The sequence below is a fragment of the Neovison vison genome, chromosome X, assembly GCF_020171115.1.
Source record: "Neovison vison isolate M4711 chromosome X, ASM_NN_V1, whole genome shotgun sequence".
NCBI classification, from domain to species: Eukaryota; Metazoa; Chordata; class Mammalia; order Carnivora; family Mustelidae; genus Neogale; species Neogale vison.
This window is the reverse complement of record NC_058105.1, coordinates 92,823,140-93,111,497: the sequence shown is the minus strand read 5'-3', so window position 1 is coordinate 93,111,497 and position 288,358 is coordinate 92,823,140. Positions and strand designations below refer to the sequence as shown.

Genomic DNA, 288,358 nt, shown 5'->3' with positions numbered 1-288,358 from the left:
TCATTATTTAGCTATCTTAGCATTTCCATGAGGGCTTTATAATACGGCTTCTGATGGAGACTTCCTGGTGCCAAGTCTTTTCCTCAGTTTACAAGCTCTGTAACTTTGAGACCAGCTCTGTACTTTCTCTGTGCCTTAATTTCCTTTTTTGCAAAATGGGGGAGAATCATAGTATATAGCTCATACAGTGTTCTTGTTGTCGGTATTTTCTGTCAATCGATTTGTTTGACTGGGGCAGGTGGGGGTGGGAAGAAGTCTTCCTGGAGCCATAAACACCTAACTCAAGAATGCCCCATACACATGAACAGCCACTGACTTGTTCCTTACCTGTCACTTTGCCTGCTCTCCCAGTGACTGCACCAGTGAAAGGCACCAGGGCCAGTGGTGCTGGGCCACCAGCTCCTTCCTTGCCTTCTGGATTGTGTCCATCTTAGTTCACTCCAGATAGGGCAGTCCTGCCCCTCTTCTTTTTTCCTTTTAGCTTCATCGTTTTCTGCTACATCACATGCTCTCTGTTGATTCACCCATCCCTCCCCTACATTTTCTCCCTCTCATCCGTGAGCTTCAAATACCCGCTACGCGCTGGCTATGCATTGACTGGAAGGAGACAGAAAGTGCAATGAAGCAAAATAGAAAACGATCATAATTAACCCCTAGAGACCTTTAAACAAACCTGAAAGACCCTTCAATCACCATTTACCTTTCCAAATGCTTCCAAGCACACTTCTCTCCCAAACTCCAGCATTCTAAATCACTCAAAACAGAACGCGTGTTTAAAAAATGTACACTATTTGTGTTAGTAATATTCTAACTAAAAATCGTGTGCTAAAAATATCCTAACATGATTCTGGCTAATGTGAGCATTATTGTTAGCATTGTTTTTCTTGGGGTGATGCAGAACAAGTTCGAAACCCAAGTACCCCAGTAGCATCGCTTCTAGGGGAGAATACTGTAGAACGCAAACTGCTGGTAAAGTTAGATCTCCTGGGCTATGCGGTCGATCAGGTAGTTTAAATTATGGGTTTCTCTTGTCATTTGGTGTCTTTTTAGACCCAGGGAAGCCTGTGTGAAGAGAGATGATGCCAAGCATCACATATAAACTGAAACTCAGGGCACAATCCCTTCAAGGGGCATATGATTTTCTCCAAGGAAACAATCCTTTGCTTTTGTTAGATAATCTGTTCAAAACGTGTGGACAGGGAGTACAGTGGGACCCAGCAGGATGTGTGTTTTGCTTAATATCAGCGTGTTGATCCTAGACACAAAGCTTATCTTCTTTGCTCCAAAAAACATATTTCTGAGCTTTTATGAAATTGGATGGCAATCAACAGGGGTGGGAGGGTGGGGGGGGGTTGGGCTCCATGCTGGCTCACCATGAACGCTGTTGAGCTAGAGAGCTAGTTTATTGAAGGGGACCTGCCTTTTAGAAGTCCAAACTAAGCTCAACTATTTCTTTCCCAGGAACCTTTAAACTTGTTTTTTTCTTAAAAATCTTCTTAGTGCAGGAATAACCCCTTTATGACTCCAAATATAGAGTTACTGCGTAAATGACATAGTCGTGACATTAAATTGAGACATATTGGTTGGCTGGTCAGAAAGTCTAATGTAAGTCTATATAAGGAGTGGAATCCTGGGTGTCATTCTAATGACAGTTACCTGGAGAAGAAGCATTTCTTTAGATTGGAAGGCAGACCTGAAAGCTAAGGTCCCAGGTGGAAGAAGAAACTTGGTATATGCATTTAAGTTATGTTGAAAAGTCCTGGGTACAGTTGGGCAGGTTGTTCACCAAACAAGGGAGCCTGCTTGAAGGAGTAAGTAGAGGTTGAAATCCACCCTGCCCTCTGCTCTGCAAGTTAAGAGCCTGCAAAGTTGCACCTGGCCAGAGAAGGCGACTTTGTCAAAGTCACAACAAGTGCCTTACAGGCTAGCTAAGGTCCTCGGTGGCAGGCTTCACGATGGCACTGGCCACAGGGCAACAGTAGTGGAAATATAACAGGGTAATGCAGGGGCTTGACAACTTGGGTTTCAGGACACAAATTCCACCAACGCCACCCATGAAGGGAACTCTGGAAATGTACTGCACAAACCAAAGTAAAAAAACCTCCTTTGTGAACATTGAACAACTATCTGTGTTTTTTCCTTAGAATTGTATAAAACTTGTACAAAAGTTCCAGTCAGTCCACACTGTGTTTAGGGTAATCATGGGAACAGTTTTGTTTGACATTTGGGTCACACTTCCATAGGGTCATCTGGCCCAAGGGCCCAGACGCGTGGTAATGGAAGTAATTAGAAGTGCCCCTCTTTACCCCCACCGCTCCTAGGGGGTCTTATAGACTTCAGCCTGTTTGGGAATACTTTGCTTTGATTTTCTTTTTAACTAAGGGAAGTTAGGAGCATTTCTTTAGGTGTTTTGTGGCAGTGGGGGTTGGGAGGGATGCTGAAGACCTTCAAGCCAACCCCGTAGATGATTCTCTTTGGGGGGAACAAGAGAAAGGGTCCCTAAAGAGAGTTACAAAATACTACTTTCTGCTTTCTGTGTATATCTTCAAGACACCACATCATGCTGTGACATTCATCTCAGCCTCTCCTTGGGAGACTTGGGAACTCACTCTACCAACCATCTGAGTAAGAAGCCACTTGCTTGGGTGTCTTCCACTCATAAAGTTGTCGGAAAGAATCTGTCCCTTTTAGCACTGTGGAGGCTTCCAGTGGGGCCTTGAATCATCACATAGTTGTCCAGCACGTGAAAGGAGGCAACCAGGAGAGGGAGGACTTGCCTTTTCTCTTTCGCATGAGGACAGGCTATCTCTGAGTAATCTTACAATGGTACCTAAGAATGTTCTGGAATTTTAGAGATGAAGGTGGATAGCCTGTCTTGTCAAAAACACTTCCTGTGGCCCATGTATAGATTTCCTGGGATCGGTGAGAGCTGCCTTTAACTTTCAGTATGTTGCTCTAAGTCCATAGGAAGAACAATACTTTTGGTTTTACTAGCCCCTACATTTGATGTGCACTATGGCCTCGAGGAGGCCCAAAGCTTCCCAGTATTACTTGCCATTTCTTTTTTTAATTAAAAAAACTTTTAAATTTAATTCAATTAAAAATTTTTAATTTAATTTTTGAAAACTTAATTTTTTAATTAATTAAACTGAAGACAGTTTTAAAAATTATAGTGGAACACACATAGCATGGAATATGCCATCTTGACCATTTTTAAGCATGTAGTCCACATCGTTGTGAAACCGTCACTGCCACCCATCTCCTGAATTTTCGTTCTTCCTAAACTAAAACTCTGGACCTATTAAACAATAACACCCCTTTCCTCCCTCTCTCCGAGTTCCTGGAAAAGACTGCTCCTCTTTCTGTCCCTCTGAGTCTGAGTAGGTGCCTCATATACGTGGAATCCTACAGTATTTGTCCTTTAGGGACTGGCTTATTTTACTTAGCAAAATGTCCTCAAGTTCATTCATGAGGGAGAACGTGTCAGTACTTCATTCCTTTTTATAGCTTAATATTACTCCATATATATTTACCCGGCCACATCTTGCTTACTCACTGTACCCTCCATGGACATTTAGGTTGCTTATATCTCTTAGCTACTGTGAATAATGGTGTTACAAACATGGGCACACAAATATTCCATCAAGACCCTGCTTTCAATTCTTCTGGGTACCTACCAAGGAATGGGATTGCTGGATCATATGGTAATTCTATTTTTAATTTCTTGGGGGAAATGTCCTGTTATGCATGGTGGTTATACAAACCCTAATCTCCATTTAGACCCACGTATCTTCTGGGGACCTCTTAGGAGTTTCTACCCATGAACATGAAAATGAACATCTTGGTCATTTGCAACTGTCTTTGTCCCCCGTTCATTCTCCACCAAAAGCAGGCCATCAAGGCAGAAGAATGACAGTTCTGTTTTTTGAACTGGGCAAAAGATCTTCAAGTTCCCCTAGTGGTATAGGTCAACCCACGTTCTCTCTCTCCTTGGGGCTGTTCTGACCAAGACCGTTGTCTCAAGTCTTGGGAACAATCCCTTGGCTTTGTACTTACAATGACTCCTCCCATTTCAGGATCAAAAAGACTTCTCTCTCAAGCAACTTGCGAAGGTTATCCTTTTATGTTAGTGGAGGAACTGAAGGGTAGAACATTTAAATGACTTGCCCAGGATGAGTCAGGGATGTGACGGCTGAGCCAAGAAGGAAAGCCAAGAGTCTGTGGCCCCTGTCTGAATCTGCAGCCTGCACTTGTTCCGAGGAGCACGGGTGGAACCAGAGAGGGCCGTGGTTTCCAGAAGCTTCCCTTGGAGGGACTAACAGGTTGGCCAGATCCAGCTGAAGAGAACAAGCAGCATTGGATGCTGGGCCTCGCCTACCAAGGACAAGAGAGTCTGGCCTTGGACAAAGAAAAGTAGCTCTAGGGAGGTTAGTTTCTAGGGGGAGGAGTAAGGGAGAACTCTCTTGAGACTATTATAAACAAATAGGAAAGCAAGCCAAAGGCAGTTTGGCAAAAGGATGTTCCTTAAACTGCTTCCTTAAAATGCATGTCTGAAGGTTTGGGGAAGAGTACCAACTAATGAAAAGTTACGGGTGCATCTTGGCTTACCGGGAGCATTCCAGTCCGGTAAAAGTAAACACGGGGGATACGGATCGGCAAGGCAGCCAGACATCTCTGGGCCCCCCTGAGCACAGACTCTGGTTCTAATAAAAGACTCTCTTCATCCTGTTGTTCGAGAGGGGATACACAACTCCCTGAGGGATTCTGTACAATTCCTTCGACTTGCCTACACCATCCCTATATTCAAGCATTTCGCATTTTCCAGATTGCATAACAACAATAACAACAAAATGCACCCAACCACCGTAACGTTTGCTCATTTGCTGTGACGTGACGGTCATTGTGCATCATTTGCAGTGAGAGAGAGGAGGGAACACTCCTTCTACACAGAAATGCTGTATAAACAGAGTGGTAAATCTTCCAAACAAACATATCGTTCCTTCTATTGTATGTCTCTGGAAAATGTTCCACCCCGTTGGGGTCATGTGGGCACTGTAAAAGTTACAGATGGGTTAGACGTCGTCCTTGCAGCGGCCACGCAGAAGTTAGAGGTGGAGGAAAAACAGATCGGCTCTTCCAGACTTTTCCTGTTGTATAGTCCCCATGCATGCAAAACAACAGGAGAATGTTTTAAGTGATTGATTTTGATAAGGGTGTTGGGGCCACCTGAGTCTCTTTCTGGTCCATAAATACCCCCATAAAATAAAGACTCCAGTGGGAGAGATTTTAGGAGATATTTCTCTCCCCACCAGAGAAGCTGGAACAGAGCCGGTCGCGGGGGCGAAGGAGACAGCGGGCTGAGGGCCCCTCACGCTGGAGAGACTCATGGGGCGACAGGAGATGTCTCTATCAACAGGCACAAAAAACAGTTTGGAGGCATGGGCAACTGGGCTTGCTCTCATCTCCAAGGCCAGGTGCGTGGTACTGAGCCTTCTAATTCCGGAAACATCCCTTCTAGCTACAGGCCTTTCTGTGGTTTTAATCTCCCTCAAGGCTGTCTGAGGTTTGTTTTAACCTCTTCCTAAGTTAATAAAAATGCTATGTTTGGAAGATAAAGAAAGAAGGGAGGGAAGGGAGTGTTTGTTTGGTCCCAGGGTTTAAGCGCCTTGCCCCTGAGACACCTTGATTTTTTTTTTTTTTAGGTCCTATTCTAGCCTGTGTTGCAAATCCCATTCAAGCCGAGGGGTGGGAGGTTGGGGTACCAGGTGGTGGGTATTATAGAAGGCACAGCTTGCATGGAGCACTGGGTGTGGTGAAAAAATAATGAATACTGTTTTTCTGAAAATAAATAAATTGGAAAAAAAAAAAAAGAGCTCATGGTGGGGGGGTGGGAGGTTGGGGTACCCGGTGGTGGGTATTATAGAGGGCACGGATTGCATGGAGCACTGGGTGTGGTGAAAAAATAATGAATACTGTTTTTCTAAAAATAAATAAATTGAAAAAAAAAAAAAAAGAAGACTAACCAATGGGCTTCACAATGGGTTGTTTGTGAACAATGTGCACTGGCAGTTACCGAACTGACCACAGAATGGGAAATCTCCAGCAGTAAGTTGGTTACATTAGAATGCCTCCCTCTTCCAAAGCCTTCAGCAGAACCTACAGCCAGATGAATGATGGTGGCCTTGTCAAGAGGCCAGAATGGGTCACGATGCTGCCATGCATTATGAATAGCTTCCCAGTTTGGGGTAAACCGGGCTTCCCGTGTTTATCCTGTACTTGTTACCAGAGCCGAGGGAGCAACGCAAAATGCATCCCGTGTTAACATTCAGGGTGGGGCTTCCAGATCACGAAAGCCCGAGAAAAGGCTGATATGTCACTCCCTGCCCCTGAGCCTTTCCCTTTCCCTGCTTGCTTCAGAGAAGTTCCCCAACCTTGTGGCAACCGCATTTGATTTATGCTCCCCAAGCTCAAGGAGAAAAACATCCGTTTTCTCCAGATTATTTTTATACTTTCCCCTCCCGAAGAAAGCCTGTAACACGGCTTTGGCTCCGCAGACCCCTTGGAATTCTAAGGAGGACAAGAATCAGTTCTGACTCAGCTTGGCAGGTAGGCTGGGGGTGTTGGGGGGGGTGGCTCTCCCAGCAGGAGACCTCTACCTGCTCTGCAGCAGGAATTGTCCTCTCCCTGGAATAAGCAGACCCAGACTGACGCGTGGGATCTCCATACCAGAGCTTTCCAGCTCGGGCCTCAAGTTCATTTCTCTTCTCAGCAACTCTGTCCTCCTTACGGGCCTGGGATGTCCAAGGAGAGCCAGGCTAACTTTCCAGGAGCCAGCCAAGACCACTTTCCAAGAAGAAAATCACATGAAAGATAGCCCCAACAAGCAGGGTGCCTTCTCCCTCCCTCGATTTCATTAGGACACTGAGAAGCTATTAGTGACCCGAGCTGTCCCCAAATGGGAATCCAAATAACTAACTTGTCAGAGAAGGGAGCCTGACTGGGGTCAACGGGCTCCTTATATTTTCGTTCCTAAGAGCTCTGCATGTCTTTGTTTTCTGTGCCAATTAGTCCATCGTGGTATGTATCTCATGTACAGAACACACTCATAAATCTAACTGGAAGCCAGAATATGGCACGACCATTTGATTATGGGAAAAATCTATTTGATTTATGAGGTATTATGACCCAACGGGCCGTATTGTGCTTTCTTCTCCACTGCCTCGCTTAACTGGGTTGGCAATCTGGGCTCTCCCTTGGCCTGACAATCATAGGATTCAGGGCCTGCCTCGAGCAGCAGCGCGGGTCAGGGAGAGGAGGGTGGAGAGCCAGAGGAAGAATTGGTCTTTAATTACTGCTTATTTGAATATTAAATTATTTCCCCATGAAAACAGCTAGATTCAGCAGTCTGGGGCTCGGGCCACATTTTTCCGTTAATGTGGCCGGGAGTTGTGCTGGGGAAGAACTCTGAGAAAACCCACACTCGAGTAAATGTCCTGGGAAGTCTTGTGAATCAGAGGCAGGAGGCCATTTCCAAAGGGGACATCATTACAGAGGCCTCACAGTTCAGCTCCCTGAAGGGGGCATTTGGTCTAGCGAGCACGTCAAGTAAATTAGGATTCCTCTGAGAAGCTGTACCTCCCTGTATATGTTTCTGGCACTCCTGAGTGGCATTTCAGGGGAGGCTAGTGATTTCTTTTGCTGGGGTTTCGGGAGCAGAAGGGGACTTTGCTTGGGTCTGGATGGCTTCTGTGGGTTAACCCAAAGTCTGGGGAAACTTCTCCTCCCATTCAGGTGCAAAGCGGCCCAGGGAGGAATGCTGCTTTCAAAGGAAGTTCAAGGAAATGATCTGTGCTTCTGCGCTCTGTGCAGGGGGCCCAGCCCCAGGGCATGCTGGGAACTTCCAGTCCAAGAAAGGCACAAGCCAACAAGGGCTAGGGTGGGAAACAAGGAGGAAACCTGGGGCCAGCAAACGTGTATGTGTGTGTGTCTGTGTGTGTGTCTGTGTGTGTGTGTGTGTGTGTGTGTATAGGGGGTGTGTGTCAGAGCAAATCTCAAAGTCTAAAAAGGCAGAGCAAAGTCAAGTCTGGCCAAATGTGGGGCAGGGAGTTGATGAGGCTCCCAGGCAACCGTGTTAACTGAGTTACTGGTGTTTATCAAAGTGGATGCAAATGAGCCTGAAAGATGGGACCAGGTTTGGAGAAAGGAGCTGGCAGAAACTCTGCTACACTGGAAGACCCATGAGAGCAGTGGTCCCATCTGATTTTGTTCACACGCTCCCTTGTGCCCAGCAGGGCCGGGCACATAATAGGTGTTCAATAATAATGAGTAGAATGAATAAGATGATTGCTGCTGCCCAGCTGGTTGAGCTAGAGCGCTAATGTGTATAATGATAGTTGGGCCCATCTCAAAGGGTAGCTGTTAACAGGTAGGGTGACATTAGTTCAGTTAATGCATGTGAATGGCCCATAATGACTCCCCCTGGCATGTCTACTAAGAGAACAAGAGGCTAGATCCAGTCCTTCAAACTACTGGTGGGGCAGATCCCCCATCAAGCCAAGCCTCCATGGATTCCAGGGTGTAGTGGGGCCCAGCCCCCAGATGGGTGGGCGTAAGACTGGCAGGGACCAACAGATGGGTCCAGCCCCCCAGATGGGTGGGCGTAAGACTGGCAGGGACCAACAGACATGCACATTCAGGTCTCAGCAAGGTCCAACATGGCCGTGCTTCCTCACATCTCTGTGGCCACGTAGTTAGAGTTGAGGCTTTTGAGTCAGAAAGTCAGGTTCAAATCCCTGCTCTTCTGCTTCCATTCTTTTTGACCCCAGGCAAGTTCCAAAATTATCTGACCTTCGGATCCCTTATCTGTAAAAACAATGATGATAACAACACTTACTGAAGGGTTGTTGTAAGGACTAAATGAGAAAGTGTTAACTTTCCAGCCCTGCACCTGGCCCATGGGAAGCACTCATGGGAAGCACCATATATAGAGTGTTTAATAACTGCACATGCTTGGATCACCGTGGGTGGTGCCATCAGTTAAGCTTCTGACACTTGGTCTCGGCTCCAGTTGTGATCTCAGGGTCCTAAGATTGAGTCCCATGTTGGGCTCCATGCTCTTTCTCCCTCCCCCCCAAAATAAGTAAATAAATCTTTATTTGTTTAAAAGATTTAATTTATTTATTGACAGAGAGAGAGAGAGAGAGAGAGAGAGAAAGGGGGAGAAAGAGAGAGATACAGTGAGAGAGGGAATACAAGCTGGGGGAGTGGGAGAAGGAGGAGCAGACGTCCCGCCAAGCAGGGAGCCCAATGTAGAGCTCAATCCCAGGACCCTGGGATCATGACCTGAGCTGAAGGCAGACACAACCAAATGAGCCATCCAGGGGCCCAGTAAATGAATCTTTAAATAATTGCATATGCTTACCTGTTCCTCCTTTCTTTACCTCCTCTGCTGAGCTGGCAGTCAGCTACAGAGCCAAGCTCCACTTTCAGCTTCAGGTCCAGCTGGCTCGAGGAAGCTCCAAGTATGTCTCATTTTCTTTCTGGGATCAGTGACTAGTGAAGGCATGTCTTTCTCCTGGGGTCTGAAGCCCAAGCATGTAAGCCAAATCATACAGGCACATTTTCAATTGCCTGCTCAAGTCACATTTGTCATTGTCACTTTGGTGAAGCATGTCACATGGCCAAATCTAAAGTCAGAGTGTGAGGAAATACAGTCCATGGGAAGAACCACAGAACCACACAGCAAAGGTCATAGTTATAGGGAGATATGAAGAATGAGGATCAATAATCAGAAAGCTTCCCCTGATGACACCCTAAGATACTAATCCCACTTCTAGATATTAAATCTCAACCCATAATCATAACTTTTAGCCAGCCTGGGTCATTTATCCACAACTCTTTTTAGGGCTTCAGAAGTTACCCTTATCTTTCCACCATCAAGAAGTGTGAAGCAAGTTTTTGGAGGACAGGTCCAGAGAGTATTTGAGTGATGACCCAAAAATATCTTAAATCTGGGGTCCCGGAGTGGCTCAGTCAGTTAGGCATCTGACTCTTGGTTTTGGCTCAGGTCATGATCTCATGGATCATGAAATCGGCAGCATGGCTCTCTGCTCAGCAAGGTGTCTACTTGAGATTCTCTCCCTCTCTGCCCTTCCCTCTCTTCTCTCTCTCTCTCAAATAAAGAAATCTTTAAAAAAATATATCTGAGAGGTGCCTGGGTGGCTCAGAAGGTTAAACATCTGCTTTCAGCTCAGGTCATGATCCCAGGATCCTGGGATAGAGCCCACGATCCCACATTGGGCTCCCAACTCAGTGGGGAGTCTGCTTCTTCCTCTGCCTCTGTTGGCTGCTCCCCCAGCTTGCACTCTCTTTCTCTCTCTCCCAAAATGAATAAACAAAATCCATTATATGTGTGTGTGTGTGTGTGTGTGTGTGTGTGTGTGTGTGTATTTCTGAAGGTCACATCACTTTCAGCCCTGTCTCTCTCCAGAATGGGTTCCCGGTAACAACTTCTCTCTGTACACAATCCAAAGAGATTTACACAGTTTTCTTCCCTTTTTGTCTTAATCCTTAATCCCCAAGAGCCCAGATATCTGAAGGTAGATAGCAGATCAGGCCCCTTGCATGACTGCATTTGATACGCGCTATAAACGGATCCACCAAGGAAGTGAAGAGTTGTTGACTCTATTATAAAAAAGAGTTGGAGGGCTCAGTTTACTTTTTATTCATTATTGGATTTCATAATAGCGGACAGTTCTATGCTCTGTCATAGATTATTTGCTTTTCTAAATACACTTTTTACAGTAAATTAAGAACCATTTTACTCAATAGGACACTTTCTGAATTTCCAGTGGGAGTATTCTTAACCAAAGGGGAACAAGTATTGTCAAAGTTGTCTTCATGAATTGCACTTGAGGTCAAATTAAAAACAGCCTTTGGAGCTCAATTACAGAATCATAGAAATCATAGGCCTTGAAGGAAAAATAGCTCTTTTACTTCCTAGAAAAACAGTCAAACTTGAACTTCTAAAGGTTGAGCTAGAGTGAGAATGATGAAAAAACTATTTCCTCTTTTATTCCTGGGCTGGATTCAACTAAAAAAAATGGACGAATATTGCAACAGAAGTGGCCCTAAGAGGGGCAGTTAAGAGCTGTGGGGAGAGAAAAGAATTAAAAAACATGGTGACTGCTCTTCAGAATCCATAATTACATACTGGAAGCTACGACAAAAAATACCAGACTGTATACTGAGTCCAGAATTTCTTAAACTTGAACATGCATAAAAATCACCTCTCATTCCAAAGTTCTGGGGGTGGGGCCCAAGATTTTGCATTTCTGGCAAGCTCCTAGGTAATGCTAGTGTTCCTAGTCTGTGACCCATACTTTGATTAGCAAAGTTTTAGTTGTGGAACATACTGGAATCTTGTGTAAGAACATGAAGGTGAGAGATAATGAAGGTAAAAGTGGTGAGGAGTTCTTCACAGGGGAAGTAGGCACAGAGGAAGATTCTGGAACAATGTACGTGTAGCAGAGTCCAAATTTCACAAAAGATTCTCACTTACAAAGGTCTTGTGAGGAGACTAAAAAAATCCTAGAGTTAATTATAAACATGGTACCCCTTAACCCAGGTTTGTTCATTCAAATTCTTACTAACTAGGTAAACTATAAAATTGATTCTGTTCCCATCCAAGAAGATAGAGTCTTAATATGAAATATATCTATATCAATATCGATATCTATACATATATACCTATATGTATATAATATATATAATGTCCATATGATATGCATATATGAGATATATAGAAAGCTATACATATCTATATTATACATAGATATCATACATATTTATTATATATAACACATACTTAATATAGATATATTATCTTTATTCCTTGCTGATCTGTTTACATGGACTGTTGCATAAGCTACAACTGCCATGGGCCTTGCTACCCACCTAAGACCCATTACCATCAAATAAACTATTTTTTAAAATTTTTATTTATTTTTTAAGTTTCTTTTCAGTGTTCCAGAATTCATTGTTTATGCACCACACCCAGTGCTCCATGCAATACATGCCCTCCCTAATACCTACCACCAGGGTCCCCCAACCTCCCACCTCCCACCCCTCCAAAACCCTCAGATTGCTTTTCAGAGTCCACAGTCTCTCACGGTTCGTCTACCCCTCCAACTTCCCCCAACTCCCTTCTCCTCTCCATCTCCCCATGTCCTCCATGTTATTCCTTATGCTCCACAAATAAGCAAAACCATATGATATTTGACTCTCTCTGCTTGACTTATTTCACTCAGTATAATCTCTTCCAGTCCCGTCCATGTTGCTACAAAAGTTGGGTATTCATCCTTTCTGATGGAGGCATAATACTCCATAGTGTATATGGACCACATCTTCCTTATCCATCCGTCCGTTGAAGGGCATCTTGGTTCTTTCCATAGTTTGGCGACCGTGGCCATTGCTGCTATGAACATTGGGGTACAGATGGCCCTTCTTTTCACGACATCTGTGTCTTTGGGGTAAATACCCAGTAGTGCAATTGCAGGGTCATAGGGAAGCTCTATTTTTAATTTCTTAAGGCATCTCCACACTGTTTTCCAAAGAGGCTGCACCAACTTGCATTCCCACCAACAGTGTAAGAGGGTTCCCCTTTCTCCACATCCTCTCCAACACATGTTGTTTCCTGTCTCATTAATTTTGGCCATCCAACATGAATGGTCAAATAAACTTCTGAATTTGAATGGTGTTTGGCGGGTACTGTCTATTAAGAAAGAGTGATAGATTTCATAAGCTGTGTTTCAAACTTCATAATGTGCTTCCCCAAAAGTTATATGACTTGGGAAATTACAAAAGAAAACTGGAGAGAACAGAAACGATTTAAAAATACACAAAGGTTTTGTTGATTTTTATTTTTTTTTCTAGAACATTGACTCTGTTTAGCCCTTGGAAGGGAATTAGAAAGTGAATCTGTTTCTTTATATTATTTGTATTAGTAAAAACACCAGCTTTTCCCTCCATCACACACACTAAAAACATAGAGTAAATATTTAAAGAATATCAGTGTGAAGAAGCCCTAATTTATTACCCAGTCGTCTTTCCTAAAGAAGAAGGATTTAGCTTGGTTGAAGGGAAGAGCTTTTTAGGCAGGAGGAGAGTTCAGACAGCGTTGGTAATACTGTTTGCTTAGAGCTGGAAAGGGGCTGTGGAAAGTAATATTGCCAAGGCAGGTTGGGGCCAGATGGTAGGGAACCAGCTGAGGGCCTCGCTAAACGGTCTGGCCACTCTTCTTTAGGTAAGCACATTTTTGACCCAGAGATGAAATAAAATATGAAAAGTGCCATATTGAAGTACTTCATAGTTGGCACTTGGCAGTGCTTTCTCTGGGCCATTCACCCACCTGACAGCTCCTCAGGGAGTTCTAAGCAAGGTTCTCTAGGGAGAGATGTCCAAGTTCAAGGTAAATGCAATTGCAGCCGGCTGAGAGACAGGCTAATCCCCAGGGCCTTGGGATGAAACTCAACCCAGAGACTTCTCAGGGAGCCCCAAAGCCTTGGAGAGTAACTGGTCCTCAGGGAGGCAAAATGCCCAATGGGTCCCTGAGACACTGGGGGAGGGCTTCATATTTTTCTCATTAACTTATTCATGACATGAAGTATTATGTCTTGCTGAGGATGGTGGAAAATATTTCACTGAAGCCTTAAGTTGGAAAAAAAAGTTAAGAGGGTTTTTTTTTCCTCTTTATGACCCCAGGCCAAAGAAAAAGTTTGTCACTGAATGTTTATGAGAGGAGTAAAGCCAGAAGAGCAGACACGGCCAAGTCCCTCTGACTCATTACTGCGCGGTAGGAGTAGCACGCTCAATTAGTAGGCAATATAATTTACCTAGCCCCCAGGGTCAGAGGTGGCAGGGTGTGGCAGGCAGTAGTGGGGTGGGGAGGGGGGCGGAATGTGGAAGCTGGGTGGCAATTAGAATTTTCAAAGTTGTAAGTTTACCCAAGAGAGTGAGATAGTAAGGTGACCCCTCTGAGTGAAGCCAGGTCTCCATGGCCACCCATCCCTTCTGAGCTCCAACGGGCCACTTGTCAGACCCTGCTGTCTCTATAGCTCAAACGAGTGAGGTATGAGAAATATGAGAATCCTCAGATCATAAAAAAGGGGAATAAATCAGCTAAGAGTGTCAGCACACGGCAGAGGTAGACATTTAGTGCTGGGACTCCACCGGCCGGGGCCATGCTCTGCTCATTCTTGAAGGCACCAGCTTCTTCCCACCCCCCACTTCCTTCCCACTGGGCGCTGCCCAGTATGAACACCAGCTCTGGACTGAATATGCTTCTGCTTCTGCCCCAGGAGGGCTGTCGGTGATGAACAGCATTCTTACAGAGATCATCTTGATTGTTGTGGTTTTGCGTGCGCCATTGGTGTTTTACTCTGACATGCCCATTCATTCTTTTCTCCATGTATTCCCTCATTTGGCTAAGACTGTGTACACCCTTGTTGTGTGCCAAGTGCTGTAAAGGCATGGAGGAATACAATGTCAGGAAAGACCCAGGCCTGCCTTCAATGGGCTTTCAGTAGAGAGGGTCCAGGGATAGTCTGAAAGTGTTGAGTTCTAGATTATTCCAGAATGGCCCAAGCAAGAGTCCACTCAGGACCACACGGAAACAAAATGTCCTCCTCAGGCCAGACTGAATTTCCCTTCTGGCTTGGACTGCCCAAGAAGTCCCTGACTGCTCTGTGGTATGAGAGGAGGAGGTTTGGTGGAAATTAGTCCAGAACTTTCTTTGTGTCATCCTGTATGAGTAATGAGATGTTTGTCTTTCTACATGAACACTCAGAATTAAACCTGGACCGAGGTCTATGAAGCTTCACTTCCTCTTCTGACCAAGCCTGAGCATTATACACCCCAAACCTTGTGCCATACTGACACTCAAAGCTGCTTTGTCCTGTATTGGCAGTCCTGTCAGAAGTGAGCACAGGCTCCTCACGGTAGATATTGTGATTGCTTGATGGTGAAACTGGGAAATTCCAAGAGTGATGGACTGATTTTTGTACTTAAAAAATAACAATAGCCCATTTATTACAACATCCCTGAATAGGGATAGGTGTTTCAGAAAAACTGTTCAAATTCCTTCTTAATGTGACAAGATCATTTCTGAGGTACTAATTTATATCCTCCCTCTCCTCATATGTCTTTTCCCTTCTCCCTTTCCTGTTCCCAGCTGGGAACTGCTCCTACCTGGGCTTCTTCACCTCAGGGGCAGTTGGCAGTGGAGACAACTGAGGTTGACAATGTGGCATGGCATGGGGGTCACAGAAGAAGAGGGGGGTGTGCCTTAAGGCAGTGACCTGGAGAAAAAAGAGCCAGAGAAACCCAAAAGGGGCCACATTTTGTGGTTTCTGAGAACAGAGGAGACCTGGAGATTAAGCCAAACAAACCTCAGGAGAGGACTGTGGGGTGCTGCAAGGAGGCTTCCTCTGGCCGTGGGGGCTCCCATTCTCAAGAAGATTGCTGTGCTCCAAGCACCCCAGGGAGGAAATGGGAGCATGGAGGCTGTGAGGAGGGTCTTCCCAAATGTAACAAGTGCAGAGAGTTCACCTGACGACTTAAAGGTGTGCACATGCGTGTCTGTTCATGTGTGATCCCAGATGTCTTGTCACGTGTACCACCACAGGACCTTTGCGTCACCCTAGGAATAATGGTAGCTTCTAAAGATTTTGATTTCCTATCAAGCCAGTATGATGGGATTATAGTAGAAATTAAACTGATTTAAGTAAAATTAAGATTTACAATATTTCTACAGCCCTGAGGATATCTACTGAGCCATATCTGCTCTTCTCCCTAGATCCTTCTCTCCTTACCTATTTTGGTTGGGGCGGGGGGTGGGTGGGTATCAGGCCTGGCATGCAGACCTATCTAGCATAAAGCCTGCTCCTATAAGGTAGAAAGCCTCTCCTGAATAAAAGCTTTTCTGGAATAGAACCCTCCAGAATGTACATGTACATTCTATGCTCCATGACTCCTTTATCGTCATCGTCCTCCTCCTCCTCCACTTCCTCCACTTCCTCCTTCCCCTCCTTCTCTTCTTCCTCCTCCTCCTCTTCTTCTCCTCTTCCTCTTCCTCCTCCTCCTCCTCCTCCTCCTCCTCCTCCTTCTTCTTCTTCTCTCTCAAGCTCTTGCTCTCTCTCTCTCTTCTCCACCTTTTCCCTCTCCTTCCTTCTTTCCCTCCTGCTCTCCCTGCCTTTGGCTTCAGGGTTTATGCTCTTAACCATTATGCTATTCTTCTTGTTGTCATTTTGAAATACCAAGAAAAGGATCATCTGGGCTACCGTGGAAATATCTCTAAGACTCAAGGTGCAGAAGAGTATGTATGGAATGATTCTTTGTGTGTAAACAAGGATAGAAATCTGAATAGAAAGATAGATAGATATTGACTGACTGACTGATTGATTGATTGATTTCTTGGTATATACCTAAATAATTTGGGGGGTGGGGAGGGAGAGACAAAAACATATTAACAGTAGTTGCCTTTGGGGAGAGACACTGGAGGCAAAATGGGAGAAATGCTCATCTTTAATTGTGTTCATCTCTGGGCTGCTTAAATTTGTGAACCTTGTATATACTTTACTTTTTCAAACTATCTACCAAGATTATATAAAAAGGGAGATTTATATGAAGCCTCTTTTTTTTAACTTTCTTTTCTAAACACTGTTGTGTACAAATAACTAATAAATATAGTCCCCTCCCCAAGAAAAATCTTGTACTATGCTTGTCAATTAATTGTAACATTGTGATTTCACTCCCCGCCATAGGGCCCGGGAATTCTGAGATGATCCTGAAGACACCCCCAGTGTCACAGTTGCCTCTGGCAGGGGGCTGGGTCCCGGCATGTTCTGGATGTGAAGAGGCTGGTGTAACAGATGGAGAAGACATCCTGTGACTTACGTAGCCTTCTCCCCCTAACCCCCAAAGTGCTCAAAGGTCCCTGGGAGGGATCTAGAAACTGCTGTGGGGTCTCAACCTCCCTGTGGACATGAAGCTGACATTGCTAAAAGCATTTTCAAATCAAAAAGGAAAACAACAATATTGACTGTGAAGCTGAATCAAGGTTAGGATTGGCGGTGTCTGAGAAATTCATATGCAATCTTGATGATATTTGGCCAGGAAGTCAGGAAGGCCCAGATCCTATTTATAACTGCCCCAGGCTCCTCCAAGGAGGACTCACCCCCAGGAACAGAGTGGGCAGACAGGGAAATGCAGCAGACCAGATAGCTGGAGCTTTGGACCCACACCCCCAAGGCAGAGGTTCTGATAAGGGCATCCAACAAAGATACAGATGCCCAGGTAGACGGAGGGAACCACCTGTCTTGGTTTGCCCCAGACTGTCCCAGTGCCCCAGGAAAACCCCTCCGTTCCAGGTACACAGCAGTAGATGTACACCCTACCAGTGGGTGTCCTCATGGAATTCTAGACCTAGAAGGGAACGTGGTGACTAATGCAATTCTCAGTCTACCTGAAATTTAAGTAACAAGTTCATATTAGCTCCAATTTGTTTTATACGTAAAAGGAAAAGGGGTGTGTGTGTGTGTGTGTGTGTGTGTGTGTTCAAGAAAGAGAGAGACAAAGAGAAAGATTTAAAATGAAGAAGGAAATTGCTTTGTTCATCCAACAATGAGTTGCAGAACACCTACAGCATTCTGGGAACTGTGCTCAGTTAAAGGCTTGTTGCAGTCTTCAGAAAGAAATCATTAGAATTTCTCTCATTTTTCATTTTTATGTTTACTTTTTAAAAATATTTTATTATTTATTTGAGAGAGAATGGAAGCACAAGTAGGGCAAGGGGCAGAGGGAGAGGGAGAGGCAGACTCCCCTCTGAGCAAAGAGCCCAATGCAGGGCTTGGTCCCAGGACCCCAAGATCACAATCGGAGATAAAGTCAGAAGCTTAACTGACTGAGTCACCCAGATGACCCATAGTTTTCATTTTTCAAGAGGAAGAGGGGCGCCGGGGTGGTTCAGTTGGTTAAACCTCTGCCTTTAGCTCAGGTGGTGATTCCAGGGTCCTGGGATCGAGCCTCGCATTGAGCTCCCTGCCCAGCAAGGGGTCTGCTTCTCTCTCTCTCTCTCTGCCTGCCACTCCCCCGCTTGTGCACCCTCTCTTTCTGACAAATAAATAAATAAAATCTTTAAAAAAGTGAAGAGGAAATTAAATAGGCTTTGATGATAGTTAATATGCTGGCTAAATTGGCTTGTTCACACAGTAGGAACTGTATTCTGAGGGAAAAGAAAGAGCTTCAAAATACAATGGGGATAGAAAACAGCTGGGTGGTTGCCAATGGAGGGGCAGAGGGCAGACTGGGGAATGACTCTTTGGTGGGTACAAGGCTGCTTTTGGAGGGTTCTAGAATTGTTGGTGATGGTTGCACACCATTATGAATATGCTACGAGCTGGTGAACTGTACGCTGGAAAATGGTTAAAATGGTCAATTTTGCGATATTTGAATTTCATCTCAATTAAAAGGAAATGTAAAAATACAGTGGCATCTTCCCTTACTGACTTGCCATCTGTGCATTGTAAGGATTTACAGTTTGGATACTTGCCTAGGTGGTATTGTGTATTATATGATCTTAAACAGCAGAATGTGTATAAAACTGCCTGATGGGATCAGCAAAACCATGAAAATGGCTTCCACAGTAGATGGAAGACTTATGGAAAAGCAATTTTAAAAGGAGTGAAACTAAACGATGAATTCTGAATTTTTCTTTTACTTTCGATAACAGTTCCAAATTTGCTGACTTTTCCTAGGATGACCGGTAAACATAATGTTTATTGTTTAGGAGAAAGTTTTTATAAATGCACATAATCTAGCTCCTTGAGATTTAAAAATGGATATATTTTTCAATGAGGGAGAGATTATTTTTTGAAACAAATCTATGTCATGGAGAGAGCAGAGATGTTTGGAAATTTCCTCTATTGTGCTTTTATTTTTATTAACATAGAATGTATTATTTGCTTCAGGGGTACAGGTCTGTCATAGAAAACAGTGTGTTTGGGTGACACTTATAAAAGCTTTCTTACGTGCATACTTGTCAAAAACACAGAGATGAGATTTTTCAGTCTTGTTTACACTATCTTCCAAATAAAGAGATTTCTCAAACACACATCTTCTAGTTACTTTATTAGAACAATTCGATATTAAAAGATAGAAATTCACTAGCTAGTTTTCAACAAAAACCTTTGCATGACTGACATAGGGCTAGAAAAATAAAACAATTGTTGTAATTAGTCAATGCAACCAATGATCTTCTTTTCGTTTCTTTTCTTTTTAAAAAAAGATTCATTTATTTATTTGAGAGTGAGAGAGAGAACATTAGCATGGGGAGGGGAGGGAGAGCAAGAGAGAGAATCCTCAAGCAGGCTCCCCATTGAACATGGAGCTGGACACGGGGCTCGATCCCAGGACCCTGAGATCATGACCTGAGCCAAAACCAAGAGCCTGAGGGCTTAACAGAGTGAGCCACTCAGGCGCCCCTACTTCTTCCTTTTCCATGTATATATCCTTGCCAATGTCTTTCCCACCCATGTCAAACCGTTAAAGCCAAAGTTTATCAAAACAAACTAAACACCAGACCAAAGTGGTAAACTAAGATTTTCAAGAAGTACAAAGCATGTTCAATTGCATTGCTCTCGCCTATAAAGTAAGTTTCGTATGATCAAAGAGGGGTTTTGTTCATGTTTAATAATACAAATGAATAATAATGGGACATAATAAAAAGTCAACAATAATAAAAATTATTTTTTACCAAGTGGGATTTATTCCAGGTATGCAAGGCTGAGTCATTATTCAAAAATCAGTTAATGTAATCAATCCATCACATCAACAAGCCAAAGCAGAGAAAACATAATTATATCAGTATATGCAGAAAAAACATTTGATAAAATTCAACACCCATTTATAATTTATTTTTTTTAAAATATTTTATTTATTTATTTGACAGACAGAGATCACAAGTAGGCAGAGAGGCAGGCAGAGAGAGAGGAGGAAGCACGCTCCCCGCTGAGCAGAGAGCCCGATGCGGGGCTCGATCCCAGGACCCTGGGACCATGACCCGAGCCGAAAGCAGAGGCTTTAACCCACTGAGCCACCCAGGCGCCCCACCCATTTATAATTTAAAAGTCTTGGTAAACCAGGAGTAGAAACCTGATAAAGAATATCTACAAAAAAACCTACAGGGACGCCTGGGTGGCTCAGTTGGTTAAGCCGCTGCTGTCGGCTCCGGTCATGATCCCAGGGTCCTGGGATCAAGTCCTGCATTAACGAATGAGTTAACATATGGTGTTATATTAGTCTTGGGTGTACAACAGAGTGATTCGCTAATTCTATACACTACTCAGTGCTCATCATAAGTGTATTCTTGAATTCCTATCACATATGTCACTCATGTCCCCACCCATCTCCCCTCCAATAACCATCAGTTTGTTCTCTATAGTTAGGCGCCTGGGTGGCTCAGTGGGTTAAGCATCTGCCTTTGGCTCAGGTCATGATCCCGGGGTCCTGGGATCGAGTACCATGTCTGGCTCCTTGCTCAGCAGGGATCCTGCTTCTCCCTTTGCCTGCCTCTCCCCCTGCTTGTGTTCTCTCTCTCTCTCTCTCTGCCAAATAAATAATCTAAAAATAATAATAATAAAGCAAATAGAATAAAATTCTTTTGGTGTAAAAAGAAAACCACCAAACACAACACCACTTACATTAGCACCTTCAAAAACATAACACTTAAATATAAATCTAACAATATATGTCCTAGATCTATATGAGGAAAGCTATAGAATTCTGAGGAAAGAAATCAAAGAACTAAATTAATTGAAGAGATGTTTTATGTTCATGGATAAGAGCATTCAATCTTGCCAAGATGTCAGCTCTTCTCAACTTGGTCTATAGATTCAACACAATCCCAATCCCAATCACAGAAAGTTATTTTGTGAAAACCAACAAAATGATTCTAAAGTTTATATGGAGACACAAAAGACTCAGAATAGCCAAAACAGTATTGAAGGAGAAAGACAAATTTGGAAGACTGACACTATCCTGTTCCAAAACTTAACTATAAAGCTACAATAAGACTTCACAACAAGACTATGTGGTATTGGTGGAAGAACAGATAAAAAGACCAATGGAACAGAATAGAGAACCCAGAAATAAACTTACACAAATATAGTCAACTGATCTTTGACAAAGGAACATGGGCAATATTATGGAGAAAATTTCGTCTTTTCAACAAACAGTCCTGAGACAACTGAATATCCATATACCAAAAAAAAAAAAAGAACCTAGACACAGACATTATACCCTTTACAGAAACTAACTCAAAATGGGCCACAGACCTAGGCGTAAAATGCAAAGTTAAAAAACTCCCAGGAGATAACATAGGAGAAAATCCAGATGATCTCGAGTTTGGTGATGACTTAGGAACAACATCAAAGGTACAATCCATGAAAGAAATCATTGATAAGCTAGATTTCATTCATTCATTTCATTCACTAAAACATCTCACTCTGTGAAAGACACGGTCAAGAGAGTAAGACAAACCTCAGGCTGAGGGAGAATAACTGTAAAAGACATACCTGATAGAGGACTGTTATCCAATATATGCAAAGAACTCTTAAAATTAAACAATGAGAAAACAAACACCCCGATCCAAAATGGGCAAAATATTATTTTGTTTTGTTTTGTTTTATAGTAGCATTGGTGAAAATGGGTAAAGGAAACATGATACTTCTCTTTAGAATTTCTTATAAACGCATGTGAAAGTATTCTTACCTTAAAATTTTAAAATGTTTAATTTTAAGAAGTCTAAATAAGTAAATAAATAGGCAAAATATCTGAACAGACACCTCATCAAAGACATACAGATGACACATAAGCATATGAAAAGATTCTCAATATCACATGTCATTAGGAAACTGCAAAGTAAAACAACACTGAGATGCAATGACACAACTAGTAGAATGGGAAAAACCCAAAACACTGACAGTACCATAACACCAAATGCCGGTGAGGATGTGGAGTAACAGGAACTCTCGTTCGTTGCTGGTGGGAATGCAAGATGGTGCAGCCACGTTGCAAGACAGTTTGGCAGTTTCTTACTAACGTGAACAATTGTGCTCCTTATTATTTACCCCAAAGTGTTGAAAACTCATGGCCATACAAAGCACATACAGATGTTAACAGCAGCTTATTCATAATAGCCAAAACTTGTAAGCACCCAAGATATTCTTCAATAGGTTAATGGATAGATTGTGGCCCATCCAGACAATGGAATATTATCCAGCACTAAAAAGAAAAGAGCAATCAAGCTATAGAAAGATATGGAGGAAATGTAAATGCATATTTCTAAGTGAAAGAAGCCAATCTGAAAAGACTACACACTGTATACTTCCAACTATATGACATTCTGGAAAAGGCCAAATGATAGAGACAGTAAAAAGGTCAGTGGTTGCCAAGGGTTAGGGGAGAAAGAAGGACGAACAGATCGGGAACAGGGGTTGCTTTAGGGCCGTGAAACTAGTCTATATGGTGCTATATTGGTGGACACCTGTCATTTTATATTTGCCTGAACCTATAAAATGTACCCAAGAGTAAACCCTAATGTAAACTGTGAACTTGATGGCGATGGTGTGTCAAGGTCAGGTCATTGATTGTAAGAAATGTACCACTCTGGTGTGGGATGTTGATAGTGGGGAGGTTGTACATGTGTGGGAGCAGGGGGTATATGAGAATTCTCTGACTTTTCTGCTCAAATTTTTTTAAAGATTTTTTTTTTTTTTAAATTTATTTGACAGACAGATCACAAGTAGGCAGAGAGGCAGGCAGAGAGAGAGGGAGGAGGAAGAAGCAGGCTCCCTGCTGAGCAGAGAGCCCGATGCAGGACTCGTTCCCAGGACCCTGAGATCATGACCTGAGCCAAAGGCAGAGGCTTTAACCACTGAGCCACCCAGGTGCCTCTTCTGCTCAATTTTGTTGTGAGCCTCAAGTTTCTCAAAAAAGCAAGTCTATTTTAAAAAAATGGAATGGCCAAAGCCAGTCTAGAGCAGTGATGTCTCAATTTCTTAATGTGCAACCGATCAGTAGAATATTTAGAGGGCAAAACAAAAGAATATTTAGAGTACACATCCTCAATAAATGCCTATTTATCTTTTATAAATTTTGTAAGTAGTGAAAATAATATTACCACATTGTGTAAACTATAACAAATAAACTAAAAACAGAAATTTTTCAAAATTATTTTTAAAATATTGCCTATTTTATGTTTATATCACCCTTTCAGAATCTTAGTGTATGCTCATGGTATATATCATGAGGTAATCATGAATATAATTTATAAATGAACAAACACACATACGTTAGGAGTGGTCTCAGAATTTCTTTATTGAGAAAGGAAGGTTTAAGTTCCATCAGAAGTAGAGCTGAGACAGGAAGCTGGGTGTAGGGATTTCATCTGGCAGGTGATCATGGAAGCGAGCACGAAGGAACAGGGAATGCGAGACGGAGTGAAAAGATAACATGTTGTTGAGCTGCTTACCTCTGTGGCCAACACAGACCTTCTGAAGAATGGCCAACCGTGTCTCAGCGCTGGAATTGTTTCTTCAAAAGATGGAAACCTGAGCGTTTCTCTTCTGACTCCCATCTCCCAGTGGGGGAGGGTCTTGCCCCACCCCACCTTCCCATACCCCACCCCAGAGTGTTAACTTCACACACACACACACACACACACACACACTCTCTCTCTCTCTCTCTCTCTCACACACACACACACACACACACAAACTCCTATAATTCCGCGCTGTCCTGGGTGGGCTGAGTTCCTGAAAGCGGACCCAAGTGGCTGACACTGGGGGTGTCACTTTGCCAAGGCGGAGCACCAAAAGCTCTTGCTGCAAAAACCTATGTTAAAACACAAGTTTGGAGCTCCCTAGTTTGTGGAAGGAACGAAGGTGGGATCCTCTCCCATCCTTTGAAGGCAGTACACTCATGCAGACGTCATGTTATCACACAACTGACTATGTCCTGTTTGCACATATATTTGTCATTGTCCTGGGAGTGGCTCCAGGATGTGCTGACATCGGACTGAACCCAGTGAATACTCTCGATCCTTTACTTAGGGGCTATGGGACTCTCTGAGAAAGTTCTTTTCTTTTTCTCGTCCTCCATGTCACCTTCTGTACACTTGAGTTCATAAAGGCCTACCCAGAGGTTTAAAGTTGGGATTAAAATGAGATAATAAGTGTGTCAAGTGCCTGGTACAAAGACACCAATCAATAAATAAGGTGGGGTTTTTTTTCTCCTCTTTATCTGACTCTTCTACACCTGTACGCAGCAGACAGATAGCTTGGGAGTTAGAAGTACGAGTCGTAAGGCTCAAGGACTTGGGTTCAGAGCCAGGCCCTGCTGAACTTTGGGCGAGAACCTTTGAGTCTTGCTGAAACTCTAGTTTCTAGTGCATTAATCCACCTCTCTGTGTAAGCATATGTAAAGTGTTGAGCCTAATTTAATCTATCAGTACCTAGCTTGATTTCACTTTCACTTTTGTGATTCAGGATCTCACAATGCGTTGGTTTACCTTCCTTATTATGAAAAACTTAAAAGGAATATAAAAGTAAAGAGAATAATACAATGAGCTCCTGTTACCCAACCTCAGCCAGTACCTATCTTCTTTCATCTCTCACTCCCTTTACTTACTTCTTCCTCTCCTCTATAACTTTGCAGCAAATCAGACATAAGATCGTCTTATCTGTAAATATTCCAATATTGCATCTTCAAATGATAAGACTACTTCAAAAAAACATAAGCACAGTGAAATTATCATGCCTTAAAATTAATAATTCCTTAAGATCATGATATACTTAGTCAGTGCTCAAATTTCCATTTATTTCATAAATCTTTTCTTAACCATTTATTTGTTTGAACTAATATCTACATAGAGTCATACTGTGATTGAATAATTTGTCTCTTAAATCTCTTTATTCCTTTAGGTACCTCCACTCTCTCTTTTTTCTTGTTCTGCAGACGTCCCACAGTCTGGATTTTGTTGATGACATCTTCATGGTGTCATTTCATATGTTTTCTGTCTTCATTGTTCCTGTTTGTTCTTTTTGACAAGATAACTTCATATGTGGTGGTGTGTCTTCTTCTATTAAGTACATCATATCTTATTGTGTCTTTGTGATGTTACCAGCCATTAATGATCAATGCCTAGATCCATGAATATTCTAGGTATTGCAAACTGATACTCTAGGTCACAAAAATAAAATGGTAAATCAAGATTCATCCGAAAGCAACTCCCCTTCCACACACAGCTTTGTTAGAAGTCTCTTTTACACACACACACACACACACACACACACTTATATTTAAAGATTTTATTTGTCAGAGAGAGACAGAAAGAGAACACAAGCTCAGGGAAAGGCAAGCAGAGAGGGGAGCAGGCTCCCTGCTGAGCAAGGAGCTTGATGTGGGACTCTATCCCAGGACCCTGGGATCATGACCTGAGCTGAAGGCAGATGCTTAACCCACTGAGCCACCCAGGCATTCCAGAAGTCTCTTTTATAAAATGGAAAGCCACGGAAGGGTAAACTTAAGGAGGACATTTTGTGTTATCCCTATATACCCTTTGTTCATGATTTTTCAATGTGCTTGAATCCATTGAACAACATTCAAGCCCAGATTCAAACCAGATTTAGCGTCCTGGGTACAAACATTTCTTCAGTCTCTGGAACAGACTCATCATTAAACATCAAACATGTGACATGTTCCACACTCCCTGGACCTACCATTTTTATAATTCATGGAAAGAGTGTAGTTCATTGTGTTACCATAAAGAATGGCCCTTTTCATCATTTCAGAGCTTTCCAAACAAGCCAACTCCGGAGAGGGGGTTCTGGCCATCAGTATGTCTTTATTTTACATCTTTACTAATGACCTAGCGTAGATCAAACTACCCATGAATGAGTGGCCACTGAAATGGAAACAAGGACAGGTCATGTCTGAGATGGGGAGCATGACAGCAATGTGTTGCGGTATTGTGCACAGGCAAGGTCATTTTATAATGCTCTGGTTAGGCTGAGTCAGCCTGGGTGGCTCAGTCAGTTAAGCATCAGCCTTCAGCTCAGATCATGATCCTAGTGTCCTGGGATTGAAGCCTAGCTCAGCAGGCAGCCTGCTTCTCCTTCTGCCTGCCCTTCCCCTGCTTCTGCTCTCTCACTCTCTCTTTGACAAATAAATAAATAAAATCTTTAAAAAAAGAATTTATCTCACGAAACAAACTGTGGGTTGCTGGGGGGAGGGGGGTTGGGAGAAGGGGGGAAGGTTATGGACATTGGGGAGGGTATGTGCTTTTGGGTAAATTGGAAGGGGAGATGAACCATGAGAGACTATGGACTCTGAAAAACAGTCTGAGGGGTTTGAAGTGGCGGGGGGGTGGGAGGTTGGGGTACCAGGTGGTGGGTATTATAGAGGGCACAGCTTGCATGGAGCACTGGGTGTGGTGAAAAAATAATGAATACTGTTTTTCTGAAAATAAATAAATTGGAAAAAAAATTTAAAAAAAAAAAAAAGAATTTATAATGGTCTGGTTACACAGGAAAGGACCAGACCTGTTGCCTCATTCCAGGTTACATAGAAGTGACAGTGACTGGCCCACCATCTGGAAGGAGGTCTTACTAATAAAGTTGTGTAGGAATAATAAAGTTGTGTGGGAATAATAAAAGGTGCCAGTGCAAATCTTTCATAACAAAATGGGAAAAGGAATGGCCCCAGAAATTACAGAACGACACATGTCATTTCTTGTTTTCGGAAAAGATAGGAATAAAATTGGAGAAGGATAAGCGGTTAAGTCCTAAGAAGAAAATGGATATAGGAAAATAATCTTCATAATTGTTAAAAAGATTTCATTTATTTATTTATTTACCTATTTAAGAGAGACAGTGAGAGAGTGAGCATGAGTGGGGAAAGGAGCAGAGGGAGAGGGAGAAGCAGACTCCTCTCTGAGCAGAGAGCCCAATGCAGGGCTCAATCCCAGGACCCTGAGATCATGACCTGAGCCGAAGGCAGACACTTAACCGACTGAGACACCCAGGCTCCCCAATCTTCATAGTTTTGTAAGGAGTTAACTCAACAGAATTTCTCATCTTAAAACTGCTGGATAATATATATAATTGCTCTTGACTTTAAGAGACTTTGACTTTGGAGCGTCTGGGTGGCTATGTCGGTTTAGTGTCCCACTTTTGATTTTGGCTTAGGTCGTGATCTCAGGGTCATGAGATGAAGCCCTTCATTGGGCTCCACCCTGGGCATGGAGCATGTTAGGGATTCTCTCTCTCTCCGTTTCCCTCTGCTCCTCTCCTGCTCTTTTCCTCTCTCTCTCTCTCAAATAAATAAATAAATAAATAGGCTTTGATTTTATTTGGAACAGCAGACTCATTAGCAACATGGAAAAATCTTTGTGGTCCAAACCATACAGTTTTGTGGGGAGGGCACAAGGTTAAACTCATACTCAAAGAGGCTCATTATGAATGGAGTGGCCATCAAATAGCAGTCTCTTGGATATGCCAAGCACCTGAAAAACACCATTAATCCTGACAACTTTGTGAAGTTGCTATTATTATCTCCATCTCGTTGATGAGAAAACTGAGGCTCAGAGAAGCTGAGTGCCTTGCCCAAGGTCCCTCAGCTTGTAAGTGGCAGATTCTGCTTTTAAATCTTGGATCTGTCCATCTAAGCCTTTATACTACTCTTCCTAGTAACATTCTGGAAATGGCACAAGGATGTAACATTTATGGAGTATCTTCATCTAAATTGCCCATCAAGAGCCACCATATAGCTTGCCCAAAGCTGGACAGAAAAACACAATGCTCTAAATAACTTTACTGTCAGTAGGATGGTAGTATGAACCTCACACTTGAACGAGGGCCCTGAAGGCCAGTTGGAGCTTTTATTTTTTATTTTTTTTTAAAGATTTTATTTATTTATTTGAGAGAGAGACAGTGAGAGAGAGCATGAGCGAGGAGAAAGTCAGAAGGGGAAGCAGACTCCCCGTGGAGCCGGGAGCCCGATGCGGGACTCGATCCCAGGACTCCGGGATCATGACCTGAGCCGAAGGCAGTCGTCCAACCAACTGAGCCACCCAGGCGTCCCCCAGTCTTGGAGCTTTTAGATTTTAGCCTTCCCATTAACGATCTGGGGGACAGAGCAGTAAGTCTGTTAAACATGTTCATGTTTATATGTAATGGCATTCTGGGTATGGTGAATTCTATGAGCTTGAGCCCCATATTGGGCTCCGTGCTTAGGGCTGAGTTCACTTGGGACTCTCTTTTTCCCTCTCTCTCTGCCCCTCCCCCTTGCACGTCGGCGCTCTTGCCCGTGCTTTCTCTCTCAGATAAATAAATCAATATTTAAAAATAAACAAATAGGGGGTGTCCGGGTGGCTCAGTCAGTTAAGCATCTGCCTTCAGCTGGGGTCATGATCTCAGGGTCCCGGGAGGGAGCCCCGTGTCAGGCTCTCTGTTCAGTAGGGAGTCTGCGTCTCCCTCTCCTGCCTGCTCTCCCTGCTTTTGATCCTGCTCTCTCTGTCAAATAAATACATAAGATCTTTAATAAATAAACACATAAATAAAATAAATTTCAGAAAGTCTTCATGGAAAGCTGTGGGAATGACCGAACAATCTAACGATAAAAGCTATGGAGGAAAGTGAAAGAAAACCAGGTGTTCTAAAATAGCCAAAAAATAGTAATAATTTAATAATGGTGTCTAAGGCAATTACAGGTTTACTCTTACTGGGCATGATCAACTACAGTAAATTGAAAAAAAATTGCCAAGCATGTTCCTAGTAGTAATCCATTCTGATTAAATAATTAACTCTATCAGAAAATTTTTTCTTACACTTACCCTAAATTCCAGATAATCATTCTTATTCTTTTCTTTCCCTGGAATGGTGTAGGAAAGCAACCCTTATGTATAACCAATTCTTTATTAATTATTTTAATATATTTCTACCCTTTCCATTTTAAATGTTTAAAGAAAAACTGAAACAAATTGATTAGCTAAGTTACGCAAGGGGTGGGGAAAGTCCTATAAGAGTAAAAGGCAATAAAATATAGATACTTCTATTCATATCAGAAAGGCATAAGAGTGGGAAAAAAAATCGCACAGCACCAGCATTGCAGTCAAATCATTCTTTCCAGATGATGGTAGTTTCACCTTGAAGCAACTCAGAACCTAAGCGTGAAGATGATGCCACATGAGGTTTTAAGTCAGACTGAGCTGGATTTTAATAGCAGCTCTGGCCCTTCTTATAAGACCAATCTTCCAATCTTTCATCTACACTCAGGTAACATGGGGATTAAAATATCTCACCAGGAGCTGCTGGTCCACACAACAATATGGCTGCCGCTCACAGACTTCACGTGGAGTGGAAAAAGCCAGACACAGAAGAGTACCATGCCTCAGGATTCCATCGACAGGAACTTCTAGAATAGCCAAAATGAATCTCTGGGGTTAGAAGTCGAGTAATAGTGGCATCTGGAGTGGTGAGAATTAACTGAGAAGGAGCAGAGGGGAACTGTCTGTGGTGAGGAAAATGGTCTGTATCTTAACTGTGGTATGGGCTACACAGGTGTGTGCATGCATCAAAATTCATCTAACTGTATAACAAAGATCTGTACATTTTACTATACAATGTGTTTAAATAAAACTTCAAAAATGTGGGACACCTGGGTGACTCAGTCAGTTAAGTGTCTGCCTTCGGCTCAGGTCATGATCTCAGGGTCCTGGGATCGAGCCCCACATCAGGCTCTCTGCTCAGCAGCAAGTCTGCTTCTCCAACTTGTGATTTCTCTCTCTTTCTCAAATAAATAAAATCTTCTCTCTGCTTCTCTCAACGTGCTTTCTCTCTCTCTCTCTCTCTCTCTCTCTCAAATAAATGAATAAATAAATAAAATCTCTCTCTCTCTGCTTCTCCCAACTTGTAATTTTTCTCTCTCTCAAATAAACAAAATCTTTCTCGTTAGGCTGTTGTGAGAAATGAATGAGACAATATAAGGAAATGACTTCTGGTGGAGTACTTCAACATATAGTAGGTGCTCAAGAAATGATGGCTAAAAGACCTCACTTTAAAGTAACTGACTTTAGAAATCTCAGGGAGTCTGCAGCATCCAGAAATCGAAGAGGATTCCAGAGCAGGGACAGATGTTAGAGGTTCTGTGCTTCCCCCTTCAGTAGTCTACCTGTGGGCTCCCGGCCACCGTAGCACCTTGGCCTCACTGAGCATGCTGGTGGGTACCGTCTTCGGAAGCTGGCAGGAGGCAAGGACCCATGGGTGCCAGGGACCAAGACATCCCCGGGCAAGGCTGCAGTTTCCTGGAAGATAAGAAGAGGCCTGGGATCTTCAGTCCACCGGAAAAGAGCCCCAAACAGTATGGAGCCCCTGAGAGAGAGACTGAACTGAGGAGTAGGAGAGAGGGAGTGGGGCAGGACAAGGACCTGGCTTCTGGAGCTCAGCATCAATTCAGGATCGGCAGGAGGCAGAGTCTGACTCCTAGGGGGAGATAGGAGGGAAAAGAAAGGTCTAAGTACATAGGCTTGAGCATTAGGCCTATCCCAGAGCCTGGGGTGAAATCAATTCTGAATAAATCCCGTTGGCTCTACTATCGCTCAAGTTACCTAGACTCATCCTGGATTGAACACAATGGCAAGACTTCTCAAAGGTGAATGTGCACAAGAATTGTCTGGGAATCCTCTTAAAATGAGGCTCTGAGGTGAGACCTGAAATTCTGCATTTCTAACAAGGTCTTGAGTGATGTCCATGCTATTCTGGTCCACAGATCACACTGAGGTTAGCAAGAACGTTCTAGAAGATGTATTTTGTGTCAATAGTCAGATGACTGGGTGACTCCTGGATGTCTTTAAATATCTGTTTCCTCTGACTATGGGCTCAATGAAGAAGAGGGAAATAAGGACTACCCCCACCCCTCCATGCACATGCGCTCAACATTAAAACCATGGAAGTCAATATTCTATGAGGTATTCAAAAAACCCCACTCCTATTTATTCTGGGTTTAAAACATAGCCATAGATGGTGCTGCAAAGAGATTTACAGCTTTTAATCTTCTCATATAGCACAACTGCTAAATACAGTGTAATATATGTGACAGGAATGAGTCCAGAATTTATTTAAGACTTTATCCTCTCAGTTCATATGTCAAAAGATTGCCATTTCCAATTATTTATTAGGAATGTGATATTTTTCAAGGTGGATGCATTACTCTTGTTATCTGCTTTCAATTAGCTGAGAATTTACTATGCTCAGCCAAATGTCCATTCATCAGCGAATTCCAGATTCCTGGCAGTCTGATTAACTTCCCAGGGCTCTTCCTTTATAGTTTAAATAAATGAGGCTGTCTATAGCTCAGGCTGGCTTGCTTATGGAAGGAAACAGAATAGGTTTTGGAATTGACGAAGAGGAGGAGGAGGAGAGAAGTAAAAGCCTCAAGCAATCAGGAGATGTTATAGATAAATTACCTACCCTCAGACCAAAGGCTATGCCACACTTGAGTGTTTTCAGCCATATCAAAGCCAGCAGCTCTGAAATGCAGTGCCTTCAGCAAAGGGTTGAAGCCTTGAACTTGGCATATCATTCCTTCTGTGGAACCCGGTATAATGGGAGAAGCATGAGCATTGGAACCAACGAGGCCTGGCTCTGAATCCCAGCTCAGCCACTTAAAAGTGCGTAAGTCTTCTGACCTCCATATTAACCTCTCTACATGTCCTCTTCTGTAAAATCACGACAGTAAGGACTAACTCTCAGATTTGTCATGAATTTAAATGAAATCATGTTTATGTAACAATGATGTCACCTAAGGTAACCCTGTCCTTGAGTTTCAAACAATGTTTGGTCAAACGGCATCCAATGTGTGCAGAAGGTCCCAGATCACTCCCCATCTCTCTGGCGGACTTGAAGGGTTGGGGATAATGGGGTGGGGTGGTTAATGTTTGTCCCAGCCATGGCTGGCTGCCAGCTCTTCCTTCTCCTGAGTCAGTCCTGTTCCAGATTCCCCACTGCGTGTTCCACACAGAATGTCCCTATTTGTCACAGTGTATTCCCACACATTTAAAAATCAACCCGGTCACACAAGGTCTTGTGAGGAGCAGATTTTATCACTGAAGGTCTGGGGGAGAAAGAGGAGGCTAGCCTTGCAACCATTTGCACTCTTAAAATTGACTATTCACCAACTTACACACTTACAAAGTTCCATAGCTATTTTTGTTCAGTATAACTCCAGCTATCAAATATGTGACTTAGCCCTTTTTGGCCTTCCTCTCTACCTCTATCTCTGTCTCTCTGTCCCCTTCCTTCTTCCCAGGTGGGTGGGAGGGGACAATGAGGTGAAAGCTAAATTCCCTCACATTCCCTTACTCAGATCAGTTGAGTCCTCCCTTGGCGCTGATCTCGCTGTCCGGAGCCATCTTGGACCTGAGTCTTGACATCCCTTTGACTCTTCACTATGCCATTTGAGGGAAACACAAGTCCTCACTCTTGGGGATTTCTGTCTGAGTGGTTCAGATCTCCGAATTAGAGCCCTACATCAGTCAAACACACACGGTATTGAGCTTGACACATGGCACACACACAAGTACTCGACAAAGGTAGGTCTCCCCCAGGCTGGACTTGGCTGGGGGGTCGGGGGGAGTGGTGAGGCTGGTGAAATGTCTTCCATCTGATTTTCTGATTCCCCTCTCCCCCAGCTTGTATTTCTTACTCTTTCCTGTTCTATTTCCTAAGATATATATATTTTTAAATGTAGGCTCCACACCTAACGTGGGGCTCGGACTCATGACCCCAAGATCAAGAGTAACACGTTCTACCAACTCAGCCAGCCAGGTGCGCCTATTTTCAACTTTATCTTGCAACCCTTTATTAAACGTTTTAAGGGCCCTATTTTAATTTCCAAGAACTTGGACTTCACCCCCATGTGTTCTATTTGATCATGTCACATTCTTGTTTCATGAATCCAGTGTCTTACCTCTTAATTATTATTGAACTTTTTCATCATAGTCCTTGTTATTGTTGAAGCTTCCTGTTATCCCAACAATTTCCTCTAGGGCCCTTCATTTCATGGGTTGACTTGTTTGATCGAACTGCCTTTCTGCACCTCACCTGTAAGGTGAAGATCATAACCCTACCTACCTTTTAGCCTCACCGGAGGATCGGGCACATGGGCATGTCATGTGCTTAGCACACCATTTAACCTTGAGTGAGCACTCAGTGGCTGCTGCTTATGATTACTGCCATTTCCACTGGCTGTTATTACAAGACACTTCCTCTGAGAACCCAACTGCATATTCCTCCTTCTCATAAAAGCAGCCCCAAAAGGATGCTCCTGGCGGCGAGCCGGCTTCTGCCAGCGCCCATGGCAATTCTCTCCACTTAGCTGCTTTTATTTGTTGGCCTTAGTTACAAGGGGACTTGTTGAGATTGCTACTCGCCACACATCTGCACGTATCGGGCAATGGCACTGGGGACTTGTAAAATCTGTTGTTTTTAACACAACAAATCTTGGGTGCACTGAATCACCAGGGAAGTTTGCCTCAAATGGAGATGTTAAGACGTTGCTTTAGCCAGTCTGGAGGAGGGCCCAGAAACCTGCTCTTTTAATAAGCCTTTCCAGGTAGTCCCAGTGCAAACCTGCACGGAAGCTCTGGGCCAGCAGATCGTCTCCTGAAAACCAGTGCCACCCAAACCTTAAGACACCGCTCAGATGAGAGATTGGTTTCTTTCCCCATCCCCTGCCCCCGAATTCTTTAACACAGACTATCTTCCAAAATGAAGAACCTACAGGAGAAATGTTAGTTTCTATTTCAAATAAGAGGCTCACTATGTTTTTCTTCAAATGCCAGAAATCCTTTAAGGTGAAATACCCTTAAATTTAAAGCAATGGGTTCAAGAGTTAATCTGAAAAGAAGTGATACATGTAACATTATATATAATATAATATATGAAAATAGCTATATTACAGAATGCCTGAAGAGCCTAAAAATACAGGGAAAAGAAAGGATTTGTAAATTTATAAATAAATACATAAATACATATACTCCAGGGCATCCAGGAAGTCTAGAAATATTTGAAAATGTAGCTAATGGACTGCTTATCGATAAATTTATCCTGTGTTTCCCGGATGATCAGACACCTTGTAGGATGTCATTACTTTAGTATAATTAGATGAACCAAATATATCAGGGCTCACATCAAGTCTCTTTTGTCCTTTCCTTCCCTCTTTTTTTCCTTCACTCCCTCCTTCTGTCTCTCTCCTTCCTTTCTTCCTCCCCTCCTTCATTTCTTTCTTCTTCTTTTTAAAATCATTTTCTTTTTCTTTTTTTTTGAGGGGAGTGGGGGAGGCAGAGAGAGAGGAAGAGAGAGGATCTTAAGCAGGCTCCATGCCCAGTGCGGAGTCTGATGTAGGACTCTGTCTCACCACCCTGCGATCGTGACCTGAGCTGAAATCAAGAGTCAGACCGTTAACCGACTGAGCCACCCAGGCACCCCTATAATCATTTTCTGAGTTTTTAAAGCATACATAGCACTCTGGTAGACCTGGTTGTAATGGATGTATTTGTGTTTGGGGTGGGTGTTATAAAAATATAAAATATAGAGTCTGTACTCTCAAGAGCAATCTCTTTGGAGTATAAAATATAAACAGGTGATACATTTAAATGTTATTAAGCCAGTATCTCAATTAAGTGAGTGGTTCAGAAAATGTGTGCCAGAAAATTCTGGGGCAGAGATGTCAAGCTGTACAGAATGGTCCAGACCATTTTCAAGGAATTTCGTTATGCTACATGAAGGCATTCTCTAATCTCTCCATCTAAGATATAATCACCCAAAACTCCAACAGCAGGCCGTCAACAAGCCTTACAGTATGGTAAGAAAAAAAAATTCCAATTTTTCACATCTCATATGACAAAGGAAATTCTACACGCTGTGGGACCTGGCCCAAACTCAGCAATGAGGACAATGGTACGTTAACCCAGTTGCTATTCTAAGGCCCTGACATGCTGAACGTTGCCACAGGTAGGAAAGTAAATTTGCCGTATCATTTCTTCTGGTTCTTTTCATGCAGGTTACTTCATTGGGGAGGTGAAGAGAAAAAGATGTCATCTTTCCCTTCTAGAAGGCAGGAGACAGGATAAATTGCCTACCTCAAAATTATAACTTGTCATCCAATTATCCTGATCAAGGGAATCCACGGAGACAAAGCCTCAGACTTTTAAAAAGATCATGCTGGGTCCCACTCTTCATGAGAATTTGTCTTGCACACGGCTTTTCTATCAGTCTGATTGCCATTTGGGGCGAGGTGGGGGCTGTGCTGGGCTGTAGGGTGTTTGGCAGCACCCCCGGCTTCAACCCACTAGATGCCTGTAGCGCTTGCCTCCAGTTGCGACAGCTGGAAAATGTCTCCAGACATGGCCAAATTGCCTCCAGGGGTCAAAATGTACCGTGTGGAGAAAAATTACCTCCTGGTTGCACCCTGGAACTCCTGGCAATGGGTGGGGTAGGGGGGCTTTAGAAAGCACTGGTTCTTGGGGCTCATCCCCAGTGTCTGATTTGCTCAGTCTGGGCATGGCCTGCATGTCAGGATTTTTTAAAACACTTCCCAAGGGGTTCCAAAGTGTGTCAAGGTTGATCTCTGATCTGTCCACAAATCCTGACTCTGACAGGGACCCCCGCTCAGACTGGAGGCCCAGAACAACGATGGCTTGGTAATTGCCCCAGCCTACATCCATCTGGCTTAAATGGCTCAGCTTTGGTGCCTAGCCTGGGCTCCCAGAACCTGACCTCAGACTGGCCTGCGCTGGTCTTTCAAGTTAGAACATTATCTTTTCCACAACCATTTGTCATTCATTTATCGTGTCTGGCAGAGGAAATTGTGACATCAACATCAGGCCAGTGCGGGGCATATTTGGGGGCAAGGGGTCTTTATGACAGTTCCTCAGAATACCTCAAGAAGGAGCCTTCTCCTTGCAGCCCATGTTATGAGGAGAGCGAAGGCCAGGCAGTGAATGCCTGGGTGTGTGTGTGCGTGCGTGAGAAAGCACCAGAAAATAAAGCGAAGTGGGGATGCTATACCTTCTTTTCCTCTTCTCTTGGAATTTCTTCGGACTAGTCGTGGGATGGCAACACACCAAAACAATGAACATCCATGCTTCTACTCCTTTCAACCATGTCTCCCAAATGGATTAGAGCAGCCACAACCTACCTCCTCATCCCCCTGATCCAGCAAGTGTGCCCCTAACCCTCCATCTGACAGAAATGTCTACTTACATTACCCAAAGATAAGGACCGGAATGTTCATAGCAGGACTCTCCATAATGGTCAAAAGTACCCAAGTGCCTACCAACAGTGGGAAAAAGTGGGAGGTAGGCACACGAAGGAATACTATATATCCAGGAGAATGAATGGTCTACAATGTCACACAACATCTCGATGAACTTTACAGAGAAAATGTCAAGCAGTAGAAACCAGACCCAAAAAAGGGTGTCTGTTGATGACTGGATTATACAATGTCCCCAAACAGACAAAATTTTATCCATACTCTTAGATGTCCAGATAGAAGTCACCCTTGGGAACAGGAATAGTGAATGGGGGAGGGGGCAATATGAGGGGGCTTCCGGGATGCTGCAGGTCACGCTTTGTTTCGTGATCTGGGTGTGTTACATAAGTGTTTTCAATTTGAGAAAACTTATCAAGCTGTACATTTATAATTTATGTACTTTCCTATTTGTCTATTATACCCCAATAAAATATTTAAAACATAAAAATTAGCTCCTCTTTCTTGGCTGCCACCTCCTCTCTCTCTTGAGCTGGGAGACTGGAGTTCTTGGTGTGCAAGTCCCATAAAGCTGTTCTTGTCCTTGTCACTGTCCCACCCCAGCACTGTTGCCCTCTGCTCAGGCAGTCGTGCAAACAGAAGTGAGAGGACTCGGTGTCCCACAGCCTGTCTGCTTATCAACTGATTATCAACATGCTGAGACTGCAGAGGCCAGCTCCAAACTGGGCAGAGAGCCGTGGGACTTTTTTTCCCCTTTAATCTCAGTTGTTTATCCCGAAATCAACAATCTTGTAGTGATGACAGAATCAGGCTGTGGCTCAAGGGTGGGATCCACTGGTGTGGCCTTCACCACGCCGCATGTCTCATCTCCGTCAAGGGCCTCGGCCCATGGCAGCGGCTCACGTGCTTTTCCCACCGATGATACCATTGCACTCAGTCCCCACATCTGGGTAATATTCTGGGTCACGCACACTTGTGAGTCATGTGTTTATTTCATGAGCGGCGTACACCTGCACCCTAACTAGTGTAGGCCAATCAGCTGTTGGTGACTCTGAGTTGAGACTTGGGTGAGGAGTGGTAAACCCAGGAGGTTTGTCCTTAGCAAGAAAGATCCCAGACTTTCAAATTCAATAAATCTGGACACTATTGAGAGGAGAGAGACGTCATTACAGACAGATAATGGTCTCAAATCCCAGCCAGTCATGACTGGGGAAGCAGATGTAAGCCAGGATGATTTTTATGTGTTCCGATAGCCCCTGCCGGGTGGGAGATGAAATAAGCAAGAGGTCTGATTAGGCCACTGAGCAATTGCAGAAATAGAAGGAATTGCATTGTTTGCGCTTGCCAGGAGGAAAAGGATGGGGTTAAACTGTTACAGTCAATTGTTTTGTCACACAGCTTTATGTACTCAGACATTCTAAAACCCAATTATATAATTCACCCAAGATGCTGCCCATTTGGGACAGTTACTGTCCCCCACCACAATGTACTCAGTTGTACTGCTAGTCATTCTGACTTTGGGGCGAGGGAGAGGGGGGAGGATATTTACATATGAAGTTCTGGGAATGTAATAATGAAAGATAAACACCTGGCCCTCAAGAACTCCAGCGTCATGTTGGGCTTGGTCAGCGGCTACTGCATAAGAAACCACCCCAGAAATTTAAGGCTTCAATATAAGAACCACCAAGCTAACTGTCTTGTCTGCTCAGGCTGCCATAATGAATATCATAGACTGGGCAGCTTAAACAACAGAAAGTTCTTTCTCACAGTTCTGGAAGTTCAAGTCCAAGATCAAAGTGCGGGCAGATTTGGTTCCTGGTAAGAGCCTTCTTCCTGGCTTGCACTATGCCGTCACATGGCTTTTCCACTGTGTGTGCCCAGAAGAGAGATCTCTCGCTCCTGCTCTTCTTGTAAGGGGACTAATCCCATCATAAAAACTTCAGCTAAACCTAATGACCTCCCAAAGGCCCAGTCTCCAAATACCATCACAGTAGGGGTGAGGGCTTTGACATACGAATTGGGCATACGGGGGGTCGGGAGGGGCAAACATTTATTCTAAAACAGTGACCAACAGTATTAGTCTGCTAGAGTTACCAAAACCAATACCACAGACCAGGTGGCTTAAACAACAGAAATTTCTTCTCTTTTTTTCTTTTTAAAAATATTTTGATTTTTTTTTTTCATGAGAGACAGAGAGAGAGAGAGAGAGTGTGTGTCAGAAGGAGAAGCAGGCTCCCCACTGAGCAGGGAGCCTGAAACAGGACTCAGTCCCTGGACCCCGGGGATCACGACCTAAGCTGAAGGCAGATGCTTAACCCACTCACCCAGGCGCCCCAGAAATTTATTTTCTTGCAGTCCTAGAGACTGGAGGTCTGAGATCAAGGTGTCAGTAACACTGGCTTCTTCTGAGCTGTCTTCCTAGCTTGCAGATGGCCATATTCTCACTGTGTCCTTACATGGTCACCCCTCAGTCTGTGTTGTCTGTGTCCAAATCTCCTCTTCTTACAAAGACACCAGGCAGATTGGGTTAGCACCCACCCTCTGACCCCATTTTAACTTCATCACCTCCTTAGAAGTCCAATCTGCAAATCCAGTGACATTTCTGAGGTTTTGGGCAGGGGTAGGGCTTCAACCTATGAATTTGGGACAATACAACCCAGCCATAACATGAGCTGGCCTGGTTTGCCCAGGACTGAAGGGATTCCTGGGATATGGCCCTTTCCATACTAAGACCGGGACAGACCCAGGCAAGCTGGAACAAAATGGTCACCCCCCCGCCCCCCACGCCCAAAGTTTATTTTGCTCACACTTTGGTAACATGGGTAGGGCTCAGAAGAGACAACTCATATGTGCTCTACTCTTTGGGTGGGGGCACTTGGAAGGTGGGAGGGAGGGCAGCTAGAACCGTCCAAGGTGGTTTATGTCTGGGGGTTGATGCTGGGAAGGCTCAAACAGCTGGGGGCCAGGACAGCTGTTGCTCCTCAGGCATCTCTATCTCTAGGTGGTCTCTCCTTGTGGCTTCTCTAACACAGTGACCTCTAAGTATCTGGAGTTCTCACATCATAGCTCTGGGATTCCAACGCCCATTTCCCAGGCAGAAGCTATGTTAGCTGTTAAGACCCAGTCTCAGAAAGTCATAGAGCAGCACTTCTCCTGCCTACTATTTATCAAGGCGGTCACAGTGGTTTTCCTCGGCTCACGGGGAATAGAAATAGACTCCGCCATTTGATGGTGCATTGAACAGAACATGTGGGCATGCAACATATTGTTGTAGCCTTAAAAATTTTTTTTAAAGATTTTATTTATTTATTTATTTGACAGACAGAGATCACAAGCAGGCAGAGAGACAGGCAGAGAGAGAGGTGGAAGCAGGCTCCCAGCTGAGCAGAGAGACTGATTTGGGGCTCGATCCCAGGACCCTGGGATCATGACTTGGGCCAAAGGCAGAGGCTTTAACCCACTGAGCCACCCAGGCACCCTAAAAAAAATTTTTTTAAAGATGTATTTATTTGAGAGACAGCATATGTGTGAGTGGGGGCAAGGGCAGAGGGAGAGGGAGAGAGAATCTCAAGCAGATGCCCTGCTGAGCACGGAGCCCCCCGTGGGGCTTGATCTCACAACCCCGAGATCATGACCCAAGCCAAAACCAAGAGTCAGAGGCTTAACCAACTGCACCACCCAGGCGTCCCTTAAACGAAAAATTTTTTTTAAGTGTGTTAAAATACACATAACAGAATTTACTATCGTAACCATTTGTAAATGTTTGGTTCAGTGGCTCTCATTACATTCACACTATTGCACTACCAATTTCCCAAACTCTTCATCTTGCAAAACTGACATTCTGTGCCAGTGAAACACTATCTTCCCATTCTTCCTCCCCCAACCCCGGCAACCACCATTCTACTTTCTGTCTCTATTAACTGGATTATCCTAAAGATCTCCTACAAGTGGAATCGTACAATAGATAACTTTTCATATCTGGCTTATTTCACTTAGCATAATGTCCTCGAGGTTCATCCATGTTGTAGCATGTGTCCAAATTTCCTTCCTTTATAGGTCTGAATACTATTCCACTGTATGGATGGACCACCTGATGCGGCCACACTGGAGGAGGACAGAGACCATCCAACCCAGTTATAGCATATTGGGATGAGTACTGTAATCAGAACACTACAGGATGCTACAAGGGCACAGAGGAGAGGGAAATGTTTCCTGGAAGACACGATAGTTTTTAGGTCCGCTGACACTGTGAATTCTGCCTTTTAGGCAGAGCAAACAGGAAACACAGGGGCCCTGGGGGCAAGAGTGAGCAGGGTGTTTCGGAAATCTGTAGACAGAGGGCAGGGCAGGGCTACCTGAAGGGGTTGAGCTGAAGGGGATGCTCTTCACAAAGATGACAATGGCGCCTTCTAGAATGGTACTGTGTACCACATACTCATCCATCCTCGGCAGTCCTGTGAAAGAACAAGCAGGGAAGAAAGCAGGGAGATGAAGGTCCCAGCAACTCGGTTGCCAGAGCTCAGATCAAGGAGAATCTTCTACAGTCTTCTACAACCCGAGGGTTGGAGGACTTATTCTGGAAATAATGAGCAACCATCAACAGATTTTTAATGGGGACGAAGAGGAACCAAAATCAGAATTTACTATTACTAGTGGAAGTAAAGGTGCCATCACACTCTGGGGGATGGGCCTCTTCTGATTCTCTCTTTTTCTCTCTATTGATTATATCTGAGTCACCAACAATTGCCTGGAAGCTTCAGAAAGCTTGGCCCTCGGGTCAGATAAGAACAGGTCCATTTTCCTCCTGAGCCTGGCATTCAGAACTTCCACCCACCAGCTCTAAGCCTCCATGGTATTTACATTCTAGTCATGGGAGAAGGACTACATGTAAGCAAAGGAATGACTGGGGTGATCACAGATGGAGATAAGTGCTATGGGGGAAATAAAACCAGATGATCTGGTGGAGACTGCCTGGGTGGGAATAGGTGATCAGGGAAGGGCTTTCAAAGGAGGGGCTTTGGGGGTGTGTGACCTCTATGACAAGTAGACAGCAGCTATGTGAATCTGAGGGGGGAAATTTTGCAGGGAGGGAAACCAGTAGATGTGAAGCCCCTAGAATGAAAACAAGGGTGGTATTTTAAAAAAAATATCAAGGTCAGTGTGGCTGAAGTAGATGTCTGAAAAAGGGTAAGTAGGGGATGAGTTGGGGAATTAGCAGGAGCCTTGTAGGCTAGGCATATTAGACAGAATGACTAGGAAGCCATTGGAGCATGTGAGGTTGGGAAGTGACATTATACCCAATGCTTCTCAGACATCACTTAAAATGTTCTCAGACACCCCTGTCCACTGGACCCTTGGCTAGTTTGTCTGCCTTGACTACAGTGGTGACCGGCTCTGTATGAGCTCTGTGATTAACATCACATAGACATGGTCCACCATCACCTCCCCTCATGCCTCCTTCATGTGCCTCTCACCTCCCCTGGGAATTTCACCCTCCTTGACAAGGGGGCATGTATATAGCTTATACACGTGCAACCCCAAAGGGCAGGGAGTTCATATCTTTTTTTTTTTTTAAAGATTTTACTTTATTTATTTATTTGACAGAGAGAGATCACAGTAGACAGAGAGGCAGGCAGAGAGAGAGGAGGAAGCAGGCTCCCTGCTGAGATGGGAGCCCGATGTGGGACTCGATCCCAGGACCCTGAGATCATGACCTGAGCCGAAGGCAGCGGCTTAACCCACTGAGCCACCCAGGTGCCCCAGGGAGTTGATATCTTACGGGGAGTTAATGTCTCCTGACCCACAGAAGACAGGAGTTGGTAGATTCCTGCCTGTACCTTCCCTTGGAGAGGTGGTCTTGGGGTATAGTCCTTACAGAGCTTCTTGGAAGCCAGCCCATTAGCTTAAGCAATCAGTGTCACTTGATTCAAAAAAGTGGCTAGGTCAACACCACACCCTCCATTGGCTTGCCATCCTTCCCTGCCTCACTTCCTCCATCCCTCACTCCAGTTCCCAGGGATTGGATATCCTAATATTCCCCATAAACTTTACCACTTAAGTTTTACCACCAACTCTTTTTACTAGGGAGCTAAGACAGACATATGCAGATTTGCCCTTTAGAAAGGTCACTCTGGCTTCTGTGTGGGTGGTTGGTTATGCAGGGACAAGGGCAGAAATTATGAGAGACATGTTAAGAAGCTCTTGTAGTTGTCCAGGCAGAAGATGATGGCTCCTGAGAGGAGTGGATGGTAGTGGAGATGGAGTGGATAGACTCATGGTGTATCTTGGAGGCAGAGCTGACAAGAACAGCTAATGGATGAGATGGGGCACAAGAGAGAAATCAAGACCGACTCCTAGGTTTTGGCTTGGGCAACTAACCAATGATGGTGCTTTTTACCAAACACTGGAAAAGGAACAGGTTTGGAATACTTTCTTTGTTCACCGATATTTTAATTAAAGATTTTTATTTATTTAAGAGAGAGAACAAGCAGGGGGGAGGGGCAGACGGAGAGGGAGAAACAGACTCCCCGTGGAGCAGGGAGCCTGATGCAGGGCTCAGTCCCAGGACCCTAGGATCATGACCTGAGCTGAAAGCAGACGCTTAACAGACTGAGTCAGCCAGGTGGCCCAGTTCACCAAATGTTTTGAAAGCCTCCACTATGTGCTAGTGAAGAGGTCTAGAATATGCCACAGTGTCAAAGGATTACTTTGAGTTAAAGATATTTGAAAGTACACAGCTGCACTAGAAGACTTTTTCTAAACTGCCCCCTTCCTAAAAGCAATACCTCCCAAAATAATTCAACTGCCATAAATTCCCTCCTGGGAATTTCACAACCAGGAAAGATTGACTCTTATCACTGAAGAGAGAAGTCAGCACATGTCAGCATCTGGATAAGAAATCACTTCAATAGGGATTGTCATAGAACTATTATATTTCCCATCTATTTTTCTATGTTCCCATTTGTTTTTCCTAAAAGTCATTTGTTCTCCCAGAAGTACCCTTCTGCCTCTCTCCATCTTCTATTAAGGTGGTATATAAAAATTCTAACCATGTGAAGTCATGTTTCTTTGTAAACTCCTGAGCATAGCTTTCTATTTAAATCTGGTTTTCTCCTCTTGCTAATCTGTTTCTTTTTGTCAGTTTAATTTGCAGGCCCCTAATGACAAAACCTAAGAGGGTAGAGGAAAATGCCCGCTCCCCTCCCCCAACAATAGGCAGTTTTAGGTACTGTGGACACGGAGTTGAGAGGTTCAATCTCTGTCACAAGGGTCTCACCAATGACAATACCGTAAAGGGGCCATGAAAATACCATGATTTATGTCAAATGTTGTCTCTGGGGAGGAGAGGAATCAGGGAGGGAATCCTGGAAAAACCTAGGAGGGGTTCTAAAGATGAGATGAAGTTAACCAGAAAAAGGAGCAGGAAAAATGTGATTAAGGTAGCAAATGCAAATATGCAGCAATGCGAGAAGTGTTAGCCCATGGAGTTAAGAATGTGTGGGGAGAAAAGAAAGGAAGGGGGGAAAAATGAAAGAATAATCTCAGAGGCAGAGAGGCCAGCCACTGAAGGGATTCGCCAAACCATTTGCATATTTCATTGTTTTGTGCTTTTGCACATGGGATGGTCTCGTCCTGGAACATTCTCCCCCATCTCTGCTCCCACCTTCTGACAAAGCTCTACTCTTCTTTCAAGGTCTTTTTTTTTTTTTTTTTTAAAGATTTATTTATTTATTTATTTGACAGAGAGAGAGAGAGAGAGAGAGACATCACAAGTAGATGGAGAGGCAGCAGGAAGAGAGAGAGAGAGAGGGAAGCAGACTCCCTGCTGAGCAGAGAGCCTGATGCGGGACTAGATCCCAGGACCCTGAGATCATGGCCTGAGCCGAAGGCAGGGGCTTAACTCACTGAGCCACTCAGGCGCCCCTTCTTTCAAGGTCTTAATACCTGGCTCTCCCCTCTTTGCTGGGTCCCTTCCCCACCTCCCCCCAACTCCTGCCCAAGAGTTCACTGCACCTCACTGCTGCTCAGCTCCAGGATGCCATGAGTTGGGCATGTCTTTGACCTTCCTTTTCCCTGCCAGGCTGTGAGCTCCTTAAAGCGTGGATTCCCTCTTTCAGCTCAGAGCCCAGCCTGAGGCTTGGAGAGTGCAGAATCTGCTCAATAATTGTCGGAAACGCCCTTGAAATGTGACATAAGTTTGAAACCATTGAGGAGACACCACCCCATACTGCCCCGGAAGAAAACCAGTGTATGCAGTCAGAGTCATCAAAGATGGTCTCAAAATGCTTCCCATCAGCCTTGGCCCAGAAACATGAGAAATTCTCTCCACTGGGTCCAACTGCTCCTTAGGTTTTGCGTCATGGAGTCGGTGCCAACTGTTGGGTTCAGGCCAGTGATGTAGGCAGTTACCCACACAGACCCACCAGACCAAGACCACCAACCTTTTTTACACAGCACAAGAAATGGTATTCATTGAAAGGCTTGATACGTTCTGCCAACGCAGACCAGGGCTGGCCCTGGACCAATGGCTGCAGGGAGAAGGCAAAAGTTTCCATGTCTCTTTCTCTGCTGTTAGTCCCTCTTGCACATATGGGATTTATTCTCTACAGGTTTCAATGTTACATTGAAACTAAACTCAAATGGCCAAAATGTTTCATTGAACAATATACAACAAAGATAAAAGCCACCTGCACTGGGGGAGGCACTGACAGCCAGCTCTGAATTGCTCTAGTGTTTGGAACTTCCTGAATGGAATTCTCAAGTGCTTTCTGAACAATTTAAAGAGCTCATCTGTCCAGGGTTGATTAGGACTGTCCAAAACTGGGGTCACCATACTTCAATCAAACAAAAAATGGAGGAAAACAAGACTTCCTGGAAAGACAAAAACAAAACAAAGTTATAACTGCACCCAGTGGATTCAAATAACATGGAATTTCCTTAGTCTTGTACAGAATCCAGTAGATAAACATATATGTGTGTGTATGTGTATATATATGCACATACACATGTGCATATATATACACACATATTCATATATATATACATGCACACATGTATACACACAAACACATATAATTTCCCACTTATTCCACTATAGAATCCCAGCGTAAGATCATGACTCCTCTAAAAAAAAAAATAGTAATGTAATAGAGAGACTTTTATGGTCATCCATACTTTTATGGTCATCCTTACGACTGACCTCATAAAATAATGTGAGTTATATACATGCATGTACACACATAGGCCAGATTCTCAACTTACGTAATTCTGTGGGAATTCACAGAGTTATATTGGTTGAGAATTTGGCTTCAGCTACCCTTATTATAGAAATTCCCATCAACTAGCCAGAGATGAGGCTCCACACACGTTGCTACAAAGCTTCACAGGCTGAGAATCTGGCCAACAGAGCACAGAATAATGTCCATCCAAACATCGGCTTGGATTTTATCTGGTCTTGCTTTCCAGAGAAGCTTGCATGATGGAATGAGCAAATGCCTTTGGCCTCTGGAGTTCTATGAATCAGTGTGACCCAGGATGGGAAGCCGCAGGCTGTCTGTCCATTGTGCAGGGGTGCAGTCTCTTCCCACCTCAGTCTCAGGGCCTGTGAACTGGATGGGACCGCCACCGGCCTCTCCCCCTCCTTCTGGGCATCCTCTGCTATTTATGAAAGTACAGTTTGCAAACTACAACTCCCCAAGAAATAGGCATTAAGAGCTCAGTCTGGCGTTGGTTGTCAGAGAAAATGCATTTATTTGCTAGGTTAGCAAGTGCCAACACCACTAATTGAATTTGTGCCAAAACATGCATTTTTAAAAATGTTGTTCTGTTCCATTCATTATTTAGAGAACATCACCTAAGGGCAGTGCACGCTACAAGCCAAAAATCTCATCCTGCGTTTTGTCAGAAACCCATTGCAGGGAAGAGGAGAAGGGAGAGGGAGGGGAAACAATAAAATGAGATTTTTGGAAAAAGCTAAAAAAAACTTGTCTGTTGTGTTTTGTCTGGACCAGCAATGCCCACAGGGTGACTTGATAATAATCTCCAAATGCAAGGGGACTGGAGACCAGCTGCTCTCTCTCTTGCCAATCAGGGCAGAAGAAGAACCAAACCTCCACGGCAGCATAAAAGATTTAGGCTAGTTGGAAGGGAAAATTTCTTTAATGGAGAATGTTGCCCAGGAAAAGCAAGAGCAGGACAAAACCTTGAGATGACAGAAGTGTATCACACATCCCAGAAAGTCTAAGGGTAAGAAGTCAGTTCAATGTTTTCTCAACCCTGAGACAGCAGACATCCCTAGAAGTCATTGTCACCCCAGGGAATTGTCTTGGTCCGGAACTGTTTGTCATTACAATTAGGAGCATGAGTTCTGGTATGAGAAACCTTGTTTTGAATGCCACACTTGGGCAAATTACTTGACCTCACCATGCCTGCTGAAGCATTCATAAAATGGAGCTAATCATTCATTCGACACTGGTACCACACCAGGCATTGTTCTAGAAGATGGAGATATGGCAGTGAATACAATAGACAAAACCCGTGCTGGTTCTAATGGGGGAGGTGGATTGATTATAATAATAAAGAATAAAGCAATAAAATATACAGCCTGTCAGATGGCAGTTAACTGCTGTGGACAAAAATTAGGCAGGGGAGGGCATGGGGAAGGGAGTAGGGAAGCTTCGATTTTAAGTAGGGTGGTGGGGAAAGGTCACATACTGAAATGGCATCTTCTGGAGAAAGATTTGAAAGAAATGAAGGACTGAGCTAAGAGGATGTGATGGCTTCAGTGGTAGTCTACCCACTCCACCCCCCCCCAACAGGTTATGCCCATTTCCTAATTCCTGGGACCTGTGAATGTGACATTACTTAGGGGGAATAAAGGTCTTTGTGGATGTGATTAAGTTAAAGATCTTGAGATGAGGTCATACTGGATTATCCAGGTGAGGCCTAAATCCAATGGCAGTTGTCCTTATAACAGAGATACAAGGAGATCACAAACATAGACTCAGAGAAGAAGGCCACATTAAGGTGGAAGCAGAGATTGGAAGCCAAGAAAGGTCTGGAGCCCCCAGAATCCGGAAGAAGAAAGGAAGGGTTCTCTCCTAGAGACTTCAGAAGGAGCACGGCCCTAGCGAAACCTGGGATTTCAGATTTCTGGCTTCCAGAACTATGAGAGAATGTATTTCTTTTGTTTTAAGCCACCAAGCTTGCAGTGTTTTCATGGCAGCCCCAAGAGACTAAGATGGAGGGTATCTAAGGGAAGAGTGGTTAAGCAGAGGGAACAGCAGGTGCAAAGGCTCTGAGGCAGGTCTCTTGCCTGTCTGCTTGGGAAAGAGCAAGGAGGCTTGCATCTATGTGCTAGAGGGAGTGATGGGGCTCTGAGCAGCTGAAGCGGACTTTGAAGGCGTTAACAACTGAAGGCTCTCTGCGGAGCCCAAGTCCTTCCTGGAAAAGACAGTGGGTGGTACATCTCCAGGACCTACAGAAGCCATGAGTCTGGCAAGAATGTCATTGCAAAACACTGATGGCTTGGACCGGGTTGGTGGGAATGGAAGTAATGAGATTTTGAATTTGTTCTCTATGGACATTGGATGTGGGCTATAAGAGAAAGAGGGAAGTCAAGAATGGCTCTAAGCATTTTAGCCTGAACAACTAGAAAAATGGAGCTGCCATCAGCTGACACGGGCAAGCCTGTGTGTGGGACAGGTTTGGGGGGACTGTCAGGAGTTTGGTTTAGGACAGGTTAGGTTTAACATACTTAGTAAACACCCAAGTGCAGATATCAGATAGATATATGACTGACAGGGACAGATCTGATCTAGAGAAGTATTCGGAAGAATTTTTAAATGTATTTTTTTAACTTACAGCAAAACCCTTCCTTTTTGTTGTCCAATTTTATGAGTTTTGAAAAAATGCATAGTCACATCGCCACAGTCACAATCAAGATAGGGAACTATTCTATCATCTTAAAAAATTCCCTCATGCCACGCCTTCGTAATTGAACCCTCCATCATCTCCAGCCCCTTGGCAACCTGTTCTCTGTCCCTAGAGCTTTGCCTCTTCCAGAAAATCATATAAATGAAATCCTATAGTATGTAGCATTTTGGATCTGGTTTCTTTGGCTTAGCATAATGCGTTTGAATTCATCCATGTTTTGTTTACCCACAGTTCATTCCTTTCATTGCTGAATAGTATTCTACTATATAGATGTACCATTGTTTGTTCACCCAGTGACCCACTGAAGACATCTGGGTTGAGTGAGCAATTACAATAAAGCTGATATACACATGAACCTTTTTTGGTGTGAACAAAACTTTTCAGTTTTCTTGCGCATATTATGAGGAACAGGACTCCCGGATCATAAAGTGTGTGTTTAACTTGATAAGAAACTGACCGACTGTTTTTCAAAGCAGCTCCACCATTTTGTGTTTCTACCAGCAGTATCAGATTTGAAATGTTTTTAAAATTTATATTTAACCATTCTAGTAGGTGTGCAGTAGTGTCTCATTGTGGTTTTCATTGGCCTTTCCCTGATGATTAATGATGAATTTCTTTTCATGTACTTATCTTCTACCCAAACATCTTCTTTAGTGAGATGTCTACTAAAATCTTGGCCCATTCTTAATTGGGCTGTTTGTTTTCATATTGTTGAGCATGGCAAATTCTTTATATAGTCTGCTTACAAGTCCTTCATCAGATGCGTGATTCATAAATGTGTTTTCCAAGTCTGTGGTATCTTTTTATTCTCTTAAAAGTGTTTTTGGCAAAGCAAATTTTTAAATTTTTGATTAAGTCCAGTTCATCCCTTTTTTCTTTTATAGATCATGATTTTGGTTTCATATCCAAGAACCTACTGCCCAAGTCAAGGTCTCAAAAATATTCTCCTTTATCTTCTTTTTAGTCTTATGAGTTTATGTTTTACATTAGGTCTGAACCATTTGCAGTTAATTTTTGCATAAAACTTGAGGCATAGTCACGGTACTTTTTTTTTGTACATTGAGTATCCAATTGTTCTAGCACCATTTGTTTGTGTTTTTTTTAAGACTTTATTTATTTATTTGAGACAGAGAGATAGCATGCACATGAAGGGTGTGGGGGCAAAGGGAGAGGGAGAAGCAGACTCCCCGCTGAGCAAGGAGCCCAAAGTGGGGCTTGATCCCAGGACCCTAGGACCCAGGACACCCAGGTGTCCCATCTAGCACCATTGATTGAAGCTCTGTTCATTTAGCACCATTTGTTGAAGCTATGTTCATTTTTTTCAATCTCTAACTTTTTCCATTTTAATGTTTTCCCCTGGTTCTTAAGACTACATAATTTCTAATTATCTATTCAAACTCACTCTCTCATTTCCATTCTGCTGTCAAACTTTCATCCAGTGATTTTTAAATTTTTTTAATTTAAGATACCATATTTTTCAGTCCTAAAACTTCAATTTGGTTCTTTTTTTTTTTAAGTTCTTGTTTTTCTCTTGAGCATTTCTATCTTTCCATTCATTACAAGAATGTTCATCTTCAGTTTATGGAACATGGTTATGATAGCTGCTTTCAAGTCTTTGTTAATTCCAACATCTGGATCATTGCAGTATCAGCATCTGTTTATTGTCCTTTCCCTTGAGAACTGGTCAGATTTTCCTGGTTCTTTGTAGGTTGAATAACTTTTGATCACATTCTAGGCATATTGATATTATGTTATGAGACTAGGTTCTGTTAAAATCCTCCTGAAAGTGGAATGTCAGTAAATTTTGTTGTTGTTGTTGTCTTAAGCAGGAAATCAATCCAGTTAGGTTAAGACCATAAGTTTTGTCCCACTTTCTGTGGGCACTGGTTCCAATATCATTCTAGGATTCGATGCCATTGTCTTTATAAACTGTGTATCAGCTCACACACAGAACTAGAGGGATTCCCTTTTTCCAACTTCCTTCTCTCTAGGATTTTCTCTGGCTCCCAACTCCCCCTATTCCCAATTCCTTTGACCAGAAAATTGGATTCTTCTCAGACTTTTAGCCCTCCCTTCCCCCATTACACTGTCACTGTCACACAGTTCTATATCACTGGAACCACCCTCAGAGTGAAGAGCAAGAAAAAAAAACAATGGGAATTCCTCCCACATTCTTTACACACAGTGATCATTCTTCCTGGTTCCAGTAGTCATGGAGATAAGGTTCAGGTGCCTGAAACACCACCAACATAGTCACAACAACAGTGAAGATCTGCAACTGGGGCTGACCTCAGGACAAAGCCAGGAGAGAAAAAAGAATTAAAAATGAGGATTCCCCCATAGTCTCTGACTCTCAGTTGTCCCTTTTCCCAGTTCTCTGACCAGAAAGAGTAGGATTTTTACTGGAGCTTTGGGAACCTACTCCCAATTCAATGTTCTGTGACTCAAGCCCCCATGCCATCTTTACATCAAGTCGGAGGTGCAAGAGAAAAAAAGAATCAGGAATTTCACTGATATTGTTGCTCTCCAAGTTTTGACTAACCTCTCCTGCCTGCCAGCTACTATTTAGTTTTTAGACTCTTCAGGTAGTTTCTTTCCGTATTTCATCCAGAATTTTCAGTTGTAATTAACGGGAGAGATGGACTAACTGAGCTTACTCCATCTTGGCTGGCTCTGGAAGTTCTGGGAATTTTATTCATGTGTACATGCATGTGTGTGTGAATGCATGATATTTATGATATTGAAACAATTATTCAGATTAAATGGGGTCACCAAAGGAATGGGTTTAGATAGAAAAGATAGAAAAGAACTGAGGCCTGGGCACTCCAATCAAAGGTCAGGGAAATGAGGAAGAATGAGAAGGAATAACCAGAAAGAAGATGAAAACTCAAAAAGCCAAGTGTCCTAGATCCCAAGAAGAGACTTGCAAGGAGGGAGTGATCCACTAGGTCAAATGTTGCTAATAAGTAATATGAAGACTGAGAATTTGCCTTTGGATAGTTCTGATGGTTGTGAGGGGAATTAAGTGAGATGCTGAGTTGAACAGCTAAGTGAGTGTCCAAGAAGTAGAAAACATTCTGAGTGTCCTGCATCCCTGCCTTTGCCATTTTGTTTCTTTACCTGGTATTGTCTCCTCTGCTTATCCATGTTGGGAACCAACTTGCCTCCCACCTGCTCTCTGAAACCTTTCCTGGATATAGTACTCTAAATCTCAGGGAGCTCCCTCTACTCCAGAGCCCTGACTCCCCTGGCCTGTGCTGCAAAGCTACAGAAGGCAATGTGGTATGGTGATGCTTGCCTAGATTCCAGAGTGAAACAGGCTACACTTCAATTCCAGCTCTACCATTTGCTAGCTGGGTGAACTTAGGGAAGTGCCGGAGAGAGAAAAACTTACCTACCTTTCAAGATTCTTTTGGTTGATCAAAGACATGAGACAGACTAACAGGAGAAAATAAAATTTAAATTATATAACATTCAAATTACATAAAAACAAAATTACACGGACGCCTAGGTGGCTCAGTGGGTTAAAGCCTCTGCCTTCAGCTCAGGTCATGATCTCAGGGTCCTGGGATTGAGCCCGGCAGGGAGCCCGCTTCCCCCCACCCCCGCCTACTTGTGATCTCTGTCAAATAAATAAAATCTTTTAAAAATAAATAAATAAAATTACATACAAGGGCTCCATAAGAATATGATGCTCACAGGCAGTCAGGCAATTAAGGCTTATATGTCATCTGGACCTAAGGAGGAAGAAGTAGGGGTCTAAGACAAGGAAGGAGGGAAGGAGGGAAAGAAGGAAGGAAGGGATGAAAACATTTCACAGGAAAATGAAAAAGAGTAAATGTTTGGTAAGCAAATGCTTGCTGAGCTGTCCAGAAAAAACAGAACACAGAGAGGAATTTTAACAAACCACACCTAATTCATATTATACTATAGTTATCTGTGGTGATAGCTCTCTCTCTGGAACAGGAAAGGCAAAAAAGAAAAACTTCTTGAGTCTTTGGTTTCTTTGTTTTAAGATTTTATTTATTTGACAGAGAGAGAGAGATCACAAGTAGGCAGAGAGGCAGGCGGTGGGGGCGGGAAGCAGGCTCCCCACTGAGCAGAGAGCCCATACGAGGCTCGATCCCAGGACCCTGAGATCATGACCTGACCCAAAGGCAGAGGCTTAACCCACTGAGCCACCCAGGCGCCCTGAGTCTTTGGTTTTAAAAAAAAAAAAAAAAATCAGCCTAAGTAGAGGAAAGGTGGGGTGGGAAAGAGGTGACAGGGAGGGCACTTGTGATGAGCACAGGGTGACGTATGGAAGTGTCGAATCACTCTACTGTACACCTGAAACTAATCTAGCACTGTATATTAACTATACTGGAATTAAAATTTAAAAAATAATAATCATTCTAAAGTAATCCACATGCCAAAGAGACCTATTTTGGGGTGGTCAATTTGGCTTCACTGCAGAAGCTACTTCACTTCTCCAAGCCTCCATTTCCTCATCTTTGAAACCAGAATAACACAACTACCTCGTCCACATTGCTATGAGGAATAACTAGATCATATATATCATATATATATGATATGTATATAACATGTTTGGGTTAAGCAGACCGTGGCTTTTTTGTCCCCTTTCCTGCTGCACAGCTTAGCATCATATCACAGTTGCAAGTGTTGACTTACCCATCACTTTACACGCCTGTTGAGGGTAGGGGTTATGCCTCAGTGTGCCTTTCTATTCCCTAAGGCATTGAACTGGTTAATGGGTTCCGTAATCACTCAATTATCATTGAAGTACCTTCCAACCCAGAGTGTGAATTATAACCTGTCATAAAGAAACAATGAATTTAAAGGACAAAATTCCTTCTTACTTAATCTTCCTTTCACTTAGAGAAAACCACACTCCATGTTAAATTATCCCTTAAAGACACCACCCTGTGTTTCTTGGGATCACAAATGATGACTTGCTAGTTTACTCCTGTCTTGATCCCATTTTCTGAAAGCTGTGCCACAGTAGTTCCAATAACAGGGAGATTCCTTCAGGGAGACGTTGACCTTTTTTAGGGAAAAAAAATAATTTATAGCAAACCAATTGTACATTTTGGCTCTGTCCTATGTCAGCCTCACCTGAGGACTGGGTCAAGTTTGGGTATATTGGTAATTTGCCATGATTTATCATGAGCCGGTTATTGGGTCAATTGTTCCTTAACTGAAATAAAGTGAAAAAAAAATCAAACTAACTTTCCATTCAATGGAAGGTATTCTAAATGGCATTCCCTTCATGCTCAGAGACCCTGGGCGTGATCCCCCAGTGTGAGGTGATACCCACAGCTACAACATTGCTCTCCAAGGGCCCATCTACCTCCAGTCATTTAGTGCTTCACTTTGGCTGTGAGTGTGTGTGTGTGTGTGAGAGAGAGAGAGAGAGAGAGAGAGAGGATTGACAGGGGTTGTGGGGGAAGGAGAGCAGGCAGCTGTGATTGTTTAGAAGCCCAGAGCTGCTGTGATAAATCAAAATCCCTAACACCCAGATGCACATTCATCCTCCTGCATTAATTTATTGCAGGGTTTTATTATTATTATTATTATTATCATTACTATTATTATTATATTTATTATTATTCATATAATAGTAATAGGCTACGTAGTAGTAATAGGCTACGTTTGCTTTCCTGGGTCAGAAAAGGCTGGACTGGACATTTAAGTCTCCTGAACAAAAGCACTAGCTAAGCGTGAAGCCACACTGGGGATGGAATGAAGGGGTTAGGGATAGGGTCTTCAAAATCAACAGCTCGCCCAGGTATGGCTCGCCTAGAAAGTGTATCAGTTCGTAGGAAATAGCACACATCTTCAATCTTCAGATGTACCGCCTTGCGTCTCTGACTCTATAAGGCCACCGTAAGTCTAAGAGTTGGCCTTGGTTTTCCAGTTTCAAAGTGACTACATTTCTAACCAGGAGTCTGTAGGGGCATAAGGTTTGCATTTTTATCTCAAACCTTCCCCAGTGAGTTGCTAAATTCCTTCAGACCTCTCTCAGAAAACTTGTAGGATGGTAGGGGCGGTGGGGAAGCTTCTGATATATATATATTCCCCCCCATCCTCATTTTTCTGGAAGCTTCTTCGATTTTATGTTGTTGCACTGGGAATTAGAATGATACTGAGGTTTTCTTATATTTCTGAAAGGGGAACTTTTGGATATGTTGATAATAGCTCACCAGCCTGCAAATATGTTAGCTTTTCTTCTCATTAGCACATCATCTGAGCTGTGAATTTGACTTCCCAAGAGGGAATAGCCAAGTGTCAACATAGAGCATTCACTTGGGTTGGCTTAAGATGGGCCCATAGAGCCCCTTGATACAGAGCCCCAAACTATTCTGTGCAGAGTAACATGGGAATGTGCTTATAGAGGAAAACAATTTAAAAGGAAAAAAAAGCAACTGGGCTTATTTATTAGAAATTAATATGCCTCTGCAGGGACTAGTTTTGTGACAAGTTGTATCCTTTGTAGGACTGGCTGGGGGTCTGTACACCACAGCTGTTCATTTTCTCAGGTGCTGAGTATTCCCCATGAGATAGTCTTCCTCCACCATTAGCCTCATCCCTAATGGCCTATATTAATTTATAACTGTGGGGAATTGCGAAAATGCACTATGTTTCACAGAAGCAAGGCAAGCTCTTGCAACCCTTTTAAAGTCATAATAAATTAAGCTGCAAAGAATGCCCATATTTATCTTGCATCATTTTTATAGTTATTGCTGCTATTTTTCTTATGCTACCTTAATTAAGATATGTCCTTGGGGGATTAACTTCTGTTGAGGAAAAAGCAGAATTAAAAAAAAAAAGAGCCTTGTTTTATTTCTGCGAATGAAATGTAGGTGCTGCGGGTTGATGAGATGGTAGGAAGAAATGGGGCACTCTGCTCTGGGAGTCTCGTTCTAGTTCTAGCCCATACTACGCAGAGGACTTGGGTGTTCCTTTCCCCTTCTGGGCCTCACTTCTGGGAAAAGAAGTTGGACCAGCCCATCTCCAGGTCCCTTCCCTGGTTCTTTGACCACCCGCAGGTTGATAACTGAGCAATCAAGACAATCACTGCCAGACTTGTACACACTGACCAGGAGACTCACCAAAGTAGTTAAAACCTATGTTTTTAATGACTGAACTGAGTAGGCCTCAGCTGGTTGTTATGACAACCAGAGATACTATTGCAAAAACCAAGAAGTCAGTGGAGAGAAATGGGCAGAACCCATGGCCCCTCTGCTATGGGGGCTTTAAAGTGGCTAAGCTGGCCCCATTATTCTTCCTATCTGATAAGAGGTTTTGTGCTTACTCATTTTATAACAACTTTATATTTAATCTATAAAGCAACTCCAGTTGACTTGAGAAGTCCACCAGCATACCCAACCATAACTTGCTCTTCAAGCGAATTATTTCTCTTTGTTTATGAAAAATATCCACATACCTAGTAAATTCTTGTCCATGTACATCCTTATTTTCATTAATTTTATGCAACATAGCTCAAGCGAGAATTCAATCTGTCTGGGTAAGAAGGGCATATGATGCCCTTCTAAGGTTTTGCAATCATAAAAGATTTCCCCTCTTCAGTTCCTGTTGAAAAGGCATACTTTTGTTCCCTAAATCAAAGATAAATAACGTAGAAATCATTCCATCCAGGCTCTCCTTCAACAGGCCACACTCCACCAAGCAGGACCCTGGCCGTCACCACTTACTAGATGGTGAAGCCATCTTTGCCAGTCAGAAATATTTCCTCACCACATTGGTTCTGTTTGATTGGTCATGGGTTTATGCAGTTCCTGGCACAGGGAGGGCCTTTTCCTCCTCTGCCAGGTTTCTTTCAGACTTGCTACAGCCTAATTTCAACTCTGGCTTGGAAGCCAACCCACAAAACTACCTTTCCAACTGCTCCTTTTGGCCCAGAGAATATCATCCAGTTTCCAGTGAAGGCCTCAGTCAAAGGCCTTGTTGTTCTGGGAGCTGGTACCCCAGTGGGATGGGCCATTGCCAACCAAGTCTCCCTCACCCATCCCAGCCCTGGGGACTGTTGGGGGACTCTGAGTTCCCACAGGCCTATAAGCAGGCGTTGAAAGTCTGGGATGCCATTGGACAAGGTTACGGGGCATAATTATGGGGTTCTGAAATTCATGACTTAAAAAGACCCTGGTCAAACTGACTCTGAAAATAAAAAAGAAAAGGTTTTCAAGCAACAGCAAATAATAATAATAATAATAATAATAATACAGATTAGGTCCCAAATTAACACAAACTAATTTGGGATTTTAGGCCATTTAGCAGGAGACCTCCTATCCATCTTCCCAGACCCTATCCCTCCCCCTTGTCCACACAGAATGTTCCCTTTCTCAGGAAGTAATTTCTGCTAAAAAGCTTTTATTACCCAGTTTATGGGGATTTCATTCTCAGATTTACAATACTTCTCAGGCTCCACACACATAAGCCATGGGATCTTGATTTCTGAAGGGGGAGTAGCTATTGCTGTCTCCTGAAGAAGACATCAGATTTGGCCGATGCCCTGATTTCTTTGGGGGGAAGACTTTGTCCCTGGAACTGCAAAAGGGATAATGCTCAAAATGCCACGTGGTCCATGGTGGTTGAACCTCATATGAACTAAGTCACCTGACCCGGCCTCTTTCCATCCCTGCCCCTCCTATTACCACTCCCTCTTCCTAGATAATGGGATGGGAGACATCAAGCCAAAAATATTTATTAAGCACACGGCACGCAGAACACAGGGCCAAAGCAAAAAAAGCAAGGAAAAGGGAATCAAAACTGGTGGCTCAGGCCTTTATAGTTTCTCACCAGGCTTGCACTGTAGCCTCATAACTGGTCTCCATGCTACCAATTTCTCATTCCCCTGTATGCCAGTAGTTCTCAAAGATTAGGGGCACCAGATTCATCTAGAGGGCTTATGAAAACACGGGCTTCTGGGCCCCAACCCCAGATTGTCTGATATGTAGCTGGTCTGGGGTAGAGGCAAGAAGTTTTGCACTATTCTAAAGTTGTCAGTTGATTCTTATGTTCATGGTCTAGGGACCATGCTTTAAGAACCATTGCTCCAATCCACTCTTCTATTTCCAGAATGATCCTCTAGCACTGGTGTCCAATGAAATACTCAGTACCCAGTCACCATGGAATAAAGTCTCACCTCAACATGACATCTGGGTTCTCATCATGGTCCCAGTTGCCCAAGCCAGAATCTTGCCCATCCCATGTTCTAGCTCTTCAATTGCTAACTGAATCAGAATCAAAGCCCAAGACATGGATGTGAAGGGTAATGCAAGGAAGCAATAGTGCAAGAGGCAGTTAGCGAGATGGGGAAAGAAAGGAAACCAACACAGGCTGAGTTAGTGAGAAGTTGACTGCTATGGGCAACTGGTATTCAGTCTCACAGGGGGCCTCTGGAGGACTGCCTAGAGCACACCTTGGAGTCACCCTGCCTGAAGGGTGAGGGGGTCTCAGGTATTATCCACTATATTCTGTTCGTCACTGGTTGAGGGCTGCTTCTAGACCCATTAACTGCCCATCACTTCCAACACACCCCCTTAAAAGTCTAGCTCACTCAAGGCCAGAGAAAGCCCTCAGACAGAGGCTGAGGTACTTGAAGAAGGAAGCCATCATGTCAGGGCACAGGGGAATGGCGAAGACTGAGGGTTCTTTGATGGGGCACCGTCAGCTTCTGCTCCACAAACCCAAGCCTTCTCTTAAAGCCCAGTTCTCCCACACATTTGCTCTTCCACACAGAAGGGCCCAAGCTTGCCTTCTTCTGCTCTGGCTCTCTGGAAAATAGGACTTTGGACTGGGCTTTGGAGTGGACTTTGGGGTTTGGGTGGGCAGCAGCCTGCGTGAACCTTGGCTCAACACCCGGAAGTCTGTGTGACCGGAGCCTGGGTGCAAGGTAGTGAGTAAAAACCAGAGCACCAGGAGGGCCACGAGCATTAGGGAAAGATGCTGCACTATGGGGTAGTGACTTGGGGTGCTGACAAAGCAGCTGAGGAGGTCACTGCAAGCACAATCTTTTGAAGTCACCTTTTGAGACAAATTTTGAGCCCTTTTGCCTTCTTTGGGCCAGTGGTGGCTACCTGCCCTGAAGTGATCATGAAATAAAATAGAATATAAAAGAAAATAAGAGGATTAGATCATTCTGTTGCCCAAATGGGAAGTCTTTTTTTTTAATTGAATATATTTGACCTACTACATAAATTTAAGGTGTACGATGTGTCACTTTGATACACTTATATATTGTCATATGGAGGCCATTGTATCAATATTTGTCACTTTAAGTAATTAGAGTACAACACTGTTATCCACATTCATTATACTGTGCGTTAGATCACTATGGCTTATTGATGACTCATTGAAAGTCTGTACCCTTAAACAGCATCAATTTTATCCTGCTACCCCCAACCCCTGGTAACCGCCATTTTTTCCCTTGAATTTTTATGAGGTTGACTTTCTTAGATTTCATATATGAGATCATACTCTACTTGTCTTTCTCTGACTTTTCTCACCCAACACAATGTGCTCAAGGTCCACCTGTGTTGTCACAAATGACGGGATATCCTCCTTTCTCATGGTGGAATACTACTCCAGAGCCAAACAGGAAGTCTTCAAGAGTGTAGACTGGAGCAGAATGACCTGTGCATCACTCGTGTGGTCATGGAGACTCTACCTGACAACTTGGGTCAAGTGCTGCCCGTCCAAGTTTGGAACCCCTTCCTTTTCAGTCTTTGTCTCAGGCATTGAGCCTCAGAAGTTATTCATTCCTTGAGAACCCAAATCCAAAGTATTCTTGCCCTTGTTTTTCAGACATACTTCTTTTTTTGTTTTGTTTTAAAGATTTTATTTATTTATTTGAGAGAGAGACAGTGAGAGAGAGCATGAGCTAGGAGAAGGTCAGAGGGAGAAGCAGACTCCCCATGGAGCTGGGAGCCTGATGCAGGACTCGATCCCAGGACTCCAGGATCATGACCTGAGCCGAACGCAGTCGTCCAACCAACTGAGCAACCCAGGCGTCCCCAGACATACTTCTTTTTCTACTGTTGGGGTCCTGAGAATACAGATTTATGGGCAGCTTAAAGTGACTCAGAGCAACAAATGTGTGTAACACTGATGTATGTGGGTGGACAAGAAAGAATAATAAACAACAAAAAATTTCCATTTAACTATATACAGTTATTATACAGTAACTTCATATTCACTACATAAAAATCTTCAGTCTTCTCTTTATAAAAAATAATTTTTTTTTCCTAAGGACATCTTCTGATGGAGAGTTTATGTTCATAAAATGTGAGTGAGTGGCTGGTTCGTATCCTTGTTTTTTTAATCCTCTTATCCTTTTTAATCACAATTGAAGCGATATATGCATGAACTTTGCAAGGCATAAGAAAATATAATTTACTTGACATGATTTGGGGAGAGAAAAACTGAAATATATGAAACATCACTCAACCACATTATTTAGAAAGAAAAAAATCAGAGACACTAATTGCCCATGATGGCTATTTATACAATGCACCACGAGAGTGAAGGGATACTGGCTGCTCTTGAAATAGGCAGTTTAAATTTGATCCAGAAGGCAACCAGTGGAGCCAGTAAAGACACATAATCTGGGAGGTGACATGTTTTCTCTGTTAAAGTTCAGCTATTGAGAGGGTAAAGAAACAGGAATAGGCCCAAAGTCTTATTTAGAAACCTCAAATGAGACTGTAGAGTGGGAAAACTTTGTCCTCTTTCCTATGTCATTCTCTGCTTCATTTCCTTCCCTCATTTGCCCACTGCCCAGAGGATGACCCTTAAGTGTCCCAAACTCAACTGGGCCATGACTTCTGCAAGAGAACGTTCCTCTCTTTCCTCCACATCAACCAAAATGTACTTGTTTTCTGTCTTGATCTTCAAAGGTTGGCTCAGTGATTAATTAGCTATCATCTATAATCTAATAAACAAATTCCCATAATGATTCATGGACTAACGGTAGTACAAGGAGAACCTATCCATTTTGCATTTCTATCTGGGTATCACATAGGAAGGTCCTATTTGTCTCGATGGATCCCATTAGCGTGGACACTAAAACTGAAGTCAATAAACGCAATGAAATAAAAACACCTGTGTTTTAAGGATTCTTAGCAGTTCCCAAAAATGTTGTGATGGGATGAAGAGGTTTCGCTGCCAAAACATTTTGTTCATGGTGTTGAAATTAGAGGATGCCTATTAGACATTCTTCCAAATATATGCGCTTGCTTGAAATTCTCAAAAAAAAAAAAAAAAAGCCTAAAGGAGTCACCTTTGAATTTTAAGTTCTAAAATAAAGATAGATTTTTATCTTTCCCTGATGGAATGTAAGCTCTAGTTTCTATTTCTCATGTCATTCCTTTAGGGCGTATGCTTGAAATGCCACTGGTCTCTAAGCCACAAGGTATCTTTGTTTTGACCCACTGCCAAGCAATATTAATTGTCATCAGAGTTAAAGATGGCCGACACAGCCACACAAAACAGCTGAACCCATTTGTGTCAATGGATGGAAGGCTCATGGCAATGGTATGGAAGGCTCACCGCCAGGTTCTCCAAAAAAAATCCTATACCCACCCCCAAGTGACCTTCACACCAAGAACACCAACATCAAGAACGGTGGCTAGCCTTGACATGTGAGATTATTCTGGGGAAGGCAATGAAAACTAAGTTCAACTAGTAGTACTTGCTCTGTACCAGGCAGTGTACTAACATGCTTTCCCAGACCTTTGTCTCCTTTACTCGTCACAAACACTGGTGTGGTGGATATTAGAATTCTCCAGTTCTCAAAAAGAACCCTCAAAATAGGGGTGCCTGTGTGACTCAGTCTGTGAAGCCGCTGTCTTCACCTCAGGTCATGATCTCGGGGTCCTGGGATCGAGCCCCGCATTGGGCTCCTGGAACAGTGGAGAGTCGGCTTCTCCCTCTACCTCTGCCCCTTCTCCTGATCGTGATCTCTCTCTGTCTCTCTCAAACAAATAAATAAAATCTTTTTAAAAAGAAACCTCAAAAAAGAAAAAAATGACTTGCCACCTAAATTAGGAAGCGGTTGAACCAAAACGGGCTCCAAGACCCATGCTATTTCTTCTAAATGAGTGTGGTTCCACAGACTAGCAACATTAGTATCACCTAAGACCTAGTTAGAAATGCACATTCTTGGGCCTTGCTCCAGATCTATGGGATGAGAAACTCAAGACAATTTCAGAAGCTCAGCAATTCGTGTCTTAATAAGCCTTCCCAGTCACGCTGATGCTCCTTAGTGTTTGGAGACTCCCCATCCAGACCGCAAATCCACCATGACTATGTCCAGGGATGAGCTCACCACAGCCTGGCCTCTTCCATGGGGCATTTAATCATTATAGGCCCAGATCCAAGCTCACTCCTCTGTAACCACTCAGTTCACAGACCATCTCTTCCTCTTCTCAGTCTCAATAGTCATCGTTGTCTCAATCATCCTTTTGTCAATTTATTACTTGCGTCTTAGGACAACTCTCCCACGGGGAACTAAAGCTCTTAGATCTTTGCGGTGATTTAATTTTTCACATTTGTCTTCCATTTAACAGTGTCTGGCAACATGGCTTGCATAAAGCACCAAGCTTCATAACTCTTTTTTTCTGTGATGAATAGATAAAACAGAAGCACTAACAATCACTTTGTACACCACAAGAATAGTGGGATATTCTCAGTCTCCAGAGCGCCTATTAAATGAACTGCTGACAAATGAGAATGTGTCCTCCTTGAGGCCAGGGCTTCTTAAACTCTACTGTGCACACAAACCACCTGAGGATCTTGTTAAAATGCTAATTCCACCAAGGATGCTGAATTCCTATAAGCGCCTAGGTGATGGCCATACCACTGGTCTGCAGACCACACTTTGAGTAGCACCGGTAGGGTGCCCATGATCTTGAAGGGTCTGAATGCCGTGGCACAGGAAGAACAGTTGAGGTTGGGCCCTAGGTGAGTGGTTTTGGATATCTGGAGGCGAGGGTAATACATGCACCTTTGGCTGGCCCGAGGGCAGTGAAGGGAAGCTGTAACACATGCCAGAAATGTCAGCTATAGCTCAATGGTCAGGAGCTTCCAAACAGTCAGAATCATGTATGCTGTAAATGGGTAGTCCCAAAATAGCTGCACATGTCCCACCTCCTCCAGCCCTGCTAGTGTTGCTACAGACAAGGGAACCGCTGGGCAGAGGCACCACAGGGCAGAATCTTGAATGGGACCAGTTGGACGAGGTGGTTCCAGGACCCATCCAGCCATGCTGAAGTACAGTCCTTCCTTCCCCAATGAGGAGCAGAGAGACAACATCTCTTTCTTTTTAACAATGCTGTCCATGTTCCAAATATAGGTAAGACATATATTCTGAAGAAAATAGGAACTTATAAAAGTGTAAAGGAAAAGTGAAAGTTGATGAATTCTTGATATAAAATTTTGAACTCTGATTTTTTCCCTTTAGCATTTATATCTTAAGTAACTTCCTCAGATCATGAAAAATGCTTCATAATGCTTCTTGGGGAGCCTGGGTGGTTCAGTCGGTTAAGCATCTGCCTTCAGTTCAGTTCACGATCTCAGGGTCATGGGATCGAGCCCCGTGTTGGGCTCCCTGCTCAGTGGGGAGCCTGCTTCTCCCTCTCCTTCCTGCTCCTGCTCTCTCAGTGTCTCTGTCTCTCTCTCCCTCTCTCCAATAAAAAAATGAAATCTTTTTAAAAAATTATGCTTAATAACTGCATCGTATTGTTTCTGTGTACATACTGAAAAGGATTTAGTCAACCCCTAACTGTGGGCCATTCTTGCTATTCCCACATCTTCCCTATTTTACATAATGTTACAAAGATTTACTTAGTGAATAAATCTTGATCTGCACCTCTGATTATTTCCTAAAAATGCCTTACTGGTGTATGGATACTTTAAGGCTCTACATAGATATTCCCCAATTGCTTTTCAGAAAAGTTGCACCACAGAAATGAGGGAAAGCCCCAATTCCCTATTTTCCTCAGCAATAGGGCAAATACCCCTTTTTAAAAATTTATCGCATTGATTTCATAGAAAGAAAACCTTATTATAGTATTTTATTTCTTTAATTACATTTAAGGTTAAATATAATTTTAAATTTGTCAACCATTTTAATTTCTCTGTTTTATGATTGAGTTCTTCACTTATTTTCCATTAGTTCTGGAACATTCCTTATCATATTGAAGATAAAGCTGATAAGCCATTATGTGTTGTAGCTGCTTAAAATATTTCCTGTCTAATTTTATGTTTTTGACATTCCAAACTTTTAATTTCATTATCAAATCTATTAATCTTTTCCTGTTGCTTTCAATTTTTCTTATTTTTGGAAAGTTCTCCATTCAGAGTATACTTAGTAAATGTTCAATTTTTATGGTTTGGATTTTGACAGTGAACTTTAATCCACTTATAATTAATGTTCAGGTGGGCTATTCGGGTTTCTTTTCTGAAGAGCTGTTTTTCTACTCAATGTATTAAATATAATGGAATGTTATTCAGCCTGAAAAAAGAAAAAAGTCTTGTCATATGCTACAACAATGATGAACCTTGAGAACATTATGCTAAGTGCAAAAGGCAGCCCCCAAAATACACATTACATGATTCCACTGATCTGAGGAATTTAAAGTAGCCAAATTCATAGAAACAGAAAGTAGAATATGGTTCCCAGGGGCTGAGGGGAAAAGGGAAGGGGGAGATGTGGCTGGGGAAAAGGGAAGGGGGAGATGTGGCTCAGTAGTTTTAGAGCTCCAATTTTGCAAGATGAGAAAGTTCTAGAGACCTGTTCAACAACAATATGTCAACACTGGTGTACTGAAGAGTTAAAAATAATTAAGATAGTACATTTTTATGCTGTATTTTTTTAAATAATTAAAACAAACAAACAAACAACAACAACAACAACAACAAAAACCTATGGCCCTTCCATGATGTAAAAAAGAAAACAAGACCAAATTTCTTGGAAAATTATTTATTTCCAGCAGAAAGGAAATGTGGCACTCTGACTCGTCCAAGTTCCACAGATTATAAATATGTTTCCACTTACCATTGTATTTTATAAAGACTTTTTAAATGCCATTATTATTCTGTAAGTAACAACCTTTATTTGAAAGCTTAGAGCAAGAAATCAAAATTCAAAAGATTTTGCTCAATGGCAAACACATCTAAATAAATTAGAAGCCAATTAATATTTCATATAAAAATTCCAGAATAAAATTGTCTTTTTAAAAGAAAAATAAAAGAATTACCTTATCCTATATAGTAGTACTACTTGTCATTTCTGTTCTGTATTTTATGATCTTTGCTACATAGTCCTGTAAATAATATCAAATAAAAATAGTGACACTGGTCACCCCTGCTTCATTTAAGATTTAACATGAATACTTTTCATTTCTCACCATTAAGAAAGTGGTTGACTATTAATTTTTTTTAAATTTTAAACAGTTTTTTAAAAGATTTTATTTATTTATTTGACAGACAGAGATCACAGGTAGGCAGAGAGGCAGGCAGAGAGAGAGGGAGAAGCAGGCTCCCTGCTGAGCAAAGAGCCTGAGCTCAATCTCAGGACCCTGGGATCATGACCTGAGCCGAAGGCAGAGGCTTTAACCCAGGCGCCCCAAGTTGACTATTAATTTGAAATGGAGTTCTCTATTCTACTAAGTGTTCATATACATTGCTAACTTTTGAAATAATTTCATAAAAAATGAGTGGAGTTATCTAGGGTATTGATAGCATTCAATGTGCAGATCACACACCTAATGCTGAAGAGTGGATTATGTCCAAAATCCTTATGCTGAAGCCCTAACTCTGAATGCTGACTGTCTTTAAAGATGGGACAATTAGGAGGTAGTTAAGGTTAAGGAAGTCGTGAGGGTGGGACCCAATCTGCTAGGATTCGAGTCCTTGCAAGAAGAGACACCAGAGAGCACACTCTCTGTATCTCTCTCCCCACCATGTGTGGACACAGTGAGGAGACGGCCTTCTTTTTTTTTAATTTAAAAAAAATTTTTTAAGGTTTTATTTATTCATTTGAGAGAAAAAGAGACAGCATAAGCAGGGGGAGAGGAAGAGGGAGAAGCAGACTCCCCACTGAGCTGGGAGCCTGACGTGGGGCTCAGTCGCAGAACCTGGAGATCATGACCTGAGCTCAAGGCAGACACTTAACAGACTGAGCCACCCAGGTGCCCCAGAAGATGGCCTTCTGAAGCCTGAAAGCCAGACTTCAGCAGAAACTGAGCTGCTTGACCTTGATCTGCGACTTCCAGCCTCCAGAACTGTGAGAAGACATATTCCCACTGCTTCCGCCGCCCAGTCTGTGGTATTTCTTTATAGTACCCCAAACCAACTACGCAATCTAAAGATAACAATATGTTAACTGACTTCAAAAAATCCACTGGTTTTTATTCCTATCATGTAGCCTGCTTGATTAGAACAGGTGACTCATTTACTATACTGTGAGATTTGGGTTTGTGATTATTTACTTAAGACATTTTCCTGTATATTTCTACGTGATACTGAATATTAAGTTCCCTTTCACGCAATTTTTTTTTTTTTTACCAATTATGGAATGAATGTTACACAGTTTTTCCAAACAAAACAAAAGCAGGATGCTATTTTTGTGTGGTGGTGAAAGGGCACACACTCTAGAACCAGATTGCCTAGGTCTGAATCTGGTTAACCTCCCTATGCCTTTTTTTCCCCCAACATAACATGATAAAAACTGTAACTATCTGAAAAGTGTATTAGAGGATTAAATGACCTAATATATATCAGGGGCTTAAGAACAATGTTTGCCTGATACAGAATTCATAAGGGACTAAGTTTTGCTTCATTTTTTTCCTCTTTTTTAAATCTCCAGTTATGACATTTTTAAAACAGTAAAAATTATCTTTTTTAAAAATTTGAAAAAACTCGATAAAACTGTCTCCATTTGCCTATATTATTTAATATTAACACAACTTCTGTTTTCTTCCTCAAATATGGAACTACCCAGTTTCTTTTTAAAAAAGATTTTTCCAATTTCTTACTATATATGTGTACATAACATTCTCCTATAATTTTATAAAGCTCCTGCCTATATCCTTTATTGCAAGTATGATTCTCCCTTTAGGTTATTTTAATATAAAAATTATAATATATGTAATTTTTATATATTGTAATTTTTTAGGACTGGCTTATGGATTTTACTACAAAATATTTATTGATTGCTCTTTGTGATTTCTGATTTTAAATTCATGGTTTTCTTCCTCCAGGTTTCGATCACTTTTGGTTTTTAATTTGTTTATATGAATACTTACTACGTTAATTTACACAGACTGACTTCTTTATAAATCTAAGGCTATGAATTTACCTCTTGTGGTATCATAAAAAGATACTTGGTCTTTGGCCCAATCCCTGACACAGAGCCCCTAAATTCACTGTAACTTCCTAAATGATAGGAGCATCTTTTATTCTAATGAAGCAATTCTTTGTAGGTTCCTAGATAGTTTCAGGAAGGAGGCTGGTCACCAGAAAGATGAAGCCTTGATTAGAAACCTAGAACTTTCCGCTCCATCTCCTGTAAACTCCCAAAGGTAGAGGGAGGGAGCCAGAGATTGAGTTAAAACTTGATCATGCCTGTGTGATGAAACCTCCAGACAAAACCCTAAATGACAGCATTCAGAGAGCTTCCTAATTGAATACATTCATGTACCAAGAGGGTAGTGCATCCCTACTCTGTGGAGAGTTGGGACCCTTCAAGACCTCACCCTAAATTACCTCTTTATCTAGCTGTTCATTTGTGTACTTCCTAATATCTTTTATTATAAGCTGGAAAATGTAAGTGAATTGTGTTCCTGAGTTCAGTGAGACCTTGTAGCAAATTCTTAAACCTGAGAAGAGGATCATAGGAAGCGCCGATTTACAGCTGGCTGGGTCAGAAGGATAGGAGGCCCAGGACTTGTGACCAGCATCGGAAGTGGGGGCAGTCTTGTAGGACAGAGCCTTTAACTTGTGTGGTTTATGATAACTCTGGGTAGTTAGTATCAGAATTGAATTGAATTGTTGAACACACTGGTTGTGACCAGAGATCCAGGGAACTGGTTTGCTGGTACTGGAAAACACTGAAGACCTCTAAAAACAAGTATGTTCAAATCCTGTAAGTTTCATAGTTCATTTTGGTTTGTTTTTTTTTACAGTATGTACATGCTCTCCTCTCTAAAATAAATAATCTTTAAATATCATACAATTTATTTCTTAATCATACCTCAATAAAGCTAAAAAAAATAATGCATTTCTTTTTGGTGATACTACAGTTTACATATTCATTTACCTGTAGGTTGAAATTCAGGTTGTTTCCAGTTTGGGGCTGCTATAAATAAAACTTCTATGACATTTGTGTGCAAACCCTTGTGCGGACACAGGCCTTCACTTCTCTTGGATAAATACCCAGGAATAGCATGGCCGTGAGGATGGATGTTTAACTTTTTTTTTTTTTTTTAAGAGAGAGAGAATGAGAGATAAAACACAAGAGAGGATAGAGTCAGAGGGAGAAGCAGACTCTGCGCTGAGCAGGGAGCCCAATGCTGGACTCGATCCTGGGACTCCAGGATCACAACCTGAGCTGAAGACAGATGCTTAACCAACTGAGCCACCCAGGTGCCCCACATGTTTAACTTTTTAAGAAACTACCAAACTATTTTCCAAAATGATAGCGCCAGTTTACATTCACACAAGCAGTGTTCAGTCCCTCCACATCCTTGCTAATACTTGTTATGATGTAATTTTTGATGCTCTATTAGGTATGTATAGTTATCTCATTATACTTTTATATTTTTTAAAGATTTTTAAAAAAAAATTTATTCGGGAGAGAGAGCGCAGATGGAGAGGGAGACACAAATTCTCTGCTGAGTGAGGAGTCCAACATGGGGCTCCATCCCAGGACCCTGGGATCATGACCTGAGCTGAAGGCAGAAGCTTAACTGACTGAGCCACCCAGTCACCCCTTGTTATGGTTTTAATTTACATTTCCCTAAACTATTCATGTGCTTACTTGTCATCTGTATACCTTGCAGTGTGATGTTGAACAAAAGTGTTGATGATGGAGGACAGCTGGAAGAAAGGCAGACAGGGACAAGGGGAAACCACCCTTGAAAGGATTTTACACCGCCCTGGTGTGTGAGGGCACTGTGGAAGGAGCTTGAGATTTTCTCTCTCCCTCTCTCCCTCCCCCCACAGTCTGTCTCTCTCTCTAATAAATAAATCTTTTTAATAACCTAGTTTTCAAATTAAACCCTTAATTCTTATTAAAAAAAAGTTTTAAATACATTTGTAAGAAACAATACAAAGAAATCCCATGTATCCTTTATTCAGTTCCACTGATGGTAACGCCCTGAGAAACTATGGTACTGTGTCACTCCCAGGATACTGACATTGATAAAATCAAGATACGCAACATTTTCACCACCACAAGGATTCCTCAAGGTGTCCTGTTGTAGCCACGCCCATTTGTCCGCCTCTCACCCTCCCCACTACCCCCTTTATATCCTGGCAACCTCTGATCTGTTCTTCATTTCTATAATATTTTTCATTTCAAGAACGTTATATAAATGGAATATTACAGTCTATAACCTTCTGGGATTGGTTTCTTTCACACCGTATAATTCTCTATAGACCCATCCAAGTTGTTGCATTGTATCAATTATTCGCTTATTTTTATTGCTGGGCAGTATTCCATAGTACTGAGGTATTGTGGCTTGTTTAACCATTAGCTCACTGAAAGACCATAGGTTCTTTCCAGTTTGGGACTATTATGAAGGAAGCTGCTATAAATATCCACATATAGCATTTAAAAAAAATTTTTATGTATTTATTTGAGAGACACAGAGAGAGTACAGACAGGAACAGAGGGAGTGAGAAAGAATCTCCAGCAGACTCCCCATCAAGCACGGAGCCCAATGTGGGGCTCAATGCCACAACCCTGAGATCATGACCTGAGTCAAAACCAAGAGTCAGACACTCAACTGACTGAGCCACCCAGGTACCATCCCCCTCCTTCTTAAGATTTATTTATTATAGGGAGAGAGAGAGAGATTGCATAATGGTTTTCATGTGAACATATGTTTTTGTTTCTTTGGAATAAATGCCCAGGAGTGGGATTTCTGGGTCATGTTGTAGTTACATATTTAGTTTTTAAGAAACAGCCAAACTGTCTTACAGAGGGGCCACACCATTTTACATTCATCCAGCAATGTGTGAGTGATCCAGGTTCTCCACATCCAGCCTGGATTTGCTGCTGTCACTATTTCTTTTTAGACACTCTGATAGATGTGTGGTAACAGTGCACTGCAACTTTGTTTGCATTTTCCCCAGTGGCTAAATGATGTCAAGTGTCTTTGGAGGTGTAGATGTTTCATCTCTATATCCGCATTGGTGAAATCTCTGTCCCTGTGTCTTCTCCATTTTGTTGTGGATTGTTGGTCTACTGTTGTGACTGCTTTATATATTCTAGATACTAGCACTTTTTTTTAAACATTTATTTATTTTATTTATTTATTTTTAAGATTCTTTATTTATTTGACAGATCACAAGTAGGCAGAGAGAGAGAGAGAGAGAAAGAGAGAAAGAGGAAGAGGCAGGCTCCCTGCTGAGCAGAGAGCCCGATACGGGGCTCAATCCCAGGACCCTGGGATCATGACCTGAGCCGAAGGCAGAGTCTTTAACCACTGAGCCACCCAGGCTCCCCTAATATTTATTTATTTTGGAAAGAGCAAAAGAGAGAGAGAATCCCAAGCAGGCTCCAACCAATAAGGGACTCAGTCTCACAACCCTGAGATCATAACCTGGGCCGAAACCAAGAGTCAGGTGCTTAACTGACGAACCCCCTGGGACCCTCCAGATATTAGTACTTTGTTGTCTATATGGTTCGCAAAGATTTTCTCTTGGTCTGTAGTTTGTCTTTCCAACCTCTTAACATCCTCTTAGTCTTTTGCAGCACAAATGTTCAAATTTGATGAAGTCCAATTTATCTTTCTTTTTTTTTTTTTAATGACTCACACTTTTGGTGTCAAGCTGAAGAACTCTTCACTTACCCTTTATTCCTTTAATCTGAATATCTCCTCCTGTTTTTGTTTTTTTCTAAAAGTTTTATGGCTTTACATTTTACATTCAAGTCCATGGCCCATTTTGAGGTGATATTTGTATAAAATGTGCAGTTGAAGTCAAAGCTTTTTTGATTTTTATTTTTTGGGTTGCTTGTTGTTTCTGTTTTGTTTTTTGTTTTTTTTTTGGCATATGGATGTTCAATTGCTTCAGCACCATTCTGTGAGAGGCTCTCCTTCCTCTGCTAAATTGCTTCAGCACCTTTGTCCAAAGATCAGTTGGTTATAATTGTATGGGTCTGTTTTGGGGTTCTCTATTCTTTTTCATTGATCTGTGGGTCTATTCTTCCACCAGTGCCAAACATTCCACCAGCAGCTATGTACTAAATATTTAAATCAGATTGATTCTTCCTACTTTGTTTTTTTTTTCAAAATTTTTATACCTATTCTAGTTCCTTTCCTATTCCTATTTCCTATTCCTATATAGGCTTTAGAATAATCTTGTCTATATCTACAAAAATTCTTGCTGAAATTTTGATAGAAATTGCATTAAATATGTATATCAATTTGTGGGAATTCACACCTTTCCTATATTGAGTTTTCCTATAGGAAAACGGTCAAGTGATCGTTTGGTCAAGTGATATATATTTTTTTATTTTTTTAAGATTTTATTTATTTAATTTGACAGAGATCACAAGTAGGCAGAGAGGCAGGCAGAGAGAGAGGAGGAAGCAGGCTCCCTGCTGAGCAGAGAGCCCAATGCGGGGCTCGATCCCAGGACCCTGGGACCATGACCTGAGCTGAAGGCAGATGCTTTAACCCACTGAACCACCCAGGTGCCCCGTGATATATATTTTATTGAGGTGAAATTCACATACCATAATATTAATAATTTTAAAGTGCAAAATTCAGTGGCATTTAGCACGTTCACATTTTTGCACAGTTTCCATCTCTACCTAGTTCCAGAATTTTTCATCACCCTAGAAGAAAACCCTGTATCCATTAAGCAACTACTCCCCATACCTCCCTCCTTCCAGTCTACTCAGCTTTCTGTCACTATAGATTAACCTATTCTAGATGTTTCATATAAATAACATCATATAACATGTGACCTGTTGTCTTTGCCTTCTTTCACTTAGCAATATGTGTTTGAGGTTCATCCACATTGTAGCAGGTACCAGTACTTCATTCCTTTTTTTTTTTTTTTTTTAATTTTTACTTCATTCCTTTTTATGGCCAAATAATATTCTCCAACATGTTTATACTACAGTTTCTTTATCCATCCATCCGTTAACAGATATTTGGGTTATTTTCACTTCTTGGCTGTTGTGAATCATGCTGCTATAAACATTTGTGCATAAGTATTTTTTGAGTACTTTTTCTGCGTTCAGTTTTAGAAGATATTTTCATTGGGTATAGAATTCTACAGGGTCACTTTTACCATTTCAGTACTTTAAATGTATCAGTCCATTATGTTCTTGTTTCTGATGAAGAATCTGATGAAATCATTATTTTTGTTCCTCTGTGCAAAATGTGACATTTCTCTGGGGCTTTTTTAGGACTTTTGCTCTATATATAGTTTTGAGATATTAATAGTGTTCCTTGGTATAGTTTTCTTCATATCTATTGTGGATAGGGATTTTTTTTTAAGATTCTTATATCCATTTGTTTCCATAAAACTTGGAATCCTTAGGCCATTATTTCCCTACCTTTCTTCTGCTCTGCTACTATAATCACACATTAGAGTGCTTCAAGTTGTCCCATAGCTCACCAATGTCCTGTTAATTTTTCCCAATCTTTTTATTTTCTGTATTTCAGATAAATCCTATTGCTATCTCCTTAAGTTCGCTAATCTTTTCTTCTGCAAAGCCTATTTTGTCATTAATCCCTTTCATTATATTTTTCATCTCACCTCACACATTGTAGTCTTTATCAATGGAAGTTTCAGTTTCATCCTCCATGTCTATCCTTAACTTTTTGATCATATGGAAAATATTTATAATAGCTGTTTTATTGTTCTTGTTGGCTAATTATAATATCTATGTCAGTCTGAATCAGTTTCTATTAATTGCTTTGTTCTTTCATTGTGAGTCAAAGTTCCCTTTTCTTTGCATGCCTGCTAATTTTTTATTGGCTGCAAGACCTTGTGAATTTTACCTTTATGGGTGCTGAATGTATTCTTATAAATATTCTTAAGCTTTTTTTCCTGGGATGTAGCTACATTACTTGGAAACAGTTTGATTCTTTAGGTCTTTTATAATAAATTATAAAATTTATTATATGAAATAAGAAGCATGTATTAACTAGAGTTAATTATCCCTCATTACTGAGGCAAGAACCTTCTGAATACAATATTTTATGAACTGTGAGACCTTGCAGTCAGGTCATTGAACACAGGTACTATTATCAGCTCTATGTGAACACTAGGTACTGTTTCTTCTAATCCTTTCAAATGGTTCTTTCCCCAGACTTAGGTAGTTTCCTTGGACATAAGCACTGCTCAGTTCTCAGCTGAATACTCAAGGGGCATTTCGAACATCTTTGAAGTTCTAAATCTGTAGAGTTCTCTTCTCTCATATAATCTGCCCTGTGAACTCTAGCTCCACCGGTATTCCTGGACACTCAGCCTCATCCTCCAGCCAGGAAGTCCACCATATTCTACTTGGTTTACTTCTTTCTGTGCCATAGCCTCAAAACTCTCTTAAGGCAATAATCTGGGGCAATAATGGGGTTCTCCATATTTGTTTCCTGTCTCTCATGTATCACTCTTCTTCGTTGCCTAAAATCCAGTGTCTTAAAAAGCTCTGTTTCATATATTTTGCCCGTTTTTCTGTTGTTTTAGGCAGGAAGGTAAATCTGGCCAAAAACAGAACTCTAACAGTAATGATTTTTAAAATTATTACTCTAAAATGAAAACAGGATATCAAAGAGATATCTGTACTCTCATGTTTATTACAGCATTATTCACAACAACCAAGATATAGAAATAACCTCAGTGTCTATCAATGGGATGCATGGATATATGTGTGTGTGTGTGTGTGTGTGTGTATAAATAATACATATGATACGTATGGGATATCATTTGCCAGGAAAAAGAAGGAAATCCTGCTATTTGTGATAATATGTATAAAACTTGAGGGCATGATGCTAAGTGAAATAAGTGAAACAGAGAAAGATAAATACCATATGATCTCATTTTTTAAAAGACGAACTCATAGAAGTGGTTACCAGCGGCTAGGGGATGGGAGAAAGAAGAGATGTTGGTCAAAGGATACAGATGTACAGTTCTAAGATGAATAAGTTCTAAGGATCTAAAGTACAACATGGTGATTATAGTTAACCATAACATATCATATACTTGAAATGTGCCAGGAGAGTAGATCTTAAATGTTCTAACTACAAAAAGGAAACAGTAATTATTAGATGTGATGGAGGTGTTAGCTAATGCTACAGTGGTAATCATTTTGCAATATACAAATGTATCAAATTAATACTTTAAACTTCTATAATGTTATATGTCAATTATAAATTCAATAGAGCTGGAAAAAATACTATTCCAAGGATATTATTGCCAATTTGAGTGCATTATCTTCAATGGCTCCTTCTTATCACTTCCTGGGGGTCTTAGTGTTCTTACAGCTTGAAGCTACTCAACATTGCGTGGATGTCAATCTCAGACTGTTAGAAACTAGTAATAAATTATATCACTAAATAACATCCAGAATTTTGTGTGTATTGGACAAGCCCTCCCTATCATTCCAAAATCCTCCTGGCCTCTCCTCTTACTGCAGTCACCACTGAAATGACCAGTTGCTTTCAGAATTGGACTGGTTTTATATTGACGCAGTTGGACACTGTTTCTCCTTGGCTAGTGTCATACATGTTCTATTTCCCTCCCCGAGGCTTTTCTTCCTCTCACAGTAGGAATTCCTTCTGCATTCCCACATGGACAACTAGAAAATGTGAGGGAGTTTAATACTCGTAGGGTCACTCTTGATCACTGGAGAACAGGAGACAATAGGTACATGATTCTGCCTTTGATCCCTAAACAGTTCTGAGACTCATTTTTTCACACTTTACAAAAGATCCCAGTTGGATGGATTAAACACCAGTTTTCTACAATGGTGGCCAACTCTATTTGTATGTGGATTGGTTCTTGTCCTCCTTCTCTGTTCCACTTCCTTTTTAGGCACATCAGCTTCCTGAAACCGTATTTCTAAATAAATTACCTGTTCACAAACCTTAATCTAAGAAGCTGCTCTTAGGGAAGCCAGACTAAGGCAGTAGAGCATATATTTACATTTACATGCATATATCAATATATTATAATAACCAGCTTCAGTGTGGTTATGCAATGATACTTGTGACAACTAATGTGAAATCAGTAATGGCATCCATGAGATCTCTGAAAGGTTACTGCAAATGAATGGTGAGTTTTTGGAAGTCAAATTTAAAAACCAAGTCAAGCATTTATTGAGTGCTTACCACATGTAAGGCATCATGTCAAACACTGAAAAATAGTTAAGAAGTATGTTGTATACAGAACCAAAGAGGAAAATGTTTAGCAGAATGCTTACTTTTAAAATACAAATTAGAACATTACCAACTAATATAACTATATAACACTGCTAAAAAAAAAAGTTACATCTTTTTTTGTCTCAAAACAACAAAATAAAACAGATGACATATATGACGCTATAGTTTTGGAGACACAAGACATCAACTAACAAAGGGCAGTGATCTCTGAGAGATAGAAAACAAATGAGACCAAGCACCGGGCTGGCTCAGTCAGTAGAGCATGAGACTCTTGATCTCAGGGTCATGAATTCAAGCCCCATGTTAGCTGCAGAGTCTGGTTAAAACTAAACAACAACAGCAACAAATGAGACAAATTCTATTGTTTCCCAGTTTATAGCCTGGAGAGAATTTCAAAAATGCAAAAAAGAAGGATCTCAAGCAGACCCTAGCAGCCTGCCCGAATTAAGCAGACAGAACTTGGGAGTTCAGAAAGGTCAAGGAGACTAGAGTTCTCAAGGCAGAGTATGAGTAAGGAGAAAACACAAAACAGAACTCCAAAGATGTGTAGAAGGTCCCACTTCAGTCTTCCACCAAGGACTGATCAGGGTATGCACAGAAAAGAAATATTTGAGACCAACCAAAAGAGGTAACATAAAACCCATTCTCAGAGGTCACACAAGGCCAAGAATGGTTCCTTATATTAATTTTCAACTGCTGTGGAACAAATTACCACATACTTAGTGGATTAAAATAAAACCCATTTATAAGTTCACAGTTCTGTAAGTCTGAAGTCTGAATGTAGGCTACCTGGGTCCTCTGCTCAGGGACTCACTGGCTGATGCCAGGACACTGGATGGGCTGGGTCCTTTCTGGAGGCTCTGAGGTTGAATCCACTTCCAGACTCACTTGTTGTTGTAAGAATTTAGATCCTTGTCGTTGTTAGGACTGAGACACCATTTTTTCATTGGCTGTCAGAAGGGGCTGCTCTGATCCTAGAGATTAATTTCAGTTCTTTACCATGTGACCCTGTCTACTTTCAAAACCAGCAAGGGATAATTTCCTTCACGTTGAATCCCTCCCTCTTGCACATCAAATTTCTTTTGTCGGGAAGAACCTAGTCCTCTTTCAGGACTCACCTGATTAGATGAGTCTCACCTGGGGGAATCAACCTTTCTTGACATCAATTGTGCAGTATTTTAAAAAAAGACTTCATTCGGGGAGGGACTATACTCATTGAAGAGGGGATTATATAAAGGTGTGGGTCACGAGGAGTCATCTTAGAATTCCACCTACCACATTCCTGTTCCCACCAGTCAGAGTAGAAAACTTCATTAATGGTGCAGAATTGGGTAGAGTACTCAGTTTTTGCCTCCGTATTGTGAAAAAATTAGCCCTAGGGGCACCTGGGTGGGTCAGTGGGTTGAGCCCCTGCCTTCTGCTCAGGTCATGATCTCAGAGTCCTGGGATCCAGCCCCATATCAGGCTCTGTTTCACAGGGAAACTGCTTCCCTCTCTCTCTCTCTCTGCTCTGCCTTTCTGCCTACTTATAATCTTTCTCTCTGTCAAACAAATAAATAAAATCTTGAAAAAAAAAAAGAAATTCTACTGTGTTCAGTGCGTTGATTTAAAAAACTAGCCCTAGACCAAATGTTGCTTTTGTCCTAACAAAGCTTAAAGGAGTAATTTGAAAGGATAAAATGTTTCCTGGTAAATTAATCAGCCTCAGAACAAAGCTCAGGAGTGTTTATAAGATCACAAACATAGGCCTTTCTGCATCACTCATGGCAAGCAACAGGTGGGAGCAGGGGATTCCGCTCTGAGGGTTCACAGCCTACTGCTTTGTCACCTGGATCCCAATGCCACTGAGCTCACTCCTGCTTCTTGGTCAAGAGAGCATGGCGGGGCAGAACCATAACAGTAGGTGTCTGCAGGGGTCTTTTCATCAGGTACCATATTTACTTCCACCACAAGAGACGGAGTGATCCCAGCTTCGAGAACAGGCCTCAAGAACCAAGAAAGAAACAAAAGCTTGCCAAGGAGAGAACTGGACTTCTCAAGTTACTAGACTTTAAAGATGGTGAAGCTATTCAGAAGTTCTTCCCTGAAGAAAAGTTGCCAGCTTGAGGTAAATACGAGAAGGGTGTAGACGATCTGACAAATGCAACTGTTGTGTGTGGATGGCCACAGCACTTATTGCAAGTGTTACAGCAAATTCTTCTGCTGCCAATGTTCCAGATGCTTCTGACCAAGCTTCCAACAATTAGTCAGGGAAATTATAAGTGCTCAGAGCTTGGCTGAAGAGGATGTGGAATGAGAAACAAATGTCAACATAATAATCTCAATGAAAAATATTTTTTAAAATCTTAACTCAGGAGATGAGCCGCTCTGGGGGATAAAGGCAAATAAGCTTGTGAAGGACTGTCCTGCACTGAAACCTACCAAAGTTAATTTTTTTTAATTTAATTTTTACTTTGTAAAAATTACTTTAAAATTTACTTAAAATTACTTAAAAATTTACTTTAAGTTAATATTTACTTTGTATAGATTGATTTGTCTGTTTTAGTTCTTTTTCCCAGTGAAAAGTATATTTTGATAGAAAGCTTTTCATTTTATAAATATGCTATGAATTACCAAAATATGGAGTTATTTTATTACTAATATGTGCAATTAAAATGTATATATAGGGGCGCCTGGATGGCTCAGTGGGTTAAAGCCTCTGCCTTTGGCTCGGGTCATGATCCCAGCATTCTGGGATCAAGCCCCACATGGGGCTCTCTGCTCAGCGGGGAGCCTGCTTCCCCCACCCCCCCAGCCCCCAGCTCTCTCTGCCTGCCTCTCTGTCTACTTGTGATCTCTGTCTGTCAAATAAATAAATAAAATATTTTAAAAAATAATAAAATGTATATATAACATCACATTACTATGTTAAAAATATTCAATATTCAGTTTTGAAAGATAGGCAAAAAAAAAGTACAGGAGAAAGCTAAAGAATGTACACTTTTCAAAAACTACTACATTCTGCTCTATGTAAAAGAAGTAGGTGGAGATTTACTTTGTTTATCAAAACTAGGCATTAAAATCATTGAGAGATTTTTAAAAAGGAATGCAATATATTCAGCACCCACAAGCTGAGAGCCAAAATGTTTGGCATTTAATAAAAAATTAGCAAGCAGGAAGACATTATCCATAATGGAGATAAAAATGTATCAGTTGAAACGACATAGAAATTGCACAGATGATAGAATTAGATGAAAAGGATATTAAAACCACTATTATAACTATATACGTTAAACACAGGAAGCTAGAGGAAAAAATTTAACATGTTAAGTAGAGATGTGGAAGATATAAAAAGACCCAAATCCAACGTCACCTATAATACATGAGATGAAAAATACAATGGTTATGATTAATGGCAAATTAGGTATCACAAATAAAAATGATTAGTGAACTTGAAGACATTTCAAAAGATAGTATCTAAAATGAATAATACACAGGGAATAAAGAATAAAAAAGATAAACAGATTATCAGTGAGCTGTGGGACAACTTTAAAAAGCTTAATATACATGTAATGAGAGCTGCCAATGGAGAAAAGAGAGAGATGGGAACTAGAAAAAATTTGAAGAAAACATGACCAAACATTTTCAAAATTGGTATGGAAACTGTAAGTCTATAGATCCAAGAAACTCAATGAACCCTAAGCAAAACAGAACTAACCCACATCTCATAAACAAATTTCTTAAAACCAGTGGTAAATAGAAAATGTTAAAATTAGTCAAAGAAGAAAGACATATTACATAAAAAGGAAAAAAATGTAATTGACCATTTCTCATGTGAACAGCATAATACAGAAGTGAGGGGAATAATGTATTTAAAATACAAGAAAAAACTTTCAATTTAAACATTTATACCCTATGAAAATAACTTTCAAACATAAAGTCCAAAAAAAAGACATTTTGAGACATTTTTTTAAAGCAAAATAATTCATCACTAGCTGACCCACAGTACAAGTCCTGTTAAAGGAAGTCTTTCAGGCAGAAGAAAAAATGATTCCAGATGGAAATAAGGATCTGCACAGAAGAATGAAAAGCAAAGGAAATGGTAACTGTGTATATAAATATATGGTTTTTTCCCTTGTCATTTTAATCTCTTTAAAAGATAATTGGCTGTTAAAAATAGCAATAGAGTGTGGAGTTTATCATATATGTAAAAGTAAAGTATACAACAATAGCACAAAGCTTAGTCGGGGAGAAATGGAAGTATACTATTTTAAGATTCTTATACTATCTGATACAGTATGATATGTACCATACCGTCACTGGAAGGTAGCTGTACCAAGTTTTAGTTGTATTCTGTACACCCTAAACCAACCAACAAAATAAGAAAGAGTTACAGCAAAGCAGTCTAGACTAAGCCACTGTAGCATAAATAATTCCTTTGAGTTGAGGGCATCTGAGTTTCTGAAATCCTTTATTTTCCTAAAAACAAAACCTCCAAAAGAACTCAATTGTCATAAATCCCCTCCCAGGGAACAACTCAAATCTTCTCTTTTTAGAGTGAAGTCAGCACCACACCCAAGCAGACATTGTAACAAAACTATCATATCTCCTATCTATTCTCCTAAGGGCCCATTTAGCTTTCCAGAAAGTCATTTGTTTTTCAACAAGTGTTCTTTCTCCCCACCCCCACTTCTAAGAAGTCATTTGTTGTTCCTAAAGTGCCTTTGTGCCCCTCCCCATCCACTATTAAGGTGGTAAATGAGCCCCAAATTCTAATCAACAACTTGAGTCACATTTCTTTGTGTGAGCCTATAATTAAATCAGTTTTTTTTCTTACTAATCTGTTTTTTTTTTTTATTTTAACTTGTAGGCCTCCAAGCCTTAAACATAAGAGGGTAAAAGAAACATTTTTCCTTCCTGACAATGGCTACTAATCCAACAAATGAGATAAGATGGAATCAACATTTTTCATTTAAACCAAAAGAAGGAAGAAAAAGGAAACAGAAAAATAGGCAAACATAAACAAATAGTAAAACAATAGATTTAAATTTGATCTTATCACTAATAAATGATAAATAATACTAAATACTAAATAATACTAAATAATCTAAATGCATCAGTTAAAAAGATGTAATTATCAAGTCAAATAAAAAAAAAAAGAAAACAAGACCCAACTAAATGTTGGCTGTAAGAAAAATACTAGGAGTATAAAAACACATATAGGTTAAAAATTTTTAAAGACAGAAGAAAATATACCATGGTAACTAACACCAATGAAAAGAAAGCTGGAATGGTTTTATTTTATTTTATTTTATTTTATTTTATTTTTATTTGACACACAGAGAGAGCACAAGCAGGGGAGCAGCAAAGGGAGAGGGAGAAGCAGTTCTCCACTGAGCAGGGAGCCCCCCAATACCGGGCTCAATCCCAGGACCCTGAGATCATGACCTGAGCTGAAGGCAGATGCTTAACCAACTGAGCCACCCAGATGCTCCTGGAATAGCTTTATTATCAGACAATGTAGATTTCAGAGCAAAGAATATTACCAAGGATAAAGAAATTCACTGCATAATGATAAAGGGTTCAATTCATCAAGAGAACATGACGGTCTTAAATGTTTATATAGCTGCAGAGTTTCAAAATACATGAAGCAAAAACTGATAGAACTCTAAGGAGAAATAAACAAAATCACAATTATAGGCAGAAATTTCAATATCTTCCTCTTAATAGTTTCCAGAACCAGTAGACAGAAAATCAGTAAGGATATAGATTTTAACAACTTGACCTAATTGACATTTATAGAATACTCCATGAAAGAAGTATAGAATGCACATTATTTCCAAGTGCACATGATGTATTTACCAAGATAGACCATATTCTGAGTCATAAAACTAGTCTCAATTAATTTATAAGGATACAAGTCATACATACATATATCCTCTAACTACAGGGAATTAAATTAGATTGTCAGAGAGATCTTTGGAAAATCCCTAAATATTGAAACTAAGTAAGACACTTCTAAATAACCTGCAGAACAAAGAAGAAATCAAAGAGAAATAAGAGAGTAACTGAATGAAAATGGAATAACATATCCAAATTCGTGGGATGCCATTAAAGGGGTATTTAGGAGGATTTTGGAGGACTAAAAGCCTATGTTAGAAAAGAAAAAGGGCTTCAAATCAATGACTTCAGCCTTCAAACTAAAAAATTAGAAAAGGAGAGCCCACTAAATCCAAAGCAAGTAGAAGAAAGGAAATAATAATCAGAGTAGAAAAAACAGAAAACACAGAAATACAACAGAAAATTAATGAAATGACAAGCTGCTTCTTTGAGATCAATAAAATTGATTAATCTCTAGCCAGGCTGATCAGGAGGAAAAAAAAAAGAATCTGCCTTTCTTTCTTCCTGATACTGTATCAGTATCGGGAATGAGAAAGCTGACATGACTAAAGCTAATTCAGGTACTGAAAGGATAAGAACTGAGTATCATGAACAACTTTAAGCCAATAAATTCAACAAGGTAAAATGGACAAATTCCATTCCAAAGGCTCACTAGAGAAGAAATATATAACCTGAATAGCCCTATATCTACTAAAGAAATTGAGACTAGTTTTTTTAAAAATATTTTATTTATCTATTTGACAGAGAGAGAGCGAGATCACAAGTAGGCAGAGAGGCTAGCAGAGAAAGAGGGGGAAGCAGGCTCCCGGCTGAGCAGAGAGCGCAATGTGGGGGTCAATCCCAGGACCCTGAGATCATGACCTGAGCCGAAGGCAGAGGCTTAACCCACTGAGCCACCCAGATGCCCCAAGATTATAGTTTTTAAGACTCCCATGGGGCGGCTGGGTGGCTCAGTCAGTTAGGCATCTATTGATTTCAGCTCAGGTCACGATCTCAGGGTCATGAAATCAAGCCCTGAGTCAGACTTTACACACAGTGTGGAGTCTGCTTGAAGAGTCTCTCCCACTGCCCCTCCCAACATGCTCACTCGCTCTCTCTCTCTGTTGCTAAAATAAATAAATAAATCTCAAAAAAAAAAAAAAAAAAAAAGACTACCTTCCCATAAAACAAACTAAAGGCAGCCCTGGTTAAATATATCAAACATTTAAAGAAGGAACAATAGTAATTCTATACAAACTCTTCTACAAATGAAAAGGAAGAAATATTCCCAACTCATTCTATGAGGCCAGTATTACCATGAAATCAAAACCAGACCAAAACATGAGAAAAGTACAGATAAATATCCTCATGAACATAGGAGAAAAACCTCAAACAAAATTTTAACAAACTGAATGTAGCAATATATAAAGATAACACATCACAACCTAATAAAGTATATTCCAATAATGCAAAGTTTAACATTCAAAAATCAATGTCATTTCCAATTTTAAAATGGGCAAAGGATTTGATCAGACATTTCTCTAAAGACATAAAAATGGCCAATAAGTACAAGAAAAGATGCTAAATATCATTAGTCGCTAAAGAAATACAAATAAAAACCACAATGAGGTACCAGTTCACACCAACTAGGGTGGCTATAATTAAAAAAGAAAAAAAGAATATCGCAAGTGTTAGCAAGGATGTAAAAAAAACTGTAAACCTCATACATTGCTGGTGGGAATATAAAATGGTTCAGCTGCTGTAGAGAACAGTTTTGTAGTTCTCCAAGAAATTAAGCATAGAATTACCATATGATCTAGCAATTCTACTCTTAGGTATATACATGAAAGAACTGAAAAGTGGGGGCGCCTGGATGGCTCAGTGGGTTGAGAATACAACTCTTGATTTCCACTCAGGTCATGATTTTAGGGCTGTGAGATCGAGCCCTGCATGGGCTCAAGCTTGGCCTGGAAGCTGCCTGAGATTCTCTCCCTCGCCCTCTGCCCCTCCCTCCACTCTGTCTCAAAAAAACAAAACAAAACGAAACAAAAAACGGAAAACTGGTTCTCAAACAAATACATGTCTATGTATGTTTGCAGTAGTACTACTCACAATAGCCAAAACATGGAAACAACACAAGTGTCCAACAAATGATGAATGGCTAAACACACTGTGGTAGATCTATACAATGGGCTCTTACTCAGCCATAAAAAGGAACAAAAAATACCTGCTACAACACAGGTGAACATCAAAAACATTGTACTAAGTGAAAGACGTCAGACACAAAAGGTCACATATTGTATGATTCCATTTATAGGAAGTATTTAGAATAGGTAAATTCACGGAGACAGAAAGCAGACTGGTGGTTTCCAGGGCCTTAATCAGAAGTGACTGCTTAACGGATATGGTGTTTCCCTTGGGAGTGATGAAATGTTTTGGAGCTAAACAGAGGTGGTGGTTCTACACTATTGTGAACATGATAAATGTCACAGAATTTATACTTAAAGACAGTTTGTTTGATGTTCTATGAACTTAATTTTAATGAACTTATAAACGAAAAATTATATAATCACCTCAATAGATGCAGTGAAAGGATATGACAAAATCCAATATCCACTCCTGATAAAATCTCTCAGCATAGTGGAAAGAAAATGGAACTTTGAAAACCTGATGAAGGGTGTCTACCAAAACCCTATAGCTAACATCATACTTAAGAGTGAAAGACCGTGCACTTTCCCTCTACATTCAGTAACAAGAAAAGGATATCCAACCTTACCACTTCTATTCAACACTGTACTAGTCAGTGCAGTAAAATAAGAAAAAAGAAATAAAAGAATCCAGATTGGAAATGAAACAGTAAGACTTTATTCATAGATAAATACTATTTGTGTGAAAATTCTAATCATCTATGTGGCTATGTAAAAAATCTGACGATGCCCATAAAAAAGCCACAAGACTAATAAATGTGTTTATTAAGTTTGAAAGATCCAAGGATCAATGTACAGAAAATAGCTGTATTTTTATCCTCTAGCAACCAGGGATCAGAAAATGAAGTTACCATTTACATTAGCATCAAGAAACCTGAAATAGAGGGAGAAATTTGTCTAATATGTGCACAGCCCATACACTAAAAACTACAAAACACTGCTGGGGTTAAACTGAAGCCTTGGGGCGCCTGGGTGGCTCAGTGGGTTAAGCCTCTGCGTTCGGCTCAGGTCATGATTCCGGGGTGCTGGGATCAAGCCCCGCATCAAGCTCTCTGCTCAGCAGGGAGCCTGCTTCTCCTCTCTCTGCCTACTTGTGATCTCTCTGTCCAATAAATAAATAAAAATCTTTAAAAAAAAAACTCTTTAAAAAAACTGAAGCCTTAAATGAATGGGATAATACTGTGTTCATGGGTCGGAAGACTCCATATTATTAAGATGTCAAACTGATCTGTAGATTCAGTGCAATACCAATCAAAACACCTAGCAGGATTTTAGAATTGCAAGTTTATTCTTTTTTTTTTTTTAAATATTTTATTTATGGGAGAAAGAGAGAGAACAAGTACAAGCAGGGGAGCAGCAGAGGTAGAGGGAGAAGCAGACTCCCCGCTGAGCAAGGAACCTGATGTCAAACTCAATTTCAGGACCCTGGGATCATGACCTGAGCCAGAGGCAGACGTTTAACTGACTGAGCCACCCAAGTGCCCAGAATTGCAAGCTTATTCTAAAATTGATTATGAATATACAAAAGATGTAGAACACCCAAAACCATTATGCAAAAAAGAGTGAAATCAGAGAATTAACACTACTGATATCAAGGCTTACTAGAAAGCTACAATGAGCAAGACTGTGCTATATCAGTGTAAAGAGACACAAAAATCAATAGAACAGAATAGAAAGTCCAGAAAGAAACCTACATATGTATCAACAATTGACTTTCAGCAGAGGTACAAGGGCAATTCAGTGAAAAAAGATAGCCTTTTCAACAAATGATACTGTAACGACTGGGTATCCATATGCAAAAAAATAAACATGTAGCCATAACTCACACCATAATAAAAATTAACTAGAAATGAATTCTTTTTTTTTGAAGATTTTATTTATTTATTTGACAGAGAGATCACAAATAGGCAGAGAGGCAGGCAGAGAGAGAGAGAGGGAAGCAGGCTCCCTGCTGAGCAGAGAGCCCAATGTGGGACTCGATCCCAGGACCCTGAGATCATGACCTGAGCCGGAGGCAGCGGCTTAACCCACTGAGCCACCCAGGTGCCCTAGAAATGAATTCTTGATCTAAATTAAACACCTAAAACTATACAACTTCTAGAAGAAAACCTTTATGATCTTGGTTTAGGCAAACATTTATTAGATACAATACCAACAGGGCACATGGGTGGCTCATCAGTTAAGCGTCTGCCTTCGGCTCAGGTCACAATCCTGGAATCTTGGGATCAAGCCTGCATCAAGCTCCCTGCTCAGTGGTCAGTTTGCTTCTCCCTCTGCCCTTCACCCTGCTCATGCTCTCCCTCTCTCTCAAATAAGTAAACAAAATCTTTTTAAAAAAAAGATATAACACCAACAGAGTAATCCATACAAGAACAAATTGATAAAATAGACAAGCGGAATTTAAAACTTTTACCCTCCAAAGTTCCTGTTAAGAGAATGAAAGACCACCACAGTTTGGAAGAAAATATTTGGAAATCACATATCTGATAAAGCACTTGTATATGGAGCAGATGAAGTACTCTCAAACCTCAAAAATAAGAAAATAAACAACTGGGTGCCTGGGTGGCTCAGTGGGTTAAAGCCTCTGCCCTCGGCTTGGGTCATGATCCCAGGGTCCTGGGATCGAGTCCCGCATCGGGCTTTCTGCTCAGTGGGGAGCTTGCTTCCTCCTCTCTCTCTCTGCCTGCCTCTCTGCCTACCTGTGATCTCTGTCTGTCAAATAAATAAACAAAATCTTAAAAAAAAAGAAAAAAGAAAATAAACAACCATGACAAATTCCTACACATCTATTAGAATGGCTAAAATTTAAAAGATCCACCATACCAAGTATTGGCAAAATGCGGAGGAACCAGGACTTTACGGGATACTGGAAGAGAAGTAAAATGGCATAGCAACTTTGGAAAACAGACAACGACAGAAAGCAGAATTATCACCCCCAAATACGTCTTTTTGGCACACTGATTATTTTAAGCTGTTTATTTTTAAGAAACAGCAGACACAGGTGAAGCTGTGAACCCTAAGTAGAAGTAACCCTTTCGTAAGAAACGTTTATACGTGTAAGGGAAATCTGTATTTGTGTGTCTTCCTCTGTCCCGAAGAGAAGCATGACTCCAAATTTCTAGAAACCCTTGCCAGTGAATAAGGCAAGAACTTAAATTTGCATAAGCCTTACCCTTGTTTCCTATGCTTTTCCTGGTAACGTCCCCAAACTGCTCCCCCACCCCCCACCAGTACCTTTTGTCTTTATCTAGAGATAGTATCTAAGGTAGAGTCTTGGGCCATTTCAGGGAATGACTCAGTTGTTCTGAGTCTCTCCCACGTATACAGAAGGTACACAGACATTATTAAACATGTTTTTCTCCTATTAATCTGCTTGGTTTTTTTTTCACAGTGGGCGTAGGGAGGTGGGGAGGGGAGTCTTAGCCAAGAATCTAGAAGGATAGAGGGAAAATTATTTTTCCTCCCCACAGCAGTTACTCAAAAAATTAAATAAACATCAACCATAGGATTCAGCTGCTCCACTCCTGGACATTTACTTAAGAGAAATGAAAGCCATATATGCATACAAAGACTTATACATGAATGTTCGTAGCAGCTTTATTTGTAATATGTTAATAACTAGAAACAATCCAAATGTCCACCAACATGAGAATGCATTAAACTATGATATAGCCATAACATGGAATGCTACTCAGAAATTAAATTATTTGTGCAATATGTGCAATAACATAGGTGAATCTCAAAATAATTATGCTGAATGAAAGATACCCAAAAAAGTACATGCTGTATAATTCCATTTATATAAAATTCTAGAGAATGTCAACTTTTCTATAGTGACAGAAAACCACTCATTTGTTGCCTGGGCATAGGAAATGGTGAATGGAACAAAATATACCACCCACAAAATATGCCTATTTGGTATAAGGATTATTTTTGAGCTGATAAATTGGAGAAACAGCAGACTCCTGAGAAGCTCTGCAAACACAGCAGAGATTACCTTTTTGTAAGGAACATTCATATTTACAAGGGAAATCTCCATTAGATTTCTGGTACCAGAAAGAGCATGACTAAATGTCTAGAAATTTATTGACGGGGAAGGCACTGATCTAAATCCACAGTACCGAACTTACCCTCAAGTTTATGTTGCTTTTCCTGGTCACCTGCCGTAATGGCTCCCCTCCCTCCCACACACATATCCATCCTTCGTCTTTAGCTAAAGATGGTACTTAAGGTGGTGACTTAGTTCACCTTGGAGAATTACACAGTTACCTGTGTATCTCTCATGTATATATGAGGTACTCATATGAATCAACTTCTGTTTGTTCTTCTCTAAGCTTTTATTACAGGGGGGTCTCAGCCAAGAACTCAGAAGGGTAGAGAGAAAAATATTTTTCCTCCCCTAAAATGGGGATGTGTGGAAGGGAGGGATTTCCAAGGACCTCAAGGAAATTTGGGGGAAATATATTATCTTGATTGGGGTGGTATTTCACAGGTATACACATATGTGCTCTTATCAAATTGTACACTTTGATATATACAACAGTTTGTTGTATGTCAGTAAAAGCTGTGTCCTAAAAATTAGTCAGTTAGATGCCAGGCATTACGTGCTCAGACAACGTGCTCCCTCTGGGCAATCTTAATCTAAATTCACATTTACTATCCATACTCCGATGACTCTCAAACATGCCTTTCCAGCCCAGACCAATTTTACTGAGATTCAGACCTGGTAATCCAATTGCCTTATCTCCATCTCCATGTATCTGTTTCACAGACTCCCTAAGTGAGCATGCCCAAGGCAGAGCTGTGGATACACCCTCTGAAATCGGATTTTTCCCCTGGTGTCTCCTGGCACAAAGAATGACACCACCATTTACCCAGCTGTCAAAACGACCCAGCCTAATTCTGATTTCTTCTCTTTCATCTCCGACATCCTTAATGTGCCATGAGTCTAGCCACTTCTCACCAACCTCACCACCTCACTGACATTAATCCAAACCATCCATCACTTCTCTGGCAACAGCCTCCAGTCAGCCTTCCGGCTGCCAAACTCACTCTTGCACACACACACACACACACAGACACAGCAGCCAGAGATTTTGAAATACAGACACGATCTTTCCATCCGACCAATTAAAATCTTCCAGTAACTTCTCATGCCCTTTGTATGAACAAGCTGTTTATAATGTGCATTACACACACAAGGTGGTCCCTATTCTTGTCCGGAGTCCCCTCCGCAGTTGTCACCTCTTGCCACTTCCCTTGTCACTCTCCATGCTCCAGTCACAGTGAAAACGGACCCGGGCTTGGTGGGGGGTGGGGGTGGGGGGGAAGGCCGATATCGGCAGCAGTCTGAAATGGCTTTTCAGCTCCTGTTCTGTATTCAGTGAGAGGCCTCACAGCAATAATGAACAGCAGTGCTAGCAAGTTGGGGGGGGGGAGAAAAAGAAAAAAAAGCAGGCAAAAGTAATTTTACCAAGTTCCTACTGCAGTCAGATGTTCTTGTACAGACAGAGTACGAAAAGGAAACAAAGATGATTTTGGTGGAACTTTCCTAAAGGAGGTTGCATTTTGTGTTTTTCACAAGCTACCCGCCCCTCTGGATTTTAATATTATTGTGGGGTCATAACAAGCGTTTCCTCTATTGTTGGCTTTACACAGATGCGAAGCGGAGCCCAGGAAGCTGGGAGATTGATGAATAGTCGGTTTGATGTATTTGAACCATTCACCACTTTGAGTTAAATGTGCATATTCTGTTCAGAATAGACAATGGGGAGGGGCGGTCCCCTTTTTCCTGTCTAACTTGCATAACATCAGGCCTCACTGCTTAAACTAATGAGTATTTAGAAGTAAAGGCTCCTACTGATTCCAGCCAGTCATTAATTCTCTCCTTGCTGAGCCACCGTGGAGTTTTTCATTGGCCACATTTTTCAGCCCTTACCACTTGCTTCTGAGCAGCAGCGCTGACCCCTGATGTCCTGTGCCCCCACACCAGACACATAATGGGCTCGGAAGTCCCCTTGGACAGAATTTCACTGGGCACCAGGAACAAATGCAAAGAAGATGTACATTCTGGTCTCAGAACCCGCAATTGTGAGGAACTTAATTGACCTTGAACGCAAAGGTTTATTTTGCATAACCTGGTAGAAGAAGAAGAGTGGGGGCGACTTCCGATTTCTCTGCAGCTAATTATCCAGTCAGCGCTACGTCTGTAATCATGATGTTTGCTTCATTATCACCACAGGTTTGTTTTGTGAAATAGCTTCATTGATCTTGCCTCTCTGTGGGTTTTCCATTTTTACACATTATGTTCTCTTGGGAACTGGAAAGCACTGTGTCTCTTCAGATGCTCGGTCAACTTGAAAAGCCTCATTTTTGAAAAGGTCTTAACCTGCCTTCGACTTGAAGCAATTCAAACTTTCCCCAAACACATATTAGGACAGAGACCCAGCACTTAAGTAATGTTTAATATCATCTGGAAACTGTTTGTCTGGAAGGTCATTTGCAGACTGATTCTGAAGGATATTCAAAATTCAGGACACTATTTTTTTTTTAACTTTAAAAATTTTTTTTTATTTCTTTTCAGCGTAACAGTATTGTTTTTGCACCACACCCAGTGCTCCATGCAATCTGTGCCCTCCCCAATACCCACCACCTCGTTCCCCCAACCTCCCACCACCCCCTTCAGACCCCTCAGATTGTTTTTCAGAGTATATTCTTAACAAAAAAGAATATACATATAACTGGGAACGTGACAATTCATTATTCAATGGATTCTGTATTATTGAGCCTCATAAATGTTTTGTGGAAAACTCAGCCATTTCATCAAGCTATTTCTGAAGGGTCCCTCTGCCTCGCTTAGAGCAAAATCGTAACATATGGGAGAAGGGGACGGGAAAATGAGGAATGAGTGGCAAAGACTATAACAGTCCTCATTCAAATTGAGATAAATAAATTCAAGTCGGAAAGGGAAGAAAAGGTTTTTTGTTTTTTTGTTTTGTTTAGAAATTTCATTTTGTTCATCAATAATTCCCTGCTCTTTGAAAGGAAGGACAATTTAAATATCTCAAACTCACCACTGAGGGGTCCAAAAACTGCCCAGAAGATTCCCCCCCCACAAAACAAGCTTCAAATAGTATAGCATAAAAAAAGACCAAGAAAACGGGGCGCCTGGGTGGCTCAGTGGGTTAAGCCTCTGCCTTCAGCTCAGGTCATGATCTCAGGGTCCTGGGATCGAGCCCCACATCGGGCTCTCTGCTCAGCGGGGAGCCTGCTTCCTCCTCTCTCTCTGCCTGCCTCTCTGCCTACTTGTAATCTCTGCCTGTCAAATAAATAAATAAAATCTTTAAAAAAAAAAAAAAAGACCAAGAATGGTATGTTTGTCGTTAATTGAATCAGAGGCAATACATAATGTAGGCAAAATGTCGAAACTATCCTAATGCTTCAAAGTTACAGCACTCCTGGGGCACCTGGGTGGCTCAGTCCATTAGGCGTTTGCTTTTGGCTCAGATCAGGTCCTAGGATCGAGTCCTGCATCAGGCTGTCTGCTCCCTCTGCTCCTTCCCACAGCTCATGCTCACGCTTGCTCGCTCTCAAATAAGCAAATCTTTTTAAAAAGGGAGAATGAGGCAAATAAACACTGCCAATGTAGCAGTCATCTGCTGACAACATCCATACTTGACAGCAATGACTCAGCAAACCATTTCATGTCAACCTCAACAGCTTTCAATCAGTTTCTTCTGAAAAGACATGATGTGATCTGGGCTTTCAAATGACTTCGTCTATCATTCCCACGGTTGCAAGAATATGAAAAAACTGTTCGTTCTTAGCACAAAGGGTTTGCCTATATTAACCTTCAACTCACCCAGACTTCCACAGGCAGCCCTTGCTTTTCCACCAAAATGAGAAAATGTGAGCAGCTAAAAATATAAGTAGATGCAAAGGTTGTGAAACTGCTTTTAAAATGATTACCTGGAACAATGACAATAGTTGGGATTTCTCTTTTTGGGAGGAAAGAGAAGAGGCAGCTAAAAATTTAAGTGTATGCTCAAACTGGGAAACTTTACAAAGTTCTTCATCCAGAATAATGGTAAGAGTTGGGATTTCTCTTTTTCGGAGGGAAGCGAAGAGGCAGAAATTCCAGCCGGTCTTTACCACCTCCCTTAAAGATTTGAGCCACAAGGTTCCTTCGTGCTGAAAACCAGAGTTATCTAAGGCCCGGAACCTAAGGGAAACGCATCAGCATTTGGGGACCACCTGGGACCGAGGCAGGGCTGGGAGATTTCCAGATGGACTGTAAGACAATTCATTGATATTTACATAACAGAATAAATGTTTTCCCTAAGATAGCATTTCCCTTCAGTGCCTTGAGACCACCAGCAAAAGAGGGAGGCACAGAAATTCTATTACATTAATAGTCTTTGTTTTTATGGCTTTGGCATTTATTAACTAGTGGGAGCTGTTTATTGGGTCATAAACTTTACTAATGGGGATATTATCTCTAAATTATAAATCTCCTTCAGTATATAGTTTAGTTTTTAAAAGAATAATTATTTAAAGTGTCTGTATGGCTGCAATGTATCATGTTTATCGGCATGATTCCTATAATGGCCATTTAATTGCTAATTGTGGGCTTGAACTGCAAATAACCAGGGCAGTGACACACATCTATGTAACAGAACAGCCGTTGTCATCCCACAAACTCAGGAACATATCATTGGTTTGCTGCTTCTCCTCTTCTCTTCCCACTTCTCAAGTGAACTGTATCACAAGTCTGTACAAGGGCTAAATTATCTACGTATTTAAAATCTTGAGGGAAAGACAACTGACTGAAGAGCTGAATAGGTAAGTGACAAATGTGTCAGCTCGAGAACTTCCAGGGAAAGTTCATCCTTCTAAAAGTTTGCTCTCTGGGGAATGAAAAATTTTAAAGTGACAAAATGGCTTGGCACTGTCAGTTGTCTTGAAAAAACAAAACAAAACAAAAAAACCAACAAAACAAACCTGGAATAAAAATCAAGGAGTCAAAATTAGATTTTATGGGTAAATGATTCTAGTATGTAAGTTGAGTATTCCAGTTTATTGGAAAGTCCTTTGGGTGTATTCTAACTGAGGCACGTGGAGAATGAACCTACGTTTACATATAGAAATCGTTTATTGATTAGCTTCAATTAAAAAAAAAAGAAAAAAAAAGAAAGAGCCATTGTTATTGACCAAATTGGTACCACCGAAGGCCAAGAAGCCAGCTCATTTCTAGGCAAGATGCCACAAATGTGGAGGGTAGGAGTAATGAAGTGGCAGGGGTCCCTGACATGTCATTAGTTCCTTTTCCCCTCCTCTAAGCCATCGCCAGAAGGTAGCTGTGGAAGCCTCCCTTTCCCATAGGCTTCTTCTTGTGTCTGAGAACAGCAGGCACTCAGAGTTAGGGTACACAGCATCCACCACTGGAGACTGGGGTAAATTGGGACAAACGTCTCACAGTGAATTCCCAGAGGTCAATGATGAGGAGTTTTCACCAAATATACACTACATGACAAAAGTTCTGCTGAGACTCAGAACGTATAGGCCTAGAAGAAACATCAAAATAGAACCAGAGAAAGGTAGGAGGGAAACATGCTACAGTCCTAGAATATTTAAACCTCTGGGGTGGGTGGTATGTGTGTGGAGAATGAACCAAAAAAGATCTCTCAAAATCTTCAGCATTCACATCCCTACATATTTGAGACATAAAACATTTTTTGGTCATACTATAATAATTATACATGCATATATTCCTAAGACAACGGCTAACTTTAGATATAAAATGGGCATTAAAAATTTAAACCCTGCATATGTTTCAATTTCTCTCCCAGACTAAGTGTGCATGTGCATGTGTGTGTGAGACCCTGTGTGTGTGTGTGTGTGTGTGTGTGTGTGTGTGTCTGTGTTGTGGGGCAAGGGCAGGAGTCCTTCTCATAGCTTTGCTGATTTCAGAAAATAAATACATTCACTCTAGAGAGGTCTAAGGATTATTTTGATAAGGTGGGTTGCTAACAAAATTTAATTATATAAGTAATAAACATGTGTCAAAAAGATTTCAAAAAATGTTTAATAGAATCACAACTTATTGCTCAGATATAATTTGATTTTATATTGTCATGTATAGCTGTCAAAAGTAATTTTCTTTTTGTGTTGCAATGAATCAAATTATGTTGGATAGAAAATTACCGTCAGATTCTTTGGTATTAATAAATCAGACATGTAATAAAAATGTTTGACGTTTCTTTAAATGGCATTTTTAATAACACTGGCACATCAGTAGTGTAACACGATGTTCTGAAAAACTAAAATGACAAAAGGGAATTAACTGTGGCCTATGGATTTCAATTCAATATGAACCTTGTTTTTTTTTTTTTAAATGAAATTATATCTACTGAAATAAACTTAGTGAAATGAGAGCAGGAAATCAAAGGCAGTTGCCCGAAACTGGCATATGGCTACTCCTCCTCTAAGCCGAACACATCCTTTAAAAGACGTACGTAGTTAATGTATTTCGCGGGGATAGGTGACGGCATCCCGAGCCACTCATCTTCACATCTCTAGGAAAAGAACCAAAGACGGATATAATTATAGTCACATGTCAAAGTGAGGTCTTGTACATGCAACAGCGAATGGTTTCTTATTGTTATCTAAGCTCTTGATATGTAGCTTATTCTCAAGGCAGACGTAGACTGAATTCTTACGCTCACGTCTTAAAACCCTCCGTGTGGTGGAATTGTACACCCCTGCTTTTTGCCACGCGACTGTGCAGACCCTCCTGCGGGGTCTGTTTTCCTGTCCCTGTGATATGGGCTTGGCCACATGACTGGCTTGGGCCTACATAATGCTAGCAGATGTACCCCGAACAGGGGCTCTAACATGCTTGGATGGTTTGGCCTAACCTACTGTCCCTCTGTCACTGCCATGAGAAGAACATGGCCCAACATGCTACTGCCTCTCAAAAGGGCATGGGTGGGGGCGCCTGGGTGGCTCACTCGTTGAGCCTCTGCCTTTGGCTCAGGTCATGATCCCAGGGTCCTGGGATCGAAACCCGCATCAGGCTGCCTCCTCAGCGGGAAGCCTGCTTCTCTCTCTCCCACTACCCAGCTTGTATTCTCTCTCTTGCCGCCTCTCTCTGTGTCAAATAAATTAAAATTAAAAAAAAAAAAAAAAAAAAGAGCATGGGTGGATCAAGGCCAGCCGACTCACAGGTCCATGGATGAGAAAAATACATGTCCGTTGTTGAGAACCACTGAAATTTGGGGGGCAGGTTGTTACGCAGCATTATTTCACTCACGCAATGCTTTATTAAGACCTCAGTTATTAAAACCTGAACCGCTAGCTACACTGATTAGTAATACTACTATTACTAATAAATTTATTAGCTATGTACTATGTAAAGGTACTTTTTAAAGTTTTTATCACAGAAAAATCCTAAGAGGCAGGTTTTATTATGATACATATTTACAGAAAAGGAAACTGAGGCATAGAAGGGTTAAGTTGCTTGCCCAGGAAACTTTCAGTAAGCAGAGGAGCCTGGACTGTAACCCCAGCCATGAGGATCCAGAGTTCTGCTCATCTGCTGAGCTACCCTCCAAAGCCTGGCAGCCTGGGCCAATCTAGAAGCAGCCGGCTCTCATCTTGCATGGCTACATTTGATCCTACCACTTTCCTCTAGAAAAGCTGAGTAGAGAACAATGTTGTTCTTGAAGTGACACGCCTTTTTTTTTCTCAAGAATGCCTCCTGGGGCACCTGGGTGGCTCAGTCCATTAAGTGGCCAACTCTTGGTTTCTGCTCAGGTCATGATCTCAAGGTTGTGAGACTGAGATGTGCGTGAGGCTCTGCACTTGGCATGGAACCTGCTTAGGATTCTCTCTCCCTCTCCCTCTGCCCCCACCCTCATCCCACGTGCACACACATACATGTGCTCTCTCAGGAAAAAAAAGAAAGAAAGAAAGGAAAAAAGGAAAAGAGAAAAGAATGCCTCTTGCCAGACATTGGAAGTTGAGCCCAAACCACCAACTGGCTGTGTAAAGAAGGAAATGGCCATCCAGATGGATGAAGGCTAAATCAAGGCCTAGGGTGTATTTATACCACATGGAACTTAGTGAAATGTCCTTCCTACACCAAGAAATTATATATTTTATATATAAAATTATATATAATGTATATTTTATTAAATATTTATTTTATATATTTATATATAATATTATATACACAAAATTACACATTTTAATTAACAGTCATTCAACTATATAACATATCCTCAGAAATTTCATTACAAAACTTAGCACAATTTTTGCTCTTAAATGGTATTTTTAGATTTGATCGTGTTATAGAAGAATATAATATAAATATATGCATTCAAAATCACTCTTCCTGGATAGGTTTTTTTTTTAAATAAGAATTTTCAATACAAGAAAGAATAAAATACATTATGCAACTCATATCATTGCAAAGAAATTATCGGGGGAATGGATTCTTTTATGAAACAGGCCAGTTCTAGAAGGTCCTTCCCTCAGAGCTTCTTCATTAGGCAACAAAAGTGTCTTGTTTTTGAGCAAGAAATCATGATTTGACGTCTAACAATAAAAGAGAAAGAAACTGAGGGACTCACATTGGAATAATGGCAACTCCAGACTTTGGAGAGGAGAATTAAATTTGTTAGCAATAAGCCTTGGACAAAATGGAACACAAGTAAATATCTTGAGGTTTGAGATGAAGGATGATCTGAGATGAAAAGACCACAACAGTCCATTTCTTTACATCTTGATCACTTTAAATCCCATGGCTCTTGCAATGCTTTCTTGATGCTCCAGTCCCATTATGCTCTCTCTCTAGAATCAATACCACTTCCTTGGATTTGACTTCCCTTTGTCACTAATCTCTAGGATCCAGGTGGGAGGGACTTCTGCCCCAACACCTGATAAATGCCACAGGCATGTTGCAGGGGTTGTGGAACCCGGAACCCATGTACTGCCAATACGCTATTGTGATTCTTAATAAGATATATATATTTGGTCTTCATCCCTGTTTCTGGCACAGAGCTACTAAAACCCTTGAAATTTTCAAGGTGATGAGAGGGATAAGGGGCCTTATGTGATGTTAATGAGACATTTTTGAAAAGTACCAAGGGATGGGGGCTGGTTGCTAGGGTAACAGACTTTGTAAGTGGAGGGCTGGAACTTTCAGTCTCATCCCCCTGACCTCCAGGGGTAGAGCTAGAGGTTGAGTTCAATCACCAATGGTCAATGATTTAATCAATCGTGTCTTTGTAATGAGCCTCCATAAAAACCCAAAAGGAGAAGAACTGGAGAGCTTCTGGGTTGGCAGGAACATGTGGAGATTCCGGGAATGTGGCATGTGCACAGAGGTTGGAAACTCCCCACTCTTTCCCCCTACCTCCCCCTAGGCACCTCTACCACCCGGGCTGTTCTGAGTTCCATCTTTTTATAATAAACCAGTGATATAGGAAGTAAAATGTTTCTCTGAGTTCTGTGAGCTGCTGTGGCAAATTCATTGAACCCAGAGAAGGGTCATGGGAACCTCTCATGTACAGCCAGTGACCAGAAACACAGGTGATAAACTGGTGTCTGAAGGGGGTGGGGGGAAGGGGCAGTCTTGTGGGACTGAGTCCTTACACGCTGTGGGATCTGATGTTGCCTCTGAATGGATCAAGTTAGAACTGAGCTGAATTGTAGTACCCTTAGCTGGTGTCAAGAATTGTTTGGTATGTGGAAAAAAAAAAACCCCACACATCGGAATTGGAACCAGAATTGTAGCCAACCCCATATTTTAGGGAGATTTTCACGGGCACTAGTTTAAATGGATGAACAGAAATTAAATTGAGATCCAAAGGAGGGTGAGAAAACAGAAGATAGGATTTAAACAACTCAGCAGAGGGGAGGCAATGATAAAGGAGAGGGGAAAAGTATCTTCTTCATAGTCTTGCCTGTAATTGGGTCCATCTAAAGAAGTCACACGGGCCAACTCCCACTAAATAAAGAGGCCTTTGGTGACACGAGAGACCCCACACTCCCACTGCTTAACTGTTCTAATAAATCCACAAATATTCTGCATTACATAATATTTATGACAATTTGGGCAGTGAATAAAAATATTCTTTGTGTTCACTGACCTTTTATTCATGCTACACCACAAAACGAGAAGAAAAGTACAGGTCAGATTGTGTTCTCTGCAGCACACGTACATTGGGAGTGGAAAGAACTGTGTGGTAATTCTACAACAGGAGAGCCCATCCACAGCTGCCGATCCTTCCCCTTCCGGATGAGGATGAGCTGCTGGAGTTTCTGTAAAACAGCCTCCTGACTGTGCATATCCGCCATCTTAAATATCTGTGCACAGCAGGCTGTGCCAGCGCCTCTCCTGAGCTTCTCACTCTTTCCACTTTGGCCCTCACTGGTCCGACTTTCAGCACTCGTTTCCTCTGCCTGAAAGCTTTTCTTTGGCCTCTGAGGCCCACTTTGGCTGCCCCTGTGACATGCCACAAGTTCCCCGGGAATTCATTCTTTTCCCCCCTCGTCAGGAGCAGCTCTCACCCATGACTGACAGGAGCTGATGGATGAATAGTGTCCCCCCCCCACCTTGCGCTTTGGGTGGGAAAACGCTGTAGGTCACTGGATCCCTGAGTTTCCCATAGGCATTAAGCTCCAGTCACCAACATGTGTTACTGGTTTGAGGCTAAGCCCTGTGGTAGCTCCTTCCCTTCTACTCTTCATTCCCTGCTCCCTTAATAGTCTTCCCTCCATCCTCCTCACAACCTATATACGCTTGAATCCTTAACTCCACGTCAGCTTCTTGACGAAGTCAAACAAAGACACCGTGTGATTCTGTGTTTACCAGAATTAACAAAATGTCTAGGAAAGTCACAGCACAGCTCAGAACACAGGCAATTCCTTTCAAAATGGTGGGTGGATCCAGAGTCTCCAATGTGACTTCAGGTAACTCAAGAGATGGCGCCCCAACCGCAAAACTAAATTCAGTTTCCTCCAAAGGAAGATTTTCTGGAAGGAGGAAGGACTGTGAGATGCAGAGCAGAATTCAACAATGATGCACAGTCACGACTCCAAAATGGCTGGGAATCATTGTCTGCAAGGGGACCCCACTGTGTCTTCCACGCTGGCTTTGACTAAAGCTACAGACCATGTCAAAGAAGTTGGCAATAAATTACTTGTTTATCAACGGTGAAAAAAAATGTAACTGCTGATCTGTAAAATCATACAACATTGAAGCAAAGATGGCACACTGGCTGGGAACCCAGTGAACAGCAGCTGCCCAGTGAGAATAGCAAAGCTGTGTGTGAGCTCATGGGCTCTGGATTTATTTGCTTTGACATTTTTAAAAGGAAATTTAATTGGATTATGTCTCCTTCTAGTTTAAAATTTTCTACTGTAGTACTGGCCACCAGATGCATGAGGGGGAAAAGATCGGGAGCCAATTAAATTCCACGCTTCACTGAAACAAGGTTATTTTTATTCCTCCCAAATGTAAGGCTGATGGAATCATGTTAGTGATTTCACTGTTATTCCCCTCCCCATGCTCAAAAAAAAAAAAAAAAAGACGTCTCTACAGGAAACATCTATGAATTTGTAGACAAGTCCAGTAGGTTGTATAGAACTGAACCTGTGGTTTTCTTGGATTTACTGCCTTCTAATAGGCTGACGTGACCTCAGAAGTAATTCAATTGACAAAGTTGTAGAAACGATTAAAATTTCCATGAATCAAAGGGAAATTAATTTGGGGAAGAGATTTTGCAAATATTTGTTGAGATAATCAAGAGCATTGAGATGTCCTAAGGAAAAGCTCATTGATTAAAAAAAAAATGCACACAAACAAAACAAAACAAAACAAAACCCCGGGGGATTTGCTTATATGCCTAAGCATTTTTGTCTTTACTATAATATATCCCAGTCACTTCCCACTGCCCTACACAAAGCTTCAACGGAGCTGTCATCTGTGTGAGTGTAGGTAAAACGCAGGTGTGGCCTTTAAACAAGAAACCTTTCTTTGAAGCTGCCTTCCAGGGTAAATAAAGCTTCCAAGAGGACAGGAATTTTTGCTGAGCTCTAGTGGTTGGCTTTTGCATATGATTCAAGATGACCTCGTCCCATACTTTGAATCAAAGTGGATTCTGGCAGAATTGTTCCCTACTAGGTCATAGTTTTGTGTTAGGTAACTGCTCTGTGTTTATCAGCTACTTTTAAAATCTAATGAGAATGACTAATAGTCTTTAATTTCAACTGCAAAATTCAACCTCAACTCTTAGAAATAACTGCTTATTTATTAGAGCTGGCAATAGCCCCTAACTATATAATCTTTACCTTTAGGAATGCCTTTGAGTCCCAGCTTCCTGTCTGCAAATTGGGAAGAATACTTAGTTTTCACAGGATTGGGACAATAAAACGTCACAGGATAGTCCATGCTCTAAATACAAAAAGAAGATCTTTCCCAAGTGGGGTGTCCAATGACGTATCTTAAGGTGCACCCGAGCAGCCCCCTGGTCCCCATGCTAAGGCCATATGTCACCCTTTGCGGCAAGAGAGTGCTACAGAGTGCATGGCTCATGGTCTGGCAGTTACAGTGCTCATAAAATGAAGCCACATCCAATTTTTCTCAGAAATGTCAAAAGATAAGACGCCAGTCACACAGTGCAAGTTATAAAGTTTATACGAGAACCAATTTAGTGTTATTTTTTAAAACGTGGCTTCGGAGATTAACCAGATAGGCCCTAAACCACGGGCCCTATTTTGCCAGTTTAACAGGCACCATCTGTGAGCAAGCACAACAGAATGGAAATGGGCTCTCCAAGCCTTGACAGCGCCACGGCAACATGCTGGAACCATAGATCGTCACACAAGGGAGTGGGAGGTCAGTTACAGCCCCGGTGGCTCACCATGGGCCGCTGTGGGAGGCAGACAGAGGCCTAGCCAAGGCAGCTCCTGAGAATTAAGGCTACAGGCCACAGTCAAAAGTCAGATGGTGGATGACAGTCGGCTTATGCCCAGCCATGTAGGGAAATTGCTCACCAAAGCTAGATGAGCTACAGACCACAGTCCTCTTTGTAAATTTCACTGGTTTGTTCTTAGATCCCAGCCTTATTAGCTGAGACCACCTAGCCATCACATGCAGGGGAGCCCCACCTGAGTCCGGGGGACCAGTCCTGACATCCAGTGGACCAAGCACCGGGAGCTGTTATCTGGACCTGACCTCATACCCTGATTGTGAGGTCTGTTTGCCTGAGCCCGAGTTTTTATTCTGGCAACAGACTGTGCTGGGTCATTCTCTACCGGCCCCCAGAAGACCCATTTTCTTCCCTCTTCTCTCTTCCCAGCTCACATCCTTGGGACAACACCCTCTGTGGACTGCATCACTCACTGAGATTCCTTATTTCCTGGCTGCTTAGTGGGTCCAGACAGCGGGAAGCAGCAAGAGATCAGGCTATTGATTCCACTTCCCCTCCCTCTGCTCCCTCCCCACCTGCCTATGGTTTGGCAGTGGCTACCTGCAACTACCTGCTGCCACGGCTCCCACTCCTCCACTGGGCTCCACTACCACTGGCCCCGCTCTGCTTCTTCATACCTATGGATGGTAATGGTTTCCTGCTCTTGCTAGTCCCTGATCGGGTTCCTGTAACCCCAGCCACTCCTCTGGCAACATTCCCTTCATTCAGTCCGTATCCCTGACTCCTTTGAGTGTGCTGTGTATGTACATTTCCTACTGGAACCTCACTGGTAAAGGGACTTAGCCAGCTCTGTCCCCTGGGTGGGGCACTGAAGGCTTAGCTCAAGCCTACACACTGGCTTCATCTCATTGCTGAATAGTGCTAACTTCAGGGATCCCCATCACTGTGCTCCCTGTATCGGAGAGATGTCCTGCTTTTCCAATCCCATGTCTGGTGTACCAGACCAACCTCCTACACAGCCCCTGGTTGGCTGAAGCCACCAGTCCTGTTCCTCTTTTCCAGTCCCTATCTGATCATCCCGTACGTTGCAGGTAATTAGGTTAGCCTGGGAAGACAGCCTAAATCTCTAGTCCAACCATCTGTCCTGTCCATTAACACGGACATGCCATCCCTTGCTCTCAACAGAACTCGAATCTCTCACGTCACCCGCAGGGCTGGGTCATATTCACGACCTGCGGGATCTCGTCCTAAAGTCCCACATGTGACTTTTTGGCGGGGACCACCTCCCCAAATGTTGGCAATCCCCAGAGCTCTAAGCAAGAGGTTTTCTGTGCCCAACTGGGCCCCCACAGACCTCCACAGCTGGTCTGGCTCCTTCTTGACCTCTTCCAGGATTAACTGCTCTCCTGACAACTCCCCACCACGGGCAAAAGATCAGGCAGTGATAGGGGGATAGGGTTGGGGATGGGGCTGTGCTGCACTGCCAGGCTCCCAGTTGATGCCAAGAACAATCAGCAAAGGTTTCAAGGACTGTAAAAACAAACATAAACAAGTGGGACAACATCAAACTAAAACATTTCTCCATGGCAAAGAAAACCATCAATGAAAAGGCAACCTACCCAACGGGAGAAGACATTTGCGAATGACGTATCTGAGGGGGCATTAACATCCTAGATACATAAAGAACTCATAAAACACAGTATCAAAAAACCACACAATATGATTTTAAAAATAGGCAGAAGACCTGAAAAAACAGTTTTCCAAAGAAGACACCAGATGGCCAACAGGTACACAGAAAGATACTCGACATCACTAACCACCAGGGAAATGCAAATCCAAATCACAATGAAATATCAGCTGTCACCTGTCAGAATGGCTTTTATAACAAAGGTAAGAAATAACAGTATTGGTGAGAACATCGAGAAAATGCACTCTTGGTCAGAATGGAAATTGGTACAGTCACTGTGGAAAACAGTATAGAGGTTCCTCAAAAAATTAGAAATAGAACTACCCTACGATCCAGCAATTTCACTAGTAGGTACTTACTGGAAGAAAATGAAAACACGAATTTAAAAAGACATAAGCCCAGCATTATTTAAAATAGCCATGGGGTGCCTGGCAGCTCAGATGGTTAAGCATCTGCCTTCAGCTCAGGTCACAATCCAGGTCCTGGATGGAGCCCCACTTCATGCTCCCAGCTCAGTAGGGAGTCTGTTTCTCCCTCTCTCTCTGCCTGTGCTCTCTCTGTCTCTCAAATGAATAAATATATATATATTTTAAAGATTTTATTTATTTATTTGACAGAGATTACAAGTAGACAGAGAGGCAGGCAGAGAGAGGAAGGGAAGCAGGCTCCCCACTGAGCAGAAAGCCTGAAGTGGGGCTTGATCCCAGGACCCCAGGACCTGAGCCGAAGGCAGAGGCTTTAACCCACTGAGTCACCCAGGTGCCCCATGAATAAATATTTAAAAATAAAAATAATACAGCCATGATACGGGGGCATCTGGGTGGCTTAGTTGGTTAAGTGTCTGCCTTTGGCTTAGGTCATGATCCCAGGGTCCTGGGATTGAGCCCTGTGTTGGGCTCCCTGTTCAGTGGGGAGTCTGCATCTCCCTCTGCCTGCTGCTCCCTCTGCTTGTGCTTTCTCTCTCAATAAATAAAAATCTTAAAAAAAATAAAAAATAAATAAAATAAAATACCCACGATATGGAATCAGCCTAAGTGTCCATCAGTTGATGAACAGATTAAAAAAAAAACCCTGCAGGATATATGTAAAAGAGAATATTATTCAGCCATAAAAAAGGAAGGAAATCCTACCATTTCAGCATCATAGATGGACCCCAAGGGCATTATGCTAAATGAAATACATCAGACATAAAAAGCCAAGTACTGTTATGACTTCTTTTATATGTAGAATTTAAAAAAACCAACCAACCAAACAAAACAGAACAGAATCATAGCTACAGAGAACAGACTGATGGTCGCCAAAGGGGAGGGGGTTAGGCGGGGGAGAATGGACGAAATAGGCAAAAGGACTTAAGGCATACAATCTTCCAGTTATAAAATAACTAAGACAGGGGAGTAATGTACAGCAGAGGGAATATAGTTAGTAACATTGTACGGTGACAGATAAATGGTAGCTAACTGGGTGACCACTGTGTGATGTGCATAAATCACCTGAAACTAATACAATACTGTACACTAATTATTTTTAATAAAAACTGAAAACAAGAGCTTCAAGAACAATTGGTTGCCGAGTTAGGATGTACCACCCAGGATCCCCTTGAGGAAGGACTTGGTGGCCCAGCTGCCAAGAGTCCCCCTTCAGGGATGGCCTCGGCTATAGAGCTGTCTTGGCTGCAAAGAGTCACATTACCCAAGGTCAACCCCCTTCCTAAAGCAAGCTCAGGGATAAAGGCCAAGCCATTGTGGCCCATCTCAGGACAGCTTTGAAAGGCCATTCTAGCTCCAGAACTCTGTGGGCTGGCACAATTTCTCCCTTCCACAGGTACTGATCCCAAGAACACTCCCAAATGAACCTTTCGCACATTCAACTCCACCTGCTTCCTGGAGAACCCAAACTGTGCAGCGGGCTCTGACCCGAGTGTCGCCAGGCATCGTTGGACAGGAACATTTAGAGCACACTTACATGGTTCAGGAGAGACTGTACTTTTCACTACTGATTGTGCTCTATCAACTATGCAACAGCATGCTCAACCCATTCCCACTGAATATTTTCACATGAGATTCTAGACTCACTGGTAACATTCCCAAGCTATCTTATATCCTCTTTATGAAACAATAACAAGCTTAGGAATACCAGAGTGCTGTAGACTTTGGGATCTAGTTACGTTCTCATTATTAAGTTAAATTAGTACCATTTTATACCTATGTTCCTATCTTTCTTAAACCGGTGGGAAAGAAATGGCCCCTTCCAAATGTCTCCCACAGACTGGACTGCTTCTAGGCTTGCTCAGTCGAGATGAGAAGAGACCCAAAGAGTAAAGTTCTCACTGTATATGAGTAACAACTGGGAAGAGCCCACTGCTGAAGCACGGGCCCTTTCTCTGATGCTACGTTCCTGTTCCCCCACTGTTCTTCTACCTTTAAAGACAGAATTGCGGCTCTTAGCTTTGGAAGGTGACTGCTCAAGGCCCAGCACACTCACCTGAGGAAGTAAGACCTCCCCATTTCACAAACGATAATAATAGCTAACATTTAAACCCTTATTGCTAGACAGATGTGGTGGTAAGTGTCTTATGCGTATCAACTCAATCCTCACAACCACCCAGATGGAAGTTCTTTTCTTTTCTTTCTCTTTTTTTCTTTCTTTCTTTCTTTCTTTCTTTCTTTCTTTCTTTCTTTCTTTCTTTCTTTCTTTCTTTCTTTCTTTTCTTCCTTCCTTCCTTCCTTTCCCTTCCCTTCCCCTCCCTTCTTCTTTCTTTCTCTCTCTCTTTCTTTCAGAGAGAGCGTGCACATATGCACGAACCATCCCCTCACCAAACACACACACACACACACACACACACACACACGAGCGCGGGAGTGGTGAGAGAGGAAGAGAGACTCCTAAGCCCACTCAACACTGAGCAGGAAGCCTGACTGGGCCTCAATCCCATAAGCCCAGATCACAACCTGATCTGAAACCAGGAATCAGAAGCTTAATTGTCTGTGCCACCCAGGTGCCCCAGAAGTACTACTCTTATCTCCATTGTTGGGGGGAGGAAACCTGAAAGGTTGAGTGACTTGCACAAAGTCACCCAGTTAGTCAGTCACAGAGCTGAGGATTTGAACTCAGGGTCATGTCCCAGTCACAGAGTATGCAAGGGATAAAATGGGGGAGGGGTGGCTAAGGGGAGAGGGAATCTTGGGCCTTCCCATGGGGTGGCTCCTCTTCTAGCGTGGGTGGTGAGCCTTCTGTGGGCCCTTAAATCAATTTAATGGTTCACAAACAACATTCAAAAGGGAGAAAGGAGAGGTGTGGGGGAGGGGAGAGAAGAAAAGGAAAAGAGGGAAGAAAGAAAGGGGCAGAGGAAGAAAGACAAGATGGCATTGCACCACATGTAGTCAGAATAGTATTGTTTCACGAAACTTTGGTTCTGCTGTATCTGTGCATGCTGGGTTGTTATGAAAAAAGTCTAACTGTGGGTTGTTATACCCAAAGGTCATTAAATTTCATTCAAATTCAGTCATCAGGAAAATAAAAATTAAAGTAGTAAGCTACCACGCATTCAGAGGCAAAGTGTAAAAACAACTTGAATGTCTATCAACAGAAAAATGGATGAATGAATTATTCTATATCCATATTACAGCTAGCTATTCAAGAATGGCTCAGGTTTATACATATTAAACTAGAGAGATTGCCTATGATGTAGCATTAAGAGAAACACACTGCCAATAAATGCATGTGGTACAATCATATTTTGTACAATGAGTGATGAAGCCCCTAACATACAGATGAACATTTGGGTGGTGGATTGGGCAAAACAGAAAAGGAGGGAAGGAGGAACTAAGGAAAAGCACAACAAAGGCAGCCGCCGTCTAGCAAGAAGTGTGTGCATCATTCAGGGTGCCATAGGAAACAGAGGACATGAGCAAACTGTGTAAGTTGAAAGGAATTTAATAAAGTGACTATGAAGTTGTGGGAAGCATTTAGGAAAACCAACAGGGGATCCTCCGGTCCCTCGAGGACTATGGCAACAGGGAGCCAGTGTCACCACCAGGGTGAAGGGGCAAGAGATGGTGGTTACTGGAGCCTGGAGTGGTAGGGAGCTGTATGCAGGAGGCAGTCAATCCATGGGAACTGGCAGGGACAGAAAGGATTTCCCTCTCCTCCCACCCTCCCCTCTCTTGCTGGTACATCACACTGGCCAACCCAATTGGGGGCCAGGGCACTGGGGAATCCATTGATGCAGCCCATAAAGGTCAACTGCCCAGGACTCAGAACAGGAAGCAGGGGGACTGGAGAAAAGTCCTAATGGGACAAATATTTGGATCATACACGATACAGAGTACTATAACACTGAGTGAGAAAGTGAGAATAAAACCTCCATCTATGATTTTTCTTTGTACATACAACATTAAATATTTGCATGGATGAGAATTAATAAGGTTACCAAGTGACTGTACCGATTTGCTTTTGTGATGGTAACTCAGATTTTAGTTAATTAAATCCAGTACCTTCAATAATAATTACATTAAAAAAGAAGAGTTCTTCTTTTTTATTCTTTGCAGTGAAAAAGACCTGAGTTTTAATTCTTGTATCTACCACACGCTTGCCATTTCTCTACCTTCCTCATCTCTAAAATGGGGACCCTGAGAACACCTACCTTGTAGGGTTGCTATGAGGGTTAAACCAGTTGATAGATTTTCAGGCCTTAGGGTAATGTTTTAGCACATGGTAAGTGTTTACAGTTGTTATGGTGACAACGGGACATCAAGAGCCTCCCAGTGGGTCTACCTGTGTCCACAGCCCGTCTCCAAAGTACCCACTATCCAGCTAGAGCAAGCTGATCATGTCACTCTCTTCTTTGAAATCTGTCCATGGTCTCCAGCCCTTCCATGCTGTCCCCCCTCTCCCAGAACATCAGTTGGGAATGTCTTTTCCCTACCATGCCACTTTCCTCCCTTGCTAACTCTTCTTATTTGTCACTGAAATTTCAAGCACGGCCTCCCCTGAGGAGACTTCCGGTCTCCCAACTCCTCTGCCTCTGCCCCTCCAACCCCAACAGCTTCCTCCTCTTCCCATTCCATCCTCTTCAGGCTGTATCACGCTACACTCCTAATCATGAGTGTATTGATTCCGCCATCATCAGGTGCCCCTCCCCCCGACGAAAAGGTAGCAATCATGGCCTTCATCTCTGGACCCCCAGCATGGAGCACAGAACCTGCTGAGAGTGCCTACTTAGTCACGATTTGTCTGAGAATTAAACTTAGAAACGAGCGAGTTATGTGACCCGAAGTCACTCAACTAAGTAAGTGGCACAGCAGAATTCAACCCGAGTTGTGTTGGACTCCAAAGGCCACCACTGTCTCTCCCAACCATCTGGAAGTTCTAAGGCCGCCTGCCACTCCAGAAGAGTCGCATGCCTGAGGGAACTCCCCAGGGGCACTAGACCAGTTCAGGCCAGAATGAGTTGGTCAGCGGAGACCGGGAGGGATAAATGCCTCTTTTCTGGGAGTAATCACATGACATTTGCTTTATCAAGGGACTTTCCCAAGAAAATCAATTTCTGGAGCATGTTAAAATATAAACAAACGGCCATCCACCCACCCACTCCTTAAAGACAATTGGTCCAAAGAGATCTCAGAGAATTCAGACAATTCCACAATGTTGAGAGCACCACTAGATCACATGAACTTTGTTTTCCCTAACCAAGCATTTTTCTACTGAATTTTTATTTTAAATTTGGCTCCACTGTGAAATGCACCCCCCCGCCCCGCCACCTCATCCTATACTGTTTCACCCAAGGCAAACCTGTATGCACAGCCACAGACATTCTGGGGATTCTTGACATATGTACCATTTGAGATTTGTTCTCGTGGCTCATGATGATGTTAGCAGAATCCCTTGATAACAGTGTTTATATCTATTTATAACTGTAACCTATTATCCTATTTTCCATATAATTGGATGCGACTGAGGTTAAAAAAAATTCAGCTGCAGAAGAAAAGTCATGTTCTTATAGAGCAGATGTTCGCTCAGCATGGAAAGTGAATTAGCCTTTAACACAAATGCCCAGAAATACATCAGTGCTTTTTCCAAAAGCCCTGGTGTTAATGTTTTATGCTGAAAAATAATTTTTAAGATAAAGGATATTAAAAATGCAATGAAGGTAGCCACAGCTGGTTTTTAAAACCGGTGTTAATTTTACCTCTTTCAAGTATGACGGTGCTTCCAATTCGGGCACTGGATTCATTCTCCAGTTCAGGGTGCAGAAAAGTGACTCATAATTTATTTGTTCTTTACTGTCTTCAAATCTGAAAATATAATTATAATATATAATTTGACTCAATCTACAGAGTTCAGGACCAAAATGTCAGCTTAAATGCTATCCAGGAAAACATAATGTCAGGTTAGGTTTTAATACCTGGTATTTTTCTTATTTCTTACTAGATTTTTGAACTTTGTGAGCAGAGATCCCACACAGCTAATTCACCAGTGTCCCCAGCACCTGGAGTCATGCTGGCACTTAGTAGGTGCTCAGTAAAGCTCTGCTGCAGTTGCCATAGAAACAAATGATCTTATTATTCAGTAACTAAGACCATTTTGTTCAGAGTATTTGCAGGCCCTCTTAATTTAATATGGTTGGTACTGTAGGTCAGTGAAACAAAACCACCTTGTGTTTCTTAAATTGCATGCTTTTTAAATTTTTAAGGGGAGCCTAGATTCAATGCATCTACTAAGATACTTTTTGGAAAAATAAAAGGTATCTTTATCATTTATTATGATGAAGCCATTAAAAGGGGTTATTTAGGGGTGCCTGGGTGGCTCAGTCGGTTAAGTGTCCAATTCTTGATTTCAGCTCAGATCGTGATCTCAGAGCTGTGAGATCGAGCCCTGCATTGTGCTCTGCCCTGGGTGTGGAGGTTGCTTAAGTTTCTCTTTCTTGCTCTCCCTCTGCCCCTCCCCACCCCTAAAAGAAAATAAAAGGGAGGGGGTGTTATTTAGATCCATGTATGCTATCCAGGGAAAACAGTTCAGGATATATTGTTGAGCAGAAAGGAAGTTACAAAATAGTATATAGAAATATGATCTCACTTGAGGTATATATTTCTATAAAAAGGCACAGGGGTACGTGGGTGGCTCAGTCAGTTAAACATCCGACTCTTCATCTAAGCTCTGATCTTGACCTCAGGGTCATGAGATCAAGCTCCGTGTTGGGCTCCACACTGGATGTGGAGCCCACTTTAAAAAAAAGAAAAAAAGAAAGGCATAGAAAAATTCTAGCAATACACTGAAGTATTAAAACAGCTATCTCTGGGAAGAGAGACTACTTTTTGCTTTTTGCTTTAGAGCTCTCTGTATCTGAATTTTTATCTGAATGTTTTAAATTTGTAAGAAAAAATATTAAGCCCATGTTTCACTTAAAAGAAAACACTGGCATAAATTTAACCTTAACCATAATAGAGTTTTGGCCATTAAGACCCAGTAATTTCAAACACAATTGTTGGAATGACCTAAACACAAAGTGAAATTCTTCTTAGTATAATACCTCAATGCCACCTAGTCTTAATTTCACCACACTCTGCCAATTTTGAAAGCTAAACATATATTGGTCATGTCAGACCATTTTTTGAAGGGCAAGATGAAGGTGTTGTTCCAAGCACCCTGCCAGGGTTCCTGCCCTGCTCAGGACCTCCAACTCAACAGTCCCCTTCCAACTGGCAAGTGAGGTGTACAAGATACTGTGGCAAGAATGAACAGGGGATAATTACTTAAAAGAAAACCTGGTGATAATCAACTTGGGAAAATAATATACTCATAAACAGTCAAAAGCCTCCCCCCCACCACAGGAGTAAAGAAAATAATAGCTCATATTTATAAACTAATACAAATTAGCAGTAATAAGTTAAGTGTTACAAGATGAAGTCACATAGACTGGTCAATCTAAACAAAGTAGAATAAACAGAGTGATCAGAAGAGGAGAAAGAAAATTCGGTTCTTCTTTTGTGTACATTTTCTTTGGCTGAGGATTCTGGGACACAACTCCAATATGCTGCCCCCTACCACTGTTTATCCTCTGGATTTTGGCTCGCTTGTCATTTGAACTCCTTGAAAGGACATTCTCTGTTTATGGAAATATTTGTAGCCAAAATGCTGGACCATTATGTCTTTTATTTGTGTGTGTTTTGGGAGAAAAACTAAAACTCAATCAATTAAAGATGTTTTGTAAGAAACTTTCCTCTAGCATGGAGTCTTGAAGACAAGTATTCCCTAATACTCTGAGTAGGAGCTGAGGTCAGAGAATGAGGTCACGTAGGGCCTTTGACTTTCATACTAAGGAAAACTAAGAGCCACTGGAGCATATTGTACACAGAGCACTTATGGGATCTCAGTTGTATCTTCTGAAGATCACGCTCATGGATACATTGAGAAGAGAATGCAGGAGCAGGGCCGAAGTGGCGAGGGCAGTTAGCGGTCTTCTACATAATGGCAACCTAGATGGCAGTGGGGCAGTGGAGGGCACTGAGGAGTAGTCAATTCTGAAAGATATTTTCAAAGATTTGTTTGTTTTAGAGGGAGAGCAAGCAGGGGAGGGGGTTGGGACAGAGGGTGAAGGAGAGAGAGAATCTCAAGCAGACTCCATGCAAAGTGCAGAGCCCAACGTGGGGCTTGATCTCATAACCTAGAGATCATGACCTGTGCCAAAACCAAGAGTCAGATGCTCAACTGACTGAGCCACCCAGGTGCCCCACTTCTCAATATATTTTGAGTGTAGGGTTCCTGAAGGATTGTACAGAGTCAGAGAGACAGACAGACAGAGACAGAGAGAATGCATGGACTCGGGACAACCCCAAGGGTTTTGCTTGACCAACTGGAAAAATACAGCTGTCCTAACTGAGATAGGAAGGACTGTAGGGGCTACAGGTTAGGCGTAAACAAAATGAAGAGTTTTGTTTGGATGTTACATTTTGATGGGAAGGGGGCAGCTGGACATAGGAGTCTGAAATTCAAGGAAGAGGTTGGACTTGAAGATAGAAATGTGGGAGCCACTAACACATAGATGGTATTGAAAGCCACCAGACCAGGAGACTGGATGAGATCACCAATGAACTAAGTTTCACTATCTGTTCCTACAGTACCGAATATAATTGTCAGTAAATTCCCACTACAACAATTATAGGAGACACTTATTTAATTCTAGAAGTTTCAGAATTCAATTCTGAATTCAGAAGTATAATATCCCAGTAATTTGGGAGCCAGTCAAAAGACTATCAAACAGATGTAGGGCCACATTAGACTCGGCCCCCGTATCCAATGCACTCTACGGTCCTGTGGGTTCTACCACCATAGCAGATCACCAATCTCTTTTTCTCCACCTCCTCTACTACTCACTCATTTCAAGCCACCATCAGCTCTCACCCAGGTTACAACGATAGCTTTGTAGTTTGGTCTTACTGCTTCTACTCTGACCTTTGCTGCAGACCCACCCTCCACCCAAATGAGCTTTCTAAAACACAGACCAGATCAATAACTTCCTTGCTTGGAACTCTCCAGTGGCTTCCCAATCCACAAGAACATAAGCTGAACTCCTTATCAGGATTGAAAAAACCCTAAGGAACCTGGTCACTGCTGACTCCTCCAGACTCATCTGAAAACTCTCCGTTTGCAACATTCCAGGTGTACTAGCCTTCTTGCTGTTCTCTGAGCATGCCAAGATTGCTCCCAGAAGTGTGAGGCATTTGCACCCTCTAGTCCTTTTGCCTGGAAGGTCTCCACTCAAACGTTGCTTCTTCAGAAAGGCCTTCCTGAAGCTCCTCTTGCCTAACCGAGTCCCCCTGCCTAAATCAGCATTTTCCCTGGACAATGGCAAGTGAAACTTACAGAAAAATTTCTGGAATCACCACTGGAACTCCTATTATCATACCTTGTTACCAATAAGGCTTATACCATGCCTACCTGTTACCCCTGGGCCCCTGGCTTCCTCCCCTGCCCAACTCGTGATATGTTAGACTCAACACATCAAAACATTTACCCATTTGAGGACTATTTGGAAAGGATATTCCTGACTCAAATGATATTTGGGAAGGATCAAATGCTGTAAACGGAAGAGTACACAGCTTAGAAATGAAGTATAAAATTTCTCTGAGGAAAGGGGCACCTGGATGGCTCAGTCAGTTAAGTGGCTCACTCTTGGTTCCGGTTCAGGTCATGATCTTGTGGTTGAAGGATCAAGCCCCTTGCCAGGCTCTGTGCTCAGTGAGAGTCTGCTTCAGATTCTCTCCCCATTCTCCCTCTGGCTTGTTCTTTCACTCTCTCACCCTCTTTCTCTCTCTCAAATAAAATCTTAAGAAAAAAATTTTTTTTCTGAGGAAAAATGTTTCAAAGATTTGATCTTTTCAAAGGCCCAGAGTGAGGCTTCAAGGAAGAGTTGAGCTGATGTGGTGTAATTCTCCAAGTTTTTCTTTTCAGTTTTGTCTTAGAGGGCCTCAGTGGATATGGAAATCCCGGCAAAAGGAACAAAGGAGAAAAGAACAAAGAATCTTTCAATTAAAAGGGATAAAAGTAGCCAATGCTTCTTGGAAGAATTCTTCACTCTTGGGAAGTGGACAGAATTGCAGTTAATCATGATGGATTGATCACAAATATATTTATCTCCCTTTCCCACCAAAATCTCACCAAGATGATAATGAAGGAATAAAAATAAGTAATAGCCTACAATGACAATGGTAGCTGGAAAAAAGACAACATTGGACAAGAATCTTCAGAATCTCTTGCACAATGGAAAGACAACACAGGGCTTGTAACTGACTTGGCAGAACTGAGGAAGGGAAGCTAAACTCTAAATGTCCAGAGGCAGGGGCCACTTAGAGATTAGCCAGTGTAGCCCACAAAGATCCCAAGATGTGGAGAATGCAGATTGCAGGTTCCAACAGAGGCAGGGTCATGGTGTGGGACTGAAAACAAGGGCTGTTTTTCAAAGCCTGAATAAAGCAATGGCAGCTGGAGCCCGAATACCTTCCTCTATAGTGTCCTCTTCTTCAGAAATTCAACTAAAAGAGCTTTAGTCAGGGGTGGGGCTGAAGCATAATGGAGGGCAGAGGAGAGCATTATACATTGAACTTGAGCCTCTCAGCCACTTTTCTTCCCCTTTCCCATTTCAAGAACACCAACAGCCACACTTCAATGAACCTGCTTTCCCTCATTCCACCTCCCCTCCTATTCCAGCAGGAGAAGATAGGATTCTTCTCTTGATCCTCCGAATGGTCCCAGAAAAATCTCCAGATTCCAGCTTCTGGGGACACTGCATGAAAATAAGGGCTACGAGATGGACGTGTACAGTGAAACCCATGAATCCATAAGATCCACCCTGCAAAAGCTTCCAACATTAAAGACAGAAGCCAAAATGGCAACAGAAAAAAAAAAAAAAAAGGAATCAGAAAAACAAATACAGTTCAGGTTGCAGAAGGAAAGAGGTGAGATAAGAGTGATAAAGTATATCTATGAAAAAAGAACAGAAGACTACCAAAAAGGATCATTCAAATTAATATGTGTTCTTGGAATAAAACAAATTTGACAGTAGTAAATAGACCCAGTAGAAGAGGTAGAATATCATGCTGAGGAAATCCCTTACTAAGTCTATCATAATGGCAAATCGAAAATTGGGGAAAAAAGAGATCCAAATCTGGGATACCTAAAATCTTAATGACAGGAGTCCTCACAAGAGAAAAATGCAAATGGAGGGGAGAAATTACTACAAATTAACAGAAAGTTTCCTAGAACCACAGGACAGAGTCTCCAGACCAGAAGGGTCTGTAAAGTGTTAAGTGCCCACAAGCCCAGACACAGAAGACACCATTGGCAAAATTCCAGAACACCAGGAACAAAGAGAAGATCCTCAGGGCATCTAGAAGGAACAATAATGGGAACGAATAGTATGTTAAATTCTCAAGCACAGTAACAGGAAGTTAGTATTGGAATCCAAAAATGAGAAACAGGAATAGTAGTACATGCCTGCTATTTAAATGTCTATAGAGATAGCTACAAGGGATGAGACAGGCTGCTTCCTGTGAATGGGTCTGGGAGGTGGGGAAGGATATGGCTGGAAACTACTCTTGCTGGAATAAACTTTTCAGAACTGAGTTTTTTTTCTTTTTCTTTTCTTTCTTTCTTTTTTTCCTTTTCTTTCTTTCTTTCTTTTTTTTTTTTACTATGAGTGTGTATCAGTTGGCTATCAATACAAATTTACAAAGCAGAAAAAGCAGATGAGAGACCTTGAAACGTGCTTTTCAAGGTGGTACAGTTGTACAAGTCAGACTTGGAAAGGAAGGCGTGCCACTAGTTGGGGCTTGCTGGTGAGGAATTAGTCTGCAGTCTTCCTCCCTGCTCCAAAGTTCTGTACACCGCTTCCTCCCCCAGACTGCTGATGGGGTGAGGTTTGTCACGCCCTCCTCTGCTATATAACATACACGAAATCTACTATATGGTATTGTTTGATGAGGTAGAGAGAGAGAGAGAGAGGATACAAAGGAGAGTTCTAGTTCTAAAAACAGTCCAAGCTGGAGGCAGAGGAACCTGGGGGTGGCAGTTCAGAGAGGCAGAGGGCTTGGCTCTAGGGGCCTAGGAATGGGTAGGTCAGTGTTTACATGTACCACTGGATACCATCTCCCACAGCCACCTGTCATGGCGTCCTACCTGCCTCAAGGCTACAGGTCATCGTTAGCCAAATCCTACCCAACCTTTCAAAATATTTTGGAAAGGCCTCTGAATCGTACAGAAAATGTATCTCCTTGCTTCGGGGTCATGCTGTGCTCCTGATCAAAAATATTAGCCTCCTGGTTCTCCCCCTGAATCCCCTACTTTGCTCCTTTCCAAATGACATTTGGCTCTTGCTAAGACTCTGATCCATGGTCAAAGGATGATTTGCCACTCTGGAAGTAATTCTCTTGAAAAGGCCGTGAAGGCAATTCCAAAGAAGAACTGTCTATGGCGACATTGTTGAAATCAGCGCACAGTCTTCCAGGGCGACTGCCCTAAAGGGCAGCACTAATTCTGGCTTTTAAGTGTTTCTCTGCTTGTTAAAAAGTCAGCCTCCTTACTTTAAAGTCCCAGCTCACAGTGCTAAAGTGTTTTCCTAAAACCTCCATAAATTCTTTTTTCCCTTTGATACTGGGGCAAGCCACCATTTCCTTCCCTACACAAACTAAGGGACATGTTTGTGGAGAAAGAGGGAGGGAAGGTAATTTCTCTGGTTCCTCCTTCGAGAATCATGACCCCCAAGCACGCTTCTCAATGCCTTGCTAGAAACATGGGTGCTTGTGCTCCCCCTCCCAAAAATGATGAATGGCCCCAAAACTACAGAAGCCATTTATCTCCTTGCCACCGGGAATAAAGCTGCTCTGCTTTATTTCCACCATCTGTGGAGGTATAAACCATGTGGTGGCAGCTGTATGTGGCTGAAGAGTAACGTGGCTTCCCCCTCTGCTGCAAAGGCCATCTTGTAACATAGGAGAATGGGCTGGGATGCATGACCAGGACTAGAAGGGAGGGCAGGCAGGGAAGACACATTTGTTTGTTTGTTTGTTTTTGAGAGAGGCCGGAGGGGCCAGGAGCAGAGGGGGCGGGAGAGAGAATTTTAAGCAGGCTCCACGCCCAGCACGAAGCCTGACCTGGGTCTCCATCTTCCAATCCTGAGATCAGGACCTGAGCCAAAACCACGAGTCAGATGCTTAACTGACTGAGCCACCCAGGCGTCCCAGCAAAGACACACTTCTGACTCATGCCGTTGTGTTTGGTTTCCATCCATTACCCAGCAAACCCAGGGGCACACGCTGGAACACCTGGTGAGATTCTTAAAGAATGGACAGTTCAGAAAAAAAGTCAAGCTCCAGGCCACTGCATCAGTTGGTCATACAAACCCAGAGCTGGCCAGGTGGCATGGCTCAAGTTATCAGTGAGGAGCTCCAGTCATGTCCGGACAGCCGGGCCTCTAAATTCCTGTTCTCATTCCAGCACACACCTTCTTGGTGAGGCATGTCACAGCGGCCAAGTATGGAGCGTGCACAAGGTCGACACTCTGTTGGTCCGTGTGGATTTGGAATTTTTTTTTAAATTTCGTAAAAACTATGTATCACCTTATATCGGAAAACGTAGGATGCATCTGGGAGGTGGGGCTTCTCTCTGTGGACTTCCCGGGGCACCAAACACTGCCACAGTGGCAGCCACACTGCCTGACCCTTGTCCCTCAGCCCCACTGCCGGGTACTGTTGGGTGAAATCACCAGAGTCCAAACCATGCCTCTGCGGGGGACGGGGGCACAGAGGCTGAGGCTGGGGAGAGTATAACGAGATGATCTGAGAGCCCCATGAGCCCCGTTAACTTTTTCCATTTTAACTGATATTTCTGGATGCGGCACCCACTCTCTCGGGAGGTCAGTTCGAAGGCATTCCATGGAGCCCAGAGCCAGCTGTGAAAGGCCAGCTTGGGGCAGAGCTGCTGGGGAAAGAGCTGCACTTGAATTTCCAGTTGTTCCAAGTGCCGATTCACAAGGCCAGTTAGGGAAGGAGGCTACCTCTTTACTCCCCAGTCCCACACAGAACACAGAGTGGAATGACCTCAGAATACTCTCCACTTCCTAATGGTTTAAGAACCAGGATTTCTTGCTTATTAATACTTAGGAAACATTAACAGTCCAAAATGAGGGCTCAGAGGTGTTGAGTCCATTTATAAGGATCACATGGGTGTGAGGCAGTAGAGCTGCAGAGCTCAGAGGCAGGTCTGGTGCATATCAAGCCCGTGTTTTTCTCCCCTCCCTGCCCCTCACTCCCCAGTGCACTAGCACAGGACAAGTGTCTGGGGCTTCAAAGGTGAATGAGACATAGCCCCGATTCCCAGGAGCTCGGACACGGACAATGTAGGGAGTTCTCATCCTGTTAGAGACTCATCTTGGTCCTCTGCAAGGTCCCTCAGTGACAGAGCCTCTTTATACCTCAGGGTCGGCACTTCCAAACTGGGGAATCGTGTCTAGCCTCAACTAGAACATTCCCTTCCATATGCTCAAGGGTTTACAAAATATCCTAGGGCCCTTGGCACTATGTCAATATGGAGTGTCAGTCCCCCATTACTACTACCACTTAGAACATTTAAGTCGGATGCCCTGTGCCTCAGTGAAAGGAATCTGACTGGTAAGTACAGAGTTCAGACCAGCTCCCACAGCACAAACTGGTTGGGGGCTGAGGTAACCAGAGGTGTAAAGATTTTGAAGTCCTGCTCTTAGCTTGAGTTGTGCTAGTAAGGAAAAGACCTAGTGGAATCCCAAGAAAAATGGAAAGGCAGTAGAGGGAACTCTTCCTAGCGAGACACAGCGCTAGGCAAAATACATACATGACAATCACTGTGTGGAAGAAATCGGCCAACTCTTTGGCCACACTGTTTTCCGTCCCCTGATTTCTGTTCACACAGCAGGGCTATCCAGCTGCTCAACAGCTGCCCAGCTGCATCCCGTGGCAGGTAACACTGCCCCTGGGCAGAGCGTGCACTGAACCAAAACAATAAACTCCAGGCCTGCCTCCCACAGGAGATGGCAGACGTCAGAGGGGCTCTGGCTCAGCGTGCCACAGGAGGGCTGTGCAGAAGGAGAGTCTGGTCAAGGCTCTGGAAAGCCCTGCGGAGTCTGTGGGGAACAATAAGAATGCAGAATATAAATGTGAGCTGCAGGCTGATGGGTCCATGAGGAATTAGGGCCGTCTTTGAAAGGAATCTGCGGAGATGATGCAAAACACCAAGCATGTGACCCAAATCGTGGCGGGGCATATTGGACGGAGAAGGGACTGGGAATGAGACATTTTCTAATCTGACTAGTCTGAAGCTTCCCCTCAGTGAGGAGCAGGGTCACTGCACAATTAGAGGCAGAGTTAGACTGAACAGAGCCTGCATAGCAACTCAGGGGGATGACCTCCACAAAGCTACATGGGGCTTGGAGGCGGACGCGCGCTGAGCCTGGGATGTCTCCGAAGCGAATCGCGGAACAGCCTTTCTGCCTTTCATGTCAAATCGAAAAGGCGAAGACGAAACAGTCTGCTGAGAAAAGGAGAGGATGAGGCCTTGGTGGCCTCGGTGTTAGAGAGGAAGCATCTAGGTCCTCCAGAGGCCAGGCTCCCACATCACTGGACTTTCCAGGACAACACATCCCTGGGGCCATAAGAGATAATCTAATAAATATCCACAGCTTCCTGACTGGAGACAGCTTAATGTGCGAAACGCCTTCAGATCCAAATGTTTGAAAACAAGGCTTCCTCTGTGTAGAAGGACACAAGTTTCTTCCAGTTCATTTCTAAGTCAGGGTGTGTGGTCTGTGGTCCCTGACTTCAACTTCTCTCCTAGGCCCCAATCATCACCTAGTACCAGGTGCTGCGCTGGGTACTTTATAGACGTTATCTTAAGTCACCCTCAGAACTTCCAGGAAGGAGGTATTATATCATTTCAGAGGTAAGGAATCTGAGGGTTGGGCAGGTCAAAAACCTTGCACAAGGGGTGCCTGGATGGCACAGTCGATTAAGCGTCTGACTCTTGGTTTCAGCTCAGGTCATGGTCTCAGGGTCGCGGGATCGAGCCCGCACTGAGCTCTGTTCAGCAGGGAGCCCCCTTGAGATTTTCTTTTCCTCTCCCTCTGCCCCTCTTGGTTGTGCGCATTCTCTCACTCTTGCTCTCAAATAAATGAATCATTTTTAAAAAATGTTAAATAGCTCATGTGGAGGACCACCTGGATGACTCAGTCCATTAAGCATCTGACTTGATTTCAACTCAGGACATGATCTCAGGGTTGTGAGATCGAGCCATGCACCAGGCTCTGCACTGGGCATGGAGCCTGCTTAAGATTCTCTCTCTCCCTCCCTTTGCTCCTCTCCCTGCTCATAAACAGCCCATGTGGCTTTGGGAATGTGTTAACTGAAGAAACAAGACTCCTAGGCCTGCCTATTTCATCTGAAGTCCTTTACACCAGGATGACCTAATTATCTGTCACACTGATGCCAGCAGATAAAACCAAATTGAGCGGATAGTCCAGAAAATAACCCCGGGTCGGTTCAATGCACACCTCCAATTGGATTGGCCTTCCTGAGTCTGCTTCTGATGCTTCTGACCCTAGTGCTCCTGCATAGGATTTAGTTTTATCTGTTCCTTTTGTCTCAGATGAGGACACCCCACTCCAGCTCCTGCTTAAGAACAATTGCTCCAACTGACAACCCTCAGCCTCCGAATGGAGAAGGGGGTGAAGGAGTTCAGAACTGATGATTTCAGTCTTCCTTTAAGGAGCAAAGAGATTTACAGAAAGTTTGTGAGTAGAAGAGCAACACTATGACATTTTTGTTCTTAGACGGTATTAACCTGCTATATGTAAAGATGGATTTATAGAGACCGGTGGAAAAAAGACCAACATGGAGGCCCTGAACAGTCAAGAAGAACTGTGGGTCTGAACCAGAGTGAAGATGGTGGTAATGGAGAAGAAAGTGGGAAGACAGTGGGAATGAGAAGGAATAGGAAGGAGGTAGAACTGTCAAGACATTCCTATCCATTGGCTATTTGCAAACAGTAATTCAAAATGGTTAGAAGCAGGGGATGAACATTTAAAAGGTTCAGGGATTAAGTCACAGCTCTTCTTAGAAGACTTGGCAACTTTGGGCAAAACACCTCATCTCTCTAAATCTCAGCCTCCTCAGGTGAGGCAAGAGAATATAAGTTGTAACTCATAAAGTAGTTCTCACAAAGCAATTGAGGTGAGGTCTTCTGTCAATGAGGACAATGCCTAGAACATAGTCCAAAATGTCAGACTTACCAAGATAAGTGAGTCAGAGGCGGGGCTGGGGATAATGTCATAGAAGCGAAAAATGATGACCAGAGTCTGCATAACTATGAGGGTGGTGCCTGAAGTCGAAAGTAAACGTTCAACAGGAGGGTCCAGTGCTTTAGAAAGCAGTTCACTGTGCTTTCCTTTTGCAACATCATAACGTTCACACTTTACATCCTGTGTTCTAGTAGGACGGAGCCCTGTAATCATAACACTTGGCCTTCTTCCTGCATGTCTTTAGCCAGCAGGAACTACCGCTTTGAAAAACCGGCCCTGAATTTTAGATCTAATACCCTCATTACCAATGTTAGACATCTTCATTTTGTCCCAGGAACCTGTGTATACATATGTGTGTGTGTGTGTGTGTGTGTGTGTACGCATGTCTTAACATTAAAAAGATAAAATAGCAATTCATAGTAGGCTAACATTCAAAATCATGCCCAGCTTTTCCTTTTGTAACACTTAAATGGAGATGTGTTATCAATAATATAATCAAAGCAGTCAAGGGTAAATCAAGGATATTTAAAGGTCAATGTACAACCAGGAATAGTTCCCCCAAACAAAAATATGCAGGACAAACCCCCCCTGAGGGTTGGAGCTCTTGCTTACTGAGACAGTATGGATGCCAGAAGATCATCGGTCAAAGGTAACCTGGAGGACTTGCACAGCCTTCTGATGTATTTGCTGGGTAATACTTTTTTTCTGCATTAAAACAAAGTAAACAGGTCTTTTATATTTTGTGTCTCTTGAGTCACAATTACATGCTATAGGAAAGAAAATACAGATGTGTCCTTAAAGTCTGCACATGAAAATGAGTACGAAAATTGGTACTGGAACTCACAGTAAGGAAAAACAGTCATATTGATTTTCATTGACTTTTTCCATTGCAAAAGTGACCAGATTCTGTCCTTCCAAAGGCCTTTCCATCAAGATTCAGACTCTCGGTTGGTGATAGTACAGCACTTTATGAGTGTTGCTCTAAGTAATCGATCTGCCTTCTTGACCACTAGTCAAAACTGGTTCTGATATTTGAAAACATCTCTTAATTTGACAGGCATCTAGAGCCTCCAACACAAGTATTGTATGACTTGAGGGTATTTTTCTAGTCTTTTCCTTGGACCCAAACCTTGTAACCTTGAGGCCCCAGCTGGGGCTTTAACATTCACCTCAATTTTGTCGGATGGTTTCTCCAGAGCAGCTCAACAGTCATTTTCCCCAGCCTGCCAGGGGCACAGAAATGCTTGTCCAATGTTCTCATTCAGCCAGTGTTCCCAGGCACCAAGCAAAATCAGAACCAATAAGAAAGAAAGCGAGCTGCTTTATACACACTGAGTTTACAAGATAATGGGAGAATGTTTGTGTCTAGAACTGAAGCCTGTCAGATCTGGAAGAACTTCAGAGATGTCTGATCAAGGAGCCCCATCATTCCCAGGAGGTGTTCTTTTAGTGAAGGGGGGGTCACACTTCTCACCCTGGGCAAGCGGTACCACAGAGTGGAAGGTCATGCAAAGCTCAGGCCATATAGCCTAGGGAGGCTCCAGAAAGTTTTAAAAGATTCAAGGAAAAATACCACCTTTACAAAAACTCAACAACTATGTGTTATGGATTAGGCAAAAAAATTGTGTTCAACATTAAGATAAACTATAGGTCTTTTAAGACATTTAGGGGAGGCAAGCTGGCCACTTGGGTACAAACTTCGGGTCTGGGGGTGATGGGAGGGGTCATGGGGCAAAGAAACATCAGTGGTTCATAGTAGGAAAACTAGAGGCTAGAGTTAGGAGTAAGATTTTCTAACTCCTGGTGAATATTCACCCCTCACAGAGTATCAGGTCTGTGGATAAGATGAACACCGAAACTTATTAAGATGGGGCTCCAGTTTATAAAAACGATTTAATAAAGAATAATAGAAACATGGCAAATGTAGTAGAAATTGATTATGCTGAGCTTCCATATTTTCAAGAAGAAATGATTTCAAAGAATTTCTAAATAAAGTTTACTTGTAAATTCCCTGTTCTCTGTATTAGAAAAGACACATTTATAAATCCCGGTGATCACAAACTAATGTAAGAAAAGATATTTCAGGATTAAACCTTCTAACATCTGGATTTACTATGTTTCAGTTGAAAGCCTTTAGAAACCAATTAAAAGGAAACGGAAAGGGGCATCTTATCTTTTCGAAGACACAAGGGCCTTCCCTATTCCATCAACAAACAAAGCTCACCATCGTGATGAAATATCAGTACCCAAATACTTTCCCAAATGATTTAAAGTACATTTGGAAAAAAAAAAAAAGAGTGCTGTATACAACCCAGACTAAAAAAGAAAGGAAAAAAAAAGAAAATTTTTAATCATTTTGCCAATTTCTGTAAGAATGTTGCTGGGATTTTTGTGATAACCACGTTTTATTGATACCAATGTGAATAAAGTTGACATTTAAGCAAAAAAAAATCGAAACTAGTTTTGTAATAATACTTAGACATTTTCCACTGGGTGGACGTTTGTACTAATGGTGCAAAAACACCGGTGGGTAAAATTGCTGGTGCTTATCATCAATCAAGACAGGGACACAAAACTGTGTCAGTACTCATTGAATTCATCACCACAGTTTTTCTCTAAAAAAAAAAAGCCAGGTCCACGTAAGCCCTTTGCTTCATTGTTGAATCAGTAACAATACTGACCTTATTAAATATCAACCTTGAGTATACAGCTTTTTAATATTCTGTGCGATAAAAATAAAGTTTGTTTAAAAAAAATAAAGTACATTTGGTCTATAGTGGAGTATAGTGGGACATCCCAGTGTTCTTTTTGCCCTACTGGATAAAATATAAATTCCTTCATTACTCAGGTCTGCAGAACCTTACATGATTTACTGAAATTGATAAAATGAAAGCTTACTTTTCTCGGTCTTGGTAGACACAAATAGCATTGAGTCTTTCAAAATTCTCAAAAGCGTTTTTCTTGAGCTGTTCATGGGCCCGTGCAATTAGGACATTCATATCAGGCTTCGTGTCCTCGGGCACCTGGTAGTGACGGGCAAGGGTTATAACTTCATGGTCTGTGAGTTTCCCAACAGTCAGACTCATTATTATGTCTCTGTAAAGAAAATGAGAAACTTCTCATGAAATTACATCTAAGAACACTTCATTCTCTTTCTGTTAAAAATATCTAAATTCCAGAGCACTTGGGTGGCTCATTGGTTAAGTGTCTGTCTTCAGCTCAGGTCATTCCTTCAGGTCCTGGGACTGAGCCCCATGTCGGGTTCCCAGCTCAGCATGAAATCTGCTTCTCCTTCTCCCTCTGCCTTTCCTCCTGCTTATGCCCTCTCTCTATCTCTCCCTCAAATGCATAAATAAAATCTTTTAAGAAAAAAATCCAAATTCCATTTTGTAAAACTTTTATCAACTGCATAGAGGACAGGTGATTATTTTCCTTTAATTTAATTGCTACTTCATTTAGGAGTAGTAGGAAAATACCAGGGCTAGAAGGGAAAACCATAAGTACTACAGTTTCTAAATAAAATGACATCTTGCCCAGAGTCAAACTTCTAGTAGAGAAGAGCCTGTAACCGGACAGTAAGTCTTTCAAAGTCCTTGAACGGTCAAAAAAACCTGTCACCAGACACATGATTTCATTTGATGCCTATTAATCTTACTTTCCACAGAATAGTAACAGACTTGGGGTTCTGGCTTCCCGTGGTGAAAAAATAATGAATACTGTTTTTCTGAAAATAAATAAATTGAAAAAAAATTTATAAATCAGCACGTTGGGAAAGCCTTTTCGAGTTGGAGAATGCAATCAGAAACATTTGTGCAGTTAAGAACTAAGACTGACACACCCTGCCAGTGAGGAAAAAGTGAGAGAAGAGACTAAAAAGTGAAGAGGAATCATTGTCTGAGTCTTTTGAAGGCAAATGGTATAAAATTATGTGGCAGAGCAATAATAATAATAGTAATTGTAACAGCAATGACACATTAACAACGAGGACTCAAAACCTAACAAATTCGTGGGACTGTTTTCAATACAGTCTCTATATCAAAGTGATATAAGGACATCAAAATAGTTAAAATAGCAACTGTTCTAGTGCTTACCTGAATAAGCTTCCACCATCGAGAAACTCTACTTACTGAGAGTGATTCGGTTCCCAAGAATCCCAGCTAAGTGACCGAAGACAAGATTTTTTTTTTTTTAAAGATTTTATTTATTTATTTGACAGAGAGAGATCACAAGTAGGCAGAGAGGCAGGCAGAGAGAGAGGGAGAAGCAGGCTCCCTTGCCGAGCAGAGAGCCCGATGCGGGGCTCGATCCCAGGACCCTGAGATCATGACCTGGGCCGAAGGCAGAGGCTCAACCCACTGAGCCACCCAGGCGCCCCGAAGACAAGATTTTTTTAAAAAAAGATTTTATTTATTCATTTGACAGAGAGAAAGATCACAAGTAGGCAGAGAGGCAGGCAGAGGGAGAGAGGGAAGCAGGCTCCCTGCTGAGCAGAGAGCCAGATGCAGGGCTTGATCCCAGGACCCTGAGATCATGACCGGAGCTGAAGGCAGAGGCTCAACCCACTGAGCCACCCAGGTGCCCCCGAAGATAAGATTTTATTTGCTCTTTGGCTATAGACTTGTCTTTTGGAATAATGGCTTTTAGTGCTTTTATGTATTTCTTGTCATTATCAGTATCATCGAAGATCTCTGAGCTCTCTTAGTCAAGAATTTCCTTAGCATGTAGGAAAGCCCACGGCTATGATGTTGACATATCTGAAGAAATTGCATTTCACCTATATCTGCTTCTTAGGGTTTCTGGGTTTTTTTTTGTTTTGTTATCTTTTTGTTTATTTATTTTTTTAAATGGGAAATAAAGACCAACCAAATTCAAACAAGAGGAACCCACAATTGCATCAGGTCGGTTTGGATCAGACCATCAATCAGCAATATTAGCTGGGGGCTCACTGTGTAGGAAACGCTGTATAGTCACTTGGGCTTCTGAGATTTTCAGAGTCTCTAACCTATTGCAGGCACCCCCGGCACACACAGATGAGCTCCCAAAGCCACAAACCAGGAGTCCCGCTTGAATGAATTGAGTAATAATAATAATAACCCTTGCCTTTCAGGGAGTACTAACTGGGTGCCAGTTCTTGTGCTGCCAGGGACTTCTGGCACAGATCATCTCATCTGGCCTGCAGGATAAGGACTATTTTTTTTTAAAGATTTTATTTATTTATTTGACAGAGAGAAATCACAAGTAGACAGAGAGGCAGACAGAGAGAGAGAGAGGGAAGCAGGCTCCCCGCTGAGCAGAGAGCCCGATGCGGGACTCGATCCCAGGACTCCAAGATCATGACCTGAGCCGAAGGCAGCAGCTTAACCCACTGAGCCACCCAAGCGCCCAAGGACTATTTTTCTAAAGATTTTATTTATTTGATAGAGAGAGAGAGTACGAGTGTACGAGCAGGGTCAACAGCTGTGGGAGAAGTAGGCTTTCAGCTAAGCAGGGAGCCTGATGCATGGCTTAATCCCAGGATCCTGGGATCAGGACCAGAACTAAAGGCAGACGCTTAACCAACTGAGCCACCCAGGCACCCGGATAGGGACTATTATTATCATCCCTGTTTTATAGATGAGAACACAGAAGCACTGAGTATGCCCAACCTCCTGAAAGCCAGAAAGAGAACCCCTGCCGTCTGGCTCCAAGCCCATGTGCTCACATACTCTTCTGCCCCTCTTCTGTCGGAACACAGAAGACAGAATGAGTAGATGGAGTGAAGCTCAGTCAGGGCAAGTTGCCTAAAGGTTGTGGGTTTTGAGCTGATTGTTTACAGACCTCTAGTCCCTTTATTGCCTATGACCTCTGCTTTGAGAGCTATCATTGATCAGCATAAACAGGTAACAGAAAATAATTTCAGAAACCCTGAGTCACCAACCATGAGAAAGGACTAAGCGACCACAGAGGAACCACTTCAGTGAAAGCCCCAGGCTCATTTAGAACACTGGTCATGGAATAATCAGTCATGAAATGTGCATAAAATGGAATGCTATGCAACCATGAAAAGTATGTTATTGATTGGTATTTACTGGCATGAGAGGTGCCCATGCTATATTGATAAATTCAGTTTCAGGATTCCCACTGAAACTGAAGGTGCTAGTACCCCTATATTCATAGGTGAAACAGGGGAGGGGGATTAAGCAGGGCACTTGTGATAAGCACCTGAAACTAATATGACACTGTATGTTAAATGGAATTTTTAAAAAAGATTTTATTTATTTATTTGAGAGACAGCAAGAGCAAGCGAGAGAGGGAGAGCAGGCGAGAGGGGCAGAGGGAGAGGGAGAGGGAAACCCCCCATTAAGCAGGGAGCCCGATGTGGGACTCGATCCCAGGACCCTGGGATCACAGTCTGAGCCAAAGGCAGATGCTTAACCCACTGAGCCACCCAGGTACCCAACTAAATGGAATTTAAATACAAACTTTAAAATAAAGACAAAGGATACATGCCAAATATCTATATTATCCCTGATCTCTCAGATTTCTTTACATAGACACATGTGTATATATGAGAGTTTCTGTTCTTTCTGAACTTCTGTAATAAACAAATATTATGGTCATATTTTCATGGTCATCATTAAAAAAAAAAACCCTTTGAGAGATTTTTCCTTTTGAGGGTAGAAACAGTGTGAAGAAGGACAAGCGGTACACTTGCAAGGACAAGGGACAAGAACATGTGCAGCATTAATTAGAAACTTCCCACCTACCTTTCACTAAACTTATTCTAGCACCCCAAGGTCATAAAAGTTTATTTTCCCTTTTCAGTGGATAAGCTTAAATTGTCCTGGCTTCATTGTAGTTCAAGTTTCTATCTGCTGGATCTCTGCAGGCTTAGGTTTTAAACAGCTCAGTATCCCCCTGCTTCCAATGTCTTTAATGTGAAGGTTTCAAACAAGCTGCCCCAGACTTAAAATGGCCCTTGGTCACACAGGACGCCAGGGGCCCTGGAGTGGATGTTGGTGTGGCAGTTGTGCTCACTGTCCCCACATGAGGCAGGGTCCCAGGACTGGGGATCCCAACCAGGAAGTGGAAGACTTGTCCTGCAGAGCTCAAGTGGCTGCCATTACTCTGCCCCGCCTTTGCCATGTGCCCCCTTCTTTAGGAGTCAAACTTCAATGGGCTTCACCAAGAACAAGGGATCTTCTCACCCCGCCTTATTTTGGATTGTGGTAAAAACAGCTGGAACATACAATGTACCGCTGGTTGTGGGTTTTTTTTTTTAATTTACTTTTTTTTTTTTTTTACAAATAAGATTTTTTTTTCCAATTTATTTATTTTCAGAAAAACATTATTCATTATTTTTTCACCACACCCAGTGCTCCATGCAAGTTGTGCCCTCTCTAATACCCACCACCTGGTACCCCAACCTCCCACCCCCCGCCACTTCAAACCCCTCAGATTGTTTTTCAGAGTCCATAGTCTCTCATGGTTCACCTCCCCTTCCAATTTACCCAAATTCCCTACTCCTCTCTAATGCCACTTGTCCTCCATGCTATTGTGTTTAACACATTCACAATGCTGGGCAACCGCCACATCGGTCTCTTAACAAAACATTTCCATTACTTTCCTTTCTTCCTTCTTTCCTGCCCTCTCCCCACCTGGCAACCACTAATCTGTTTACCATCTCTGCAGATTGGTGGTTCTGGATATTTCCTAGAAAAGGAATCATGAAGAAGTGTCTTTTGTGTCTGGCTTTTTCTGCTTGGCACAATGTTTTCGTGCTCACATCCAGGCTATATCAGTACTTCATTCCTTTTGGGGGCTAATATACCATTGTATGAATGTGTCACGTTTAGGGTATCTCTTATGCATTGATGGACGTTTGCGTTGTTTTCACCCTCGGGCTCTTGTGAATAGTGCTGCTGTGAACATTCATGTAAAAGTTTTAGTTTGGATGCTTGTTTTCAGTTTTGGGGGTGTATCCATTCAGGAGTAAAACTGCTGCGTCACTTAGGAATTCTGTATTTAACCTAGTGAGGACCCACCACACGGTTTTCTGCATATTCTATTTTTGCTAGCAACAGCCACAAAAACAAAGATCCAACTTCCATCACACATAGCCTTTCCTCACATAAACCTTCAGAGTGAACCTGAAATATGACCTGAGAACAAAGTCTGATCTTGGTGCTTCCTGCCCCTTCATTTAAGGGAAATGAAAATTCATTTTAAAAGGAGCTTTCATGGGTGCCTGGGTGGCTCAGCGGGTTAAAGCCCCTGCCTTCGGCTCAGGTCATGACCCCAGGGTCCTGGGATCGAGCCCCACTTCGGGCTCTCTGTTCGGTGGGGAGCCTGCTTCCCTTCTTCTCTTTCTGCCTGCCTCTCTGCCTACTTGTGATCTCTCTCTGTCAAATAAATAAATAAAATCTTAAAAAAAAATAAAAAGAGCTTTCATTGTACTGATCTGGTGTTCTGTGATTACTAATGCTGATCTTAAAAACTCAAAATGGCAATCATCTTTGCCTTTACTCAGCACTGTACTATGTTCCTGGCAATAATATTTTATATGGATCATCACAGTATTATTTGGTTAATCCTTTAAGGGACGCTGCCATGATTTTCTCTTAGTTTTTGTAATTAAAGTCATAAGAGTCAAAAAATAATGCCAAACTGCTCGAGGGTATTGAAGTAACCAGGCAGAATTCTGACACATGAAATGCTAAGCAGTTTTACAAGATATAATTCCATTAAAGTTACCCACTCAAGTAACAATGAATAAAAACTTCAGTTTAAAGCTCTGAATCTCAGGGTATTTCCTTACACGTTGAATCGGTAAAGTCTAAGCAAGAACTTTCCTACCAACTTAAAAAAAATTAGCTTCAACATAAACAAGGGCTCAAGAATTGAAGCTCTATGCTCTAAGGCTTATAAGAAAATCTGGTTCGGCCTAAATTAAACCAAGCAGCAATTGTGATGACAATTTATTAATCAGAAGCCAGACATATATGCTCATGTTCTGCAGTCCCTCAGATTTTCTCTTATACACTGTGGGCCTGAGCTGCCCATGCAGAACAGAAAACCCTGCCTTTCCGTCACGGACATCCCAGCCTGCCATGCTGTTGGACCAGTGTGTTGCCAGACAGTGAGTGGAAGGTGGTAGAAACAGCCGGTAGAGTAAGTGTCAGAGGAAGGAAAGACGGTGAGATGCTTCAAAGTGGGACCAGGACAAATGTCTGACCAAATGGATTTTGCTACCAGCCTGACCATAGTACAAAACCATTTATGTTCTCATTGGAGAAAAGGTCATGATATATGGTCACTTCATCTGGACATTGTCCAGATGGGAGTACATTTATAGACTTAGGGTATAGATGGTGTCCCCTTGGAGTTTTGTGACACGGTAGCCTTGGCAGAGAAGCCAAAGAACTACAAAGAAAAGGGAAACACGAGGTCAAGTCCAGACTAAGAAAATCACCTACTCCAGCCTGGGTCATAAACCTCTTTGCAATCGGGAGGTGCAATTGTGGTTTAATGGGAAAAAGTATGAGCTTTTGAATTACACAGACCCAGATTAAAATTCCAGCTCCACTAATCACTAACACATAAATAACTTTGGTAAATTACCTAACTTCTCCCAAGTTCTGTTTCTTCCTTGTAAAACTGGACAAGACCACTGGCTTCGTTGGTCACGTCAAACCCTCTGTTTAAAACCCTCTGAGGGGCTTGCCATCTCTCCTGAAGTAGAACCCAAAAGTCTCATTATGTGATGTCTCACGAGATGTCCCCTTTTCTATCTTTTAGGCCTCATCCCCTTTCCCTCTGTACGTGCCATACTGCACTCCTTGCTTTTCCTAAAACAAGCCAGGTACATTGTAGCTTTAAGGTCTCCACACTTACTGCTCCCTCTACCTAAAAGGCTCTTCCCCAAGACAGTTCCATGGTTTGTTCCTTTATCTCCTGTAGGGCATCCTCACATCTGCTTGGGTGTCATCTTCTCCATGAGGCCTTCTCTGACCATTCTTTTTAAAACTGTGACCCCCTCCCTCCACAAATCTGGCATTCCCTAACCCCTTCTCTGCTTTCTTTTTCTCAGTAGCTTTCATCATACGCCAACATGGTATACCCTTTACTTTCTTTTTCTGTATATCATCTTTGTCCCCAAACTAGAACATAAGATCCACAGAGGACAGGACTATTTTGTTCATGGCTGAATCTCGAACACTTTAAAGAGCTCCTGGAACATAGTAATATTTCTATAGTAAGTAGTTGGCTGAATAAATGAAAACCAAGAGTTAAGTTAGCAAGGTATAAAAAAACATTTAGCATTAGTGCCTGGAACCCTGAATGCCCAATAAATGATAACAATTTGTATTTCTCTCATAATCCCACAATGTAGATAGTTTCAATTTACATTGAACTAAAAGAGTTACTTCTCTGAAGCAAGTTTATCTTAGAAAAATGTGAAATGTTTCTGATGACTAAAGTCACAGAATTTATCTGCAGAATGTAAAAGGAACATGGTACACTTGTTTTAATTAGTCATATTCAGGATTGAGTCTGAAGTGATAAAGTAAATGAGTTCCAGGTGTGCCTTTCTTTAGATAATGTGTATATTTGAGAAACTGCACAACTGCTTAATTCTTAGAAATCAAATTAGGCGCCCCTTTTCATCCTGTTACATATAAAGATGCTCTATCCTCCTCTTGGTCAATTTTTAAATTGACAATGGCACCTAACATTTTAGCTTTAAATTCCTCTGATTCCTTTCAAGCTCTTAATGACAAGCAAGCACCATGGACTCTGAAATAAGTCCTCTGGAAACTAAAGAATCTTTTGACAGTATCATAATTACTGCCAAATTCATCTGCATTGTAAATTGATTTTTTTTATATGTTTTCTCCAAGAGAAGTACATCTGCATTGAAAATCACTGACCCTGTTTTCTTATTCCAACTGAAAGCAGGCTTCTAGTTTTCTCTCTATTGCTCTTCTAATCTTCATTTCACATCAAATACTATGGCTTTTCCTGTTTTGACATGTAGTGGAATGTACATGGTAATTTTGATTTATTTAGTTTGAAATTCAGTATGTCTTGGTGCACTCAACTCTGGGGCTGTTTAAGTGTAGCCAAACAAAAAATGAGATATTCTCATGTTGTTAAGAGCAATTGCTGTGGATTATTAACAATATTCCTCATAGAGGTGCAATTTGAGAAACCCTTAAAGGCCACTCCTCTATCATTCTTTTACAATCTGGCACAATACCATTCAATTAACATTGAAAGAGGCTAGGACAACAGTGTTTTTTGTTTCTTAAATTATGTCAAGATTTTTTGGTAGCAGCAAATGAAAAGTGTAGATGATGGTGCCTAACTTGCAATGTGGGCAGAAAGGAATGAATATTCATTTCATTTATAAGCAAAGCTATTCATTTTCTAGCACCTTTCTTTTGGCTAACACCCATCCTGTGTTCAAGGATAATTTGTTTCCAAGCCAACTTCTCTTGTTTGGCTTTTTAACTCTTTCTCATTGGTTGCTAGATGTTTTAGAGGCCATCCTGGTCCCTGCGACAATGGCCAGGGGCAAGGAGCGAGGACCTTAAATGGAAGGCCACCCCCATAGAAGCCCACAGGTATTTATTGATCGAACAATGGGCTCAACAAAACTAGGTTTGTGCCCTCCAGGTGTTTACAATCAATTTAGTAATTCAAGACTTACTAATATCAAAACATATCAAATAGAATACAATCAGTCCTAATTCTTTCTGAACACACACTCTAAAATATAGAATTTATTGGCTTTACTCCATTATAAAAGGAACACATGTCTAAATATAGAGAATTTGGTTAGTAATAAAAGCAAGAAAAAAAGTCAAATTCCTACTGCCCAAACATAACCAAGTAAGTAAACATTTTGGTATACTTCCTTGCAGTCTCTTTTCTATGCGTGGGTACTTAATTGTCTTTTCTTTTTCTTAATATTTGTGAACATATTTTATGGCCTTTTTTTTTCATTTAACTAATACATTTCTTGTTATCACATATTCTTCTGAAACAAAAATGCTAAACCACCCTATTGGATATTTTGGGTTTTTTTCTCAAATTTTTATATAAGTAATGTCATAATTAACATCTTCATGTGTAAACATTTGTCTGTATTTAAAATTATTTCCTTTGACCACAGAGGAAGGAAGAGACTAGCTGTCTTGTGGTATAGGGTAGGGAATGGGCACCACAGACAGAAGCAGTGACCTTTTTCTTTTGGCTTGCTTACTCACAAAATAATTTTGAAAAACTATGTACCCACCTCACATATTTTTTAGTTGACATCTAAAGTAATTTTTTTCTCTTTAAAAATATAAATAAATATATAAGTAAAATAATTTACTTTGGATAGTATCCCAGAAGTACAATCAGGTGGGCAAAAAAAAGGACATTTTTAAAAATCTTGATACATGGCATTAAGTTGCTTTCACTTTCACACCAGCAAGGAGAGAATGTCCATGAGAATAGATATTATCATTTTTAAAAATGTTCCCTAATTCCACAGGTAAAAATGATGTCTCATTTTAATTCATAATGATTTGATTACTAATAAACTTGACCATCTCTTGTTTGCTAAGAAATTATCTATCTCCCATTGTGTTCTGTCTGAACATGTCCTTAACTATGGATTCATTCATTTACTTGACAAAAGCTATCTGAACACTTACTCCACGTCAGGCAACATCAACTGATAGAGAATAGGAGAGGAATGAACTAGATTCAATCCCCAGCCCTCAATGACCGCACCCTAGAGTTCTTCACCAACCAAAAGGAAAACCAAGTCAACAAAGTAAAAAACGGTGGGGGAGAGGCTTGCAATAAAGACATGTCTAGAAGCTTAGAGGGAATACCCCCACATCCAGTCTGGCATGTATATACATGTAGGGGGAAATAAGGAAGGCTTCATAACAGAGATGGTAATAGAACAGAGCCTGAAGATGAATGACAATTTACCAGTCACAGAAGTAGGGCAAGGAGGGGAAGGAGGTTGGAGGAATCGGAGAAAGAACGGTATCCTTAAAGGTTCAAGGAGAACAAGAGGATAGTACATCTGAGGAGCTGTACAAAGACTCGACAACAGGAGCTCTCATTTACCAAGGGCTTAGTGCTAGTGTTCAGATGGTTCTACTGTACTGTGTTGTCAGATTGGGTAAGGTGGTTAACTATAGGGGGCGCCTAGATGGCTCAGTTGTTAAGCATCTACCTTCAGCTTGGGTCACGATTCTAGGGTCCTGGGATTGAGCCCTGCCTTGGGATCCCTGCTCAATGGGAAGCCTGTTTCTTGCTCTCTCACTTCCTCTGCTTGGGCTCCCTGTCTCTTTCTGTCAAATAAATAAATAAAATATTTTAAAAAGAAAAAAAAAAGGTGGTTAACTGTATATTCATGTTTATGCATGCAGGCGTCCATTAATCCAACTATTTCATAAGCAGGAACTCATCTCTCCCACAGAAGCCCTTTAAGCAGGAACTTTGATTATCCCCATTTTTTTGAAGATTATTTGAGAGAGAGATAACATGAGGGGTGGGGGCAAAGGGAGAGGAAGGAGGAGACTTCCTGTTGAACAGGGAGCCCTGCTCAGAGCTCCATCCCAGGACCCACATATCATGACCTGAGCAGAAGGCACATGCTTAACTTACTAAGCCACCCAGATGTACCTGATTATCCCCATTTTATGGATGAGAAACTAAGGTCCAGAGAGATTCAGCAAACTGCCCAAGGGCATACAGCTAGTAAGTGGTGAAGTCAAGATATGAACCCAGATGGTCAGGATTCTTGGGATAACTAGAACACAAGGAAGTGGAACAAGGGGTTAGAGAGCTGGCAGGTGAGGTCCAATCACAAAAGGCACATGAGGTGCCATGTTAGGGCATCTGGGTTTTCCTCTGCAGGTGAAAGGAATCTCCTGAGCGTTGAACAAGAGGGCAACAGAGAGTTGGATGTCAGAGCACTCAAAAAGCAACGTGAGGGTTGGTACACCAGTGAGGGCTGCTGGTGCAGGGGCGATGGGGCAAAAGGATGGAGCCAAGGATGGGCTCCAGGTCTCTTGCTTAGACAAGGCCATCATGAAAGCTAGCTTTTTTTTTTTAAGATTTTATTTATTTATTTGTCAGAGAGAGAGGGAGAGAGAGCGAGCACAAGCAGACAGAGTGGCAGGCAGAGTCAGAGGGAGAAGCAGGCTCCCTGCGGAGCAAGGAGCCTGATGCGGGACTCGATCCCAGGACGCTGGGATCATGACCTGAGCCGAAGGCAGCTGCTCAACCAACTGAGCCACCCAGGTGTCCCATGAAAGCTAGCTTTGAAGAGCAGGGGGGACACCTTTTCTACTGAGATGAGAAAGGAAGAATGCCAAGTTATGGATGCAGGGACATGGAGGAGGTCTGTATCTCGGGAGGGACCTCTACAGCCTCTGTTAACTTGGAAATGAGGTTTTGTACCATGAGTGGGAGGAAAATCTTGAAGAGAGAGAACGTTTGAAACATCCATTGGAGGGAATGGCAAAAGGCATACCTGAGTCTTGACCCATCCTTAACTGCTCACTGATCCATCAATCGCCCAGTTTGTCACCTGTGGCTTTGCTTTCTTGGTCCCTATTGGTCCTCCCCCTTTGCCTTTATAGACATGATCATGTCTCTCCCAACTTAAAATAGCAGCAAAACCGAACCTTTGACTTTCTGTGTAGCTAAATGGCACCATTCAGCCTGGCAGAACAGCCTCCCACAGCAGCCTTGTGACTGCAGGGAGCCACAGCAGTGGTGTTTGACAATGGTCTCATCTTCATTGGATGATGTAACCCTCCTGGGGTTCCTGGACAACTAAGGGGGAAGGTGTAGAGAAGAGGTGTCAGGGGGAATACACTGGTATATTCCTCAAGAGGAATTCCTGGTAATATGGCCCATGAGACCTCAAGAAATTAAATGGGAAAGTGAAAAAAAGCTGTGACCACAGGCCAACCCCGGGCAGGTGGAACGTGTCCTAACAGTTCTAATGGTGATCAGGGAGTTTACACTGATGGTCAAGACTTCTCTTGGACTCATTTTCCCTGTCATCTTATTTTTTACTTTCGGTTTTTCATGTATAACATCTGTTGCTATTTGTCTTTTGCAATGAAGACTGTACTAACTTTGCTCTTCAGTTCTGCAAATTTTTTTTCTAAAAAGGAACACTGTGCTTGTCTGTATATTTTTTTCTTAATAATAGGTTTTAATATCAGAAATGAATGTGTCACGGTACAATTTCAAAAAATACAAGAAATTCTATAAGGAATCTCTTCACTGCTCCAATCTCCAGTCTCATTCCCCAGAATTCCTTTTTTATCCCTCAGCTTTACTGAGGTATAACTCGCAGACAAAATTATATATATTGAAGGTATACAACATGATGGTTTCATATACATATGCATTGTGAAATGATTAGATTCTACCATTCTATCTTGGTGAAATTGAAACTGCCCTAAAATATTTTAATCTTAGATCTACCTAAGTTCCAAAGATAAGGATGAAATACAAAATTTTACTCTCAAGATGGAATGTTTAGAATTCAGCCCTTTGGGGCGCCTGGGTGGCTCAGTGGGTTAAAGCCTCTGCCTTCGGCTCAGATCATGATCCCAGGGTCCTGGGATGGAGCCGCGCATCGGGCTCTCTGCTCAGCAGGGACCCTGCTTCCCTCTCTCTCTCTGCCTGCCTGCCTCTCTGCCTACTTGTGATCTCTGTCAAATAAATAAATAAAATCTTAAAAAAAAGAATTCAGCTCTTTGTTTCCCCACTCTGTCTTGCTAAGACTTGGCTATTTTGTCTGTAGCATAATCCATGTCATCATCCTTTTAAATTTCTGTGACAATATCATTCACCTCTTGAAATAACGTTTGACCTTGGAGTTGGGATGTATAATCGCGTGTATGTATGTGAGAGAGAAAGAGAGAGAGGGAAAGTTGTTTTAGGGTCCAGTGCTGTTCCAATTTGTTAAGATAAGATGTCCTCCTTGAGTACTGAATTTTGATTTTGTCTTCATGGTCTTGGGTAACATATTAAAGAAATGCATTACTTTGAGTAATTTTTTAATTCAAATTGAGCAAAACTATGTTTTGTCTTCTTGAAGGTTTAAAAACATTTCGATTGTCCCCATGTACAACAACCAACCAGGGCCCAATTTGTTTGCTCCCAAAGCACTGAAGATTCCTTCCATGGTCTGTTCATTCTGTTACCTGTTCATTGTGTTCATTCTTTTTGCTTTTTAGATCCTTGGTTCTGCTGCTGGTGGTGGTGATGTTTTTTAAGCTTTGCTTAGGTTTTGCTTTAATGTTCTTTATGAGATTCTTTCCTTATATATGACCTGTACATTTTTACCCTGGGATATTTAGTGATCTCTTCTCACGTATTTTGTTTCAAACAGAGTGAATTCTCTCAATCTCCAGATTTTTTTTTTTAGCTTAGAAAAGGATTTCTCTTAAATAATTATCTTCGATTATTCCTTTAGTTCCCTCCCTCTCTCCAATCCTGCTCTTTTTTTTCATCCTCTTAATCCCTTTCTTACATCACCCTGTTTGGGAGTTATCTCTAAAGCAAGTTCTCTGGCTTACTATGGAGTTTTCTGAAATGTCCTGTCTCCTATGATGGCCCATTTAATTTTTAATTCAGAAAAAAATGTGTTTTGGACCTTTTAACACAACTCTTTCCCTATTTTGGTGTGTCTGCTGCTCAAAACGGCCTGCTCTTGCTGAGACCATCATACATCTGGTTGTGACTATAACGATGCCTAAAAATAGTTAAACAAAAACCAATTTTATGATAAAGCATTTTTGGAATCCACATTGCTTCTCCTGTACTGCACAGCTTAGTTTCCCTCTGCTTACACAACCTCACAGAGAGGTCTCTAGAACATTCTGGGCATTTGATGTGTGGTTGTGCTTCACCAAATTTGATAGGCTCTGTCACAGATAGGGTATGTGCATATTGGTGGGCGGCGGGGGAAGGGAGCCATGAAAGAAAGGGGGATCCAATCATATCTACCCTCAATAAGCATGCCCAAGTAAACATGAAAAGAGGGAGGGAAGAATGAAGGGAGAAGGGGAGGAAGACAAGCTTTTGATTTGGAGACCAAGAAGCCAAATTTGGGTGGGGGTTGATAGGGAAAGAAGAGGCTAAGTGGCAGAGTAAATGCTGGGAGCCTTGTCCCCATACCCCAATCACTGACAGGGGGACTCTCCATGCTTGGTGTCCCCAGAGCTATGCAGGTCACAATCTGCACATCTCTAACTATGACCCTTCCCTAGGACCACTTAGTCACCTAAAGGTCTTAGGGTAGACTCATGCTCAATTGACAGATTCTCATTAAAGCAACTGGCTCTCTTGTGCCAGGAAGTAAATCCGAAAAGAAAGAAGGAGAAGTACTTTAATGAACACAATGATTTACTTCTTTATCCAAATACAAAGTTGGAAAATTTCTTACATATTGCAGAGGCCTATTTCTGGATTTGTTTTGGTCTTCTATGAAGAATTCTGAGCTTGGGAGAGGCAGCACTGGGATGACAGCGAAATCACTTATCTGAATCAGAAGTCACAGATCCAACCTAGGCCAGCTACCCACCTCCACTTTAACAGTGGCTAGAACTTTTAAACTTTGCCACATCAGTGAGAAATCATTTTTAATTCAGATAATATAATGAGAACTTGTTCCTGGCTTCTTGTTTTAAATACCCCATGCTTAAATTATGTAATGGATCCTAGTGTGTAACCATAGAACATTAGGCCTAACTATAGCGGTTTTCAGAGTAATAGAAGAAATCCATAGGCTGATAAAGCCTCTGTGGCTCTAAATCAAAAATCAAACAAGTATGTTAATCTGTTCACAGCTTGACATTTCAACAACAACAACAACAACAAAAAAGGAAAAATGAGCAGGAAGTCAGTCAAGAGAAAACCAAACAGGGAAGCTGGTTGTTAGTCACAAACCTAACTGCCCCAATGCTTCTGGGGCCATGGTCCCCACTCAGGGCAGTACTGGGGGCTGCAGCACAATCCCTCCCAGGCCACACACTGGTCTCTCCCAGGGGCCAGCAGCAGGGGCTGGCCACAGTCACTTCATGCCTCAGCTTTCTGGAGGCCTGATGAACCACCATGGTGGCAGCAGATATGGCCAGAGCGAGGAGAAGCCTCCGTGTAGTAAGGTAGTGAGCTTCTCCTACGGTTCTTTCCATCCCCTCTGCGGGATCCTGCATCATTGCAATTCCTCATCCATCACCCCCATCATCCCCATTGTGGAGGAGAGCCCTCCAGAAAAGGTAGAGGCGAGGCAAAAGATTTCAGTGAGTGAGAGCAAAGATCTCAAGGCTGCTGGGCCATCCAGGAGCATACTCATGCTTTCCAGGCTCAGAACGTGGAAATTTCACATGGCTAGTGGTGAGGGGAGTGGATGGAGCTAAGGTCATGGGGTATTTACTGGCTTGGTGTTTGGCATATCTTTAACTCATTCAGTTCCCCCAGTAATCTCCTGAATTATTCTCATCTCACAGGTGAGGCATGTAAGGCATTAGAGGGGCAGAATGAGGAGTCACCCTTAGCAAGTTTTACTCTAACTCTTAACTCATGACAAAACTGCTAGACCACCTGGTGCAAATCTCAGCTCTGCAAGTTAGTAAGCCATGTTGGGTGGGTTCCTTAAGCTCTCTGTGTCCCAGCTACCTTATCTGCAAAATGAAAATAGTAAAAGTATCTACTTTTTAGGGCTACTGTGAGGGTTGGACGAATCACACAGAAAGCATTTAGTACAGAACTTTTGTGTGGGCAGCAGAGTGTAAGTATCAGGTATCATTATAATTATTAGGAGGTGGTAGAATGAACTGTCCATCGAGAAAGGCCAACATTGGTCTAGGAATACCCTTTCAAGAGGATCTTAACTACTGAGTGAAAATTGAATCCAAACAAAAGGCACTGCTTTTGTTCATACATTCACTAAGTCATTGATTCTTCAACTTTTGTGCGTGAGGCAAGAAAAAGATGTGCTGAGTGGCCCTGACCAGAAAGGCAGTGAGGTCAAAGAGGCAGGGGGTCACGGAGAACTGGGAAGGTCGGGAACATCTTAAGAACGGTAACCGGAACCATGTCTTCAGGGGTGGGAGAAAGCTGGACAGCAAAGGACAGCGCCCCCCGCTCCAAAACAGTATGGGAAGAGAATGACCCAGAATGGACAGCCCGGAAATAGCACTGTCAGGGTCCATGGTGGGTGGTAGGGGTTCAGAGACAAGGTGGCATTCCCCAAGGCAGCTCACTGACCTCTGAAGCTCCATCAGCCACCACAGGGCCTGGCACAGAGTAGGTGTTTAACATATGTTTATTAAATGAATGAATGAAAATGGACATGGTTCAACACAACACTGAGGCATGCCTTCCACACCCAGGCCATTGGGTTGCAAAAAGAATGGCTGGGCAGGACATACCTGTGGGAGCCCAAGTGTCATTCGCTCCCTGCTGTGCAGCGTTCTCTCTGTTTACCATAATTTTTACATCCTAATTCTCCCTCTATGGAACAAAAAATTAGTGTTTTGTTACTGTTCTCCTTTTTTAAAACAAAAGTTGGACTATAATTAAAGAAGAAAGCTTGGGTAGCACTAACCTGGTCATTTGTTACCAACTAGATGGCCACACAGCCGCCATGCTTTTATTCACAGAAAACTTCGTTTAGAAAAGAGACCATTAGAACGCTGAATTTTGGATGAAACAGTCGTTTCACTGTTAATGATTTACCCACTCCCACAAGAATATAATCATGGAAAAAGAAATAAAAGAAACACAGTATAAATATATATGTATATATAAAACCTCAGAAAAAGCGTTGGTCCTTTTTCCACTCTTTAGAAACATAAGAAATAGTCTATCTGTTTTGGCACAACATTATATGGTTTATTTATTCTAAAATGCCAAGAATTTTTTCTAGCATCCCATAAAACTCAAGGCTGTAAGAATGGATATGCTTCCAAAATAGAAAGAGAAAAGCCTGAGAGTTATTAAGATTTTTAAATAGTGGAGCAGATTTTAACTAGGCCTATACGAGCAAAGCCAAATCCACTGCAGCACAGGTATTAATCATAATGTGTCTAGTCAGTGTTTTCTCTAGTGTAATTTTAGAGAGCCCATATGGCATGGTGGAGAGTTTGTGTGTGGCAAAATGGTAGACGAGGCAGCAATTAAAACTTAAACTCCTGGCTGAGCTTGTGAAAAAGGAGAGAAAATGTAGCAGGTACCAAAGCAAAGAGGTAGCTGACAGCCAGAGGGGAAGGTGTAGTACAAGCTAATAAGGTACCACATGGGGGAAGTGAGAATCAAACACAATTAACAGGTAAGAACCCGGATTTTAATGCTCATTCAGGCACAAGAGACAAGGCCTCTGGCCAAGGAGGATAACAATCTGGAACGCCTACACACAAAACCTGGGCACAAAGCTAGGACTGTAAAGGGCTTCGGTTGAAGTGAAAGAAGGATGAATGAACTCTACCTGCTGGCCAAGGGAGATGACAATGGACCTTTTCTCTATGGAGTCTCTGAGCACCCTCCCCCCCCCCCCAAAAAAAAAGTTATCTTTCAGAACTCAAAGCCAATGTTCTGCCAAATAAAAATTCAGAGTATAAATTTATTTTACCCATTTACTGTGGAATGCTCTAAGGCAATAAATTAACACCAAAATTAAGATGAAATTAAGTCCAGTTTATAAGCCAACCCAGAGGGGTAAAATCAAAACTACTCTGAATGTTCTAGTACTGGATGCTAAAATTAGTAAGTAAAAGTTTGAGGAAAAGCAGGATCTGCATAGTTGCAAATCAATACTCTCAAGGTATTCGTTCACTATAAAATGAAAGATGAGTAACTTTACAGTGGAGAAATCTGGTAAACATGGCTTTAGTCAAGTGATCAAAGCCAATATTACCAGTAGTAAGACATTTTGCCATCATCAGCCCCTTGATATGATGCCCTAAGAAGGGTATGTCATTTCTGTAGTATTCAAAAGTGTATAATCTTAGTCCAACCATGAGAAAACACAAGACAACTCCAAATGAGGGACATTCTACAAAATAACTGATTAATACTCTTCAAAAATATCAAGTTCATAAAAGGCAAAGAAAGACTGGGGTGCCTGGGTGGCTCAGCTGGTTAAGCGTCTGCCTTTGGCTCAAGTCATGATCTTGGGTGTCCTGGGATAGGGCCCTGTGTCAGTCTTCCTGCCCAGCACAGTCGGCCTGTCCCTCTCCCTCTGTGCTCTCTTCTCAAATGAATGAATAAAAATCTTAAAAAAAAAAAAAAGGTAAAGAAAGACTGAAATTGAAATGTTATAGATCACAGAAAACTAAGAAAAAACAACTAATGCAATGTGGAATCCCAGATAGAATCCTGACACAGAAGAAGAACATTAGTGAAAGAAATTGGTGAAATTCAAATAACATATTTAGTTTATAGTGTTGTCCCAGTGTTAATTTCCTGGTTTTGATAACCACACTATGGCTGGATGCTATCATTAGGAGAAGCTGGGTTAGGAGTATATGGGAATTCTCTGTAACATTTTAGAAACATTTCTGTAAGTCTAGAGTTAATTCAAACTAAGAGGGTTTAAAACAGAGCAAAACTACTCTGTAGGGCCAACCCAAAGAGCAAAGAAACACTGTAGTGTGGGAAGGAAATACAGTTTAAGATAAGCTTAGAAAACATAAAAGGAAATGATCCACCATGAATGAGAGTCAGTAGATAAACAGAAGCTAAGCACCCCATGTATGTGGGACAATAGAACAAAATTTGGTAATGGACTACGAAATTATTACGTTTAGAATTATTAAAGAGAGATGTCTTGGTAGCTCAGTGGGTTAAGTGCCTGCCTTCAGCTCAGGTCATGATCTCAGGGTCCTAGGACAGAGGTCCACGATGGGCTCTCTGCTCAGCAGGGAGTCTGCTTCTCTCTCCTCACCTCCTCCTGCTCATGCACATGCTCGCTCTCTCTCTCTCTCTCTCTCTCTCTCAAATAAATGAATAAAAAAATCTTTAAAGAGAAAAGAATTATTAGAGATAAAACATAGAGAGACCATAAGAAAAGAACAAAATGCCGCGAGAAATAACAGAAATATTGAACACACACACACACACACACAAACTAAATAAACACTTACAGGAACTGTAAGGTACAGTTACTGAATCAATGAACTGGATGGATTTAAGGAAAATGCCAAGAATGTAGCACAAAATGAAAAATAAGTGAAAAGAATGAACAAGAGGTTAAATGACATGAAGAAGAAAGAGAAGTGTGACAAGAAGTTAAGAGACAAAGAACAGACTGGGAGTTTGAGGAGGAAAACAGAATGGACTACAGAAGATATTTGATGAGACAATGGCTCACAACAGTTTTCAAACTGAACAGCTACAAATAGTCCCAAGATACACTGTAATGAAACTACAGAACACCAAAAACGAAGAGAAAGGCAATCTGAAAAGAAAAAGACTACCACTACAGAGGAGCAATTGTATTAAGAGACTTAACCAATAACCACAATGGAGGGCAGAAGACAATGGAAAATCTTCAAAAGGTCAAGGGAAGATCATTATAAATCTAGAAGTATTAACCCAGTTCAACTTCAAAAGAGAAAAATAAATTTCAGAAAATAACGGTCTCAGAGTTACAAAGCGAATCTCAATAAATATCAAAGAATCAGTGTCATGCAAACTATATTCTCTAACTAAATGTAACAAAAAGAGAAATCAAGAACTAAAAGCTAACCTCATACACATTTGGAAATTTAAAAATAATTAATTGGCCAATATTAGGAACTATTTGCATATGAAGGACAATAAACACACTCAGCCTTAAGTGTATTTCTTAGAGAATAAAGACTGATAATAAGTGAAACAAATGTCCAATGCAAGAAGTTAGAAAATAAACACAAAGGAAAATAGAAAGGGCATAATAAAAACAAGAGGAGGAAATAATGAAATACAAAACAAAGCAAAAATAAAGAGGGTTAACAATTGAAATGTTACTTTTAAAACTAGTCAAACAAAAAACTCTAGTTAAGTGTTGCCTGTGTGGTTCAGTTGGTTAAGCATCTGCCTTCAACTCAGATCAAGGTTCCAGGGCCCTAATGGAACCCTGCATTCAGCTCCCTGCTCAGTGGAAAGTCTGCTTCTCCCTCTCTCTCTTCCTCTACCCTCTACCCCCAGCTCATGCATGCTTGCTCTCTCAAATAAACAAACAAAATCCTTAAAAAAAAGGAAAAAAAGAAAATTTTAAAAAATTCTAGTAAAATTGATTTTAAAAGAAGAGGGAAGGCACAGATCAACAGTGTGAGAGCTGAAAAGGTAATAAAACTTTTAAACTAGACAAAATGAAAAAAGTTTCTCAAAAAGATAAAGTTCTCCAGCTCATGGAGAAATAGAAATCTGGAATAAGATATATTATCCATAAAGAACGTGAATCATTAGTTAAAAATCTACCCCCAGAAAAAAAGGAAGGGCTGTGAGCTTTTACAGGCAACTTCAACAAAACCTTCAGAGAACTGACAATACCTACAGTTCTACAAACTGTTCTGAAAAACAGAGTGAATGTTCTGAAACTCATTTTATGAGAATGTTATAAAACATGGATATATAAAATGGACAAAGCTAGTATGAGAAAAGAAAAAGTATTAGGCCTATTTCCTTTATGAACAAAGATGTGAAAAACTGAAATAAAATGTCTGCAATCTACCAAAAACCAAGGACAAGTAGAGTACATAATGGTGAAATATTAGAAGTATCTATTTTTTTTTAAGTCAGGAAAGAAGATAAGGACATCTTCTATTACTACTTCTTTCATATACTGCATCATCGCAGCTCCTAGCTGATATAATAAAAAGAAAGAAAGAGAGAAGGAAAGAAAGAAGAAAAAAAGAAGGAAAAGACCATAAATATTAAAAGGGAAGAGGCAAGTCTGTCATTATTTGCAGTTTATAGGATATGGCCCAAAATAGAATCCAAAAGTATCTACAGAACTCAAAAGAAAAAATGAGATCAAATACAAAAGTCTGTAACATTCATATATACCAGAAGCAGCCAATTAGAAATATAACTTTAAAGTGAAAAGACAATATTTGCAACAGGAACAAAACTATATTATAAAACAAGATATACCATATTCACAGACAGGAAATGAGCCGCATTTCCGTAGTGTAGTGGTTATCACGTTTGCCTCACAGACAGGAAATCTCTGTTTCAGAATACAGCAATTACGCCCCTCCTTTAATCTATAAATTCAGCAAAATTCCAGTCAAAATCCAATCTGGCTTTTTAAAGAACTAGAAAAAGTGGTCACAAAAGTGATATGGAAAATTCAAGGCCTAGGAATAATAAGAAGAAGAAAAATTAGAACGCCGCTGTATATCACAACTTGTTATGATGCTACAGTAACAAATTAAAACCAGTGGTACTGACAAATTTAGCAAAATGGAGAGCCTGGAGACTGATTCATATGGATATGGGACCATGAAATAGGCTAGAAATGTCAACACAAACCACTGGGAAAAGGACAGGTTTACTCAATACATGGTGCTGTGAAGACTGGCAACCCATATAGTATTCATAGTTTCTTAAAGAGGATGCAAAATGAACAAACCGTAAAGAAAAAGAGTGGATAAAATGATTTACAATTAAAATTTTAAACTTCCACATGGCAAAAGGCACCATACAGAAAGTGCAAAGAGAAATCCAGATAGAGAATATATCTGTAACGCACATAAGCAACTCACACCCAAAATGCATCAAGAACAAAGCAATAAGACTAAATCTCAACAGAAAAATGAGTAATACACAAGGTATAATAATACATATTGGTACTATCACTTCAGGGAATAATTTAACTTCTTTAGTAAAGTTGAAGATACAGTCTATAGCCTAGCAATTCTACTTCTGTGTTCCTATTCTAGAGAAACCAGCACATAGCTACAGAGACATGTACAAAGGTGTTTCCCTTGTGGCTATTTATAAGAGAAATATAGCTGTTCATAAGTGGTAGAAGATTGAAGGATGACCCCCAAAGATATCAGGTCCTGATCTTTGGAACTTATAAACATTACTTTGTTTGGAAAAAGAGTCTCTGCAAATGTGACTAATTTATGGACCTTAAAGTATGGATCTTGAACCCTAGATTATCCTGGATTATCCAGGTAGACCCTAATTGCTGTCACATATATCCTTATAAGAAAAAGGAGAGATATATTTCACACACACATGCGCGCGCGCGCACACACACACACACACACACACACACACACACAGTAGGAGGAGGTGATGTGAAGGCACAGGGAGAGGTTGAAACAATGTGGTTGCAAGCCAAGGAATGCCAGCAACCACTGAAGAAGCAAGGATCTCATTCTCCCACAGAATTTCCAGAGGTACCATGAAGACCCTGCTGACATCTTGATCTCATCCTGTGATACTGATTTGAGACTTCTGGCCTCCAAAACCATAAGAGTACATTTCCACTGTTTTAAGCCCCTTAGTTGTGGTAATTTGATACAGGGGCCCTAAGAAACTAATATAATAAGAAACTGAAAGCATGATTTACAATAGCCAAACTATGGCCGTAGCCCAAATATCCATCAGTAGATGAATGGATAGGGGTTCCTGGGTGGCTCAGTTGGTGGAGCAGCTGACCCTTCATTTTGGCTCAGGTCATGATCTCAGGGTTGTGAGATGGAGCCCGATGTAGGGCTCTGTGCTCAGGGGAAAATCTGTCTAAAGATTCTCTTCCTCTGCCTTCTCCCAACTCTCTATTTCTCTCTCTCTCTCTCTCTCAAGGAAATAAACAAAACTTAAAAAAACAAAAAAGTAGATGAATAGGAGAGCCTGGGTGTCTCACTTGGTTAAAAGGTCATAATGGAATATTATTCAGTCACAAAAAAGAACTAGGTCTTGCCATTTGCAACAACACGGATAGAGCTAGAGAGTATAATGCTAAGGGAAATAAGTCAGTTGGAGAAAGACAAAGACCATATGATGTCACCCATACATGGAATTTAAAAAAACAAAACAAATGAGCAAAGGGAAAAAATGAGAGCGAGAGAGAGAAAGACAAAGGAAGAAGCAGACTCTCTCTTTTTTTTAAAGATTTTATTTATTTATTTGACAGAGAGAGATCACAAGCAGACGGAGAGGCAGGCAGAGAGGGAGATAGAGGGAAGCAGGCTCCCTGCTGAGCAGAGAGCCCGATGCGGGACTCGATCCCAGGACCCCGAGATCATGACCTGAGCCGAAGGAAGCGGCCCAACCCACTGAGCCACCCAGGCGCCCTAGAAGCAGATTCTTAACAATAGAGAACAAACTGATGATTACTAGAAGAGAGGTGGGCAGGCAGATGGGTGAAATAGGGGATGGGGATTAAAGAGTACACTTATCATATGAAAAAACCCAAATAAAATGATCAAAAATTTTTAATAAATATAAAAAAAGATGTTGATAAACTGTAGTTTATTCATAAAATAGAATACCATAAAACAAGGAGAGTATGCAAACTAGATCTACATATACTGACATGCAACTATCTCATCATCATATGGTGACTGAAAATAGCGAGTAGCAAAGGGAGATATATATATATATATATGTATACATATCTATATGTACATGTATATATTTTTATATATGTACATATATACATACATATATCCCTTTTCTACTTGTTTTCAATCACTGTATGATATATATATTAGTGTTGTACCACTATGTACACTTTTAAATGCCCAAAACAATACTATAAATTATTTATGGATACATTTGTACGTGGAAAATAATTAACCATGGGGATCATATACACATATTGGTACTGGTAAGGGAAAGAGACACTGAAGGAGGGGGATTTAGCTACATATCTACTTCCTGTTTATTTTTTAAAAAGAGATAAAAATAAAATGCAGAAAAAATGTTAACATTTGTTACTTCTGGGAAATGGGTATATGGTGTCTTCCAATTTCTATACATTTTGGTGTATTTAAAATTTTCGTAATTAAAATTTTATTTAAAGTTTTATTTATTTGTTTGTTTGTTTATTTAAAAGATTTATTTATTTGGGGTGAGGGGCAGAGGGAGAGGGAAGGAATCCTCAAGGGGACTCCGACACAAGGCTTGACACAGAGCTGGATCTCAGGCTCTGAGATCATGACCTGAGCTGAAATCAAGAGTCAGACACTTAACCGAATGAGCCACCAGGTACCCTTCATCTAAGTTTGTTTTGTTTTAAATATATGTATTTGACATAGAGCAGGAACACAAGCAGGGGAGGGGGGTGGGAGAAGCAGGCTCCCCACTGAGCAGGGAGCCTGATGCGGAGCTCGATCCCAGGACCCTGGGATCATGACTTGAGCCAAAGGCAGATGCTTAATGACTGATCCACCCAGGTGCCCCTCATCTAAGTTTTAAAAGACAGAATATCAGATTTGGAATCAGACAGACTTAGGTCTTAATTCCAGCTCTGCCTTAATTAGGTCTGCGATCTCGAGTTAACTAATAAGTCTGCCTACAGGACTATTTTAAGGATGAAATGAGGTTTTATGTAAGTGTCCAAAGCAACCTCAGAGACTAATAATAATAGCAAAGTGCCCTGGGTGGGAAAGACTGAGGCTTATGAGAAAGCCTAGCCCTGCTAGTGAGGAGAATTATATACAGCAGAGTTTTCCATAAGTTTTTGACCAAATACCCCTTCATTTAAAATGTTTTGAGCAGTCACCATCAATATATGGATATCTATCACTTAATAATATACTTATGCTATTGTACTTTTATATATAATAAAATATACATAAAATAATTTTAAAAGATTAATTAACATAAATGTTAATCATGGAAAAATATGAATTACAGAAAAGACTAGTTTCCAGTATAATGGAAAATAATGGATAAATCATTTATCCAGCCTCTTCCTTTCACAAACAGGAAAATAAAATCTCAACAGGTAAAGTGGTCTGCCATGACAGGCAGGCACTTCATTCTATTAGGCTTCATGAAAAGAGATGCAAAAATTCCAAACAAGGGGCGCCTGGGTGGCTCAGTGGGTTAAAGCCTCTGCCTTCGGCTCAGGTCATGAACCCAGAGTCCTGGGATCAAGCCCCGCATTGGGCTCTCTGCTCCACGGGGAGCCTGCTTCCTCCCCTTTCTCTCTGCCTGCCTCTCTGCCTACTTATGATCTCTGTCAAATAAATAAATAAAATCTTAAAAAAAATTCCAAACAAAACTTCAGTAGATTAAATACAACAATATGTAAAAGAAAAAAATAACCCCGTAACCAAGTGAGGTTTATCTCAGAAATGCAAGGTTTTATATTTCAAAATCAATCACTGTAAGTCAACATATTAACAAACTTAAACAGAAAACCAGTATGTTCATCTCAATAGATACAGAGAAAGGATCTGATAAAATTGAACACTCAATAAAATAGGAAGAGAAAGGAGTTTCTTCAACCTGATAAAAGACATCTACCAAAAACCCTTGGCTAATATTGTACTCTGTTCAAGATGGAATGCTTGCCCCCTATTTTACGAACAAGAGAAGAATGTTCTCTCTCACCCCTTCTACTCAACATTGTACTGGTACTTCTAGACGGTGCAAAAAACACAGTTTGAAGAGACAGAACAAGAATCAGAACCAGACTCCGATGTGACAGGAATGTTGTAATTATTAGACTGTGAATTTAAAATGAAATTTTAAATATCTACTGGAGAAAGTAGACAATAGGCAAGACCTGATGGATAATGTAAGCAAAGAGATGGAAATTCTAAGAAAGAGTCAAGAAGAAATGTTAGAACACTGTAACAGAAAAAAAGAATTACTTTGTTGGCCTCAGTAGTATAAAGCTGAGGAAAGAATCTCTTTCTGCTCTTGATATGACAGTAGAAATATCCCAAACTGAAAAGCAAAGAGGAAAAAAAAGGACAGAAAAAAAGAAACATAATATCCACGAACTTTGCAATGACCATAAAAGCTGTAATGGGAATATTAGAAGGAAAGGAACAGCAGAAATATGTAAAGCAGTAACGATTGAGAACTTCCCTAAATTAATGTCAGACACTAAATCACAGACCTGGGGAACTCAAAGAACACTTGGCAGGATAAACACCCCCCCAAAAACTACATCTAGGCATATCATAGTCAAACTGTAGAAAATTGAAGATAAAGAAAAAAATCCTGAAAGACGCCGGGGTGGGGAGTGGGGGGTGGGAGGGCAACACCTTATCTACAGGGCAGCAATGAGAAGAACCATATCCTACTTCTCAGAAAAGCAAGCAAGAAGAGAGTGATGTGAAATATTTTAAATGGTGAGAGAAAAGACCCACCAACCCAAAATTCTATATCCTGCAAAATTATTCTTCAAAAGTGCAAGCGGAAATAAAGCCTTTTTCAAACAGTCATTGACAGAATTTGTTGCCAGCAGACCTGCCTTACAAGAAACGTTAAAAGAGGGGCACCTGGGTGGCTCAGTGGGTTAAAGCCTCTGCTTTCGGCTCAGGTCATGATCCCAGGGTCCTGGGATCGAGCCCCGAATCGGGCTCTCTGCTCAGCAGGGAGCCTTCTCCCCCCCCCCCCGCCTGCCTCTCTGCATACTTGTGATCTCTCTCTGTCAAATAATTAAATAAAATCATTAAAAAAAAAAGAAACGTTAAAAGAAGTTTCATCAGTTTGTTCAAAATAGTAATAGCAACAATACAGGGACGACTGGGTGGCTCAGTCTGTTAAGCCTCTGCCTTCTGCTCAGGTCATGATCTGGGAGTCCTAGGACCAGGTCCTACACTGGGCTCCTTGCTCAGTGCAAGTCTGCTTCTCCCTCTGCCTGCTGCTCCCTGTGCTTTGCTCTTTGCCTGTGTACTCTCTCTCTGTTTTAGAACCATAAATAAAATCTTTTAAAAAATAGCAACAGTATATTTAATTATGTATCTATATAATAAATATGTGCTTCTACATAAGTGAAATAAATGACAGTGATGATACAAAGGATGGCAAGGAGGAACTAGGCATATTTTGTTATCATAAGGTTCCTGCACTACTTGTGAAGTGGTATAGAGTTATTTAAAAGTGGATTTGGGGGATTCCTGGGTGGCTCCATCGGTTAAGTGTCTGCCTTCAGCTCAGGTCATGATCTCAGGGTCCTGGGATCGAGCCCCATATCAGCCTCCCTGCTTGCCTAGGAGTCTGCTTCTTCATGTCCTTCTGCCTGCCACTCCCCCTGCTTGTGCTCTCTTTCTGTCTCTCTGACAAATAAATAAAGTCTTTTAAAATTTAAAAAAAAACAAATAAAAGTGGATTTGGATTAATTGCAAATGTATATTGCAAACTCTGGGACAACCACTAAAAAAGATACCACTTATAACAGGACCAAAAGTATCAAATATCTAGGGGAAAACCTAACTAAAGATGTAGAAAATCTCTAAACAAAACTAACAACAAAAGCAGTTTAATAGTTTCACACAAAGTTAAATATGCCTAGCATATGATCCTATTCTATTCCTAGGTATTTACTTAGGAGAAAACATCTATCTATCTTTCTTTCTTTCTCTTTCTTTCTTCTTTTTTTTTTTTAATTTGGTGGGAAGGCAGAGGAGATGGGACTGTTCCATATCTTTATTGTGGTGGTGGTCACAGAACTCTAGGGATTTGTCACAATCACAAGAACTGTAGACCAAAATATGTAAATCTTACTGCATGCACATTTTAAAATAAATTAGAATTTTTTTAAAAATCCAATGTGGTCTTGAAAAATGAGACCACAATTTCTTCTTCAGATGGAAAATACATCTAAATTCACAAAAAGTTCCAACCTCACCTGGCTCAGCTCAGGTGAAAGGAAGAGTTCACTATTCTTCCAGGTAGAGGATACAAGTACACAGAATCTTTTGGCGGGGGGTGGGGGCATATTTTGCATTCTAATCAGATGTGGAGATGTTTTCTTAAGGACAACTTCCAAGATGTGGCACAAGGTTTTTCTATCTCTGCAATTAAAGAAGTGGAAAGCCATGACTCTGAGGCACTATAGGCTATCAACTCGTCCCTTAAATAATTAAAAATTTAATACGTAATTTGAGGACAACGTATTTTCAGTGTTCTAATTCCCTGGAACGTGTAGGTGCATGGTGCTTCTGTTAGTAGCGCGATTTAACAAATTACCTTAAAAATTAACAGCTTAAGACAACCATTTTGTTATGTTCATAAATTTGGGGGCTCAGGAATTCAGACAGGGCATGAAGAATGTATGAGATTTCAACCTGGAAGATTCTATAACTGGAAGCTTGACTTATGAGAAGGTTTTTGCTCACAAGTCCAATCCACGGCCAAGAAACATGACCTGAGATCTCAGTTTGGGCTGTCATTTAAATTACCACCTCTACATGGCTTCTCCATGTAGCTGGGGCTTCATCGCGTGGCAGCCTCAAGGTGGGTCAGGGCTCTAAAAGCAAGGGTCACAGCAGACAGTGTAGAGGCTGCACCATCATCTTTTCTGACCTGGCCTCAGAAGTTACATGGTATCAATTCTCTCACATTCTACTGGTTACAAGTGAATCACAAGACCACTCAAGATCCAGGGGAAATGACCCCACCTCTCAGCGGAAGGAGTACAAGTTCACACTGTAGTTAAATATATTGGATGAGACATACTGGAGCAGATCTGTTGTATGTGCATAGTCTACAGAGTCCATCGGTAAATGTGATCATTGGTATCTAGCTTTACTTAGTTAACTGAGATATTAATTTATTGAAATACTTCAATTCTCAAGAAGTAGGAATGTGGGGCGCCTGCATGACTCAGATGGCTAAGTGTCTGCCTTCTGCGCAGGTCACGATCTCCAGGTTCTGGGATCGAACCCCAGATCAGGCTCCCAGCTCAGTAAGGAGTCTGCTTCTCCCTCTGTCTCTTCCCCTGCTTGTGCTCTGTCTCTCTCTCTTTCTTGAATGAATAAATAAAATCTCTTAAGAAAATTAAAAAAAGAAGTGAGAATATATTATGTGAGAAAACTGCTGAAAACTATAAAAGGAAAATTAGAAAATTATTTCAGCTTCTTTTGGAAAAGAGGATATGCAATTTTAATGGTCAAAACTATGCCCCAGAATAAGAAAAAAAAAATGAACAGGTAAAACACTGTCATTAATTTAACAAGAATTTTAAAATTATAAAAACTCTTTCATTTTAAAATTAAGTTTTAAAGCTCTAGAGTTATTATCTACTCTAAGATATTCTGGTCCATAATATAAGAATTTCAAAGAAGCATTTTAAAAATTTAAGAAATCCTCCATGTTTGCCCACACCATATATAGAATTGAGAGAGAAATAAAAAACTTGAAAGTGAAAACTAGAATAATAAAGCTATTAAAGGAAAACATAGGATAGTATACTGGTGATTCTGAGGTAGCCAAAGATACCTTAATCATATTACAGAAAGCCATAAAAGACTATATTGACAATTCAGACTTCATCAAAACTGAAAAAGTAAATAGTACTCATCAAAGGACACCACTGGGAAAGTGAATAGGCAAGCCAGTAACTGGGAGAGAAGTATTTGCAAAACATGTATCTAACAAATGACTGGTAGCCAAGAAATACAAGAAACTCCTACAACTCAATAATGTACCACCAAACAGCCAATAAAAATGCAAAAAATTAGAAAAGATACTTCACCAAAAAGGCACACATAGCAGCCCAAAAGCACCTGAAAAAAGTGCTCAACATCCTGGGTTCTCTGGAAAACACCTATTAAATTAAATTAAAATTTAATTAATCAAATGCTGGCAAGGCAGTGCAGCAACAGACTCCTTGTGCATTGTTAGGGGGAATGTAAACTCGTCCAACTACTTTGGTAAAAGGTGTGGCAGGAGGAAGGACACAGATATCCAGAGCCAGGAGGCACAGAGATTCCCCAACAAAATCAATCTAAGAAGGTCCACACCAAAACAGAGTAATTAAATGGCAAAAAAGTAAGGATAAAGGAAAAAAATTTTAAAGCAGTAAGAGAAAAAACGACAGTTACATATGGGGGAAACCCCAATAAGACTATCAGCACATTTTTTTAGCAGAAACTTAGCAGGCCGAAAGAAAGTGACATGATATATTCAAAGTGGGGCAGCTGGCTAGTTCAGTCAGTAGAGCATGTAACACTTGATCTCAGGGTCATGAGTTTGAGCCCCATGTTGGGGACAGAGTTTATATTAAAAATAACAATGATAAAGTGCTGAAAGGGAAAAATCTTCAGCCAAAAGTAGTCTACCCAGCAAGGATATCATTCAGAATAGGAGAGAGAAAGAGTTTCTCAGATAAGCAAAAATGAAAGGAGTTCATGGCCACTAAATCAGCCCTAGAAGAAACATTAAGGAAACACTTTGAGCAGAAAGGAAAGACTAAAAATGAGAGTGTGAAAACCAGACAACACAAAAAGAGTAAAAATCAGTGTATCTTTAAGAATCAATCAGGGGATTCACAAAATAAGGATGTAAAAATGTGATACCACATACCTGTGGTGGGAATGAGATGAGGAAACAATGGGTTCAAACTGAAGTGCCCATCAACTTAGTATGCACTGTTTTACACAGAAGATGTTATACACAAAGCAAATGGTAAAATCAAAACCAGAAATAGATATGCAAAGAATAAAGAGAAAGGAATCCAAGCATATCACTAAAGAAAGCCAACAAACCACGAAAGAGAGAAAGACAAGAAAGGATCAGAGAAAAACTACAAAAAAACCCCATAAAACCAGTAAAAAAGTGACAGCAAATACAGGTCTATCAATAGTTACTTTGATGTAAATGGGCTAAATCAAAAGACACAGGGTGTCAGAATGGATTAAAAAACAAGACCCATCTATGGGCGCCTGGGTGGTTCAGTGGGTTAAGCCGCTGCCTTCGGCTCAGGTCATGATCTTGGGGTCCTGGGATCGAGTCCCGCATCGGGCTCTCTGCTCAGCAGGGAGCCTGCTTCCTCCTCCTTCTCTCCCTGCCTGCCTCTCCGCCTACTTGTGATCTCTCTCTGTCAAATAAATAAAATCTTTAAAAAAAACCAAAACAAAAAACAAACCCAACACCCATCTATATGCTGTTGACAAGAAACTCATTTCAGACCTAAAGACACATGCAGGTTAAAAGTAAGGAGGTAGAAAAACATTTGTCATGCAAATGGATGTGAAAAGAAAGCCAAGGTAGCAATACTTCTATTGGACAAAATAGACTTTACTTTTTTTTTTTTTTTACAGAATTTTATTTATTTATTTGAGAGAGAGAGAGAGAGAGCGCATTAGCAGGGGGGAGGGACAGAGGCAAAGGGAAAAGCAGGCTCCCTACTGAGTGGGGAACTGGATGCAGGACTTGATCCCAGGACCCCGGCATCATGACCTGAGCTGAAGGCAGATGCTTAACTGACTGAGCCATTCAGGCACTCTGGACTAAATAAACTTTAAAACAAATACTAAAACAGAGAAAAAGAAGGATACTACATAATAATAAAGGGGACAATCCCAACAAGAAGATACGACAATTGTAAACATTTATACATCCAACATAAGAGTAACCTAGTACATAAAACAGTTAAAAAAGAATAAAGGAACAAATCAACAGTAATACAACAGCAGCAGACTTTAAACACCTCACTTATATCGATGGACAAATCATCCAAACAGAAAATCAACAAGAAAACAGTGACTTTCAATGACACACTGGACCAGATGGATTTCACAGATATATTCAGAACATTCCATCCTAAAACTGAAGAATACACATTCTTTTCAAGTGCCCACAGAACATTCTCCAGAATGGATCACATATTGGGCCACAAAACAAGTCTCAACAAATTCAAAAAGATCAAAGTCATAGTATGTAACTTCTCTGATCACTATGCTATGAGGCTAGAAATCAACTACAAGAAAAAAATCTGGAAAGACCACAAATACATGGAGGTTAAATAACCTATTAGTAAACACTGAATGGGTCAACCAAGAAATCAAAGAAGAAATAAAAAATCACATGGAAACAAGTGAGAATTAAAATGCAGTGGTCCAAAATCTTCAGGATGCAGCAAAAGTCATTCTAAGAGAGGTTTAAAGCAATCCAGGCCTACCTCAAGAAGCAAGACCAAAAAATCTCAAGAAACCTAACCTTACATGTAAAGGAGATAGAAAAAGAGTAAACCAAACCCAGCAGGAGGAAGGAAATAGTAAAAATTAGAACAGAAATAATGATATAGAAACCAAATAAAACAATAAATAAATAGAACAGATAAATGAAACCAGGAGCTAGTTCTCTGAAAAAAATCAGTAAAACTGGAAAACCTTTAGCCAGACTTATTAAAAAAGAGAGAGAAAAAGAGAAAGCAAACAACATCACAAATGAGAGAGGAGAAAAAACCACCAACACCACAGAAATACAATTATAATAGGATATTATGAAAAATTATATGGCAACAAATTAGATAAGCTAGATGAAATGGGTAAATTCCTAGAATGGATTAAAAACTGAAATGGGGGGGTACCTGGGTGGCTCAGTGGGTTAAAGCCTCTGCCTTCAGCTCAGGTCATGATCCCAGGGTCCTGGGATCAAGCCCCACATCGGGCTCTCTCCTCAGTGGGGAGCCTGCTTCCTCCTCTCTTTTTCTGCCTGCCTCTCTGCCTACCTGTGATCTCTGTCTGTCAAAATAAATAAATAAAGTCTTAAAAAAACTGAAACAGGGGACACCTGGGTGGCTCAGTTGGTTAAGCATCTGCCTTTCGCTCAGGTCATGATCCCAGGGTCCTGGGATGGAGTTCAGCATGGGTCTCTCGACTCAGTGGGGAGCTTGCTTCTCCATCTGCCTCTGCCGCTCCCCTTGCTTGTGCTCTCACTCTCTGTCAAATAAATAAAATCTTAAAAAAAAAACTGAAACAGGAAGAAATAGAAAATTTGAACAGACTGACTCCTAGCAAGGAAATTGAATCAGTAATCAGAAAACTCCCAACAAACAAAAATACAGGGCCAGATGGCTTCAAAGACAAATTCTACCAAACATGTAAAGAGGACTTAATACCTATTGTTCTCAAACTATTCCACAAAATAGAAAAGGAAGAAAAACTTCCACATTCATTCTGAGGCCAGCATTACCTTGATATCAAAACCAGATAAAGACACCACAAAAAAAGAGAACTATAGGCCAACATCTATGAACATAGATGCAAAAATCCTCAAGAAAATACTAACAAACCAAATCCAACAATATAGTAAAGAAAATTAGTCACCACGATCAAGTGGGATTTATTCCTGGGATGCAAGGGTGGTTCAATATTCATGAATCATTGTGATATATCACATCAATAAGAGAAAGGTTAAAAACCATATGATCATTCTAATAGATGTAAAAAAAGCATTTGACAAAGTACAACATCCATTCATGATAAAAACCCTCAAAAAGTAGATTTAGAGGGAACATATCTTAATGTAATAAAGGGCTTAAATGAAAAACCCACAACAAACATCATACTCAACGGGAAAAATCTCAGAGCTTTTCCCTTAAGGTCAAGAACAAGACAAGGATGTCCACTCTACCCTCACCACTTTAATTCAACAAAGTACTGGAAGTCCTAGTCTCAGCAATCAGGCAACAACGACAACAAATAAAAGGTATCCAAATTGGTAAGGAAGAAGTAAAACTTCCATTATTCGCAGATGACATGATACTATATGTAGAAAACCCTAAAGACTCTACCAAAAAACTACTAGAACCGATTCATAAATTCAGCAAACTTGCAGGATGTAAAATCAATGTATAGAAATCTGTTGAATTTCTATATACTAAAAGTGAAGCAGCAGAAAGAGAAAATAAGAAAACAATCCCATTTACAAGTGCACCGAAAATAATAAAGTACTTAGGAATAAACTTGACCAACAGGTGAAAGTTCTGTGTTCTGGAAACTAAAAAATAAACACTGATGAGAGAGACTGAATATGACACAAAGAAATGGAAAGACATTCTATGCTCATGAATTGGAAGAACAAATATTGTTAAAATAGCTATATTACCCAAAGCAATCTACATATTCAATGCAACCCTTATCAAACACCAATAGCATTTTTCTCAGAACTGGAAGAAACAATCCTAAAGTTTGTACAGAACCACAAAAGACCCCAAATAGTCAAAGCAACCTTGAACAAGAATAACAAAGCTGGAGGTATCACAATTCCAGACTTCACATTGTATTATAAAGCTGTAGTCATCAAGACAATGTGGTGCTGGAACAAAAACAGACACACAGATCAATGGAAGTGAACCAAAAACCCAGGAATAAACCCACAATTACATAGTCAGTTCTTCTATGATGCTCATCTTCTAACGATGCTCGACATCACTCAGCCACTGTGGGAAACAGAATGGAGTTTCCTCAAAAAGAAATCCAATCACCCTAAGGATCCTGTTTTGCACCACTGGATAGTCACCCCCGAAACACCAAAACACTAGTTCAAAGGAATACATGCAATCCTTTGTTTATTGCAGGGTTATCTATGATAGCCAAGTTATGGAATCAGCTCAGGTGCCAACTGATAGATTTGCTGCTAAAGAAAATATGGTATACAAATACAATGGACGATTATTCATCTATAAAAAGGAATAAAATCTTACCATTTGCAAAGACATGGATGGAGCTAAAGAATACTAAGTGAACTAAGGCAGTCAGAGAAAGACAATACCATATGATTTCACTCATATGTGGAGTTTGAGAAGCAAAACAAATGAGCAAAGGAAAAAGAAGAGAAGCAAACCAAGAAAGAGACTCTTAGCTATAGAGAACAAACTGACGGTTACCAGAGGTGGGGGGTTGGGTGAAATAGGGGATGGGGATGAAGAAGGGCACTTGTCATGGGCACGGGGTGATGTATGGAAGTGTTGGATCACTCTCTCGTACACCTGAAACTAATAAAACACTATGCATTAACAGTAGTGGAATGAAAATAAAAGTTTAATTTAAAAAAAAAAGTAAAAACCCCCTCATTTAATGTACACTAAAGGTTTGTGCATTTTATTGAACATAAATTTTCTGTGAAAAGAAAAAAACCTGCTGTTCATCCAAGGTTCCAGGAATGCAGGAAGAACAATAGAAATGACCGCCAGGGCCGCCATCTTCCAGCCCCCCCCCCTTACCCTAGACTCTCCTGCCAAAAGGGTGTATGCCCAGGTCACCTTTCCATAGGTAACCCAATACCTATGCAGGAAACAGGAGTATCAGGAGTCCTCACCCCATACCTTCCGATCACCAAATATGGATGTGAGCCCATACCCTACCTTGGCCCCATAAAAGACCCCCGCCAACTCCCTCCCAGTGCGACTTCCCCCACTCCCCTTTCTGGAGTCGAGAAACCTCACCTGAGGGTGCCCACCTCCTCCCAGTGCAACTTTCCTGGCTCCCCTTCTCCTGAGCCCTGAAACTTCACCAGAGAGTGCCTTTAATAAATCTTGCCTTGTGCCTACCTTGCCTGGTTTCGTGTTTACCTCGCCTGCAAAACTTTACACCTACAAATAAACGTTAAGCATGCTGACATATTTAGAGGGAAGTTAACTGATGTCCCTGACTTTCTTTGAAATGCACCAAAATTAAGATGCATTAATGGATGGATGGGGAATGTATGAATGGAGAGCTCTGTGATAAAGCAAATATAGTAAAACATTACTAGCACACCTAAATAGTGGGTAGATTAATGTTTACTCTTCAATACCTTCAAATTTTCTGAAAGTTTTAACATTTTCCTAAAAGGTTGGGGGTGGGGAATAAATGGGCTAATTCATTGTTAATTTGATAAGAATTTGAAAATTATAAAAATTACTCCATCCCAAAATGTAATTGTAAAAGTCTAGAGTTTTGGTAGCCTGTGATAGAATATAAATATTCTGACCTGCAATATAAAATTCTGGCCTACAATCCAAGCATTTTAAGTAAGCGCATTAAAGTTATTCAACTCTAATCAATACTCAGCTCGTACCCATGCTCCATGATTCTAAGCCTCTCGACTTTTGCTCCGCACATTCTGCCTGCCTTTGCCATTAGCTCTTTCCAGAAATTGAAGCAAGAAATAAAAAATGTTCAGTGCTTTTTGCCCAGGATTTTTGGTTTATTTTTTGGGGTTTTATTTGTGGTCTTATTTTTTAAATTTTCTAAACTGCTCATTGTTAAAAAATATGTATGCGAATCAAAGAATGAGGCATGCTCTATTTTAAACTGCTTGACATATAGTCTGCTAGGATCCCTTCAAAGGATATACAGTCCTTGAAGTATTTATATAAATACACATGTACACATAACCTTTCAATATTTTCATAAATAGGATCATATTAAACAGTCTTCTGAATTTCACTTCCTCTAGAAAACAGCACAACATATATATGGCAGCCATTAATGTTCACCAATATCCGGTTTCCTCTCTTCCTTGTGAATACATGGGTATGGGCCATGTGGCGAGGACTGGTCACTGCACCGAGTGTAAATGATATGTATTTCTGCCCAGCTGAAAATCTGTTGGGCCGGACAAGTTCTCTCTCTGGCACAGTGATCAGCAACATTCAAGGTAGTGGCTGTTTTGTTAGCCTCAGTCCCTGAGTGACTACTATGAACACAGTTCCCCCAACAATGTATAGTGAGCAAGAAATAAATCTTTACTGATTTAATTCCCTGAGATTTGGGGGGACTGGTTCTTACTGAGCATTACTTAGCCATTCCTCACTGATACACTGAATATTTCTTAAGGTACACATATTTGATCTACCTCATTAAACAGTAGTCTTAAATTAACACAGTAAATTGTATCCATTACCCATCGTTGGGCATTTGATTTTTTGAAATCTTTGTTATTATGAAGTTTGCTACAATAAATATTGCTTGCATGTGCACATAGCTGTGCGCGCACGTGCGCACACGCATACACACGCAGAGCTCTGTTACGATCCACTCGTGAAGTTTTTTCTGGATAAAACCCTTCTGAGAGTGTAATTACCAGGTGAAAGTTTCTAAACATTAGCCAGAAACTGCCAACTGTCCTCCAAAATGCTGAGCCAATTTAAACTCCTCTATCAAGAGAAAATAAGAGTATCAGTTATCCTACAGGTTCACCTGGCATCAGTTATATTCTTCTTTAAAAACAATGCCAGTAAAATAGGAGGCATTTGTATCTCATTGTTGCTTTGGCGTATACCGTAATTAGTCATCTTTTCATGGGTTTAAAAGCTATTGGTATTCCTTCTGTGAATTGTCTATTTCTGTCCTTAACCCATTTTTGTCTGCTGATTTTATAGGAGATTTTTGTAAATCTTCAATTCCTTGGTTCTTATACTAGCTGCAAGTATTTTCTCTCAGCCTGTCCCTCACCTTTTAAGTGTTCTTATTGCAACTTTTGCTACAGAGAAACATAAAAATTTTCCTGTAGTCAATACAGCCAACTTCTCCTTTACGGTTTTTGGAAAGTGTGCCCTACCACAAAAGAAAAAATGTATTAAATGTTTTCCAATCAATTGTCGCTAAAACCTTTATTAATCCATTTTATCTCCACTGATTTGAAAAGTTCTCCATACCTTACAACAAAATCCTAAGAATGGGTCTTTTATGGGTTCCATACTGTATTTTACTGATATTTGGGTTTCCTCTATGATATTTCCCCTACTAGAATACGTGATGTTTTCAAATATCTACAAATTATATAAAGTCTAGTATCTGACATTAATATTCTATTTTTTCAACATTTTCTCAATCCTTTAATTTTCCTGAGGGACTTCATAATCCATGAGCCAATTTCTCACCCTTAACCTTGCAAAACAATACCAAATCTAACAACAACAAAAACCCACATTGTAATTCTGACTGGAACTACTTCCAATCTATAGATTAATTTGCACACATTAGAATTTTTATAACAATGTCCTCTCATTCAGAGATACAATAGAGCTTTGAATTTGTATTTAATCTTAAACCTTCTTGTTCAGTATTTCTTCCCAAGTATTTCATAGTTTTTGTTGCTATAGCAAATAGTATTCCCCCTTGCATAATATTTCCTAACTGGTTATTACTGGTACAAAGTCAAACTACTGCTTTTTGTATAATCATCTAGTGTTTAGTTACTTTCCTGAATACTCTTAATAGTTATAACCACTTTTAAACTTAGTCTTTTAGATTTTTAGGTATACAATCATATCTGGGTTCTAATTTAAAAATCAGTCTTGAGTGCTCTGGGACGCCTGAGTGGCTCAGTTGGTTAAGTGTCCTACTCTTCATTTTGGCTCAGGTCATGATCTCAGGGTCATGAGATCAAGTCCCACACTGGCCTCTGTGCTGAATGTGGAGGCTGCTTAAAATTCTCTCTCTCCTTCTTCCCCCGCTCTCCCACCCCCCATTCATGTGCTTTCTCCCTTAAAAAAAAAAAATCACTGTTCAGTTCTATTTTGGGATATTAATACAGTGGTTCCTAAATGCCTATTTCCACTATACCTAGGCTAACAAAATAATGGAATTTTATGGTTGGAAGGGACATTATAGTGATCTAATTCAAGGGTTATATAGTCAAGTACTTACTGGGGTATACTGATAAGATAAATGTGAGAAGGTGTAAGACTATAAGGAATTGGAGAAACTTGAAAGAAATGTTGAGAACAGGTTGTATCTAAAAAGGAGAGCTACCATTCTCTCCCAATTGATGGGTGCCATGAGGAAATGCAGACTCGGTGTCTATTTTTCAAGAGGCGCTAGGTATAAAGACTTTTGTTTGAACTCCTAACTTTAAAAAACATTAAACAAAAGCCAAACTAATCACAACTGCTAGCTTCCAATCTAGAAACTTCCCTGAAGCTAGTCCAATACCTTCATTTAAGGCAATTTAAACTCAGAAAGGTGTGTCAGAGATCGCAAGAATAGCAGATGACAGGCAAGGGCTTCGTATTTTGTTTAGCTCTTTGGTGGGTCAGAAGAGTATTTACAAAGTGCTAGGACTAGGCAAGTGTTTTGCTTGGTTTGGTTACAGACAAGGAGTTTAGTCCCTAATGTCCATACTTTGTCCTCTGGCTTGTCTTGCCTTGGATTTGCAATCATGGAAAATGCAAAGTGTACCTTTTATTTTTTATTTTAATTTTTAAAAATATTTTATTTATTTTGACACAGAGAGAGAGAGACCACAAGTAAGCAGAGGCGCGGGGCGTGGGGTGGGGGAAGCAGGCTCCCCGCTGAGCAGAGAGCCTGACACAGGGCTGGATCCCAGGACCCTGGGATCATGACCTGAGCCGAAGGCAGAGGCTTAACCCACTGAGCCAGCCACCCAGGTGCCCCCAAAGTTTACCTTTTAAATTCTCCTTCCAGTTTGGGGGAAGTTCCACATTATACTCCCTGTCACTCGATATGGAAGTCAGAGCTCAACCTACAGGACCCCGCCTTCCTTGCAGCTGGAAATGTGCGGGTGACCCAAGCACCACCAATCAGGGAAGTCTGTAGAAGACTTTGACTTGGGAGGGATTAACAGGGGAAACCAGTGAGGCATAGACCATGTTTGGTGGCAGAGGGATCCAGTTCTCTGTGGCAGCACAGGACGCGAGCATGCCAAAAGTGGTGGCAGTGATGACTGTGTTAAGATGGGAGTTCTTGGAAGCAGTGCAAATGGAGCGTTGAGTCATGGGTGGTGCAGCGGTAACAGAGGCCATTTTCCCATCAGACAAGTTCTACAGCCCAATTCTGGGCACTGTTCCTAGAATTTAGTTTCAGGCTGATTTCTTGAGCCCTCCAATGATACTGTGAACCACCCAGGATCCTTTTAATAAATTCCTTTTTTGTTTAGCTAGCCAGAGACAGTTCACTTTGTTAAAACTAAGGCTTCACCAATACAAAGAATACCATCTGGCAGTGACAGAATCAAATCAAAGATCCTGGTCTTTTTGATTCCCGGGCCAGTATTTTTTCTATGACATCACCTTATTTATATTTAACGCTTTTACGAAGGTTCAAAACGCTGTTTGCAAAAAATGTATGCCAAGGCTGCCATCTCAAAGAGATGCTATGAACACTGTCAGAGTGTCTATTTAGCCCATGATGAGAATAGATGTTTCAGTGCTTTTGGATTATATCTTAGTTTTTGCTTTTGTTCGCACAGACTCATAGACTTAAAAGATGTTAGACTTACAATAAAAACACCCATAAAAACACAGAGCTGTTTGAATAAAGATAGAGCAAAACCACATAAAGAGAGAGATAATTGTCTGAGATAAATCAGAATGAGATCATTACAATGTTCCAAGCACTAAATTTATATTCTTCTTTCTTGAAGTAAAGGACAGTAATGGGGTGGATTATAACAATGTTTCCCAAATTCAGTCCAGCAATGAAGATGTTTATTTTCCACCTTCATGGCCTCCAAGGCTTTTAAGAGTTTCTTCCAACCTCATTTATTAAAGAACTTTTTAAAAAAGATTTATTTATTTATTTATTTGAGAGAGAAATAGAGAGCACAAGTGGGAGGGACAGAGGGAGAGGCAATCTTAAGCAGATTCCGTGCTAAGTGTGGAGCCTGACGTGAGGCTCGATCTCATGATCCTGAGATCAGGACCTGAGCTGAAACCAGTCAGATGCTTAACTGACTGTGCCGCCCAGGTGCCCCTAAAGAATGTTTTCAGTGACCTCATCATAGATAAATCTGTAGCTTCACTGAAATACAGAAAATAAGCCATAGATTTCTATTACTAATTTTGGTGACATGAAGTGGCAACTATCAGGATAAAGGGTTTTCATTTTCTAGTGTCCACAGTGTGCTATAATAAGAACTTTCTATATATTATCCTATTTATGCATCACAACTTTTCTAATACAGTGGGTATTATCATCCCCATTTTACAGGTGAAAACACTGTTCAGCAACTTACTGCTGGCAAGTGGACCAATGTTAGAACTGAGATTTGGATTCAGGTCAGCAAGTCCAAAATCAGATCTTATTTCTACTGTATTACCTCTCTTAGAAAGAATTTGAATTTTATAAGAGAAAAAAACTTTCTCGAGACTCTAAATCTTCTAAGGCATTTATTACATGGATGTTTATAGGTCCAAGAGGTAGCTGTGAAAGACAGAGGAAGGGTAAACAGGGCATGGGCCTTACCCTCTGCGAGTTCAGTCCTGGAGGGGAGAAAATGTGAGCACGCAGAAAACCAAAATATGCACAGGATTCCTGGGGTAGGTGTCATCTCCAAGGGGTAGCTCAAGGCTTGGGGGCTTGGGGAGGTGGCCAGAGGAGGAACTAATCATATCTTCCCTGGCATGGGGCTGGGCCCTCGCTGATGCTGCAGGCTATGGTTCAGAATCCAGGGCCCACAGGGGGAAGCCGCATCTTGCCATGTTGTCGATTGCACAAAACACTGGCCCTGCGAAGCCTAGTCCCTGCCCAGCTCCCTGCTGAGGTCTGCCGGGGAAACCCCCTGAGACTCTGAGGAAGGCTACCTGTGCTCTCCTGGGTCACAACCAGCGACTCCCATCAGGTGACCTGACAGACAAAAGACAGAACTAGGACCCCCACAAGGCAGAAGAGAAACATTTCCTGCCCAACCTGCCTCTTGTTTCCACCAGTCCCCTCATTCCTTGAGGCCATTTATGAGGCCCACGCAAGAATCCATTCTCTCAAGAAGAATCCATTCTCTCAAGAAGGCCCACGCAAGAATCCATTCATCTGTTATCAGGCATGGCATCTTCTGTGGAAGCGGCTGATTAGCTCCCACTTCCCTGGTTTCCCTGAGAGAGGCACAAATCTCTGAGAAGAAGGGTAAGGAAATGCCTGGGGCTTGGAATGCTCCCCCAGTAAAAGGTCAGGGCTCTGAGTCCCCAGGTGTGCGCTCACAGTGCCAGGTATGTAAGTAGGGGAGAGACGCAGGGCCACAGAGGTAAGGCCCAGAGGCCTACTAGCCTCAGTCCTGTCTCTGCGTGCCTACTCCTGCAATGCACAATTTGCAAAGGGGAACATTTTACAAGTGTATTTATAAACCGACATCCAAGGGCTTCACAATGTCAGTGACTGGAAAGGGCCACAGAGACCCAAAAGTGAGGTGCAGGCAGGCGCAACTGCCCAAGTCCCTTCTCTCATGCAGGTCAGGCCTAGCTCTCCCTGATTCCCCTGCAGTCAGAGAGAGACCATCCTTCCCCAGGGCAAGGCAATCAATTATTTGCTTGTTTGCTGTGGACCTGGCGACTGAACAGCCCTGAGAAACAGGGCCGCTCATGAAATGATTTGACAAACTTGTAGGGTACTTGACCGGAGCCAACTGTGGTTCGGGCGAGTAATCAAATTAGCAGGGACTACCCGTGGATAGCAGATGAACTGCACTGAGCACCTTGTCTCGCCCAGAGTCAGGGCTCCATCAGTGGGGACTTCTATAAGAGTCTTCCTCTAGTAAGATGGAAATAAGGGGAGGGGGTGGGCAAGGGTCAGGCCATGACCAAACTCCCATGAAAACACTGAGAGGCTGGGAGGATTGGCCTGTCCTATGAAGACAATGTCACCGCCTCCTAACTGGAACCTCCAAGAATAATCCTAGCAGTTGGCCATTCCGCTGGGGAACTAAGACCTTCACGGAACCCAGAGCTAAGTGCCAGGAATCGAGCCATGAACAGGACCACTAAGGTCCCTGGCCCTCTGGAAGGAGAAGACACACAGGTGCACGCACACCAGACGACCACTATCTAAATCAAGCACCTGCAAGTTGTACGAAGTGCTGTGAAAGGGGGCAGCGAAAGGCTAAGGCTAACAGGGAGCCATCTACTTATGGCAGGAGAAGCAGAAAGGAAGCCCTTTGGGCAGCGTGCCACTGAAGATGAGCCTTAGAATTTGCCCTGTAAAGGCCTGGAGTGTGGGCATTCTAAGCAGAGGGAAGGGCGTGTGCATAGGCTTGGAGGCAGGAAAGAGCTTGACATGTTTGTTCATTTGTTCGAGAAACTGAGCGGCAGCCAGCGAGGCCAGAGGACGAGGCTGGGGAACAAGAAGTGATTAATACTGGAAACATAAACAGAGTCACATCACTGGGGACTCAGCCGGCTGCCCTGAAACGTCTGGATTTTACTGTAAGGACGATGGCAAGCCCCGGAAGGGCTCTGCAGGCTGGGCATGACCTGATCTGGTTTCCATCGTAAGGAATTCCTGGCCAGGAAAGGGCCTCAAGATGGGGGTGGGGGTGTGGGGACAGGAGCTGGTTGGTTCCAAGCACGCGGTGCCTCGAGGCCATCCTCTGTCACATGGCCTGGCGGGCCTTTCTTCCACCCACGGTTAGAGTCGGGCCTCCATCTGCAGCAACTTTTCCTCCTTGGATCTCCTGCCCGGGGCCTAAGTGCCTCCCAAAAAGTCCCATAAACTCCCTCAAGTATTTCCAACAGACTTTGCTAGAGTGTTGGGAGAATGGATGCTTTTGTAAAAGGACACAAAATAACAAAAGCAAAACCACTCCCTCGTTTCTGATGGAAATCTGTTTCCTCCTAATGGCTTTCCATTAGTCCCCCGCCTGGGCAAAGGTCTTTGCTCCTTCCTCCTTCTCCCTTTATTTTCAAAAAGGCCATGAACATGAGTATGACTATGAACAAAAACAAAGAGCTATAAATTCTTATTGATCCCAGAAGGTTGGCAATTCTAAACAATAAAAATATGTCCTGACTGTTTCTCTCAAAAGAACATTCTGGAGACACAAAACAGCTTTGTTAAGACAACAAATGAGTTTGGGGGACACTTTGGACCTGATGGTGGCCTCAGATCACCAGGTATTGATGGAATAGGCAATTCCAGATACAAAGCTGGAAATATCCCCTTCTACTCACCCTCCACCCCCTCCTGGACTCACTTCCTCACTGGTCAGCCCGTATCTGGACTGCCCCAAGTTTCTTATATAGCTTTTGGCCACTACTGTTTTCAGGAGTCAGAATTCTCAGTAAAGAGAAAGTCCCCTTTGTTCTCCCATCCATGATTTAATTTTCATCCTCCTGAACACGCTATTCACTTTGTTTTCAGGCTAAGAAGTCTCACAATTGTACTAGATCCTGAATTTGAATTTCCCTGTGTTTCCACTGTTTGGCAGTCAGCCCAGGTCAGCCACTGGACAATCCCAGAATTCAGCTCTACCTTAGAGAAAACCTTCATTGCTCATAATTTCTTATTATAGTTCTAACTACTGTCATCTATTTTTCCCTCGATTTGTCTTTTTATGTTTTTCAAAACACACCGATGTGTGTGAACTCACCTACACACAGATGCATACCAATCGCCTCTCCACTGATAACCAGGATAGTTTCCACTATCTTTTCCAACTGGATCACATTCCTAGGGAGCTGTCTCTCCTTTTTTCCCCAGATTTCAGAGAGGGGGGGGGCTTTGCTGCATTTTTTCCTCCCAGTCTCACTACCATGCACTCTTCCGGGCATTCCCTGGAGCCTTCAATACCAGGATTCAGAAGAGGACAGAACTGACTTTCTGTGCTTTTGTCTCTCTGTTCTTGCCTATAAGCTTCTTTTATATGCAAATGCACAAACTTTACTAGAAATGGGCCAAACTTGATCACAAAGTAGTAGGAACACAAAGACGTATCAAGTCCTAATAAAAAGCGTGTAGTAAATTAGTTAGGCAGCACCAGGGAAGAAACTGTTTTTTTGCTCTTTGGACAGTCTTGAAGGGAAACCGGATTATTGCTGGCAGCATCTGGCTTACCTGAATGTATTGTAATCCACCATCTTCGTGAGCTTAGAGTCAGCAGCTCTAAGAACCTGCTTGAGCTCTCTGGATTTTGATTCTTCTTCTTTCAGCTTTTGTAAGATAAGTTCAATGCTGCTCATAGGAAACTGAAGCAGGGGGAAGGAAAGGAAGGATATTAAAACATGCCTGAGCCATAGGGAGCCCAATCTTTCCGATGGCTGGAAAACAGACTTCACGCTCTGAACCTGAAGGTAGCTGGGCATGGCTTTCCACAGAGACCACCACAGAGAAGACACAACTAGAATTAAATCTCTTCAGTTTTAGGACAACGAGTGACATCGGCATAGGCCCAGATCGGAGAGAAATGAGCTTAAGGGACAGCAAGCCGCAGAAATCAGAAAACAATCCCTTAGCCTTCTCCCCTCCCCTGAACCCTTGGATGTTGGCTTAATGGGTTGGGAGATCCTAATGGAGTGATTAGTGATTCACGATTGGATAAAAGTGGACCCTCATTTTCTCTGGATCTTATGAGGGGCCCCCTGGGACTAGCGGCCATCAGACAATGCACTGAGCAGAGCATGGATGGGTGTTGGAGATCCACATGCACTACAACCCCCTGACATTCATTCTCTGGCAGCCCCCAGGTGTCGTCTCCCACCCTGTGATTAGGTTTTTGACTCTAAAATTACTTCTTACTCAATCCAGTAAAGCATAAGCTTCTAAATAATTACAGCTAAGTGTCAAAAAAAAAAAAAAAAAAAAAAAGAGAGAGAGAGAGAGAGAAGACTGAATGAATACGAAGATTCAAAACACTGATGTTAACTTAGTATAAAGGTCTCTTTTTTTTCCACCACAGGCTTTGTGACCTATCACAGCCCCCCTTCCTCCCCACCTTCTGCACTGCCTTTCATCTACTTCCATGATTAGATCTATTAGGTCTTTTGCGAAGATATTAAGGAACATATTAATTTGCAAAGATATTAAGGAGCATATTAATTTTGGGGCGCCTGCGTGGCTCAGTCAGTTAAGTGGCCAACTCCTGATTTTGGCTCAGGTCATGATCTCAGAGTTGTGAGATCAAGCCCCATGTCAGGCTCCATGCCCAGTGCAGGGCGTGGGTCCTAATTAAAAAAAAAAAAAGCAAAAACAAAAAACAAACTAACGAAAAACAAAGAGTATAGTAATCTTTCTCTTCTTCAAAAGTCCTTGTTAAGGGTAGTTTTAAAATAATGCAGTTTCACTTGGGATGCTGAAACCAGATAATGTCCTACCCTGCTTTTACCTTTCTGAAAGGAGAAAAGCCCTTTATATCTTACAGATATATATGTATATATACATCTATCCATACACTCAAGCTATGTTAATATATGTATATAATATATGTACAAACAATACGTATATAGAACCATGTATCTAGAACACATATATACCTATTATATATATATATATAAAATACACACATACATACACACTATATATACATATGTATGTTAACATATAGGTTTGCCCTGTGTTTGAAAACTGAGTCCTCATTCACAGTAGCTATTGTAAATTGTACCCTGACTACACTTGCTATGGGCAAGTGATTTCACATGCATGATGGCATTTCCTCTGCGTGGTAACTCTCTGAAAGAGTCAGCGTGTAAGGATGAGGCACATGGAGCTCAGGGACAATACATGTCGAAGGCCTCTCAGCCAGGAAATATGGAGCCATGTTTCCCAGCTCAGCCTGCTGTCTCCAGAAATCTAACTTCCCGATGATTGATCCCCTTTGCCTGAATTCAGTGCTTTTGGAGGCCCACCAGTTCAGTTTTATGCTAATGCCAGGTCCCAACCCTGCAAATGGAGAAAGGGAGTGGCGGCCCTGGAGGGTGCTTCGGGTTGGGCTCTACCGTCCAGAGGGAACACAGAGACGAGCTGACAGCCCCCACCCGCCGGACCTTCTGGCCACACTCTGCCTGGGCCATTTTCTCCCGATGACTGCATCGGGGCACCACCTATAGATGTCCCATGTCAGGCAGCTGTAGGAGCTGGGCCACTGCTGCCTGACGGGGGACATCTATAGGCAGCCTTTGTTCTCGGGCTCCCTGGCAGCCTGGCTGACGCTTTCTCAGAGCTGCACTGTGTCCTGAGGCCTTTCGTGCCCCAACCTCCTTCTTTCCTTCTCCTTTGTCAGGCGTTCAGACCTACATCTCAGGCTCCCCACCTGCTCTTGCTCCTTTCTTATTTATCCTTCATATGCATTCCCTGGGATGTCCCTTGCTTACTGAATTCAGCCTTGGCACCTGCTGCTCAGAGCCCCCAGACAGAAAAGGGTGATGGGATATACACAGAGAGACTGATCTTAGCAACTTACCCCTGAGCGTTTTATATATAAATGAAAGAGAATTGGTACTGTGTATAGAGATATAGAAAAAAACACAGATATAATTGACACATAAACATTATTTACAGGCAGACTTTTTTTAGATTTCCAAAAAGTTATCTGAGAGAGAGAGAGAGCATGAACAGGGGGAGGGACAGAAGGAGAGGGAGAAGAAGACTCCCTGCTGAGCAGGAAGCCTGACCCAGCGCTCCATCCCAGGACCCTGGGATCATGACCCTAGCCACAAGGCAGATGCTCAACTGACTGAGCCACCAAGGTAGCCCCTTACAGACAGACTTCTAAAATAAATTGTTTCTAGGGGCACCTGGGTCGCTCAGTCAGTTAAGCGTCTGTCTTCAGCTCCGGTCATGATCCTGGATTCCTGGGATGGAGCCCCAAGTCGGGCTCTCTGCTCAGCGGGGAGTCTGCGTCTCCCTCTGCCTCTGTGTTCCCTCTCCCTCTGTGTGCTCCCGTGTGCTCTCTCTCTCTCAAGTAAACAAACAAAATCTTTAAAAAAAATAAAATAGATGGTTTCTAGGTAGATTTTGCAATATTAGGCAATGTCCCTCAAATATACATGTTTGCACACCAAACCAATCCACACTCAAAATCAAGAATTCACCAACTCATTTTTCCAGAACGGCACTGCCATACTAGTACTTTTAGTGACAGTACCCAGCTGCCATTTTGTTTCAAACAAAAAAAAACCCTCCAAGCTCACTGTTGCCAATTTGTCCTTGAATTCTTATTTAGGCCTCAGGTAGCTCCTGTTCTGGAAAGCTGCAACCCCAGCAACTACCGGGTTCCCTTGGGGCTTCTGTTTGTTCCGTTCTTGGCCGTCCTCGTAGGCCTGTGCCAATTAACGGGGACTGCGCAGTGTGTGGCACCAGATTTTCTTCCTTTCCTATAGTCGCTGAATCTCTTTATGAAAACATTGTCAGCGTCAGCAGAAAAGCCAGGAAACTTGATTCAGTCCTGGGCCTGCCTCCTGCCTGTGCCCGGCATCCGTGCCGCTGGGCACCGGAGGGCCCAGCATGTAAACAGAGGAGATCGGGACCTGTGGCCAAGTCGCGCAGATCCATTATTCATGGCCACGTGTGTGAATGCACAATGTAAGGCCGGTAGGAAGAAGAAAAGGCCTAGAGAAAGAAAAACACAGACTGCAGAGTGCTGAGGGGCAAGTGGAGAGTGCCACAGGCAGCTCACCTTATCTGAGTTCGCTTCCATGAAGTTTAAGGTGTACTTGTCAGCATTGAGCAAAAGAAACAGGTAGCCATTCACGTTCACTTTGGCTCCGATATACAGTTCCTCCGCCTTGATATATTCTGATAGTTCACTTTTAAAGACCTCTTGCCCAGGCTTCTTAACACGAGTTCTTTTCAAGAACTTCCCGCCAGTAATCCCTATAGAAAAAGAGAAAACTTAATGAGTACCCTTTGTTCTTCAAAGAACCATACAACTTGCCTTTAGAGTTCCTTCCTGCTCAAACACAGACCATACAGCTTAGCTTGTGAGCTCACACTGCCTCTTCTTCTCAGACCTGAAGGGAGAATGAGGCACTAGGAGAACAACAGATTCCCTAGGTGAGTGTATAAAGAAAAAAAAAAGAGAGATACGGCATTCCAGCCTTTTCTTTCCCCTCTCTACTTCCTTTCCAATCTAAACACCTAAATAAACACTTAGTAAGTGCCTGCTGTATGCCCAGCAGCATACAGAGAACTGGGACATTAAGAAGATAACCCTGCTTCGGAGCATGTTTGAACAGTACCACGTAGAAAACTCCCCACTTGAACTTATTTCCACCTATCTGTCCCAGATGATGTCTTATATTTATTCCAACACGTGGATTAAGTGGAAGATGCCCAGCTTCTGGAAAGAAGCTTCCTTAACTGTTTGAAGATAACTCTGAGAGTCCCATAACTTTTTTTTTTTTTTCCTACAGGCTAAATATCTTTGCTTCTTTTAGCAATGCCACGTATTTCTTACTTTCCAGAATTCTGACCATCTCATGTGCTCTCTTCTGGGGCTTATTTAGGCATTTTGTTTTTGTTTTTGTTTTGTGGCTCTTGGAAAGCAGCGAGCAGAACTGAGGATGAAACTCCAGTATCTTCTCTCTGCTACTTAACTGAAACCTTCAGGCATCTGAATACAACCTGAGCTTTGGGGGTCAACTTCATCACACTCCTGCCACATTCAAACATCAGAAGTGGCGGAAAGACACAGGCTTAGTAGCCAAACAGAGCTGAAGCCCATCCTGGCTCTGTCACTTGCTAGATGATCTTGAGGAGTTATTTAATCTCTTGGAACCCCTCTGAATTCTCACTGGTAAAATGGGAATAAAATTTATAGGGAGCCATGAAAATGGGCCTTTCAGATCACCTATCACGGGGAATGTAGCTGACAAAGCACCCCGTGGCTATGCTCTGAAACCTATCCCTGGGTTTGGACCAAGGTCATGCTTCCCACAGGCTGCTGCCAACAAATGACTGGACAGGACAGGGACAAGGTAGGTCCATTCCTGCAAGATGGAGTCTCTTCCAACTAATGACTTGGCTCTCGGGTTCCTGGTCAGCCTAGCTGAAACTTGCTTAGAATCTCCCTGCAATCTAAGACTTTCTTTCCTTTCTTCCTTCCTGCTGTCCTTCACAGGAGTCAGACAGGCACTGAAGTCCAAGAGCTCTCCTGGCCTCTTCTGGCTCCTTCCACAATTTCCCTTGCTGGCATTTCCCCTAGTAAATCTCTTTTATATTCAGTCCCATCTTGCGGTTTGCCCCTTGGAGGATCTGGACTAACATAAAACTTAACCTCTTGGAGTTTTTCTAAGGATAATGGTAGGTAATCATGGCTGCTATTATTACGAAGAAGCTTGCAGTTGACATCTAATACCCTGTTTTAGGAGTGCTGCAATCTGTTTGGCCATCATCTTCCCCACTCTAGATGTACAGAGTTGATTTTTTTTTTGTAGCCTCCACACCCAACGTGGGGCTTGAACTCACAACCCTGAGATCAAGAGTCACATGGTCTACCAAGCAGGCACCCCCAGAGGGGATTTTTTGACCTTTAAGAACATTTCTATTTATTCTTATTTGATCTCATATTTTAGGATTTGATCCGTTATTCCAATCACTATGCAACCTGACTTAGTTATACAAATTATGCCTTATTCATTGGTGTACAGAGTGGCTCACAGCAACTCCTAAGGGCCGACTATTAAATTGTTAGGGATTTTGCAAGCCAGTTGTTCGTGTCAGTTGCTTGAAATGCACCGTGGTTGAGGTGTCTGCTCCATGGCATCTGACAAGTGTTGGAAATCAGGGCTTTTAAATTTTTTTCAGAAAGCCAGTTTACCGACACACTACTGATTCTTCTTCCCAGATAAGCCTTTGGCACAGATAAAAATTTTCAATGTGTTGGGACAAAGAGCAGAGCAGAGCCATAGAGTTCCATAATTCGGTAAGTCAGAATCAATGGCTCGTCCAGGCAATGTCCACAGCATCAGTGCACTGCAGAGAGGCACTCCGTGGGCCTGTTTGCTGGAACCTTGGCAAGAGCCTCGACAGACAGAGAAGCCAGAGGGAGACAGACTTTGAAGATTAAATTTTTTAAAAATCTGGGATCGTCTTATACTTAAGCCAACATTTTGTCAGTGGTACTATCAAAAACAGAGATTTCGTCTTGTCTTGCTGTCTTTGCATGGAACTGGTGGTAGACAGACCATGATTCTGAAGCCCCCGGATTCCACAGAAGAACCTCAGAGGCCACAGCGGAAAGGGGAATAGTTTCCAAAAGGAGGCGTCCAGAGTCTCCCAACCCTGAGCCAACCAAACTCTTCCTGTGCCTCTTTCATCATTTTATATGTCTGGGTTCCCATTTAAGAGAGCTTTGTAAAATGAACTTTGGTGGTTAAAAAAAAAGAAAAGAAATGAAAGCCACTGTCTTAGTCATCTAGGCTATAAAATCAAACCACGCTCCCTAACTTTCAAAATGAAGAGACAGTTTCTTATTCTGAAAAAATTGCTATAAGAGCTATACCTCTTACCTGAATTACTCTCAATAGGTTCAAATATTGAAATCGTGTCATCACTGAGAAAGTACGAAATAACAAACAACCTGTCCACATCTGCACATTTGTGTGTGAAGAGTTTTGCAAAAAACCGGAGTATATTGCTTATGTTGCCATAGCTAAATGGAAGAGAAATGAGGGTTACAGCCTTATTACAGAATTTAAAAAAAAAAATCTGCAAAAGGTATGCTATTTTTTTGAGGTATAACTGATTTACAATATATTAATTTCACCTGTACAACATGATTCACTGTGACCACTGAAATAAGAGTACTCAACAACTACCACCCCACTTAGTTATGTATTTTATTTCTTGTGATGAGAACTTTGAAGATCTACTCTGTTTGCAACTTTCAAATATGCGATACGGTATTATTATTTTTTTAAAAGATTTTATGTATTTATTTGACAGAGAGAAATCACAAGTAGATGGAGAGGCAGGCAGAGAGAGAGGGAAGCAGGCTCCCCGCTGAGCAGAGAGCCTGACATGGGACTCGATCCCAGGACCCCGAGATCATGACTTGAGCCAAAGGCAGCGGCTTAACCCACTGAGCCACCCAGGCGCCCCGCGATATGGTATTATTGACTATAAACACCATAATGTATTATATCCCAGGACTTCTCTATTTTATAACTGGAAGGTTGTACCTTTTGACCTCCTCCAACCATTTCACCCACCTCCCCCATCTGCCAGGTGTGCTACAGTGTTAAGGGAGTAGCATAAACTCTCTGAAGTTGGAAAAGTTCAACCACCTTCTTATTATTTACGCTTTAGATCTATATGCAGAGAAATTCTCTCAGTTTATTAAAATCTCTCTTGTTCTTTAGATGTCCAGGGTAACCCTCCGGGAAAATGTACCCAAAACAAATGTCATAAACACACTCCTCAAACCATCTGCTTTGAACAGCTGTTTCCCACTCACGAGGCTGGTCAGCGGCCACAACAATCATGTCAACAGGAAGGACAGCACCTGCCCTTCACTGGTCCAGCAACAAGAGGGTGTGTCCTGTCAGTGCCTGGAGCCATGACCCCATGGCCACCTCCCACGTTCTCAGGCCCGTTTCCTTGCTTCCTTCCAGCCCCACACCCTCTCCTTCCTGAGCCACTCCCCCAGCTCCCCAGCATCCCTCCAACTCCCTTCAAGAAAAAAATTACCTCTTCCCTTGCAAATGCTAGAATAAATAATGCTAAGATTAAATATAGCACTTACCACTCATATTGTGAGTGGCTATTACAGGTCTGTTTCCCCAGGGCAAGGACTGTGCCTTATTAGCCACTGGCTAATACAATACTTTTTACATTATAATTACTCAATAAATGTTGGTAGAAGGTCATGAAAAGATCCAGATAGATTAAAATTTGCACTCAGAATTCTATGCATGAATAAAATAGTCTAGTGACTGTTGAAGATGGGATCAAATTCTAGAATCGAAAGTTCCCAAAGTTGACTGCCTGGTCACTGAAGATACTAATTTATGATCCATGAGTGGAAGCACGTCTGCAGAAATCAACTAGTGTAAGGTGGCCTTTAGATCAGGGAGGCACAAAGTAAAATAAACGATAAACTTCATCAATTCCCTGTCACAACTCAAAGCTGGGAGACCCTCGCTTTCAGCGTCTTCTATGCCAAAGGTCATTCCTTCCCAGTGGTCACAGAGAATGAAAATACAACAACAAAACAACAAAATAGAACAAAACAAAACAGAACCCGTATTTCTGATTTGCTTTTCTCTGCCCCTTTCTCCGAATGTCCAAGGAAGCAGGGCTGGAAAAGCATGACGCGAAGATTCTCAGCTACACTGACGTAAGGCCTCCTATGAGGTGGAAAGCAGCAGTTCAGAGGTTTGCCTCCGGGAACCCTGGGGCAAAACAGCCGGGACTCCACAGCTCTCTCCTCTTAATTCCTGGTTTCCCTGGCTTCGGACAGACCTCAGAGAGCATGGGGGGAGCTACACCTTGTCAACCATCTTCTCTGGTACATAACTGGATTTATAAGCAACAAACAGATTTGGTAACCCCCATCTCATGGGGGAGCCATTAACTTTCACAGATACAGGAAGTATCCCTGAAACAACCGGAAGGAGGTTTAACATCAGGCCAAACGAACACTACTGTAAATTTAGCTTCTTAAAACTTAAGTGCGTTTAGAAGTGTGTATGTTAAGTGTGGGTTTTTCACTTTGAAAATGCCATTTTTTTTTCACCTAAGTCTTGTGTTCTGGAGAGCTCGTCAGTCAGGAATATAATTTACTCAAACAAAAATCTTTAGAGCAGGAGTTCACAAAGTTTGTTGTGTTTAAAAGTCACCTGGGGAACTTGTTAAATATACAGAATCCAGAGTCCTACCCCCAGGGATATGAATTCAGTAGTTAGCTTGTATCTCCAGAAACCTGCATTTTTAATAAGCTCCCCAGGAGGTTCTGATGAAGTGGCCCCCAGAGCACACTTTGGAAAACACTGCGAGTTATCTTCAGCTATTTCCTTGACTAATAAGCTAATTATCAACATTCTCTAAACTTTTTATCACAATACTCCCTCACCCTCAAAAAACCAGAATTTTCCCTGCTTCCTGTTATACCCCCTACATTGCTCCATTTGCCCTTCTGGGCCATGGATAGGTTCAGACACACCCACCTGCAGCTAGCTGCCATGACCACGCAGAACATACAGGTGACCTTTGAACAACACAGGTTTGAACTGTACAGGTCTATGTAGACGCGGATTATTGTCCTTGCTGTATTAGAAGAAAGGCGGTATCCTTTAAGGAATTACTTTGTCATCCACTTCTCAGTGTATATTCACTTCCTTGGTGATCTCTTCTAGTATCAAGTCTTTACCATCTACATGCCAATATATTTTACATATATATATATATATATATATATATATATATATATAAAATTTTGTATTTAGGAGACATCTCACACTTCACTTGTGCCCAAACTGAAGTTCTGTTCTTGTTCCAAACCTGTTCTCCCTACCGTCTTTCCCATCTTGGTAGACAGCAATTCTATCCTTCCACTTGTTCAGGCCAAAACCTTGGGAGTCATTCTTAATGCCTCTCTGGTTTCAGACCTCATGTCCAAATCTGTCACAGAATCCCGTTAGCTCAAACTTCAAAAACAGTTCCAGAATCTGCTAGATCTCATCATGTCCATGGCACCCACCAGGATCCGAGCCATTGTAACTTTTCTCTTGGAGGGCTGTGGCAGGCTCTGGAGTAGCGCTTCCTCCCACCATTGCCCTTCTGCTGTCTACTGACAACAGGGCCGCTGGAGTGATTGCTTTAATATGTAAATAAGATCAAGTCACTCCCACTGCTCTGATTTCCCAAGGAGTCCTCTTATCACTCAAAGTCAAAAGAACCCTTACAATGGTCTGCAAGGCCCTATGGCATCTGAGCCCCCATTACCTCTTCTAATCTGTCTTCTCTGCCTTCTACTCTCATCTTCTATCTATGTCAACCTGCTCCTTGCTCAGGGCCCTTACGCCAACTGTTCCTTCAGCCTGGAACATATTTCTTCCCTCTTGTAAAGCCCATCCAGACCATGCTCTTTTTAAAAATGAAACCAGGGGTACGGCTCAGCCTCACCCTGCCAGTTCCTCTTTATTCTTCTCATAGCAACTTATTACCTGCTTGACTTCGTCCATGGTACTTAACACCTTCTCCATACTTCTAGAATGCCCTTCTCTGTTAGCCGTGGTGTGCGCTTTCTGCCTCCCCCGGCTGGACTGTAAGTTCTAGGAGAGTAGGGCTGTTCTGTTCAATGATGAATCCCAAGCCCCTAGATCAGGGCTTGGCACAGGCAGGTGCCCTGTGAGTGTTTATGGACCAGGAAAATGAATGGATCGCTCAGGGCTACGTACCCACTGAAAACCTCAAAAACAGCGAGAGCTATACTCTTGGGGTTGGAAGAGACATGAAGGCTTACTTAATGATGAGAAAATAACTTCTTAACAGGAAACAGCATGATGAATGGAGACAGCAGGTGGACAACACCTGAAGCAAGTCAGAGATGCTCCATGGCTATTTACCCCTTCCTTCCCTTCTGGGACAAAAATATTTAATGAGCCCCAAGCATGTAGCCAGTGCTGTTCTCACTCTGAGGGAAGCAGTAAAGCCAGTCCCTGTCCTGAAGGACCTCTTGATCTGGGGGGGACACCACGATTCCATGAAGAAGTAATTGCCACACACACTGCGAATTGTACAGGCTCTGGGGAAAGAAAGATGAACTCCAGGAGTCAGACTTCTCTGGTTTCAAATCCCAGCTCAACTACAAATGAGCTTGGAGAGCCTGGGCAAATGGCATAAAATCTCTGACCCTCAGTTCCCTGTGTGAAGAATGGGTACGATAATGTTATTTATTTCATGAGGTTGTTTTGAGGAATACATGAGATCAAGTATTATAAAGTACTTAGCATACCATAATCACAAATTGCTTATCAGCAGTAGTAATATTATTATTACAACTACAAGAGGTATGACCAGCAGAGTATTATGGGCACACAGAGAACAAAGTAACTAATTCCACCAGTGCAAGGAGAAAAATACTATTCTGGTTCTCCCAAATCAGACTAGACAATCTGCCCAGCAGGCCACCGCAGTGAATTTTTACCCAGAAAATAAAGGCCTTCGTTCCATCAAAAACCTCATATGCTCTAATTTGGAACTATTTCCTCCTCCAGCAAATCAAAGTAGATCACCAGTAACCTCATACAATGATTAGCACCCAGGAGATTTCTAACAGCAACATACATATAATCGACACACGTCACACGCAACTACACATCTCAATTCCCACTTTATTTGCATGAAGAAACTGTCTTTTGCGTGCTTTGTGGGACCGTCTTCCCTAGGTTCTCACAGTTTTAAAACCTTGAGTTATTCAAACTCATGTGTAAGTCTCCAGTTGAATGTGCCAGTTACTATGGAAACAAGGTCACTGTGTGGGAGGAGCTTGAGGGAAGTGTATTCCTGGCTCAGAGCGAGCAGTGGACAGAAAGAAACAAAATTAGACACATTTGTGCCTGTGCCACCATCGTCCAGCCCTGACAGCAGGACGAGAATGTGGAATGCTGTCTACGGTCCTTGCTCTGTGGGCAAGTTGATGCGGTGTAGACAGAAAGAGAGAGACTAAGGCAGCTACCCACAAGGAGCTGCTCCCCCCCCCCACCCCCGGGTTCCAGAAGCAACACCCTAGATCATATTTCATCTTGTTTACTTATAAGAAAAATTCCCTCTCCTTTTACAATAGGGACATTCTTCTTGCCCGCCTCCTTCGGGTGGCTGCCCTAAAAAACAGCAGTTAGTGAAAAGTATCCATCAGAAGTCCTGCCCTGAAACCTCACGGTAAACTCTGTTATCCATAAGGAGGATGGCGTATGAGTTGGTATCCCCCTGATGCGACTGAAAGCAGTGGTTCTCAAAGTCCGGTGCATATTAGAACTCCCTGGAAGGTTAGTTAAAACACAGTAAGGGGTCCTACCACCCCCCCAGAGTTTCTGCCTTAGTAGGTCTAGGATGAGACACAAGAATTAGTGTTTCTAACCAGTGTGGGGACCACACTTTGAGTAGCATCTATACTAGCACTTAAAAACAAACAAACAAACAAACAGAACCCTAAAGTACTTCAAAATAAAGGATTGGCTTTTTATTTTTATTTTTTTTAAAGATTTTATTTATTTGCCAGAGAGAGAGAGAGCGCGCGCGCAAGCGAGTACACACAAGTAGGCAGAGAAGCAGGCAGAGGCAGGGAGAGAACCAGGTTCCCTGCCGAGCAAGGAGCCTGATGCGGGACTCGATCCCATGACCCCAGGATCATGACCTGAGCCGAAGGCAGCAGCTTAACCCACTGAGCCACCCAGGTGTCCCAAGGATTGGCTTTTTAAAAAAAAGATTTTATTTTTACGTTATCTCTACACCCAGCAAGGAACTCAGACCTACAACCCTGAGATCAAGAGTCACAGGCTCCACTGGCTGAGCCAGCCAGGTGCCCCAAAGATTATTTCTTTAAAGTTTGCAAAGGCCATCATGTCATGGGGAAGACAACCTTTTTGACATTCTAGACAATTCTTCATGTATTTTTGTCATTTTTACAAGCATGCAAAACGATTATTTTCCCTATGTCAAAATGGTTCTACAATTGCATCTGATCCCACTAAATTTTACATCAAATTCAGGATGCTATCTTTTTCATCTCCTTCTCCTGGTCTTACTACATGTTTTTTTTTTTTTAATTTTTTTTAAGATTTTATTTATTTATTTGAGAGAGACACAGTGAGAGAGAACATGATCGAGGAGAAGGTTAGAGAGAAGCAGACTCCCTGTGGAGCTGGGAGCCCGATGCGGGACTCGATCCCGGGACTCCAGGATCATGACCTGAGCCGAAGGCAGGTGTCCAACCAACCGAGCCAGCCAGGCGTCCCTACGTGTTTTTTTTTTTTTTATCATTTTCCTCTACCGGTTCTCCTGACTCACTCCTCTCCTCATGCAGGACTTCAATGGTTAGCCCACATCCTATTAAAAAATATGCAACATTTTCCTGCCATTTTTTCCCCTAACTTCTTTCTCCGGGGCCTCATCTCCCTGCAGAAGTGAAAAAGTGGCCATGGGCAATGCCCACATTCTACATACATGATGGAGTGGGAGATTTTTCCTTGTATATATTAGGAAAAGTTTTGAAAGTCCATCTTTTGAAATTATATTTGGCCATGGGAGCAATCTACAGTTACTAAACTCAGCCAAACTTCTCAAAGGAAAACAACATCAGTCGTCGAATAAAAGTGTGAAAAATACTTCAGAGTCACTAAAGCCTTGAGACCAAGGGTAGGCAAACTACAGCATGTGGATCAAATATGGCCAGCCACCCGGTTTTGCGTGAGCTGTGAGCTAAGAATGGTTTTCACGTTTTTCAATGGGTGAAAACATCAAGAAGATATTATTGTGTGATATGCAAAAATTATATGAAATCCAATGTCAGTGTCCAGACACAGAGTTTTATTGGAACCAGTCACACCTTTGTTTTTGGACTCTACAGATGCTTTCACATTATGGTGACAGAACTGGATGGTTCTAACAGAGGCCCTATGGCCTTCAAAGCCAAAAACATTTAGTATCTGACTCTTCCAAGACAAAATTTGCTGACCCTTACTCTATACCACTTCCAAGGGACCATCTTGAGGAGATATATGTAAGGAAAGGCAACATAAATTGGGGGTAATATAACTTTAGGGGCTTCTAGCTGACTCATTAAAATAATCACTCAAGTGCGCACTTCGGCAGCACTTATACTAAAGTTGGAACAATACAGGGATTAGCATGGCTGCTGCGTCATTAGGATGACAAGCAAATTCATGAAGTGTTCTATAGTTTCAGAAAATAAAAATAAAAAATAATAAAAGAAAATAACCACTTGGTGGTAGAGAAAAGGGAAACTTCATGCACTATTGGTGGAAACGTGAAGTGGGGCAGCCACTCTGGGAAACGCTATGGAGGTTCCTCAAAAAATTAAAACCACCATATGATCCAGCCATTCCACTTCTGGATATATATTCAGAGAAAATGAAATCACTAACTCTGAAGGATGCCCACACACTCGGGTTTACTGCGTTATGCACAACAGCCAAGACACAGAAGCAACCTAAGTGTCCAGCGACAGACGGATGGATACAAGTGTATATACATGCACTGGAATATTATCCAACTATACAAAAGGAGGAAATCCCGCCATTTGCAACAACATGGATGGACCGCGAGGGCATTATGCTCAGTGAAATAAGTCAGAGAAAGACAAATACTGTATGATCTCACTTACGTGTGGAATCTCAAAAAACCAAACACACAGAAACAGATGAGATTGGTGGTTGCCAGAGCTCGGGCGGTAGAGGGTGGGTAAAACGGGTAGAGGGGATCAAAAGGTACCAAATTCCAGTCATAAGATCAGTAAGTCCTAGGAATGTACTAATGTACAACAGGGTGTATGTAGTTAACAATACTCTATTGTATATTAAAAAGTTACTGAGGGACCAGATCTTAAAAGTTCTCATCACAGAAAAAAACAAAAAAACAAAAAAACAACAAACACGTAACTACGGGAGATGACTTACATGAACTAATCTTCCAGTGGTGATCATTTTTACAAAATGTACACATATCCAATCATTATGTTGCACACCTTTAAATTATATAATGTTGGGGCACCTGGGTGGCTCAGTCGGTTAAGCATCTGCCTTTGGCACAGGTCATAACCCCAGGGTTCTGGGAACGAGTCCCACTTCGGGTTCCTTGTTCGGCAGGAAGCCTGTGTCTCGCCCTTGTCCTGCCACCCCCCTCCCCCGCTTGTGTGCATGCGCACACTCTCTCTCTGATAAATAAATAAATAAAATCTTTTAAAAAATTATACAATATTACATGTCAAGTATACTTCAATAAAACTGGGAAAAAATAAAATAACCACTCAACGAAGAACCTCTTAATACTTGCATGTTAATCAGTGTCATTAAAAAGCTATAATGGGATGTTCCTGAACTCTTAATTACATGAGCTGAGTGTCTTATGTTCCGCCCTGAGGACTATGGTATAAACCCCGAACACATTTGGGAAAGATCAGACTGAAGTCATGGTTCCCTCAAGCACCTGTCTTTTTCCACAAACTTCCTGAAGTTCTTCTGATGAGGTGTGGGCCTGAGGCCTATGCAGGAGCGTAGAGAATCCTCTTCAGAACCAAAGCCGGTATAAGGTGGAAATTTCCTTTCTATTTTTGGAGGAGGTGGAGCCTTGCACAGAATCGAGGTGAAGTTCTCTATAACAAAACAAAGGCGAACGAAACATCAATATTTTTTTTTTGCCCTGATTGTGGCTGTTTTGAAAGGTTTGTTATGTTTTCAAGATGGACATGGAGATCTTTGTGGACTATTTTAAACTCTTTCAAACAAAACACAGCAAAATCCTGGGAGGGTAGGTTTCATTTGTGTTTACAAAAACCACAGAACTCACTCAATAATCGCCATTGGTTCGAAAGAAAAGAAAAGAAAAAAAAAAGAAACTGTCTATGTCAAATAAGTAAACATTTATCTTTTGTCATCACACCCCCATGTCTGACTATTTTTCATTCTTCCCTGATTGTTCCAGTGATATGAAAATTCAAACTTGGAACTTTTTGCCACCCATCCCCTGTTTTAACCTGCAGCTTAGGCCCATCCTGCCCAGTCAACACTCACTCTTCAAATTCCTTTCCAAACAGGACTGACTCCTGTTTTGCCTCTACCTTCCCCAGGTACTGTCCTCTCCTCCTGCGTCCAACTTTTTCAGGCCTCTCTCTTTCCTCCAACTCAACCCCAGGCCATGGCACTTCCCCATGTAGTGACAAAACAAAACCAAAACTGCTCACCAGCCACCGCTCCGGGTTGCGCTTGTGACTGCCCAAGAAAAGACTACAATGAAAAGACTACCAAGTCTTTACTACCAAGAAAAGACTAAAATGTGATGAAGCAAAAACAAAAACAAAATAAAATAAAACAAAACAAAAAACATAAACACACACAAATAAAACTGAGAACAAACAAATACACAAAACTTTAAAGCTAACCCCTGCTTACTCACTCACAGGGGTTGTTACATGGAAATACCACTGATTTTCTTTCTGTACTTTTTATCTGTGAGGAAGGAGAGATGGACAGAGAGCTTCAGACATATCTATAACACCCTGGCAGCTTTCAGGCCCTCGTTTGTGAAGCTGTAGAATGTGTGAGAAGCAAGTGTGCTCTCCAGAGGGAAGAGAGGGTTGAACTGAGAGCTCCAAGTCACTTACTTACATTTGTCCCACCACAAAGGGCAAAGAAAATGCCAGGATCTTTCCGAAAGCAAAACACAACAAGAAAACAACTCATGCAATCTAAACTTCTACTCCTTCCCCAAGCTCCCATATCCCATAGGTAGTGCCATTCCGGACTCAGAGTAGTTCCATATAAGCAATGATTTCCTTTTCCACTGTCAAAGTCCTAGCAGAGGCAAGAGCACAGATTTAGAGCACACCTCTGTCGCTGAAAATGTGCATCAATGTGTCATTCAACACAACCTAACTCTTAAAATTGAGGGATTTTTTTTTTAAACAGATGGATCAAAAGGCTAAGGGTCTGCAGCTATTTCTAACTCTGATTTGAAGACATTTTCAACTTTCACATTTCCTTAGACCTCCTTATTCCTCAGCTTTGTGTGAAATCCCCTCGAGCATGATCCCCCAAAGAGTGCTATTCTATCCTAACAGAAACCGTTCACAGAAGACACACTGACAGAGAGAACGCCATCAGAGCTTTCTCGCTGGCTCAGTGAGAGCCAGCAGCCAGGCAGCCAGTACAGAAGTGACAGCGAGCCTCTCCTATTGCTATTTTTGTGGCAATTAAAATCTGGGTGATAAAGAGGAAAGTTCAGATCTTGGAATTAGGCAGAACTGCAGTAGACCCTATTGTTGTTAACCATGAAATCAAACATGCCACTGAGTGGTACCGTCATCATTTCAGGGAAAGGACCAGAGGCTGGCAGGGAAAGCTCAATGTGATTATTAGAAAACTGGGGCATGATCTGCTTCTCCTAACAGGGGACACATCCAGACGGACAACTCTCCATACTAATCTGAACAGTGTAACGGAAAGAGGATGCATACTGAATCACAAAGTAATTAAGAATGCATTCTATACCTCCCCCCCAAATTACAGGTTTTATAACCGCCTTGTTTTCTCAACTACATAATTTTTGCAACAGATTTAAGTAACAAAAGAACCAAGTTAGAGCTTTCCTCTGCACCCACAGTGCCATCTAGTGTATAAACGCCAAGGACGGTTCCACTCCACCTTGCCTCACTTTTTGTCCCGCATACATCTTTCTGGATACTCTGACCCAAGAGCTCATGTCTCTGGGTAATTGTGTACCTTCACAGGCTTGCAACTTGCCCCTGAATATGCTTCATGTCTTTGGTGTTCCAACATCCTAGCATCCTGCATGTTTCAGGTACTAAAAACTATTTATTGGATACATGAAAAATGACGTTTTTGTATACAACATCTTCCCAAATATCTTCTTCAACGGCCCTCTCCTGAACCCTGGGACACATCTGGCTTTCCAATGGTCTGATTCCTCGAATTCCAAGTGACTCGCACAAACATATATACTGCATGTCCAGCCATGATTAACTAGATTCCAAAAAATTTGCAGAAAGGTGATATGTTTCTCAAATGAATCTTAATGACACTTTACAGTGATCCACTATTTGCCATCTCAGTTGGAAACTACGCTGGAAAAAGCCTTCGATCACCTCAAAGTTCATCTTGTATGTTCTAGTAACCCGCATATGGACTCACATTTGGGGAAGCCTGAAGCTTACATAATTTGGGAGAAGCTCTTCAATACAAAGAATGCCAAATATGAAGACAAAGTCAGGTCCACGGCCTTGAACTGGGGCTCCTGCAAAGGAAGAACCCTAAAGCTCGAGCTTCATGAACCAGCAAATCCCCCTCTGCTTGTATAATACCCAGGTCAAATAATTTGGGTGGGATGTTCATTTCTGGGTCAAATCATTAGTCAATCACATACTTTTGAGCTGTAGCTAGAAAATCCTTGGGGACCATCGATTCCTCAATCCACTGTACTTCACAGGGGAAGACAAAGGGATAAAACTGTTCCACCCATTAAGATCATATCATGCAACCAGAAGCAAAGTCTACTCCATTGTTGTAGCCTGGGATGGCTCATCTGCTCACATGACTATTAAATTCCCATCTTGGATGTCCCACTGCTTCCTGCACCAGGAGTTCAGAGTTGATCAACAGTCCAGAAGTAATACTGCAAAATTAAAGATGCTTTAACAACTGTGCTCATCCTTCATGTCAGTACAGACTTGGAAATACTCAAGAGTAATGGGGAACGGCTGGTCTTTTACTTGTTGGTTGCCCCAGCTCCTAAGAATGGATGACCAGCAAGTCCTCCTATAACAAAGAAATAACCCAAGGCAGGAAATTCTAGGTAAGAGCTGTTTCCATTCAAGTCCCTGTTCCTTCAGTGAAAGAAACACATGCTAGAGCCCCTGGAGCCTCTTCTAACCTTTATGCTACAGGAAAGTCCAACAAGCCTCCATCTGCCAGTCCGTGTTCATCCACATGAAATAATGAGGGAGCGACATGCTACCGCCCAGCAGGTGAGCCAGGGCTGGCGGGATGGCCGATCTGCCTGGTGGGGTAGTCACACTGGAGTGTTTTGTGCAAGAAGTCGACGGAATTGCTTTCTCCTTAGAATCCTTAAATGCACAGAAGAATCTTCTCTTTTTAGGAGGCAAATTGGGTTTTACACCAGGGTACAAATAGCTCTTGGAAAAAAAGCACCTGAGGCTGCATTTACAAATGTCCCCTCTGGCTTCCTCTTAGGAGGTCCCTTCCTCTTAGGAGGTTGTGTGGTAAGCACTTACCAGCTCCTTCCTGTGGGGCTGCGGAGCGGAGACACTACGCATTCTACTGACCACAGTTATTGACATGGAAGGAAAGGTGACCTCGGGTATGGGCAGGACCTTGTTCAGGTCTGAGCTCCCAAAATACCGAAGTACAGTGTATAGAATTTGGTCTTACGAATTTGGAGAAGCAGAATGAATTATCAACCAAATGAAAATGTCAGAAGTAACGGTATCCAAGTAACATGAAGCATCTTAATTTAACCTTACCAAAAAGTCAGAAAAGGCAATGTAAAGATTATCAGAGAACACAGATTCACAACCCACCCACCCCTGCCCCCGCTGCATCGTGGATATAATTTCTAGTCATTACTTACATTAAGTACACTGTTGTTACTCAAGAAATGTTGTGTAATAATAGTGTCTGTTAAATGGGATATTTTAACATATGTTATGAGAAATATAAAAAGTCAGCGTGACTATAAAATGCATCATAATTTTGCATTTGCATAATTTTCTGTTTAAATGCATAATGCTCGTGTTATATTAGCTTTAAAGGCACAAACTGTTTTTTTTTTTACATAATACATAATCCTATAGAGTGAACAAAAGAAGTGAGCAGAAAGAAATTAAGCTCTAGGGCTCCACGGAAACGGACCATGGGTCACCTGAAGCAGATCCATTTGCCAAACATACAGAGTACACCAGTGAATTCACTCTGCCTCAGCAAGTTCCCTGCCAACATGTTAAGAAACTAACAGTGTCCCATGTCTCAACAGCACCGTGTCCATTTTACCAATTGCCACCTTCAGAGTCTCAAAATTAAGCTGACAGACAAACGCCCACCAGATGTTGGTCTCTAGGTTGCAGGGATCCTAGGATGGTTTGGAAACTTTGCCCCATCCTTTACACGAAGATAATCATTCAGTGGGACAGAAGTCAGTGTTTTGGGTTAACTCATCTTTTATATATATATATTTCAAATTTTAAGTAGCCAACACTGAAGATTTATTGGCTTTAAATAGGCACCGACATTTATAAGAAAACAAGTCTCTGGGGCACCTGGGTGGCTCAGTGGGTTAAGCCTCTGCCTTCGGTTCAGGTCATGATCCCAGGGTCCTAGGATTGAGCCCCGCTTTGGGCTCTCTGCTCAGCAGGGAGCCTGCTTCCCCCCCCCTCTCTACCTGCCTCTCTGACTACTTGTGATTTTTGTCAAATAAATAAATAAAATCTTAAAAAAAACCAACAAAAACCAAATTCTCCTATACAAAGACCTATGGGCCACTAGCCACTTCCTACAATAGCCACTATGCATTTTCCTGGATGCCTCTTGCTCACAGTCCCCAAAACCAATATGCCCAACGGTATCCGCAGATGAGGAAGAATGTTGGGAGACCCCACCAATTTGGCCCCATAGGGCCCACACATTTTGCCTAATCGGGCATTGCAGCTGCAGTGGAACAAATTCCCTTAATGTACTGAAGAGTGAAATTCACGTCCTTTTTTGTTCCAACGCTTTGTGTGTGGTACATGCCTTCTCCCACGAGATGTGAATTCCCAGGAGGAAGGGTGCCTGGTGGCTGTTGCTTAAGTATCCAACTCTTGGTTTCGGCTCAGGTTGTGATCTCAGGGTCTTGGGACTGAGCCCCACATCGGGCTCTGCACTGAATGTGAAGCCTGCTTGAGATTCTCTCTCCCTCTCTCTCTGCCTTTGCCCCCCACCCAGCTCTCTCTAAATAAATAAATAAATAAAATCTTTAAAGAGAAAGAAAGAAAGAGATTCCCAGGAGGCCGGGAATACTCCACAATGGAACACCAAGGCCTGTTAGGTGCTCGTCTCATTCTAGAGAAAAAGCACCTTGTCTTCTAGAAAGCTGTGGTTGCTTCTGGCCTCCATCTCATCCCTCAGGGAAGTGTGCTCACAAGAACACTCCAAGGTTTGGAGAGGCAGGCAGGAGTAAGCACTCCTACCTCAGCCAGACCCCAGCCTGGGAGGTCAGCAACTCCCGCCACCCCCACTTAGCCTAGTGCCAGCAGGTACCTGGAACAGGGCCCAGGAAGAGGGCAGAGCTGGCTGGCAGGTTTCACAAATGAGGGGTTTGTTTTTCAGGTCTCGTATCAGATCCTCTGCCTGCTTCTGTCATTCTCATAACACAATCCAATGTGCTATAGGTTTCCACTCTCCTTCCAGCCCAAGAACCTTTTTAACTCTGTAGCTCCTAAGTCCTACTACAATAACCTGTGCCTAGTAGGTTCTTAATAAATCACATGTCTTCATTCTGAACTGAACTCATCTGAATAGAACGGATACCCAAGAAGAGAGAAAGCTGGAAACGCAGCCAGGCTTCACCAGCAAAGGTAGAGCAAACTGACACAAGAGAATTCCCCAGAAAACTCAAGAAGCAGTATAACCTTTGTAGTAAGCAAGAATTCAGTGAAAAGAAAAGCATTCAGATTCCCATTTCAGTTGCTCAACCAGAAAACACTGACCCCATATTGCAGTAAGGCAGGGGGCTGGCTGTAAAGGAAAACCGAAGCCTCTGGCAGCAGGCAGGCAAGTTCAAATCTCAGCTCACCCCTCACTCACTGCACAACCTCCGACAAGTGAGCCCCTTCCAAGCCTCAGCTTCTTTAGCTCAAAGATGGAGGTAATGAGCCTAGAATCATTGTTAGGAATAAGGAAACCAACGAGTGCCCAACAGAGAGCAAATGCTCCATAAATGGTAGCAATTATGAGCTTAGACTTTCAAACCTAAGGGACGCCTGGGTGGCTCAGTTGGTTAAGCAGCTGCCTTCGGCTCAGGTCATGATCCCAGCGTCCTGGGATCGAGTCCCACATCGGGCTCCTTGCTCGGCAGGGAGCCTGCTTCTCCCTCTGCCTCTGTCTGCCTGTGCTCGCTCTCTCTCCCTCTCTGTCTGACAAATAAATAAATAAAATAAAATTTAAAAAGTAAAATCTTACGTAGGGGACAAAGATTCCAAGTTTTAAAATGTATTTTCTAATGGACATATGTTTCGCTTACCAATTCCATATTTTGTCTTATAATAAGTCTTCGTGAATTCATCACAGTCACAAAGCAGCACTTTCCTTCCCCACACGTTGATGGTGGCTCCTATGAACAGGTCATCATCTTTGTAAAACTCTTGATCTACTTTTCCTAGCTAATAAAAACAAAGGAACAAAGTGTGGGCACCACAGACCCTCAAAAGAGGTAGGCATCCAGTCCAGAAAGAAACATAATTGCAAAACCAAACCAAACCAAAACAAAACAAAAACCCATCCCTCAATTGTATCATTTACAACAGGATTTTAAAAATCAAGCCAAAACAAGCAGTCGGTGTTAACACTTGGAAACTCTTCTTTATACACACATTTAAGCATGTTCAGTATAGACAGACAGCGATGCGTTGCATATGCATTTATATAGCCATTAACTTCATTCACAGTCAATCCCCCAAGACAATCTGTGAGTCCCTGCACATGTCAGGTTCCAGGAGAGCCACACTGGAAAGAGCAACAAAATGTGAGGCTCCTTACCTTGTATTTATCCAACAGGTAGCCTTTGACTCGGTTCTCTCCCAAGCCACTGTACACATTAAGAACTGTTCGATCTGTTATTTGGCCTGGCTGATAGACTCCAGGTGGGCCGTACTAGAAGACAGAATGCAAACAAAGTGTGGTGGATGGCCTACTGAACACAGAGCCGGGAAGGGTGATGGGGCTCAAATGGGAAATACGCATTGTACGTGAAGGGGCGTGAACACTCCAAAATATGTCTTTTGGGTGTATTGATTATTTTGAGCCAGTTATTTTTAAGAAACGGCAGGCACAGGAAAAGCTGAGTACCAATTATCCTTCTGTATAAAAAAATGTACATCTATAAAGAAATCTCCATTTGTAAGAGTGTCCCTTCTGTGTACCAAGAAAAGAAAGCAGACTTGTACTCTCTAAAACCTCTGATTAATGGAAAAGACAATATAAATCTACGTAACAACCTTCCTCTTGTTTACTGTGCTTTTCTCCGTGACCCCCTATAACTGGTCTCCTTCCCACTTCCCCTGGCAGTTTGTTCCATCTTTACGAGGAGATGATGTTTAAGATGGTGGCTTTGGCCATTTCAGGGAGTTCCTCCATTTTCCTTTCCTTACAGGAGGTATGCAGGTAATTAAATATTTGTTGGTTTTTCTCCTGTTAATCTGTATTCTGGGTGTGTGTGTGGGGAGCACGTGGTCTCAGGCAAGAACCTAGAATAGAAGGGCAGAGAGAAATGTAGCTATCTTCTCCCTAACACAGCTCTTCTCGGCCATCACACTCCATGTACCTCTCTCTATACTTCCACACCCATCCTTCAAGGCCCTGATCAAGACCCGTTATTCCCCTGACCCTTCCCATGCTCCTGGCCTATCCCCAGTCACACCTCCATAGCACCTACCACAGGGTTAAAGCAGCCCTTGTGGTTCTCTAAATGCCTCATTGGCAGACATCTTTTCTCTGCACTCAACTACGAAATGCCCTGAGGAAGAAACCGTGCCTTGCCGTCTTTACTCAGCTTAGCATCCTGCCCAGTCCTGAGCTCAGGAAGCACTAGCTGGCGGCGAGACAGAGGCAGCGTGGCGAGGCACAAGAACAACAGAGCACAGTCAGCCTTTACCAGAAACCGCAGCCCGGAGCGACCCTCGATGCTCCTCGGTTCTGTGCACTGGGGGTGGTCCCAGCAGTTGCGGGAGCTTTGGGAAACCTCCTAACTAACTTATGCAAATTGATAGCGATCAGTTTCTCAAATCATATACAGATGAGAAATCTGAATCATCCCTGATACGTGCGACATAAAATGCCAAGTTCAAATGTGTGAATTTAGGAGATGTGGGGTGCAAGTAAGCCACGTAACAGAGAAAACCAGCGCTCTTGGAGCGCATTCTGTCTTTGCCGCTTACTAGCTACAAGACTTGGAGCCAGATATTTACCTTCTGGGAACTTCAGTTTTGTCATCTAGCTGTGGTAATAGTACTGACTCCTTGCTTTCGCAAAGGATGTTTGAGTGTCAAGGGAATACCTACTGCTATTTTCTCTCTCCCCCATGAGATCGTAAGTTCCGCGAATCAGGACTTAATCCATTTTCTTTCACGCTGTAACCTCAGAGCCGGCACACAGTTGACACTTGATAAATATTTGCTGAATGAATGAATAAATGAATCAAATGACGTCAAGACACACTGCAAATGTCAGGTGTGTCATTATTATCTTATAATTAGTGTATCAGTCAGAGCCATTCTAAAAATGGGCTTCCCAGGTATCTTTTGGCTGCCCGCTGTGCATACCCCAGAGTTCCGTCTGGGACAAATCCTGCCTCTTCCCTGCAGCCCAAGCAACACAGCATGGTTTCTGGCAGTGGGCTCCGAGAATCTGGGATAACCTCCCATGAGGACCAAATAGACATGGGTTGTTTGCATCAGAAATAAGTGTCACGGTAACCTCCTCAGTCACAATAAGAAAGAAGTTAAAAACTATTTTAACCAGGGACGCCTGGGTAGCTCAGTCAGTTAAGCATCTGCCTTCAGCTCCCGTCATGATCTCTGGATGGTAGGATTGAGCTTGGTGTTAAGCTCCCAGCTTAGCAGAGAGCCTGTTTCGCCCTCTCCCTCTGCCCTTCCCACTCCTAAGCACATGCTTACATATGCTCTCTCTCTTTCTCTCTCTCTCTCTCTCTCAAATAAATACATTTTAAAAATATTTTTTAAAAAATATTTTATCCAAGTAACAAATGAAACATAACACAGAGCTGTAAAAAGGATTTTATGTTTTCATTTGTCCTTATAGTGTTTTTAGGTTCTTAGTGGGTGTCTTTTACTATACTATCCTTTTACAGTTACTTCCAGGGGGAGGTCTTGTTACCAGCATTTTAGAGATAGGGAAATACACTCAGAGAAGTGACGTGACTTGCTGAAGTTCAGACAGCTTTTAAGTGGGAGACCCATAATTCTAACCCAGGTCTATTGTCTCTGTGCTGTTTCTGCTGCACCCAAGTTACATTAGCTCTCACATGGCCGTGAACGTGTAGAGATCAGTCTCACAACTCTCTTTTAATAGTAACAAAATGTAAAAGCTGTCATTGATGCTAGCTAATGGCTAGTTGGTGACTGATGGCTACTCTTCTAAGAGTCACTCTTGTGCATACACTTACAGGAGTGTGTGTGTGTGTGTGTGTGTGTGCATGTATGTGTGCATGTATGTGTGCATGTGTGCATGTGCATATTTGTACATTCACAACATAGACCAAAACCACGCAACTTCCTCAGTAGAATATAGAGGCCAGAGGCCAGTGCCCTACCCAAGGGCATGAGCAACTGTTTTTTAAATTATTTTTTAAGAATTATTTTTTTATTGGTGAGAGGGTAGAAGAAGAGAGACCCTCAAGCAGACTCTGCATTGAGTGGAGGACCCCAAGATTATGACCTGAGTTGAAATCAAGAGTCATACACTCAGTTGACTGTGCCCTCCCAGGCACCCCACGAGCAATTCTAACTGGAGAGTCTTTTACATTCAGAAGACTGATTATGAACTCTGTAATGAATATGTGCTTTCTCTTACATTTGACTTTCTTCCTTTACTTGCCTTCATTAAACCCAAAATATTCCTACCTCAATTTGTCATATCCTCTATGGTACTTTCACAGATGTATCTTAAAAGAGAGCACAAAATCAAGTTTTCTAGACACCTGTAATAACATATGGTGACTGATACCTAGGCCCGACATTCCAGACAGGGAGTGACGAGAGTCTTTGAGGTCACAGGCAAATGCGGAAAAGTGTTCTGTGTCTGCTGCTCACCTTAGGGAGCTTTCTTCTCTGGAGGAACAATGACATAGCATCCCGGCCCGAGTTGTGTGGTATCACTTCTTTGACTTCAATGGTATCATCAGACAGAAAGTAATGCAGAATGAGTTCCCTACGGTCCCCAAACAGCGAGGCGGAGTCGTCCCACAGGCAGAAAAAACGTAACACCTTCCTATCGTATTCAAGGAACTGTTTCAGGGTGTCAGAGGACTCATAGGGACGTAAGGGGTCCATGCAGTCTAGAGTCTGAAAACAGAAAAAAAATGTCAAGAATAGCACTTCTATGCAACCATTTCTGAGATGCAAGCTATCAGAGAATGTAAAGATATCTTGCCCATTGACTATGATGGGATATTTCTTTTTTTTAAATGTCAACACTAATGACATACATGTAGATACACCTACAGCAAGTTTTCACCTTAAAAATACAGACAATCAAGTAGTAGGAAGCATTTAAGATCAAACAGTAATCTAAAACACTAAAATACACTTTGTGATGTCTTTGAAAACTGGCTTTTCTCCAAGACTTAAAATGCTTAAGAACACACAAAACTAACATGTGGTGACAGAAATTAGAAGGGTAATTTCCTCTTTGGGTAGGGGACTGACCAGAAAGGGGGAGAAGGAAATTTTCTGGGGTGATGGAAATATTCCATATCTTGATTTTTGTGTCACTTACTAAACATACATTTTCCAAAACTTGTTGATTTGTATGCTTAAGATTTATACGTCTGAGCATATGTTAATTTTATCTCAACCCCCTAAAAAACCTGTTGTCTTTTCACTGAGAATTCATATCTGTATATCCTTATTCATCCAAAGATTTTTGTAAAAGTCAAAGGGAAGAAACATAGTCCCAGTTTTATTTTGCTTTAGAGCTTTTCCTATCAAGGATCTGGAAGGGCGTGGAAACAGAAACAGAGCAAATGGAGAACTTACCCAGCTGCACAGAATGGCTGTGCGGGTTCTGTTCCCCAGCCCAGGTATCCCCACTTCTAAGGGTTTCCTGGTGGAGCTCTATTTGCATGTTCTCAGCCCTGTCTTGGAGCAAAATTTCTCCCATTCTATCTGCTGTAGCGAAACAGAATCGTTATATAAAGGAGCACTCAGTGGCAAGGGAGAAGTAGTCCCATATCGGCTTATGTGATCATATTTGTCCATTCTCAAAACTCGGTATCTGTCTGGGGCAGTCTAGGCGGACACCTACTCCAAGATTGCAGGGAGACATTATGGCCTTCCAGAGGCTCTTATCCTTCTTCCTTATCCTGGATATTTAAATGAAATTATGGGACCTCTACTTTCATTAACTGAAAAATGTTTCTTTGACATTATAAGGCCTTTAAGAAATGCATTATTGATTATACACCATTGGGGCTCTTTTCAGTTTAAGTTTAATTGTTTAATTTTAACTTTATATTTGAAGGCAGCAAACACTGGAGAAGTAAATGCATTAAAGTCAATATAAAATCCTCTTATTAAACTCCTAATTTTCCACAGATTGCTATATTTATTGAAGAGCTTTCTCCCTGAGGGAGTAAATGTGAAAATGATTTTCTCAACCTGAAAGGAAATTAGTTAAAACATTTCTTGGCTGTTTGTGGTATTTATTCTCAGTTCCTGGCACAAAAGTTTTTTTTTTCTTCATAATCTATGAAATGGCACAGGGCTCTCTGTATTTAATATAATGCATCACCATCCATAATCACTATTGTATAATACCAACTGTTAGCAAACGAGCAAAGCCATATGCAAAAGGTGGTAATTCGTATGGACCTGTTCTTTCAGGTTCTCTCTTCTCATTGTAGAGACTTCATGTTTATCTAGGCTCTGTCATCTAGAGCATTTGTAAAAAAAATAAAAATAAACCCAAACTATAAATCTGCTCGTATGCCAATATGCACAGGTATAATTCCAAAGAAACTTCACCTTAAATATTCCAGGAGCAACAATACATATTTCTCAGGAGAGCTGCATGCCTACAACATTAAAGGATAACTCTGCTGGGGCCAGGAGGCGGGAAGAGATGAATGACCCTACACGCAGCTTTCAACAAGAGCTCAGAGCAGAATTAAAGGAGGATTTTATTCTAAATTTCATGTTATCTTTCTGCAAGGACATTAATTACAAGTTTAAGAAACAACAGGAATGAGACTAAACTGATCTATAGGGATAGAAGTGAGAACAGTGGTTCTCTCTCCCTGGGTGGGAAGAGTGATTGATTGGAAAAAGCCAAGAGGGAAGTTCTGGGGCAATGGACACATTCTGTGTCTCGACTTGGACTGTGGATTACATGGGCATATGCATTTGTGAAGACTCATCCAACTGCGTGCTTCATTTCTGTGTATTTTACTCTGTCTAACCATACTTCCATAAAAAAAGAGAATGACAATAAAGAAATTCTGGGTAGGCAGCAAAAGATTTGAATTGAAGTCCTCATAAGAAGACTGGCTGGGTATGTGACCTTCCACCTGACAACCCGCCCTTCTGCGTGTTCAGATTCTTCTGTTAAAAAAAAAAAAAAATTCGGGCCAAGGGATCATTAAAAAAAAAAGACAACTTTAGAAAGACAACAATACTACTACGAACACTGTTCCTGCCTCCCTATACTAACTGGGGTCAGACCTGGAAGACAAACATCCTTTTACAATAGGATACATCAGAATCATGGCCCTCTCCGTTCTGCTAGAACATTCCTACACCTGATGCCATCATCGCTAGAGCTGGAAGTCCTGGGGAAGAAGAAAAAAGGTATACCCAAGGTGTGCTGCAATAAATCAGTAGAACAGAAGCAAACATTTTCCCAGGGTTAGGCAACCAAAATGGGGAAAGACAGGCCAGGTAAGAGTGGGCCTTAGAGCTTGTCCCATGTGGGCGACTCACTGAAGACTCCTACTGTCTGTCTGGAAGGGAGAATCTCCATGGAGAGAAGTGGGGGCGGGGGCAGTGAGTGAGGCTTTCCTGCCCTCAGGTCAACACCTAGAGTTCCTTCCAGTCGAAAGGGGATTAGGACAACTCCAGTGACTATGACCCCGAACATTCTTTCACGTCTGTGTCAGGAGTGCAGATACCCTTTACTGACTCTCCTTTTTGGTTTCTCATTCGGAAGATACCAGCTCACAGATATATCATCAACTCCTTACCTCTCTCCGTAACTTCATGTAAGGATCTTCTGGACACTGTCCTGGGGAGTTTAATTTGACTCCCATTTTCCTCAAAAAGTTTTTTGTGAACGTATCACAGTCATAAATCTTGAATGTCCGGCCATAGAAGATGATGTCTGTGTTGATATTGAAGTGATGCACAGTATAAAACTGATCTTCATCAGGAGGAGGGAGTGAAATCCGATGACGCCGGATGAAAGTCCCTATGGTATGGAACCAAACACAGCTGTTTCATCAGGCGGCTAACGAAGAAAAGGTCACAGCATGTCTCCGTAACAGCCCTGAATGCCGTCCCACAACAGGGAAGTGGGCAAAGGGCTGGTTCTTGGAGGCAGCATGATTATGTTCAGACTCTGAAGGTACCTGAGGGAACTGAGATTTCTGAGGTCCATAGGTACTGACCAGGCTTGCATGTTTGTTATTAAAGTTGCCTAAGTGGTACTAACGTACTTTAATAAATCGTAAAGACTAGGAAAGGAAGAGGGGCACAGAGAGGGTGACCTAATGGGCCAGACACTGCCATCCTGTCTTCTTCCAGAACAAGCACTCAATGTGAGCACACTAAACAAGGCACTATGACCGCAAAGCAAAGTACTCATGAAAATGCATCCTCTCGGCTCAAAAAAAAAAAAAAAAAAAAAAAAAAAAAAAAAAAAACCTTATCACCTTCAGTATGGTAGGTGCCAGCACCATAATTTGTAGATTCTATAAGCATGAAAGACTTCATGCTGCTCAGAAACTGCATGGCATCTTCTTTGCTCTACCAAGCTCTTCTCCTCCTACCCCCAACCACCCCTACAAGCCTCTGGTTATCAGAGGCTTCATTGTTTTATTTTTTATTTTTTTAAAGATTTTATTTATTTATTTGACAGAGAGAAATCACAAGTAGACGGAGAGGCAGGCAGAGAGAGAGAGAGAGGGAAGCAGGCTCCCTGCTGAGCAGAGAGCCCGATGCAGGACTCGATCCCAGGACCCTGAGATTATGACCTGAGCCGAAGGCAGTGGCTTAACCCACTGAGCCACCCAGGTGCCCGGCTTCATTGTTTTAGACAGCATTTTTGCCAAAGGTTCTGGATCTCATTCTATCTTTTACTGCTAACCCTATGGTGCCCCTTCACTTCTACTCTTGAGAATACGGACCCAGGGTCCCCAAGTGGTGGTTAGCCACTGGCACTGAAAGGGTTTGCTCCCCAGATGAGCGTGCGATCTACACCACACCATACCAGCCAACTTACCCAAACCCTGCTGAAACCTGTTGTCAAGAACTGTTTAGAGTTTGAGATGAGATTTTATTCTACTTGCAAACTAACAAGGTAGCCTGTTGCAGGTTCATGGATGTTGGTAGAAGGCATAGATTGCCTTGGTTAGAGATAAATTCACAGCAATAACAGCAGCCAGAACACCAGCATATTTCACACCAGTTTCCTGAGCCTCAATTCCCACGGGATGACCCAAGAAGGGCTGAGTAACTCCTGCCCACGTGGTGGGGTATGTTACAGGAGAGGAGCCCTAAGCGTAGGAAACCCAAGCCTTAAAATGGATAGTAAGCATTCCTGATTTTTTTAAAGATATTATTTATTTCAATCTCAAGTAGGTGGAGAGGCAGGCAGAGAGAGAGAGAGAGAGAGAGAGAGAGGAGGAAGTGGGCTCTCCACTGAGCAGAGAGCCCGATGCAGGACTCGATCCCAGGACCATGAGATCATGACCTGAGCCGAAGGCAGAGGTTTAACCCACTGAGCCATCCAGGTTCCCCTCCTGCTTTATGTCTCATAGGGAGACAGGACCTTTATTAGACTGGACAGTAAGCATGTCTTGTCCTCCCTCTGTTCTGGAAGGAGACACCGCCTCTTTCTCCCACGGCCATGAGCAAACCTCCCCTTTATCTTCAAAAGCTGTTTGCTATAGAGACATCCCTGAAGAGACAGTCCAGAACAAAGAGCAGGCAGTGCCTCTACTTGTTAGATGTACCCAAATGCAAGATACCCACAGAGAATGGTCTCTCAACATCTGTGACCAACTTTGGCCTGAGAATCTACTCCAAGAGTAAAGGGAAGAAGAGAAAACGTGAGCAGAGCAAACTGAGGGACTAATGGTTCAAGTCCAAGTGGCCTGTGGGACCTCTGTATGAAAGCATTTTAGGATAATGAGGTCAAGCAATCTTGTTCCTATTTTCTATGGCACCAAGAATGGCACCTTTTCCTTACGTCTAGAAATACTTAGAAATTATTCATTGCTATTCTTACAGAAATTTAATGAGTATCTTTATGTGCCAGCAACTGTGTTGAACTCTGTTCCATTTTTCTCTTCATCATCTTTTCACTCTGTTCAGGCAAAATGAACTAAAATCATTTTCATCTTCTTTTCTCTGTAGCAATTTTTAATTACTTGGTACATTAAATTAAAATAATAAAACTATAAAATTAGAACTGGCCTAGAATATTTTTAAATGTACTACATAAAAGATGATATAATTTTACTGCAAAAAATTGTACTTCAATTAGCCTTTAATTCATGCCACTGAAAACAGTATGCAAATTATTTAATCATTCAAGATTAGACATTTAGAATAAATTGCATACTTAAACATCTATAAAAGCATGGGCATTTCAGGTATTTTCAGAAACCATTATATATCTCTTTAAAAATACTTATATTGTGACAGTTTTTAAGATATATAAAATTTATTCAACAGCCAGGAGCTTGTTCAGAAATTCCATCTACTTTGTATTTGTACTTAATTATAAAAATTCAAATAAGCAAGTTGGTGCTGATTTCCGTTCAGTAAGACTTTGAATAAGAATCTTCTATTTTTCTAGGTGGAAAGAACCGGCCCACCTACAGAGCTTTCAAATAATAATAATCAGAATCATCATCCGAGCCCTAGGATATGCTTTCATATATATTTTTCTCATTTAATCTTCACTAATCCCATGAGGCAGATAATTCACGAAATATAAACATTCAGTTTATGGCCGAGAAAAGCAAGGTTTGGCGTTGTTAAGTAACGTGCTCAAGGTCACACTCTAACAAATGGCAGAAGATCCTGGACCTAGATTTTCAGGCTCTAAGTAAATACCAGCCCTTTCCAGGGTGCCCGGCTGTCTCAGTCAGAAGAGCACGTGACTCCATCTTGGGGCAGGAGTTTGAGCCCCATCTTGGGTGCAAAGACTATTTAAAAATAAACTCTTCACAAAATAAATAAAAACCAGCCTTTTCCACAGTTTGCACTGAACTATGTCTCACTGAACTACAGCCACAGATTACTTAAGTGAAGGAGAGGAGGGAGTGTTAGAGGCAAAACAGGATAGAAGTGGGGAAAAGAGCTGACAGCCACCATGAAAAAAAGAGAGAGAAGATGGAGCTGCTCTTCCCAAAGACCAGCCTCTCTGTTCTCTGAAGGCAATTTTCTGGAGAGGGGCACACTTGCCCACTGTCGCAACACCCCCTCCAGGGCCAACACCTGCCCCTCCCCCACCCCCGAGGCCTGCATGCCCTCACGCTTCCTTATGTATGCTCCCACAGTTTTCCTAGAGATGGTTCTCCGAAGAGGCCAGAGAAGCTCCGTCACCACTCATGGGCTGAGAAGAGAAGGCAAACCTAACTAAACAAGACAATTTTTAATAATAAGAAATCCAAAGTCACAAGGCCATGTTAATCAGAAAACTAATGTGGGCCATTTGAAATAGACAGTTGCACCTGAGAGCTTTCAATGGTGTCTTCGTGGCCATCTCTCCACTGTGTCCTTTGGGGGGGTCGAAAATTTCTATTTATTGATATTTGTGTGTTTATAGTCCTCCAGGATAAATGGCAGAAACTCCACCAGCAAGAATGTGATCTGGACTATCAAAGAAATGGGCAGGATGGCACGTATTTGGCATGCACTGAAAAGAACCTGAGATCATCAATTATATAAATAAAAATAATGCTAAAAAATGGAAAACCAAGAACAGAAGTACCATATCTACCCTTTAAATTTTTAAACATTTGCCCTCCTGACTGCCCCATAAAAACAATTTGGGCAAATGTCCAGGCATCGGGTGCCTGCTTTTAAGCTCCTCCTGATCTTCCTATTTTAAATCTCTCTTCCTTTTTAAAGGCCCTGCTATCTGATTATACTCTGCAAGCTTTAACTTTCTAACATTTCCCTGTGGTTTAGATCAAAATGATGATATATCCATTTATGTTTAATGCATTTTCCTTTCATTCAGTTGGGACTTGCTTTAGATCTTTGCTCATACCACTAAATTTGGCTTTTAGAAATTCACCTTCCAGAATTAAGACTCCAACCTCTTACCTCTATCTTAATTTTCCATATATTTAGTTCATTTTAGCACCGTTGCAGACCTAGGATCCATCTGAGTCTAGAGACCGGTATTTCTTAGGTGAATGAAGGTTCAACTGGAATTGCCACCTGTTACTGTGTCTACTAAGCCTGTATCCTAAAAATACAAAGACTCTTCACTGGGATCAGACACGAAAGAGTATCTTTTCCTCCTCTTGTTGTTTACAATTATTCCTTTGGTCAAATAACTACTCCATATGTATTTTTACAAAAGGTCCTCTTCGGAGTTTTGCTTTCATAAGAATAGCTTTTTCCATATAGATGGCCTGACATCTGTCTTGTAGCAAAAGAATACAAAACTTAAAATTCCACATCTCTGATCATAAGAAAGAATAATCCTATGTGCCCCCCCCCGCCACTGGATGAGACCCAAATGCACGCATGTTATGCTCTAACGTTTTCTTACATTACTGCTTTCTTGCCTCACTTTCTTTACACAGCTTAGGATCTGCTCCCACATACCTCCCAAGTCCACACCCTACCGCTTTCCTACCCTCCTTCATCTTATGCTGTTCCTTTTGGCCATTATGCCTTCATCATCCATCTTTATCTGGAGGAACTTCTGAGGTACCATTCAAATGTCTTCTCTGGTGGATACTGGTATTTCCTCTTCTGATCCCTCAAAGTACCTGGTATCATTTCTGATACCTGTGTTGTGTTCTAGATGTTGTCTACCACGTTTCCTCTCCTCGATTCTTTCCTCCCTCCTTCTCCATGGCCACCATGCACCAAACACCTGTCGTCACAGGCCACTGACTTACCTCCACTCTGAAATTCTCCTCTTCTCCATTCAATGACCATCCCCTTCCCCAGGATCCACCCTCTGGGGTTGCCAGATTTAGCCCACTGAAATAGAAGATGCCCAGTTACATCTGAATTCTAGATAAACAGTGTATAATTTTAATATGCAATATTTGGGGACATATGAAAAACTTCATTGCTTATCTGAGAATCAGATTTAGCTAGGCAGCTTGTATTTTCTCTGGCAACCTTATGACGATGCCTCCTTCACTTTGTGGGATGCAGTACTAAGATGTAGTACATGGTCACTATGAGTGAATGACATACGAATGCCACATTTTGTGATTACATTTGCTTGGTCAGATTATCTTAGAGTATAAAAAACATTAAAAAAGTACTACGTTGAAGCTCCAACACAAGTGCCCAGTGGAAATCACTGTTCTCAACCAAGGACTCACTAGGAAGCAGAAGCCAATTTATAACCTGGCCCCAGGCCTATAGAATCAGAAATTCTTGCAGCGGGCCACGAGGTTCTAATGATTGCTCTCAGCTGACAACAACTGGTACTGCCCTCACCAGAAATTTATGGCAGGTGTTTCATCATCAGCCTTTCTTTAGCGTAGATTAGTTTGGATTTGGTAGTATTTGACAAACAGTGATTCTTTTAGACAATTAAAAGTAGAACTACTGGGATTAACCTCTGACATTCTTGGCTTGGTGTAATATTGTTTTAACTACATTCCAACACAACAGCAACAAATTCTATACAAATGACACATCTAACCAAAAAGAGAGTGATGTTCTGGCAAGAAATAAAAGCAAGCCTGGAAGTGCGACAGTGACTTGACTTATAACGTACATAGATCTCTCTGCCAGCAAGGATTCGTGAACATTAAAAATATGTTGTTCTGATTAGAAGCTGCATGTAACTGAATGCTTATTTTGGCATCATGCCTCTTTTGTTTCTGGCTTATTCCAAACTCCCCCCACCCCTAAAAACAAAACAAAACAAAACAACAACAACAAAAAACTCCAAAACAAACAAACTAACAGGATAGGAGAGGCAGCTAAAAAGGAGGCTAATTCTTCCACATGCACTAATTTCTGAATGATCAGTTATACAAAAGAACAAATGCATCTGACCTCCCTTTCCATCTGGAAAATACAGAAACCCTATGGAAGTGACAGGGATATCATCAGAGTGCGGCGGCCCCTAAATATGATCCCTAGCCCCTTCCCAGGGCCCATGGGTGCATGAGAAGCAGTCCTAGGCCACTCAAGACACAACTGAAAGAAACACCCCCTACCCCATCCCACTGAAGTCTGAGCCACTGGCCCATTGCACTTATTTGTTCTTTTTTCCCAATCATTTCATTTAGGAAAGTTTGAAGAAGGGGTTTAAGTGATTCTCCTTTTTCCCCCCACCAGATTTTACTTATTTATTTGACAGAGAAGCAGGCAGAGAGAGAGAGGAAGAAGCAAGATCCCTGCTGAGCAGAGAGCCCAATGCAGGGCTCCATCCCAGGACCCTGGGATCATGACCTGAGCCGAAGGCAGATGCTTAACCTACTGAGCCACCCAGGCGCCCCTTAAGTGATTTTCCAAAGTATCCTCTGTCCTAATGGACCTTCCTTAGCAAGATTCATCATATTAAGTATTTCAAGAAAGACCGGTTTCTTGCTGAATAAAAAGAGCTTGATGATAGAGTGGTTATTTGTGTTTGCCTTCTCCACAGCACTTGCTACGGCCTGCCAAGTATCTCTGCTAACAAATTCAGTCTTGTTAGACATATAACGATGACCATATATTCCCTACCTATCCCTCGAATTGCACCTTCCCTCAGGGAAACTGGTCAGAGAGAGCCTGATCAGGGACTCAATCAGAAATTCTGAAATTTTCAAGAGGCTTTAAAGTTGTCTTTTACTCAGAGTTCGTTTTCTCCCCCTCCCATGAGTCTTTATAAATCACAATCCCCCCTACTCACCTAAGAATTAATTTCAAATAAATCATTATGACTAACTCCAGTTTACCTCTGGAATCTGCCAATGTGAGATATGAAATCATGAGGCTGAGGGAACTGGAAAGTCTTATAAAAGCCTTTCCAAGGTCCTCATCAAGGTTGCATTTTGTTTTTCTTCTTGGATAGTGTAATAAAACTAAAGACTCGTTTAAGCCTCTGCCTTCGGCTCAGGTCATGATCCCAGGGTGCTGGGATCGAGCCCCACATTGGGCTCTCTGCTCAGCGGGGAGCCTGCTTCCCCCTCTCTCTCTGCCTGCCTCTCTGCCTACTTGTGATCTCTCTATGTCTATCAAATAAATAAATAAAAATCTTTAAAAAAAAAAAACTAAAGACTCACTAGACAGGGCTGGTAAGCTGCAGGAATATGAGCTTTCAATTAAAAGGATAATAAGAAAAAAAATGTAAGTCACTGATAAATGTTCAGGATGTTCTGTGACCTCCTGTCTGTCATTTGTGTACATCTGAAGTCATGTGAGGAAGGTCATCAACAAATAAGCAAGATGGGCCCCTTGGTTGCTCATTTGGTTGGGCATCTGCCTTCAGCTCAGATCATGATCCCAGGGTCATGGGATCGAATGCCGCATCGGGTTTTTTGTTCAGTGGGAGCTTGCTTCTCCCTCTGCCTCTCACCACGCCTCAACAGTGCACGCGCTCGCTCTCTCTCTCTCTCTCTCTCTGACAGGTAAGAAGAATTACTTCTGAACAGAAAGAAAATTCAGAACTTTTAAATTCTATGACCATCTCTTTTACCTAAGTGTGTTTAATTATGCAAGTGACAGTATTGCCTTAGGAGAACATATTTTCTTATAAATATTTTATATTAGTAAGAATATATATTTATAAAAATGTATCATATTTATGTTCACTTAAATGCTTTACTCTGATATTCCCTTACTAGGCTTCTTGCCTTTTTTTAATGATTTTATTTATTTATTTGACAGAGAGAGCACAAGCAGATGGAGGGGCAGAGGCAGAAGCAGATTACCTGCTGATCAGGGAGCCCGATGCAGGGACTTGATTCCAAGACCCTGGGATCGTGACCTGAGCCAAAGGCAGACACTTAATTGACTGAGCCACCTAGGCCATACTCTGCTTGTGCTCTCGCCCTCTCTCTGTTAAATAAATAATCTTTTTTTAAAAAAATGACTCTGAAGGATCTAAAGACTTCTTATTGCTTTACAAAGCATCCTACTTCCATCCAAATTAAAAGACCTGTGAGTGGATAGTATGTCGGGGCACAAAGAACAATAAGGATACCTTATATCACCTCCTTTGACCAATCTTCACTTTCTCCCTCCACTAGTAAAACCAACTACAGACACTATGTCCAATCTTCTTCCTTCTTCTACCACCTCAACAGTGCCTCTCTTCTAATGTGGCAGAATAAGCCAAATGATTCCGTTCATGATCTGGGCACCCTTGATTCCCGGTCCACATCTCCAGTCTTGACTTTCTTTCTGAAAACACATCCCAAGATTCTACCTGCCTGGTGGGCGTCACCATACAGATGTCCCAACCCACATTCAAAGGCTTCATGTGTCCAAACAAACATAACCAACCTCTATCCCCTTCTAAATAGGCTCCTCGCTCCATGCTTCTGGGTTTTGCAAACACATCACCATCCTTGGAACCATAAAGTGACTGAAAACCTCAACCACAGAGTGAGCTCTGAGGCAATCAGTTAAGATTTAGATGAAGCAAATTACCTCTCTAAACCTGTTTCTTTTTCTGTAAAAGCTAACAATGACCTACTTGAGATGGTTGTTGGGGGATTAAATGAGATAATGATAAAGTAGATACTTTTATCATTAGATATTCCCCTTCCTCATTCTCTATATTTAATTGTTGGTCAAGGCCTATCAAGTCTGCCAACCAAATGTCTCTAAAATCTTTCCTCTGTTTCCTATTCCTACCATCACTGTCTTTGTTTGTTCTAACCAGAATAACTGCAAAATTCTTGGGACTAGTCACCTTGCTCCCTTCCCTCTCCAAACTGCTTGCCCATAAGCTCTATGAGATGGAGGTCTTCTTACCAAAACCCAGCACAGTGCCTGGCACAGAGTAGATAATTCAACAGACACTTCTTGGCCATGGTGACTGACCCCAGATTCATCATCCAGATGCAATGGGGCTACATACCAAGAAAACCTCAATCTCATGAGCACTGAAGGAAGTCCTTTGCATACTGCCTCATCAAACCTTGTACTCAGAGGCCCATGGTCCACAAATTTCTCTGTTTCTCCCCCGTCGAACCCACTGTGGTATATCAACATGGACGCAATGGGCCCAGACAAGTCATTACTAAGGAAAAAATTTATTCAGCATTGGTCGAAACTCCTGAGATGTGTTAAACAACAATAAGTAGGTAGTAAATAGAACATGCGTATGTCAAACATATAAAGAAAGGGATGGAAAGACCAGGAGATAATTAATTTTCCATATGTATTAAATATATATGAGGCACCTGGTCTCTGAATATTCATGATGCACTAAATATACAAAAGCAGTAAATATTCATGAGTACTCAGTATTCATGAGGCCTTAATTCGGCCACTCATTCATTGGTGACACCCATTCTGGCCCCATGTGTCCTTTCCCCGAGAAACAAACAAAACCCATGACTATTCAGCAGGCTTACTGGTGAGCTACAGCTGTGGCCAGGCCCACTTATCCCCTTGTCTCTCCAGCAGTGTGAACACCGAATGAACACGTGACTCCCCTCCACCATGCCTCTATTAAGCTATCCGTGCAGAAGAACCCCTGACCTGCCCCCAAGTATCCATGCATACCTAGGCCCAAACAAATTAGTCCATCCCTCTCCTACCCTACACCCAACACTGACCCCTCATGCTCATCCAGAACCAATCACCACAACCTCTGGCAGCTCTCTGCCAGAAAATTCTTCTTCTTACCGACCTAAATTCTGACCCCCTAGATCCTAGCGTTGAGGATACAGAAAATTAGGTCACCCTTCCTCCCCATAGCAGCCCTTCAGGTTCCTGAGGACATTAACCAGGCAAACTGGAGTCTTCCCTTTATGGACAAATATCCTTTTCACTCTTCTGCCTCACACACAAATTTTCAGTCCTTTTACCACCATGGTTGCTGTCCCCTGAATGCATCCAGATCTCAGCACTGTCCCAAGTGAAGGACTCAGAGCACAAACAGAAGAGATCAGTCATCTCCCCCAATCTCCGCCCTACTTTTAATAATGCAATTTAGGATTAGTTTCTCTGGTGCCCATGTCACAGAATTAACTCTTGTCTGGCTGAAAAGGACCATGGACAAAGGTGACTGGCATACGGGGGGGAAGGAGCAATGACCCTCTGTTCCTGAAGAACCATCAAAGTCTCAAGAGAACAGGTATGAGGAGAGGGTGGCTGAAGCCAACAGCAGCAAATTCAAGAAAGAAGAAAGAATACAGATCTGGAAGGGGCAGTGGACAACCGCCTCCTCTCTTCGCCTGGAAAGTGTTGCGAAGGCAATAATATGGTCATAGTGAAAAGACCAGATACACAGGAAAAGTCTGCTCCAACTAGAGCAATGCCTGACAGAAAACAAATGTGCTGTACAAGAGTGAGTGAAATGGCCCATGGTGAGGTGTTGGGGGGTAAAAAGGAGGGAAGTCACCATCAACGACCAGAAGCTACCAGCATGTTTATGTTCATTGTCACCAACAAGTTAGATACCTAAGCGGTACATAGTATTTTTTTAAAAGGTAGAGAAAGACAGTATACAAAGTCAGGCATCGGAAGTAAGAGAAGCATAACTCTGCTTTAAATAGATACCTTGAGGCATTCCACTATTTTTCAACTCTGGTTCGTTTACTTGAATTGTGTCATCTTCAAGGTAGAAATAGATTTTATAGCGTCTTATTCTGTAGTTTTCTTGGATTTTATCAGGTACTTCATCTTCTAAATAGGCATCAAAAGATAATACCTGTTGGAATCATAATTAGAAACTAAGAAATGAAAAAATTTCAGCAAACTCAGAATCAATACAGCTCCTGCCTGCATACTTGTTAATTTAAAAGCAAAAAGTTGAGATTTTTACAAAGACATTTTACACATCAGCTCTGAGAACAGACACACAATCTAAGTTACCATATATAAAGATTATATTTGCATCACTGCCTAGTTAGAATAAGGAAATGATATTCAAACCACAAATCCATCATTCAGTTCTACTATAAACTGATCTAGTTTCTGGCTTCGGAATTTCACAATGGGATTCTAGATGTAGTTTAGGGTAGGTTCCCCCCTTAGCCATGCTTTTACATCCTGCAGCTTCAGATACTGGCAGTCAGCTGGATCCAGAAGCAGATGACCCTCCCTCTGCCATATGTTCAGGTCGAAAGGAGCCTACCACTGGGGCACCTGGGTTGCTGCTTTCAGCTCAGGTCATGATCTCAGGGTCGTGGGATGGAGCCCTGCATCAGGCTACTTCTCTCTCTCACTCTGCTCCTCCCCCCCACACACTCCTGCCCTCTCCGTCTCTCTCCCCCTCAAATAACTAAAAAAAATCTTAAAAAAAAATAGGAGCCTACCACTATATCACAATGCTTACATCATCCACCTCACTTCATCTCATGTAGGTGTTTTATCATCTTATGTCATCACAAGAAGAAGGGTGAGTACAGTAAGATATTTTGAGGGAGAGACCAAGTTCACATAACTTATTACAGTACATTGTTATCATTGTTTTTTTATTACTTATTATTATTAATCTCTTACCATGCTTATTTTACCAATTGATCTTCATCATGGGTATGTATGCATAAGAAAAAAAAATGTATACAGGGTTCAGTATTACTTATGGTTTTAGGCATCCACTGGGGGTTTTGGAACATATACCCCATGGATAAGGGGGGTACTACTATGCAGACAATATAATATTCTTTCTGAATATTCTCTCAATAGGTAGATCTGAAATTCTTTCAGTGCGCCGGAGAGCCCACCTTAAACTTCTTTAGAAAATTCAAAGAGCCTAGCTTAATGCTGGCGAATCTCATCTTACACTGTGTATGTGCTGGGGGGCGGGGAGAGGGGAGTGTTGGAGAGGGACTCAGGTGGCAGAGATGGTTTCTAAAGTAATTACAGTAAAAATCAGGGTTGCTCAGTTAGCTGAGTGGCTGACTCTTGATTTGAGCTCAGGTTATGATTCCAGGGTCGTGAGACGGAGCCCCATATTGAGTCCCATGTCGGGCTCTGCATTCATTGGGGAGTCTACTTCTCTCCTTCTCCCTCCCCCCCTCCTCCTGTTCATGCCCTCCATCTCTCATTCTTTCTCTCTCAAATAATTATATCTTTAAAAAAACAAAATGAAGTAGAGTAAAAATCAGAGATCATCAAAAACAATTATTTAACCATTTTGGAAAAGTGGGCCTCTCAGTAAGTATAACACAGGCCATTTTTCTTCCAGGTGAGATAGATTTCTTAGGCTTTGGTGCCATGTTGTATGAGTAATACTTATCTTTAACCACTGGAATCACTCTCAACATAGCAACCCGAACATACTTTCAAACTTGCTTTGGGACACACGTGTTCCTTCAGATCTCCATTTTAATATTCCCTCTACACTCATTTTTTTAATCAATTTTTGTAATTAGAGTTGCAAAAGTTAATGGTGTATATGATGTAATACTATAGTAATTCAACATGGACAATATCCTATATACGAGTCAGTCTGTTTGGTATCATCTACCCTCTCAGGGTGCTAAGTTACCCTAATTAGGAATATATGCTCCAGCAGTAGCAATTTTCTATCAGAAGCCCATACTTCAGAAGTGGCTGACAAAATGCCTCAGTAATTTATATTTGATCAACACAGGAAATGTTGTTAATTACCACATAGGATGTGAGAAATGAGTTGTACTTAGTTAAATGACTATATTCAAAAATGAACGGATCAGTTAAAAAGGAGGCACCGTCTTTACTATAATAGGTTCTAAGAATCTATTGAACCCAGAGATCTCTTCCCTTTCAAAATGGCACCTTTGGCTTCATTCCAAAATGGTCCTATGTTTAGTTGTTTTCTTGGAAAATTCATCTGGCCTGCCTCCAGTTAGAAGGTTAGCTAAACCCATTTCTAAAATGCTGTCCTATTTGTGTTGAGTGAGTATTTCCGGTAAGATGCTGTTGGATGGTTATAGGGTTTCCTTCGGGGGTGATGAAAATGTCTTAGAACTGGTTAGAAGTGATGGTTACACAACACTGTGAATATACTAGATGGAACTAAATTGCACACTTTAAAATGGCTAATGATTGCTTTTATGTTATGTCAATTTTGCCTCAATTAATAACAAAGATGTTGGGGTGCCTGGGTGGCTCAGATGGTTGAGCGTCCGACTCTCGATTTTGGCTAACATCATGATCTTGGGATCCTGAGATGGAACCCTGTGTAGGGCTCCCCGCTCAGCAGGGAGTCTGCTTGAGGATTCTCTCCCCCCTCCCCTTGCTTCTCCCCTCACTCTCATTTCCTCTCGTGCTCTCTCTCTCTTCAATAAATAAATAAATCTTTAAAAGAAAAAGATGTCGGACACTGAATTGTGCTGGACATATTAAAATGGCAAATTCTGTATCTCAATTTTTAAAAAGTAAAGGAGAAAAAAAATACTGGAAGACCGAAAAGGGCAAAAGAGCTGGAGCTTCTCTGAGCTTGCAGTAAAGGGAGTGAAAGGGAGCAAAACAGGCCATTCCAGAATGTGCCACTTTGGCCTGTGGGCTATTTCAACCTGAAGACAACTGGGGCCCAGCAGACTCCAGATGAACTTTTTACCTCCCCCTTAACTGCTTCCAAGAATTTAGACAGGGACCCTGTACCAGCAAACAAGCTGTTACCAGAGAAAACTTTTTCTCTCAAAAAGACTTTTCTGGATGGCATGGCAAACATTTGCTGACCAAACATTTGCTCTTCTCATCTTGTCAATTGTCTTCCTCCTCTTTGAAGTCTCAGACCCCCTACACCTTCTTCCTTAGTTCTGGATGGTAGACAAGCCTCAGTTACCTGACTGCCTGAGTCTCCACATCTCTGTGGCGCTCCCATAGGTATATAATCAATTTTTTTTTCTTTTGTTGACCTGTCTTATGGCAATCTAATCATTAGACCAGACAAAGAACCTGGATTCTGCCCCCTTAGATTCCATCTGAAACTTTTTTTTTTTTTTGCTTTGTAGTTGGATAGGAAAGCATGGAGGGAGAATATTCATCACTTTCACCTACCTCTATGTATTGAATATCATTGGTATAAATTTGTGAATGAGCAAACTGGCATAGATTAGTTGACAACACTGTCATTTACATAATCATTAAATATTTAACAGTCAAATAACACATTAAAAGAGAATGAAGGATGCTAAATAAAAAGGAAGAGAGAATAAAAGACATTATTTTAGGCTGGGCTTCAATGGAAGAGGGATGGACTGCTATTTCATGTTCTGGTTCCCGGAGAACACAGGGCCACCAGACTCCAGCATGAAAACTGAAGGACAGCAGAATTTGTCAAACCAAAATACACCTCTTTGGCAAGACAATTATTTTAGACTCATTATTTTAAAAAAACAAAAACTGCAAACACAGGAGCAGCTCTGAAAACAAAGCTTCTGTAAGAGACATTTACATTTATGCAGGAAATCTCCATCTGTAAGGTTGTCTCCCTCTCTGTACCCAGAAGAAAAGACCCTAAATCTCTAGGAAGGCCTATCAAAGGAGAAGAGAACAAGTTAAATCTGCATAACCAGGGCACCTGGTGGCTCAGCTGGCTGATCATCTGACTCCTGATTTCAGCTCAGGTCCTGATTTCACAGATGGGGAGACCAAGCCCCAGCTAGGGCTCTGCACTCAGTGGGGGAATCTGCTTGAGATTCTCTCCGTCTGCCCTCCTCCACCCCAACTTGTGCTCACTAGCTCCCTTTCACAAATAAATAAGTCTTTTTAAAAGCTACAAAACAACTTTACCCTTATGTACTGTGCCTTTTCTGGTAACCTCCTGTAACTGACTCCCCACCCTAAGCACCTTTTGTTTTCATGGTATTTAAGGTGGGGGCTTGGGCCATCTTGAGGAGCTACTCAGTTTTCTTGGGCCTCCTCCAGGTGTACACTTTCTTTTTTTTTTTTTTTAAAGATTTTATTTATTTATTTGACAGAGCGAAATCACAAGTAGACGGAGAGGCAGGCAGAGAGAGAGGGAGGGAAGCGGGCTCCCTGCTGAGCGAGAGCCCGATGCGGGACTCGATCCCAGGACCCTGAGATCATGACCTGAGCCGAAGGCAGCGGCTTCACCCACTGAGCCACCCAGGCGCCCCCAGGTGTACACTTTCTTAAGCTTTTGTCTGTTTTTTTTCTCCTGCTAATCTCTTTATTACAGGGGTGTCTTGGCTAAGAACCTAGAAGGTGGAAGGAATAGGACTTTTCCTCCCCTACAAAAGGCAGAGAGCAAGTCAGGAGCAGAAGAGACTAAAAGATAGAAAAGGAAGAGAGGGAACTGTAAAATGTAGCGAAGTAGAATACAAAGGAAGAGACACCAAATAGGTTAAAAGTGATCTCACCCAGATAAAACACCTCATCACAGAGGAACGTGAAGTACCAGAGTCTTCGGAGAAGAGGACCTAAAACCTGCTAGAAATAACAATTTATAGAAACATAATTATGATACAGGGTTTCATCATAATTTATGATGTCAAGCAGAGATTAGATAAATAAGGTCCTACAGGATGTAATTGGCTGTAATTTTCTTGGAAACGGAATGTAAATATCAGTTGGCAGAGCATGTGATCGTCAGTTCCCCACAGGCTTCTGCAAGCCCTACTGTTATTATACAAGGTTACCTGCCTGAGCCCCCAAGGCAATTTGAATATCTGATGCTAGCCTAGAGGATATAGAATCTGAAATCAATTAGTTTTAAATAATAGATACATGGCATTTCTTCATTATAAAGGAAACATTGGAAATGTTAAGATTTTGGAAATCAGGATCTTCTTACAACAAAAGGCAGAAGGAGCTCAGAGCAGCCAGGAGTGTGTTCCAGCTGCTGAGCTCCTGGTTCTAACTTGATGTAAAATGTAAATTTTGCCTGGCAGGGAAAGAGTTAATCCCATTTCGTGTCAATTGAGCTGCTCACTTTGCATTGCATATCCCCAATAGCTGGATTTTAACATCTATTTGGATTCCTAATTTCCACTTAAATTGTTTTCAGAATGATTATTGTCTGATGCAGCCCTGCCACACAAAATAATTGCGTGTAGAAGATTGTCCGTCACAGGCTACGCAATGCAATCCCGAGGCAAAAGCTGGAGCTGAATCGTTCTAAATAAATCAGAGAATTTTTAAAGGTGGTGAGGTTGGTGTGACCAATGCATGAGTCATAAAGTCTGTATTACTCAGAAACTCAACATCGAAGTGTCAAAAATTTACAGCTGAATTTCGAGAGAAACTGTCAGGAAAGAGATGAAACACCAGTAATGTTCAATAAGGCTCAACAGTCTATAAAGAGACCAGCATCACTAGTCTAAGTTGAAAATGATGCTTGGGTTCTGTTTGATGAAAAACGCTCAGACAAATCATGGGGTCCTAAAGAAGAAGGTATATAATAGTACAGATAAATGCATAGCTGTTAAAGGTCGGTAAACAATACAAATTCTATACATTTCATGTGGTGGTGTTTGTTCTTCCTGCAAGAGCTGTGATTAAGCCAGTGATTTCTTTTACGATTATAGAGTCTTAGAATTAAGAATATAAACTGTAAGAGATCTGGTACTGCATATAAAGGATGGCTCCCTTATACACGGTGATGAGATATTTATAGAAATTTATCATGCATGAAGAGAAACAGAATATGACACCCCCCAAAAAATGCTTCTTTGGCCTAAGACTTACCTTTAACTGATTCATTTTAAGAAAGAGCTCTCAAATAAATAGTTTAAAAAAAAAAAGGCAGCAGACCTGCTCTGATATCCAAGTAAAAGTGACCCATCGGGTAAGAGACATTTACATGTATAAGGGGGATCTCCATTTGTAAGGGTGTCTCCTCCTCTGTACCCAGAAAAAGATGAGCAACAATCACCTCTAGAAATTCCAATCAGAGGAGAAGGCAGGGACTTAAGTCTGCAAAACAACCCTACCCCTGGTTTCTGTGCTTTGCCTGATAACCCCCCCATTTCCTCAGCCTCCCAGCCCCCCACCTCCCACAACAACTGGCTCTCCACCCCCAATACCCTCTTCCCCATCTTTAGCTGGAGATGGTATTTAAGGCACTGGTTTGGGCCATTTGTTACTCAGTTTTCCTGCGTTTCTCCCATGTACACAAAAAGTATACAGGTTACTAAACTACTTTTTGTTTTTTTCTTGTTATTCTGGGTTGTATTACAGGGGCATCTAAGCTCAAGCACCTAGACGGGTAAAGGGAAAATGATTTTTCCTCCCCTACACAAGCTAATTCACAAAAAATTCTAATAAACTGGACAGAGAGAAATGATGTAAGTTCTAGTCACAAATCACAAATACAACTAGAAATGTATTATGGAAGTATAAACAGAAATTCTCACTAATTATTATTGTGCTAAAGGTAAATTTTAAAATACAAATACTAAGGGACACCTGGGTGACTCAGTCCATTGGGCAGCTGCCTTGGGCACAGGTCATGATCCCAGGGTCTGGGGATGGAGTCCCGCAGGGGGCTCCCTGCTCAGTGGGGAGCCTGCTTCTCTCTCTGCCTCCTCTGCCTGCCACTCTGCGTCCTTGTACTCTCCCTCTCTCTGACAAATAAATAAATAAAATAAAATAAAAATAAAAATGCTAAGTAGAGAACCTAATAAAATTTAAAGATGTACAAACCTATAAAACTTAGGTAAATCCATCATCTTGGGTGAGTTACTGGGTTTAGATGATTACATAAAAGAACTTAGCATTAAAGAGAGCTTACTCAGTTCAATGTTCTAACTCAGCTATTCTCAGCCTTGGCTCTGCATTATGAAATAAGAAAAAAAGAAAAAGAAAGAGAGACAGAGAGAGAAAGAACAAATGAACCAGACCCAAGCCTAAGTAAATTGAATCGGAAACTTAGGGGAAAAAAAAAAAAAGGAAGCAGCAGAAGAAGATAATGGTGACAACAACCAGACCCAAGCTTAAATGAATTAAATCAGAATCTTGAGGGCAGGTAATGATGAGGAGAACAAAGGCAAAAGAAATGAAGATAAAATTAAATCTCACGACTTGCAGCCTATTGAAAAATACTTGAAACAGGCGGAGTGTGACATTCCTCCAGGAACTCACAACTGCCTTAACACTCAGGCTTTGCTTCTGTTCTGCTCATGAGTGACATCATACAATAATTGTCTTTCTCTGCACTGAACATAATAAAAAAGTTTAAAACAAAAAAACAAAAAAAAAATCACTAATGTTTTGCTACAGGCAAAAAGCAACCTTAGCCTGACAATAACCAGACCTCCAGGATCTTCTAAGTCTTCTCTAACATATGAAAATCCTTCCAGAAATGTCCTTTAGCTCTGCACACACACACCCAACTTACAAGAGATCATAGACTGTTCCCCACAACCCCAGTACAGCTTTTCCTGCTCGTAAGTCCTGTCCCCCTGCTTTAATAAAAATACCTTTTTTCTACCAGAAATGACCCTTCTTCCCTGGCCCACATCGCATCAGGTCGGAGGGGCATTTTTTTTTAAGAGCAACCCAGGTAATTCTGAAATGCAGTCAAGAGTTTTGATTCCGTGAGCAATGAACTGAGCAAAACTTTTCAGAAGTGTAAAAATTTGTCATAAAGAACGCAAGTAAAAAACAAACGGGATAAGAGCATAAATAGAAGAACTTGAAAGGAAAAAAAAAAAGCAACTACAATACATAGATCCAAGAGCTTCTTTAATAAATAAGATAAAATTCTAGCAAAGATAATCAAGAAAGTATAAATTCAGAAAGAAGAGATGGCATAACATAAAAATTTAATAAATTATAAGTTATAAATCATCTTTTTTTTTTTTTTTTTTTTTTAAAGATTTTATTTATTTATTTGAGAGAGAGACAGTGAGAGAGAGCACAAGCGAGGAGAAGGTCAGAGAGCGAAGCAGACTCCCCATGGAGCTGGGAGCCTGATGTGGGACTCGATCCCGGGACTCCAGGATCACGCCCTGAGCCGAAGGCAGTCATCCAACCAACTGCGCCACCCAGGCGTCCCAGATATAAATCATCTTAATATGCATGCAAGCTTTTATGAAAATAACTTTTAGGGGCGCCTGGGTGGCTTAGTTGGTTAAGTGGCTGCCTTTGGCTCAGGTCATGATCCCAGGGTCCTGGGATCCAGCCCCACATCAGGCGCCCTGCTCAGCACATAGCCTCTCCCTCTGCCTGCTGCTCTACGTACTTGCACTCTCTATCTCTGTGTCAAATAAGAAATAAATAAATAAACCTTTAAAAAATAGTAATAGCTTTTAAAACCCCAATTAGTTGGGGCACCTGGGTGCCTCAGTGGGTTAAAGCCTCTGCCTTCAGCTCAGATCATGATCCCAGAGTCCTGGGATAAAGCCCTGCATTGGGCTTTCTGCTCAGCGGGGAGCCTGCTCCAACCCCCCCCACCCACCCCCCTCTCTGCCTGCCTCTCTGCCTACTTGTGATCTCTGTCTGTCAAATGAATAAAATCTTTAAAAAATAAATAAAAATAAAACCCCAATTAGTGATTTTTGTAAAAACTGTGAATTATCAAAACGCAATGAATGAACCATAACCAAGTAAGAAGTGGAAAAAAAATTACCAAAGAATTGTCCCAACAAAAACCTCCAGCCTGGATGATTTATGAATGGATTCTTTCAAACTTTCAAGGAAAAGAAAATTACCCCATTACACAACTCCCCTGGATACCCGAACAGATGGAAAGCCACGAAGTGAATTCCAATGCCTGACAGACCATTAAAAAAGTCAACTATGGAGCAGGAGTCCTCACCTGAGCTACCCATGAGAATCACCTACAGATAAAACTCCTGTTGCTTGGGCGGTATCCACACCCACACACACATACCCACACACAATGAAATCCGAATCTTTCGGGGCAGGTCCAAGAATACTGATTTTTATAGCTCCCCAGGGGATAGGAGTGTGCAAGCTTGCTCCAGACTATTTCACCACTTAGGATGTAAGATACAGGCAAACAGAATTCAATAGCCCTGTAACAGTTATAAGCCACCTGCATGAAGGGCAGCATTTTCCTTCCCCATGCATTTTAAAATACAAGAGTGATTCCTTAACAAGACTGAAAAGCATCTGCTCTGAAACAATGGCCTAACTATCCGGCATTATAATCAGGTAAACTGTGCACCTGCTACAATCAGGGATGGAACAAAAATGCCCCTACTGACGACATTATTTAATATCATTTTGAGGAATTCTGGACAATGTCAGAAGGCATGAAATAAAAATACCAACAAGAAGGAGACCAAAGTACTATAGGCTGATAAAATAATGGCATTAAGCAAAGGCTGGGTAACTAAGAATAAATAAAAGATTTCAGCATGACCACAAATGAATCAAAAATATTCTTAGGGGCACTGTTGGTTAAGCATCTGACTCTTGATCTCAGCTTGGGTCTTGATCTCAGGGTGGTGAGTTTAAGCCCCACCTTGGGCTCCATGCTGGGTGTGGAGTCTACTTAAATAAAAAAAAGTAATGAAAAAGTATTCTCATGTACTAGAACTAACCAGCTGAAAATATGGTGAGAGGGAAGAGTATGTTCACAATAGAATAAAAATTACAGAACACTTAAAAATAGTTGTAATGAAGACTCTGTGACCCATATAAAACCCTACAAACACTCAAACATAGAGATGAACTTGACAAATAGTGGAATATATTCTGGATAAGCAGACTAAAATAACATAATTGAAGTTCATTGGCGTTTTGGAGGTATTTGAAAAAAAAATAATTCTAGGTCCACCTGATAAAATGAACAAGTCTGCCTATTAAAGAAAATAATACAAAGTCAGGGTAATGGAGGGGACCTAAGTCTCCCAGATTTTATACCTTACTACAATTTAATGCTTCAATTACTAAAATAGTACAACACCTCAGTAACAAGAATCATAATAGTATGTGAAAAAGAAATGGTTTGGAAATAGACCTTATTACATACAGAATTTTTTTAAAAGATTTTATTCATTTATTTGAGAGAGAGAACCTGAGAAAGCACAAGCAGAGGAATAGCATGGGGGAAAGGGAGAGGGAGAAGCGGACTACCCACTGAGCAGGGAGCCCGATGCAGGACTCGATCCCAAGACCATGGGATTATGACCTGAGCGGAAGGCAGATGCTTAAGCGACTGAGCCACCCAGGCTCTCCACATATAGGAATTTAACACATGAAAAAGGAACCACGTATCAGTAAGTGAAAAAAGTGCTAACTTGGAATAGCATCAAGTATATCCCAACCTAAAATAAATTATAATCCCAAATACATACCAGATGGGATTACCAGCTTAAATATAACAGATCCACCCATGTAACCACCCTCCAAATGTGTGTGTGTGTGTGTGTGTGTGTGTGTGTGTTAAAGCCTTGAAAGGGAGGATGACCATTCTAGGTTTAGGAGGAAAAAGAAAATTATGAAACAAATAAATTAAGATTTGAGTAGACAAACAAGTTATAACCTCAAAAAAAGAAAATGTAAGTAAAAAATAAACACACTAACAAAAAAACCTGAACATGACTATTTATTTTATAAAAATATATTTAGTTAACTTTGAAAAGACCCTTAAAAAGATGAAAAAAGGACTTAAAATTCACCAGAGGGTCAATAAAGAAAGGAAAAATGTTTGCTCTAAGATATTATCAGATGAGAGTGAATTAAAATGAGGCAGCAGTTTTGTTTCTCCTATAAAATGGGCCTGGTGGGATTATTCATCATGGATGAGATTTTAAACTACTACAATTCTTCTAGGCAATGTACTGCTATGAGGAACCATTTTTAAATTCCTATACTTCTCAGGAACTCCATTTCTGGGCATGTAGCCCAAAGAAACAAACCAAAATATGGAGAAACATATGTGCAGAGATGTTCTTTGCAGTCTTTTTTTCCTTTTTTTTAAATAGAAAAAACTCAAGTGAGGGAGCCTAAAAAGTTAACAGAAAGGGAAGGGTTTGGTGAATTATGGCACATCTATGTACTCTGTGGAATATTATGAAGGCACTAGTATGATGTTTTCGAAAACTACAGAGCAGTAAGAAAAATACTTAGGATACGCAGAAATGTTGAGAGAAAAAAACCACAGAACTGAAAATGGTAATATGCTATAATTGTAACTATGTTTCTTAAAAGCATGTATATTTAAACTATGTTTTAACAACCATGTTTTCTAAAAGAATGGGGGGAAGAAAAGGAACAAACAGCAAATGATGGTAGCAGTTCCTAGTGAAGCCTGGCTGGGCCACAGATAGAAGTGGGCTTCTGGACCACGGAGGCAAGGTGGAAGAGGCAAGGGGGTGCTGGCGGGGGCAGGAGCACAGTCCCTTGTGTGTGGAGGGGGAGAGTATTTCCACTGGCCAAGACTAGCCGGGGCAGAGGGGTATAAGCCTCTCCTTTTGCTCCAGGGCTATGTTGGGTCCTAGCTTAGGCTCCAGGCGCCCTGTGTGTAGTCCCCAAAGCACCCTACAGTCTTTTCAAGGGCTTTAACATCAGAAGGGCCTTGTTTTCCAAACCAAACGGAAGCGCACTGTAGTCCCGGAAGTGCTTCGATGCTCCCCGGAAGCAGCTCTGTGAGAAAGAGCGCTCAGAAATCTCGGAAGCAAGTTGTGGCTTGGGCGCCAGACCAAGCTTTCCCCAAATCTTGGATCTTCGCGATTTTTTCAAAGCGCTTTGAGATCACGCACTCTGTTGCAGGGCTTTGCCATCTCTGGAACACTGAGAACCATCATGGGCAGCTGAAAGAGTGGGGACGAGGTCACTAAGTGGCTGGAGCGGCGCGAAGTTAAGTAGCAAGGGCAACACTCAGGGCCCCTCTGGTTAATGCGGAGGCCTCCGGGAGCCCACTGATGTGTCCCCTCCAACCAGCCACCTCCTAACTCTGTATTTCCTTCAGGAGTGGCCAGTGTCCCCCACCACCTGAGAACACAGAAAGAGGACTTACAGCTTTCAAGCTGTGGTTTTTCAGGGGGTGCAGCCTGCCAAGGGAAATTCCTCCCGCCAACCCCCCAACCACCCCATTCCTCAGGACCAGGTGTGGGTGGAGCCTCTAAAAAACGCCTGATTCGAGGGAGCACTTGGGGCTCCTCCCATCGGCGGACTCCCCTCTGCTCCAACTCTCCTGGGCTCAGCCCCTCCCTAGAGGAAATGGCTTCTCCCGAGGAGGCGTACCGCTTTAGGAGCAGTTCCAGACGGAGTTCCAGTAACTCCACAAACTCTGAATTTGCAGCCCAGGCTGAGGGTCACAATGATAAGTCCGAGGACCCAAACAATGTCAGGAGAAAGAGTGCTACACTGCATGACCAAAGCGCTCCATTCACCTATGGGAAGGGTATCCAGGGCACCCAGGGAAAACTGATGCCAGAAGCAGAGGAAGCCGTTGGTGCAAAACCCAGCAGAAGAGAGCATCTCAGCCCTGGACAAAGACCTGCCAGGGTCGTCACCTTCTCTGCTCCTCCGAAAAAGCAGCTGCCAGCCCCCGAGGTTAGAGTGGAGAAGGAAATGATAGCGATAGAAGTCAACAGTTTTGGTAACAGGAGAGTGATTATGGATCCGCAGGAGAAACCCTGTAAGAAGTTGCCAGTTGACAGAGCGGTGCTCAATTTGGAAAAAGCCTGTCCGGTCCCCAAATTTCTAGACAGACGTGACTGTTGTTCAGAGATCCAAAAGCATCAAGAAAGGGAGGCGATCGCTGAGCGCCCCTTTTCACTTAGTCACCCGCCTGGTGTAGAAGAGCTAGCTGCAGCCAGATTCCCTCAGGAGAAGCCAGTCTCCTTGGGTTTCTCAAGAGTTTCAAAGCCTCCATCCTTCACCACTGGTGGTGTCCCGGACCAATCTCATTTGCACAGGGGTCTGCGGCAGGCCTATACCAGCTACTGGAGCAGCAGTCCCCAGCCTTCTTACTCTCCCTCTGTGGGCAGCAGCAGCGACAGCACACCCCAGGCCGGGAGGAACAGCCGCAGCTTTCTCAGTGATTACCCCTCCGGCTCAGAAATGCACTTCCAAAACTGGTCCAGAGACTGGAAGGCATTAGAGGAAGGTCCATCCCCGAACTTTCATGCCTCTCGTCTCTCCAGAACTTTAGAAGCCCGGGAGCAAACCGTCCAAGAGGAGACCGCGTCCTATCCTTTTGGAGAATATGTGTCTAATTTGGGGCCCAGATGCCACTGGAATCGAGGCCTAGGTCATGGTTTCATTGACACCCATTGCCACTTGGATATTCTCTACTCCAAGCTGTCTTTCAAAGGGACCTTTAGCAAGTTCACAGAAATATACAACTATACCTTTCCTAAGGAATTTCAGGGCTGCATCTCTGATTTTTGTGATCCTCGCACACTAAGGGATGGCCTCTGGGAGGAGCTGCTGAAAGATGATCTGGTTTGGGGGGCCTTCGGCTGTCACCCCCATTTTGCACGTTACTACAATGACACTCAAGAAAGAAAGCTTCTGTACGCCTTACGGCACCCCAAGGCCATAGCGTTTGGAGAGATGGGCTTAGATTACTCTTACAAGTGTACCACGCCGATTCCACAGCAGCAGAGGGTATTTGAGAGGCAGCTGCAGCTGGCCGTGTCTCTGAAGAAGCCCCTGGTGATCCACTGCCGAGAAGCTGATGAAGATCTGCTGGGCATCATGAAAAGAAGAGTGCCCCCTGACTACAAGATCCATAGGCATTGCTTCACGGGCACCTACCCGCTCATCGAGCCCCTCTTGAAGTATTTTCCCAACATGTCTGTGGGGTTCACAGCGGTCCTGACCTACTCTTCCGCCTGGGAGACCCGCGAGGCTCTGAAAATGATCCCCCTGGACAGAATCGTCGTGGAAACTGATGCGCCCTACTTCCTGCCTCGTGGGGTTCCCAAAAGCATCTGCCAGTATGCCCACCCGGGCCTGGCCCTGCATACGGTTCGAGAGATTGCCAGAGTCAAAGGTCAGCCTCTCTCCTACACCTTGGCCATCTTGCGCAAGAACACTAGTTACCTTTACAATCTTTAAGCAAAGAGGGTATCGTCAGGAGTCTTCCAGGAAAGGGGGATGAACAGCCCAACAACACAGACTTGGTTTGAACTCTGCCTGTGTCCCAAGGTCAAGGACGTGTTCAGCGAGTGCACTGGGACAGAAAGAGACCATAATAGGATGCTGGCCTCAAAAACTTTTCATGAGACTAAAAGGGGAACTGCTCTCAACGTTATCAAGGTTTTTTTCCTCCCAGCCAAATTGTGCCAGGGTAGGCAGCAAAGAAGAAAGTGTTCCATAGGGTCAGTGGGTCGACTAATCCAAATCCCTGTTCTCTGCCGCCTGGGTTTTTGAGCAGTTGGTGCATAAAGTCACCCTCCTTCCTACTTGCCCTTCAAGAAACAAACAAACAGCAAAGAAGGATGAATTTTAAAAGTAAGCTAGGTAATTTGTTCTGTTGATTCCCAAAATGCATTTGTTATTATAGGAATTCTAGAACCCATATGGTTTGTTCTTAAGTTCATAATTCAGTGGCTGTGCAATTTGCAATTTCTTATTTCTAAAGATAAACCAACACTAGCATTTCGTCGCAAAGGAAATCGATTTAGATAAAAATTAGTCTGTTAATAGTCAGAATGGGCCGGGTGTGTGGTGGGGGGAGCTCTCCATGGAGGAGCTTAGAGTGACGGGAGCCAGATCAGTCGAATCTTAGAGCGGCACTGAGATGAGTTTCATATCTGAGCTGAACTCCCGACGCTTGTATAATTGCACAACTCTCACATAACCAGTATATTAATAGCAACGGTTATTCAGATTGCTCTGACTCTTAACAAGGCCCAACTGTATACCACTGAGAAATGCTGTTCTCCCGAAGGACAGAAACGGAGAAGAGCTTCAGGTGCCCACTGGGCAAACAGCCATCCTTCCTGTGAGAGTAAAAGGAACCCCCATAGTTGAGTTCCAAAATCTAACTCTGCAAGCCAAAGCACACACCTAAATCCAGGAGTCTCTTGATGAAAATAAGCCCAGCATACTCCAGACTTCTCTAGATTCCCGTGGGCCCATTTATCCAGATCCAGAAAAATCTGCTGGCTCCTCACCATCTGGTTCTTAGCTCAGAAGTCTCCTCCACAGAGAAGCCTTCCCAGACTACCATGTACACAGTGCTCCCCTCACCTGGGGAGAAAAAAACTGCTTGGCTTCCTGTTTTGATTTAATCCTAGCACTCAGCACTGTCTGCAAATTGTGTATTTACCTGTGTGTTTGTTGGTTATCTTCCCCACTAGGTTTATAAGCTTGTCAGTCCTGTTCAAACCCCCATACACCTTGTACATATACCCAATGTTAGAATAGTGCCTGGAACAGTGCAGGCACCCAGCAAAGATTTCTTGAGTTAACCTATGAGTGAACAACAGACTCCACTGACCCCTGTGAGTTAATGACAATATTTAAGCAGGGGGTCAGATATTAGGGAGAGAAGAGAGAAAGAAACCATCTGATTTCTAGCACCCCTCTCTAACTTAAAAGGCAAGGATTAAAAGGCAGCCATATTCTGCTGTTTAGAGGTCCTCCATTAAAGAAAAAAAAATATCAAGGTGAAGCCCTACCAGGAACTTGACAGTTCAGCTTTCCTAAAAATAACACTGAGTAGGTCACAGATTTTTCTCCTTTGCTGGGAATTCATTTGGAGAAGGAGGACGTATCCGTGTAAGAAAGCTGTAAGGGCTTTACTTTGCTTTAGTAGGACCAAAAGAAGTTGATGCAATGGGAAAGGTGCAAGTTGATTATATTTTCATGACAGGAAACCTTCAAAAACGAAGCCGGTGTTTGAAGAAGTTTTTTCTTTTCCCCGTTTAATGTGCACTGTAAATAGACTTAGCACAAAGTGTGTCCTTCGACCCACAGGGGCCCTGACCTTTTCATAAAGGATTGCCGGAAGGTTGGTTCTGTGTACACACGTAATGGGGAAACACTGAGTTCTACAAAATTTAGATTTTGGTGGAGGGGGGAGGAAACTCACATTCCCTCTGATAAGCTAATGTGAGCCACAAATCCTCAACTTCCTCAAAGTTAATTCGTTGGATTAAGTTGAGGTACAATTCAACAAGCTAAATTCTTTGGGAACACCAGCTTGGAAAACGTGACTTCAGGTCACCCTTCTGCTGTTGCGGTCCCCTTGTCACATTGTGGATGTGCCTCTATTTCTCACATCTTCTTTCATTTCCCTCTCTCACTGTATAAGATCCACCAAGAACAAAACATCACTCAATCTGATCCTAGCAAAGTGATGTTACCAAGTGGGCATTTTAACAATGGGTCCGAGTGAACAACAGCATATCTAAGTACACATTCCACAAGATAAAGAGATCGTATGTATATAGCAATGAATTTTCCTCTCCAAAAAGAAATGGAGAAAAGACAATCTTCTAACCTGCATAGATTATATTCGGCTGTGTTTCTAACACACAGGAGAGAGCCTTGCCATAATTCAGCTTTATTTCATTGGGAAGGAGAGTGAGCAATGTGGGGGGTTTTTTTGTTTTGTTTTTTTGTTTGTTTGTTTGTTTGAGTGTAGTATATCCAGAGTGGCCCAAATCAAAAATCCAGATCTTCCTTTACTTATTTCATGAATGTAGTAAAGAGCACTTCGTCTATTCATGTTACTAGTAAAAACAAACTATCAAAATCTTGTGATGGAGATGTGCAAAATTTGGGGCACTCTGTAAATGGCTTTCTAGTGATAGAGATTCCATTGAACCTCAAAGAATGATTCGAATTCATATGTTTGCATGGCACTTCAAAATTGGTGGGTCTGCTCTCACATTCTAGAGGCTTCAGAGAGCCATGAAGGCGACCGGTGATCTAGAAATTCAATTTGCCGTTAGTGGTCTCCGGGCCATTGGTCAGCCCAGAGTCACAAGGCCTCTTGGGTCCATTACCAGGCTCCCTGAACCCTGGCACTCCTTTGACTGCATGTCAATATTTTGCTGCTCTTAAATTTTAGAAAGGCAGCTCTTTTCTACCTTTAAAAAAGCTTCACAAGAACGAACTCCCTACTTAGGGAAAGATTTTGTTGTTTTAGTTAGTCTTTATTCATATGCAAAATTAGTCCCTGCTTATTATAGGATTTTTGTGACAACTCAAGAGCACAAAGTAGGATAAAAAATAGGCCATAATACTTACAGACAGTCACTTTAACAACCGGAGTGGCTCCGTGGCAGTGTTCTTGGTTATTGCCAATTCCAGTATTGTAGTCTTTGAATCAGTTTTGCTAATGTTTACTAGAACTTTCATTTCATAGTTAGCATAAGCTAGACATTTTATTTCCTCTGAATTTGTGATTTAAATACATTATTTTGTATATCTTGGTTTGCTATCCTGAGCAAATGAGCTAGAAGTTTACTAATTCTGTTGTCTGTTCTAAAGATTCAACTCTTAGACTTTTTATTCAAATCTATTCTGTTTATGGTTTTTATAAAATCCTGACCCCACCCCCCTTCAATTGCTGGATGATCTGTTTTATTGTGTTGTTTTTTTCCCCTAATGCCTTACATTAAATGCTTAGTTTATTTTTAATTTTGGGGGAAAGAACAAGGCATCCAATACTATAAATCTGCCTCTAATTATAACTCTGTTCTATCTATAGGATTTTTTATTTTCATGAAGTTTACTTTTCTACTGTAAAGATTCATATATAAAGTATTACCAATATATGAACAGAGAAGAACAGAAAGTACAGGTTTTTCTGCTACCTGGATCCCACTGTTTTGTTAATGTCTTCCCCTTGAGGTAACTGTGATTATATAGCTATGTCAAATTATATGTACTTTAAAAAAATGCATATGGTTTCATGCCCATACTTACTGAAGATTTACATACTACAACATCCCTCCACAGTGGGATCAATATACAGTGTTGCTGTTCTGGTGTATTTTTCTTTCTTTCTTTCTTTTTTAACATAGCTAGAAACACAAAGCTTGTATGTTTTTTAAGCAAAGCTAAAGAAAGAACATGTGCAGGTCCTAGGGAAAGACAATATAAAGATAAGCTTTTTTTTTTTTTTCTTTTGACTGAGGGAGAGTTTCCCTGTATTCATTATTTTTAAAGAATTTTTAGTTCAAGTATTAATTCCAAGGATTAGTATCTACTGCAACTTAGTAGAGAAAAGTAATAGGTTTTTCTTTTTTTATCCCTGTATTGTATTTGGGGCTCATTTCATCGTTGTTTATTATAATTTTATCTTTCAATAAACATTTTAAAATGTTGCCATGTTTTGAAGTTTTTATTTTATAATCATAAGGTTTCTATTGCTCATCACTAATCCTTTTATTTCATGACTTCACCATGGTTGAACTGTTTAATTTTCTTTATAATTGGCTGGAGTGCATCTTCGAGCAACTTCCTCAGGAAAAGTACGCGGATGGCGTATTTATGAGAAATCACATATCTGAGAATATCTTTCCACTGCTTTCACTAATGAATAACACCTTGGCCGAGTCTAGTATTTCTGGGTCACAAACATTTTCCTGTAAAAGTTACAGGCATTGCTTCATTGTCTTCTGGCATTTAATGTTGCAGAGAATTCTAATGCTAACTTCTGCTTTGGGGGGTAAACTACTTTTTCTGATCAGGATGTTTGGTAATTTCTTTGCTTTAACCCTGAAATTAACAGAAAAATTGCCAAACTGTATCAAATTATTTTTCTCTCTTCTGTTACGTTCTCTGGTACATGGTAAGGACTCAGTCTTCAGGTCTGTGTCTTTTTAAAGTCAAGAAGGTGGGATCTGTTTTTATTATTTTCGTATAATATGCTTAATTGCTTTGGCTGCTTTTAATCTAGCTTCTAATTCTTTCAGAACAACTGTCTGTGTATGAGAACTCTGCTATTTGTCCAGCCTTTCATTATGCATCTCGTGCTCTTAGAGCTGACCTTGCTCCGCATTGGGGGAGAATTTCTCAGGTTTGCCTTTACCATCATTCATCTCATTTTCTCCAACTTTCACTTTTTTCTTTACCAATATAATGCATCTTTGAATTCCCTCACACTTCTTCCTTCTTAAGCGAGCTCCTTTGCCTTTCTGCCTAGAGTCTTATTCAGCAATATTTTAAATTTATTCTCTCGCTCTATTTTCTTCCTCCAGCTTTCACCCCCCAGAGATGGCTTTCACTGCTTCCTTCATTCTGTTACTTCCGTGCACTCAACAGAAAGCACAGAGCAAATTGTTATCGAAAGTATTCATTTTTCCTATAGAAAATATTTTTCTTCCTCTGCCTCTTAAATACTCTACTCTCCTATATTTACATCGCGGGCTTTTCGGAAACCGTATGTTGGCTTTCTTTGTTCATTCTTGAACAAAGAACCATCTATCCAGACTGGTGTTTTCCCCCAAAACAGGGTGGGTAGGATTCCCCTCTCCCTTCCTTCACCAGCCATTCTGAGGTTTTTTGATTCCTCCTTCCACTGGGAGGCTGGCTGATAGAGATTCACATACAGCAGGTTAAGAGAAGTAGGGAGGGAGGTGGCGGCCCGTGAGTAGTTCCCTAGGGGGAAAACTTTCCCATTTTCCATATAAACATTTTCTAAATTGACCTGACCTCTGTCTACTCCAGGAACAGAAGCAGTCTTTCCTGCAAACGGCCTGTGGCGACAGAGCCATACCCTAATGCAACTATTCCTGGGGCTCCTCCTGACACTCCTAAGACATCAATGGCTGTGTAAGTGAGCCAAGTGCAAGCCCCTACAGGTGGTCCTAACCGCCCCCACCTCAATTCTTGACACTTTTTTTTTTTTTAACGAAGTGAAACTGCCAGGTTGTTGGCTTAAGTACATTTCCTCAATATGAGCCCATCTGCACTACACCTAGTGGAAATTCCTCCAAGATTTCAGCATAAAGATGGACCTACTACCCCCAACCTCCAACACTAATAGGGTTTCTCCATATTTTAAAATGTTGCAGTCATTTTAATTGGGACTGCAAAGGTGAAGAGGTTCATCTAAATATCAAGGCTCAAGTTAGAATCTCACTCCAAATTCTCAATTTTTTCCTCTCACTTTTTTTTTTGATAAATTTATGTTCCTATGGATACTGTGTTTAAATAGGCATATCTTATTTTAAGAAAATTCAACTTATACAATTCTGAATCTCATTTAGCTTGCTGAACACAGAAGAGGGTCAGTAAAGGTAAGTTGAATGACAAAAAATACGAAATAGAGAGAGATGTCTTCTAAAGAATTTTTTATTACAAAAATATTATTATCATAAATCTACTTATGATCTGTGCTCAAATTTTTCATGACTAAATCTAGGGTTTAAGATGAAACACACCTATATGGACAGTGTAAGCATCCATAAAATTTATTTTTACTTGTCTGCTGCTTCTTAAGACCTGATTTTATGATGCATAAAAGGGAAAAAAGATGTGGCTAGAATATTAGAACATTCTTCTTGTGGCTTTATCACTAATTAACCATATAACTGGGGCAAACCACTGAAATTCCTTTGTTTGCTGGTTAAACTTTCAGCAAAAAATTAGAAAATCAACACTTCCTAACCACAGGACAGTGCAACACTATTTAAAGGACCAAGAAAATTATGTATATATAACAGAGCTTTGGAGAGAAAATGAATGTATAAAAATACTGAATAATATATAAATCAGTGTAGGATGCAAAGCTGGAAGCTTAAAAATACTGTCAAAACCACATCTAAAATAGTCTTTTCACATCCTTATGGAATCTATTGAGCAAGGCAATTAAAAAAACACTTGATATTACTAAGAGAAAAGGTTCAGATTCACTGCTTTAAATCAGACATCCTGGGAAAATAATTAGAACTAGAAGGGATCACACCTCATCCAAAAGAAATCATGTTATGAATCATGGAGTTTCATAAACTGAATAGAGAAAACTGAATATTGAAATATTCAGTATAAAATATACAAAAGAAAAACAGCACCTACAATTTAAAAGATAAAGGGAAAATATATTTGGTAATAAATACATATATTGGACATTTACCAAATACGTGTGTGTGTGTGTGTGTACGAATTTTTTTTTCTCCCAGAGGGAATAATATGAGAACTGAGGCAAACATGCCCCCTCATGCCACCATATTGAGATACATGCTCTCCCGGTGGGATTCTACCTGAAAGAGTCAGAAAAAAGATGCTTAGGAAGGATGACTTGTGTGTTCTCTTCCAATCAAAATAATCCATTCTGTAATTCTAGTAATTATCCAATAAACTGGACTCCCCAGTACACTGGACTGCCCTACGGGTTTCAAAGTTTGTGATTTACTTCCCACAAGTGCATCAACAGCTGAGACCACAAAATGGATACTCAATACAAGAAAGGCTCCTTTATCAAAAGCAAAGTAAGGGGCGCCTGGGTGGCTCAGTGGGTTAAAGCCTCTGCCTTCGGCTCAGGTCATGATCCCAGGGTCCTGGAATCAAGCCCCACGTCAGGCTCTCTGCTCCGCAGGGAGCCTTCTTCCTCCCCTCTCTCTCTCTGCCTGCCTCTCTGCCTACTTGTGACTTCTCTCTCTGTGTCAAATAAATAAAATCTTAAAAAAAAAAAAAAAAGCAAAGTAATACAGACCAAGTGACTTACAGAGCACCTGCCAAATTCAAACCTGTGTGTGGAGGATAAATGTCTCAAGACAGTCTCTCCAGCTCTCAGGATTGTATAGTCAAATAAGGGAGATGAGATTACATGCAAATAACTCCAAAGCAGGGTATGGTATCTACAAATAATTATAATTCATTGGCTATAAAGCAAAAAGCCATTAGAGATTCAATAATATTTTTAATTTTTTAAAAAAGATTTTACTTATTTATTTGACACAGAGAGAGAGATTGCAAGTAGGCAGGGAGGCAGACAGAGAGAGAGGGGTGGAGAAACAGGCTCCCTGCTGAGCAGAGAGCTCAATGCGGGGCTCGATCTCAGGACCCTGAGACCGTGACCTGAGCTGAAGGCAGAGACTTTAACCTACTGAGCCACCCAGGTACCCCTCAATAATATTTTTAAAAATCCATTTGGTGTACCTTGCTGAGTCCTGCTATGTGTCAGGCACTGTGCTAGACTCTTGAGATTCAAAAATAAATGAGAAATTGGCAGCATTGGTCAAGTAGTCAGAATGGATCAAGACAATGTGTTCGGTGCTTTTATGCTCTACCTCATTTATCCCTCACAACACATCAACAACATAGGGGATATTGTGATCATTGCTTTACAGAAATCTAGGTTTAGGATGCTAAATAATTTACCAAAGAACTCAAAATAAGAGAATGGGATAGCTGGGGTTAGAAATCAAACTGCCTGGTTGCCTGGGTGCCTCAGATGGTTAAGCGGCCGCCTTCGGTTCAGGTCATGATCTCCGGGTCCTGGGATCTAGCCCCACATGGGCTCCCTGCTTAGCGTGGAGAGGGGGGCAGTCTTCTTCTCCCTCTCCCTCTGCCTCTCCCCACCACTCATGCTCTCTCTGTCAAATGAATAAACAAAATCTTAAAACAAAAAGAGAGAAAAGGAAAAGAGCTGAAACTGCCTAGCTTCAGTGGCCACAAACTAATCACGATCTCCCAAACTGCCACAAAACCCCAGTACACTTCAGCTCCATGGAAGACACAGAGAAGCCCAATGGGGTATTGTAATAGCGTTTCAAGGTGCTCCAGTAGGAGATGTGCCTAACCACCCGAGAGCATCAAGAAGAAGGCAGCACGTCCAGGTGACATCCGAAATGGGTCTTCAAGGTTGAGAGATGGAAGGAGAGCTCCACATATGGACAAGTGGGTAAGGGCATTCTCTGCAGAGGGAACAGCATGTGCAAAGTTACAGGACCATGTTAGTGCTCCCAGATGGGCAGTCCTGTAGGTCATTCTGTGTGGCCAAAAGCTGAATGGGAAAGGGAGGGCAGAGGTGATGAGATTAGCAAAGCACAAGAGTCAAAAGACTGGTGGTCCCTGGCTCACGCAAAGTTGAGTCAAAGGACTGTAGACGTTTTGGAAAGTTAACTCTGCAGCAGCGTGGACAGTTGAGGGAGAGGACACCACTGAAGAGGCTGCTCTCCAGGGGAGAGACGTGAACTAGGAGAGCAGTGATAGCCTTGGAAAAGAAGCAGATGGAATAAAGATTTCAGAGGGAGATGAGAGAAAACTTCGGTCGACAGTGACAGAGGGAGCACAATGGTGATTCTCTTATTTGCTTAAACATAAAAATATGTAACATCATGATGTAACCTTTAGATAATAAGCCAAACGTGCACACTCTCAACATGATGGTTTATTCCAAGAGAAGACGGAGCGACCCACTAGCAACTGAAAAGTCCATCTCGTCTGAGATCTCTGAAGAAACTCTACAGGTGATCCAAATTTATGCTCTACATACAATTCCTCCAAAATGCCTTTCCTCTTCTTTTTCAATTTTCAATAGTCTCTTCACTTCCTCACCATTGCTTCTGTCCATGAGCTTTCTCTTTCTCAACCCACCCCCACTCTAGGCTTCTTCGTTTCTTACATCCCCTAAAACCCAAGAGTCTAACTGGAAGACTTAGAATAATCCTCAGCAGATAGAGGATGGGGGAAAATAGGAATGAGCAAAGACAAAGTTTTGTTCAGCACACAGGGCATGGGGGAAAAAAGAGAAAGCTGAGAGCACACATGAAGAATATTATTCCAGGGGGCCCCTGGGTGGCTCAGTTGTTTAAGCGTCTGCTTTTGACTCAGGTCATGATCCCAGGGTCCTGGGATCAAGACCCACATCAGGCTCCCTGCCTAGCGGGGAGTCTGCTTCTTTTCTTCCCCTGCTTGTGCTCTCTCTCTCAAATAAATAAATAAAACCTAAAAAAAAAAAAAACCACAAGAATATTATCCCAGGGGGCCTCAGTGGCTGTCAGTTAAGCATCCGATGCTTGGTTCAGCTCAAGTCATGATCTCGGGGTCATGGGTTCAGGCCTGTATCAGGCTCCATACTCTGCACAGAGTCTGCTGGAGATTCTCCCCCTCTCCTTGTGCCCCTCCCCTCACTCACACACGCATCTGCATGAGCTCTCTCTCTCTCTAAAATAAATAAACAAAAACTTTTTAAAAAAGAGTATTATCTCTACTACATGTCAGTAAAAACCAAAGTTTTAATTAATAAATCTAATTGTAAAAGTCAACTAGGCCAGGATTGAAAATAGTTTTATTTTGGGGGCACCTTGGTGGCTCAGTGTGTTAAGCCTGGGCCTTCGGCTCAGGTCATGATCTTAGGGTCCTGGGATCAAGCCCCACTTCAGGCTCTATGCTCCTCAGGGAGCTTGATTCCCCTCTCTCTCTGACGGCCTCTCTGCCTACTTGTGATCTCTCTCTCTCTCTCTCTCTGTCAGATAAATAAATAAAACTTTTTTAAAAAGAGAGAGAGAATCATTTATTTTTAACAAACACAAATGCAAAAATAAATTCCCTGAAATACTAGATGAAAAAAATCAACAGTAGAACCGGAGACAGAGAGAGAGAGAGAATTAACATGCACCCAGAATGGTTTCATATTTTAAGCTAAAAAGAAAGAAAAGAACAGGGTAGACTGCAAAGGAAATAAAGGGCCTATAAGAAGTTTCTACAACCCAGATGATGATGGTATAAAATCTTTGAGTATAAGTTCAGAATAGTCAGAATGTAAACACAGTTGTAGTAGTCTATTACTGACTGCTATTGGTTCTGAATAATGAAAAAATAAAGTAATTATAAAGGTAGTTATTTATCACCTTTCCTGCTAAGAGACCATTAAGTGAATTTGCTAAAATAGAACAGACACAACAAAATCTCTTATTTAAGTAAGAGAAGACTTTTAAAAACTATCCTAATACTCACAACATAAGTGGAATACTAGGAAACACCTAGGAAGAGAAACCCATGAATAGTTTAATGGTCACTTTTTAGAACTCCCTGGTCTCACCGGCAGCATCTCCAAACATTCTTCTGGAATATGCCACAATTTGTGCCAAAAAGAATACAAGAGACCTGCAGCACAATTGATGACTAGCACTGCCCCTGCTTATGCTTCCCTTCCCCGAGAAACACCACCCCCTCTACCTCATCTTAAGAAAATAAGCCAGGGGCGCCTGGGGGGCTCAGTGAGTTAAGCATCCAACTCTTGATTTCAGCTCAGGTCATGATCTGAGAGTCATGAGACTGAGCCCTACATCAGGCTCTGTGCACAGTGGCGAGTCTGCTTGAGATTCTCTTTCTCCTTCTCCCCTCTGCCCCCTCCATCCCCCCCAACCCTACATTCTCACTCTAAAATAAACAAATCTTTTAAAAAAGAAAAAGAAAAAGAAAGAAAGGAAGAAAGCCAAATCTTGGCAAAGGGGTGGGGGGTGGGGGACTTTAATTTTCCTGACTATTTACTATGAGCTGGGCCCTTGACATGCATTGTTCACCCGATGCTCACAGTAACTCTAAGGTAGTTTTGTTAGTCTTCCTTGACAGATAAGGGAGTTGCAACCAAAAGAGGTTAAAAACATAGCCAGGGGGGCGCCTGGGTGGCTCAGCGGGTTAAGCCTCTGCCTTCGGCCCGGGTCATGATCTCAGGATCCTGGGATCGAGCCCCGCATCGGGCTCTATACTCTGCAAGGAGGCTGTTTCCCCTTCTCTCTCTGCCTGCCTGTCTGCCTACTTATGATCTCTCTCTCTCAAATAAATAAATAAAATTTTAAAAAAACATAGCCAGGAACAAATAGGTAATAAATGATAAATCCAGGTTCCGAACCCATGTGTCTGAAAAGTCTTGCTCTCCCCTCTACACCGAAGAGCCTCCCAATGGTGGGGGTGGGGGGGTGGGTTGCAGGAGCACCGTGTTCCCAAGGGATACCTGACCCATACACAGAGTTCATTTCAAACAACACTTCATTTGGGGTGACATACACACCCGGGGTCCAACCCAAGGGGTAAAGGGAAGAGACCTGCTGTAACAACACTGATGATGACGATGACAGTGATGGTTATACTCTCCTAAGAAAAGGTGTCAGCAATTGCAAAGCCTGAAATGGAGAAAGACCAAGTAGGGAGAGGGAAGAAAGTTATACGGAACCTTCACAACAGAAGAGGAATGAAAATGAATCAAAGTAAAGAGAATGAGAAGGAAGAGGCTGAAGTCCTATAAAAGAGAAAAAGAAAGAGAAGAGGTCAAAAGAATGGAAGCGGAAGGGATAAAAAGGTTGATAGAGGGGATGAAAGAAAAGCAAGGGGGAAACATTGAAAAAAGAGTGGCGATAATGCGTCCCCACCTCCCTCTGCGTAATGTGGTGTTTGGGCCCTACCTGCCACCTCTCTGTTTCTGCTGTCCTAGAAACCACCATGCTTCCCCAATTACTTACTTCTCTGATAAAAGGTATGATAATGACATGTGTCCCTGGAGAATCCTCTTTATTAAAAGAATTATTACTACACTAAATAGCACGGCAAATTTCATAGGCAGAACAAAAATTTAAATGGAGGAGTGTAATTAAAATAAATAGAAGGATATGGATAATTCTAAATCCTTAAAATGTTTAAAAACCTCTGAAGGGGGTCAGGAGAGTCATTTATTTGAAAACATAAAACCAGCATGGTTAAAAATAAAGGGCCATCAATCCGGATGATGAGAAATGATTACACAAACACCCAGAGATCGCCATGGTGGATTATGACATGAATTGGTGGCATTCTTTATATACATGGTATTTTCAAAGCTGTCCCTCAAATCTTAAATCCCAAGCAGTGAGTCAGACTCCAAAGAGGATACACTGTAACACTCCATTTACATGAAGTTTAAGAAGAGACAAAACTAATCCATGGTAGGGCACGTGGGTGGCTCAGTCGGTTAAGCATTTGCCTTTGGCTCAGGTCATGATCCTGGAGTCCTGGGATCAAGCCCCGAGTGGGGCTCTCTGCTCAGCGGGGAGCCTGCTTCTCCCTCTCCCTCTTCCTGCTTCTCCATCTTCCTCTGCCTGCTGCTCCCCCTGCCTATACTCACTCTTTCTCTCTCTGTCAAATAAATAAATAAAAATCTTCAAAAAAAAAGAATAAATAAATAAAACCCTAGTCTACAGTCATGGAAGTCAGAGCAATGGAGGAGGGCGGAATGGAAGGGGGCATGAGGGCATATTCTGAGGTGGTACAGATACTCTGTACGGTGTCTGGGTGGTGGTTACACAGATGCATACTTTCGTCAGAATTCCTGGAACTTTATGCTTAAAATGGGCACATTGCATCTTATATAAATTATACTTCCCTTAATAAAGTTGGTTTTATTTTTTTAAAATATTTTATTAATTTATTTGACAGAGAGAGAGAGAGATCACAAGTAGGCAGAGAGGCAGGCAGAGAGAAAGGGGGGGATGCAGGCTCCCCGCTGAGCAGTGAGCCCGACGCAGGGCTCGATCCAGGACCCTGAGACCATGACCTGAGCCAAAGACAGAGGCTCTAACCCACTGAGCCACCCAGGCACCCCAATAAAGTTGATTTAAAAAAAATTAAAGTAAGGTTTACCTCAATAAGGTTGATTAAGATGAAGACTCGAACAGCAAAATCCTAGAAAAATACAATTTTTCTGTATCCTGATTGTGGTGGCTGTTACACAAACATATACATGTGGTAAAACTTCAGAGAAACATAAACTAGGAAGAAAATATGAGTGCATATAAAAACTGGTGAAATTCAAGTAAGGTCCACAAGTTTAGTATTTTATACCAATGTCGATTTCTTGGTTTTGATAATATACTATGGTTATATAAGATGATATCATTGGGAAAACAAAACAGAAGAACTATCTTGTATCAATTTTGTAGTATCTCATAAGTCAAAAGTTATTTGAAAAAATTTTTTCTTAAAAAAGAACAAAAATTGGGCGCCTGGGTGGCTCAGTGGGTTAAGCCACTGCCTTTAGCTCAGGTCATGATCTCAGGGTCCTGGGATCGAGTCCCGCATCGGGCTCTCTGCTCAGCAGGGAGCCTGCTTCCTCCTCTCTCTCTCTGCCTTCCTCTCTGCCTACTTGTAATCTCTCTCTGTCAAATAAATAAATAAAATCTTTTAAAAAAAAAAGAACAAAAATTATATAGTCAGTATTTTCTACTATAACCCACCATCAATGGTACAAAGGGAGGAGTTTATTATACAACATAATCCTGCAAATACAAAAATTGCAGAAGGGAAATAACTTTGTAAATGTTTCTAATAAACCTGCAGCTAGTGTCTATTCATTTTTTAAAAAGATTATTTATTTTTGAGAAACAGAGAGAGAGAAAGAGAGCAAGTGAACATGAGCGGGGGGCGCGGTGGCGGTGCAGGGTCGGGAGGCAGAGGAAGAAGCAGACTCCCCGTTGAGTAGCGAACCCACTGTGGGGCTCATTCCCAAGACCCTGGGATCACAACCTGAGCCAAAAGCAGATGCTTAATGGACTGAGCCACCCAGGTGCCCGTAGTCCATTGTCAGAGGGAGAAAGTACATAAAATGAAAAGGACTCACCAGATTAAAACTTCAGAACAAAATAAAAATCCACTAAAAATATGTCAACAAACTGAACCTAAGAATTCCTACCTTGTGAAATCAAATGTTACATATAAGCGAGATTGTATTTTAAAAACAAACTGATGTGCACGGGGAACAGTCACATGATGAGGGAACAAGAGAGTCTAGCCATTTAGAAGCTAAGGAGAAAGCCTTAAGAGGAACACTGATAAGCATGTTTGTTTTGGACTTCTAACCTCCAGAACTGAGAAAAAATAAATTTCTGTGGTTTAAGGCGCCAGGTCTGCGGTATTTTGTTATGACTGTCCCAGCAAACTAATATATTAGACTATAATTTACATACCATAAAATTTACTTCTTGTGGGTATACAGTTCACTGACTCTTTATAAATTTATAGATTTGTGCAGTCTTCATCACAATCTAGTTTAGGACATATCCGTCACCCCCCAAAAACCTCCCTCCCCCACCACCAGCCTGGCAACTACTGATCTGCTTTCTCTGATATACTTGTCTTTTCTAGGATTTCAGAAAGATGGAACCATACAATATAAAGGCTTCTGTGTCTGCTTAGTATGTTCCTGAGGTTCATCTATGTTGTAATATGTACCAGTAGTTTCTTTTTATTACTGAAGAGTATCCCCTGAATGGCTATACCACATCTTATTTATCCATTCATCAGTTAATGAGCATTTGGGTTATTCCCTGTTTGGAGCTATTATGAATAATAATGCTGTAATCATTCACATAATGATTAATCAATTATGTTTTAATTTCTCTTAGATACGTAGTGGGGTGTTTGGATGGCTCAGTCAGTTAAGCATCTGACTTCAGCTCAGGATGTTAGGGTCCTGGGATCAAGAGCAGGGAGCCTGCTTCTCCCTCTCCTCCTGGCTTGCGCTTGCTCTTGCTATCTCTGTCTCTCAAATAAATAAAATTTTTAAAAAAAGATATGTAGGAAAGGAATTATGGAGTCACATGGTAAGTCTATGTTTAACTATTTAAGAAACTGCCAAACTGTTTCAAAATGGCATTATCATTTTACATTTCTACTAGGTATGTATGAAAGTTCTAGTTTCTCCACATTAAAAAAAAAATTTTTTTTTAATTTATTTGACAGAGAGAGACACAGCAAGAGAGGGAACACAAGCAGGAGGAGTGGGAGAGGGAGAAGCAGGGAGCCCGAGGTGGGGCTCAATCCCAGGACCCTGAGATCATGACCTGAGCCCAAGGTGGATGCTTAACACTGAGTCACCCAGGCTCCCTGTTTCTCCACATTTTTGCCAACACTTGCTACTGCCAGTCCTTCTCAACTACAGCCATTCTAATGTGTGTGTAGTAATTCACTCCAAGTTTAAGCTCAAAAAGACAATTCTAACTTTGTGCTAATGAGAACAAGCCACAGGCCTAATTACAGATAAAAAGTTTAGGCCTGAGGGGATGGTCTTAAAACTTTATCTAATAACTAAATTATTATAAATAATTAGTTATTACTATTATAAATCATAAGTAATTTTATTTTAGCTTTCAGAAAAGAGGAGGGGGAAAGAACTCTCTCTTCGTTATTAAGAGAAACATCTGTGAATCTCATTGGTTTTATTCCAAAACCATTTATTCCAAATTTGGATTTTTTTTTATTAAATGTCTTTTGAATTTCGAAAGATTAGAGAAACCCATGCTGTATGATGAAATGTGTAACTATCACTTTAACATAAGTTTAAAGGATGCAATTTTGTGTTTTACACTTAATGATAAATGCAGAATACATAGTTGGAAATTTGGGAGAAGACATGTTTGATTTCAGGCAAGCCTTTTAATTTCTTTTCTAAGAATGGCTGAAGATTAATGTAATCATGATATAAAGCATGGGATTTAAATTACAATGTATTATAATCACATTGTGCTATAATGATACATATTGATGTCCTTTATGGAATGATTCTAACAGGTTTCAGATAATCTGAAAATTACATAAACCCACTGAAAAATTTTCATTCAAAATTTGGGGTATGGTTTACAGGTATAACATCTAACACATTTTCTAGTTATTTTTTAAAACAGAATTACGTTTTGTTTTTATAGACTCTAATGATAGGTTATAACATTCCTAATTGCCTTTAGGCAAAACTTCCAGAATTGGTATTCATGTGTTGTTCTTTGCTAATCATATGAAATTCTAACGTGTTTGGTCGCTCCTTGACCACCCAGTAGGAAAATGAAAACTTTTGCCGGCGCTGGATGAGCAGGAAAAATCAGCCCCTGACATCCAGGAGCCAGCCGGGCAGTGTGCACTGGCTTTGGTGCTGCTATGGGCTGAGCCGGTAGCCACAGCTAGGCCTTGTGTCGTCCTGCAGCACATAGACACTTTCAGAGAACACTTTTCAGAAGATGCCAACCTCAGACAAGGCCACTCTGTGTCTGGTGATGGATCAAGACAGAAACAAGTCCAGTCCATAATCACACGTGAATGCAGGCAGAACATGAACACTCTCCAAACAACAAAAAGCCAAACAACTTCCTCCCCTAGATCATAGCAGTAGGGGCTTCCTCACTTCCATTGACATCTGCAGCCACAATGTGGCCTGCTGTCACTATAAATCAAATTTATTAAGATACACAATCATACAAGTACCCATCTTCCTGACAGCACCCAATCCAGAGCAAGACCCCATTTCCTTAAGCCCTCCCCCAAATTAACTAAAACAAATCCAAATCCTATAGTAAGTCTTTTCTAACATCTGCTTACTTAAGACATCCTACAGTTACTCAGGGTATTACAATGAGTAATAAACCAACTTGTCCCATTAAAAACAGAATCAAGAGACAGTATATCAAGATGGCAGAGTAAGAAGGTTCCTCCCACAGACACACCAGAATCTACAACTACATGTAGAACAACTATCTCTGTGAACAAACTGAAGACAAGCAGAACAGATCATACACAACAAAAGAGAGAAAAGGCCACAGCAAGAAAGATAGGAGGAGGGGTGCCTGGGTGGTTCGGCCATTAAGCATCTGCCTTCGGCTCCGGTCATGATCTCGGGGTCCTGGGATGGAGCCCTGTGTCAGGCTCCCTGCATGGCAGGAAGCCTGCTTCTCCCTCTCCTGCTCCCCCTGCTTGTGTTCCCTCTCTCACTGTCTCTCCCTGTCAAATAAATAAATAAAATCTTAGAAGGAAGGAAGGAAGGGCAGAGATGCAGGTCAGTCAGAACCCACACTGCCAGCACAGTGACCCATAAATGGAAGCACTGTCACGACCACAGAGGCGTGCCCCCAGGAACAAAGAGTCCAAGCCCCTCATTAGGCTCCACTGCCCAGGGGACCTGAACTTGAAAATATGTCCCCATAATACCTGGCTTCGAAAACCAGTGGCACTTATGTCCAGGAGAGCCTGGAGGGCAGAAATGAACGGAGACTGCTCTTAAAGGGGCAGGTACAATCTCACTTAAGCATCTGCCTTCAGCTCAGCTCATGATCTTAGTGTCCTGGGATTGAGCCCTGAGTTAGGCTCCCTGCTCAGTGGGGAGTCTGCTTCTCCCTCTCCCTCTGCCCCATCCCCCAACTCATGTACTCTCTCTGTCACTCTCTCTGCTCCCTCTCTCTCTCTTAAATAAGGAAAAACCCTTTAAAAAAAGAAAAGCAGCAAGGTGACTAATGAAGAGCCATTGACTAATTGTAGGGTGTGTCCTGCGGGGCAGGGATCTGTTAGAACATTCTCTGGGAACACAAGCAGTGGAAAACACCATTTGTTGTTGTTGTTGTTGTTGTTAATTCCCTTCTACCTAGCAGGCCAGGCACTTGCAGGTACTATCTTTTACCTCTCCATCTGCTGTGCTAGCGCCACTCCCTCACCACATTCCACTGCAGACTCACCCCATTCGACTCGCCTGCCCTGGCCAGGAACCCATCCCAAGCAGCACCCCACCCTGTCACCATCTATGGGTGTACTTAGCCTACACCAAAGCTCCCCTCAACTGGTTCCCTTCCCATCACTCCAAGCAGGCACAGTTGGCAGGCTACGGAGCCCCTCCCCAGTGCCTCCACCTCAGAGGGCCAGCCCCACCCACCAGTGCTTCCACAGCTGTCCCAGCTGGGCCTGGTAGCCAGCCCCATGCGCCAGCAAGTATCAAACAATCACAACCCAGCCACAACAAGCAGGTACACAAAGCATGCAAACACCCTCAACAGAATCAACAGCAGATTGGAGGGTGCAGAAGAATGGCTCAGCAATCTGGAAGACAAAGTAGAAGTCATCCCATCAGAGCAGCCCATTAATTAATTTAAATAAGGATAGTTTAAGAGACCTCTGGGACAACACCAAGTGTACTAACAACATTCACATTCTAGGGGTCCCAGAAGGAGAAAAGAGAAAGAAATGGACAAAAATCCTATTTGAAGAAATAATGGCTCCCAAACAGGCAAAGAAAATAGATATCCAAGTCCAGAAAGCACAGACAGTCCTAAACAAAACGTACCCAAAGGGATCCACATCGAGACACATTATAATCAAAGTGTGAACAGGTGAAGATAAAGTGAGAATCTTAGAAGCAGCAAGAGGAAACAAATTACACACAAGGGAACCCCATACGAGTATCAACTGACTTTTCAGAAGAAACTTTACAGGGAAGAAGGCAGTAGCACGATATACTCAAATTGGGGAAAGGAAAAACTTAACAATTAAGAATACTTTACCCAGCAAGTTTATCACTCAGAATTGAAGGAGATGAAGAATTTCCTGGACAAGCAAAAGCTAAAGGAGTTCACAACACCAAACAAGCCTTACAAGAGATGTTAAAACAATGAATTTAAATAGAAAAGAGGGGCGCCTGGATGGCTCAGTCAGCTAAGCATCTCCCTTCAGCTTAGGTCATGATCCCAGGGTCCTGGAATCAAATCCCGCATTGGGCTACTTGCTCGGTGAGGAAACTGCTTCTCCCTCTGCCTCTTGCCTGCTGCTCTCTCTGCTTGTGCTCTCTCTCTCACTCTCTGACAAATAAATTAATTTTAAAAATCTTTAAATAGAAAAAGTCATAACTAGAAATAAGAAAATTAAGAAAGAAAAAAATCTCACTGGTTAAGGAAAACATATAATAAAAGTCATAGATCAATCAACTACATAGCTAGTATGAAGGTTAAAAGAGAAAAGTAGTAAAATCATCTAAACCTACAATAATTAGTCAAGGGATACACAAAATAATATGATATAAAATATGATATCAGAAATATAAAACATGGGAGCCATAAAAATATAGTGCTTTTAGAACACGCTTAAAATTATTCGCCACCAGCTTAAAATAGATGGCTATATACATAGGATGGTTATATACGAACCACATGGCCACCACAAACCAAATATCTATAATAGATACACAAAAAAATAAAGAGAAAGAAATTCAAACAAAACACTAAGGAAAGTCACCAAGCCACAAGGGAGGAAGGGAGGAGAGTAAAAAAAGAAGAAATAGAAGAGAGCTGCAAAAACAAAAACAAAATCAACAAAATAGCAGTAAATACATACCTGTCAATAATTTCTTAAATTTATTCTGTTCCAATCAGAAGACATAGGGTGGCTAAAGGAATAAAAAAAGAATATCCGCATATATGTTGCCCACAAAAGAGTCCCTCCAGATCTAAAGACACAGACTAAAAGTGAAGGAATGGAAAAAAGATAATCTGTGCAAATGGAAATGTGAAGCTGGGGTAACAATACTTGTATCAGAGAAAATAAACTTTAAAACAAAGACTAACAGGAAACAAAGTTAGTAGAAGGCAGGAAATAATAAAGATCAGAGCTGAAATAAATGAAATACAGACTAAAAAGAACAGAAAGGAATAATGAAACTCTGAGCTGATTCACTGAAAAGATAAACAACATTGATTAATCTTCAACCAGACTTAGCAAGAAAAAAAGAAAGAGGACCCAAATAAATAAAACAAATAAAAGAGAAGTATACACAGAAATACAAAAGATCGTAGGAGACTACTACAAACAATTTTATGCCAACAAATAGGAAAACTTAGAAGAAACAGATAAATTCCTAAAACACAATTTTCTAAGACTGAATCAAAAAGAAATAGAAAAATTTGAACAGGCCAATTACTAGTAATCAAATTGAATCAGTAAAAACAAACAAACAAAAACTCCCAACAAACAGAAGTCCAGGATCAAAATGCTTCCCAGGTTAATTCTGGGTAGCTCAGTCTGTTAAGCATCTGCCTTCAGCTCAGGTCAAGATCTGAGGGTCCAGCATCAGGCTCCCTGCTCAGCAAGAAGTCTGTTTCTCTCTCTCCCTCTCCCTCTGCCCCTACCTCTTGTTCATGTTCTCTCTCTCTCACATACTCTGTGTCTCAAATAAATGAATTTTAAAAAAATCTTTAAGGAAGAGTAAATACCTATCCTCAAACTCTCTCAAAAATTTGAAGAAACATTTCCAAACTCATTCTATCAGGCTAGCATTACCCTAATACCAAAACCAAAGACACACACACACACACACACACACACACACAAGAAAAGTTACAGGCAATATCCCTGATAAATATAAAAGCAAAAAAGTTTCAACAAAATATCAGCAAACAGAATTCAATAATACATTAAAAGGACCATACACTATGATCAAGTGGGATTTTGCCCAGGAACACAAGGATGGTTCAGTAGCCGCAAATCAATCAATGTGATACACCAGATTAAAGGCCATATATGACAAACACATGACTAACATATCCAATGGTGAAAAGCTGAAAGCTTTTCCTCTAAGATCAGTAGCAACACAGGGATGCTCACTCTTGCCTCTTCTATTCAACATAGTAACAAATCCTAGCTGGAGCAAGTGGGCAAGAAAAAGAAATAAAAGGCATCCAAATTGGATAGGAAGAATTTAAACTGCTACCATTTGCAGACAACATTATATTTTACATAGAAAACCCTGGGGATTAAGGAGCACACTCATCATGGGGTGCCTGGGTTGCTTAGTCAGTTAAGTATCTGAGTCTTGATCTTAACTCAGGTCTTGATCTCAGGGTTATGAGTTCAAGCCCCACAGCACTGAGCTCCACACTGGGCCTGGGGACTACTATTTTTTTAATATTTTATTTATTTATTTGACAGACAGAAATCACAAGTAGGCAGAGAGGCAGGCAGAGAGAGAGGAGGAAGCAGGCTCCCCACTGAGCAGAGAGCCCCATGCAGAGCTCGATCCCAGGACCCTGGGATCATGACCTGAGCCAACGGCAGAGGCTTTAACCCACTGAGCCACCCAGGCACCCCCTGGGGACTACTTTTAAAAAAAAAAAGGCACATTCATGGTGATGAGCACTGAGTAATGTATAGAATTGTTAAATAACTACATTGTACAGCTGAAATGAATATAATACTATATGTTAAAAGTATACTGGAATTAAAGTTAAAACTTAATTAAAAAATACTTAGGAATAAATTTAACCTAGGAGGTAAAAGACCTATACCCTGAAAACTATAAGACATGGATGAAAGAAACTGAAGAAGACCCAAAATAAATGAAAAGACATACAGGGTCATGAATTGGATGAATAACTATTGTTAAAAAGTTCATACTACCCAAAGCAACCTATATAGATTCAATGCAATTCCTATCAAAATACCAATGGTGCAGTTTTCACAAAAACAGAATGGTCCTAAAATATGCATGGAACCACCAAAGACCCTGATTAGCCAAAGCAATCTTGAGAAAGAATAACAAAGCTGGAGGTATCATGCTCCATGATTTCAAACTATACTACAAAGCTACAGTAATCAGTACACTACTGGCACAAAAATAGACACATAGATCAATAGAAGAGAACAGAATCCAAAAATAAACCCATGCGTATATAGTTAATCAATCTTCAACAAAGGAGGCAGGAATATCCAATGGGAAAAAGACCATCTCTTCGACCAATGGTGCCTGGGAAACTGGTCAGCTACATGCAAAAGAATGAAGCTGGACCAGTTTCTTATACCATATATGAAAATAAACTCAAAGTGCATTAAAGACTTAAATGTAAGACCAGAAACCATAGAACTCCTAGGAGAAAACATAGGCAGTAAGTTCTTTGACATCAGTCTGAGCAGTATTTTTCTGAATGGGTTTCCTCAGGCAAAGGCAACAAAAGCAAAAATAAACAGAGCCACATAAAACTAAGAAGCTTTTGCTCAGTGAAGGAAACCATCAACAAAACAAAATCCCAAAATACTGAAAGAGAGAAGATACTTACAAATAATATAACTGATAAGGAGTTAATATCCAAAGTACATTTAAAAAAACTCACATAACTCATTATTTTTTTAAAAATCCAACATACAACTGGGCAGAGGACCTAAACAGAATTCTCCAAAAAAGACATATAAATGACCCACAGGCAGTGGAAGATCCTCAACTTAACTCATCATCAGGGAGACACAGATCAAAGCCACATCAAGGTATCACACCTGTCAGAACAGCTGGTACCAAAAAGACACGAAACAAGTGCTGGCGAAGATGTGGAGAAAAGGGAACCCTCGTGCACTGTTGGTAGGAATGCAAAATGCTGCAGCACTATGAAAAACAGCATGGAGGGGTCTCAAAAAATTAAAACTATAACTACCATATATGATTCAGCAATTCCACTTCTAAATATTAATCTGAAGAATATGAAAACACGAATTCAAAAAACTATATGTACCCCTGTACTCACTGTAGCATTACTCAGAAGAGTCAGGATATGGAAGCAACCTAAGTATCTACCAATGGGCGAATGGATAAAGAAGATGCCCAATAGGGGCGCCTGGGTGGCTCAGTGGGTTTGGGCCTCTGCCTTTTGCTCAGGTCGTGGTCCTGGGGTCTGGGATCGAGCCCCGCATCGGGCTCTCTGCTTGGCAGGGAGATTGCTTCCCCCCACCCTCTCTGCCTGCTTCTCTGCCTACTTGTGATCTCTATCAAATAAATAAATAAAATCTTTGAAAAAAAATCCAGCATTTAAAAAAAAAAAAAGAAGAAGAAGATGCCCTGTATATACGATGGAATGTTATTCATCCATAGAAAAGGAAATCTTGCTATTGGCAACACTATGGATGAGCCTAGAGGGCATTCTGCTAAGCAGAGAGGGGAAGCAGGCTCCCTCCCGAGCAGAGAGCCCGGTGTGGGGCTCGATCCCAGGACCCTGGGATCATGACCTGAGCTGAAGGCAGAGGCTTAACCCACTGAGCCACCCAGGTGTCCCATGTATGACTTCATTTCTATGTGGAATCTAAAAAACAGAACAAATGAACAAACAATACAAAACAGAAACAGACTCCTAGATACAAAGAACAACCTGGGGGTTGCCAGAGGGGACAGAATAGAGGGAGGGTCAAAATAAAGAAAGTGGGTTAAAAGGCACAAACTTCCAGTTATAAAATAAATAAGACGTGGGGATGCAATGTACAGCACAGTTAATAATATTATAACTCTTGGGACACTGAAAAATAAATATATATTACAACATGTATGTTGTAAACCCAAAACTAACAAAACATTGTGTTTCAACTGCATGCCAACAAAAAATAAATAAAAAATTTAAAACTTTTTTAGGGGCACCTGGGTGGCTCAGTCAGTTAAGCATCTGTCTTCGGCTGAGGTCATGATCCCAGGGTCATGGGATAGAGCCCCGCATCAGGCTCCCTGCTCACCGGGGAGCCTGCTTCTCCCTCTGCCTGCTACCCTCCCTGCTTGTGCTCCCTTTCTCTCTCTCTCTCTAACAAATAAATAAACAAAATCTTAAAAAAAATTTTTTAACTCTCTTAAAAAAAATCAAGGTGACCCAAGAGATCAAATTATGTTTTAAAAAGTTATGTTTATATTGCTCAAAGCATAAAGATTCACACAGTACTACATAATCAGCTTACCACAAACCCAATGTCAATGAATGCAAAGTTATTAAAATTCTAATTCTGTGGCCAGTAGTTCTGATTATAATTATTATGTTTACAATAGATGGAAAAAATGAAATAATATTTTTAAATACATGCATACCCCATAGGATCAACCTTTATCCTGCCATTTACTATAATAGAGTCATTTGCAAAACAGCAAACAAATTAGGCTAACTAGGAGTCACTGCCAAATGAAAAGAAATGAGAGTGTAATTATAGAGTCAATGCAAATGGTACTTAACATCCAGATAAAAGTCATATAAAAACATTCAGTTATTTGGGTATTTTAAACTAGTCTTTTTATAAAAGCGGCTAATGACAGATCATATACAGTAACCACAGCAGCAGATGATAAATTAGTAAATGCCATATTCCAATGAAACATGTAGGTACCTGGTGTCATTAGAAAGAACCCCAAGGCCAATAGATCCAAGATCTGGGCTCTGTTCTAGGATGAACAAGTGGGAATTTGCCTTGAGTCACAGACTAAATGTTATGCTTACTAAGACCAAAGTCTGAAGCACAGACTGCTAGCGTGAAAGGGCTTTTGAGATCAGCCCGCCGAGACCCTCATCAAGGTCCAGGTAAGTGAGGCTCAGAGAGGGAAAGTGACTAAAGCCACAGTCACACAGGCCATTCGTGAGGAGCACCTCCCAACACACAGCCTCAGGCTCCTGGTCCCTGCCCCACTTCTTACCAATGACTCCTCACTTACAGAGTGAGGAACAATCACCCGAGCCGCCTTCTTCCTCGCTGTCATGCTGAAATGATGGCTCGAACTAACTGGTGTGAGTGAGTATGCACTTGCTTGTATTCACGTGAATTCGACGAATTCGGGGTGCGGTGTGGGGGGTGGATGCAGTATCATGCAAAACAGGCCATCGGCATAAACCCTCCCAGGGCCAGTTAGGACCGTGTTTCTCAATGGCAGCAGGACTGGTATCTTAGGTATCGCGTTCACTCCGCCCGCAGAGAGACACGACACGTAGTTAAGGAGAGCTCTTTTATTCTTGCATGATAGCTTCTTACACTCCAGAGGATGCTTCTTCCCTGCTGGCCAGCGTGGGGCTTGCCCTGGGGCGCTCTCCGAGGACAGGGAGCCAGTGGCGAGCAGGAGGCGCGGCGGGGCGGCGGCCCGGGTCCTCTCGGCTCTGGCATGGCGGCGCTGGTGGCGGTGGCGGCTACTTGCGCTTTCCTTTCTCCAGGCTGCTGTAGCCGCTGCTCATGCTGCTGGTCCCGTCGCGCATGGGCCGCCTTCCCCCCGTGCAGGCGGCCAGGCAGGGGGTGCCGCGCCCGCCTGCCCCGCTAGGTTCCCGGCACGCGGCCCCAGCCGGAGCCGCCCGCCGTCCTGCTGCAGCTGCGGCCGCCGCTCACTCTCTCTCGGTCCTCCCGGCCCCTCCCAGTTATATGTTCATGGTCAGCCAATCACAGCAGGGTACATGAGTTAGGCGCGTGGACACTGCACTAAAGCATACAGGGCATGCAGAGATCACGCACAGAGCATGCAGGCGCCCGGTCCAATGAGGATTGCTTCCTCATCCGGATGAAGCTTGTTTATTCTAAAGCCTGACCGCACTGGCTCATTGCCAGCCGCCATCCCGTCCGGCCTGCCTTGTGGGGTCCCGGACACCCCGACACTTAGGGAGGACGTTGTCCCCCATCCAGGGTGGTCCTCTCCACATGGCAGTACTAGCTGGCCCATCACTAGTACTCAACAGGGGAAGGCACCTCCAGACTGGACATTGCCCTAGGCAAGGCCATTTAAAGCATCCAGATGAATGCCAACAAGCCATGGGAAACAACACATCAAAATTCCAAAAATGGTAAATAAGGATGGAATCAGTATTACTGATTTTTTTTTCCTTTTGCCTCCGCCTCCAATATGGCCCAGGATGGCAGTTCATGGATCTTGTCTTTATTTAAAATATTGCTAGTTCGGTCATCATGAATGTTGGCATTCGCTTTGATTCTTGACGATAGTTCATTAGAATACTATCCCGCTTGATCACTGAGGTTCTGGTGCCCCGTGAGTTCTGTCACCAAGTTAAGGGCCTCACTTGGCTCCATCTAGTCCCCGTCACTATGACAACCCAAAACACCTGCCCACATTTGCAAAGGCCTCCCTAGGTTCAGAGAACCTCTGAAATGGGGGCTGATTTTTCTCATACAACAAGAAGTCCAAAGACAGGCAGCCCAGGGCCTCCATGATGCCAAGATGGCTGCAGAATTAGGTCCTAGTTCCAGACAAGAAAACACAGATATGGCGAAGCGCAGGGGAAACATTATCAGCCGAGCCTCTTTTAATTAGGGAAAAAAACCAGATTTCCCAGGAACCCTACCCAGTAAACCTTCACCCAAATACCACTGGCCAGAAGCGAATCCCCTGACCAGCCCCCAGCCACAAGGAGCCTGAGCAGCTGAACCCTTTTCGGTTGTGTGGGCACAAGTCCAGCCACAATAACACCAGGGTTCCTTCTGTAAGAAGAAGGGGGGAGTGAGTGAAAGAGAAACAGCTAGAAATGTCTGCCATGGGGCCCATGCAACATAGTAAAGGCCGGCTCTTCTTGGTGATCGCAAATCACCTTTTCTCTGCTGGTGATCAGATGGTCTGCCTGGGCAGAGCAATATTATGGTCACTTCTAGAATTCCGGATAAACCCCAGAATGTCGTCTTAGGTTAGGCTCCATAGAAGCAAGGCCTGAAACAGGGATTCAGGTGCATGGGATTTATGGAAGGCACACTCTTTTCTTTCTTTTTTAAGACTTTGTATATTTATTTGAGAAAGAGAGAGAGAGACAGAGAGGGCATGAGCGAGCAGGGAAGGAGCGGAGGGCAGAGGAATGAGAATGTGAGGCAGCTCTGCACTGAGCACGGAGCCCAAATGGGGGTGCACCCCAGCTCCGTGAGACTATGACCTGAGCTGAAGCCAAGAGTAGGACTAAGTCAACTGACTAAGCCACCCAGGTGCCCCCAAGGGCACCCTCTTAGGAGAAACTTTTAAGTAGTGAGGGGAGGACCCAAGGGAAGGGAAATGAGCCAAGCAAGGATGCGATCGCACGTGAGGTTTTGCCTGGGCCTGATGCGCAGGGGGCCATGAGCCGAAATCCACAATACAGAGTTGTCTAGCCTTGAAGCAGCTCAGCTTTTTCACCCTTGATAAATCAGGCAGCCATCTGCCACCTCCTCTCACGGTGATGGGGCCAGTGCAACCATCCAGGTTTCTCTGGGTAATGCAATGTCCATCGGCCAAGAACACCACTCTGTGAAGGGTTACGGGTATGAGCTGTTTGCCAAAGCACGTGCTACAGCTGGGGGAGCTGGGTGCCCCACCCCTAACGTGGACCTGGGTGGGCACCAGGGCATCTGTGACAAAGAGTAGAGTTTGGGGACGCCTGGGTGGCTCAGTTGGTTAAGCAGCTGCCTTCGGCTCAGGTCATGATCCCAGCATCCTGGGATCGAGTCCCACATCGGGCTCCTTGCTCGGCAGGGAGCCTGCTTCTCCCTCTGCCTCTGTCTGCCTCTCTGCCTGCCTGTGCTCACTCTCTCTCCCTCTCTGTCTGACAAATAAATAAATAAAATTAAATTTAAAAAGCTATCTCTTTTAAAAAAAAAGAAAAAAAAAAGTAGAGTTTGATACACTTTCCAAAGAACTGCCTTTATTTCTATCTTGCACTGTTTGAGAATATAACCCTGGATATACTGCTATGATTAAAAGTCATTAGAGAACTGGCAACGAGTTAAAGATGTCTCATTTTTAAGAAAAATGATTAACAGGTGTTGACTTGTTTTGTTGAACCACGAACAGGAAAGCGCTTTATAATTTGCTCTGGGTATTAACCAGGATCCAGGCTGTAGTTCACAATCTCATCAGAGCACGTAAATATTTCATAGTCTTAGTGTCTCATTGAAAGCTCAATGAATATTTAATCGAAGTTGACCAACAAAATAACTGAAAGAATTATGTTGCATTTAGTTAGGCCTAAAATGAGCAAGCTCTTCATTTGCTCAAGTAGTTTGAAGCTAAAATCATTCCAACTTCATGAAATATTCTACATAATTTTATAAGTAATTAAAGGGCTGCAAAATAGGTTTGAAAGGCACATATTAAATATTGAGAAAAACAGGAAATAAAATGAATTTTCGACTTTCAGTGCAAAAGAATAGTTTAATATACTGTCAACTCCAACATTACTTATTCAGTAGTGGATGAGTTTAAACTATTGTCAATACCCTCTTTTTGACACAAAAAGTAAAAATAGAATCTTTTCTTTGTCACTTGCAAATTAAATATTCTAGAATGATGATGTGCAAACACCTATAAGATTGATATTAACAGGAAACCATGAACGAGCCAGCCATGTAAGTTAGCCCAGAAATTGCTTCTGAACTCCAGGTCCAACATTGGGCCAGGTACTGAAAATAATTTAAAAAAAAATTTTTTTTTAAAGACAGAGAGAAAGAGAAACAATGGTCCATGTTCAAAGTAGAGATGGTTTCCCTGGAAAGAAGCTTCCTATGCAGTCTGTTAGATCTCCATAAGTGTCAGAAATGGGCTTCAAAAAAAAATATGCACTCTAATTGATCAACCCTAAAACAGATGACACAGAATATGTCATTTCTATCAAATTTGGAGACATTTTAATTGGAACCAAAGTATTGCCAACTAATCCATGCTAAAGCTGCTAAAAACCACCTGGTAAACTTAGGGTATTAAGGTCTGAATTCTTTATCTAGTCCTGAATTACTTGTATTAAGATTTATTTTGGGCAGAGAGAGAGAGAGAGAGAGCAAGAGAGAACACACACATGCTCAAGCTGGGGGGAGGGGGCAGAGGAGAGAAAAAGCTAATCCCAGGCAGACTCCCTGCTCAGCGCAAAGCCTGACACAGGGCTCAATCTCACAACACCAAGATCACAACCTGAGCTAAAACCAAGAGTCAGACACTCACCTGAGCGACCCAGGTGCCCCACAGTCCTGAATTATTTTTTAATTACAGAATTTAAATAATCTAGTAACAGGTTCCTTTTTGGAAAACAGAACGTGAGCCACAATACAAGGTTGTCTCGTAAACCCAACACATCCATTGTGCTGTCTTATGGGCAATAATTGGTCATTCTGCAGTTTTCTTCCCTTTGATCTTAGTTCCTTTTAAAGATATTCAAATGGATCCCCTTTTTCAATTATCAATACGCCATGATATGTGTGTGTTATGTACACATATACATTCAGTTCAGGTTCTTGTCTAACAATGGCGCCTCTTTCATTCACTTCCACAATTCATACCCCATCACCCTTTGGTTCTGAGGGATGGGGAACCATAATTAGTATGCAGAAAAGAGAAGACATCTTTCTGTTGCTATTTAATGGCATGTTCCAAATCAAACAACATGATTTCATTAATGGCAACTCACGAACCAACAGTGACACTGACCAGACTCTAAGCGTCTACAGGAGGACAGATTATCCTGTCCAGGGGAGGAGAAGGGAGAAAGGTTGATAAGCATTAGCCAAGAAAGATAAACATTCAGTGTCCTGAAACCAGTGGGCCTGGTCAGAAAGAGGAGCGGTGGGGTGTTTTTCTTCTGCAATGTGTCTTTACAAAAGAACAAGCCTGAACATTTACATTGAGGGCTCGGATTTTCTCCAATATTTACTATATCATACATGTCACATTTTACAATTGCATTTTTCCCAGTGCCATAGGACTTACCTGCTTATCGAAAGCTACCCAGGATGGCGCATCACTTCCGATTCCTTTAGGAAATGCGCTATATTTAGGCTTCATCTTTTGCCCGAAAAGCAGTTCTCCACCAATCCCAGGTTTATCTTCACTCACCAGCATGCTCACATTGTTGCAAAAGCCCCAATGTTGAGATTTGTGGAACTTCTCCTTTCCCACCTGTGAACGCAAGCCACAACATAAAATGGCTGAAGTATGGCTTTCTGTCTTGCCCTACTCATTTTTTTTTTAAGATTTTATTTGTTTATTTGACAGACAGAGATCACAAGTAGACAGAGAGGCAGGAAGAGAGAGAGAGAGAGGGAAGCAGGCTCCCTGCTGAGCAGAGAGCCCGATGCGGGACTCGATCCCAGGACCCTGAGATCATGACCCGAGCCGAAGGCAGCGGCTTAACCCACTGAGCCACCCAGGCGCCCCAACCCTACTCATTTTTTTAAAAGGTAAACACATCCCCCATGGTTTATTTTTTCCATTACAAAATGCACCTTCTACTGGCAAATAATTATGATCCACCTTCATCCAGAAAGTTGGGTCACATTTTTAAATTCTATTCACTTTAGCAAATTCAAAACTTTGAAAAGCAATCAAGAAGAAACCCGATGCTCCATGCTATTTAAAATGGTTAAAAATAACAATTACTGCAAGTGAACATTTAGAGCATTAGCTTGCTAATTGGTCTATTCTACTTATTTGCCAAGAATGCAAATGGCGCTGGGGGGGGGGATCCTCTACTTCAGAGTGAAAATGTAAGTTTTCCTACGTAAGTCTAAACATTATTTGCACTGACACAGAAAAGAAAATCTTTTCCTTATTAAAATGAATGTAACAGGAAATTCCTCAGAGCTGACATTCTCATCCTTATTTTAAAAATGTGCCTTTCCTTTTCCTCACTCCCCTGCTGTCTTTTCTGGGGATCTGGGCACAGAGAGAAAAGCCTGGACGACGCTACCGAGGGTTGGCAAAGATGTGGGCCGACGTCAGCTCGCGTGCTCTGCTGCAGGGAAGTGAAGGAAAGAGTCCCTCAGAGAAGAAATCCAGCAATACCCAGGAAAGTGAGAAGTGCAGATGCCGTCTGGCCTAGCAAGTCCATTTGCAAATATCTTTTGCCTCTGTGCACAAGGAACTAAAGATAAATAATAAATATATCTATAACAAATGTAAATAAATATTTATTGTGCTACATATCATACATGGTGAACATCCATCCGCAGCCCTGAATAAAAAAAATAAAACAACTCCGATTACAGCAAAGCCATCTCTTGCTCCCCTCCCTGCCTTGCCTGTGGGTAGCCATTACCCTGAATTTGTCGCTGGAGTTTTAACATTTTTTTTGTCGGGGCAACTGTCTTTTGCAAAAGCATGACTCAGGGAATTCTGACCAGAGGTCTGAAAAGACCTCATTTCAAGGCAACCTATGAACAGCAGGAAATACTTGCCAATCTTCTATCGGATAAGGGGCTAATATCCAAAATATATAAAGAACTCCTACAACTCAATAGCACAAACACAAACAATACAATGAGAAAATGAGCAGAGCGTTTGAACAGTTACTTTTCTAAAGACGACACACAAATGGCTCAGTATCACTCAGCATCAGGGAAATGGAAATCAAAAGCCCAGTGACATATCACCTCACACCTGTGAGAACAGCTCCTGTTCAAAAAGACAAGACGTGGGGCGCCCGGGTGGCTCAGTGGGTTAAGCGTCTACCTTCGGCTCAGGTCATGATCTCGGGGTCCTGGGATCGAGCCCCGTGGCGGGAATCTCTGCTCAGCGGGGGGCCTGCTTCCCACTACCCCTCTGCCTGCCTCTCTGTCTACTTGTGATCTCTCTTTCTCTCTGTCAAATAAATAAATAAAATCTTGGAGCCCTTGTGTCCTGTAGGTGGGAGTGGGAATTGGTGCAGACATGGGGGAAGACAGTGTGGAGGTCCTGAAAATATTACAAACAGAACTACCTAGCACACAATCCAGCAAGTCCTCTGGGTATTTATCTATAAAAATATCACTCAAAAAATATATACACCTCTGTGTTTGCTGCAGCATTATTTACAATAGCTTCTAAAACATGATAAAAATGTAAGTGTCCACCAATGAATCAATGGATAAAGAAAACACAAGATACACACACACACAATTATTCAGCCATAAAAAAATGAATGAAACCTTGCCATTTGTGACAACATGGATGGACCTTGAAGGCACTATGCTAAGTGAAATGAGACAGGAAAAGATAAATATCATCTGATCTCATTTATATGTAGAATCTTAGAAACAAAAAACAAACGAACAAACAAACAACAAAACACAACAGGCTCACAGATACTGAGAACAGACTGGCGGTTGTCACAGGTGGGAGTGGGAGGGAGAATGGGTGAGGGGGTCAAAAGGAATAATTATCTAGTTATAAGTTCTAGGATGTAATGTATAAAATGGTTATTATAATTCATATTGTACTGTATTATTTGAAAGTCTCTAAGAGTAAATCTTAAAAGTTCTCATCAAGCTCTGGGCGTTGTATGTAACTGATGAATTATTGCACACTATATCTGACACTAATGTACTATATGTTGGCTCATTGAATCTAAATTTTAAAAAGTTCTCATCCCAAGAAAAAAAACTTTCTACGTGTGGCGGCAGATGCTAACTAGACTTAATCATTTTGCAATATATACAAATACAGAATCATTTGTATACCCAAAACTAATATAATGTGTCAATTATACCTCAATCAAAATAAAAAATACAATACTCAATGTTAGAAAGAATGAAGAGAAAAAAAAAAGACCCAGTTTCCTCTTGTAAATGAAGGCAGCCTGGAACAATCAGGAAGGGCCTGAGCAGCCCCATGCATGGGAGACAAGGCCACAACAGCTGCCCTGGAAGGATGAACAACCCAGCTCAAAGGCTATGACAGGGAGGCCAGAGGCGGTGGTTAAGATGGTGAGCTGCAGCCTGGCTTTGTCCCTTGGAGAATCCATTGTCATGACCGCTACCAAGCTCTGACTCCCCCTCCCCCACAACCCTGCCACTCATACACGTTCAGATTACCACAAGCCAATCCCAAATCACCAAAGCAAAGCAAAAACTGGGTTGGTTAAAACGAATGCTAGAGTTTCCTCCAGCATTTCCATGAATGCTGCCTCTTTTTTTTTTTTTAAGCTTTTATTTATTTGAGAAAGAAGAAGAGAAGGAGAGAAGGAGGGAGAACTTGAGAGGGGGGAGGGTCAAAGAGAGAAGCAGACTCCCTGCTAAGCAGTGACCCTCCCCCCACCCTGCTCCCCCACCCCCGACTCAATCCTCCAGCTCCAGGATGACAACCTGAGTTGAAGGCAGTACTTAACCAACTGAGCCACCCAGACACCCAACACTGTTCCCTCTTTTAAAGCAAGTAATCTCAGAGGCTCCAAGGAGTTCCTGTGGCTGCTCCCTGCGCATACCCACTGCCCCTTCAGCTCTTATGCCATTCTGCCTCACATTGTGTATTACAACTTTGTGCATTCACTCTTTGAAAAAAATAAATTAATAAAAATAAATAAAATAAAGCAAGTCCTTTCAGGCAATCACAAACTCACCTCAGGTCAAACCAACACATGTTTCTTAAGCATCTGCTGTATTCCAAGCTGTATGCCAGATTTACTAGTTAAAATAAGCATAAGATGCAGCCTCCACCCTGAAGAAGAAATCCACAGTCTTGCTGATGAGATACTATTCAGATCTAAGAAACAACTAGAAAACAGTACAGGTACCATTTCTGACCACTCACTGTGAGCTAGACTCCAGAGGGCTTTCTGTACATTATCTCATTTCACCATCACCAAACTATCTGATAGGTTTTATTATTGCCATTTTTACCAATGAGGAAACCAAAGTAGAGGGAAGTAGACTAGCATACCCACAGGGAAGCTGGAACTAGTGAAGCCTGCCTCTGAACTTAAGTTCATGTGACCTTAAGCTCTGGTCAGCCAGGCTGGAGGAGCAGTGGTGAGGTCCCATGGATAAATGGATCCTGTCCTGGGCAGGGAGGAACAGGATGACTCGGACAGCAAAGGACAGGTAAGGATGTTGGGGACAAGGTTACATGTAATGCACGGCAGCTGAGCTGACAGCACCCAGCAGGAGGGGCAAGAGAATAGTGAGTCTAATAAAAAAGGACAAGTTCAAGTTTAGAAAGAGGGTAAGACTGTAGAATACATAAGGAGGTCTATACTATGGAAAGCCTCACATTTAACTACTGTATACATCTGAAATAAAAATAAAATAATCAAGAATCTCACCCCTGGATATATATCTCAGAGAAATTCTCACAGTAGTCAATAAGTGTTTAAATATGAGAACGTGTCACGGTGTTTTGGGGAAGTGGAAGGTAATCTAGAGATCTGTGTTGATGAAATCAACAAGAAAATATGGTTTAATGGTAGATGTTAATTTCACCTCACTGCTTGACGCAATAAACCAAGCACTAAATCAGATGCATTAGCTCACGGTGCCACAACAAAATACCATACACTGGGTGGTTGAAACAACAGAAACTGGCTTCTCAGTTTGTCCTCACGGGGTACTGAAACAGACAGCAAGCTCTCTGGTGTCTCTTCTTAAAAGGGCACTAATCTCTTCATGGGGCCCCACCCTCATGACCTCCTCTACATCTCATTACTTCCCAAGGCCCCATCTCCAAATACCTTCACACTGGGGGTTGAGGCTGCAACACAAGAATCTGGGGAGGGCACATTTCAGTCCATAGCACCAAATGTACATACAGCAACACAGATCCTTCAAACATTGTTGGTTGAAAAAAAATGATTATCTATAATAATAATTACATTTCTGTTTTTAAAAATACACACACACACACACATACACATGCACACACACACACACACACACACACAGTGTTACATATTTTGCAAGGAAACATACAGGTTCCAGAATGTGCATCAGAGGTATTTATATGGAAGCTTATGTAAAGCGGCAAAAGAAGGAGATTAAGGTTTAGGACCAATACGGAATAAAAATACCTAAAACCAGGGATGGAGCTTGCACAGGTCAATGACGTAATGCCAGAAATAGACGAATATAATGAATTCACCTCTTTGTGCCAGACATTAAAAAACCAACAAACAAAGGTGAGTTGGAAAAAAATGTGAGAGGCAGGCAGACTTAGCGAGCTGTTAGTGCATGAGCAGGCACAAATGAGAAAGGACAGCACAAGGGAGGCACAATGAGAATGGGAAGGAAGGGACATTCTAGATATAGAACAGGGGGCCTCGAACTATCTTTGAAGAAGGGCAACTTGATGGTTTTCCCAAAACTGCTTCAGACTAATACCTTTCCAATATACAATAAAATTAATTATAAGAAATTGAAATAAATACAAAGACATACAAAGACTTACAAGCCCACTGATCACACCCTTGGATATCATAGCAATGTCAAATTGCCTTATAAACTTCTAAACAATCTGAGGGGTTTGAAGTGGTGGGGGGGTGGGAGGTTGGGGTACCAGGTGGTGGGTATTATAGAGGGCACAGCTTGCATGGAGCACTGGGTGTGGTGAAAAAATAATGAACACTGTTTTTCTGAAAATAAATAAATTGGAAAAAAAATTGCCTTATAAACTTCTAAAGACTCCCAGTGTCTCACACACACATGCCACATTTTGAGTGGCACTGCCATAGCCACTATCAGGTGAAGAAACCAACGTCTGATTGGATGTGTTATAGAAGGAAGAGTGAGGGGAGGTGATTTGAAAGTTTCACGCAAGCCTCACTTCCACTTTGGAAGGGTTGGGAAGCAGAAGATGAGAGAGGAAAAGCACTAAAAAGGATGAAGGAAGGGAACCTGGCTGGCTCAGTCACTTAAGCATTTGCCTTCGGATCAGGTCACGATCCTGGAGTCCCAGGATCAAGTCCCACGACACGCTCCCTGCTCAGCAAGGAGTCTACTTCTGCCTCTGATCTTCCCTCTCATGCTCTTTCTCAAATAAATAAAGCTTTTTAAAAATTAAAAAATAAATATATAAAAAGGATGAAGGACTTCCATCAGCTGACCCCTTAGCCTACCTATTGACACAGCTCCTGGGCTCAGTTTCTCATTTCTGAAATTTCTAGTGGATACCAAAACAGTAGACTAAACCTGAAGCACTTTCAGAGAGTCTAGTCCTTCCTTTCCACCACCACAGCAGCAAAGAGCAGAGGGAGAGGGTAGAGGAGAAGTGCCGGCTCCCTACCCCCAGACATGTACACGTACACAACTGCTATGAACTCTTGTTAGCACATTTTTGCCCAGCTAGTGACAGTGACTAAGAATACAAAAAAACAGAGCCTTATATCTTAGATATATTTTTAAAATTTGAGACAGAGACAGTGCTAGGGGTTAGGAGCAGAGGGAGAGGGAGAAACTTAAAGCAGACTCCATGCTGAGTGCAGAGCACGAGGCAGGGCTCACTCTCACAACACTGAGATCACAATCCGAGCTGAAACCAAGAGTCCACTCCTAACCGACTGCACCACCCAGGCACCCACAGAGCCTTTGTTTTATTTTTAAATATTTTATTTATTTATCAGACAGAGAGAGAATGCACAAGCAGGGAAGCAGCAGGCAGAGGGAGAATCAGGCTCCCCACTGAACAAGGAGCCGGATGCAGGACCTGATCGGAAGACCCTGGGATCATGACCACAGCCAAACGTAGAGGCTTAACCCATTGAGCCATCCCAGGCGTCCCAGAGCCTTTTATTTTATGACATAAGACCCATCAATGCTGTGAACATTGAGAAACTACAATACGTAAATTCAGAAAATAATTCAATCGAGTTCCTGTTAAATCCATCAGAATCCTAGAGGAAAACATAGGCAGTAACCTCTTCAATATCAGCCATAGCAACTTCTTTCAAGATATGTCTCCAAAGGCAAAGGAAACAAAAGCGAAAATGAACTCTTGGGACTTCATCAAGACCAAAAGCTTCTGCACAGCAAAGGAAACAGTCAACAAAACAAAGAGGCAACCCACGGAATGGGAGAAGATATTTGCAAATGACAGTACAGACAAAAGGTTGATATCCAGGATCTATAAAGAACTCCTCAAACTCAGGGCACCTGGGTGGCTCAGTGGGTTGAACCTCTGTCTTTGGCTCAGGTCATGATCTCAGGGTCCTGGGATCGAGCCCCGCATCAGGCTTTCTGCTCAGCAGAGACTGCTTCCTCCTCTCTCTCTGCCTGCCTCTCTGCCTACTTGTGATCTCTGTCTGTCAAATACCTAAATAAAATCTTAAAAAAAAAAAACTCCTCAAACTCAACACACACAAAACAGACAATCATATCAAAAAATGGGCAGAAAACATGAACAGACACTTCTCTAATGACATACAAATGGCTACCAGACACATGAAAAAATGTTCATCATCACTAGCCATCAGGGAGATTCAAATTAAAACCACATTGAAATACCACCTTACACCAGTTAGAATGGCCAAAATTAGCAAGACAGGAAACAACATGTGTTGGAGAGGATGTGGAGAAAGGGGAACCCTCTTACACTGTTGGTGGGAATGCAAGTTGGTGTAGCCACTTTGGAGAACAGTGTGGAGATTCCTCAAGAAATTAAAAATAGAGCTTCCCTATGACCCTGAAATTGCACTACTGGGTATTTACCCCAAAGATACAGATGTAGTGAAAAGAAGGGCCATCTGTACCCCAATGTTTATAGCAGCAATGGCCACGGTCACCAAACTGTGGAAAGAACCAAGATGCCCTTCAACGGACGAATGGATAAGGAAGATGTCCATATACACTATGGAGTATTAAGCCTCCATCACAAAGGATGAATACCCAACTTTTGTAGCAACATGGACGGGACTGGAAGAGATTATGCTGAGTGAGAGAAGTCAAGCAGAGAGAGTCAATTATCAGATGGTTCCACTTATTTGTGGAGCATAACAAATAGCATGGAGGACATGGGGAGATGGAGAGGAGAAGGGAGTTGAGGGAAATTGGAAGGGGAGGAGAACCATGAGAGACTGTGGACTCTGAAAAACAACCTGAGGGTCTTGAAGGGGCAGGGGGTGGGAGGTTGGGGGAACCAGGTGGTGAGTCTTAGGGAGGGCACGTATTGCATGGAGCACTGGGTGAGGTGCAAAAACAATGAATACTGTTACGCTGAAAAGAAATTAAAAAAAAAATTGATGAGCAATGTCTCCATCCAAAGAGGACCAGCTACATACTTGTTAAATACTTCCAATTCTTTTGCTGAATACAATTAAATTGGCCAGACCTAACTCTTAAAAAGAATACTTTAAGTATGAAAGGAACTATTACTAAAATTTTTCCTAAAGTTTTGGCTTGTGGGTTGTAAATTCATACACTCAAACCCAAACACACACTTCCCTAAAGTTTAGTAATGCCGGTTTCTATGGTTATTCTCATCAACATAGCACACAAAATGCCATTTCTGCATTATCAGAGTGTTAGTGGGAAATTTCTTTTTTTTTTAATTTGAAAGATTTTATTTATTTATTTGACAGACAAAGATCACAAGTAGGCAGAGAGGCAGGCAGAAAGAGGAGGAAGCAGGCTCCCTGCGGAGCAGAGAGCCCGATGTGGGGCTCGATCCCAGGACCCTGGGATCATGACCTGAGCAGAAGACAGAGGCTTAACCCACTGAGCCACCCAGGCGCCCCTGTTAGTGGGAAACTTCAGTTCAAAACTGCATATATCAGAAACTAATTGCTCGAGGATTTGTTCGGTATGACGTGAAAGTCCATACGGCACTTGTTTCAAATGTCTGCCCCTCCCCACGTGCGCAGGCACTTGACATTTGCTGATGCAATCTCTTAGGACCACTTGTTAACCTGTCCCCTGCCCCAGTGACTGCAATATGGTACTTAGTCTCAGTCCCAAACTGGACAAAGGTCTTAGTGAATGACAAAGTGAGGAATATACAATCCCCAGAAACCGCGCTCCCTCCGTGTCTCAACTCCCTGGGTCCCACCATGGCTGCGAGATCCAGACTCCCCTTGATGTTTCACTTCAAATTAATAGCTGATACCACCACCCCCTTCCCTGTTGCTAAAAATTAGAAGAGCAACTTTATCACACGCTCAGATTGATTACTGAATAGTCAGTGAATTGTCAAGGCCACGACGGAAACCATAAAGCTAAGCCAAACTGAGAAGCAGCCTCTAGTCATTAGTATCCTGAGAAGTTTATCCATTTCTTTCTCTTTTTTTTTTAACATCTTAATTTTATTTTGTTTTTTTCAGTGTTCCAAGATTCATTGTTTATGCACCACACCTGGTGTTTATCCATTTCTAATCTCTCCTTCAGAGTTCCGGCACGTCAGAATCTCGCTGTTTCTTTCTGGACTGCCCGGAGAAGCCCAGATGCTTGACAACCACATGACAAAGTCAAGGAAGAGTGAGGTGCTTGGTAAGAAACTGACAGCTCATTAGGGCCACCCTAAGCTGGAAGCCTATCTTCGCGGATATGAATATCATTCCTGTGGCCCTAACAGCCAACGTGCCCAGCACCATTTTAAGTACTTTAAAAGCCTTTGATCCTCTTCATTTCAGAGCGAATCTCAGAGAATGCTTTGTCATTATTCCCATTTTGTAGATGAGGATACTCAGACACGTTGGGGGTGTGGGGGGGGTTGGGGGTGGTTTAAGTCATTTGCCCAAGGTCACTCAGCTGCTGTGGGTGACTGTTAAGTGCTTCGTCCAGGAGGCAAACTCAAGAAGTGAGCCTTTAAACATGGGACCTTGCGCTGTTTGTGCCTGTTCAAGGAATGTGCTAGAGCTCCCCTTATTTACATCAACAAGATTGAATTAACACTTTTTAAAAAATTTATTTATTTGACAGACAGATGACAAGTAGGCAGAAAGGCAGGCAGAGAAAGAGGAAGAAGCAGGCTCCCTGCTGAGCAGAGAGCCCAATGAGGGGCTCAATCCCAGGACGCTGGGATCATGACCTGAGCCGAAGGCAGAGGCTTTAACCCACTGAGCCACCCAGGCGCCCCTGAATTAACACTTTTAATTTGACAAATACACTAACGCAAATGACCACCAGGACCACCAACAGACAAGCTAAAGGGACCTAAACATTAATAGCAGTTTTCATCACCCCTTCCTCAAAACCAGAACCGGTATTCGAGAGTGCTGTAGAAAGCCCTTCCCAGTTACCGACAATTACTGGAAACCTAAGGACTGAAGATAGCGAGTTTGAATTTCCTATTTCCATGTACGTTCTTGAAAACTTACTTTTCTGCCTTTGGAGGTTAATGGAAAAATAGAATATAGAATTACCTAAAATGATCATTCTCAGATATTCCTGCTTGATCAAGTTTGGGTCTAGTTTGCTTCTATTCCATCGATAGTTTGGGGGTTTTCCCCCCTCCCTTCGTATCATATTTATTTTAGGAACACATTTTCTCTTTTCTTCTTTTCTGTACTTTCATAGAGCAAAAAAGTCACTCAGTAGATGCTATGAACCTCCCAGAGAAAATAACAACGAAATTGCCTCAGGTAGAGTGGGATCTTGGAGTGCACGAAAGAGCATGAAAGCTATTATTACTTATTAATAAAGCTAAATCACTCAAAAACAAAGCCCAAATGTAAAAATAAAAAAGCCAAGTTAAAGTAACCTTCAAACATTTTTTTTCAGCTAATTTTCTTCTCTTTCCAAACCTAAGCTGGAAAATTATTGTGCTCATGATTCTCAGCCATCAGCTCAATAGAATAGTGACATTGCTTTAGTATATTTAATAATGTATTTAAATCAGTAGAGTGGAAGATAAAGGTCAATAAGATCTAAAGAAATGTGCAGCCCCTTCCTCAAAAAACTGATTTTTTTTCTCTAAATAATTCAGTTCAAAGCACCAATCAATAAAAAGAATTCTAAAGGCTTCCCCAGCAAAGTCAGTTAAAATCACTGGCTGATTATAGCTGATCAGTACATCCTACCCAAATTGCTTCTCCCTTGCCTATCTCCATTTAGAAGCCAGAAAAGCCAAAACACTCCACGTATTTCCTCAGCCTCCTTTTCAGAAGTCTGTTCTGGGATTCTGGAAAAGGCTTTTGTCCCCTTGAGCCAAGAGACAAGTGACACTGCCCCTAGCTCATCCCTTTTTGCCTTGAGATGCATACATGATGTCTAGAGCTGCGGCAGCCACCTTGGGATCATGGGGAGGACACTGGAAATGGTGGCTCAAAGTTGAGCCTTTAAATGTGTGCCAGTAGCCACTGACCTCCAGACTTCTGGCTCAGCGAAAAAAAAATAAATCCCTGCTTCTTTAAGCCTCTATTAGTCAGATATTCCATTATTCACAGTAGAAAGCATAACATACTAATGCATTTAGTTTCTAAAAGCTGTGCTTGACTGCGGTTGGTGTTTTTTTTTTTTTTAACAGAGTAAGAGGAGTAAGTGACCTAATGGGTAATTTTCTTTATACATTGACAAAAAAAAAAATCTCTTCTCAAACTCTGAGCACAACAAATATTAGTAAAATTTATCACCTTCACTGAACTAAGGGATCTAGCTGAAATTAATTCTTGAATTTATGAAGAGCAGCCACTGGTTCCACTGAGAAGACAAAGAATGGAAAATACAAAGGCAGCTGTGAGGGATATACACATGGGCAATGTACCTGGAGACAGAAACCAGGAGTTCATGACCTGGCCTGGTACCTTCTTAAAGGATATTATGGAGGAAAGTCTACCTCAAGGTAAAACAAGAGAGTTGTTCAGGGAATGGAGGTTCATGAACGCATGGATGCGGGTGTGCACATGCGTCAGCATGCAAGGGGTAGAACGCTGACTTTAGCGCCCAACCCCCAAATTCAACACTCCTATAATAACACACCAGCTAGCACAGTATCTGATGCAAGCTGAGGGTCAAAGAAGATGGCATGAAAAAACAAAGTGCTTGCAACACGGACTTGCCTCCTTCCCCCAGCAGTCTGGGGGTAATAGCCATAGATTCAAAAATGATGGGTTAGAGTAGAGGGGTGAGATACAAGGGAAGCACACCTTCCAGCTAGATTTGGTGAACTGCTAAAGACTTTCAGAGGTAGAGGCAGATGTGTCCCCTAGCTGTGAGGACAGTAGATGACAGAGGCCCAAGGGTGGGAGGGGGTAGTGATTGTGCAATTGTGCTGAGTGTGTTTTGGGACTAGAATCTGAAAATTTGCATCAGTAGTCCCTGATCCCACAAAAGCAAAGACTGAAGCAAAAATTATAATCCAATACTTGTAACAATAATATTGAGAAGTGGGAAAGGTATAGGGACCTAAACAGAAGTGAGGTTTCCATGCTTCATTTGAAGTAGTAGAATGCTGATAGTTACAGACCACAGTCTATGTAAATCATCCATATATACTGTAAGATCCAGAACAACCACTATGTAACTATACTAAGAGAATCCCTCAACATAGTGATTTGACAATTCTATCATGTAACTGTCACCACAGTGTGGTCACCATACAAGGTTATCACAGTATAATTTTTTTTTAAGATTTTATTTATTTATTTGACAGAGACAGGGAGTGAGAGAACACAAGCAGGAGGAGCAGCAGAGGGAGAGGGAGAAGCAGGCCTTCTACTAAGCAGGGACCGCAACATGGGGGCTCCCAGGACACTGGGATCATGATCGGAGCCGAAGGTAGATGCTTAACTGACTGAGCCACCCAGGCGTTGCAATCATTACAGTATTATTGACTATATTCTCTATGCTCTACTTTTCATCCCTGTGCATTATTTATTTTACAACTGGAAATTTATACCACTTAGTCACTGTATTGAACACCAGAAACTAATATAACATTGCATGTCAATTATACTTCCATAATAAAAAAAAATTTTTAAGCATATACTCTCCAAAACACTATAAATAAATCAAGATGGAAACCTAACAACAACAACAACAAAAGTTCTGGTATCCCATGGGAAGAGCAGAAAAAAGAAACAGAGGAAAGAAACAGAAAACAGAAATAATATATCAGACATAATCATTAACACACCAAAACCCACCTTGTATGTAAATGACCAAATACATTAATCAAAAGGCAGATTTGCAGAGTGAATTTATAAAGCATGACCAACTACATGCTGATCACAGGGAACTCACTTCAAATTCAAGGACAGAAATCAGTTAAAAGTAAAGATACGAAAAAGATACACAAGGCAAATACTAATTTTAAAAAAAGCAAAAGTGGGGCGCCTGGGTGCCTCAGTGGGTTAAGCCGCTGCCTTCGGCTCAGGTCATGAACTCACGGTCCTGGGATCGAGTCCCGCATCGGGCTCTCTGCTCAGCAGGGAGCCTGCTTCCTCCTCTCTCTCTCTGCCTGCCTCTCTGCCTACTTGTAATCTCTCTCTGTCAAATAAATAAATAAAATCTTTAAAATAAAAATAAAAATAAAAAAAGCAAAAGTGGCTCTATCAGTAACTGATACATTAGACTTCAGAGCAAAGAAAATTACTAGAGCAAATAGAGCCTTTATATAATGATAAAAGAATCAATCCACCAGAAAGACACAACAAACTTAAATGTGTATGCACCAAATGGCAAAACGTCAAAATATATGAAGCAAAACCAGTAAACTTAAAGGAGAAATAGATAAATCCACAATTACAGTTGGGGACTACAGCAAACCTCTGGGCAACCAACACATGTAACCAACAGATCCTAATTGACTTATATAGAACCCTCTACCCAACAAGAGCAGAATACATATTCTTTTCAAGTGTGTGTGGAACAATAACCAAGTTAGACCATACTCCAGACCATAAAAGCGACTTTGGCAAATTCAAAAGAATTAAGATCATACAGATTGTATTTGATGATAATGGCAATGAACTAGAAATTAATAACAGAAGGACAACAGGAAAAACCTCCAAATGTTTGGAAATCAAACAACACACTTTTCAACTGTATATGGGTCAAGAAGGAAAGCTCAGAAACTTTTTTAAAAATAGGTAGAATAGAAAGAAAATGAAAATGCAACATATCAAAATATGTGGAATGTACCTAAAACAGTAGGGGGAAATTTGCACTAAATACCTACATTAGAAATAAGGAAAGGAGACACCCAGGTGGTCCAGTCAGTCAAGCGGCCGACTTTTGGTTTCAGCTCAAGTCGTGATCTCAGGGTCGTGGGATCCAGCCCCATGTCAGGCTCCACGCTCAGTGAGGAGTCTTCTTGAGGTTCCCTCTCCCTCTCTCTCTGCCCTTGCCCCTCAACACTGCTCTCTCACTCTCTCTCTAGAAAATAAGTAAATCTGAAAAAAAAAAAAAAGAAAGAAATGAGGAAAGGTCTCAAATCAATCCCCTATGTTCCTACTTAGAAAAAGAAGAGTAAAATAAATTTTTTTAAAAAGCCCAAAGAAGGGAATAATAAAGATTAGAGCAGAAACCAGCAAAATTAAAAAAAAAAAAACAGTAAAACCGAGAAAGTCAAACACAAAACTTGTTCTTCAAAAAATACATATTCATAAAATTAATCTCTAGCAAGACTGAAAAAGTTTTTAAAAAGAGTTAAGATACAAATCACCAATATCAGAAATGAAATAGGATATTTTAATAGATGCCATAGCCATTAAAAAGATAGTAAGGGAACACTCTGACCAACTTTACACACATAAATTGAACAACTTAAAAAAGTGAACCAATTTCTCAAAACCACAAACTCCGAAAGCTCAGCCAAGATGAAATAATCTGAAGAGTAACCTTTAAAGAACCTGAATTTACAACTAAAGCCAAAAAGAAATCCCTATGCCCAGCCGGCTTTACTGGAGAATTTTGCCCAATATTTAAATAAGAATTAACAGCAAGTTTATACAGTCTCTTCCTGAAAATAAAAAGGAGGGAACTATCCCCAGCTTATTTTATTAAGTCAATATTATCTTGATACCATACCATAGAAGACAGTTCAAAATCAGAAAACTACAGACCAAAATCTCTCTTGAACATAGATGTAAAAATCCTCCACAAAAAAATTAGCAAACTGAGTCTGGCACTGTATGAAAAGAATTATACACTATGACCACCTGAGATTTATTATGCAAGACTAGGTCAACATTTCAAAATCAATGTAATTTACCATATCAACAAATGGAGAAAAAAAATGATCATATCAAGTAATACAAGTTAAACACATTTGTTAAATGCAACACCCATTCATGTTAAAGACCCCCAAATAATTAAGAATATAGGGGAATTACTTGATAAAGATCATCTACCAAAAATCTATAGCTAACCTCACACTTAATAGTTAAAGACTAAATGCTCTCCCAAAATCAGGAACAAAGCAAGAATGTCTGTTCTACTCATTCAACACATTAGTAGAAGTTCTACCCACCATGGGAAGCCAAGAATAATAAATTAAAGGGATACAAACTGGAAAGGAAGAAAAAGCACTATCTCTATTTATAGGTTTCAAGATTCTTTATATAAAAAAACTTCATAGGATCTACCAAAAAAAAAAAAATCCTACAACTAGTAATTGAGTTCAGCAGGGTCACAGGATGCAAGATCAACACACAGAAGTCCATCACACTTCTATGTACTAACAATGAACACATGAGACTGAAATTTAAAACATGATGTCATTTATAATCACTCCAAAGAAAATGAAATTTGAAACATACACAAGATATGTGAGCTGAAAATTATAACATGCTAATTAAAAAAATCAAAAATGACCTAAAGAAATGGAGACCCATATCAAGCTCAAGGGTTAGAAGACTCTACATAGTAAAGATGCCGATTCTCCTCCAAAAGGATCTAGAGGTCTAATGCAATTCCTATCAATATCCCAGCAAAGTTACCTGTAGACATAGACAAGCTGATTCTAAAATTCGTATGGAAGGTACAGGCCCTAGACAAAGAAGAACCTTGAGAAAGAAGTCTGAAGTAGAAGGAATCACTGTACCTGATATTAAGGTTTATGATATTACCGTAGTAATAAAAACAGTTTGGCATTGGCAGAAAGACAGATACAAAGACCAACTGAACAGAATAGACACCAAAAATACCACTCAAAAATGCTCAAATGAGGGGTACTTGGGTGGCTCAGGGGGTTAAGCCTCTCCCTTTGGCTCAGGTCATGATCCCAGTGTCCTGGGATTGAGCCCGGCATTGGGCTCTCTGCTCAGTGGGGAGCCTGCTTCCCCCTCTCCATCTGTCTCTCTGCCTACTTGTGATATCTCTCTCTCTCTCAAATAAATAAATAAAATCTTTAAAATAAATAAATAAATAAAAATTTTTTAAAATGCTCGAGTGAGTTTTTACAAAGGTGCAAAAGCAATTCAGTAGAGGTAGGATAGCATTTTCAACAAATGGATAGTCAAAGACAAAATCAAATGGATCCTGACCTAAATATCACACCTTACATAAAAAAAAATCAACTCAAAATGAATCACAGACTTGAACATAAAATGTAAAACTATAAAAATTTTAGGAAAAAAACTTCAGTCTCTAGAGCTGGGCAGAGAGTTCTTAGACTTAACGTCAAAAGCACGATCCATAAAAGGAAAAAATTGATAAATTGGACCTCAACAAAATTAGAAACTTTTTTGCTATGCAAAAGACAGTTAACAGGATGAGAAGACGAGCTACAGACTGGGAGAAAATATGTGCAAATCACATCTTAGCTGAAGGGCTAGTATCTAGAATATATAAAGAATTCTCAAAGCTCCACAGTAAAAACACAGTCCAATTAGAAACAGGCAAAAGACATAAACAGACATTTCACCAAGGTGGATATACAGATGGCAAATAAGCACATGAAAAGAGATGCGATGCATACATAAGCCATCAGAGAAATGGCAGTTAAACCCACAATAAGATGTCACTATACACCTATTGGCTAAAATAAAAAATAGTGACAATACTAAATGCTGACTAGGATGTGGACAAACTAGATCGTTTACACATTGCTCTAGGGAACGTAAAATGGTACATTAGCTCTCACAAATAGTTTGGTAGGCTTTTTCTTTTTTTCTTTTTTTCTTTTTTTTTAAACTAAACGTGCAGGGGCGTCACAGTGCCTCAGTCATTTGAACATCTAACTTTTGGTTTTGGCTCAGGTCATGATCTCATGGGTTGTGGGATCGAGCCCACCCCGCCACGTTGGGGCCCTGCGCTCAGCGTGCGGTCTGCTTGAGATTGTCTCTGCCCCTCACCCCCCATTCATACGTTCTCTATCTCACTCTCTGAAATAAATAAAGTCTTTTCAAAAAAACTTAACATGCAATTATCATTATGATCCAGCAGCTGCACTCTTGGACAGTCATCTTGGAAAATGAAAGCACGTGTCCACACAAAAACCTGTACATGAATGCCCATAGCGACTGCATCCCTCGCCGCCAAAAACTAGCAACAGCCCAGATGTTCTCCAGCAAGTGAACAGTGAAACAAACTGTGGCACATACATGGACTACTACTCAGCAATAAAAATGAATGAACAACTGATATGGACAATTTGCTAGATAAGCCATCAAAAAATTAAGTCAAGTGAAAAATAATAATCCCAAGAGGTACTGTATAATTCCATTTTGTGCAATATCTTCAAAGTAATGAAAATTGAGGGGGGAGACCCAGGGTGGCTCAGTAGGTTTAGCACCTGACTCTTGATTTTGGCTCAGGTCATGATCTCAGGATCATGGGATAAAGCCTTGCGACGGGCTCCACGCTAAGTGGGGAGTCTGCTTGTCCCTCTCGCTCTGCTTCTCCTCCCCACTTGTAGTCTCTCTCTCAAATAAATTAATAAATAAAATCTTCTTAAAAAGTTTTAGAAATGGAGCACAGATTAGGGGTTGCCAGGAATCAGAGACATGGTGGGGGGGCAGTTGATAGGAAGGAGGTGGAAGGGGTTATAAAAGACCAACAGGATGGATCCTTGTGGTGCTGGAACAGATCTGTATCTTCCCTGTCAGGGTGACAACAGCAACCCACACATGTGATGAACCATTTAGACTAAAAGCACACACGTAAATAAGTATAAGTAAAGCCAGGGGTGGTGCCTGGGTGGCTCAGTGGGTTAAGCCTCTGCCTTCAGCTTGGGTCCTGAGATCGAGTCCTGAGTCAGGCTCTCTGCTCAGTGGGGAGCCTGATTCCCCCCACCCCCTTCTCTCTCTGCCTGCCTCTCTGCCTACTTGTGATCTCTGTCTGTCAAATAAATAAATAAAATCTTAAAAAAAAAAAAAGCTGGGGAAACCTTAATGGGATCAGTGGATTATATTAATGTTAATATCCTGGTTGTGCTATTCTACCAGTTTTGCAAAATGGTACCAATGGGAAACTGAGTAAAGTGTACACAGGGTTGCTCTGTATTATTCCTTAGAATTACACGTGAATCTATAATTTTCCTCCATAAAAATTTCAATTAACAGTAAAAGGCAAGAGTGGGTCTACTTTCCTTGATAAACCAGGAGACAGTCCACACAGGGCCCTTGGATAATGTATGAAGTATGAATGGAAACAGACATGAGCCATAAATGACTCACAACAATAAGATGGAAATAGTCCTATAAATGATAAAACAAACATCAAGTTGCCAAAGAACTTGCTGCCGAAGAAAAGGTAGTCTAAATGAACCGTAAGCCAAGTGAACGGACCTGTTCTTCCCCAGATCTCTAACCACTGTGACCATCCCCTCCTTGGAGATGCCAAACACATAGTTAGGAAAACAAAAAGTTTCTTTGGCCCTCAGCTGGCCAAGCTGGGCCATTCGTCACATAGGAATTGCTAGGTTGAATTCAGGCATCCTGGGGCCTGGCTAATGAGGGACTGGAAATGCCTAGTTCCCCTTCCTTTTGCTTTGGGGACCCCCCTCCCCGCTCAGAGTTGACTTTGCCCTTTCTACAACTGTACTAACAGAATCAACTCGGGGAATGGCCCAAGAAACCACTTTATGTCTGCATATGTGCGTGTCTAGCATCCTGTCATCGGGAGACTGGTCTCTTAAGGGTGTCCTGCCTCATCAAGTCTCAGAGAACAGTGTTCTGCTTCTACAAAGAGCCAAACTGGATGTCAACCAGGAGAAGAGAACTGTCCCTCTGCATGGCACAGTAGGCCACAGGAGAGGCTTGGGGTCACCCCTTGTATGTGGCCTCTCCGAGCTATCCTGGCGGCTTGATATAAGCCTTGCATCCTGACAGGCTTATAATCTATTTAAGGCTCAGAAACAAATGAGTTTCTTTCTCTCTTATAGTCACCATTGCTACCCTAAGAACTACTCTGCTCCATGGCAGCAGGGGAAGACACAGGCAAAAAGCTAGTTCCAGAGAGGATTTTCCCCAACTGTGTTTATCCCCCCTAGTTTTGAGGCATGGCTGCTACAGGCAGACAGAGGTTAGCAAACAGGCACCTATTAGGAGCCTGCCCCAGGGAAGGAAGGGCAACCCAGAGAGCCATCAATCACAGTTTCCCAGTCAGCGGAGGAATGTCACAAAACAGCATGTAAAGAACACAAAACACAACACGGGCAACCAGCCAGTAAGGGGATGAACTGGGCAGTCTGGACAATATAGATATGTTCAAGGTTCTGTAGCCAGACAGAGGGCTCCTGCTGACATGATCAGGAAAGGCTTGAATGAGAAGGGGGCAGTAGAGCTGCCCTCCGAGGGAAGGCTAAGATCTAGATGGGGACAGGGAGAAGCACGAGAATGCCGTCAGGAAGATGACAAGTAAACTCAGAATTGAGTGGTTTAATAATGGAGTCCAAAATATATTCAAAGGACAGACAGCGAGTATATGCTGATTTCACTGGGGTATGAAGCTTGTTTTCTATTATGGAAAAAGAAAACTGCTAAGAAAGAAGAGTATCGCTTGATTTTTTACAATGGTGGTATACTCATGTATTACCTATATATTAAAAAAGGCAAACAAAAATGTTTTTTTTTCTTTTTTTTTTTTAAAGATTTTATTTATTTATTTGAGAGAGAGAGACAGTGAGAGAGCATGAGCGAGGAGAAGGTCAGAGGGAGAAGCAGACTCCCCATGGAGCTGGGAGCCTGAGGTGGGACTCGATCCCGGGACTCCAGGATCACGCCCTGAGCCGAAGGCAGTCGTCCAACCAACTGAGCCACCCAGGCGTCCCAACAAAAATGTTTTAAAGGAAGGGATGCTAGGGTACCTGAGTGGCTCAGACGATTAAGCATCAGACTCTTTTTTTTTTTAAGATATGATTTGTTTATTTGAGATAAAATTTGAGAGAGAGAGAGCACGCACAAGCAGGGGGAGCAGCAGGCAGAGGGAGAGGGAGAAGCAGGCCCTCCACTGAGCAGGGAGCCCAATGCGGGCCTCAGTCCTGGAACTCCGGGATCATGACCTGAGCTGAAAGCAGACCCCCAACCGACGGAGCCACTCAGGCACCCCTAAGCATCAGGCTCTTGATTTTGGCTCAGGTCATGATCTCAAGGGTCAAGGGACTGAGAGCCCCATGTCGGGCTCCATGCTGAGTGTGGAGCCTGCTTGGGATTCTTTCTCTTCCTCTCCCTCTGCTCCTCCCACATTCATTCTGTCTCTTTCTCTCTCTCTCTCTCAAACAAACAAAGAAATGCTAAGGCTGAGGAGGCATCTAGACTCACAGGTCTTGAGTCTGTGGCTGGTGTGGCAGACAACAAACTTTTTAGTTCCCAAAAGTCATTATTTACTTTCTTTTGTCTTTCCCAGCTCCAAAAACAGATGGTGAAAAATCAAGTTCTCAATACCCCTTTAGCAGAGGAAAGCCACATAACTCAATTCTAACCAATAAGATATAAACGGGAAATCTACTGAAGGCCTGGAAAACACTTAATTTTTTATATAAGAGCCTTTTCACCTCCCTCTCCTTCCTACTTGTCTTGAACATGGTTATGAGATGTAATGTCTGGAACTGAGGCAACCATCTTGCAACCATGAGGCCATAACATGGTTATGAGATGTGATGTCTGGAACTGAGGCAACCATCTTGCAACCATGAGGCCACGGACCTGAATGAAAAGCCAGCATTCTTGGGATAGCAGAATGGAGAGAGAAAAAGAGTCTGAGTCCTTTATGACATTCATCAGCCACTGCTTAAACCTGAAACTGCCACACCTCTAGAGTTCTTCTGATGAGAAAATCAATCTGGCTTAAGCCACTCACTGTTAGCCAGGCATACTGTTACTTACAGCCAAAAGTATCTATCCTAAGTGACATAGCTATAAAGTTAGGGACAGAAGGCAAAAGTGACCAATGTTAGCTGTGTTTGATCCCCAAACAGCCAAAGTGACTCCAACTTCTGAACCCCAAATTAACATTTAGGAATGGCAATGGAACATCCGAAGTATGAACGACAGCTTCAAGAATTGGCCCAGTCTGCATTAATGGGATTTCAAGGACATTTCAATAGCTACTGGAAACAAGTAACAAAGTAACAAGTAACAAAATCCTCTCAATCAAAATGATCCCATGATCCTGGCATGACAGACACCTCTTGTTTGTCTAGCGATTCTGCACCAACTCCCTTTTTTTTTTTTAAAGATTTTATTTATTTATTTGACAGACAGAGACCGCAAGTAGGCAGAGAGGCAGGCAGAGACAGAGAGAGGGGGAAGCAGGCTCCCCGCATCAGGAGCCTGATGCGGGGCTCGATCCCAGGACCCTGGCATCACGACCCGAGCCAAAGGCAGAGGCTTTAACCCACTGGGCGACCCAGGAGCCCTATGCCAACTCCTTTCTTTGGCTACTTATTTTCCAGCAGCTTTATTGAGGTATAATTTATATATTTTTAAGTTCACCCATTTAAAATATATAATTCAATGGAGTTTACCATAACTGCAAGGTTGTGCAATCATCCCCACAATCTACCTTTAGAATGCATTCATCATCCCAAAAGAAATCTCATACCCATTAGCATTGACTCCTCATTTCATCCCCTCCCCAACACGGGCTGCAGCAACCATTCATCTACTTTCTGTCGCTCTCGATTTGCCCGTGCTGTACACTTCACACAAACGGTCTCATACAACTTGCACTTTTACATATTGTTTACAGTATCCGTATTTTTATGGCCAAATATTATTCCATTGTATGGCCCATACCACATTTTATTTATCCATTTGTCAGTGGATGGACATTTGGGTTATTCCCAATTTGGGGGCCAATATGAATAATGTTATAAACATTCACATTTGCTTTTTTTTTTTTAAAGATTTTATTTATTTATTTGACAGGCAGAGATCACAAGTAGGCAGAGAGGCAGGCAGAGAGAGAGAGAGAAGCAGGCTCCCTGCTGAGCAGAGAGCCCGATGCGGGACTCGATCCCAGGACGTTTTTTATGGACATACATGTCTCTTTTCTTGTATACCTGGGGGTGCTGCGTCATACAGTAACTCTACCTTTAAACTTCTGTGAAACAACACATTTTCCATAGCAGCAGCACTGTTCTGTATTCCCACCAGCAATGGACGGGGCTTCCAATTTCTCCACATCCTTGCTAACACCAGTTACTGTCTTTTCGTTATAGCCATCCCAGCGGAGATAGCGTAACAGCTCACTGGGGTTTTGATTTAAATTTTCCTAAACACTAATGATATTGCACATCTTTTCAAGTGTTTGTGGCTCTTTGTAAAAATTTTTTGGAGCAATACCTGTTCAGATCCTCTACTCCTTTTATATACACGGGACAGAAGTCCTTCATCACATAGATGCTCTGCAGATATCGTCTCCCATACTACTGGCTGCCATTCTACTTTTTCCGTAGTTTCTTTTGAAACCCAACTTTGGCTATTTCTTGCAGCAGTATTTGTTATAGCAAAACACTGGAAATAACGCAACTATATATTAAAAGTGGATGGGCTGAACAAACTATGGTATGTCCACACAATGGAGTAAGTAGCTATGAGTGGAGGACACATTCCAAGGGCATGAGGAAAACTGTCCACTACGATGAAGCGATCTCCAAGATACACTGTTAGAAGGAAAAACAGAAGCTGGAAGACAATGGATAGGGTATGCTATCATTTGTTTATTAAGAGACCATGTGAATATATTTTAAAATTTGCTGGGCTTTTTTTTTGAACAATTATTTTATTTTATTTTTAAGTTAATTTAATTTTTTTTCCAGTGTTTCAAGAATCATTGTTTAGGCACCACACCCTGAAAAAGAAAAGATTAAAAAAAGTTTTGGGTTAAGCTACTTATAGAGGGAAGGGAGAAAGAGAAAAATATTGAAGGACAAGGTTAAAAGCTATACCTGCCTGAATGCACCTCACTTTGTAAATTTGACTCTGAAACCACATAAATGTTTTATTTTTACACTATAGTAAAAGCAAAATTCTTAATGTTAGAAAAGCAAGATCCATGTAAGTGATGAATCACTGAATTTTACTCCAGAAACCAATATTGCACTGTGTGTTAACTATCTAAAATTTAAATTAGGGGCGCCTGGGTGGCTCAGATGGTTAAGCTTCTGCCTCTGGCTCAGGTCAGGATCTCAGGGTCCTAGGATCCAGTCCTACGTTGGGTTCCCTGCTCAGCAGGGAGTCTGCTCCTCCCTCCCCCTCTGCTCCTCCTCCTGCTTGTGCTCTCTTTCCTCTTTCTCGCTCTCAAATAAATAGTCTTTAAAAATTTTTAAATTAAAAAAAAGAAGAAAAAAAAAACCAAAAGCGAAATGAATGAACCTAACTGGGTATTAAGTTGGGGACCTAACGATACTCTCAGAAACATTTAAATGAAATTAAAACTCAATAATTTGACCACATATTCCTAATGGGATATATAAAACAAAAGAACTACAAGGAAGTATTAAACCATTTGAAAACTGAAATTGTTAATAATGTTATTATTGATCAGAAACTATTATATGGGTATATATTTTTACTTATGGTAGGATAACAAGAAAATCATGCTAACATCCTCATGAAGCAAGATTCTCAATGTAAGTAAAAGATAACTATAGAATCAAAGAAGATAAAAACTCTATAATCTTTCATTTGCATTGGAAATATCAATTTGGATTCATGTTGTATTTTATCTTTAAAAATGTACACATATTTTCTAGCCTTAAGAGAATGAAAATTCAAGCCATGGACTGGAAGAAAATATTTGCAAAGCATATATCTAACAATGAACTTGTCTCCAGAATATATAAATAACTCTCAAAATTCAATAGGAAAGAAATAATCCAATTAAAGACAGGCAAAACACATGAACAGAAATTTTACCAAAGAGGATAGATGGGTGGCAAATAAGCACACAAAAAGATGTTCAACATCATTAACTGCCAGGGGAAAAAAGTTTCAATCAGGATGACATATCTCTGTACATTTATTAGAACAGCTAAAATTCAAACGCTGACAATGCCAGCTATTCATTGAGGATTCTGAGTAATAGCAACACTAATTCACTGCTGATGGGAATGCAAAATGATACAGCCACGTTGGAAGACAGTTTAGCAACTGCTTATAAAGTTGAACATATACGTATGCCAGTTCCAAACAGATAAGAAAGTCAAGTATCCTGTCACTCATAGGGAAGCAGTGACAATTTTGCTGTGGTTTTTCAACGTCTGATTCCTATAAGCAAAGCTTTCCTTGGTAGCAGGTATCAAGAGTCAAGTCAGAAATCTCATTTTAGTTGAAAATGAAATCCACGTGTGCTTATCTCAAATTTGACCCAGAATTCAGTATTTAGGGGGCAAAACACAGGCACATTTAAGAGGTAATTTTTATTCTTTATTTTTAAGAAAATAATATTCTTTTTCTAAAAGATTGATTTATTTGAGAGAGACAGAGAAAGCAAGAGTACGGCGGGGGGAGGGGGAGAGCAGAGGGAGAGAATTCAAAAGCAGATTCCTCGCTGAGCCCCACGCAGGGCTTGATCTCATGACCCTAAAGACCACAGCCTGAGCCGAAACCAAGAGTCAGACACTCAACCTATGGAGCCACCCAGACACCTCATAAAGCTTAACTTTCAAGTCTCATGTAAAATTAAGTCTTAAGCTATATTTTTATTCGTATCGCTTTGCCATATGGTTTTAGTAACTTATTTAACATTGTCACTGTATTTTCATGTTGTAAACAGCATTAATTAAAATGAATTTATAACATCTATTTAAATTAAATCAACTGAGCCTTTTAAAAATAAATCCCATCTTGGATTAAAACAGTTACTGAACAGAAATGCATTATGCTGCTTTATGAATTTTCTAAATGTATAAGTGTATAAAAAGGAAAGAAAGGTAAGATAGGCTTGATTGCCTATTTGTTTTTCAGGAAAAGCTGGCCAGAAGTCATTTTTAGTTTCAAATAGGGGAGAAAACTACTTTTGCTGATCCCACATACCACACATCATATCTTACTAGGGCCCTCGATAATAGAAACTATGAGAGGATTTTTAGGCCTACTTGGATAAGGGGAAAGTAAGAAATTTTACAGTAAGGGGAAAAAAACCCTGAAGTTTCCTCTACTACGTACCACCTCCCCCCAAACCTGCATTAAAGTTGATATCCTTTGCAGGAAAGGGAAACCACACAGAGCAGGTCACTAAGTTGACCAAAATTAACAAATCCACAGAAACCTATTACTCTTTACTCAGAAGAGACGATTATTACTGAATCATTACATCTACAACTCATGGATCATGCTAATCATTTATACACAGGAGGTCCCTGAGAGCTGAAAGACATTTCCAAGTCCCTCTGAGATAGAGATTGAAATCTGGGATGAAGACAACGTCTCTGAACTCGTTGAGGTGATCAGTGCAAAACACTGTGAAGGTACCATATGCCAGTGAATGATACCCATTCAAATGGCTAGTGGTCAGTTTTATGTTATGTGAATTTTACAGCAATTTAAGAAAAAAAAATCTGATAGGCTCTGTTGAAGCTTCTAGAAGGGTAAAAGACTAGACCTGGCCTGGAAGGAAACTGAAGTACTGAACTGAAAACTGAAAACAGAAAACTGAATTGAAAACGTGCTGAAAACAGCATGAACTGGTGGAGACAGCTCTAATGAGAACGTGTTTCACACTCTGCAACCACAATAACAAACAGGTTTGAGTGCGACCCAGTTCACATGCCACATATGACAGAAAGAAAAAGTTCACGGAAGAATGCTTACTGTTCCCATGCCATCACACATTACTCTGATTTTTTAAAAAATTATTTTCTAGTCAATTTTGCTTCTTTTTTTTTAATGCTGGCCATGATTCATTAAACTGATCTCATAAGGGTTTGCACCTGATGCAGGTTATTTTAAGGCAATGGAATTGACCACTAAGAATATGACCAGAAATCTGTAAGCAGAATTTTAGATCAGGAAAAACCTCCATCCTGTGCATGAAGTCATTGTTTTATGATTATCTTTGTCATTGTGCTAAATTTAAATTGATTTATCTACCATCCCATGATGAAGTCAGTATGTATATTACGCATTCCTCATAGTGTGTCCTTCAGCTGTTCACCATTTAAATTGCTGGTAAATTTCCCAAAGAACCTTATTTCCTTATATAAGTAGGCTTATATTACTCTAGATAAAAATAAATTTCAAGGTATTGCCCACACCCTTTTCTAAGAGAGACAGAGAGATTCTGAATTTTTGTTTTATTCTACTACTGTGAATTCAAATATTTTATTTTCTTCTAAGGAAAACAGTTGCTTCATTACAAATTAGAGATGGACTATTGACAACAAACCCTCCTAAGATGGTGGCAAGGTAGCTTCATAAAAAACAAAGTGTAATCCTCATTATTCATTAGGGGCATTCAGGATCAGCTATTCAACCATCTGTCCAAAATGCTATAGGAAAGATTTTCAGCTTTGGCTGGAAATGTCCCTTTTAACTTTAATATCCTATTATTTTTGACAATATGCCTGAGATTCTCTTAGCTCAAAATAAATCCAGCATGTACATTGCTGGAAAAAGATACCGTGTGTCTGGAATTTATCTGTGACCTTTCCCTAAGGTTTTCAATTAATTCACATCAAAATAATTTTAATGTCATCAGTGGTACAAGTGCTTATATTTTAGGAAGCACAATACTTGTTGTATTTCAGAGATAGAAATACAGGCTGCACATCACCTAGCTGTGGGCTGAAATCAATCTATTGCTCAGGACTGACTATCAGCAGCTAATTAAGGGGAGAAACAAGTTCCTTTTTAATTTCTAAGAAAAGCAGTAAAAGTTAGCTTGTGTTATAATTTTAAACCCAAACAGCCAGTAATTATGCTGTCTCCAGGAGGCCAAGGTTTTTCACTTGATAATGTAATTCAGCAAGCATGGCTCTGTAATGGGGGGGAGGGACTAATGATTAAAAACAAAAAAGCCAGATTTGTCTCTACTGAATTTTTGACCACTCTATGCACCAGAGAACATCTGATCTTTTAACTAAGTACAAGTTTTTTAAATAATATTGGTCTTTTGGCAACACAGTCAGTACCAAGGTTAATGTAAATATAGCCATCTGATTTGGGCACATACAAGGACTCTCCATATATAAATACTAATCTGTTAAATGACAGCCTAAGATATCTAATAAGTATACTGTCATTCCCTAATTTATACACACACACACACCCCTATTCATCTGAGGCATAAAGTAAATAATTTTTTAAGTACATTCACAAATCTAGAAGCAGACCTACATGTATTTGGATACTTATAACAAAGGTAGCAGCTCTGCATAGAAGTAGAGAAAGGGTGGTCTTTTCCAAAAATGTGTTAAAGATAAAACAACAGGCCCTAAGTAGAGTTGATCATGCTAAGCCCCATGCCTCAAACTGAAGCTTAACTTACAGTTTTGGCTGTCCCAGAAATTGAACCTTACACCAGGCAATCATGAATCGCCTGATCAGCATGACTTAAGTAATCTACCTAAAAAGCCCTTGCTATCATACCCCATAGTAACCAATTCAATTTTTGCCTACTGTAACGCCCCCCCCCCCTTCTGCCTATAAAAATGTCTTGCTGGGAGAGCTCTTCAGAGCTCTTTTTTCTCTGCTCCACTGGATACTGTCAATTCATGAATCATGGCATAGAGCCAGTAAGATCTTTAAAACTTACTCAGTTAACTTGTGTTAACAATTGGTTCTGGGTCAAAGGAATAGCTATATAGGAAAAAATATAACCTGATCCATACTCCTTTTCGCGCGCGCGCACACACACACACATTTCTACTAGATTAGAAATCTAAATGTGAAAGGTAAAAACAACAAAATTTCCAGAAGACAACACAGAAAAATACCATGATGAACTTGACATAAGGAGCAATTTCTTAAAGAACAAAAAAATCGCTAACGGAACAATTACTCATCAAAAACACCACTAAGAAAGTGAAAAGGCCGGCCACAGACTAGAGATATTTGCCAACACAGATGTCAGATGAGAGTCACGTCCAAAATCTATGTAGAACTTCTACATTTCCTAAGTAAAAAAAAAAGGGGGGGGCACACAAACCAGCAGAAAGAGTAGGCAAGAGACAAGTACTACACAAAAGAGAATATCCAAATGACCAGTAAATCGTGCTCAAGTTCATTAGGAATCAGGCAAGTACAGATTGGAAATACAGTTTCCCTATACTTGCTGATCGAAATAACTACAGTTTAAAAGGCCAGCCATATCATGTCTCAGGATGTGGAAAGATAGGCACATAAGGCGCTGATGGGGATTTAAATTGGTTTAAGCACTTTGACAGCATCCACTAAAGCAGAACATAATGAAAGCCATTATGATCCAGCAATTGTACCAACAGACATGATTAAGAATAGTCACAGCGAACTATTCTTAATAACCCCAAACAAGCCTTATCTCTATCTACGGATATATAAATGATGTCATACTCACACAGTGGACTACTCCAGAGCAAGGAAAATCGGCAAACTACCTCTAGAGACAGCCCGATGAACAAATCTCACAAACATAATACTGAGCTAAACACAAGTCAGTCACAAAAGAACACCAGACATTCACACTGATAAGAAGTCCCCGCATTCAGGATAGTTAATTCTGGACAGTAAAAGCAAAGGGGGTAATGACCAGAAAGAGTGATAGGCGGGGTTGCCCCGAAAAATACAAGATGTCCAGTTAAATTTGAATTTGAGATCAACAACAAGCAAGCTTTCAGTCTAAGTGGGTCCCATGCAGCACTGGGGACATGTATTTTTATCTGCTCACAGCCCCAATCGAGAGAGAGGCTTTGGGGAGCACCTGGGTGGCTCAGTGGGTTAAAGCTTCTGCCTTCGGCTCAGGTCATGGTCTCAGGATCCTAGGATCAAGCCCCGCATCGGACTCTCTGCTTAGTGAGGGGCCTGCTTCCTCCTCTCTCTATCTGCCTGCCTCTCTGCCTACTTGTGATCTCTGTCAAATAAGTAAATAAATAAAATCTTTGGGGGGAAAAATAATTTTAAAAAAAGGGAGAGGCTTTTGGAGTACCGGTTAATACTTCATTTCTTGATGTTCATTTGGTGTTCATCCATTATGCATTTCTCTGCACTTGTTGTACTTCCCAATAAAGACAAAACAAAGTACACTCAGTACAGCTTCGTGGATTTTAAAATCTCTCATGAAAGTGCTACTCTTCATCACTCCATGTGGGAGCAGGGTGCTTCTTAGGAGGGGGTCATCGGTCATCTAAAGCATTGCAGGGCCCAAGCTGTGGGCTCTGCTTTCAATTTTTATTAAAATTATTCCACATAACATGCTTTTTTATTTCTGGAATCTTTTTGAGTAGCCTCCCTCTCTGGGGTCCTCCTTCTTGGTATGGCTGGCTGAAGCTTAGCAAAGGGCGAAGCTGGGCGGGAAGGCCAGCCTTTACCCATCAACCAAAAAATTACACAAATCACGGTTCAACAAGCAACTCGGTCAGGCCAACCGACCCGTGGAGGTCAGAATTCAGTGGCCAGAAGCTACAAAGGACTGGGACTTTAGGGCCAACAACTTGGAAGCAGACACTTTGGAATCCAGAAGGTCAAAGGCTTCATTCAATCCGCTGCCTGCGCTCTACATTAACCAAAGCTTTACACAAACACCTTGAGGGGCTCCCTGGAGTTCCCTCCCACCCATGTTATCACCTACCTTCTTCTGGAGACGCAACTGCAACCCCCAGGAAAATGTGGTGACCAGTGTACAGGAAAACACGAATCACTTTTCTGCTGTTGTTTAAATAAGGGGCTATTTACTACAGACAAGATTCTTCGGTGCTCAGGGTTTTTTGTGTTGTCGTGTTGTGTTGTTTTGTAATTTTATCTTCTTTTGAAATAAGCTCCTCTCAGTCTTCAGCGAGGAAAAAACTCCAAGTTTGGAGGCTTCACTCTATAAAGCTTAGGACAGAACTTTACAGACTGGTGGAACCCTAGTTACCTCTCGGCCTCAACAGCCTCCAGGGACCCAGGTTTCTTTGCTTTAGTAACAGCAACTCTATTTCTTTCTTCCACACGGGCTTTCAAGGACAATGACTAGGCACCTGGACTGTGGAGACAGGTTGCCTGGGAGAAACCCAATTTCACACTGAAGCTTTGTAACTCTGGCCATTCAGGGAGTGATTCATTTCTCCATGCCTCAGTTTCCTCAACTGTAAAATGGGAATAAAAATAGGACCTAAGCAGCAAATGCCGTGCAAGGCGACTGAAGCATGGCACCTGTCATAGCTTACACGCTCAACGATGGTAGTTACCACCTTCCCTACCCCTGGCTACGTTCGCGGGTCCTGCCCCCCATGAAGAATCTACTTATGTATCTGCTGTAGTTAAAAGCAACCAGATGCAGTTAGACTGGGGGAAGAGGAGACAGAGAATAAGGGTTCTACTGGCCTACAAAGTTTGGTCCAAGTTGTGCCCAATGCAGCAGGAGGATGCTTGAGTAGGGTCGGGGGAGGTGGCCACGCCTGGACCCCAGATTCTGGCCTGGACCTCTGACTTCGGGCGCCCTCACTACTCACGTTGCGGTTGAAATTGTTGCCAGGCAGCAGCGGTAGGGCCATGGCTCTCAGCGTCCAAGGGTCAAGGGGCCGAGAAGAGGGGAGCAGGGTGCGGCCACCTCTCGGCGGCGTTGTTTAAGCCCCCACCCCACCACGTTACCTAGAAACGGGAGGCGGCGTCACGGAAGGAGGAGGAGCTGCGGCTAGTCGGAGGGGGCGGGGCCGGGGCGGGGCCAGGCAGGAAGTTCCCCCCGGCGCTCCTCCTCCCCCGCCCACTCTCACCCACCCCGCCGAGTGCGGTCTCCCGAGGCTTTTCTCTCCACACGCACTGTGCACACAAAGACAGACAACCACAGCCCTCCCCGCCCCCGCCGCTTTCTGGTTTAACCCCTTTCTAGAGCTTAGGCTCCTCCGATTCTAACTGCATTCTTCGGCCATTGGCTTATTACATTTAGTTCAAACACAGAAAAGTGCAGAAAACAATGTGACATCCGCGCGATCTCAGAAATGTTAGCACCGCCTAATGTTACAGTTACATCAGCTTTCATTTTGTAGTTAAAACGTTCGAGATGCAACCAAAACCACACTCCCCCCCCACCCACCCACCGTGAAAACCCGTTCAGTCCTAACCACCATCCTCAGTCCACCTCCTGTACATTTTTATACCTGAACTAAACGTGTGTAAGGTGCTTGTTCCTGGTCTCATCAGGGTGGCCGGGGCGGGGGTAGGTGGGACAAAACGCAGCGCCCGTCTTTCCATCATGCACCCAAGATGCCCAGGCCAGGAACCTCCTGGAATCATCTCCCCTCACCTACCGCCAACCCCTCCCTGAGTCATAATGCTCAGACACTTTGGTATCTCTCAGTCACCCCTCTCTCCTGCTCGGCTGAGACCCCATTATTTCCTGCCTGGTTTTCTTTAAAACCACCACCAAAAAACAAAACAAACAAAAAAACCACTAACTGATCTTCCCTCCAGAGCCATCCTCTTATAATTCGTGATACCTATGTCCGGGGTTGCCTTCCAGTACCATCGTCGCTTTCTTTGCCCCCACCCCCCACCCGCCCCAGCTCTGAGAAACCACTGGCAGTTTCCAAACAGGACTCTGTGGTTTCTCTCCTGTGGATTTTGCCCAATGTCACTATCTGCTAGAAACACCCTTCCTTCCTTGTATCTGGGTAACCCCTTCTTATTATTCAGGACTTGGTTCAGTGTGGGAAAGAGACACGGAAGGCTTTGCCATTTCTGGGAAATATTCCTTCGTCTTCTCCACTCCTCCATCTGTATTAGGGGCCCTGTCATTGTGGCTTCAGTGGTAGTGAATTGTAATCATACTCATTTGACTTTCTTCAAATGCCAAATTATTCCAAGGCAGGAACTCTATCTCCTTTCTCATTCACGACAATGTTAACTTTAAAAATAGAAGTTATTTTAACACCAAGAATGGATTTATTCAGGAAAGGCAGAGAATTGCAATTTGGGAATGGCAAAGAATTCCAATTTGGAACATTCTAGCTGCAGCAAAACCCTGAGTCAGTCTAACAAACAAAGGAGAGAAATGTTACTTTATGGGGAAGAAGGAGGAAGTTGGGAGGGGTTGTTCTGAACAAAAGTCCGTTGCAGAAAAGCAAGAGTTCCGAGTGATTAGGGTTTCTCATTGGCTGAATTGCAGGGGTAGTTGATTTCTTACAGGAGATACAATGTACAGCTTTTTCCTATTAGAGTCTGTAATTGATCATTCTTTCAGCTGAGAATTCTTCTGCTGGGGCCTGTAACTGACAATTCTTCCTGTAATTGACATCAAGTGGTACCAGCCCCCTCTTCTAGCCTCCCAACTCCATTTCAGTGAGGTTTCCCTTTGCTAATTTTCACAACATACGTCACCATTTTCTTTGTTTACAACATACATTACTGTTCTCTATGTTTATAAATTTTGCACTATAAATTGCTGCTACCTGCTTTTTCCACCTAAGATTTTTTTGAGATTTCTACATGTTAACAGATGTAGATATATTTTATTCATTTTCAATGCATTGTATGATTATACCACAAATTACTGATCCATCTGTTGTCATCTGTTGATGTCATCTGTTAATAACAATTAAGTTGCTTCCAATTTTTCACTAGTTACTATCAATGCTGCAATGAACAACCCTCTCCTATTCCTTTAGAGATTATCCACATGCCTAAGGATGGAATTGTTCACAACTTCAACTTTACTAGATCTTGCTAAACAATCTCCAGAATTGTTGAGCCAGTTAAGAAAGTTCCTTCTCCCCTTCATTCTTCCAACAATGGGTATTATCCAATCGTAAAATTTTGAGCAAGTATCTAACTATATATTCAATGGTAAATGGTTGTTACTTTAAATTGTTTCTCCTAATTCCTATGCAGTTGGTTATCTTTTCACATGCTTGTTACCTTCTTCAATGATTCCTCTATTTATATCCTTTGTTAATTTCTGTATTTGATCATTTGTAATTTTTAAAATATGTTCTATATAATCTTAGGCACAGCAAACATCTTCTCCTAGTTTGTGGTTTGTCTTTTAATCCACTTACATACTTCTTTGTTGTATGTGAATGTGTCATTTTACTTTACTCAAATAGATCGTTCTTTCCCATTATGGTTTGCACTTTCTGTGAATTCAAAAAATTCTATAGAACAAAATTATCCTCTTATATGTTCTTACAAATATTTTTAAGTATTTCTTTCTTGTTACTTTTTAAATTGAGACAGTTACAACCCAATAGAAAAATTGCAAGAATAGTGGTTATCCTCTCCCAGATTCCTCCAATTGTTTTCTATTTTACCATACCTGTTGTATCATTCCCTCTACACATACAATTTTTTTTCCATTTTAGAGTAAATAGCAGACATCACGCCCCTTTACTCTTAAATACTTCAGTGCATATTTCCTAATAACAAAGACATTCTCTTACATAACTGAAATACAACAATCAAAATCAAAACCTTATTATTAACAAAATGCTACTTTCTAATCTAAAATACCTATTCATACTGGGTTAATATCCCTCTTAGCAAAAAAAAAAAAAAAATTTAAATCTGGTCCAAAATCTGATCTAACATTCCTCATTAATTGTCCTATCTCTTCCTTTTCCTTTAATCTGGAACACTTCCTCCATCCTTCTTTGTCTTTCCTGACCTTGATATTGTTGAAGAGAATAGGCAAGATAGTTGGGAGAATGTTATTCAATTTAGATTTGACTAACGTTTCCTGGTTTCCTAATGAGTCAATTCAATGGCTTTTTGAATGGTTTTTTGTTTATGGCTTTTTCTTTTTAATTTATTTTCAGCGTAACAGTAATCATTGTTTTTGCACCACACCCAGCGCTCCATGCAATCCGTGCCCTCTCTAGTACTCCAACCTCCCACCCCCCCACCCCCCCCACCCCGCCACTTCAAACCCCTCAGATTGTTTTTCAGAGTCCATAGTCTCTCATGGTTCACCTCCCCTTCCAGTTTCCCCCAATTCCCTTCTCCTCTCCATCTCCCCATGTCCTCCATGCTATTTGTTATGCTCCACAAATAAGTGAAACCATCTGATAATTGACTCTCTCTTCTTGACGTATTTATATCTTTATTCTTCCTTTCTGACTAATAAGAATTTTATGAGGAGGTACTTTGAGACTGGGTAAATACCAAGTTCATCATTAAACTGCTAGCGTCAGTCGAGGATTTTTTTTTAAGATTTTATTTATTTATTTGACAGATAGAAATCACAAGTATGCAGAGAGGCAAGCAGAGACAGAGAGGAGGAAGCAGGCTCCCTGCTGAGCAGAGAGCCTGGGCTCGATCCCAGGACCCTGAGATCATGACCCGAGCAGAAGGCAGAGGCTTAACCCACTGAGCCACCCAGGCGCCCCTCAGTCGAGGATTTTGCCCAAATCATTTATGATGCTGCCAAATGGTGACTTCTTAATTCCATCATTCCTTCTGCACATATTAGTTGGCAATCTACTTCAAGGAAGAAGTTGTCCTTCCTCTTCTCCTTCCTTTTAATTGTTCCACCATTTTTCAAGCACTTCTTTGTGATTGTCACTGCAAGATAGTCAAGATATCTATAAATATAGGTAGATCTAGATATTCACATTTAGCTATATCCCTTTCCATTTCTGTCGATGATAGATAAAAATAGATACGTTAAAACCCATGCGTTTATACTGATACATCCAGTTCCAGTCAATACAGTGGAGTACATGCTGGAGTTCCCCTTTCCACATCGGTAAGGCTCATCTCCAATAGTCAGAAACCTGATTCCAATTACTGTCAAAATATTTATGTATTTGCTCATACTAAAAGACCCCAAAAGCCATTTCGGAATATCTAACTGATGTCAATGTCAGAAAAAATGAACCTATTAACTAGAGTTCAACATTTATTTTCAGAATTTTTTTTTTCTTTAGCTTTACTGGATTTAGTCAAAATACTGTTACAAAATGACTTAGGCTGGATTTCCTCCTCCTCTTCCCCCCTCTCTTGTTTAGAGCACCAATGTTACTTATGTTACTCATTTGAAAAACAATCTGGTTCATTCTCTTTTGTATTCCTCATCCTTTTGCTCCATTTTTTTTTGTCTTGTTCCTCTTTGTCTTCTTCTGAAGTTGTTTTTTCCCCCTTTTTCCTTTGATTAATTTAGTTAGTGGGTTACGTGCTTTGTTACTTTTTCCAAAGAATCAAAATTTTGATTTATTAATTTGACCTACTGCTTTTAGGGCACCAGGCTGGCTCAGGCGGTGGAGCGTGCAGCTCTTGATCTCAGGGTTGTGTGTTCCAGCCCCACATTGGGTTTGGAGCCTACTCAAAAAAAATTGTGATACTACTGCTTTCCAATCCTAGTCTTCATTATTTTTCAGCTCTTACTTTTATTGTTTTCTTCCTTGTGCTTTCTTTTCATTCATTTGTTGTTCTTTTTCTCACATTTTACGTTGATATAATTCATTCATTTTCATTATTTCTATTGATATAAGTGTTTAAGGCTCTGAATTTTCCTCTGATCTACACTTTAAATGTATCCATTGGTCTCTAATATATAGTGTTTTCATTACTTGTTTGTTTGAAGGTTTTGGGGTGGTTTGTTTGTTTCTTTAGTTATTTGTAATCTTGGCTTATTATCTTCCCTTTCACCCAAGAGTTGTTCAATAGAAGATTTTTAAATTTCTAGTTGGAAGGGCTTTTTGGTTTTTGTACTTAAAACTAAGTACACCTTCTGGTACTTACAGCTAGAATTAAAATTCTAGCTTTACTGCACTGTGGTAAGAACCTGTTGATGGTAATATTTTCATTGTATAGAATGTATTGATGCTTTTTTTGTGACCTAATACTTGATCATTTTTTGTGACTATTCCACTTGTAGTCAAGAAAAAAAAAGTAATACTCTCTTTTATTAGGTCCTAAAGTTCAGAATAGATGAAAGAGATCTATTGTATTGATTGTTATTTACTGCTACATCCTTATTTATATTTCTGCCATTTGATCTATTCTGCACTGGGAGTGATATGTTCAAGTTTCCTCTTACCGAAGTGTTTCTATCCAGATCTCCTTGCATCTGTACTTTCTGCTTCTTAAACATGGTTATTTGGTGCATAGGTTTTCATAGATGTTATACCTACAATGTGAAATTGGCTTTTAGTGTTATAAAGTATCCCGTTCTGTAATGTGTAATTATTTTTTTGGCCTGACTTCTACTTTATCTGATATGGAGGAGCACAGGCTCCACTTACGTGTTGTTTCCATTTGCCCATGCCTTTATTTTTAGCCTGTCTGAATCATTTTCACTTAGATAGATCTCCTATACACCACATACAGTTGGGTCTTGCTTTGTGAACCACACTGAAAATATTTTCCTTTTAATAGGTGAGTTAAACTCAGTCACGTTTATTGAGAAGTCATTTTTTAATCTCAACTCTGATATATTATTTTATATTTTATATTGTTGTCTATTTATACACCTGTATATGTATTTATGTGTTATGTATGTTTACTGTTTCTTTTTCTTCATGATGTGTTTTCTTTGCTATTATAATTTATAAATTTCTTTTGGTATTTAGGAAGGCTTGTATCTTCTAGTATTTATTTTTGTACTTGTAACTTCTTTTA

General features: G+C 41.7%; 2 protein-coding genes, 1 non-coding gene and 1 pseudogene across 6 annotated transcripts; 3 read left to right on the top strand and 1 right to left on the bottom strand.

Moving 5' to 3' along the window:
- Window positions 1–59,833: 59,833 nt before the first annotated feature.
- LOC122896662 lies at window positions 59,834–77,259 on the top strand (annotated as a pseudogene).
- A 15,774-nt stretch (window positions 77,260–93,033) lies between these two features.
- Window positions 93,034–282,367, bottom strand: EFHC2 (EF-hand domain containing 2). Of its 4 annotated transcripts, XM_044235435.1 has the most exons (15): window positions 282,259–282,367; window positions 251,341–251,529; window positions 206,904–207,054; window positions 195,992–196,215; window positions 192,846–193,097; window positions 189,556–189,669; window positions 189,041–189,179; window positions 182,219–182,384; window positions 173,560–173,702; window positions 170,727–170,923; window positions 167,171–167,301; window positions 122,370–122,567; window positions 120,084–120,176; window positions 107,841–107,946; window positions 93,034–93,603 (listed from the first exon to the last, which is right to left on the bottom strand). In XM_044235435.1, exons 1-15 carry the CDS (start codon window positions 282,298–282,300, stop codon window positions 93,502–93,504), a joined length of 2,247 nt encoding a protein of 748 aa, XP_044091370.1. In that variant the 5' UTR covers window positions 282,301–282,367; the 3' UTR covers window positions 93,034–93,501. The 4 variants fall into 4 exon arrangements, with proteins under 4 accessions (XP_044091370.1, XP_044091371.1, XP_044091372.1 ...); XM_044235436.1 differs by lacking the exon at window positions 107,841–107,946; XM_044235437.1 differs by lacking the exons at window positions 251,341–251,529; window positions 282,259–282,367 and adding an exon at window positions 246,328–246,839.
- LOC122897830 lies at window positions 180,850–180,956 on the top strand. The gene has a single exon (XR_006382664.1). It is a non-coding gene; the product is annotated as a U6 spliceosomal RNA (small nuclear RNA).
- LOC122897495 (putative deoxyribonuclease TATDN2) lies at window positions 218,840–221,282 on the top strand. Its single transcript, XM_044235750.1, has 2 exons — window positions 218,840–219,044; window positions 219,184–221,282. Exons 1-2 carry the CDS (start codon window positions 218,840–218,842, stop codon window positions 221,280–221,282), a joined length of 2,304 nt encoding a protein of 767 aa, XP_044091685.1.
- Window positions 282,368–288,358: the final 5,991 nt, after the last annotated feature.

Bases quoted from the DNA above. Each gene is read 5' to 3' on its own strand.
- LOC122897495 (XM_044235750.1), top strand. From the start codon at position 218,840: ATGCTCCCCGGAAGCAGCTCTGTGAGAAAGAGCGCTCAGAAATCTCGG. The intron at 219,045-219,183 runs GTCACTAAGTGG...TATTTCCTTCAG, and splicing joins GCTGAAAGAGTGGGGACGAG to GAGTGGCCAGTGTCCCCCAC.
- EFHC2 (XM_044235435.1), bottom strand. From the start codon at position 282,300: ATGGCCCTACCGCTGCTGCCTGGCAACAATTTCAACCGCAAC. The intron at 189,180-189,555 runs GTAAGGAGCCTC...TGTTTTTATTAG, and splicing joins ACCTGTTGGATAAATACAAG to CTAGGAAAAGTAGATCAAGA. The intron at 173,703-182,218 runs GTGCTTGAGGGA...TCTTCCATTTAG, and splicing joins AAGTTTGTGGAAAAAGACAG to CTATGGCAACATAAGCAATA.